The sequence below is a fragment of the Anas platyrhynchos genome, chromosome 4 (genome assembly GCF_047663525.1).
Source record: "Anas platyrhynchos isolate ZD024472 breed Pekin duck chromosome 4, IASCAAS_PekinDuck_T2T, whole genome shotgun sequence".
Classification (NCBI taxonomy): Eukaryota; Metazoa; Chordata; class Aves; order Anseriformes; family Anatidae; genus Anas; species Anas platyrhynchos.
In genome coordinates this window covers 54714482-54975936 of record NC_092590.1, presented here as the reverse complement: position 1 = coordinate 54975936, position 261455 = coordinate 54714482, and the positions used below count along the sequence as shown (strand labels likewise).

General features: G+C 37.2%; 3 protein-coding genes and 1 long non-coding RNA gene across 8 annotated transcripts; 3 read left to right on the top strand and 1 right to left on the bottom strand.

Annotated features, from left to right (window-relative positions):
• Positions 1-52973: 52973 nt before the first annotated feature.
• On the top strand, positions 52974-55970 carry SHISA3 (shisa family member 3). Its single transcript, XM_027456246.3, has 2 exons — positions 52974-53305; positions 53864-55970. Exons 1-2 carry the CDS (start codon positions 53008-53010, stop codon positions 54313-54315), a joined length of 750 nt encoding a protein of 249 aa, XP_027312047.2. The 5' UTR covers positions 52974-53007; the 3' UTR covers positions 54316-55970.
• Positions 55971-59211: 3241 nt separating this feature from the next.
• Positions 59212-167390, bottom strand: ATP8A1 (ATPase phospholipid transporting 8A1). Of its 5 annotated transcripts, none has more exons than XM_038178298.2 (37): positions 166879-167390; positions 157856-157970; positions 155898-155997; positions 154113-154211; positions 151376-151421; positions 150088-150128; positions 149101-149174; positions 144538-144607; positions 143800-143927; positions 139703-139814; positions 138635-138800; positions 136883-137010; positions 135471-135548; positions 132051-132139; positions 130134-130178; positions 127442-127514; positions 124917-125022; positions 123493-123575; positions 123275-123324; positions 114589-114658; positions 113450-113534; positions 109650-109789; positions 108528-108666; positions 107203-107267; positions 102132-102304; positions 97876-98059; positions 97665-97775; positions 92157-92231; positions 91894-92016; positions 89379-89457; positions 85604-85665; positions 81247-81303; positions 80646-80753; positions 71112-71200; positions 70630-70722; positions 64463-64554; positions 59212-63811 (listed from the first exon to the last, which is right to left on the bottom strand). In XM_038178298.2, exons 1-37 carry the CDS (start codon positions 166925-166927, stop codon positions 63714-63716), a joined length of 3495 nt encoding a protein of 1164 aa, XP_038034226.1. In that variant the 5' UTR covers positions 166928-167390; the 3' UTR covers positions 59212-63713. The 5 variants fall into 5 exon arrangements, with proteins under 5 accessions (XP_038034226.1, XP_027312963.1, XP_038034227.1 ...); XM_027457162.3 differs by lacking the exon at positions 149101-149174 and adding an exon at positions 146399-146472 and having other exon boundaries at positions 166879-167389; XM_038178299.2 differs by lacking the exon at positions 130134-130178 and having other exon boundaries at positions 166879-167389.
• A 35445-nt stretch (positions 167391-202835) lies between these two features.
• On the top strand, positions 202836-206378 carry LOC140002342 (uncharacterized). The gene is made up of 4 exons (XR_011808717.1): positions 202836-202997; positions 203486-203520; positions 204157-204590; positions 205142-206378. It is a non-coding gene; the product is annotated as an uncharacterized lncRNA (long non-coding RNA).
• A 17227-nt stretch (positions 206379-223605) lies between these two features.
• GRXCR1 (glutaredoxin and cysteine rich domain containing 1) lies at positions 223606-260816 on the top strand. The gene is made up of 4 exons (XM_021269446.3): positions 223606-224016; positions 250036-250275; positions 258065-258130; positions 260612-260816. Exons 1-4 carry the CDS (start codon positions 223621-223623, stop codon positions 260789-260791), a joined length of 882 nt encoding a protein of 293 aa, XP_021125121.1. The 5' UTR covers positions 223606-223620; the 3' UTR covers positions 260792-260816.
• Positions 260817-261455: the final 639 nt, after the last annotated feature.

Genomic DNA, 261455 nt, shown 5'->3' with positions numbered 1-261455 from the left:
GTGTGTGTGTGCCCCCCCCGTTATTAGGGGAAAAATAAATAATGCCATAAATAAAAGTATTTGGGCGCGCAGGACCTGTCAGAGTTGATTAGGGCACAGAGGACATTTTCTTCCTCATTATGCAAAAGCGTTTCATGGCGAAATAAAAAGAGGTTTCGCCGTAACTCATGCATGTCAGATTTCCAGGAATCCGGCAGATTAATCACATTTAGCATTATTTTCATTGCTCCCCCTTCCCCCCCTTCCCACCGCGCACACGCACCCCCTGCCCGCCTTTGGGCAGCCGCTGAAAATTTGGGAGACGCGGGGCGCAGCCACGTCCCTCTCCCCTCCACCGCCTGCCCAGACCCTTTCAGGGACAGTTAAGAAATAATGAAATGCTGGTGAAAGACAGCCGGAGAATGAGATGCCATCGAGAGACGTTTCTGAGAAATGGTGGAGATCTGGGGGAGATGGGAGACAGCTGAAACTGAATGATATGTTGAAGAAAAATAAACGATAACAAACCGCTCGCTCTCCCCATTCTTTTCTGCGAGGCAATTTTATATTTTGCATTAACATTTCCCTCTTTCTGTCCCACTTCCCTCCTGCTCTTGCTGCTATAATTTATCAGGATTACAATAAGCCCTCTGGCTTTTGGAAGTAAAATTACAGAACACCTTAGTTATATTTAAGCTGTGGCGGTGGGAAATCATTCCTCTGTCATCACGTGGAGTTTCGGCTACTTATTGTGGTCATCGCTCTCCCATTTCAGCTTTATTTATTTAGTCGGAGTCGGGCTCGCTGGAAATGAAAAGCGACCCTTCTCTACTGATATAATTAACTCCCGCAGTCTTTGGCCCCTCTCCGGCAGAAAAGTCGAGCTAACTTCCACAGGCTGGGATTATTTCACGTGGGGCGTACGGGGAGCAGGGCTGCTTCTGCTTTGGATTTTTTTGACAAGTGGGATAGATCGATTCATTGTAGCAGCCAAAAGCCTCTAAATAAAGGCTAGTGTAATAGAAATCGCTACTTTGCTTAAGCAAAATCAATCATAAATCTTTGTTTTCCAACTGACTCTTTGATTGCCTGTGCTTTAAAAAAAATATTGTACTGTAATGCAAAAGATAGAATGGAAATAACTGGGAGAGAAACGTTGCTCCCACTTCAAAATGACATGTTTAGATGATGAGCTTCAACAATTTAGTGTCGGAAAGCTGTTGAAGAACAGACACGGAGGCCACTGTTTGGTCAACAGCTGGCCCCATCCGTGTCCTCCACCTCCTGTCCTTGTCTCATCTGCCACAGCTACAACCCACAGCTATCTGAGGCCAGTAGGGCAATAAAATCGTATAAAGTTAATATTAGGCTCTTAATAGTTAGATTCAGATAAATTCAAATAAATGTCCCCAAATTAACTGTTCGAATTCACCGAGTTGAAGGAAACAACTCTTGCTTGCCATGAGCCTCCTTGTGGGTCCCCACAACTCAGCTGGCTCGAGGGCGAAGGTGGGTCTGTGTGGACATGAATGGAGAAGTTGATTTGGGGATAACGAGGTCTGAAACATCCAAAATGGGCTGGGGACCTCAGTCCGGAGGAAAACAAAGCCCATAATGTATGCACAGAATTTCGTTCTGTAGAGGTTTTTGACAGTGCCCATCATTGGACTACCAAAATGCCCCTTCAGTTGTCTTGGCTTTTCCTCTGCTCCGCTCTCCATGACTCTTCTGGGGCTGTAGACCTAAAAATGTGTTTCATTATGATTTGTTTTCCTTACTTTCCTCCTATGACTCTTTTCCCCCAGTTTGTGGCCCAAAGGCTGTGTGTTGTGCCTAACCTGCTTGCCTCCTGCAGCTGAACCCCATGGAGCTTTTGGCTTTGCAGATTGCCCCTTTTTAGGCGAACATCATTTTCCTTAGAAGCTCCAACCAGGCATGCAGCCACTTTTGGAGGTGGAATAACGTGGCTTTGGAATTGAGGAGCACCTAAAGTGGCAAAAAAGCAGGCTGGGTTGAGTGATGGTGTCAAGGTCTGGGGTGATAGATGCTGCTGCACCTGTGCGAGCCATCGTAGGGTGGGTATCCCTGTTCCACACACCACTGCAGCTCCCTGTGACATATTTTACAGCACCAGAGGGGTGTCGTGGGCAACAGCATGTGGTCATTAAATTATTACTAACCATTTAGCTCTGAATTACAATCCCGTTTTGGTTGCACACCGGATTAAACAGTTAGCATGTTGTCCTCAACCTTGATTATCCCCCACAAATTGCCTTAGCTGATACCAGCAGCTCATTTCAAGAAAGCCAAACACCTTAATTTCCCTTAGACTGCTCAACCACTTGGGATTTGACCCTGAAGTGATGACTGAGTCTTTGCCTACCTGTTTGTTGATGCAAGTTTCCCTTGGTTTACTGACACTAAGGGTTTGAGATCTGTAACATGATTTTTTCAGAGTATTCTGAGTGAGCAAAAAAGGATGGGGAGGAACTGACCCTCAAGAAAAAGAAAGAAAGGAAAAAAAAAAAGCTATTCAAAACAAAGACAAAGGGCACAACGAAAAATAAGAAACCCAGCAATGCTGCAATATATGCTCTCCTGCTCCTAGAAATCACTGCGAGGAGAATATTTGTCAGTATATAGAAAAATACCCAATCTAGACACAGGCTATCAATCACTGAACATGCCTGTGTTGACGGTACCGTGAGGTACTCAAAGAACAAAAGTGTGATTCATCTCTATCTTCCGAGCAGGGGCTAAATCTTGCGCCACTTATTCATGGAAGCGGAGCTATGGTGCTAACGAAAGCGTGCAGGATTTGGCCATGAACTGCCAATATTGCTCTGCACATTTGGAGTACATGATGAGAGCTGAGATTGGCAACTCTCCCCTGTAATCTAAACCACTCTGCAAGCAGGCTAGCCGTAATTTGCTGCCCTAAACATTTAACCTCAGCTAGTTAATTTAAGCTTAGCTCAGTTGCTCATGTTTATGGATAAAGAAACAAAAGGGAGAGCATCAAAAGGAAAAGATGACTGTGGAATTCAATATTTCAGCAGCTGTTGATAGGTAAATGTTATTGAAGTGTGGCATTCAAAACCAAAGGCCTGCATTTATGATAATGAGCCTAACAAGGAAATGAGATTGACACAGCAATTCTCTGTTTTTGTTGTCCCCTGAGGTTAGAGATTATGCAGCGCATGGTTCTGTTTTTAGCCTCTTTGGTGATTCCAACTGTGAGAGACAACGCTGCGCATATTTGTCAAGGTTGCACTTCAATCAGGTGACTCAGGAGCTTTTGGAGGGGGAACACAAATCGCTGGCCTCACTTCAGCCTTAATCCACATTCCATGTCGGAGAGCTGTCCGCTGAGCCATGGGCTTTTAGCCCCTGGTTCTCCTTTGTGCTTACTCAGTTCCTTGTGAAAATGCTTCGAAATAATTGAAATATATCCATCACAGCTACATTGTGTTTTGAGAATTACTGGAATGCTTCTCAATGACATTAATTGGTTTTAAAATATTTTTCTCTTTCTAATTAGTGCAAGATTGATGAGCAGTGGAAAGGGCATTTATACACAGGCAGACACATATTTCCATGCTACATTTGTGTCTTAATAAAATGGTAACTAACTGGATTCTTGCGCTGAGTAAACATTGGCAAGACAGAAAATATCCTATAACTGTAGGAGGAGGAAATGCCCTATCTTTTAAGTGGGACCACATTGTATAAAAAAAAAAAAAAAAAAATCAACAAAAAACTGTTTTCCCTGAGGGCTGTAAAATGGATAAATGAATTATTTAAATGTAGTTATGTAGTTAAAGGACACACAGGAAAAACGGCTTTGATACCCAGTGCAGGAAAAATTATTAATATTTTAAGGAACCAATTGTGGACATATGAAAAGCTCATTTTAATTAAAGGTAGCTTACATAGAGCAGTTTGAAGACAGCAGAAGCTGTATAGGGGACCCGTTGCTTAGTATTTTTTAGAAATATGTCATGAATAAGGCTGATGACATAACTCGTTCATAACTTCAGCCTGCCCTGTTGGGTTAGGTTTTCAATAGCACCCCCTCCCTAGGCTCTCGCACAAGCTTAGTGCTGTCACATTGGCCAGCTTGTAACTGCTCGGTGCTGTTTAGATCTCTTCTTGAGGTGCTTCAGGCTTGAGAGCAGCACCTCTGAAGGTCTGATTGCTGCAGACTGAAGGAGCCAATGCTCTGTAGGGTGAGGATCAGGCTGCTCCACCAAACCAGTGTGACTACCGCCTGTTCCCCTATTCCCCGTACCTCCTGTACTCTCAAACCTATTATCTGGCATTCAGAAAGGCAGTCCTTGTAGGACAGAAGTCACACTGACCTAGAACTCTATTAGAGTAGAAAATCTTCATGTTCCCAAGTAGGGACACTGATGTTTAGTACTGAAGCATTACCCTAGGACCTAGCACTAGCACAGTTTGGTGGTAGTTCAGGTGAATTTTATCAAGCAAGCAGTGCGTATCAGTCATGGTTAAAACACAGATGGGTTGGACTGGGGAAAACAGCTGGAAGCAGAATCTTCCTTAAGTTCACCCAGCTGGGCAGTTTGATGGCGGTTCAAACATGACAGGATATACACATTCAGTCATGCGGTGTGTACAAAAGCAGAGCCGACAAGACTCAGTTTGGTGAATAGCATAGGTCTGGCAGATTCCTGCAGATACTGCTGGTGCTGGAAGCACAGGAGTGACACCTGGTCCTTTGCTGAAGGTGTGCTTTATGCCAGAACAGATGCCTTTCCCAGCTTTAAATAGGGCCTGTTAGGAATTGAAGGGTGTAAGATCTTCCCTGCATGTGTCTTCATCACTCTTCCATTCTCAAGCAGCCCCTAAAACTGACATTAAATCATGACAACAACTTGTTCTTAAATGCACATTTCAAACACTTCATGGAGATTAAATAAAGGGCTTCCTCTACATTAATAATCTTGTAGCAGTAATGCTGGTAATCCTGTGGGAAACCCCACAGAAAGCTGCCCTTGGGGGCAAAATCATTACTTACAGTCCAGAAAAGAGAAAAGCAAGGGGTAAAACCTGGAATCCCCCGAGACCTTGCTCGTGCACTGAGTGGTGCAGCACAGAATGACTCCACTGGGAGAGGTGCTAAAATCTTCAGAACACAAACAGAACCATATGCCGTATTAAAAGAAACAAAAAAGAGACAAAAGTACAAAAAGGCAAAATTGCGCGGGAGCAGGGCCAGGAGACCACTGTGGCTTCAAGCAAGAAGAAATTCTGTCACCCTGTAAGTGCTGTGCACCTGGGAATATCCATCACAAGCTGCATCTCCTTCGAGGGAAAAAGAAAAAGGTGAAACCAAGTTTGCTCAGTGGCAAATGTGCAGATGTTGTGTTTGCAGAAGCTGAAACTGACCTGCTGCATCACCCACCTCTGCACACAGAGGAGTTCCACCCAAAAGACATCTCAGGTGATCTTAGAACAGCACCTCACATGAATGTCTTCCTGTATAAATGTATGCTTTTACTTGTTTAAATGCTAAGAATCTGAAATAAAATTGATGGCATGTCTGTAGTTGGCTCAGAAAATGCTACAATAATAAATGGAGCATATATCAGCTTTACTCTCATGATTACTGTATTGTGAGACTCTCTTTACGTCCTGGTCATTATTCAGCATCTTCATTATTATATTCTTGTTTCTTTGCTGTGTGACAATGCGTTTAAGTCTTAAAATGGGAGGGACACACACCCATTGATGTCAACAGAGCAGTGACAGTTTACTTTAGCCAATGCTCTGTCCCCAAATATCTTCATTTATAGTTCAGGCAATCTTATATCACCTAGCATCCTTAGAAATATCTGCTGGCTTGGGTGCTGATTTTGCTAGCCTTAGTACAAGAAAAGGAGATGAGAATTTAGGTAATTTACATTATTTTAATCTGGACTAACATTTAAAAAATTACCCAAATCTTTCACTTGTCTGGTAGAAGAGTGGCTCTTGAAGGAAGACCATTTTCTTTTAGTGGGATAAACCCCCTTCCTGCTCAGCTCTATTAGTGATGGAGGAAACCATGCTTTCCAAAGAAAGGGCTTTAGCTTACCTAATTGTTGTTTTCAGACCACATGTATGTATGAAAGCAAGACATTGTGACTGCTGGAAAATACAAGTAACAAGAAAGCTGTCTGGATTTGAAAGAAAATACATTGCACAAATGCATCTGGGCAAAGTATGTACACAGACATGCCCTTTCTTTCTTTACAATTTCTCGCAGACACATCCAGAAAACAAGAAAACTAAATATTAAAACCTGACACTTGCACAGTTAGGATTTTACTGATTCACTTACATAGACATCTGATTAAAAATGCAAATGAGGCTGACTTCTGTGAAAGGCTGACCTGAGATCAAGCTTTCTGAAGACAGGCTATTTCCACTTTGCACAGAAGAAAGAAAAAAAGACTAAAGCATTTTTATTCACCTGGATGAAGAAAAAAAAAAAAAAGTGTAAGAACTATTTATAAATATGTATGAATAAATATTTTATGATATATATGCTGAACAGTTTAACTGTTGTTCAGCAAATATATAATTTGTTAATTTTGCCTGCTTTCACTGAATAATTTATTCAACAGATCAGCTTTTTTAATATTCACTAGATGATCGGCTGATCAAATCCTGTTAGCTGAATACGTTATTTGATTTTTTTGCCCTTTTCAAAAATCACTTAGTTTATTGGAAGAACATTGCTGTGATTTATTAGAGGTATATTCCATCCAGTCCATGGTGACATTCTTCAAGAGTAACCTCTGAAGACAGTAGATTTCTTGCTCCTGTCATATGATATTAACCTTTTGTAATCCTGACACGCATTAGATGTCTTTGACCAGGGAAATAAAACCTCATGTCCAACAGCCCCCTTTTGTGTCACACATCCATGACAACACGTGTATGATGCAGTTTATTTTTTATTTGATGACTGAATATTGAATTATTTAGATTAGCTACATCAATCAATCCTGCGTTCTGGTTCACCCAAGCGTCTTCCCTACAGTGCACTCAGCAATGCACCTCTGCAGAGGATTTCTTCTAGCCCCTAAAACTGTCGCATAGCTTCAGAGAGACCCTGACATTACAGTGCAGAACAAGATGCCGAAAGGACAGTGTCTAATCTTTTACAAGTCAGCCTTGAAGTCAATCATCTTGTGTCCCTTTGTAGCTAGAGAAGGACTTCTTACACTTTCCACTTGAAAAGGGAGATTCCTAGCCTGCTATTGTTCTGTCTTTGCACCCGGGGAGGTCTTTGGAGATCAGGAAGTAAAGGCATGACATCATACATTTGGAGCATTATCTTATGATTTATAGTGTTATTTTACTTTTTTTTTTTTTTTTTTTAATTTTTAAAACTTCTGAGGATGTGCTTTTTCTCTTAAGTCACCGAAGCCTAAATACTTGAATAAGGCTACCTTTGTAAAAAAGAGGCTGTAAAAAGCAGCATCAGTTCCATTAAAAAAATAAATCCTTCTACAGCTAATTCTCTGTAAAACTGCTCTATAAGACCTATAGTAAATAGAGAATAAACAACAGGGCAGTAACACACGAAAGGATTAAGAGCAGCACTCTACAACAGCCTGTGTAACTTTGTTTGTGCTGTTGCCATCAAGACTGATGCTGACATCTAGTACTCAGATGTGTGTGCCATAATCTGTGTGGTGCAGCCTAATGTATTCCATATTTCAATATGCATGCATATGCAATAGGCTATATAATATTCCATACAAAAATTGCATTAAGAAAATGTTAAAGTTGCCTAATTCGGCATTTAAAAGTCAGGAAATAAAATTAAGGTTGTACATGCAACATTAACTCTGTTCCCTAGTGCATTTGCCTATGATACAGTCTAATTACATGATCAAATATTATTTCTCAGATTATACAGTATAATATCTAGATTTTTTTTTTCATCTTCCAAAGAATGAAGTGAATTATGCAGGACTCAGCCAGATTTCTATAAGCCTCCATATGAAGAGTTTCTAAATAAACATAGACTCATCAGTTTGGAAAAGGGATGACTGAAAGAAACCTGACATAGTGTTATAAAACCATGAGTGGTGTGGAAAAGGTAAATGATTACTCACTGTTCCTTCTACTGGGAAAACTGAGGGGCATTCCACTCAAGTAGCAAGTTTAAAACAAGCCTTTACATGCCACACACTGTCGTGCTGTGGGACTCACCACCACTGACTGCCTGAGAGGTCCGAAATGTAATGCACCCAAAAGGCAGCAGAGAAATACGTACAGCATACTATCAGTGCTAAGTATTAAACATGAGACATGGGTACACTGTCCATGCCAATAAGTCACTGTATTGTTGGTGACTAGGAGCTGGGAGCATCTACCTGGGAAAGGCTGGAAGATTTCATCTTTCTCCTAGTCTTCCTCCAAACAACCACTGCTGACCAAAGTTTTGGATGAGTAGCAGTTACCAAGGTTTTCATACAAAGTGATGATGATGATAATGGTGGTAATACTTTGGGATCCCAGTCACAAGAAAATAAGAGGTGTATCCCCTTGGTCTAGGGAAGATATGACCACTAATTACCAGCAGAGAACCCCATCCTCTGAGCCATTTCTTACAGCAGACATTACTACATATATAAATAATCTGACCTCCTAAGAACATTGCAGGGCTGTTCCTGTCTTCACTCTTCCTCACTGCTTCATGCTCTAGCAGGATCTTGCTTTAGGTCTGTAGGCCATGGTGTTTTAAGAATTAAGTGGAGGACTCATACAACAGTATCCTTCTCTGTATTCTCCCACGGTTAGAGGCACAAAAACCTGTGCCTCAGTGGCTTCTCTCCTGACTCAGATACCAGAAATGTTCATAACATGATGGTTGCATCCCACTTCTGGCTGGCATGGCATGCCCTAAGTGGACCAGTGAGAGACTGTGAGCATCCCTGGGAGCTGTGGACCAAAGGAACCCAAAGGGGTGTTGGAGATGACACCCACACGAGCTTGTGCCAAGGTGCAGCTTAATATACATGTATGACAGCACTGCCTAATGCATGGGAAAAGACTGAAGAAGGAAACTTAAGTGGGGCTGTTTTCATATAGCATGGAAGTGTGTGTCAGAAAAAAAGAGGTGGAGATGACAGCCATGTGATAGACAATATTCACAATAAATTCCATTTACCTTGCATATATTATCTGCCTGCTTCACCTGCACTGTGACTGCTAATTCATTTCTACCAGGAGTCTTTTTCTCATGCTAATGAGGTTCTTTAAACAATTGTTGGTAAAAACTGAGTTGCTAGAGAAATGGTCCTTTCTTTTCCCAAAATGCAGAACAGTCCTTCCTTCACTCGCTGACAGGCCTGAAATGACAGCGTTATTCCACTGGCAGCTCTAAGGTCTGTTATTTCACTCTTTGTTGAATCTAGGAGTCAGTATTTTATATAGTTAAATATCAGCAAATATTAGTTCAGGGGCAGTAGATTTTTGTGAAAAGCTTGTCAGACAGCAAGATATTGTATATAATTAACAGGAAATAACCTACAATTAAAAGATTATGTATGTACAAAGGTTATTTTGGGAAAATCATGGATAGTTTAGAAAATATATTAGTGATGTTTATTCCTTCTGAAGTCTGAGGTTCTGCATGCCTTTGCAGATAGAGCAATATAAAAACAACATTTTTTTTAAGGCCTCAATTCTTAATTTTGTGTTCTGTAAAATGTCTGTAACATCTCAAGATTACATCTGGCTGAGGTGCCGAATAAAAAAAGCTGGTCTGTCTTTACAGAGGGAGGAGTTAATTTTCTGTACATGGAGAAAAACAAGCTTGATGCTTATGCCTGCCATGCTACAGTGGCTCATACAATAGGATTTTCAGGCAGGGAGGGGAGAAATAAATGTGAGACGAATTATGATCCTGTGGTAAGGACTCAAACTTCCAGTGCCGACTGTGTACAGGATTTGTCACTCACCCTGCAGGTGACAACATCACAGGAACAAAGCACAAAGGCATTGTTGACCATGAGCACTGTTCATATGATTCTGTCCAGTTTGTTGCTGTTACAAATTCAGTCCCAACTTGGTACTAGTTAAATCCCCTATTTAGACCAAACCAGTCCTTATTCCCGAATGAAAAGCAGCAAGATGAACATATTTGCATTCCTCTTTCTACGTTCCTCTTTGTACATCTTTCCTCTTTCTTTTCTTCTTATATTTACTCTCCTGCTTGTTTTTCTTTTATTTTTTGATACTTCATTTACTGGTTCATCCCACCAAGCAAACAGTCTGGGGTTGGAAAATTCATAGGGGAGGGCAGCATCAGAGATTTTGGACGCTGACTATTGTCCTTTAACAAATCACACTGAGCATTTTGAGATTTATGAGATCTCAGCTCTCTGTCTGCTTTTACCCCCAAAGTTTTCTGTGCTTGTCACAGGAAGAATAAGGAAAGAATATAGTTTTGTGATGTATCTGTGTGGCTCACAGTCTGAGCCTACAAGATGGTCTGCCCACAAAGCAACAGAAAAAGAAGCAATGCTCAAACACCTGAGATCTCATGGGCTTGCACCTGCAGGTAGGAGCAACCCAAGAGGGCTTCTTTTGAATATCAGGAATGAGAAAGAAACTTAAGGAGGCAGGAACTTATGGTTTCATTTGTGCAGACTGATAGAAGCCATTAAATGTTTGCAAAGCAGTTTTTCCCTGTAACATTACACTTAATGGGAACAAATTAGCTGAAAGATATGATTGCAAGGATGGTAACAGCAGGATTCTGCGTGAGCTCCGAGTTTACAGTGTTTTTTTTCTGCTCTTCCATAAAGGAAAGCTCTTTATGCTTAACTTCTCTAGAATTGTATACATACATTTAAAGCAAATAAAAGAGGACATAACTCTTTGCCCTTAAATTGATTTAAGTTAGATGATGCGCAGATGTGGATGAGATGTAACTCTGAGCATTCTTTAGGGCTGGCACAGTTCTTGTAGAATAGGACTTGTAAAAACAACAGGATGAGCCTGGTTATAATGAATTAGTAGAAGTTACATGGCCCAAATTCTCTGTTAAATGGGTAAAACATTAATGCTGGCTGTGAGAAAATAAAAAGTTATGGAGAGAGCATTAGTAAGGTATTCACAGAAAGAACTGGGTGAAGATATATCCAAACTGACTTCAGTAGCTGGGCTGTGGGATCTGTTATCAAAAGTGCTGCTCAGTAAATCAATAAGACCTTGTGTGAGAAGGGAAGCACCCCAGTTTCTAAGTATTAAAGCTCTCCCCACCAGAACATGCACTGATGTCCAGCCACAGGCTTTAACACAAATGAAATGTCTCTGAAGCTTAGTCCTTTCATGTTTCTTTTCTAGGTTTGTTATATTAAATAGACTCCTGCTATCATACCTGAACCCTATTACAACAAAGAAACTGCAGAGGACGTATAATTTCAACACCACTAAGCAATATTGCACGGCCAGTACATGTTGTGGGCTTATACAGTGCTCAGTTCTTACAAAAAAACCCACAAAATATGGTCTTTCCCAAGACCATAGAGCAAAGCTAACAGAGCAGAATATGATTTAGGACCATCCGCCCACCATATGGCACTCACTTCTCCATCCTATGCTGCTTCTTGATCATGCTAAGTTAGTCACAGCTCTAGCAGCAGAAATAGGAGGGGTTGTTTATTATCCTCAGCACAGTAATGATACCTCAGGCCACAGTGACAAGTAATTGAAACAACAGGGGTCTCAGAGATACTTAAAAGCAGAGATCTTAAAATATACAGAAGCCGGTGTAGACAAATGCAATGTGTAACTAATAAATTGCCAGCTATCTGCAGGGCAGGATTGGAGCCTGAATTCGGTCATTCCAGAGAGTTCCACAGTGCCACTTGCATTTTGCCATTTACACCTCAGAGTGTAAATCTCCACCGAGCCGAGGCTAAAATAACAGCAATAATAATAATTAGTTATTCACACATACATTTGCCTAAAGGGATTTCCACTTGCAAAGCCCAGGCAGGTGAAGAGTATATTTAACACAAAGGTGTGACAACAATCACATCCAATTACAGGCCCACAGCTATGCAGTGCTGAATATCTTTGGCCTGAAACTGATGAGGAGTTAATCAAGTAAATAGCAATCTTTATAAATATTGTTGACTTATTGTGCCATGTTGTGCTGGCCTGAAAATATGTTATGTCATTCTGACGACAGATTTAGAGGTGAAAAACAAAAAAAACCACGTTTCCTCCATGGTTGTATTTGCCCTAAACAGATGTCATGGAAACTTCTATTATATGCTCTCAGGAAGGAGGGATACAATCTTCAAGGTAAGTCTTGAGCCATTAGACCCACTGATGTGTATTTCTCTGTGATCATTATTAAATAAGATTGCATTTGATATTTTTCATTTGTCTTTATGATCTATTAATAACTCTACCTACCCATCAGTCTGTATTTTCTGCATCATTTTATCCAGGGCTTTTGCTTTTAAGATGGTCCTAGAATTTATAGTACTATTCCATGTACTGTATGCATTTTGGGCATATATTTTATGCAGCTGAGATATATCATACTTAACAGAAAGTTTTGCAAAACCATAGTCTCACATTGTAATGAGATACAGAGAGATTAAGGCTATTTTAGTACTTTGGCTACTGGATGGCAGATGAAGGGCAATATGATTAAATGCAAGATAAAACTGTGAGCGGAGTGATAAAAACAGACAAGTACATGAAAGATTCCTCTGTCAGAGGTTTTTCTTATTTGTCATGTAAATATTGCCTGAATGTGCTATTACTGAAACTAAAGTTTGTAATTTTGCACCTAGTAATTCTCCATTAGAGGAACCATTTCATTTATCACTCTGTGATTGTCACAGGGAGAATAGAAAATGTGACAAAGTCATACAACAACAATCCCCCTTAACTCATGTTAACCTGAATGTGCTGTTTACTTCTAGCAATGGGCACCATTTGCCAGGGTGCAAAAACCAGAATCCTAGGCTCTCTAGATATTCAGCTGGAGGATGTATGTATATATGATGGGTGGTTAATAAGCAGAGGGGGTGCGTGCCAAGAATTGCCAGTAGGGTAAGCAAGGCAGCAAGATTTTTCCAGTTCTGCATCCTTCAAACATCCCAGTTTCCCACTGAGTTCAGTACGGAAGCATTAAGCTGTTTCCATCTTTGCAGGTCTTCTGTCTCCCTGGTTATTTCCACAGAGCACAGCTGAGACCTAACCACCTCCCAGAGCTCGTATGGGAGCTGCACAGCTGCCCCATTTGTTCCATGCATTTCTAGCCCCTGGGCTGGATCTAAGCTGTCTGGATGTGACCTGCTGCCTGTCCCCTGCCATTCTCTTCCCCAAGGCCCTTCAAGTCACCCGGGGGTAGAGATCTTGCTGTGCAGCTCTGGGTGCCTTGGTAACAAGCTATCTGGATGCTCTTGCTGGAGTTCTGGGGTCCCTTGTGGCTATGGGGCACCCAGGAGTAAAATGGAATTACCATTATAAAAAAATCTGATCTTTTCATGTCTGTAATTTGTTCCTGTGTTTGTGTGTTATTGCATCGCATTAAGCTCCCTCTAAAAATAAAAAGCTACAATTCATAATCAGAGAGAGAGAGAGAGAATAATGCTGGGAATCCCAGATTACTGAAAAGGAGAAGAAAAAAAAAACACAACACAAAATTGCTGCCTGAGATGATTAAAGACACTTCAGAATTTTATAGGGAACAGTCAAAATTGCTACTGAAAATGGTGAGAGATAAGGCAGGAAAAGGGCTGGCTATCAGAGGGAGAAGTCAGGGTTCTTTTTGAAAAAAAGTTGCCGTATGGAAATATCCTCTCTGGTCTCCAAAAAAAAAAGGTGCCAAGAGCAGATACAACCAACGAACATATAGATGATCTGTGTCCCATGCTTCATTCAATCAGGCAATCAAGATAATTAGAAAGTATGGGCAAGATTGATTAATGGCCAAGACAGACATTGAGTTGACCTTTTCTTTATTACTACAGCAGTACATTTAAATAGTCTCCACTTAGTAGGGTTTAAAATAGAAAAGTGAGCTGTTATAGATATAGTAAATGTGTAACTAAGAATGCATGATCTAACACCCCTGCTCTGTAGCTTGCTTCCCACCTTTAATCTCCATGCCACCTTGTCTGCATATGAATTAGTTTAATTTTTTGAACCCATGCTCCAGCAACAGTACTAGCTGCTACCTTAGGGGCAAGAATTGATGTAACAGTAGTAAAATAAATATAATTTGCATGGAAAATGCAAAGACATAGGGGCCAGTGTCACTTTGTGGATTAGCAACAGAAGTGTTATCCAGGGGGTAGGACCAGGTAGGGGAGCTTGCCCAAAGCTTTCACGGTGGTACCCATTGCAACACCTGTACTGGGTAACCTGGGCTGCTCCTTCTTTGTGCCAGAGCTTCTTTTTGGCTCAGCAACCCACAAGTGGAGACAAAGGAGCTGCCATGGCATTGGTGACTGCATCAGGCTTTGCAAAACACAGAGCAGACAGAAGTCTCAAGGGGGAAGAAGCTTTGCTAGGGCATTGTCAGCTGTATTAGCCAGTCTCCTGGGTATGGAGGGAGAGGCAGCAGGAAGGAGACATCAGGCAGGAGAGGCATGCAAGGATGTGTGGTACCCATCAAACGAGATCCTGAGACAAAACCTGCTGCTGTTCAGTGTTCACCTAAGAGGGGCTGAAAATGTGACACAGGTTACTGGTGGCAGGGGCTGGGCTAACTTGTGATGCTGGGATGGTGGCATGGGGCTGGATCACTCCTGGGCTGGTGCCACCATCTGAGCAGCGAACTTCAGGGAAGCTGGAATCAGCTGTGTGCCTCCTCCTTTGGAGAAGGGTTTAACCCAACTTTCTAAACAAAACATCCCTCACTCCATGAGAAATGCATACACCTGTAAGGCATTTAGGAAAAAAACAGATGCTTGGAAAAAAAAAAAGTAAGTCCACACCAGCCTGTGTGGTGTAACACAGATGAAATCAATGTATTTCTACAGAAAAGGTTTTTGCAGAAGTTTGTAGAAGTTTATGAAATCTGCAGGAAAATTATGACGTTAGGCAATGTTTACAACTATGCAATGATGTTTGATCCAAAAAATGTTATGAGAGTTGTTCGTCTGCAGTGATCTTTACCACCACTTCCCCCCCTCCCCCCAGCTATCATGCTAGCCTTTTAGCTTTGTAGAGTTGAGAGCTGTTGACATGCCATATGAAAAGTTTTATTTTGTGTGAGGTATCTCTATTAAGTAGAAATAATCTTGCACCAGCATTGGAGCAGACGTTCAGCTCATGTAAATCAGTAAATCAGCAAATCAGCAGAACTCCTCTGGTGTCAGTAAAACCACCTTGATTTACAGTAGCAGGAGACCTGGACCATAGATAGCTTTGAAAAATGGAGGTGTGCATGCATTCCTTGTTTCAAAGCTAGGGGTGTAATTGTTTCCACCTGAACATTGCTGAGCTGTGCTCCACCAAGGTCCCTGAAGGTTCAGGGGGACCAGGACTTGCTTACAGCATGTACTTTGTGGGGCTGGCTCCTCACTGAACAGGGAGCCATTCCAGCACTTCCTGAGGAATGCCTCTTTACCCTATCCCATCAAAAACACCCTTGGAATGGCGATTAATTGGTTCTGGGACACCCTCCAATGCAAATGGCTGGATCCAAAGCCCTCTATTCTGCCGGTTTCAAAGGGCACCAGCTTAGTCTCAAGGGCCTCAGTTTTTGAGGCTGGTGCTGGTGCTTTATATGCATCTGGGTCACATTTCGTCTGTGGCTAGACAAGCAAGCTGTGACCCCGTGCTGTTCTCGAACTGGGTGTAGGGCCACGTGGAGCCTCTTTTAACCCATATTTCAGCATCAGCATGGAAGTGAAGAGGGGCTGCTCTTATGCATGGAGGTGCTTATTCTTTTGGTGTTTGCTGAACTGGCTTTGTAGAGGTCCTGTTCCTTGTATCACATGTAGGTAGGTGAGACTCCTGGTCTTGGTCAAAATGGTGCTGTAATTCAAATAAATATATTTCCATAAAGAATAATTAAGAAACATCTACCTCACAATATGAAAAAGAAGCTGCATTTTAAACAAGAGGGCAACAAAAAACATTTTTGAGACTGCAGAAGGTGCCAGAGCAGGGTCTGTTTTGTTTTTTATTATACATTAAACACTCCAGAACTGGTGGCTCGGTGTGGCAAGATGCAGAGCATTCTGTCTGGTGCAGAGACTTTTCCACTCTCATTGACTCCACCGGAGGCTACCAAGGGAGCTCAGCACCTTGAAAGGTGACTGCAAGCTCTGACATTTGAATCGTATTAATAAAATAATTTCCCATAGTGGGATATGCATTTCCCCTCCCCCTAAGTTTCAAATCATACCGCTCCTTAAAGTAGGAACAAACATTTTACTTATGGCTAGAATGCATTTATTGGTAATTTTCACATAAGTCAACTTATATGAAAATGTATTCATAATCCAAGCCTTCTCTATAGTGATAAAATGTTTCTGCTTCTGTGGTAGAAAATAGCTTATTATGCAAACAGCATTGCTAGTGTTACATTATGCATGGGAGTCACCTGGAGAACATCACAAAAGCTTCAACCAAAAGAAAAAAAAAAAGAGGGGAGGAAATCGGGTGTTCCATTTACTGCACCACTTGCCTATTATAATTAGCTGTAAATGAGCTGATATCTGTACTTTGAAACGTATCTCATATATGCCTTGGTAACACTATACAAATAAGAAAAGCAGAACAGAATGGAAGAATATGAAACTCACCCAGGAATGGCCTTGCAAAATGTCACCCCAATTAAAAAGAGAAAACCAGTTTCCCTTTTAAAACTGGTTAGTTGTATTTACTTTGAGAATACCTCGGTTTTATTTATATACTACTTGATTTAATTCAGGATGCTGCAAGTTCCCACTGGACTGTTGTTATTCAGAATGACATTGATGAGAAGTTTGATTAAATAGTGTCTGTTCAGAGAAGACAAAAATATATTGCCTCTCTCTCTCTTTTTTTTTTTTTTTTAAATAATAATAAAGAATAATTAGTCCCAGCATCACCATCTAAGGCCCAGTGTCTCAAGTGGCCTTTCTTAATTTGGGATAAGAGAGTGATTTTAAAGTGGGAGGACCACTGCAATAGAGGTAAGTCCTCTGGATATAATGAAATCCTGCCATTGTTCTTGTGGCACAGTTTTTGGAAGTTCTGGGGCTACATCACATACCACAGCTCCTGCCGAGTGGGTTTAGAGTTGGGGTTGTTCAAGATGAGGTGTCTGTGGTGTCTGTAGTCTCAAGACTGCTATTCAGTAACTCTAAATCTTCCACAAACCATGAGACTCAGTTTAGAGAACGTATGTAACTCCCTCTACCAGCCCTATCTTGACCACTGTCTTTATGTATAAAATGTTGTTAGATCTCACAAGTTTTCACTGGAGGGATAGTTTTGGCTGCAGTCTTGTTGCAGGGGCCAAATGTTTCCATTGCCTTCTCTACATCAGTCTGTGAAGTGAGATTTCAGTGATGTTCTAGGCTTTGTCTGCAATCTAATTGAATAACCAGTATCCTCCTGAAACATTTGTTTTTAAAAGCATTTGGCTCAGCCAAAACCAACTCTGTTACGAAGCATTAATTCAACTAGTACTTGTGGCAATGGCAGGATGAGCATGAGCAGGGCTTCACTGCCTGTGGCAGAACTCAACCTCAGCACTCAGCTATGCCAGCCAGCCAAAAGCCAAAGTCAGCCCCCAGGAAAACAAGATGAGATGGAGGTGAGGGAGATGCTGTGAAAGAGCTGTGAGAGAGGAACTTCTTGAAGACCCAAGCTGTAGAGAGGATCCTGAAGGAGAAGGATGGGGCTGGGCATGAAGAAGTAGGGCAAAGGACGAAGCTGCAGGGAAGGGACAACTGTAGGAGACCAGCAGCACAGTTTAGTCCATCACTGCAGGCAATAAAGCATAGGGACAGTCCCCAGGGCTTGTACTGGGCCTGGCCTGGATGGAGTATAACTACCAGTGCCTGGTTTCCCTAGCCCAGTCCAAATTTCCTGTCCTGTTTGATGTCTCTGGAAGATATGGCTGTAAGTTCACCAGACCTGAAGGAACTGAAAATGTTCTACAGTGCATGGTTGTGTGATCTCCTAACAGCCTGAGTGCTCTAGGGGATGGTCAGAGCTCATGGGCCACTAGGCACTTGCCAGCCCAGGAGATCACACTATTACCTTGGTACTCTCTCACTGAGACCTGTTCTGCTGGGCCCCAGGACTTAGAAAGTCCATTCTGACTTGTGAGGCCTCATGTCAGCATCACAGCTGCTTTGCTCAAGCAACAGACTCGCGTGGTTTAGGCTGTAGGGAAGCTTTCCACATGAACCAGCTCAGAGCAGCTGATATGCAGCAGTGGTGGTGGTAGCTGGTCAGGTAAACTTGGGTACTGAATACTGTGCATTTCTTTTGCTTTTCAGATCTGCATGACTACTGAAAAGCACAGTCATAGTAGGAGACCTGGCTAAGAAAGCATCCTGAGAAGAAGGCTGGAAGGTGAACATTACAAGTTGAAACTCTCTGAAAACGTGCCAGACACCTGGGGATGGTTTCCATCTCACTTCACCATCCACAAGATATGGAAGCCAGCAAACAGGAAGATAATCAGAAGGCAATTTTATTTCTGGCAACACTTTGATCTGAGGCAGCTCATGTGCTTAATGGTTTTCATTTAACTGTCTCTTGGAGAGATCAATGGGAAATTGTACATGGAAATGTGAGATACACTGTCCTGCCCAGAAGGAAAACCTGTTGCTAACATTGCATACATATACTATATATATAATATATTTACACATGCAGGTATGTGTGTTTGTGTCTATCTGTCTTCAAAAATCCAAGAGCCAAATCAGAGAAACATAGACAGTGATACATTTAAGGCTAAAAGACAATTCTGGGGTCCCAAGTCTTTAGTAAAGGATAAGATCATGACAAGAATTTGAGGCAAAAATGCTCAAAGGAACAACTGTTTGAGAAATCAGAATTAATTAGTGGCAGAGAAAATAACATTTTTAAAAGGCAGTAACTGAAATTGCTTTGTTTCTTACAGAGGTGACACTGTGGCTGGTAAGGCAATCCAGAATATTATATGAAAAGAGAGTGGCATACAGTCGTGGCCAACAAAAATACCATGTAGAAATGCACTGAAAACCAATGTAAGCAAAGATAGTGCCTGATATTTGGGAAGATATGCAAAACTGAAATGGATTAGGTTACTTTGCAAGACTGTGTACACCAGCAGTGTGTGCACAGAATGGACAAAGAAGACGACAACAGTATCTTCAGCTCAGAGCTATTCCTTCTTTGAACAATGGATGCTTCTGCAGAAGATGAGTGGAATATTAGCTTGAAATCAAATGGAACATTTATGAATTTTAAGTTGGACACAGGTAGACAAGCTGCTATGGGGCCAAAAACACTGATAATATCATGGAGATAAAAGCCACAGGCAGAAGGAAATGAGCTGGAAATGTTGGGGTTTACAGTGGGAAGCTTATCTCTACCAAGAGAGTGTGTGAAATAAATGTATGAGCAAATAATAAATTAAGAAGAAAATAAAAAGATTTGCAGATGTGCCAAAGGTGTGGGGAGGGATCTATTTTTGAATTAAAATCATGTAATGGCTATTACAGTGAAAAGAGACTAAATCTGTTTGGTAAGAATTTGAGTATATCTTCCAAAAGCTAGGAAAGGAAGCAAAGAAACCCAGAGTAAAACTGAATAAATCTATTTGTCCTACTTCTAGCACTTCCAAGACAGGTTTCTTCCTCACCCTAAACCGGAAGGCAAAAGAGCAACTAGTTAAGTCATTGCTATTGAATCACAGAGTGAGTGAAGCAACCCTTCAGAGCAGATACAATTTCTGGACATTGCAGGAGAAAAGAGAATGTAACTGTGATAGAACTTATTGATATATTAACTGTAAGGACATAAAAGGTCAAGTCTGATTCTCAGAGGGTGGTATTTTTGGAAACAAGGACCTTGTCAAAGATACAGGATGTGTGATGTGCCAGTGCCTTCCAGGAAGCTCCCTTAGTTTTGTCAGCCCATATTGTGTCTGTCACCCTGTGTCATGTCTTCTCAAGGATCAGCTGAGCAGAAGCTAGCTGCACTAGATCATCATATGTTCCCAAAGGAACAAATTATGCTCCTGGGCAGAGTTTAGCAGCAACCCCACCATTCTGCACCCAGTTTTTTCCTAGTCTCAGATAAGAAATTTGTCTCTACTTTCACAGTCCTTCTGTCCTATCTTCACTTTTTTTATGATCCTACCTATGTTTCAGCACTAGTGAGTTGATTTCTTTCTCTTTCTGGCCTTTATTAAATGAATTAAATAGACATTTAAACTGGTGGAACATGAAGATATCCCACCAAGCTCACCAACATGTCCCCACTTTCTCAGAGAATTTTATCTCATACCTTCAGAAATGGAAAAATCCTTCAACATCCAATGTAGTTATGATCTTAACTAGAAATGATCAAAAATGGGCTTGAGGCACAGCAGAGAGGCAGAGACAATTTAGTGGAATTACCATTCCTCTTCCCAGAGTTGTGGTGTCATCTGTAATTGCTTGGTCCTTCAGAGAGGCAGTAGCTGGGCTTGAAAGACAGAGTCACTGCATCCCTGCACCCATGAACAAGATGCTATAGGCTGTGTTGGCCCAACAGCAGGTCCTCCAGGGCTGGCACAAAGACCAGTGGGGTAATGCTGGTTCTGGTACACTGGTTTGAGGGGATTAGGTCTGAAAATGAAGGCTCTGTTACTGATGTGACCTCTGGTGAGGTAAAAGACAATTGCCATGCAGCAAGGGGTGGCCCCATGGACCTGAAAGGGGCTTTCTATAAGAGCCTCACAGGGGTGCTAAGTGAGGTGTTAAGGTGGTGGCTGGAAGTCAGAAGGGATCAGAACTCACTGTGCGGAGGTGGAGGAAGGTGAAAATATGGCTGTGGGACCATGGGAAGGTGTTCTTTCAGGCTGCTAGATGAGAGGGAACAGTGCTGCTTCAGACACAAGGCTGGGCTGATAGGGTAATGCCTTACTATAGTCAAACTGCAGGCTGGGATTATTATGGCTTTAGATAAGAGCTATTAACTATTGTTAAGGTGATTGATCACTTTTATCATTTTGTTATGGAAGGAGATTCACAATCAGAGCTAATCATGGGGCATTGCAGTGCCCCTGTCTGCTTAAATGCTGAGATCTGGAGGGACAGATTGTGAGATGATTACAGAAATTGCAAGACTGTCATTTCCATACTGAGTATGGACTGGGCAAAAATCATAACAACACGTACTGCCGAGATACCCCACGTAGGGGAAAACACTTGTGAAGTTTGCTTTCAGCCTCTGAAGAGGGAAACAAACAAGTTTGCTTACTGTTGTGTTTAGCTCTCCCAGAACACAAAGTTTCTACAGTTTTAGCACTGTGCTACTTTGCACCTCCTATGGCACATGCATGTCTGGCTTTTCTGGTACTGACTTCTGCTACTGTCTGCAAGATTTGCTGAAAATTAGTCATAGAAAGCTTGGGGAAAGGTTTTTCTGTGAACATATTTAAAGCAAGGCTTAATGAAAATGCAACTCATGTGCAAAAGGATGGAGACTCAAATAAAGAAACAGATGTGACCTTAGCATTGCATGGCAAAAGAGTGCTCATATTCAGGTGTCTCCAGAGCAGTGAGATGCTTTCCAGGAACACAGACTTCCATTTTACCCTTGCACGTGGTTTCTGTGAAGCCTTTTGTGAGGCTTTCACTTGAATTATAGAAGACTCCATCTCAAGGTCTTATTGTATTTGATGGGCAAAGAAAAATCCGTATGAACTAAAAATTGCATAGGTTCTGAGAGAAACAGATGGATGACATCATATAAGGTGTAGGTGAATCTAGCCTGGAGATCTATTCAGAAACCAGCCTGTGAGACACACTCAACAGCAACATGTGGCTGATCCTAAATTAAGATTTGAGATGTCCAGAATATATCAAAAGAATTCATGTCTATGCCTTGGTTTCACTAGTGATGGATGGTACCATACACTTAGCATCCAGGAAGCAGCCTTTTTAAAGGATCTTTTTTTTTTTTTTTTTTTTTTTTTTTTTTTTTTTTTTATTTGGCATTCCATGAAGATCTACCTACCAAAAGAATGGATTTATACTATGAAATATTTAATGTGCAGCTCCTTTTGGAAAATACTTGTTCAGCTTGACCTTGCAGAAAATGTGCACATAATAGTAAACACAATAGCAACAAGAGGCACAAGACTGCATCAATACTGAACTGAATAGGAAAGTATGAATGATTCTGGCCTAGAAAGTTGGGCTTTAATTAAATTGTACAAACAATGGAAGGAGCAATAAGAATTATGCAACTAAGTAGTATTTTGTGGTACATAATATTAATAATGTGCAAGACCAGCAGTTCATAATCTATGCACTGGAATGTCACTAAAGATCTACATTTTTTGTTGTTGTTTGTTTGTTTGTTTATCTGTTCTTTTATTTTCTTTTATTTTCTTCTTTCTTCTTCCTTTCTGAATCACTCAATTTCAGCAGAAATCCATGTGGATGGATTATACCAAAGACTCTTATATGTGTGTTTCTTGTACTTCTTTGTCATGGATGACCACAGTCAAGGATTGAACCCACTTGTCTCGGTTCATCTGTCACTAATCCGTAAATAGGCATGTTCACATGTATTATATGAAGGGACAGAATGACACATACACAAGATAAATTTGGAGGTGTTTTATATGGCTAACTATACCTGACTTGGGAGATGATAATTTTACAGGGGATGGAGGAGAACCGGTCTCAGCTAGTGTGCCCAGATTTCAGACTGCTGAACAAAGGGGAAAACCAACTCTAAAGTCTTTGAACGTGCATGCTAGCTAGATTAGATTTGTACTGATAGCTTTTGTTTCCGTTCTTTTCTCTCTTGCCTAGTTTAATATGCATGGCTATATATGGAGAAAATGTGTCTCTGTGCTGGCATAGCAAAGATAACCTTGAAGAGTATAAATGAATGTACGTATTGATGGAGCAATTTGTGTTTTTATTGATTTCTTGCTGTGTCTCACTGAATTCCTAGTATGTAGAATAGGCTGTAACTATTTTGTTTTATGAAGAATGCTACAGAATATATTTTCCCACACCAGTTCTTAAGGGACTTGGGCAATTTGTACATGAGAATATGAGAGAAAGCATATGGTATATATTGATTATAATTATTTATCACTCTAAGTAGGATTTAGGGCTTCAACTAGTGACACAAGACTTGAGATCAAAACAAAGATGGCATGTTTTCTATCTAGACAGGCAGAGCTGCCAAGATGAAAAATTGGTTTCAGTCTAATATACATGGGCACAGGAGTCTAATCTTCACATGTTATATCAGGGATCTCCTATCTGTAAATTGAGGATCCATTTTGAATTGGTGATACAGTAACTAGTGGTATTAAACTGAGAACTTGTAGATATCTCTATAGGTAGCTTGGTTGGATTATCTTTTTTTTTTTTTTTTTTTTTTTTTTGTCCTGGTTTGAGCAGAGAAATAAATCAAAGAAACGTGTTGAGTGCTCAACCCTGTGCACTGTGCAGCCTTGCTGGGCTTCAAGAGCAGACACTGAAAGCTCCCCAGGTGCTGTTTAAGGCAGCTGTATTCCAGTTTTCAAACAGGTCTCCATTCAGTGCAAGGAGATGAAGCTGTATCCTTCTTGTCAGGTTGCTCGTGAATGAGAAGAGTAGCGTGTCCATCCTCCCACACAGAAATTAGTAACACCAGAGACATCATGCTGGGAAGAATGCACTTTCATTGGGCCCAATATTTGCTTTCTGTAAGTGTCCCAGAGTGGATGCCTACGAAAGCACATGAACAACAGTGCACATGTAGCATGGCACTTCCCTCCAGACACTGAAGGAGTTTCTAAGCTAGAAAGTTCTGAGCCCTGTGCTTAATAAGTACCGATGGGATCATCCTCCACAAATTTGTCTCATCTCATCCGAGCTCATTTGTGCTTTCGGCCTTTGTAACAAGCTCTGGTAACAAACATCTCAATTTAATTATACTTTGTGAGAAAAAGTGTTTCCTTTGATTGTTCTGTAGATCTGGTGCTCTTAATTGTAAATGAACATGCATGTCAATTAATTAGTTTTTTAAAATGGAGAAAGAAAGTCACAGCTGGTTGTATAGATCTGGTGCGTGAGCCTGGACTCTAAGTTGTGGAGGCAGACAGTGCCAAAATCACGATCAACTAATGGCCAGGACTGACAAAACAGAATAGCAGCACTTTACCACTGGTAATTTTGCTAGATTTACAGGTTTCCAAGAAATGGAGAGAATAATTATGTGAAAACATAAAAATGTGTCAGAGCAATGATTGTGCGATGTGCATTACCAGTAAAGATGTGGATCATCACCCAGGTATTGGTGTGTGATGAATGCCTCTAAATGAAGACAACTTTAGCATATTTCCTCTTCATTCATTGTCCTTACTGAGACTTGAACTGCACAGTATTCAAAGTTTGTGTATACCAGGGATTTGTATCATCATTCACTGGTATAGTATTTTCCTCTTTGTTCTCAGCCTTTTGTTACTGTTTCCTAAATGCTACATTCTCAACAAAGAAATATGGGTCTTCATTATTTAAGAGTGACAATCTAAACCTAGGCCAGCTTTTAATTCCTGCATTAATATAGAAATATGCAGATTTTACAGCAGTGACAAAATCATGCAATTTCTATGCATAGGCAAGCTGCAAAGCTCCAGATATGTCAAGGCAGCTCACACCTGAAGGGAGTGGACAAACCCATTGACCTTTATAGTAATGTGGAGAGCAAAGCATGTTGGTACCCTCAAAGGATGGGTGCCCTTTGAACCCTGGTACCCATGGTCAAAACACCTTTTCAAAAAATGGTGCCTTAAGTCCAAATCTGTTGACCTTCAAGACACTATTTCTTCATCAAAGTGCCACTGAAGGGAGAAGAGAGGCGATGCTAGCAAGCTAGGGTCAAGAAATTCTCACAGAGCTGACTACACAGCTGTTGTCTTTAGTGACAGCCATACACAGATTTCTGTGTTGGTGGAAAATTCCAGTAGAATTTCCATCCTGTGGAAGACACATCATCTCAAAATTTCCTGTGGAACAAGATACCCAAGTGTTTTGGTTGGCATGACTCACATTTACAATTTTATTTTTAATTTAAAATTTCTAAACTAAATAACTTCAGGATAAAATCCATTTGTTCTAGACCAAATATGTTGCATCAGATGTTATAACTTTTTGAAAATGATTTATTAACTGAAACAAAATGTCATTAAAAATCTTCCTGCAAAACATTTGAGTATTGTTATGGATTTTTTATAATGAAAAGGTTTTCTGATAAACGTTTTTAAGCACACTATATTTAAGTTTCCATGTGCTTTTAGTGTTTTCAATGCATTTTTATAATTTCAGAAGTAAATAAATAAGGAACAATAAAAGCAAAAAAAACACATCTCTGGGTCTGAGAACATTTAGTAATAATGTGCAGCACAACCTCAGGAAGTATTATTGAAATGGCTTGTACACTCCTGCTGATTTGCACTGAAGAGTAATCACTTTTGTAAGCTACCAGCCTTATTTTATACAATACTCGTATGTTACTGTGCTTTCATTAATATGCTGACCACAGTGTAAAAAAAAAAACAACCCTCTAGAAGAGCACAGGAAAGGAAAGCTGATTTAGAGGAAAAACACAAGGCTGCAATGGAACTGAACAAGAAAAGATCTTTCCCCAACTCCTCTCCTTCCTGTTGTGCCCGCGAGGACCATCTGAGTGATGGCATCTCCATGGCACCTCCTAGTCCATGTCCATCCAGAGCCTAAGAGGACAAAACACATAGGTGCCTTGCAGTCTTACCTCCTACATGGAGCTCCTCTTAGCCAGGATTTGGCTAAATCCTGCTGGGGAAGTTTCACATCTCATGGACCATTTGTACCATTTGGTTTGTATAAGAGTTCTCCATTTTCATATACCTCTCTCTGGAAGAAAGAGAATGGTTTGGTGACAAAGGAGCACTCAAAATATATCCACATTACCAAGGCAGAAATATAAAGCAGCAATTTGTGGATCTTGAGGGCACTATGCAGACTATTAAACTAATGGAACAGCTGTTCATGACAGAGGGGCATGGGTTTCAGGGCTTTGGGAAATTCTTGTAATTACTTACTGGGTTTAGTAGCATTGTTGCAGATGTTGGAAACTCGGCCGCTAGCTGTGCAGCAACTAAATGTAATAAAATCTTTTCACAAAAGCAACTAAAGATTAGAGGGAAAAGCATTATCCCACAGGATGACACCAAAGCCATTTAATGACCACCCAGAAATGATGCCATCTCCTTCCAGACTGCAAGAGGACTGTTGGCTAATATGTCCATTTCAGGGTCTTTTATGCTGCTAAGAATGTGCATCTATTCCTCAAAGAGTTGGAGTGGAGATAATTGTTTCTCTTTGGGAGTTTCATGGCCTCAGAGCATGAAAACCAGTCAGAGCGCCTGCTAGCTCTTCAGCAATGGTCTGCAGTTGGAGCAACAATGTAAGTAAGATGTCTGGGATGACAGCCCCCTTATTAAGTTTAAACTCACAGCTCTTGTCTAGCAAGGCTGTTGTGTGGCTATTGCGTACAAGATTGTGTGGCTGTTGTCTACAAACTCTTGTGTCTCTGACAATGGTGTAAAAAGCATAATGAACTGCTCTGTGGGCCTGATTGTGGAAATGACCAGAGCCTAGCAGACAGCAGATCTTTGGGATGTAGGAAGCTTCTGGATTTTGATTGTGCTTAGAGGGGATGTCAACGTATGCTGAACTGGAGCTTCCCCAAGAGAACTTAATTTCACTAGAGTAGCCAGATACTGAGAGGGATTTCTTTGGATTGTAGCAACCTTTTGGTATTGAAGACTGTATTTGGTCATAATAACATATTTGGAATGGAAAAATCTGGAAAACCAAGACCTCAAAGTATTCGCTTGATTATCAGTTTTTCAAAGCAAGTGTTAAATTGAATAGAGAAAGTGAAGGGTTTGTGGCTTTTGAGTTTTTAGTAGCTGCCACAATGTCTCTTTGAGAGAGGCTGATCACTCTGTTTTGTATCCAGAATACTACTGAGATCCTGTGGCCCCACCTGGCAGTGACTACACGATACCAGGCACTGGGCTCTTGTTTAAGGGATTCGTGACTTGGGCCCAGGTGACGGTCACAACAGAAAGTGCATAAAATCTTCACTTATTTCTACATAGGTATCTAAAGTAACTCCTTTCTGTTATGAAATACTTGTTTTTCAGTATCTCTGTTCAGAATCCCATCAGTCTAGATCTTGTATGAATAAACAGCAGGTTGTGATTTCCAGGCTGAGAATGAAGCCCCTGAAGCAAAATCCCAATCATCACATCTACTGCCTCCCCTACTGAATTTGCCAGACATTTTTAGAATCATAGGACTGGATTTCTTCCTTCCTTCCTTCCTTCCTTCCTTCCTTCCTTCCTTCCTTCCTTCCTTCCTTCCTTCCTTCCTTCCTTCCTTCCTTCCTTCCTTCCTTCCTTCCTTCCTTCCTTCCTTCCTTCCTTCCTCCCTCCCTCCCTCCCTCCCTCCCTCCCTCCCTCCCTCCCTGTCTGTCTTTCTTTCTTTTCTTTCTTTCTTTCTTTCTTTCTTTCTTTCTTTCTTTCTTTCTTTCTTTCTTTCTTTCTTTCTTTCTTTCTTTCTTTCTTTCTTTCTTTCTTTCTTTCTTTCTTTCTTTCTTTCTTTCTTTCTTTCTTTCTTTCTTTCTTTCTTTCTTTCTTTCTTCTTTCTTTTTTAGTGGCAACAGACAACTTTTTACAAAAATGAACACATTTGAAGCAAGTGCACAAATGAGTGTAGATAATGCAGAAAATTAAGAACTGAAGGACTGTATCTATATTGATTCTGTGGTGGTTAGTTTTTTATTCTAATAATTATACGGTAAGAAAATGCTAAGCTAATAGTACCAAATACAAAAGAAAAAGAAAAAAAAAAAAGTCAATACTTATTATATTCAGCCTAAGAATGGTCAGATAGATATGAGCACTTTTTGACACATTTGCCAATATTTCCTTCCCCCTTCCTGTTAGCAACTGTCTGGCAAAACCTGATGAGTGGACATAAAGGGACAAATCTATCTAGTGTCTAACTTCAGAAGAATTGCTCAAGGGACGTATTCAGTCCATTACGGTGATCAGGGAACACAAGTTGATTGGAATGTTGCTGGTGTTATATGGCTGTGTTTAAAGCTGGAAAAATCACGTGTAGCACATACAGATTGTCCCCCAAAATGTACACGCAGTAGCACTGTATTTCAGGAATTTGACTGCCTTTTAAAGGTAAGCTGCTTGAACATATGTTTTATTCTTTTTATTTATTTATGGATTTATAGTTTGAGGTTAGTTTCTGGGTGGTGGTGGTGAGGAAATTGTTTTGTTTGGGCCTGTTCTGGGATGTAGCCTTTTTAATGAGAAAGACAGACTCTGTAGGTGTTTGATTAACCTAAAATAAAAGTTGGAAGCTGCTGTCATTACAAAGTTCAGGAAGATTTCTTCAGGCTGCTTCTTTCCTTGAGAAACTCCAGTAGATCTATTTTGGTGACGCTGCGAAGACCAAACCTGGCAAAGATCTATCTTGGAAACAAATATATTTATTTACATGTGAACTTCCTAAGGTTTGTGAACTTTCATACTTCTAAAGTTGGCTCTCTGGAGGGTCAAGGAGCCAGAGCAGGAGCCAGCCAGTTGCTCTGTAGTTGCTCTGTGGTGTGTCCAAAGGGGTCCTGGTTGTGACCAGGCCACTGAAGTGCTACAGCAGTGAGGAGAATTGCCCTGTTCCTTGCTCAGACCTACTTTCCTTTTTTAAAATTAGCTCCTTCAGACAACAGCTAAATGTGTTTGAATGGACTGACATACCAAAATCTGCCAAAAGTAAGATAGAATTGGTAAAGTAGGAAATATTGTTACATCTGAGAGGATGTATCTTCATGCCATTTAAAAGCACAGTCTGAGTGATCTGCAGCTTGGCTTAGAAGGTTGTTCTGCTGAGGAGTGGTGGTGATTTGTGACCCTGGGCTACATAGGACACTTTCATGTGTCCTGCACTTCAGAATGCCAAAGAAATTGGAAAGTCAGAAGTGGCCACAGAACCAGAGCCTTCATCTTCATGCACAGTTTTCCTGAAGAGGTAAGAGGTAGATAACACTACTGATAATATAACCAGATGCCCAAAATGCATTTGTACCTAGGCAATCTGTGTTGTATTATGTTCCTGAGAAATGAGAATGTCACGGGAAAATGTCTCTGGCAAGAAAAACATATTAAAAAATAATAACTTACTTCCAAGCTAAATGATGCTGGATTATATCTGGATGGGTGATGTTAGCACTGACTTTTGGGGAGGGTGCTCAGGATTTGCACTGAAGGCCCACCATCACCTGGCTACCAGCAATGAGTTTCATTCTTTCTTCTGAAATCTTTCCCAAGTGCAGCATCAGGAGAAAGCCCAGTACACAGAAGCACATTTGGACTTTACTAGGGCAATGCTTTTTCCCTGGTCCCCCTCCTGCCATGGGATACCACCTGATAATGCCTGGGCAGTACCCGTAACTTCCCTGTCACCCCAAACTCACCTGGCATTTCAACTTGCACACATCACAGGCAACAGCATCCTTTTGTTCATAAGGAGCTCCTGCATCCCGAGCAGGGATGAACACAAATTGGTGCACGTGGGGAGTGCAATTCCAGGCATTCACGATTTACTGAAGGGGTAATTATTTTGGCCTGTCCAAAACCCAAAGCACCTCTAGAGGGCACTGTCAGACTCCTTTTGGAGCCCGTTTGCCTCCGCCGGGTTGCAGTGGCCGAGCAAGATCGCTTTTCCTTTTCAGCTAATCAGGTAAAGCATCTGAAGCAGGCATTTTAAGGCACCGATTTTAACACAACCAAAATGTGCATACGCAGCCTATCCGTACCCAGACCACACTTACTAATGAAACCTACTGGCACCAGCATCCGACTTTACATAAAAAAGCAGTGAGACGTATAGGGAAAATAATAACAACAACAACAACAACAATAATAATAATAATAATAATAAATATACATATAAAAATATATATTTTTTTCATTAAGGACTGTAGTTTTGATTAATGAACAAAGTTCTTGAAATACTTGGAGGATTACTGCTGCAAAGACCATACACAGGGAAATGGGGCACAGACATATTTCCATAAACACTTCATTTCAATAAATAACCCAGAGCAAAAGAGAAGGAAAGGTGGTCATTTTGGACAAACATATATAATTTATACTTTCTAATTCCAAAGTTTTTCCTTGTGTTAATATCTTTGGGGTCGATCTTACTGGAAAGTTTTCCAGCCTTTCATCTGGCAGTGTATGGAGTTGGGCTCAAATAAATATGGATGCCCCTGTCCTGATGGTGAATTCAAAGCCTGTCAAGGTAGTAATGAGGCTGTCTGAAAATAATGGAACATCAAGAAAAAGTCCACAGCTTTAATTTATTCAGACTGCAAACAATGCAGCAAACCCCTGTGAATGTTTGGGATGTGTCAGTGTTTCCCTGAATCTGCCAGTTATGGCTTTTCAGGGCACAGCTCCGATTTGTTTGCACACGCTGGCAGGGGAGACGGCTCGCGCTGACGAGTGGCAGGCACAGGCTGCTCCAGCAGATTCCAGGGATTTGCTCTCGCTGTTTATTCCAAAAATAAGCACATCTTCCCCTAATAAATGTTGTATGCAAATATGGCTCAGTCATTTCTACACGAGCTTCTAATTCATTCATTTAAAGACGTTAATTTTGTAGTGTATGCAAATTTGCATATGTAATTCAGCAAAGGCAGGAGCAATCTCTTATTCTCATCACTTCTGACATTTTAATCAATGATTTATGTCTTATTCTTACAGTTATTAGCCCTCTCTCAGAATGCTAAAGCAGATTATTATGCATTGATATTTCCATACATATATAAAGCTCATTAAGACTCTCTGATAGAGGGATGGCCAAAGTGCAGGAACGGGGGGCAGGCATTTGGAGGCTTGTGCTTTACCTTCTCTCTGGGCTGGTTGCACTTGTTTGATAAACAACTTCCCTGTGTCACCGTTGTTCCAGCTGTACAATAGAGATAGCATTGCCCGAACTCAGGGGTGAGGCTAATTGGAGTTTTTAAAGCTTTTTGAGCTCCTTAGCTGCAAGCCGCTGTGTAAATATTCTTCTGGTCACAAAGAAAATTAATGAGGTGCAGCCCTACGTAACAGAGATATCATCCGTTATTTCTATTTCTCACCTGCTCTTAAAGGTGGCTGCGGAAATGGCATCCTCTTTTTTGAAAGACTGCCATTTGTAGGTATTCATCATCACATACCTGCTGGCTTTTTGACAAAATATGGCTTTTACTGCTGTTTCCTTCCTCTAACACCATTGGCTTTTCAGATCTGAAGGAGCGAACTGCATTTTATTACCTCCTAGGCACCATGAACAGAATAATTTATCTACTCTCAGTGCCAGGTGGTCGCTCCTCTGTGAGTCCTTGGAGGGTGGTTGAGCTACATGGATGATTGGGAAAGGCTGGACTGTAAGGCAGAAGTATCGAGGAGTAATTTTTAAGGCTTAATTTAACCTACAAGACCTTCATAGCTGGGATGACTGTGTGAATAGAAAGACAAGAGCTTGGATCACAGATCCCATTTTGAGTCTGAACCTATTTAAAATAGTTATCTGTGATGACAGAAAACAATAAGAGATTTCTTCAAAAGTATAACTTCAACTTAAAGAGTGTAGTGATAGGACAAGGGGTAATGGGTTTAAACTAAAATAATATAGATTTAGATTAGATACAAAGAAGAAATTCTTCACGATGAGGGTGGTGAGGCACAGGTTGCCCAGAGAAGCTGTGGGTGCCCCATCCCTGGAGGTGTTCAAGGCCAGGCTGGATGGGGCACTGGGCAACATGGTCTGGTGGGAGGTGTCCCTGCCCTTGGCAGGGGGTTGGAACTGGATTAGTCTTTAAGGTCCCTTCCACCCCAAGCCATTCTGTGATGCTATGAGTCTGCAAATTTGGCTCTGTAATTTGCTCTGAGCTACAGCTTTTTTCATGAGAGTTTTGGAAATATGTTTATTTTCATATATGTAATAAAGTCAGCTCTGTGGAATCCAGTTTTAATCTCCAGAAGTGTAAATCCATTGATGGTGCTTATGAGAATCAAAATCCCAAACGTATTTACACTTAGAAATGGAAACAATAAACATACACTTTGTGCATGGAGGTGTGCACCATGTTCTCAGAGAATGCACACGTGTAAGAAAACTGTTGTTTATTCAGCACAGATGCTGTCACAGCCACCGTGCACCCTACAAAAAGAAAATTTCTGGAGGACATCTGAAGTCTCAATTTAAACTCTTTCAATGGAATAATGTATGAATTGCCCATATGCATACTCCATTCTACATCCTTTGTTTGAGTAAATCCATGTGACTGCAGTTACTGACACAGCTGACTAGTTGTTCCGAAGTAAGGATGACAGCCATGAGAGACCAAGAATATACAACTGGATATTTTCATTGTAGGAAAGTCTAGCCCGACAACTAACTCTTCTCAAGTATTTTTATGGGTCATATGGCCATCAAATATACTCAGTTTTTAATGCTGCAATGTCAAGCCTAGGATAATGGGGATAAATCGGACAAACAATTTGCATTATGAGTTTTTTTCTAAGAACAATGTGTAACTATAGTGATACTTAAAAAATAAGTGTTTTTGACATTCCAGGAATGCTAAAGGTCCTAAAGAGAGATATATGCACAACTGTCAAGAAGTGTCATAATATTTTGCCAATTTCACTTCTTTTAAAACAATTAGTCGGGACTCTCCTAAGGAAACTGTTGTAAGAAAAGCCTCATTCTACAACTCCAAGGCTAGAAATGAAACTGGAAAAAAAAAAAGTCTAAAAAAGAACTTGATTCCAGGTGTTGGAGCTCTAAGAAAGCCCTTCTCCTCCTCTGTTTCTGCCCAGGTAGGAAAAAGCACGAGCATTTCAACCAGAAAATACACCACTGGCCCCTTCTAACTCCCCCAAAAATCTTCCATAAATCTTTTACCCCACCAGAGGAATCTTCCCCAACACTTCTCAGGGTTTCTCCAGTCTGCAATTAAATAGACAGATTTGAAGTTCTGAAAGACAGAGCTGCAGATCTGAATTAATAATAACCATAGCAAATATAAACCTAAAGGAAAAGGAGGGATGGATATGGTCTGAAGAGAATACAACAAAAGACTGACTGGAATACTAACACACTGGTTGCAAAGAAATAATTTTTCTCTCTGCTATGACGAGGCAGACTCACAGCTGGATCCCCACAGAGGAAAAGGCACAGGCAGTGTAGTGCAAGCCACCAGTAGTTAGCGTTGTTCTTATCTTTGTTTTAGAGCATCCACCATCATGTGGACACCTTCAAACATGCTCCAGGCCAGAGGCAAGATTGCACCAAGATGAACAACGTTAGTGTGTTACCAGAACTGTGGTGTGGTCCCACTGGTCTCCACCATCCCACAGGAGGGTGAAGACCCTGACACATGCCTTTTTAGCTCATTAAGTACCTTATGAGAAGAAGACTTTGTTAGTGGAAGTCAGGAGTCTAAGGATGAGTGGAGCCAGACCTGAGCATGGACAGCAAGACAGAGTGTGGTCCTCAGCTGAGTCCTTGGTTCCTACACTGCAGCTTTTCTTCTACTCTTCTCTTTTTCTATTCTTCACTTGTCTCTCTTCTTCTCAGTTGTGGTTTTGGCTATTAATCTAACATGGTTTTGGCTATTAATCTAACATAAGTCACAGCACTCTCACTTCAGGGTCTGCTTCTCTGGTGCCAGAAAGGTCCTGCAGAGCAAACACCAAACTTCCTTTCAATGGAAAAACAGCATAAGGAAAGAGAATTGGACTATTAAGAATGAATTTCAAAGTGATTTCTGCTTCTGTATCATATGCCATCGAAATAGACACATCTTCAGCCAGGTACCCATGTTTTGAGCTTTTAATTGCACAATATGTGGTGTCACTGGACATCACACATTGAGCATCAGGTTCTATGTGGCTGCAGAGCTTGTCCAACAGTGTACAAACTTCTGCAGACATTCAAACATTTCATGAAAGCTGCATTTTCAGAAGGTTTGATATGTTTGCCAGCATCTCCACAGGTCCTAGCAATTTAAGTGCTACTCATTCATTTAACTTCAGGGTTTTTCCTGTGTGGTTTTAAAAGTAATTTGGCCAGAGGCAAGAGCTGCAGGCCCCATGGTCTGTAGTCAGCATTTGCTTCACATAAATCATAGCTTGCTTTAGGTTACATTCTTTTTTGAATGGAAAGTTAATTTATTTAGTTATGTTAGTCTGAGAGCAGCAGATTGGGCCATATTGTCACTGGTAACAAAAGGAAGCTTAAAGATTGCTCAAAACATCAGCAATCAATCAAATAGCTTCATCCAGGCACAACTCTAACGGTAGATGCCTGATAAGTTAAGCCAAGTTTCACCTTTCATGAGTTGTCAGTTCATACATCACCCTTGATGTGAAAAGGGCCTCATTCCCATAACCTTAGCATCAGTTTTCTTTCGTGGTGTTTTAGTCTTAAAAACAACATCTGTGCACAAGATAGTCTTGGAAATTTTATACCAACAACGAATATTTTACTAAATCAGACCGTAAGGATAGTTCTCCTTGAGTTTATTTTGTAATTGTACTACTCATTCACTGATTTGACTACCTTTCAGGTCAAACCTTACTATTACATCCAAACAAAATTATCAATCGTGCTTCCAGATTCTAACAGTAAGATGAAATAAGTTGAATTATTCAGTAGAATTGCTTATGGGCAAGTAACTTAGTAGCCTCTGTCATTATTATGTCTCAGAGCAACATAATAAATTTTTATTAAAAATCACTTTTTAATTTATAAATTATCTGTCCTCTCCTTTTAAAACTTAAATGCTGAGCTTCACAGATTGTAAAGCAATTCTAAGGAAAAAGACAATGGTCTCATTTATGGATGACATGAGGGTGTTCCCTCTGCTCCACAGCAGAGGGAAAAACCCTGCCGGTGACCACCACCATGTACATTTTCAGTAGACTCCCTGTCCAGGTGTCCCAAAGCTTTCTTCCTTTACGTTAACATGGAATTAGTCTTGTCAAAAAGAGCTATCTCTAATACATACTACTGGATATGGATCCAGATATCTTGATCCTCTCCTTAAATTGGCTTTGCTGAAGTCTCTGTGCACCAAACTTGGTTATCTTCAGAAATGAAGTACCACCATGTTACCTCCTGATTTCCTTCTTCTTTCTTTTCTTTTCTTTTTTTCTTTTCTTTTCTTTTCTTTTCTTTTCTTTTCTTTTCTTTTCTTTTCTTTTCTTTTCTTTTCTTTTCTTTTCTTTTCTTTTCTTTTCTTTTCTTTTCTTTTCTTTTCTTTTCTTTTCTTTTCTTTTCTTTTCTTTTCTTTTCTTTTCTTTTCTTTTCTTTTCTTTTCTTTTCTTTTCTTTTCTTTTCTTTTCTTTTCTTGCCAAGATTTAATAGGTATGGTTGCATTGATTTTGATCAAATACTCCTAGAGAATCAAAGGTGTTAGCATGACACTGACATTGTACAGCAATAAATAGTAAAACAATCTACAAGGTTTCAGATGCAGGAACTTCAGCCCCATTATTATGATGATCTTTTAATGTTGTAAGGAAAGAAACATTAGGTAAAGTATATGAGATGTGACTCATTAAACTTTTTGTTCTAACAGCATTCCTTATAAATGTTTTCTAGAAATAAATAATTAAATATTTTCTATTCTTTCACATTTTCTATGCATCTTTTCTTTGACAGGAATGAAGAGAAAACTGAAGAGAGAACAGAGAAAGGAAAACAAACAAACAAACAAACAAAAACACAAACACAAAACTAAGCAGTAACACTAAGAAACTTTTGTGTGTGCTGCCAGTGGAATCTTGTATTCTCTTGGTGCTCAAACAAGCAGTCTATATCCAGGGAAGGAGAGAAAGTTGAAGCAAAATAGACCTAGTACCAACTCCAACATGCAACCTGGGGAAAAGTGGGTGTACTAAGCACTCCTGGCAGCTTCTCTGATTCCATCACAGTTGGAGGGCCATGAGCCTTGACCAGCAGTGACACTATAGGCTGCAAACTCAAATGCAAGGGAAAATCATGACAGACCTTGAGCCACCCCCTCTGATGTCTGGCAAGCTTATTCCAGTCAAGCTGCTTGCAATATTGCTTATGGTTGTGCTCCCACTCACATCAAGTTTTATCTTTTCCTTGGATGGAGTATTTTCCTACAAAATTGTCTAGTAGGGTGTTTTTGCATGTGTGTGTGTTTCATATGTCTTTCAGAGTTTGAAATGTCCAATCCCAAAGCATGATTAGAATTTTCTAATTTTATAGCCACCACGTGCTACTACTAGAAGATACAGTGAGCAACTGCTCCTGATCCATTTTCTCTGTGCTATTCACACTTTGACTATATCCTCCCTACATTTTTTTCTGTTCTATGCTAAAAAGCTGTTTTGTCATTGCTCCTTGTAATGGAGATACTCAGTCTGTTTACCCATTCTTGGCACCGTGCTTTTTTCTTTTCCAGTTGTCCTGTTGTCTTTCTGAGTCTCAGATCATCACTTCTAGTACATAGCTATTTATATGCCTGCACCACAGAGTTTATGATCAAACTACTTTGCATGCATCATTTAGTAGGAATTTTATCTCCTTACATATATTCTAGTATTCAAAGGATGTTACTTCTACACTAATACCCAAATATCCTAATGATAAGCAGAAATGAACAAATCAGCAATAATATACCAAACAGATCTCAGTATGCAAGTCTTGTACACAGAATTTATTGGACTGTATATAGAGAAATAGGAATGTTTCTTCCTGAAAGTCTACTATGCAAAGTATCAGTTACTACACAAGCATCTGAGCAGACAATAGATGTGAGGCTTTACTACTCTCTTCTTCAAAGTTGGGGTACAAGCTATTGAAAACTGGACAAAATATTAGGCTTTTAGTCCTTTCCATTAGTTGCTTATTACACTTTTCTACATGTTTTCACATTACAACAACTCATTCCAATACATGATCAGGAAAAGAAAATGGAGGCATTACAATATCAGGGAATTGCTCATCTGAGCTCAATAGCTCTATCTTAATAATTATTGATTAAAAATTAGTCTCTCTGAGGGCTGCTGAAATACATTTTCATGATAGATTTTGCACCAGAAATACCAATACTTACTGTTCAATAGTTTTGCCTTCAGTTTACCTAGTGCCTCATCATTCTAACTTTGATATCAACAAATGCTCTGGAGACACACATTTAATGACCACTTGATAATCGCCGTACAGGAAGAACTCTGTGCTTTGATTGCGTGTTTGTGCTGCTGCACATCATGAAAGACACTGAGAATGATCTGTTGCAGAGATCTGTAGAAAAATATCTGTTGAACTGATGGATAATATGTATCTCTTGGATTACTGGAGCTGTAGCATTGTATACAAACTGCAACAGTAATCCTTTGTTTAAGGCTGGGTGTTCATCTCAACACATCATGTTTCTTGGAAGCCAGATTCTGCCTAGTGGAAATGGGGTCCCTTTGCCCCTCCAAGAACATGAAGAACTCATCATTGCTTTCCTCTGTATCATCAGCTTTCAACCTGGGGAATATATTCCAGCTGGAGTATGAAGTGTAGTTGCAGATCTGACAGAGAGGGTGGTGTTATGCAGCTGTGGGTGCTGGTGTGACTAGAGGAGAGCAGACAAGGGGCAGTGAGGAGGACAGGACCCACAGTTCTCAGAGCCAGGCTGGCACTGAAGAAGCAGCTTTTGGCATGTGAGGTTTCATGCTACCTCCGTAGTAGGTAGGAAGCATAGGGAAAATCACCATCTGACTGCTAGCTAGAAAAAATAAGTGCACCAAGATTATGTTTCCTGTTTCTCCAAGCATTGTAGAATATTTTCAAGTTTCTTTCTTGCTCCTTCTGTACATGAGGAAGTGCTGAAGCCTCTACTGTTTTTGGACCAATAATCCCATGGGGACACAGAACTGGTTAGTCTCAAAAAGCATGCTGTTGTTGAAGATTGTCAGGCATTTTAAAATTGTGCAGTCAACAGAAGTTTCACTACGTACCTGTAATTTTTTGGAATGTGCCCCAAAAAGCTCTTCTCCCAAAGGATGTTCATTAAAAATGTTAATAAGGGCTTTAACAGCCAAGCAACATGAAAATGCACAGCCTTTAAGTACTGTCCTCAGCATTAATAAAATTAGCAGGATACATGCTGCATTCGTGTAACAATTATCCCCCAGTTTCTATTTTTTTCATCTAGATCATCTTGCTTGCTTCAAATTTTCTGTCTCCATGATTTATTGCTAGATCTGCTTTGTCACCATCTGCTCTGCTGTTGCTCAAGAAAGAACAAATCCCCAGAAAACATTACTGTCCAGACTAAGCACCATATAAGCATCCTTTGCACATTCAGCCAAACATTGACTAATGGAGAGCTCAGCTATAATCACAAATTCCCTCCTTTCCCATTCACTGCAGTTCAAATTCGTATCAAAAACTTGGTGGAATTCAGCTATCCTCCTTGGGGATATAGGTTACCATCTGTCTGGTTTCCAGTGGTACATTTAAAAAACATTTGTCCTATTTTCATAAAACATCCTGCTGCACAGCAACCACTTTAATATCTAATTACACAGCATTATGTATCGCATGTGTCACGACCAGAATAATTTGACCTAAGTTTCTCTTATCTAGTCTAGTCTGTTTTTCTATTTTAAATTAAGTTATCCAAACACCTACAAATCTAAAAGTATGCCTGTAGGTAATGTAATTAGAAAAAAAAAAAAAAAAAGTAAATATTGAACTGCCTGAGGAATATTTGGGATTTAATTTTGTAATTTATATAAGATTTCATTTCAAAAGCAAGCCTGATTTGAAACTAAAGTTTAATGTACTTAGCATGGCATAAAAAGAAAAAAAAAAAAAGAAAAAAAAGAAAAAGAAAAAGAAAAAAGAATCCAAGTTCATAAAAGCAAGTAAGAGAACAGCAAAAAATATCAATTTTCACGCTGCCCACATAAATGCCAGAACCATAGCAAAACAAATGTTTCTCCACTCCTGAAATCTTCCTGGCTGTCCCCAGAGGCTGGTGCAGAGAACAGGTAGTCCTTCTGTGGCTGGCCAGAGAGGAGGAGCATCCCATCTTCCTAGGGTGCTTGACATGGAGCCATCTCAGGTCTGTGGGAAGCTTCTTGTTGACTACACCAAGCCTGGGCATTGCTGGGGAGCCCCGAAGCAAGGCTGGGGAGAGGCAGCCAGACCGCCTCACAGCAGTGTCCCTCCTCCCTGGCCAACCACTGAGCACCTCTGAACACCTTTACAATGCAGCTAATGATGATCCAGGCACAGATGCAATGGGATCACTATGATTGTAAGTGCACATCAAATTGCTTGATGCCAAAATCCCAAGGGGTGGTGGAATTCATCAAAGTTCTTTGCCTTGCACTGCCTTGTTTGGCTGTGCTGTATTTCTCTCCTGCTCATGCAAAGGCGGTGCTCCAATGGTGGAGCCTCCCCCGGCTGGCATCTTTCTTCCTCCTAGCCATGTGTTGAAGCAGAGCAAAGTTACCGTGAGCATGGATCTGGGGTAATGGTCTGTAGGTCCTTTGAGAGATGTTGAGGGTAGGGATTAGGGAGTGGAGTGACCCTTGTTTTGGAGACCCCACTCAGAGTCTTGGGAATCAGCAAGAGGACAAAGAAAAAACATGGGGGAAAAACAAAATCTTTCCCTTTTCTACCTATAAGCTCATGCAGACTCCTTGGCCAAAAGTTTTGGTATCCATTACTTAGTCGTGTCATGATACTTTTTTTCTGCTGTGAAGTCCTGGAAGATTCAAATGGTGTTTGCACAGGGATAACAGTTGCAGCAGACCACTCTAGAGATGATAGATGATGAATAGCAACATTATTTTCTTTAAGTACATATTCTTTTCAATCTGTATCTAGTCAGAAAACAGCTATCTCATTCACAGCTATTAGTATAAAAGAAGATACAAATTTAACTAAAGTTCATAGGGAACATCAATTTTTGGGGGGACGTAGTGTACTCCACCTGTAATCACATCAGTTCTGTCTGCACTGAGTCTGAGACAAATTACTCAGAAATGTCCCTTAATTTCTGAGTCTTTCAGACAGTATGAAGTAATTAGTCCACAGAACAATGCTACTGATGGAGATAACCCACTGCACCGTGAGTCTGTAGTGTAGGATTCTTCCCAAAATCTCAGCACCACCTCAGAATAACACACAACATCATGAAGCTTGTCCTGAGAAGAGCCAAGCTTAATCAACTGGCTGGTGTCCACAAATAAAAGGTCCATTCAGAGAAGGTTGTTTGTATTGTTGGAGAAGGGGACAGATGGGGTGGCTGAATAAACAGAAATAACTAGAGGGACTAATGTACTGGGTCTGGCTGGAATGTTAACAACTAACTCCGTAATTCCTTGAGCATAAATTACCTTTACATAAGGTGCATAGCAGAGTGAAGGAGGCTCACATGCCCTGGGACTGGTCATGGGCTGGTTGAATGTTACAAACATCAGTTGCCTGGTAGCAATGTCCTGAAGGCACTGTGGCCATCAGCCAGACTCTCAGACAGAATGAGAGGCAGATGGGTCAGCAGTACAGGGCTGGAGGCACACAGGTAGTTGGAGCTACCCATCTTTTGCAAATGATGATAGTTCTCATCACATTATTGGTGTTAAACTGAAGGGCTGAGAATTCACAGTAGTAAATGATAGATTTTGAAAAGAAAAAAAAGAAAAAAAGAACGATACTACTTAAGAAATGGATACTGAATTCCGGGAAGAATTACAGCAAAAAGGAAAGTTTGTAAATCACACAGTTTTTAGAGAACTTGTTCTATTCTACAGACATCCCAGTAGGACAGAAAAAGCTCTTTGTAGGAAATACTGCACAGATATCATATAACACTCCACTATACTGTTGAGCTAGTCAATGAGATACAGAAACTATTTGGACATTGATATCAAAGCCTATTTTATAACTACCCCCAAAGGTAGTATTTATAGTATCAGGAGCAGCTAGCTGCAAGAAAAATAATCTGATACTCATTAAAATTTATCTTCTGTTTCAGGACAGGTTATCTGACCAAGATCAGTATGACTCCGAAATTACCTCAGAGGAGAGCTCTTGAGCTTTATGATATTCAAACCAACATCTGAAAGAACAAAAAAGAAAGCAGGTAAGTATCATAACTAAGGAGACATTTCATTATAAGTCTATCAGTGGACATCTTACTTCTTCAACTAGATGATAAATGAATAAATACAGAGGGACTGTGATATCTGTTTATTGTAGTGTGACTTTTTGCTGGGTGCCAGAATTTGTAACCTTATGTCTAGACCTTCATGTAAACATCCCCTTTTGAGCACATTTGCTCATATGCCCGTGATTGCTGAAACAATCATGCTTGCACCCAACATACAAGATAATCCTCCGTTCATGACTTGTCCATGAATAGTGGTCTAAACACTTCAGTAAAGACCAGATTTAACAGCTCATCCCATTTCTCATCATGGAATTAATCAGAACAACTAATGGTAAGGCAGGTTCGTATTTAATAATCAGATAATAGCCATAAGTTTTACACATATAAATAAATGGTTTCTGATTTCCCTGACCTGTACGGTGGTGGAGAGAGATGGAGAAATCTGCTAAAGAAAACTGAATGTATCTTATCTTTCACCCCTAACTAATGTGAATACAGCTTTCTTTGCATAAACGTGAAATGTGCACTAAGACAGGAAGTTAATTCCATTTCATGACTGCTGATAAATGGAAGACAGCGAATACACAATATATCATCTCAGAACATAAGCAATAATAGTAAAGATATTAACAAAATAACATCAGTAATAATGAAAATAACAACAATAGACTTTGAGTTTTAAGAGACTCAGACAACCAAAACGGAATGATGTAAAGGTTTTTTTTTTTTTGTTTGTTTGTTTGTTTTTTTTAATGATTTTCAAAACTGATAATTGTTTCCGTGTCTTAAGTCTCAACAGGACTTTTCCAACTAATCAAAATACCCCTGCTGGTACAATGAACTTGAGAATATGAAAAGTGTCTTTAATTTCAATCAAGGTTTCTGTTAAACAGGTTTTCAAACAAGGCTTCTATTAAACAGGTTACCCAAATTGTCTTTTAGGAAACAATAAAATCTTCTTGGTTAGTTAATAAGAAGGTATTGGAGTGAGTCCACAAAACACAAATGTGACTTTGATTACAAACTAGTAGGACAAAATGAGCTGTATTAGTAAAAATGAATCTGAACATTTCTATTTTGACTGTGATTGCCCAAAAGCATGATTGTAATCCCTGCAGGATATTTGAGGGAGGGTGTGAGAATAAACTGCTTTGAAATCTGTGAACGGTCTAGCATATGCAGCTGAAAATGCCTGATGACTGGGTAGTGATGGGAGAACTACCCATGTTTAATGTAAAGATGTGAGAACAGACAGCTTATATCCTGTCTGAGCTCTTGGGGGTAAAGACCATGCAATTTGCTAGCAGAAAGTTTTGCAGAAGAGTTTCTTGATACTTAAACTGAACTCTTAAGTGCTTGTGTAATAGAGTAATAATGATTAACCATACAGCATGTGAGCTGCAGAACTGAAGTTTATGCTAAGAAAAAGACAAATAGGTGGCTGTGGAGAAATGCAGTAATTCATAATTTGAAGACTGTACTAAAGAGTGAAACAGCTTTAGAGCAAATAAAAAGCTTCTCACAGAAACATGAATTTAACTCTTAACCAGGTTAATCTGTGTGGCATTTAGCTGTTTCACTCCTTGGTACTCTAAATAGCAGGATTTGCAATAGGTCTATTAATCAAAGTGATGGAAGAATAAAATCTTCACACTCAGCCAGGAAGGCATCAAGTCAATATCAAAATCATAACATTTTAAGTTAAAGCCGTCTATCTGGGCTCTGGAAATGTTTAGACTACACAACTGAAAGTTAGAAACCAAACATTCGAACTAAGCTGATAACAAATGATCATTAATTAAGACTGAAGTCAACAATCCGGCAGTGAAGAAATTTCTAGGACACTGAGCCAAAAGTCTAAAGATGTCCAAAGTAAATTCATAATAATTCATCATCAATTCAAAATGAGATAAGCTCACTGGAAGAAGCCAAACATGGATAATACAGGGGACTATTGGCTGTCTGGATGATAAACATTAGCTTCTTTTCTGTGAGTAAAGTTAGCAGGGACTCAGGATTCAGCTAATTTAGGACTGATTTTTACGACTGAATAAAGAATACTTTAGGCTGAACCTACTACTTATTACTGATACTTGTTAAGACATTGGGATGCCAGTTAACTACCGAAACCAGTTGTTGGACCTGGTTGTACTAGGCTTCGTCCCAGCACATATTAATGCCAACCCTTGTTCCACAGGCCTTTTAGTCTAAAACCCAACAATTTTTTTTTGTACAGAAGAACAAACAGTCTGGGTAATAAAGTAATAACACAGTAGGATGTGCTCAGTTTGTAGCTATTTGCTAGTAAAGATCTCAGCAGCTAGGTCAAGAGAAGATGATGCTCTGCTGAGTGCTGGGGATTTTCTGTATGCAGAAATGTATACAGATACATTCAGCTAAGCAGAAGCTGAACAAATCACTAGTTCTTTTGCCCCATGCAACAGTTCCCAATTTCTTTCAACCATCTTGTGCCCTTCAAAAACCCATTTAAGAGGACTGTTGTGCATAAGTTAGAAGACCCTGGGGAGCTGAAGAAAGGGAGTTGAAGGCTGGGAAGTTGAAGGAGGACTCTGCCTTGATGTATTTTATCTTGAGCATTTTCTCTTGCAAGAGAGAGAAGTGGGGAGAGGGTAAAAGGTTGCCCAGGCACTATGTATATAAGCTATGTTCACAGTATGCTAGGCACCCTCCTGCTTCTCTTTCTTGTCACCACGTGAGAAGTCCCTATGGAGCCAGAGGCTCCTGCAGATGGTGCAGCCTTGCGGCATGGATCGCCTGTACTTGGGGTGGCCCCAAGACTGTCCTCCTGCAGCCAGCATAGGCCATCTTGAGAGGCACCTGCAGAAAGCCAGAGACCATCGAGTGAGCGCTGCGGCCCGAACCCACCTCTTCCACCCACACCTGAGGCCCACCACCCAGCCTTGGTGCGGGGCTGTGAGGCCTGCAGCACAGCGGCCATGCCAGGCCCAGGGCCTGAGCTCCTCCTTCCCTCCCTCCAATATGGTTCATTCATATGCCATTCATATCATATGCCATTCATATTCTGTATTATAACAGCCCTTCTGCTGAGAGTGCTCTGCACCAACAGAAGCTGCTGCCAGAAAAGGGGACAGATTGGGGACATTTTTCTGTTATGGACACCCCCATCACCTTTGCTAACTGTAAGCAGCTACTGCAGTACCCCTGGCCTGCACCACAGATGATGGTGTGCAGTCACTTTCCTTGGCACCTTCACTTTTTAGCCAGTTCCTTGACATTTGCTAGAAAACTACTTCACTCAGTAAACAGCAAAGACGATAACATCTGAGACTATATTTAAACACTATTAATTTCATATCTGAAATAGGAGTATTTGTTAAGTGTTTGCTGTAAACTTTACTGTAGCATAAATCCAGTTGTTTTTATAGGTCAGGTCCCAGAAGAAATCTAAGCAAAGAGACTGAAATGTAGATAAGGAAAAGAAAATTTCCTCAGGCTGTTATATATAAGAATAACAAGTAATACTTAGGAGCAAAGTTATTAATTCCCCAAACACATGACTACATTCAGCCTATGTAACTATTGTAAGCCATATTCAAAAGCTATATATTTTAAGTCAACATTACTACTCTCCAAAATAACTAATGTTTTCACCAAAACATTTTATGAATCTACTCATAGTTCTTGAAAGATTTAGTCCTTGTTAGGTCTCCTACATGCAGTCTGTACTTATTTTGCATTCAAAGACATCTTCTTATTCAATATTTGTCCTTACTATTATAATAGTAATACATATTTCTAGATGTTATAATATAATAATGTAATATACATATATATATATGCATAATACGTAGTAATAGCAAATACATATTGAGTACTTCCTACTCAACATATGCTATTACTCAATAGCAACCAGATTTTGTAACTGTGTTGTACCTGCACTATGGTAATGCTCTAAATTGCAAAGCGTGAAGTGGGCTCAGGTTTTGTTCAGCTCATTGAAGGTGGGTCAGTAGATGTTCCTTAAAGCTGACCTCCAGGACAGTCAGCTGATGACTGGCAACCAGGCAGAGAGGGATAAATAAAGCTTTTGTTCCTTCTCCCAAGAAGGAAAACCATTATGGAGACCAAGCTGGGAAAGGACAGGGAGTACCTGGAGCTGTTTGGCTTGAGCTGAGGCTGACTTGGGAGCCCCTAACAGCAGGCTTGTGTTAGTGGCACCAAGTTACCACCAAGCGTGTGATCATTGCACTCACACACAAAGGTGGAGGAGCAGGTGGTCCAGGCCCCTACAGGAGCAGGCACAACATTTGAAAGCCACTGCAGTGACAGAAGAGCTGCTCACAGCCATCGTGCTGGGGACACTGCAAGGCAGCATGTCTCACAGGCACCCTCCAGCTGGGGAGACTCCTGTCCTGCAGCTGTTAGTGTGAAGGAAGGTGCCATGGGATGCAAATGCAGCATCTCATGTCCCATTTCCAGCAAAGGCAATGGACAACCACTGGCTAACAGGAGCAGTTGCTCCAGAGAAACCTGTGGTAGGAGGCAAATACAGACCATGCCTGGCACTGCTGAACTGGGTTTGTGATGGTGGTGGGAGCCAGTTTGCAGCTTATCAACTTGTCTGAGGATGAGAGATCTCAGGAGGCAGCCAAACAATGCAGACAAGTTTGGAAGAACTTGTAAAGAGACCTTCATAAGTTAGGTGAGTGGGGAACGCAAAGGCAAACAAAATGCAGTGCCCATTAATACAGTGTAATACAGTTTAGAGAGGCACATTCAGGCTTCAGTTTGGACACTTCACAAGACTTTCACTTGACTGTATTATTTCAAGAAAAGGACAGCTCAATGAAGACATCTGCTCAGTGTTCAGCTGCTGTCAAAAATATTACCAGCAAAATATTTTGGAAAGAAAGTTAGTGTGCCTGATGTAGGACTTGAGTTAAAGCCAATTGCCAATTATTAGTGACCCAAAGTTTAAAACTATTATGTATTGGACTGTCTAACATAAGACCTATTTCCTGCACATAAGTTTTGTTTGTGTAAAACTAGGGACTGTGCACTTCAGACCAGAAACCCCCAATATTTCTTCTACAAGGCCCTCACTCAGCTGTAGAGCACATGGCCACCACAGCTTGCTCGATACACGTGGGAGGTGGATGTGGTGCTGCTGTGGGGCTGTCATGCAGCTGGAGGTGGCCAGAGCCAGAGAGGTTTTTGGTTAAGGTGAGGGGCTGGAGCCCCCGGTTCGGGGTCTGGTAATGCAGCACATCAGGAGCAACAGCTTGTGAAAGTTCTTCTGCAGTTTCTCCAAAAATTATGCCAGGGTGAACCAGTCCCTGACTTGCCTTAGACTGGTGGGAGCAGAGGAATAGCTCTTTCATCAAATCTTACCTTCATTTTACCTTAAATTCTGCCCACTTGTGGCCAGAACACGGAATATGTTTCTCAGCCTTTAAACTCACCTAATCCTTCACTCACTGAATAGATCTAATTTTATATCATCAAGTGCTAGCAGTTTCAGACCTGGGCTGTATTTGGGGGAATCAGCAGTACACAGGAAGTGTTAAGAGGCTGGACCAAAGATGGGACAAATGCAACAAATGAACAAAATCTAAGTATCTTGAATGAATGTGAAATGACATAAATGTAAACCTGAGTGGATTGTTTTCAGATGGGTGAAATGCAGCCTGAGGAAGCAGGCTCATGAGGATCTGAGCCAGAAGAATGGAGGGAAAATTCCCATATTCAAAGATGCAAGACTTGTCCCTGTTTTCTAGCATTGGACAGTGGCTATATAATGCTCAGAATAAATTGTTAACAGCAGTAACATAAGTATTTTTCAAATTCATGTTTGTACTACTAAAATATTAACAAAGTTATCTAATTGCGTGAAGTGTCAGGGAGCAATTTAATTTACCGGGTTCAGTGCTACAAAGGAATTATTCTTTCAGGTCAAGAGGATCTGTTACTAATGAGCTATTTGTGCAGAACTTTGGCATGTTAAAAACAATCTACTTGTGCGAGGGATTAGCATATCTTATAGAATTTGTTCTCCTGTACTTCTGTGAAGGATAAATCTTGCTTATGGCTTAGGGAACTTTTCAACTGATCTGTCTGAAGGTTTCTTTACACATTAATTGTTAGTTATTCTCATGCATTAGTTTCATAACAAAAACAACAAAAAACAAACCAAAACAAAAAAAAAAACAAGAAACTTCAAACCTTTAAACTTAGGCACATGTAAATTGCTAAATTAGGACTAAACCTGTGCGATCATATTGAACACTACATATTTTGAAAAAAAGAATTGCATTGGTAGGTTTTTCTTTTCATTACTCTTTTCTTTTTGAATCTTCAAATGTAATTTTTAGTTGGTGAGAGTGAAAAACAACATTCATATTCATGACCTGGTAGGAACACAGGAACACTCTCTTTCTATACCCAAATATCATGTTTTCTCACATCTTTTTTTTTTTTTTTTTTTTCCTCTCTCTCTCCCTCTTTGTGTGTGTGTGTGTGTGTGCGTGTGCGCGCGTGAGTGATTTTCGGGGTTGTAAAGAAAAAGAAGCACACAGTCTGCTGCAGAGTGAAGCAGGTCTGGCTGATGTTATCGCTCTTCTCTGCCCTTTCTGTAGCACTGTTCATTAATATGATTGCAGCACGAAGTCTTCTCTTCAGGGGATTAGGAAATTGCAAGGCAATAGCATGTTGAGCTTTCCCCCTCTAGCTGGTAAACTTGGTAGTGCTTGAAAATGGTTACAGTTATGAAAGTTGTTAGAAAACATAGTTATTTACAAGCAACAACTCATTCTTTCACTGCAAGTTACAGAGGAGGAGCTATGTGCCAAACTGTAGCTGATAAAACATTTTTTCTACTAAATCAGTGGTCAAAATGTGGCCATTTTTCAGTCTTTTTCAGTTCTCAATGTATTTCTCCACATTCAAAGCTTTGAAAATAGCTGTCAGAAATATTAAAAAATTCTACATTTCCATTTTGACCTTTTCTTTATTATTATTGTTTTTTTTTTTTTTTAATTTTAATTCTATTTATGTTTTATTTTATTTGGTTCTCACTGTACTAATGATCAGAGTAATTACATATATACATATATATTTCAGAATTGAGAAATGTCACTTGGAGAATTTGTTTCTGAGTTTAACAGCACAGGAACTTCAGGTCTAATGGCAAATTAAACACCTCTTCAGAACACCTGGAGAAGAGATCACAGTGCTTGTCGATAGAAGAGAATAATAGATTGAATAAATTTCAGCATTGCTGTGAGTTTGTGTTGCACTTTGCTTGGTAGCCATAAAATGGGCTATTTTTTAGCAGTAGCTGGAGTGAAAGAAGGGTAATTGCATGCCCCATAAGGTCACCGGTTTCTATCTCTTCCAGACATCTGGCCTTACTCCTGTGCCCCTAACAGCTCTGTGTGCATCTGGATGCTGAAGCAGAGAGCAGCAGGCAGCACTGTGGTTGTAAAGAGGAGACACAGCCAGTGCACAGAAGTTGCTGTATTTAAGCAAATCTTTTCCTAAAAGGGACCTCCCAAGGGATAGATGGGGGTCTGGGATAATATGTCCTTTGAACACCAATGGACACATTGATGTCTTGAGGACAGCTTCTGCTCTTGATGCCAGAGAAAGAGAATAATGATGCTGAACCTGATGGTCTGAACACAACCCGTCTGCCAGCAGTGCTGCAGTGCCAGGTGAGGGAGCAGTGCTGAGCCATGAGTGTGTATGGACCTATATCCCACTAACCCAGCAGCCTGATTATTGAGTGAGCCCTGAGGTATTTATATCCTGATTAATCTTATCTACCTGGACAGCCATTAGGCTGAGGTAGCCTGACTTCCACATTTTCCTCCAAAAGCTCTAACTGCCTTTCCCAGTGGGTTAGTTCTGTGCAAGTGGTCACATTGCATCCCGAATTTCTTGCTAGTCAGATATAAGTCATAAACTGCAAAGTGCAAGAGCCTGCAGCTCCCAACCCACACAGCCCAGAGTGATCCCTCCCTCTTTGATATGTGAGGATACGACTCATACACTGAACCAGAAGCGAGGCAAAAGAAAGAAAAGCACGTTTCCCTCAATTAAACTGCCCAAGACACATCCTGTGTGTTTCAAGGCTCTGAATGGGTTTGCTGATGAGCTAAATGCCCTGTCCTGATGATTACATCAAGCAAGACATGAGCCAAACCTATCCTCATCCTAGCCAATATAGAAGTGTGCACTTACATGTATTTGTGAGAGTTGGATGATGCTGTCTCTAGCTGGTCTCTTGCAGCCAGACCAAATTGACAGGGCTTTATGCCTGTGGTATGGCCCACCTGAAATGGCAATAAGAAATGACAATAAGTCTCTCCTGCTACAGCTTCACTGTCTTGTTTTACACTCTGCAGGAACCGCAGAACTATCACAGTGGGAAAATAATAATAATAAAAAAGCCCAAACCCAGAAAACCAAGAGTAGTGAAATTATTAGTAGGAAAGATGAATCTGACTAAGGAGTTTTTAATACCTCTTTTTACAAGCCATCAATTTGGCAGAAGTGAGATAATTACTGCAGGCATGGATACGGTGATTTCAGAAGTAATTTAAGAAAAATTGTTTGATCTTGCACCAAAGCGTTGCTATAATGAGTTCTCCCCATGGGTTTGCTGTGGGGACAGTGAGAAAAGCCTGATGGATAATAATATCTTAAACTACCAACAGAATTATCTCTTCTGCCTTTTATATGACTAATCTCTCCTCTATTAGTTTTAATACTCAGCCTTATAAACAACAACAGTAATCAGAGCAATAGGTATATGGGCATTTAATATCAGTATTTTTCATTCAAAACAGATGAGGGCACATTACCTGGAAGCTGGAAGGCTTCAGCTAAGGATAAATAAGCAAAATCACTGTGAGTACTTTGCAAGAATGTTACCCAACAAAATGCAGCCTAAACGAGGTACTTGTAGCAACATGATGTTCTCAAACTGCAGGTAAAGAATGCTCACCAGCAGTCTGGATGACTTTTTCCCTGTATTCTTAATTGTTTGTTTAAAACCAATAATATAAATAGACAGGAAGAAATATGCTAGCAACTGAAATTCTTTAAGTATGGGATTGCACAGATGATACAACCTTTACAAAAGGCAAGCAGATCAAACATTTTGCCTTTCCAGGTCAGAACAACTCAGTTCACCTGCGCCAAGCATTGCATGACGTTCTGTCAGCAGCATCAGTATTTCAGAGAAAGGGAAAAAATAAGCCCAGAGAAGTCAGTCCTCTGGAAAACTGTGCATGTATCTTCAAACATTCAGAGTTCGCAGTGTGTGCAAGAGCAGTACCAAAACCTGCCTCTGATTTTTATTTGGCACAAGTGTGATAAACCACTCAAGTGAGTGAAATGCCATTTATTCCCACAAATATAAACCAACCACATATGCACATTTGAGCAAATACTTGAGCCCTTACAGGGTTTTTCTTGCAAGATGGGGCAATTTGGGATTCAAATAAATTGCTCAGATTTGATAGAGCTGCCTGCAGGTTACACCAGAGGGGAGCAGAGAGTAGCCTCTGTCCAAAGGGGCACAAAGACTGACTGATAACATTTTGTTAACCATCCAAGCACAGGAGGTGTAACACAGGAGCATAAAACCAGGTCAGAGGCTTGCTGATGGCTGTGGATTAGGAGTGTATCCCCCTCCAGCTCCCCCCACTGCAAAATCTCTCTTCCATTCCCGCAGTGAAACAGCTAAATATCTAATATATGTCTGTTGGAATGATTTTTTTTCAGACCTCCGTGTTTTGTAAGCTGGTGAATTAATTAGCAGGATCAACTCCTGTATGAACTGGGACACAGTTACTGAAGTGATTCCTACCAAAGGTGACTTTTTCCAGGAATCCAACAGGACGGACCTGTTGTCTGCAGACCTACAGCACAGCAGAGCACGGGTGAAGGCACCGTGCAGCCCTCGCTGAGCTCCTGCTCCAAGTCTCGTCCTGGTCAACAGCGAGGTTCCTTCTGCCCTTCCTGGAAGCCGGATTAAGCCTCTAAATGCCATACATTTTCAAACATCCCGTGGAGGCTGTGTTTGCTCTGAAACCACAGCGAAGTAAATGCAAAAGTCTATTAATATTTAACATCAGCCTGTAAAAACTGGGAAGTCAGAGTCGGGACAGCTGGTACAAGTTTAATTCACATCATCATTTCAAAATGAAAATGCAGAATGGGACAGAATATCACATCTTTCTGTTAGGAATCTGTTTTTTTTTAATATCCAGTTTTGTTATTTCTGTGCCTACACCTGCTAACTAGCCATGAAAAATATTTTGCATTTATACAATTTTCTGTTTGCTTTTCCTATCCAGTAGTACTGGTCATGTTTAAAGAAATCAAAATTGGGGAAAAAAAAAGGTCAGAGAAAAAAAAAAAGACAGAATAGTCTAGTTAAAACAAAAACAAATACAAATATTGTGCTTGTGGACTGTATTTGGGGTTGGCCAGAAGTCTAAGGTCTTGATAGATGGTTCTCAGCGCACAGAGTTTTATTGCTGGTACACAGCACACTTTGTTCCTTTTGTTTCACCGAACCTGCCAACTTTTGAAATTAGTGACACGGGCATTCAAAATGGGTGACAAGCGGTCAGCCTCGGGTATACATATTCATACCCCAGCAGTAAGCGATGGCAGGAGGTTTGAGACGCAGTAAAAATTCAGTCATTGCTCCAGCCCAACTTTAACGTGATGCTGGTTTCGTAAGCACTTCTGCTGTGAAAGCAGGAGCGCCTCTTGGATAGCACACAAGGGACGCATCATTTAGAGAAATGTTTCTCTGCCTGAACCAGAAATCCAGATCTGCTCAGTTCATTTAAAATATATTATTTTTCCCCTAGAATAAATGAATAAGCAGTTCCTTTTGTGGTTTTCCCGGTGCTTGGTGACTTGCCGTTACTCCTCCAGCCGAAAAGGATCAGACGATCCTACGAACAGATGCGTCCCTCCTCCCTTGCCCCACACTCTCCCTCTCCGTCTGGAAAAGAAAGGTGACAGGCCTAGAAGAGGCTGTAAATCTCACGCGGGTACGCGTTTGCACTGAAAAAGCATCGAGGGAACGAGTTAAAAAGCGGAGTCCTAGCAATAAATAATATGTTCGGCTTGTGAATTTTCTTTCCAAACGAGCTTTCAGCGATGTTTAACGCGCTCCTGGCGCGGCCGGCCCCGCGTTTGGGCGCTGCGGGGGGCGCAGCGTGGGGCCAGCCCCCGCGGCCGCCCCGTCGGGGCTCGCCGCCGCCCGGCCCCGCAGCCCCGGAGCTGCTCGGGGAGGGGGGGGCACGGAGCGGCCCGGGCCCGACGGCAGCGGCCGGGGCGGGGGCAGCAGAGGGGAAAGCCGGGCGGCGGGCGGCGGGCGGCAGGTGAGTGCGGGGCTGGGGCAGCTCGGGGGGCGGCTCCGCCCGCGGGGCGGCGGCGGGGTCGGCACGGAGGGGGGCTGCCCCCCTTCCCGGCCGGGGCTCGGCTCCGCACCCGGGGCCGCCCCCTGCCTGCCCCGGCGGCGGCGGCGGCGGCGGTGGGGCGATGGCGGGGCGGCGGCGGCGGCTGCTGGTGCTGCTGCCGCTGCGCTGCCTCCTGCTGGGGCTGCTGGGCGGCGGCGGCGGCGGGCAGCCCGGCGGCGGGGAGTACTGCCACGGCTGGGTGGACGGGCAGGGCGGCTACCACGAGGGTTTCCAGTGCCCCGAGGGCTTCGACACGGCGGCCGCCACCATCTGCTGCGGCTCCTGCGCGCTGCGCTACTGCTGCGCCGCCGCCGAGGCGCGCCTGGAGCAGGGCGGCTGCACCAACGACCGGCAGACCCCGGACCCGGGAGTCACCGCCCGTGAGTGCCCGCACCGAGGGGCTCGGGGCGGGCTGGGGACGGACCCCCCGGGGGCAACCTGGCCCGGCCCGGCCCGGTCCGGAGGCTCCAGGTGCGGTGGGGCCGGGGGGGCTCCGGGAGCGGCCCCCTCCGGGTGCCCGAGGCTGTGCCTCGACGGGTCCAGCGTGGGACCACGCCTGTGGCCACCTCACGGCGTGTAACAGCAGCTGGGGCACCCGAGCCTGGTTAGCACAGGCAGCTACACCGCCAGCCCCAATTTTGGGGTCTGAGGGGGGTGGGAGAGGGGTGGGAGTCTGTGAAACCTTAATAGCCGTGTGGCAAACGGAGTCTACTGTCGGTAACTGCTAACACCGTCAACAGAGAGAACTTCTGACTCGTGGCCCTAGGGTATAAACTTTAATTTAGTTCTAATGAGAGCGGTCAGGAGCTCTGCGAGGCTCGGTGTCTAGCGGGACTGAGCCAATGATGTGGGGCTCCGTAAGCTCTTATTTCTAAGTAAGAGCAGGGTTATTTCCACAGGCTAACACGCATGGCTTTTCCTCTTCTTTCTTCTCCCAGAGCCCATCTACGTGCCGTTCCTCATAGTCGGATCAATATTTATCGCCTTCATTATCGTGGGCTCTCTGGTGGCGGTTTATTGCTGCACCTGTTTAAGACCTAAGCAGCCTTCTCAGCCAATACGCTTCTCTCTCCGGAGCTACCAGACCGAGACGCTTCCCATGATCCTGGCCTCAACCAGCTTCAGGACGCCGTCGAGGCAGTCGAGCACAGCCACCAGTTCCAGTTCGGCCAGCGGGTCGGTTCGCAGGTTCTCCTTCGCCCGGGCAGAGCCGGGCTGCCTCGTGGCATCGCCACCACCGCCTTACACATCTGGCTGCTTCCAGCCAGCCCACACCACCCACCTGAACCAGCCGCCGGGATTTCTGGTGTCGCCGCCATACTTTGGGTACCCGCTGCAGCCAGAGCCTGCCCTAGCTGGGAAGAGCTGCTCTGATTTCGGCCAGAGCTGAAAGGAGTCGCCATGGGGTAACGCAGCTCTAGGGAGCGCAAGGACTTCTGCCATGGGTGTCATATGCTGACGTGCTCTGCGATGCCAGAAGTTAAAACCATTCCCATGGGTGAGTTGCCCTTGAAAAGTGCAAGATTTCAGAAACCCAACCTTCGGTACTTTCCTGAGCTTGGATCGCAGTGACGAATTATAAAATATTCCAGCCTTAGTTCAACTGCTCTGATAGTTCAGTCTAATGCGTGCAGAATATATTCAGAGACAAATGGAAAAAAAATCGGGATAAAGTTACTCATTTCATGGAACTATAAATGATGCTTTAACCCTAAATGATATTAACCTAGTTAACAAACCGGCTGTATTCCACGGACCCAATAATCAGAATAGTGCTATAAAGCAGCAGTCAGGCTGAGAAGTAACAGAGAAGTAACATGTACTAAACCGAAGAGTTTGTGGATCCTGAAACAGCTGACTGCTTCCACTTCCACGAGCAATGAAAGTAAGAGGAGGTATTTTACTATAGATACGGAAGCGCGTGGGATTTTTTAAATACAGATAATATACCTGAACTTACACTGCATATTTGTATTAGTTAACTTTAACTAAGATAAAAATAGTATGAATTAGGCTAGTTGAAAACATGCCAATCCCAAGCAGCCGAATAATTATGTATGAGAAAGGCAGAATGTATTCAATAATATTGCTAATAACTTCTCAGCATAAAATTCTAAAATTGGCATTGTATTGAAGCCTTCTTCAGAAGGAAGTATTTATTGTTGGCCTCTTGCTCAGCAACACGTCTAAGCTGGACAAACTGATCTTAAAGTCCTATTTGTAAAATTAGCCATGTATAAAATGTAAAGACAGGCTTGTAATTTAAAATGTATTTACGACATTGACAACACTAATTATTTAGTAGTCACATCAAAAAAATGTATCAATAAACTGTGGTTGGAATCGAGTGTCACCTGTATGTCTTTGTGGAGATGCTGTTCAATGAGCAAATTTTTACTTTTCTGGTGTAACTATACTGCATTGTTTCCTGTTAAAAACAGTAAATTTTGCTTTTGTAAATGATTTACATCTTTAACTGTGCACCTGCTGTGCGGATTTAATATAATGTAAATTTCTCTATATAGCTAGCTAATAAATTAATTAATAATCTTTTTATATGTAACTTGAAACTTAATGTGGTTAAAACCACACTAATTAGTTGGGAATTTTAATCTAAAACATCCTGCCGTAGGAACAAATTTTGTTTGCCCTTCTACATTCCTTCATCCAAATAAGCCAACAGACCAAATGGAAGAAGAAAAAAGGCATCTAAAACAAACACATGCAGCAAGCAAATGGAAAATACACAAGAAAAACATGCAGTCATTAAAGGGCTTCCCTTTAGACTTATTGTTGTGAATAAATGCAGTCATTTTGTGTGGCAGATTCTGTGATATCAGAGGATCAATTTTCCTATTTTATGAGCCCCAAACACCCTGCGTATAGGATTTATTGAAGTATGTTATAGTTGGCCTATTTTACAAGTATTAGCATATCAATGAGTATTAAAATTATAGCACTTCTAGTCTGAATTATGACATATTTCACTTTGTATTTTAGAAAAAATTAGTTCTTAAGAGTAATTTCTTTTTTCTTAGCAAATATGTAGCAATCTGTATCTTACCATTTATGGAAAAACATTTTGAAAAAAACGATTGTGTTTTTTATTGCATAATTAATGTTACAATCCAATAGACATTATTGCTGGAGATGCTAAGGAAAAGACAACTTAATTTCCATATAATGATGCTTTAAGTAATAGGTTTTGACTTGTTTATTGTAACTGCTAATTGTAAACTAAAACAACAATACACAATAGTGTATATGTTTTATGACATATAATAACAACATAATAATAATCTGTAAGTAGCTGTCAGATACTTGACAAACTACTTGAAAAGTGCTTGCCATTCTTTTTAGAAGCAATCTTCAAGAAAGGGAGCAGGTAAAGTTTTGCCCATCTTTTTAGATGTTTTGTAGGGATCTGTTCTGGTTCCACTGTGCATTTGAGGTACTATGGGTCTGTTCAAGAAATACCTTTCTGGAAAACTTACCCCTGGAATCCAATATTGCAGTAGGTGTCATCTCTGTTGTTTGGAATCATCCTGCGTGATATACTGGTCATTCACATACACAGCAGAAATAGATATTAAACTATGCTAATTAAAGTATAGTTTACAAATGTATAATAAATCCTTAGTGGAAATATTTTTCATCTAGTAAATCAAGGCAAAACAGACACTACAGCTGGAAGCATAAACTTGATCGATTTTGGCTAGGAAGGAACAATTTTATTTCCCTTTAAGCACTAATTTGTCATCAGTACCATTGACATGGGTAATGGATAGCTGAAATTCAGTGTTTTCCTCAAAGATGCACTGTACACACTGAGAAATGATGAGTTTGACAGTCATTGACTACTACAGTTTATTAGCGTACACTAAAGATGCAAGGTTTCATAATAGTTGCAGCAGGCTCTAAAAAAGTCAAATTTCTTAATGTATTAACATAGGGAATGATTTTTGCTGCACTTGAATTCAGTCTTACAAATTTTAGGGATTATTCAGCCCAAGTAAAGGCTGTAAAGTTTGCTGTGTGTTGTGGAATTCAACCTAGCAGCAAAGACCTGTCTGAGCTACTTACCTCCCTTCCTCCTCTCATGCCGCATAATGTCTTTGACCTCATAAAAACGCTTGAAAAACTTGACACACAGGAATAATTCCTCCAAACCAGACTTAAAAGTTTATGGAGTGCTAAGGACTTTACAGATTGGTGGCCAGAGTGCAACAAATCTTGCAGACAGGGGGTTGAGACTGTGGGAGCGATCAGCTGAAGTTGAAATAGCTGTACTGGATCACCTGTATGCCAGGTGAGGTGGGGATTGTGCTGTGCAAATAGATTGGCCTTGAAGAATTGTAAATTACTGTTAATGGAGCTAGTGACAGTGACTTATAGCTGAAGGGACAGGAAAGGAATTGGCAAGAATACAGACCCAAGACTGAAATGGTCGTTGCCCAGGCTCATCGTTTCCAGCACGGATTTAGGCTCCAGCTTAAAGTCTGAACTTCCTTCCTAATAAAAAGGACCTTATGGCATGGATGCTCCTATGATTTACAGAAAAAAATAAATATTTTTAAAAAACTTTCAGACAGAACACAAATGACATTCTGATACACAATTTTAATGACTAATGAAACAGTTTGAAGGGTTCATATATGCTTGAACTGGAAAGAACATTTATACAGTACTCGCTGAACTGCTATGCCTTTTTTTTTTTTTTTTTAAACAGAGCAGGTTTAATTATTTCATTTGTAATCGTGGAGCTATTTCATATTCTACTAGAGTGACAGCAATCTAAGATATATCAAAATGAAAGAAGAATCACACTCAGGAAACTGATTATTGTCATTCACACACATTATGCACAAAGTGCTTTGATTGCGATTAGCTGGTAATTGCATGTATAAAAACCACACCTTCTATGGGCAAAGAATAATGAATAGTGACATGAATTAGATCAGCCCTTCATTTTGTTTTCCTATACTAAGGGTTTCTTAACCACATATCTCCAAAATGTATCAAAACCCTTTGGTGCCAAGGAAAACATGACGTGTGCTGGCAGGAATTTCTGAAGGATTTATCTGAAGCTAGGTAAGCAGTATAGCAAAAATGGCTAGGTAAACTAACAGACTGTTTGTAACACTAGTCCCCCAGGAATTTAATAAGATGATATGACAATTTAAAAATGATTTCATTGCTGCTATTAAAGCTTGACAGTAAAGATACGGAATCAATCCTTGGCACTGTTTTTCCGTGTATTGTGATGTGTTGTGCAGGCTAAACAGAATGACGCAGAACAGACCTGCTTTTGAGGGGGCTGCTGCTCTGCAATGTTCATACAAAGTTTTTGATTTGCAATTACATTGAGGCTGCAATTCCACAATACACTGTCTTCACTCATGGAGCTAGAAAGAAATGCCTTTCTCTTTTCATTCTCTCCAACTTGCGAATTCAGGGGACTGTAGTGCAAGTCAGGTTGGTGAAATGATTTTGCTTACAACTAACATTTTCCATAAGAAAAGAGAGTAGGGATTTGAAAGGGTAGCTGTATCATTATAAGGATTATAACCTGATTAATTTTAATGGCTTTATGACTGTCAGCATAGTAGAGAAGTTGACATACCATGAGGTGGAATCTCCTTAAGCCAGCTCCAGCATTTAAGACTGGCATCATGAAACAGCTTAAAAGATGCATCCTTTATTGAGCCTCGGAACACAAAATCTACAAGAAATTAATTGCCTAGTGTATAAAAAGAATCAGTCATCTATCTACAACCAAAACACAATTTAGGGTTGGCTATATTGGTATTTATTGAGTGGGTAGGCACTGTTAGGGAAAAGAAGTATCTGCTACTATTGTAGCCATGGGATACAGTGTCCATCACTGTCATCTGAAAAATGAGATGACGTTCCCTTATTCCCACTCTACCACTTTTGTACTGCATAATTCTCTTTCAAAATACAGCATCACCACCCGAAGTATCTTAGGGCTCTGCTGCAAATCACTAAATTGCAGGCTCCCATACTCCTTTTTTGCTTGTTTGCTTTAACGCCTCTCTGGACTTCACGAGAACTGAACAAGACATTTGAAAATAACTATAAAAAAATCAAAACATTTTTCTATTTTACTTTTTGGTTTACCAAAGTAACATAAGTAGTCTCTGATACATAATGCTATTTCTAAAATGTCCTATTTTAGAAAAATTAAAACCAAGAATAATGGCATATGTGTTTTCTTCTTTGAAAGCAATCCCTAGCATTTGCAACCAATCACTTCAGCTACGAGTTTTCATTTAATGGCAAAGTTTATTCATTTTTTTTTTTTTTAACAATTAAAAGACAAAACATTTAAAATTTGCAGTTCAAAACATGCACATTCACCAAATGCCAAGTGACATGTAACACTGCATAGAACTGAATGTGTTACTAAAAGAGAATAACTATTTATAAAACACAGTGCATTTAACATCCAGTTAAAACTAAACCTGAGAAACTACCATAAACACCGACTCAAAAAGTCTTCATTCATGCAGCTTCATAAGTTCCACAACAGTTTCAGCAGTAATGGCTTAGTGGGGCTGTAAAACCTCACTTTACCTTGAATGCAAATTTTGCTTGTACATAGTGACTGCTTTCTGCAGCGGTTCATACATATCAAACACTGAAAATCTTAATGAAAAATTAAGTTGAAGTAGAAAAACAACATTAGTGCATTTATGGCTTCTATTCTACAATAAAGAAACACCATAAAATATGATTAAAAAAAAAATTATTCTGGTTGCAGCTTTGCAGTTACAAATCACTCAATATACGGAAATGCTTTTATTTAAGCAACCTTCCAAAAGTCCCAACCCTCCAAAGTGCCCGGCTTTGCACATCGTTACTCAGCTGAGCAGTCCTTATACTTACAAACAGTCCAATTGAAGCCTATGTGAGTAACGGTTTGCATAAGCAGGAACCAGGTTTGGAATGCTAAAATATTCCTTTGTTTAATGAAGATCTATTGGTTAACAGCGAACAAACTGGGGGAGCGAGGGCAGAGGGGGGAAGGAGAAACTCATTTGTTGAGTTTTGCTACCAATGAAAACATCCAGTACCAAGAAAGTTGAATTGACAAAAACTCATTTGCTTACAGAGCGCTAGCTTCTGGCTATATTATGAGGAGACTTTTAACAAAGGCATTAAAAAACAGGAAGAGCAACAACCATGCATTGCCTCCGAACACTGAAAAATATCACCTCATGCAGACAGAATGATAAATTCATCAGAACTACAAGTGCTTTTACGCAACATGGAAGAAAAAAGGGAAACAACATCTCTCCTTAAATTTAACACATACTCCAAGTTACTAATCATTCAAGATGGAGTTAAACATAATGAAAATGTCCTAAGACACTTTATACGCATCCTTGTAACATAGGGAATTTTATGGATGTATGTTGACATATAGGAATCTTCAGCTATCTCTCAATGTTTCAAAATACTTTATTTATTTTATACAAATAGAATGATGTTCAAGTATAAATCTGTTGAAACTGCCTTGCAAAAATAAGTGTAAAATTAGGAATTGGCAAGAAAATTTTCCAAATACAAATTATCAATAGGTTTGTTAAAATTGTTTCCTGTTACTCTTTTGAATCACTCATACACACATATATATATATATATTTAAAAATAATTAAGCAACAGTATTTATAGAAGATATCTGATTTCTAAGTGGCACTGCTTCAACTTTTTGATGTTTAATTTTTAATACTAACTTGTAATTACACAGTGCACATGAAACAGATGGAAAATTCCATGTGAATTCTGTATTTAATACAAATTTGAATTTTTAAACAATAAGAACAAATGCATTCTTATAAGTATTTTTGCCTAAACTGTTTTTTCTTTCAATAAACATCTGCACAATCCCCTTACTTTAACAAAGATATGATGTATGAACCAGATGATAATAGATTATATTACTGTGTACTTAACAAGAAAATAAAGTGCATATTGTATACCTGACCTGATTTTAAAAATGTGCACACATAGCTAGGATGATCTTATATTTTAAAATTAAGTTGCTTACAAAAATAAAAAAATTAAGTTGTTTACAAAATCAAAAAACACGGTTAGAATTGCCACATCGTCTTTTTACTATTTCCATGAAGCGGTATCTTCCTATCACTAATCACCAGACAATAAATAACATATGGCTTGTGGAAAAAGTATAGAGACAAGGGGAAAAAAAAATAAATGAAAAATGTACTTTGTGAAATACTACTTTCAGTTCTATAAAGACGTAAGGATGAAACATTGTGATAAATTTACACTACCTTAAAAAAATAATCACCATCTAAATTAGAACTGTTTTCATTTTTAATATATATAGCGTCATTTTCAACAAACTTTTACAACTGGGAGATGCTTTTTTTTTTTTAAATAATGTGCGTTCCTGTAATTTTAACACAATACATTACAATGGATTTCTAGTCCTCATGTAATTTCTGTAAAATCAGTAAATAAATCATTTAGAACAGAAAAATAATATAAAAATTAGCCAGAAAGAGTATGTATGGATTGGACCATTTTATGAGTTAAGTACACTGAAGGATTACAAAAGAACAACAGTGTCATGGTTAATTTCAGAAATGTTTTGAAGTTGGTCATTGTCCCTTCGATGACAGAAAATAGGGAACCCCATTTTAGGAAAGGGCCATGCCCCCAAATTTTTTCTTGCCTTAGGTCAAGTGATTTGCCCCTCCCATATTGATCCATCTATTTATCTATGCCTGAAATGGCTTTTCTGAAGGCAGTTCTTGTCTGCATGACTGACTGGCAGTACTGTTTCTAGTGGGATACGTCCCCTTTGTCCCTATGTCTTCTGTTTTCTCTTCTGTTTAGAGATCACTCCGGGAAAGCGAGAGGAAGACATTGCATAACATGCATATGAAATGCAGACTGCCTTCCCATTGATACGCCTTCCTAAATATGTACTTTCATATAGTGTCTTTTGTTGGGGTTTTCATGTATATTTGTAAGTTTCTCCAAGAATGGAGCACAAGAAGGTTGGACAGTGCACTAAAATTACATGTCAAGTGTTTAGTTTGTGGAAAGGCAAAGAGCTAAAATCACCTTTAGTAAATGGTTTTATAAAAATTAGTAAGACTGATCAAGGAAGGTTTAAAAAAGATGTGAATGTATGACCTGTTACTTTTAAGTTGAAACTGGATGAGTTGGACAGCAAAGAGGAAACTCTTAATCTAGCAGATCACTAAGGATGTCATTGTTCTGCTTTTCCATCTAGCTGATCTCCATTCAACGAAAAAACTGTCATTTCCACATAATACACTGAAATTTAATTAAAAATAAAAACATCTGTTACTACAGAATAATGTATTCTGGATGCAATTAGGTGGCTTTTAAAATCAGAATCGAACATGGACTAAAAAGCTAAAAGATTTAACTAACTTCTTAAATTAAAACGTAGCTTTCTCTTATTTGAAACCTGGTCATTGGGTGGTAAGCTGAGAAATACCAACTTTTACTACTTAAGAACATTATCATCACCATTTTCCTAGTAATAGACTTTTAACTTACCCCCCCTCCCCCCTTTTTAAATAAAAAAACATAAGTATTTTTTTCTGCAGTCACTATCCTTCTCTTTTTAATTAAAGGTGAGTATATAGGTATTCTGCTTGACCATTAAGTTCCAAAGAGGCTGCTGCAATGTAATTCACATCTTTATAGGAAGTGACTTCAGTGCAAATAAAACAGTACATATCACACTACTGAAGGGCATGGTTTGCTCTGTTTCAATGTAAGCATTACTTTAGTATAAAAATGTTGAAAATGTAATTAAACTTAAAAAGTAAATTAAAACAAACTTTCTTTTTAACTTACAGTATAAGCAGATACAATTATCAAATTAAGCATTGCAAAAATAATTCAAGTTTGACGAAGGGAAGTAAGGCAGAGCAATTCTTTAAAATTTGAACAAAAATAACGTGCACTCAATTTTACAAGGTGGTATCCATTTTCAACATATGCACTATTGAATGAAAATAAGGGAAAAGATTCTATAAGGCCAAGGGTGCAATACTTGCAGTTTTGAAAGCAAATGCCATCAAGGCCACACAAATTAGACTCACTGCACAGTAAATCTTTCTTCTTGAGTACAGAGACTCAAGGCATGCAGTTCTGAAATCAGGACTGGAGTTCATTTCCTTTCAAATTATTTCTGACAACAGAAAACATTTATGGAACTTCTTTGGCAAACGTTTGTAGGCTAGTTTGACACAAATATCTATAAACATCTTGACTCAAAATCTTTCGTAAAGAAGGTGAGTGAACACCATTAAGATATATTTTTTCAGCACTTGTTGAAATCAAAGGCTTGTTATCAACTGTATTTAAATGTATCACCACTTGAAAACCTCCACAGATTATAATGGTCTGTCAATGTAAAGCATGTTTAGCAATCTGACCATTACCTTCCAAGTATATGACCAGTATTGATTCAACTTCATTGTAAAATAAGCAAGCTGGCAAGATACAAGGTAAATTCCAATCTGCTTACAAAGGCTAAGCAAATACTTGTTAAAAAATTTAGAGATGGTGTGTTACAGTATAGTTGCACAGTGCTTATGTCTACTGAATACACAAATCCAAACTTTATGGAATAAGATCATCATAGATCTTAAAATCTCTGATAACTGGGCCATGGTTGTAGCTCCCAGCAAAGATCTAGTAGTCTGTCTCACAAAAGTAAATTATGAGGCCTAAATCTTGAGCTGTGTTCCTTCACCATTCCTCAGGCCTTTGTTTTGTGGTATCATATGCTCTTATTACTTCGGACTGGGAAACTATTCCATTTTCATCTTGAGAGAAAGCGTAGCCATCTGCAGATACAAACCAAAATAAAAGTTTTAATTGGATTTCACATAATCTTCAATATTTTGAAGCTTTAACGAAAGGGACTTAACAAAGGTCAATATAGATGAGTAAGTCTCTTTTTAGTTTTTAGTAGGTAGAAAACCTACACTCTTTCTTACATAATTTTGCAATTGTAAAATAGCAAAGTATCTTAGGAATTAATAGAATCCTAACCACAGGCAAAGAATATAGTCTAACTGGGTTTACATTCAAATACGAACATGATCACACACAATGTCACTTTCACAAACACAGTATCTAATACTTACACTCCAAACACATCTTCATTTTTTTCAAGGCAGACTGAATTAAAACAACTTAAAGATGCTTAAAGTTTGAAAAATTAACTGAAAAAAAACTATAAAATTTAACAAAAAATTATTGACTTATATCATTTGTGAAAGATAATGCTAAGATATTAAAAAAGTCCTATCCAAAGCGGTGATACAAAATAAAAAGAGAAATTTTAAAAGGTGCATTCCAGAAAGATGTACTGAAAGCCACTGTGACAAATATTAAGATACTGAATCTTTACTATACACAAATGCAGTGAAAGGTAGTGTTTTACCTCCATACTATTAAAATATACTACTTTTTCTTTGTAAGTGAACACTTACGAAGCAAATTTTGCTGCAGAGAATCAGAGCGATACAAGTTCACATGGTTCTTCTTAAAAACATTCTTCAGTAGTTGGGCTCTTTCAGTTAAGCTAGAAAGAAAGCAGATACATGTGAAAAAATTACTTACTAATTACAGTATCCCTTTACCTTTGAGTCCGTTAAACAAGAATTAGTTATTAAAAGAGAAATGATCTTTTAAAAATTATTTTTACCTGTGCCTGAATTAATTACTAAATGGATGATTAAAAGCTTGTGGAAGGGGCAGAATAGGATGTCCAGATCCCTTGTATTGTTTTTATTTGTTAAAGTAAATGCAAAACATCTGTCAGAAGTACTGTCGTGCACTGACAAAACAAATAAGTGAATAATATTGTAAATATTTGAGCGTGACTCCTTTGGAAACATGTGGTGTAAAGGGAAGGCATTGGGCTCTTAGCTTCTACTGAAACAGTACCCCAGAGTGTGATAGGAAAGGAAGATGGAGGGAAAGTCACACCTGTTGCTATCAGCTCTGTGTACAGAAACATATTTCATATCAAAACATTTAATATTTTCCATGAAAAGTTATTTAACAAGGTATAGTTTCCATTAAACTCTGGAGTTTGTTTTTCTGGAGGTCATACCTAAATAATGGGCTACTATTACTACTAGAAGTGGGTCACTTCAGCCCATCTCCTTTCTAGAGCAGTACCGACTCTACCAACTCTGCTATTTTATGTGTTTATTATGCTCTGATATGATCCAAAAGGATTTCCATTTCAGCCTACATAGAAAACACAAGTATTACACTGGTTTTAGACCAACTGAGGCTCAAGGGACAGCTGAATCCTGTGAACTGTAGTGAATGTGTCAGGTTTCATTGCAGTTCATCTCTCTTACATTTAAAGTCCTTTCAAATAGGATTCTACATTACTAAATAAGTAACAGATGGACTAGCCATAGCAAAGAAAGTTCACAATTTTGGTAATGTATGGAAGATGCATAGGGACTATGTTAAAAAAAAAAAACAAAACAACAACAAAAACACTTTCATTTCTTGCTCTAAATTTGATATTCAATGTGAATTAGAGCTTGTGTTTCAGAAAAACACAAACCTGTCATTTAACCATTTCCAATGCTGGAAAATCCAGTCACTCCCTATGTAAACTGGTCTAAAACTGATTTAATTTACTTATTCATTCTGAGTGTATAGTGATTTGATTTTGTGAGTTCTGCTAGATTATCCAAGTTGTCTCTGTGTAAGGACGTGGCATGTATAATGGATTTCACATGCCTAACTTCAGTGAGTTATGACCAGTAAAATTAATCCTTTAATATTACCGCCAATTAGCTAAATAGACTACCTTCCCTAACTACCTGCCAGACTAAATGGTAGGAATGGAATTTGATTCCTTCCCTTCCTAGAGTAGCATTCAAACCATTATATTAGAAATGCTTGTTTTTCGTTCATTGAGCACTTAATTTTTCTAGATAAAATTGAACCATTGGCTTAAACTGGAGAGACTGGTGGTCTGTTAGCCCTTTCTGTTTCCCTCCAATCTGATGTTTAAAGAATATGCCAGAAGGTCAGAGCCTGGCTCTTCTATGTTGGAAGAGGGAAATAAACTTACATCCCCACATGCATAGAGGAAGGCTAACTGTAAAATCTACAGGGTAAGAGGATGGGTGTGGTAAACTGTTTCTTTGGCCATGTTTTGAATAGAATGGGACTTGTAAAAAGGAATTAGGTACCAATTGCAGGAAAGCAGTCAGCATCTGCTGAGCCAAAGTCCCAAGAATGGAGAGGTCAGAGTATTGAGATACATCTTACTCTCCATGTTTTCATAAGCTTTTTTTTTTTTTTTTTTTTAAAGTAATGTTTTCCTCTTCACTGCTCCACTAAGTAGTGTAGGTTTTTAGTTCACTGCTATAACTACTAAAGTGACTAGATTACTAAAAAACAAATTAAGGACTGAAGTTTAAACCAAAAAGACTCACAAGGTAAATTAATAAATAAATAAATACCTTTACGTAAATGGGAGGGCAAAGAGGTGAAAGACCATATGAAAACATTGATAAAGGTGTCAACTGTATCTCCTTTGCAACACATCTGAGAAACCTTTCTTAAAATTAACTGAAAACAGATTTTTTTTTCGTTTGACAAATTCTGTTTTCTAATACAAAGCTATTTTTTGTAGGAACAAAAGCACAGCAGACCTACTGCAGCATTTTGGTATCATCACCACATAACCCTGATTTCAGACTGAAATATTCAGATTGCCTAAATGCTAAGCACTGAAAATACTGCCTTAAGTTTTACGTGAATATAAAGTATGCACATTTGTTAGTTTATGTATAATGAAGTTTCCATTGCATAGATCCAATTGCTGGTACAGAAAATACAAATAAAGTAGGAAATATATTTTGGAAAACAAAAGTGCTCCCAACTATTCAGGCGTCAAATTCTGATCTGTTTTTATACTTGAGGAAATAGTGAAAGCCCTTTATTATGAATCGCCTTTTCGCTATGCTAAACTTTTAAAAATCTTCACGTGAAGTCAAGAAAACATGTTTTCATAATTAACCAATGATAAATCAGCAACTAAACGACTTTGTTCATTATGTGTACCTATAAGGAAAATCTGAATATTAATTATATTTGAACATGCCATATACACTTACAGGAAAAAAAATTACTACTTCATATATTCCTGATCAACCATTTGGCTGGTTTAAAAAAAAAATTAAAGTGGCTTGAATGAAAAACAATTACTGTATGAAGCAGCATTTGTGGTATCTCCAAAGACACAAGTTAGGGCCGTTACTTGTGTTATTTTTAGTCTATTATGTTACTTTTAGTCTATAAAATATAAAAATATTTCTATAAGTATTGATATTGTTGTTTCTACTTGAACATTATATACTAGGTATCAGAAAAGCTTTTTTTTTTGAACTATGGTTTGTACACAAAAAATATGCTCTTATTTTAGTCATTTCAATTTTAAGTGTAAACAGCTTTGTCACATCTGTTACTATGTCTTTAATTATAAAAATCATACTTTTTGTAACATAAATTTGCTACTTCACTGAAGCTGGTCTGTTCTTTAAGCTAAAGTAAATGTTATTCCCACATAAAGTTTACTTTCTATTAGAAAAGCTAGTGTCCTGGCTTTGGCTGTGATAGTGTTAATTTTGTTCCTACTAGCTGTTACGTTGCCATGTTTTCGATTTAGGATGAGAATAATGTTGATAACACACTGATGCTTAGTTGCTGCAGAACGGTGTTTACACAGAGCCAAGGGCTTTTCAGCTTCTCATGCTGCCCTGCCACCCAGGAGTCTGGGGATGCACAAGGAGCTGGGACAGGACAGAAGCAGAAGAGCTGACTCAGACCAGCCAAAGGGATATTCTATGCCACATGGAGTGATGCTGGACAATAAAGCTGGTGGGGGCTGGCCAGGGGTGGGGTGCTGCTGCTCAGGGACTAGCTGGTCATCAGTCATCAGGTGGTAAGAAATTGCATTATGCATCACTTGTTTTGTATATTTTATCAGCATTTTATTATTATTAGTTTCCCTTCCTTTTCTGTCCTATTAAACTGTTTTTATCCTAACCCATCAGTTTTACCTTTTTCTAATTCTTTCCCCCATCCTTCTGGCAGGGGAGTGAACAAATGTGTGGTACTTTAGTCTGCCAGGCTAAACTACAACATCATGTAAAACCTACACCTTCTTACTCAAGATATGTTCTTACATAATGGCTAAATATATGTGACAAAAAAACATTTCAATGTGTTACCTACATAAGGATAGAATAAATTATTTGTGGCTATTTATTGGGAAAAAATCTGATCACGTGTTCTTTACCAAACAGGAAACAACAGGGATGCTCTTACTGAGTCTTCAGTGGTAATGGCTAAAATACCTTTTCAAATCAGCACTGGTAAAATATGAAGGATGACAGATCTTAAGATTGCATCAGCCTGTCCTTCTTATAAAACATATCATAGAATCATAGAATATCCTGAGTTGGAAGGGACCCTTAAGGATCATCAAGTCCAACTCTTGACACCGCACAGGTCTACCCAAGTTCAGACCATGTGACTAAGTGCACAGTCCAATCTCTTCTTGCTAAAATACAGTCAGGATCCTTAAAGAACAATACTTTAAATTATTTCAACCTAAATGACATTTTTATTCTAGTTTTAAGAAAACAGATGAAGGTGCAAATTTGGAAATTAAACAGAAAATTCCCATCCCAAGACTGACAGGAAAACATCAAAAGGTTAAAGCTTTACCATCTTAGTTACAGAATCACAAAATCATAGAATATCCTGAGTTGGAAGGGACCCACAAGAATCATTGAGTGCAATCCCACTGGCTCCACGTATTTAAATGTGTGCCATATCAGGTCAACAGAGTTCTAAAAATTTTGAAACAAAAATATTCTAGCTGAAAAAAAAGCAATTAAAATTAACACATATATTTCACTAATAACATGAAAATTAACACTAATATTCAAATGCCATCTAATTGTAGCATCTAGCCAATGAAAGAAGCCTGGCCAGTTCTTTGTGGAAGCTGACCCTCTAATTTTGTGTTGTAGTATTTTTAAGATGGGAATGGACAGGGTGAAACATTTCCTGAATTATCTTTCTCACTACTTCAGTTTTGTCTTAATCAAAGTGTTTCGTTATCTTCTGAGAGCCTGCATTTTAGGCTACTTGGCATTTCATGAGAACAAAACTTTTTCTATTCCAATATAGAATGGTATTTCCAGAATTATGCACACTAGAAAAATATTAGTTGGTGTGGAAGAATATACAATAAGATTGTCAAAGATGATTAACTGGACTCACACAACAAGTGCTACCACTCAAAAATATAAAAGTCCCATGTGCATATTTAGAACTGAAGATGAGGACATTCCTTGCCAATTTAATTACTCTGCATTGTTAACTAATTAACCCAGGTTTTTGCAACGTAGATGCTAAAACAAAAAAGTTAGAATAGTTCAATCAAGTTTCTGAAGGTATAAGTAACTCAGTCCATGAGACCATCTCCTTAACAAAGGAAACATTCTCCTTAAAGAAGGAAATTTTGGCTCTATTACCTGAATTAATAACAATAATAGAAAACATTGATGAAACAAATCCCTAGCAGATACTAAGGTGTTTAACATCCATTGATTTTGCACGAGAGGCAGATGCTTATACACGTCAAAGAATACAGGTTCAGAAAATGACTTTGTGGAGAATGAATGGATCTAAGGAAGATATTTGGGCAGATAGCTAAAGCAATCTTCATGAAGCCCTCCTAGCTATTTAATTGTGAGATTAAGAAATAATTACAAAACCATTGGTGAAAGCACCAAGTTCCTACGGCCTAAATAACAAAGACGTGGAAGGAATTCTGTGGGATGAAGGAATAGCATACTGCCTACACAATGGAAATAGCTGAGTTTGAGAACACGGGATAAGTCTTGGGAATGCAAGTTCAGAACATTGAAAAGGTACAATACCGTAGTTTCTTTTACATCTATAAGATGGTCCCCTTTCAGTACTTTCTAGTACTAATATCTGCTTTCTTTTTTTGTTATTCTTTTACAACTTTTATCTTTGCAAAAGAGAACAAAGCATATATTGCTTTCTGGCTCGGAGCTCAATAAGAGAATTCTTGTGGGGTGTCAAGTTGAAGTTATTTCTTACCTCGTATAAATTAGTCAAACTAGTTTGCTCTTGACTGGCATTAGATACAATGCCAGCTTGTTCTATTTAATTTCAGCAGATTCTGGACAGATTTTGCTGGTTATCAATATGCTACCAGGCAGGTAGTTTTTATTTATTTATTTATTTATTTATTTATATTTTTTATATGCTTAGGCCTGATTTATAACTGTATTAGAAAATGATGCAGGTTTAAACTCCCTTTGCCTTGGCTGGTAATACAAAGTGACAGAATTAAAATTTTATCATCTAAGCGTATGAAAAATCACGCAGGCTGAGTAGACCTGAAACCTTTTTACAGATACCTACACTGAATTTGTTTATCTCTATTTACTTGAAAATTCTACTTGATTTTGGAAAGTAACCTTTTGCCTTTGATACGTGTATGAGCCTGATGATATTTAGCATTATTATTATTATTTTTAAATGAAAGACAACGACCTACAGATTTTTACAGTACCTCTTGCCATGCACAACTGCCCCAGGGTCCTCAGACTTCGCTTCCAACTCCTGAACTTCATCTACCAGTGTCTTAAAAGTAGCTCTTTTTACCCTGTAATACAAAATACTCCCAGATTTACTTTTTGAAAGTAAAAGATCACATTGTTTTAGCACTTATCTAAGCATTCAGTATAAAAATCCTTTTTTCCAGGTAACTGAATTACACTTTAAAAGAAGAAATATAATAAAGCAAGTCTAAGTAATATATTTATCAGCTGCTCTTGCAAAGCAGACACAAATATTTTATTTTTAAAACACATTACAATTACTGAAGGATTTAAAATTAATAGCATTTGTAACCAGGTTTGTCTAAAACAAGGTGAAAAACAGTTTTATATAATTACCAGAGCTGATCTTTACTTGCTTTTGTTATAGTAGTAATTAGAACACATGCTTAAAGTCAGTAATTTTTCCCATAAACATCAGCATTTCTGTACTCACACTTTGTATACTACATCAAAAAGTAAAGCTGTCATAGGAATACATAGAAGTCCCATCCAAAATACTCCAGAGCTGAACATCATAGCTGCCTGGAAAGAAAAAGCACAAAATGTGTTGAGGTGATGATGAGAACTAGAAAAAAATAACAACACACAAATAACCATAGAAATTTTAATGACTTGATTGAGGGCATCAAAATCAAGTTTAAATGAACCTCTGATGTAAAATACAGCTTTAACACCTTTTAAAATCCCTTGACATGATATAGAAACCCAGCAGACTGTAAGAACTAATTCATGTTAAGAAGCTGGTAGAAAGATCACGCTGCTTAGCAATTTGAGGGAGGGAGAACCTACTCCTCCACAACACTGCTCTATACCACTATGCTGATTGTAGACATTTCAGATTTATTGACCCCCTTGCTCCCGTTCCCCAATTTTTGTCAATACATCATGAGTACCATCTCTCATTTGCAATCAGCCCTAGCAGGTATAATGAATACTGAACCTTGCTATGGATACTGGACACTGTTACAATCATTTCACATTATAATTCAGATTGAAGTTGAGCTATCTCCATTGTTCCCACACTGCTACAGGTTCCTGTGCAACAAACTACTTAATAATGAGATGTAACAACTAATTATAAATTAAGGAAGTATGCAACTTCTTAACTTAGTGTTAAATGAAGATCTAACATGCTAATGCATGGTGAAATACTTGCAAAACATGTTACTGTTCTATGTAGTTGTATGCTTCCACTTTTATACCCTGTCCTACATGTATATTACTACATAAATATTTCTTTTTATAACTTGTCTGTTAACATACTAAAAACTAAAAACAAAACAAATATCGTAACACATGGACATTAAAAGAAAAAAACATTAATCGACCCTTGTAATACAAGTGTGGCTGCAAGGAATTAACAAAGCATATTAATGACAGATTGTTCTGCAGACAATATTCAAAATAATTTTGTAATGGAATTAATGCACAGAGATTGGAAGTAACATTGCTACAACAGTGATACCCTTTGAAATCTTTGTTTCATTACTGTGCGACTAACTCCTTTTAAGGAAATTTAAACCTTAGTACCTGAGTAAACAATCTGAAATTTTACTAATATCAATGAGCAGAAAAATGAAGGTAGCTTGTGGCAGCTGAAGTCTGACTTCTGAATGCACATCCCCGAATATTTTAGAATTACACTTGGTACGTTATGTGTGTAAAAACAAAAATGAATTATTTTCAGAATAAAAATCTCTTTCGCATACAGGCAAAAACTCTTATTCGTTTTGTTTTTGTATTCAAACTCCCAGTGATTCTTTGTATTGTATCTGTAAAGTATTAGTATGTATTTGAACTTAAAGTCTGGTAAACTTCTGACAGCTATAGGACATAGATACTGCCCTGAGATTTTAGCAATTATTTTTGCCAACAGCTGTCAGCAAAGGTACAAATACTGAGCAGTGACAGGTTCAAAAAAAACCAATTCACAGCTTCAAGGCGAAGGGGGGGAGAGAGAAGGAAAATTTTCTATCAGGATGTGGAGAAAATGTATTTACACAGTCCTTTTATAAGCAAAACAAGACTTAGGACTTACATGATTAAATATTAATTTCTTAAAACAACAGCTAAACAGCTAACAGGAAATGTCTATCACAACTACATTTTGCAATATCTTTTCTAATTAAGTAATAATTCAGAGAGACTAACAGTTTCCGAAACAAAACCAAAATGCAAAAAAAATGCAACTTGAAGGAATTAGAACTGTTCCTTCCTATTATTAATAACATTTTGGTAATTTCTAGGAACACAGCTAAGAGCTGTTCTAGCATTAGCCTCCCTGTATTAAATGTTTGCTGGTGAAACAGCAAAAGTGATAATGTAGGTCTTAGGATGTTAATTCTGACCATTGTAATGCTAACTATGAATGAAGGAACAACTGGCGCCTACTATTCAGTCCATCCAGCCTTTGGCTTTACAAATGAACAACATGAATTGAGGAAAAAAAAAGTTTTTCTGTGTCATATTTGAAAGCCTGTCAGATTTTTTTTCTTTTACAGAGTTAATCCAAACCTAAAAGATTTAAAGCCGACATTCGCATTAAAGACAGAGGGCCTCTTTGTATTTTTTGGACGAAGAGGGGAAAAATAAAATCCCACAGAGGTATTTCCTTCCTTTCTGTACAAGAAAGCTCCCCCCTCACTCTGTAGAAAACATTTTTGTCTCTAACTTTTCACATCTCTCTACACATAGGCAGGTCATCTGGGAAATGGCAAACCAATCCTTTTCAGACAATGGCACTAACAGGAGCAGCCTGTTCTGGGGCCGGACTCTGGCTGCCTCTGTTCGTGGTTTACAAATTGTTCCTAATGTGAGAGATTTGTGGTCTATGCCAAGTTTTAGGCCTTGTGAAACCAAATGGAATCTGCCACAAAAGTGGCTCCCAGGGGAATTCAGAAGTAATCCAAAATGAGAGCTGGAAAGCCTAGGTTATTGTAGGACTAACAAATCCTGCAGGGAGGATAAATAATTTGTTGTCTGCATAGTTCATATTCAATATTAGGACTTTCTAAAAATGAAAGAAATTTGCCTGTTCAGATTTTTATACTGGTTCTCTCTCTCTCTCTCTCTCTTTTTTTTTTTTTTTTTTAAGTACTGAAAATTATCTGCTTTCGTGATTTAGCGGCAGATTAGAAATCGTGGATGTAAAATATTTTTAATTCACAGATGTATATGTACTATTAGAAAATTACATGCCAAAACGAACAGAAAATATTTCCTTTCTCTTCACTATGAAATGTTGTGCTGAAATAGCTATCTCAGATTTTAGAAACGACAGTCTTCTAAAAGCAAAGAGAGAGATGAAAAGAACAGTTGCAGTTTATTTCAGGTACCATCTAAGTACATACCCTCTCCCTATAAACCAGAGAATATTAAAATAATACCTCCTCAACATCATCAGACCAACTGTTTCTGTCCTCAACAACCTACAGAGACTACTTCTCTAGTTTTAGTTATCTGCACGTGTTTGTCTTCATACATGTCAAAATACTTACTGTTGTAATACTAAAACAGATTTGCATTTAACTCCCAGGGCAGTGAACTCCCTACAAGGAGTTATAGTCATGCCTGTAGTGTTTCTTTGCTCTTTAGAGTTTAAAAAACATCTCACAGGTCCCATTCAGTAGAAACTTTGCTCATTAGGTATATTAAAAAGGCAGTCATCCCATATTCTGAAAATGCATTCAAAGGCAAAACAGAAAGTAGCACACAGTTAAGAAGCGGGTAACTGGATATTTGCAGGCAGAATCTCTAAGTTTTTACTTGAACAAATCCCCTGTGAAACAACAACAACAACAAAAGTACAGTACATGCCTTCATTTTTTCCCTAGCTCCTCGTATTTTCTTCAGCTACGGATACTACTAGCCCATTAGCGAGACCACTGATTTTCCTCACTGCAGATGGGTAATAAAGGGTGAAATGTATCCCTCAGAGGGATGAATTATGGTCCCAATTACATAAACACAAATAACATTATGAATAATAAGTACATATATAATAAAGCTCAAGGACACATGCTATAACTCCTGAAGCTTAAAGAAGCATCACTGTGGTGACACAGAGTGTATAAACATAAATGAAACCAGACAGAGCAATACAGAGACTAAACTGAGACTTAGGTCTGTCATCTACAGAAGTGTCCTTAGTGCAGCCACTTTCAATTAATATTTTAATATTCTAAGTATCTGTTGGAACACATCCTGCCTTTTCCTAGAGAGTACCTTTGTCACTCAGAGCAAAAGCCAGCATCGTTTCTTCTAGTCCAAAAAATATTGGATTACTCCACAGAAAGTGGAACAGCAGAAGACATCTATTTCAGTTTTCTATTCTATCATCCTTTCAGCAAAAATAAACATTACCCTGAAAGCACAGAGAAACTTAAACCTGGCTCTTGGGTAACGTTCATTTTGAGTGAGTGTTCTTGTCATTTAACTGTTATATAAATGGATGCTTTAAAAAAAAAAACAAAAAACAGTGATATAAGGGTCTAACTGTATGAGGTAGTTGAGGTTTGTGGATCATCAGATTTGCATTCATCTCTAACCTCAGTAAAGCACTTGAGTCCAGAAAGAGATTAAATAAAAGACTGAACCATTTTAGATGTTCTTGTGACTAGCTTCGGAGTGTTTGTTCTTTTTTTCCTTTGTGAATTCATTGATACGTAATTCTGTCCTTGCATTTTATGAAAGCCTAGGTTATAGGAAAAGGTATTTATCCTTTGAGAAAGGATCTCAAACCCATAATGGTAAATTTTGGTGCCAGGAATAACTGTTATGAAGAGATGTTATCAGTTATTATTTCTGTTGACTTCAGACAGAAATAGGGATGAAAGTGCTTTCAAACGCAGAAAGCAAGAAAAGAATAAAGAAAAAAAAAGCCTTATAAGAAATATTAATACTTGGAAATTTTTCCCAAAAATCCAAGAGAAAAAAGAAGTTTCCCAGAATTTAGGAAGAGAAGCAAGTTTTTTTTTTTAGCAAAAGTTTGACAAAGAAGGTTGTGCTGCAGTGTGAACTAAAAGCTCTGAAAAAAAAATTCAGAAAATTAAAGAAAATTAGCCACCTGGTTTTGATACTAGACATGGTAGAAAATTTTTGCAAGTTGCGATTTGTTACATTACTTTTAATGGTGCTTGTAAGCAGAGAGTGTAAATTACTTGCAAAGAAAAGGCTAGATTTTCCTTTCGCTTCAGTTGAAAAGATTCTATAGGGGACCCATCTGAGTTGCTTGAAAGACAACATATAATATCTAGCGAGGGGGATGTAGAGCAACAATGAACAGATGAATTCTGGTGGTTCTACAGCTTTGTTACCAGGATGTGGGCTATCCAAATTGTAACAGGAATAAGGAGTAGGGAAAAAACCAAACAACTGGCTAACTCAATATAACTACACCAGGTATTAGACATTTTTCATAAATCTGGAAATAAATTTTCCAGAGATCTGAGAATGAAGTGACTTCAGTATTTGTTTACCTTATGGGGTTCAAGACAACTTTTAGAAGTACAGATTGTCAACTGAGTTATCTCCAAAGACACCTTAAAAGCAAGGCAGAGCGCTTATCTTTTTTTCATTAAATAATTTCAAGGGAATCTTTACTTTCTGAATGCTGGGGGCATTATTTATAGTTCCCCCTCTTAACACTGAGGAAAAGCACCATCAAAATTTCCTTAAAAAAGTCATTCCAGCTTATTTACTCTGCTGAATTCCACAAAAGTTATTAAACTAATACTCATCTGTTTTTAAAGATGCAAGTGACAAGAAATATCCATTAATAGCATCTCTGACTGCTGAAGCAAGAACATAGCAAAGCACAATCATTAGGTTCCTGGAGCTCATCAGCGACAATGTCCTGACCCAAGAGAAACAGAAGCCAATGAACAGAGGTGGACTGTTCAGCCTAGAGAACACAAGACTCAGGAGGTATTTACTAATGGAGACAAATGTCCGAATGGAGGGTGTAAAGAGGACTGCAGCAGGCTATTTCCAGTGCTGCCCAGTGACAGGACAAGAGATAATGGGCACAAACTGGAATACAAGAGGATCCACCCAAACATCAGGAAGCACTTCTTTACTGAGCACATGATGGAGCACTGGCACAGATTGCCCAGAGAGGCTGTGCAATCTCCATCCTTTGAGACCTCCAGAAGCCACCTGGACGTGGTGCTGGGCACCCTGCTGTGGGTGTCCCTGCTGGAGCAGGTGCCTCCAGAGGGCCCTGCCAGCCTCTAAGATACTAGAATACTAGCTTGAATACTGACTTTGCTCTCCATTAGATTAAAATAAATTCTTCTGTCAAATCAGATCTTAGACAAACTTCTTCTCTGAATACCTGAACAAAGAGCTGTTGATGAGAGTTTGAAATATTTAGAGTTACATTTATTTTTTTTTTTAACATACAAACACACACACACAAACCAACAAAACTTCTGTAAGGGATTAAAAGCTATATATATCTATATTTAATATTTAATATTTTAATATTTAATATTTTAACAAGTACAAATCCATGTAAGTTTGCCATGTTCAATAATAAAGACAGAAGCAAAATTTAAAGAATACTTTTAAAGTAGTATATTCTAATTTATCTTTTCTACAGCTAAATCACCCAACAAGGAGTTTTATTGTTTTTCACAAAGATTCTGCAAGCCTCAATCAAATAAGCTGAAATTCTGTACAATACATGTTTTGTTCCTTAACTTTGATTTCTGTTAATTTTATATAATCCCCTGGGTCAGACAGAGCAGAAAAAGATGGGGCTCCGGAGAATTTTGAAGTGCACTTCTACAGTATCACAATAAAATTAAGAAGTTCTGCAGATACTGAACTTTTGATTTTAATCTCATTGTCATACTTTTTCTTTCAATATATAATTTTAAGCTATTGTATTAATCACACAGGTGTATAAAAAAAGCTCTAATAACTCAGGCACATGTTATCAAACTCAAAAGAGTCAGGAGTTACTAGTGTGAATCTCACAAGTTGTTTTTTTTCCCCTCCGCAATTAAAAGTTTTCAACTTAAAACACACCCACATTTGTTTAAGCAAGATAACTTCACCACCTTATAAACTTATCATTTTTAATGCAATTAGTTATTGCGAGAGGACGACACAGACAAAAATATAAATCCACTGGATCATAGATTTGAAATGCATGTTGTTCAGCATCACAGATCAGTTTTCTGTGTATTGGAGAGTCTCAAAGGAAAATACCTCATAAAATATGAAGAGATTTCCATTTACTTTTACATATTTATGCAAACCATGTGTGGTTTCAAAGTGAGAAAATACTGCAACTGTGTTTAAAATACTGAACATACAATCCACTTCTTCTCCTTGCTAATATTATATGTGAAAGAAAATTATATCATCACAGAAGAGATTCATATAGTTGACTTATTTGGGTCTACAATGAAAATGTTCTTTTTGTAGTCTGTAGTGGCAATTTTTTCCAACTTAAATGGCATTCCAATTTCAGACCAGGTAAATCACAGTAATGTGAAATTAAAGAATGAATTTGGACCCATGTCATTGTCAACAGTTCGCACCACTAAGTTAGTATTACATGAAATAAGCAGTTTCTATGTATAATGCTACAATTTGTAGAAAACAAACAAACAACACAGAAATTCCCTTCAGCATGCTTTATCTGATCAGGCCAAAGCAAAATAGACAAAAAGCTACAGAAATACAGGTGAGCTTGTTATCTTAAGTTCTACCAGATGTACTTGGATAGTTCACTTCAAGTGTGAGTCATGACTTGAAGCAATTTGACAAACAGCGTTTTAGTTTGAATACTTATGAGATGCATGGATTTGCTTCAGTGAAACCCAGTGAATTCTGCCCTGCCTGTGAGGAAGCTTCCAGGATAGCACAAAAAAATCAAAAAAATGGGTTCCTTCCTGAGCCACAGTATTTGTCAACAGGACTGTCTTTGGCCACACAGAATACAGCTCAAAAAGACAGATAAGATTTTAAAATGAGTGCTTAAGATCTGTGTGTTAGGAAACATCGTTCTGATGTTAAAGACTTCTAACTTTCTTAGAAAGAAAAAACACAACCAGAAAGCAACACCTCAAACAACTGTGTGCATGTACACACATCTAAAGCTACTATATATGCATATATGCATAACCAAGCACACAAACTCTTATTAACTAAATAATTAGATCCATTTCAAGTATGGATACAGTTTTATCACAGCAAATAAAGGAATTTGGATAGATCAGGTTACTTTGGTGTTACATTGAATCCAAAATGTAAGAGTATTTATTTTTTGTTGGTAGAAAACTCACTTTAAGAGCAACAATTTTTCAAAGTTTGTAGGAAAGGCATTCCTTTCAACACCATCTTTTATTCGCAATTCCAGAGATGGTACACATGCTAAGTAAAATATTCACCTATTTGAACAACGAAGTAGCCACATTTATGTCATACCAAGCATAACACATTCTGTTGTTCCCACTGTGCTACAAAGGTTATTCTGTCTTAAAGAACAACCAGACAACACACAAACAGTTTTGACAAATATCTCTTAAAAACAACAACAAAAAAAAAACAACAACACAAACTCCAGAAACATTCTAAGACACTTCTTCTAAAAAATACAGTTTATAAATATGAAGAAAAATGCTTAAGTATGATAACTTTAATTACTTTAATTTAGAATAATGTACATAATTTTTTTTTGGAGTAATGGAGGCAACAAGATAACATAAAATTCGCCTTTACATAGAGGGGTAGAGGTTATAATAGACAGGAAAACCAGCATGAAATTATATAATTTCAAATTCATTTTTTCCATAGGTGTCCTAGTACTTAAGTCAATTCCTTGTGTTTTCCATTATAATGTAGCAGTCACGTAAATGACTATATGTTATTTTTCCCATAACTACTTATGTGGGAGGTGAGAATAGTGGCTCTGATTTACATCCAAGCAAGGAAAGGATATTCATTTAAGTTTCCCACATCCTGCACGTTATTTCGAATTGCTGAGTTAAAGGCATCCACTCTTCTACTTGGTGTATGGCTTAATTTACTTGATAAGCTTTGAGAAGAGAACCCCTGAGAAGAGTATTGTTCTGAAACAAGCAGGTATTCTCAATTTCTGATTCCCAATAAGACTGCACACCTAACTTTTCAGCTCAGGAAATACTGGCCATTCCCAGAAGCAGACATGAGTGTCTGGGAAATTTATACTAAGTGTCAGATGTTTCTGGAACTGAATGGATTTGAGAATTTTAAAGTTCCATTGGATCCTGACAGGAAATTGTGCATCTTTTGTGGATTCAGTCCTATTTGCAATAGTCAAGAGTATTTTACTCTGTATTTTACAGAGTATTTTACAGACTATCGCAAATAGTCAGAGTCAGTATTTTACATAAATACGATAATAAATGAAAGAGAAACCAATAATTACTGTCAAAAGATTAAAGATACATTACAATAATAATGCACTCAAAGAAGCACATTAATTGAAAAGTAAACATATGCATGATGATCAGCTGCTCATGCAACGTTGTGGCAACTCAAATTTCCGAGATATTCTAGTTTCAAAAAGTTAACAAATTTGCAAAATTGAAGATGTAAGGACAGCCTTAACTGATATTCTACCAATGTACTAACCAATTAACTACATGTACTACCTCATAAAAAATCTCCCACCGACTACGTGCTGTAATTCTGAATTTGGATTCTCTATAGAAAATTAAAACTTACTAAAAATATGTAAAGCAGCTTACTTGTCTAGTCTTCCTTTCTAGACCACATAAACCCAACCTGTTACAGAAGAGTAAAAACTCACTGTATTTTAAATAAACATGACAACCACACTGAAGGTATATAAAAAGTGAACATCTTATATAGCGCTTAGCTAGGAGAAGGATCCAATAAAGATGAGGCCTGTACTAAAAACTGAGACAATATTCTATGCACACATTCAGAGATTAGTTAAAATATATTTTACCTCTCCTGACATATCAGGTGCCATAGGAATGACTGGCCACAAAGAAGAGTAGATTCCAAAAAACACTATCCAAAGTGCTATGCTGCCCCAGATAGCTATATGGCTAAACTGTTAAAAGAAACAAGGAAAGAAAGAAAACAACAAAATCATCACAGATATATCATGATACAAAGATCTTTGCTACTTGGTACTTACAATGTGTTTCTGATATACTGGGTGAAATTTCCATGCCTAGTATTTTAATTCTGTTACTTCAGTTCAGTACTTCAGCTGTTTCTTAAAGCAAGATGATACCTTCAGCAGTAACGTCACTGAATTTTAAACCAATTTAAGCTCAATTACAACCAGTTTATAGTCACTTAATTTTTCTAGTTTAAGGATTATTTTAAGCCTTATCCCAAAGTCCTCATTTTCAGTAGTCAGCATTATTATTTGTATATGTATATTCTGTCTTTCCATGCAGTCACCACAATTTAATTTGATAATGTGGGGAAGACCAGCAAATTATAAGGACATAATATAATAAGTTAGAAGAAAACACAATTATTCATCCATCATGTTTTATCACACATTTGAGAATATGATAAAGACATTTGCTTACCAAAGTCCAATACGAGGTCTCTAATCCCGCCTTCAAACACACAGTTAGAACCACAAACTTTAAAAAAAAAAAAAAAAGGAAAGAGAAAGAGAAGAGGGATTCTTACTTAATGGCAATCTTACATAACACATACAAAATTGATTTGTTTGGTCATCTTTCAGGAGAACACAGAATAAAAGGTTTCATTATTTTCGTACTTTATGCGCATTTACTTGCATAAATGAAATAAGAGAAAGAATGATCAATGTCTTCAATTTAAATGGGATTTCCTTAATAATATTCAACAAAGTACTGTGTGTGTCAATGCACCTATGCAATAGGTTTGAATGCACCAATGCATTAGGATCCAAACCCAGGTTAGTAAAGCCAAGTGAAATCATTTCTATGGACCTGCAGAAATTATGGAATGGCCCCTCTGATTTAATAGAACCTGCTCCAAAAATGTAGAACTCTCAGCAGCCTGAATGCAAAATTTTTTTAGACCATAGATAACCGTTTTTTTGCTCTTTTTGGTACACATGTAAGTTTAGATCTGAGGTTTAAATACCCATTTGAAATTACCACAGTAAAATGCCAGTATAAGATTTAAAAGTACATCCAAGTAATGAGCTAGTAATACAGTACTGACAATTAGCTTCCACTAATAAACTTCATTCATTTTATTTGGAAAACTCTTCATTTATATTAAGAATTTTAAATATTTCCCTTGCCTCCTAGAACTCTGGGAGTCTGCCTTTAACTGAGTTGATAATTGCTGATTCTATGTTATTTTGGTTACACAGAAAGGTTTGTGAAAGCTGTAGTCCACTTAATCAGAGATGACAGCTACACTATGGCTATTGAGGAGATGACTACAACTGTCTACACAAAGACAGGTTTGGAAGATCTAGATGCAGATTCCCTTGAATCTTGCAGAATCACTCTATACAGTTAATTCCTTATGGTTTTGTTGCTCCCTACTCCCCTTGATGCAAACTAACAATAGCTCACTGAATCCTACCAGGAAACAATATATTAAATTGGTATTTTGTACAAAACATTGAGTTACAAAGACCTCTCAAGCATATTTGTGCATGTATTTTCATGTTACACTACTCCTATTTGAAATTTATGTTTTAAGAAGTAGTTCCAAGACAAGATATGAATCTGTGTGTGTTCTGGACTTTGTTTGTGGATCCAAAGAACCTGTATTAATTGCTGAATCCCTTTCCTACTGATTTTTGCACAAGTGATGAATGTAGACTTCTTAAAAATCTATTAAAAGCAGTAAGAAGAATGAAGGGTAACTTAGCCTTATTATTTTGATTTTCCAAAACAATGAGTGACAACTATCAGTGTACATACAACTTCACATTGCAAATTTTTTTCCCCCCTCAAAATTTGAAAGTCTCTCAAATCTTCATGTGTGCTCCAGACTTCCTTGAATTCCGTCCTGTGCAAGGACAGGAATATGTCAATTGCAGTGATCATCCCTCCCAGAACTTTCAATGTGAAGGGAAGGAAAGTGCAGAACCTAGAAAGCAATTGAAAAAGAAGGTTGTTCTGGACTTATAACGGTGAAATAATGGTTTCTTGGGAATTCTTGGCCATTCTGTAGGTAAATAACAAGCCATTAGATTCTTAAGATGGTGAAATTTCAGCTCTCCAGGTTGAAAACCAGTTATAGAAAGTGACAGAAGAATTGCACTGTCAGTTGTGATCTCTGATTCAGCATTTATGGATACAGCTTGACAAAGAGTACTGTGCAGGTCCATGTTACTATATTGAAACTATTGGAAGTTAACTGATTTCCAAGGCAGTGGAAATGCTACTATAAATCTGAAAAAGAAAGCTTTACTGTTTATGAGTCACCCAACATCACAGATGACACTCAGATGTTCTCCACTACCCTAAGATTTCAAGACTCAGCCATTAGTTGATGAGCAACAGTCCAAATGACAGCACTTTTTGGATGTTCAGTTCCATAGCATCTAGTGTAATCCACTAAACTCTCAGTACAGCATACGGAACTTGTTTTCTCCTGGTGCCAAGCCTTGCTTTCAGAAGGAAAAACAGCAGAATTACTACTTAGGATAAATTTCTGAGATCATTTCAGGACATAACTTCACCTGTGGTTGCAGCGCTATGTTGAGTAATTGGGTTTAACAACAAGTGTACAGTGTTAATCCACTACATATGACGGCTACTATAAAGGATGCTTTAAGGGTGAAAGTGGATGCCGGCTGTCAGAAAACTTGGCTCAGGTCCTAGGATAGGTGTAATTATGCAAGTCATGTATACATACGTAAAACTCACAAAATAAACTAGCTGAACTGAGCCAGGTTGCAGCTATTAGGTAAAGTAAACAATGAAACATCCATAGGGTCCAAACCTGGTGCAGAGAATCTCTCTCCCCAAGAAAAAAACATTTCACTTTGAATAATAGGTTGTTCTGGTAGATACTCTTTTGAAGTATTTCCCAATATTGGAGAAAGCAGTGGCAGACAAATAGATAAATGACTGACTTGTAAACTCTCTGGTGTTACAAGATCATAATACAAATAGGTGATTTACATCAGTTGAGCTACAACTGTCTGGACTGAGCTATGACAATGACTGTGACCTTACATCTTAATAAAATAAGACTTGCACAGGAAACACACAGGATATTCAATCCATCCCTAATGGAGATCAGTTCATCATATGATAGACTACATGATCAAACATGACTACCGCTGACAAAATGTGCTATGCTTGCCTTTTGGGACAGGAAAAGTATAGAGTGGGTGAACTTCTAGCAGAATGTGTTAACAAAGAGTTCTTCAATGTGGCCTGAAACAAACAGTTTAAAGTCCTTGTACAGCCTGACAGAAGAAACATTTTATTTTAACTGCCACACCAGTAGAGAATACACAGATTGGGCTCTGGTTATTTTCTTTATGTTCTCACATGGAAGTAAAAGGAACAGGATTGCATGTGCCCTTGCTAAGAAGGATGATGGTACTCTTGGATGTATTACACAAAGTATTGCCAACAGTTCAAGAGAGGTGATCCTTCTCTACTCAGCATCGGTGAGGCTGCACCTGGAGTACTATGTTCAGTTCTGGCCTGCTTGGTGTAAGAGAGACCTGGACATATGGAAAAAAAGTCCATGGAGGGCCACCAAGATGTCCAAAGGACTGGAGCGCCTCTCCTAGGATAAGAGGCTGAGAGAGCTGGGGCTGTTCAGGCTGGAGAAGAGGAGGTTCAGAAGAGTGGGGGGACCTTATCAATGTGTATAAAAACCTGAAGGGAGAGTGCAAAGAAGATGGAGCCAGGTCATTTTCAGTGGTGCCCAGTGACAGTATAAGAGGCAATGGGCACAAACTGGAGCACAGGACGTTCTGTCTAAACATCAGGAAGCACTTCTTTACTGGGAGGATGAAGAGCCCTGGCACAGGCTTCCCAGAGAGGCTGTGGAGTTTCCTCCTTGGAGATGTTCAAAAGCCACCTGGACATGGTCCTGGGCACCCTGTTGTGGGTGTCCCTGCTTGAGCAGAGGGGTTGGACCAGATACCCTCCAGAGGTCCCTGCCAATCTCAACCAGTCTGCACTTCTGTGAAAAATTAATTACATTCAACTTTGAAGAACAGAGGAGAGTGAGCACAAGTTTAATTCTGCTTCTCAGAGAGTTTATGGAAAACCCTCACCTGTTGGTTAAGACTGATATCTAATAACTGAGAAACAGGTATTTAGCTTCACCAATTTATTCAATGATATATAAAGATTAAAAGAAAAAGCAATAATGACTAATAAGTACAAGTGTAAAAGAGGATTGCTGTTAGGTGTGAGTCAAGTGTAATTAACTTTGGTACTTTGGTTGCCTTGAAAGAAAGATCCTATGTCCTAGTTTATTTCCATGCAGCTATACCTTTCTTTCAAGTTCCTATTATTAATAACAGAAGAAATACAGAACTTCATCTTCTTAAGTCCACAAACCAGCTCCACATCCAGTAAACCAGGATTTCTCCAATGAGGAAACTTACCTTAAATTAAGCAGAGTATTAATTGGGGAATTACAGTTCCTGCTATTTCAAAAATAGACAGTTTCCAGTAACAGATAGACACATGTTCTGCATCTTTATTTTATTAAGCTACTCTGTTTTGGAATCCGGAATTAGAATGCAAGACACTTCAAGGTTTTTCAAAAAGTCACCCAAGTATTATTTCTTATTCTTAAGGTACTACAGTACTTAAGGTACTCAAGTCTTCCATAGAGAGGATTACAAAAACAAAACAAAACACCACAAACACAATAAAACATCTCAGTAAGAGTTAAAGATAGAGCCAATAAAGATAGTCAGCTGATAGAGCATTGTATAACTGTAGCAATACTTACAGTATAAACAGTGTTTCCCAAAAGCAGATAATCTGAAGTTTTACCATTGCCAAATACAGTACCTGGGAAAATGAAACAGACACTTAGGTATCCACAACAGCATTAAATATATATGAACTCTTATTTTTGGTACAAAAGAGGCAGCAGCAGCTTCCACGGGGTAATAGCAGGGGATGTCTCTTTGAACTGTAGTAAACAGTAGGGGATATACAAGTTTTACAATTTTTAGTACTTTAAAACTTTCAGTGATTTCTGGAATTACCCTAGAAATGGGAGCTTTTCATAACATAATATACCAGTATGAGTGATATCATACCCAGTAATAATTTGAGTGAATTTTAAGTTTAGAGATACAGTATTTTACCTTCAGAAAGGTATGAGATGCAACAGCGTACTTTGTACCATATGAATAAACAGAAGATTTAAAGAATTGGATTTTCACTGGTTCTGGATATTTTGGTATAGAAACTTATCTTTGCTCTTTCTGCAAATCAGGATTTCTGAAATTAAGACTAAAACCAAATATATATTTGGTTTTAATTTTTGAGGTGCTTGTTGTTTGGAACATCTTCAAAATCTACCTTTAAGCTTCAAACAGAACTTATAATGACTGATAAGAGCGTGAGCTGTTCTGATCTCAGTTCAGTGACAGTTCCTAATAGATATGGGACACTATATTACTAAACTATCTACTGGGAATTCCTCTTTCTGATTTAAAAGTATTGGTCTTGCTAAACTTGTGTGTTCAGTTCAGAAATGCTTTTAGCACTCAAGATTGCTCCTATACTGCAACCAAACCAGAACATTTTCTCTGCTGTAGAGGTCCTAATCACTTGGATATTGCTTTTTTACTTCCATCATATAAAAATATAACAAATACTCTTTATGCAGGAAGGAACAAATGTTGTGATAATGCTGAGAGAAAAAGGAGGGATGTTTTTAATACATCTGTTTTGTGCAAAAGATGAATAAAGTGTTTTTTTTTTTTTAAATCACTGGATTGGATAGGCCAGAGGAAGGCGCCAAGCTGATAAAAGTGGTCTATAGCTGAAAACATTTGTTTTTCCCCACCATCCTTACCCTGCATATGGTGTATTAAAGGTTGCTAATTAAGCGTGTTTTCATATTTGTGTTGTGTATTTTGTCAGCCTTGATATCATCTTAGCAGATGCTTGAAATGAAATTTACTTTAGTTATGGATGAAGAAAGCTCCTTTCTAATAGCATTTCTGTGATGCTAGTTTACCACAAAAGAAAGTTCTCCGATTTATTGAAGAATAAATTAAAATAAACTCAACTCTGGTGGTACTCATTGCCTTCCTGGCACTTTACCTATTTAACACCTCTCTTTGTATAGACCTGCACACCATGAGGAAAAAAAGGAGTTCTGGAAGCCTGAAAACAAGGCTGAAAACATGGCTAATATTACAGCAGTTAGAGGGGCTACTTTTACGTATAAATTTGGCTTCTACCATTTACTGCTATGTTGACAAAATTGCATCAGAATTTTCCGTTAAGATTTATGTCCTTGTTGCTTTTCATATCCAGCTGACACTACATGGAGTCCAAAGACTCTAGTTTTATGTAGTGTCCAGTGCCTAGGTCCAATGGAGCAAATCATGACAAACAATTCTTACAAATCCATAGCTATTTGATCATGTATTTCTTTGTAGATGTTACCACAATGCACACAGTTTGAAATTTTCCACTTAGTCTCACTTGTCCCTATCCTTCTTGTCTCTAAAGAGTAAACAGAAGAAAACACAAGAAGGAAAAGGCTGTGAGCTCTGGAGGATTTTCGTGATCTTCTAGATTTTCAATGTTCTAACAATATCTGCTCAAATTTGCCCTCTGTTGCTTAGCAATATATACCTAGCAGTAAAGAGCAGAATGAAATAAAGCAGAGAAATAGGCAGGCAGCTGAGTCTGTTTCCATAGGTGGGACTACTAGAGCTCAGCACTCATGGACTCAACACACGAAGCTGTGCTATTCCCCATTCTTCCTCCATTTCTTCCTTTTCTCTCAGAATTGTCCTGCACTGCCTCTTCACTAAAAAAAGGTAGAAGCTAATAACTGTTGGCAGTAATCCCCTTCCCTGGTGAATCTCTGATGCTTGTAAACTCTTCCTTTGAGAACTAACAGTATTCTTTGTTTCTTCTTTATATACGCAGTTCTGTCTCTGATGACTATCAGCAGCTTCTACCCTGTGTTCCTCTCTCTGCCATGCAGAACTCATGCACCAGCTGGTCCCACAGTGTACACTTATAGCACACACCACGTACACAATCCAAGGTCTCATTTCTGCTCCTCTTGCTCACCCAGCCCTTCCCTAGGAAGGGAAGAGGAAGGCAAGGCATTTTTTTCAGACTTTAGGAGAGCCAGTTGTTGACTGTCAGCAGGTCATGGGCTGCAAGCCTGAGGGGCCTGCATGGGAGTGCTCTCAGGAACCCCACAGCCTTATCCAAATATCGCAGCTTTGCTGTTCACATATCAACTCCATTCTGCATCACTGCATACACTGAAACATTTCTGCATTATATAATGCATCAATCTCTAATGTGGGTTGGCTACAGCTTTGAATTTGGATTGTAGTTTGGATTTGAGGCTGTGGTTTTAGCATATAAATTAACATTTTGGGACCTCCTTTTTCTTGGGCTGTCTATGACCCTCTTCATGGCAATCAGCTGCCACTGAACATGCATCCAAATGGCTTTTTAGAGAAAACAGGCTGCTACCTACTTTCTGGTACCTATCAGAAGTCATTATAGAATACTGAAAGAAGTTTTTCCTTTAACATTTTTGGGCATAAGCAGCTGTGACTGTCTCACTCTTTAAGGTCAACCACGTGACTGTCTCACTCTTTAAGGTCAACCACGTACAGTCCCTACAGTTCCTAATGCCATTCCTACAGTTCCAAAATGTCCATGAAAACACTTCTGTCACCTGTACCAGAGCAGACTGCCTGGTGGTTATCAGGGAAACTGAGACAACTACTAGATGTACAGAAAAGTTGCTGCATACACACTATTGTTATTATTTAAATTGAAATTTTTCTACAGTGTGGAAGCAAAACCAGCCCACCCCTATTGGAGCTCCCATACAGACAAGTATTCCCAGAAACTAGAAAGAGTGCTTTCAGTCTGCTCTAACAAATATGATACATCTCCCAATTGTCCCATTTCCTTCTGCGTTTCAGGTGCATGTATGGCAGCTGAGTGACAGCACCGAGCCATCATAGATGTCCCCCTTGCACCTGTCACAATCCTACTGATACAGATGTTAACTAATGGGTTGTTATGCCTCTGAAGTAGCAGGAGAGATGGTTTATATAGGCAATAAAGGCTTAGAAAATACAAGAGACAATGCAAAGGACTGTAATATTTTATGATTTTTTAAGTACTTAACACAGATTATTACATAAAAATCACAGAATCACAGAATTGTCTAGGTTGGAAGAGTCCAACCTCTTACATAATTAAATAACACAACAATAACATAATTAAAACATAATTTTCTCCATATTGTTTCAATTTACTTCAAACATATTCATATAGTTTTATGTACATGATTACATGTACGTAATATTACTCCTACTTTTAAACTTATTTTAAGTAAAACATTTTAAATAGACCACATCTGCTTGAGTTCTAGAAATGGTATCTTGACACTTCACCATACAAAACTGTTAGTATTAATAAAGCATTACTAAGAAAAAAGGTATTTAGAAATGTAGTACCTTTGAAGATTTATATTTTTATTTTTTCATAACACTTACCATGCTGGAGGGCTTTTAGTGGAAACCAAAATAGAATGAATGAGTGGAAGAGGCCATTTAAACAATGAACCCAGAAAACCTAAGGGAAAAGAGAAATCCATGAGAACCATTTGCAATAAACTAGCTCTGTGAACCCTGACCTTTCTTTTTATCTGTGTGTTAGATTCACAAAATGTGTTTCTGTCAGGCCACCACTGTGAAGTAATATAACTGACAGGCACTTTCTGCCTCTTAGCTCTTCATGGGTCATTTGTTTATTTTTTATGTTTTGAAAAAAAGTGTGTATTATCTCCTCCTTTTAATTTCAAATCAGAAGGGAAATTAAAATGTATGCATATGGGAATACCATCAGAAAAAATAAGCTAAACCAGACAACTGGAACTATTGCTGCATTCTAATTAGGGAACTAAAATTACTTCAGTTTTTATAATTTACATCTTGTGTAATAAGAAATAACAGAACAATAACCCCAAGTTCTGTGTCTACCTGTCTACATATTTCCACATGCAAAGAAATCAGAAAAGGACAAATAATTATATCTTCCTAGGATTTCTCCTTACAAGCTCCATTCTTGAAGTGCATAGCTTCATCATATTGAATTCTCTTTAATGTGTTTGCTAAATAATTTGAATTTCACTTTCAAGCATATTTTATGTTTTATAAAAAGATCTTTCAAAAAGAACTGTATTAAGTTTAAGCAAAAACAATCTACTGATGCTTTCTACAATATATATCGTACAAAGATATAAAAAGACTCAAAAATATGTAACCTGTGTTCTTCAGGATAGCAATCGTTTTTTCATTAGCAATGCATTTGACAGTCATAGGCTTTGTTGTAACTAACTAATGTGTATTATGAGTTAAGGTGTTCAAACAATTGAAATTAAGTTGCCTGCCTCACAACATTTTCCACAACATCTCAGCCCTTTGTTAGACTATACAACTACACTAGGCTGAATGATCCAATTTACACTCCAACACTTTGCACATTTGAACTTGTGCTACTCATTAACCTTTGTCTCTCCCTCTTGCTATGTCATTACCAGAAGTTTTTATTTGACAGAAAGCACAGGTGGATGCAAGAAAAATTAGTTCTACTTTTCCATTTTCCTGACCAATTCTTATTGTCACATGCTAATCCTTTAACCTCTGTCATGACCTCATAACCTTTGATCCCTTTTACCATAACAAACATCTGCATCAACATTCAAGGCAGTCATGTTTCCAAATCTTTAACACCAACTATTCAACTTATATAGCTGGGAATTTTGTAGACATTTACTCCTAATGAGCATTGTATGGGAACAGCCTCAGAATTTCCAATGAAGTCAACAATACATCTGTGCAATAATAAAAATTGTATTAGAGTTATAATTTAAAAACAGAAAATCCAACAACTGTATCTCATGACATACATTATTGTATTTAAACTATTACAACACAGAAGTGGCTGTAGCAATGGACTATGAAAAGTCTTATACTTGTAAAAGTCTTATGTCACTGTGAAGTGACAGAAACTATTCCCTGGTTTCCTTACAATTTTCAGGTTTGGTTTTGTGGGAGAAAGGAAAGAGGAAGCGAGGAAGAAGAAGAATCTAACATGCTTCTGTGAGTGGGGATAGTTTAGATTAATAATTCTCTCCAATTTCATAATACGCTTGGCACAGACATGAATCTCAGAACGCTGCATCAGCTCTCCACATCTACTACAAATCATCACTTATAGGCATTCAGTTTAATAAGTTTAATTCAGTGACAAACTAAAAATGTCTCCCAAGTACATCATATAATGACATTACTTCGAATGTCCTAATTATATGTAGAAAAATCAAATTAAATCAAATTAGAATGAGCTCATACAAACATCACAGTATTCATGAAATTGCAGATTCAGGAAAAAGTTTAATTCTTTTAATACAGATTATTTATGGAAAAGTCTAGAGAAACTATGCATATTTTATATATAACTCCTACATTCTTGTCCAATTTCATATCCAAGATGAATGTTGACCATTTTCCACCCAAAGTGGCCTGATTTTTTTTGATCCACGGTGATGCATTTTTAACTGCCCCAAGTTTTTTTTCCAAATCTCAAAATTAAACCGTAAAATCACAACTCCAAATTGACAAAGAATAGTACGAAGTCCCTCCCTTTACAAATCTAATGACAGTTTTTATTGTCCTCTGCAACACTTCTCCACAGGCTTCAGCAATCCATTTCCATATAACAGTACAAATACATACACACCAATGACAGAGAGGTCTAATCACTTCTGCCTGTAGAAGACAGCTTTATTGCCAGCAGAGGAAAAAAAAATCAGAGCTGAAAAAAATGCTTGCTGTCTCTTTCTAAAATTGGATAAATACAATTTGTATTATTTATAGACAAGTCTACATCTGGAAACAGTAGCAATAAAAATCCTCTCAATTTTTAGACTATGAGAAATAAAACAGATAATTATACTGAATTGCCATTAACTTCTGCTTTAATTACATTTGATTTTTTTTTATCTACCTTGGTATTAAAGTCCAGTGCATTTTGGGAAGTCTTATATAACTCGGGATATTTCAGCATGTTTTCTTTCCGGCAGGATCTCTCAAATATTCCAAGAGTTAGCGGTGGCATTGCTGTAAACATCTAGAATACAGATTAAAAAAACAAACAAACAAACATATAAAACTTTAGAGGTGAGGACTTGCTTAAGGATCACTTGATAATTGCTTACTCAAGAAACTTTTTTCATAATTATGGTTACGAAAACACAAAAATTATCTTACCACATTGTAAAGACCTATACACCATCTTTCAAAAAGAATTTGTCCAGAAAAGCCGTTGACAAAAGCAAACCAGATCTGAAAAAGAGGAGAACCGTATTACTCTATCAGACCGTCTTACAAGGTCTGATAAGCAGATTTTTCTTTAGCTTCACAAAAAGGGGTATTTCTAGAACACATTTACAACACAGTTGAGAATGTTTTGGTTTAAACCTATATGAAAAAAGTAGTACAAAAATGACTTGCTTTCAGAACAGATGATGGGCAATCTAGTCCAGATGAGCAATTCTAAATTTCTAAATATGAAAATATTTCATGGAGGTAGCTATTTTCAGATGGAATTTTCTATACTTTAAGCAGTTAACAGTAATTTAGCTCACTGCATTTGTATTATATTATAAGTCTTAATGAGTTCTGAGAAACACAGAGAAAATAAAAGAGAGGAAACACCTACAGAAGCACTCATCTTCTAATCATTAACAAACCTCCTAACTTACAGAATTCTTAGCAAGCTGTAGTTTGGAAATGAAAACTATTACCAATACTCCTTTTTCATAGAAGCAACTCATGAGATCATGAGGCTTTACCAGAGCACTAAATCAACTAAAATGTAACAAGCAATGACTCAGTTACAGAATATTGTAGAAGCAGTTGGAAATCTCTTCTGTTTCATAAGCTTTATCACTTTTTGCTTAATGAATAAAAAATTTAATTTGAAAAGAATGCTGACACACTTTCTCATGTTTTTCAGCACCAGCATACAGCATGACTGCCCTCTTATACTTCTTACTACATATTTATATTAGTTCAATGACAGAGTGGAGAAGAAGCATGTCACTGTGCAGAGACTGTGCTACACTGCACATTTCAATTGACTTCATTATGAAAGTATGAATTACTACAAATTAACTGTTTATCAATATATACACAGGCTGGCATCCAGATAACCAGATCCTATGAACAAACTCATATTCTCTTATCACACGGAGGAATGTCTGGACATTTTTGTAAATACTTTGAGATAGAAAAAGTATGGAAGTTAGCAACTATTAGCACTAAAAAGGAGAATAATAATCCAGTTAAAACTGCTGTTTGTATAACCAATAAAAAGTATATATATTTATGTCCAATTATTGGAACATGACATTGTACAAAATTGCAATCATTAGAGCCTACAATACAAATATATAAAATACAGTTAAGTTTTAGAAGTCTTCTTAATGCTAAGTAACTTTTGTTGCAACAAGCATTCTTCTTTATTATGTTACAGTGTATTCATGGAAAAAGCAATATTATTTTACAGAATTGCTTTATAGCAGTTGATGAATCAGATTTTTATTAAACCCTGTGTATTTTGATTTTGGATTTTTGAAACAGGAGTTATGATTCCACTGTGGTAAATGTAGAAGACATTTACTAGCAGCATTTTCTCAGCAGTTGAGTAGGAGGGAATGAGTGTTCCTTACTAAACATCAGCAGAAGTTTTTTGGTATTTTACATTAAGCTAAAAGCTTGAATCTAATCCAGAACCTCATCACTACTGTTAGATACAAGTTGTGTTCCTCAATTGCCTTCTCTCTTTTCAACCTTCTGATTACAAGTAGTTCCTACATTATTTTACTCCCAATAGGAAGATGGCTCTTGAGAGGGGAATAAAGGACAGACACCATTACATGATTTACTCCTTTTTAAGATTCTTAATTTGAAAGGGTTTAGAGTGATGGAAAAAGACCGTATTAATAAAGAATACATGACTCAGTAACCAGGCATAAACATATATGCCTCTTTGCTGGTAATTTCTGACAGTTTAACAGAAGTACAACACTAGAAATAAAATAAAATAAAACAAGTTGACATATATTTGAGCTGTCATAACCAAGGAGTATCTGTAAAACAAAAACAAAGACAAAAACCACCATGAACTTTCTGTTGTGATTTCGCTATGCCTAAATACATATAGTGAATCTATTCCACATACTCTCTATTACTAAATGTAAGTGATGCTAAGTGACAGTTTTAAAGAAAGACAAGTATTTTAATTCACCACAAAATGCCATATATTAAGTTGCTAACAAGGCTCTTTGAAATGTTATATAGCACTTCATTCCTCAAATACCCTGTTGCTTTCAGTTTTATTTTGTACATAATTTAAATTAAAATGTTCAAGCTATTAGAACTCTGAAAACTGCAGTTTTACTGTAGAGTTGTAAAGAAATCCTGTAACGAATAACATTAGCTTCCTGAAAGCTTAGCATTTACTTTCTTCCAAAGAAAGCACATAAGTTACAGGCATTTCAGTTAAAACTTTCAGTGTAAGGAACTGGCACAACTCTTGGTCAGAATTCCAGATACAGTCCAGGAAGAAATGAAGTTTGGGTTCTAAAGTTCATGTTGAATCTATCAACAAAACGTTCAAATGTAGCTAAAAATCGATTAGTGCCCTCCAGTAGAAATCCTACTATTTAGTGGAATACCAGATAGGCTACTATAAGAGTGAGTATTTTTAATATCTAAGAAGAAACATGGGTTTACTTCTGCTCCAAAATAATTAGCAGCTCCATACAGGGTAGAGGTTAAGGGGAAGTAGGAGCAAGGGTAACTACAGCCCTCATCTCAACCTGCAAGAGGGGAGGAAAGTAAGTCAGACACTTACCCTAACTTCTGAACCTTTGACCCTAGCAAATGACACCCTTAACCTTACATGGCAAACAAACTCTACAGAGATGAGTACAGTATTAATAGTGACAAAAAACAGTTCCTTGGTTCCTAGTTGGAAATTTAATTATGGACAAGTGTATTTCATCCTGATTATGATGGAGAATGAAGGCAGCTGTATCAGAAAAATATGAGTTTTTATGACATATTGTACATCATGGTAATTTGGGGGCAGATGCAGATACTTAGGGCATATCAAATTACTAATCAAGCACCCCTATAATAGAAGGAAAGGAGACGTGTCTGAGAAGCAATTCAGACTGTATGTTGGGAAGAAGTAGAGGTTCAGATTATTTTGTAGTTCAATGGTACAGACCTTCTTTGGATAGGAAAGACTTAGCTTTGCAGCATATGCAAAATGAGATGGACCTCAATGCAGGTCTTTACATTGCTAAGTTTTCAATGCATGTAATTCATGAAAGTGGGCACAAACACTACAGGCTGCATGCATATATAACTTCTGCATTCAGTATATAACTTCTAATGTTATGTGGACTACTTCCATACTAAAGATAAGGTACATATTTAAATATCTATTGAGTTGTAAGGGAGTGGAAGGAAAGTTATTACTGACCACTTCTAATTTCTTATCAATAGGAGTTTAAATGTTGATGTTGATAAACACTAATCAGCGCACATGAAGTACTACTTCAGACCCTTAGCATTTTCTAAACCAAGAAACTAATGGCGCTCAGTTCATATAACCCCATAATTGCTTAGGAAAAAGGTTGTATTTTAGACTACATGGAATCTATTATATTACTCCTTTGATTAGTACTGTGCAGATGTTTTAAAAGATGTGCATATGTGTTAAAATATAACACATATATTAAGTAAAGGTAGATAGTATGAATTATTGTTAGCTAACAAAAAGAAACCTTAAACAAACAAAAACTTCCAGACATGTCTTTCATAGTACTATTTTCTAAATTCCAAGACAGAAGAGGCGTGGTCACAAAAGCTTCACAGACGTTTTCCTGATGTAGCATTTCTGCATATTAAGCAGAAGCTTACAAATACTCATTGAGCTCTCTGCTCCCACGCCTGATCTGTACAAAAAACTGAAAAGAGAGATTCAAGACTGGCAGTTGTCCCTTCCAGAGACATTCAATGATGAATTTCTGCCCATTCACTCACGGTATTGACATGAGCTATTAACATCTGTGAAAGATTTTGAACTGACAAATGTTGGGTACATAGGAATTGAAGTAGAAGTCTTCTCGTCTTCCAGAAAAGGAGTATATGATAAAATGTTTGTATGCATTATATATAAAGGGTCATAATCCACATTAAAATGATCTCTTTGCCTTTCCATCTGTTCAGCAAGTAGAGATTACTTTTTCTAGTATTTTGTATTTTTACTCTGTGATGCCTGTACCTTGCATTTAAGTTTATCAGAAAGAATACAAGTGGTGAGATATTTAAATTTATAACTTAAATAAGATATAAATGTTTGTGGGTGACAATGACATTTAGACAAATTAAGAAAAATAAGGAATATTTTCTAAAGCCCAGTTTAGTAAGTTTTTCTATAAACGCGAAATATACATTAATAGCACTTTGACTAAAAAGTTGAACAATTTGAAAAAAATAAATATTGATATAAGAGCTACTGCTTACTTTTAGAAGTAAGATCATTTAATTAGATATTTGTAAGTTTTTCTAAAGAGTCTATAAACTTGTTGCTACTTGCATTTAAATTAAATTTATTTACATTAATAACATGATAAAGAAGAAAGGGAAATTTAGAAAAATTTAAAAACATGTTAAGAAAAATGCATACTTTTTGGTTACACTTACACAGAATATATTTATTATAAGCATAATAAAATACCAAATTTTAAGTATTTTCAGATATTGCAACAGTATAAGATCACCTGCATAAATATCAAAATCAATAGTATTAACCTAATGTTTAGATCGTGTCTAACAGAAATATTTTTGCATTTTTAACCCATAGCATCATTGTTAATTTAAACTTTCAATCAAATATAAATATTGTTATTAGACATATTTGGTTATAAGAAAGCAAGGAAGAAGAAAGGAAGAGACTGTTGAAAGAACAGTAAATGAAGGGGGAAAAACATTTTAATAAAACTGTTAAATGGTATATTGAAAATTGTAAGGTTGCAATGTGGTCATGAAAACTACAGCTGTACATGCTGTCTTAACTATACAAACCAATAGGCATACGTTTATCACAGTACAGTCCTCTCGTACTACAGGATTTTTCACAAGATCCCATTCTGCTTAAAATCTCAGGTGAGAAAACTAGGCCAGCTACCTTAAGTAAAGTATTCAATTCATAAAATAGAGTCTAAAGAGGCATGGTTACCACAACAAGTAAAAAGTATGCCTCTGTGTAATTAAGCATGTATATAAGAACCCTAAGGATTGTTCCGAACAGCATCGTGAAGTTCAATGGTGACCTGAAAAAGGTCTTCAGTTTGCAAATTAGACAGTTAATGACACCTGCTGTATAAAGAGCTTAAGAGTACAAACCTCTTGGTAAATTTAAGGCTACTTAGGTACTGAAATGATGTGAAAGGCACAGAATTTTAATAAGTATGTTGCAGCACAAATATTCAGTACTAATACTAGATATTTAGTACTAAGACTACTGTTGGGATTTTTTAAAATTAAAAAAAATAATTCTAATATTCATCAGTTTATTGAAGATTCAGTATTAGTGTTTTACTGATATTTAAATGCTTCTTAAAAATCATATAAAATAACCAGAAGCTCAAAATAAGATTTTAATTTTATAAAGTAAAATTTACTTTACTGTAAAATTACCTCGATAATATAAAGGACTATGTTCTTGTAGAAACAATACAAGATGCATTTAGCTACTCTGTTATAATTCCAGGCACCATGAACCAACAACAAGTTCTTCAAATACTTGAACTGCAAAAAATGGGAAACAAACATACATTTAGAACACATATAGATTGATATTAATCCAATATTAAACTTTATTGTAGTATTTTACAGTGTAATGACTTACCTGAGCAATTGAGTAGTCTGAAGAATTAGCAGCCTGTAGACCCTCATTTCCACTAATACCAACACCAACATGTGCTGTTTGTATCATACTAACATCATTTGCTCCATCACCAATTGCAAGAGTTACTACCTTAACTTGTTTTTTGACCATTTCTACAACTTCAGATTTTTGAAGTGGAGATACCCTAAAGCATAACAGGGGAAAAAAATAACATAGAACTTTCAAATGAATGCACTTGCTAAACATACATATTTCTCAAAAAGGCAATAAAAACAGGTTAACTAACATCGCAGTCAGTGACATCATCTTGTTGTTGGCCTTTAGGCTATATGCTAAAAGCACATTTCCTAAAAAATTCACAGAAATCTTGGATTTGTGGCAGCAAGCTATTAATAGGACTAGAGATACACAAATCGAACAGCAATAGGCCCCTAAAATGCAGTACTGGAAGAAACCCCAACACTGCCACTAACAGTATTAACTTTGCATAACTGTAGATTGTTTCATATTTAACTTTTATGCTTTTTATTTCCCTCTGTTAGAATATTTATTTTATAAATAAACAATCAGATTTTTAAGAAAGAGATGTCAGAACAAACAGGAACAAATGACAAGTGTGTCTATGCTTGCCTTTGCTCACACACAGTATTCTAATCCCCATTGGGTTTCAGTAATGTCCTTGTAGTAATTCTAGTTCTCCTCTCCATGTACCAGAGAACACCTCCTCAAAGATCAATGTGGGTGATGCCCCATCAGCTGAAAAGAAACCCAATTCCTATTCTGTGCTAATTAAATAAAATTTCTTAATCTTTAAGTGCAGTAAGTCAGAAAGAGGTTTCATAAAATTTAATTGTAAAAAAAATAAAATAAAATAAGTGAAAAATAATACCGACTTTGTATAGAAGGTAGCTATTTAGTTACTTTATTCATCAGCTTATGTAACACATGCTATTAGATTTTTGAGAAGGGTACTTGGGATGAGTACAACCTTGTGGTGAGCTTGGGATGAAAGCTTCTGGACAACAATCCTTCAAAAGAATTTTCATGGTCTAACCATATCAAGAGGTATTTCTAAGATTTTTTTTAAATTTTATTTGAACACTGCTGATGAGTCTCAAGACCAGCCCTAGCCAGCTTCTGCAGAAGAGTCTTTAACTGAGAACTTTTTAATCTTTTCAACTTTCCAGGAACAGTGGCTTATTTCCCTTTCAGAAAACACTACAGAGGCAGCTGGAGGATGGCACTTTCATTGCCAGGTGAAAGCAAAAGTGTTCACTGGATACACCTGAATTTATGAAACCAATAAAAAATACCTTCTGTTCAATTTGTTTACTCTTAGCTGTACATTTTTTTACTACAGAATAATCAATTCAACATTTTTGTTGCACACATTAGTTAGAAGCCAATACAGAGTTGGAATTTAGTTTGTCTAAGTCTTTAAGCCAAACATCTGCTTGGAATTAATAACATACGCAGTTTTTTGAAGTGAAATGTCTACTGAGTATTTGTCAGCTTCATCTATGTTATGGCTACTCTTATTAAGAATTCATTGGTAATAAATGCCTCTGAACAAGTGAACACAGTCTGAAAACTTCAAAGAAAGTGATGTAATTTGTACTTTTAAAACCGACTGCTTAAAATTTTCAGTGCTTTTACATGGATGGAAAAGAGGCCTATGCTTTAATTTAGTCAGGATGCCATATTTAGGTGATTTAGATTAACTTAAAATGTTTTTTAACATTTAACATTTAAAAATCAGTATTTTTAAATGTTTTTTTAAACTTAAAATGTTTTTTGTTTTCATGCTGAGAAACAAGGAGAGGCAATTTTATTTATGGAAGAGCATGAACAAAAAAAAAAAATGATAGAATTTTGATTTTTCTGAAACATGTGATATTAAAAATACACATACTGGAACAGTGAGTGCTACAAGCAAATATTTTAGTTTGAAACCTGCAGCCAATTTTTAAACAACCACAAAGTATGTCAGAGCATATACCTAGACATGCATTGAAACCAGATGATCTAAATGTATTATGGAAATACAGAAGTGGTAAGGAAAATGCTACTAGAACAGAAACCTTCCTTTTGTTGTTTTATCACAGAAAAGTTAGCAGTAAAAGGCAACAATACGTACAAAATACCCTACAATGGTTTCATAGTTCGATAAAAACAACAATAATGTCTCTTCAAACAGCACAAAAGGTAGTTTCAAATCGAGGAAAGAAGAAGAAGGAACAGTGTTGAAATAGCAGTTCTACACCCATCTACTGCTTGTTATTTGTTATAATGAGCAAAACTGGAAACAACAAAACAAGCACAAAACTCCAACTTTCCCTCATTGCCATGACAAGCATGTTTATACACAGGATAAACTGTGATCAGTGTAAGACCTTAGTTTGAAGAAGTGCTTGAATCTTGGAGCTTGACTACAAAGCTAAGGCTTAAAAAAACAAACAAACAAAACAAAAAAAAAACCAAACACTAAAAAATCACAAGCAGAACACACTACTTGACAGAAAGGTTAGGAAGATCGTATGATCCAGGTATTTATTTGGATGCTACAAACCCATTTACTTTTCCTTTTGCAAGGCAGAAAAATAGGTCTACTTTGAACACAGCAATTTTGAGATGAATGTTTTATTTTAATGAATATCATTAAACTCTGCACCTGAACACAAGCACCTTCTACTTACTTATTAATCAAAAGACAGCCTACTAAGGTGTATTTACAACAGTTTTTACTTTTATGCACTCCTTCCTTTATTATCTTCCTTTAGATAGATAATAAATAGGTAGATAATAGGCAAGAAACTTAATTTATTGAAGGAAGATCTGAATTTTGGAAGAAATGATGCTGAATTCCAAGAATTACTTTATTCTTGTACAAAATCCAGGCTTTCTTTTCCATAGATTCTTTTTCTAAAGCAATTATTATCAGAGTACCCTACATAAAACAAAATGGAACTGCATGTAACAAACACACAGACATCTCTAAAACTTTCAGAAGTACATGGACTCTAAGAACCCACATTTATGGTACTTTTATATTGAGAAACAGCAGAATATTGGGCTTGTAGATGAGCCTGAATACTTTGTTTCTGAATTCACTGCTCCTGTTTTAATATACCCACCAGCTTTTTCCATACTACTACAGAGGTTAAAACAGTGAAAAATGTTCTGAGAGCATTAACTGGTTATCCTTCTAATAGTTACCTCAGACACTGATGAAAATAACAGCTATTTCCACAGTTCTGGATTTTTTTTAATTGTATTTCTAATAAAGATATCCTATCTGTGTTGCCAATGATCTTGTAAATAAAAGTCCTCGCTTCTGCTTTCTGATAGATAAATCACTTGGGCTAAGCCAAGTTCTTTGAAAGTCAACAGGAGCAGTTCGTATTTATCTAGCTACTAATCACCCAACTTCCCTTTTAGTTCAGTCATTTGAATGTAGAAGAGGTGATGTACTGCTCAGGAGATGTTTGTGGTTTTTGTGTTTAAAGCCATAAAAATGCAAATAGGTCCCAAAACGCACAAGCTATCAATTATACAGTCCTTAATATAAATACAAGAATGTTAAAAGGCAAGCCAAACTGCTTTTATATTGTTTATGTTTGAAAAATGTATATATTTCTCTTTAATCACAAAAAACTTCCCTTGTTAAGGTAAGTGTAGAGATCCAATAGTAGATGTTTACAGGAAAAGATTAAATGCTTGATTGCATTACAAGAACTCCAAAACAATCAGGAATAATAATGATAATAATAAAAAGGTGTTTCCATCAACTTCAGGAAATACAAATCACTCAACATAGTACCTTTAACATTTTTGTGCACTTTCTGTGCAGTGTAATCTGTGGCTTAGAGAAAAGGCAGGGTTATAAAATCTTGCCTATAGAGAAAACTCTACAAAAGAAACCAGATGTATTGAAACCTGCAGTTAACTGCAGTAACAATTTAAGGTTAAGATCAGTGTCTTAATCTTGCTGAGACTATTCTTTATGGATAACATGATTTTCCTGCATATATGCAACCTCAGTAACTTGGTTTGGCAGGTATACTCCTGTTTCAGGCTTCACTGCAGAAATACTTTGCTTGAATGATTGTATTTGAGAATGTTAGCAACTACATTTTTTTTTTTTTATTCCATGGTTAGAAGACCTGGATATAGATATTTGCTCTGACACAGAAACAGTGTTTTAATTATTATTTTTCAATAAATATATTGTAGTGAAAGAATAATGTAAACCTTACCTGCAACAAATAACAGCTTTGCATGACAAAGCCAAATCCAGGAAATACTGTCGCACTCCAAATGTCAAAGCATATTTCAGGGATTTACCGTCAATGATGAGAGCAAAATCATTTTCCTTCCTTAAAGCATCTCCAAGAGTACTGCAATGATGGCTAAGCGTCTCTCTTGTTCCCTATTGCACAAAAAATGTGTTGATTATTTTTAATTCCTACTATTTGTAGGTCTAATAATTCCTTCAGCAATCAGAAATACTGGCATACACTTGAGGAAATTTTCTTTTGATTATGCTATCAAATAGATGGTATCCATTAAAAAACAATTTGCAAATTTGCAACAGTCGTGCCATTAGAAACCACAGTACAAAAGGTATGTAGGATTGTTCTCACACTGCCAGAAATATCTAAATTGCTGTGGAACCTTTAATGCTCTTTGAATGGCAATAACAGTTGCATAAATGACTGCGAAAAGATATTACTAAAATGCGTTTTCTTTATACCTATGGGAAGGAAAACTCACATACATAGATAGATACTGCAAGAAAAAAAAATGTTCACAAATACAAAAAAAACAGTCCTAAACGTATAGAAAAAAAGTAAAAGAAATTTCAAAGATAGTTCACAATACAAGTACATGCATGATAACCAAAAGCTCTACCCATCAGATTAAATTTACGTTTTAAGGTAAGGCAGTGTCAACTACATGTCATATTTTGCATTTTTTCAATTGCTAAAGGAAGGTTTGACTCGTACCTGCTCACGTCACTGTTGTGTGAGCCAGTACAAAGAACTTCAGATTATATTCAGTATTCATCTGTATTCATACAGCAGTATTTTGTATTTAGCCTTTGGGTAGGTCTAGATAGTTACAATACAGTTCTATATTGATTGTCATGAAGAAAAAATAAATAAAGTTGCTTGTTTTATGTTTTTCAATGTATGGCCTTCATAGAGATACAACATATGCTTCAAGAACAATGAAAATTTGTGCTTATAAAAAATTCAATCTGACAAATTGTCACATCCTATGACAACAACATAACAACCAAACAATTGTGCTACTCCTGTGATATCAGGCATATGTAAATAGAATTTGGTGTAACCATCTAAAAAGAAAACATCAAGGAGAATTACAAATCTCAAGCATTCTGCACGATACTGCTTTCCCACCCAACTCACTCCCATAATCTCGACATGCTGTTGTCTATGGTCTTGACCTAATTAGCTTCTACTGGCCTTCTAAAGATTCATTGGTTTATCTAAAAGAAGATAAGACTGATGGGAAATTCTGCACTTCAAGTTCCCTTGATAATAATAAAAACTTCGAGTTTTTAATAAAATCAAGTTTTTTTTTTTTAATAAAAACTTGAAGTTTTTATTATTATCAAGTTTCTGTAGAAACTTCAAGGGAAAGGAGGTGCCACTGTGACACTTTTTTTTTTTTTTAGTAACACATTAACATGTGTTAAAAATGGACAACTTCTGTAACTGTTTTGCGGAGTGCCTTCTTAAATTAAGAAATATTGCAATGTACAAAAAAGTATCAATTTTTCTTTATCTTCATGGCTTACTTAGCTTCTGACAACACTTAAACAATGCAATGGCCTGTACCTTCATATTCTTATCTATTGTTTCTCCATCATACATGCACTATAAACTCTCCTGTTTAAATTGCTTTTATTTTATTTTTTGTTTTTTAATCACAAACAGACGAGATGTCAGGCAGCTCCTGGCATGCTACAAGTTAAAAAAACAGCCCCCTCCAAACAATACAAATCACTTACCCCAACTGTAAAATTCCTTTGTGTGCTCTATGCTCTCTGTCAGATCTATGCTGAAATTCACTTCCTTCAATTAAAAGCATTACCAAAACCTCCATTCATTTACTTCTACACCACTCCCATGAAGTGTTTCTCAGTGAAACTGAAGGGTAATCAAACTATTTTCTAGTTTCAGTTTGAAGCTCACAATTAAAAGAATAAAACTGTTTTCTGTCCATGACTAACAGTAGTATACTGACATTTAGCAGCAAATGAAGTTAATGTGCAAAAATCAATTCCAGTGTTCTTTTCTATAAGAACTGAGTACCGAAACCACATTTTGTTTGTGAAGCTAAGATGATGTTCCTGGGAGCAGAGTCTCAAAACAAATGTTGCAAAAAAATAGAAATATTTAAATGTTTTCTGGAAGTGATTCCAGTTCTAATTCACCTAAGGGATGCTAAAATGGGTGGATGAACTTATTTTTCTTTTAATTCCATAAATGAGGCTGTTTCTTCATATAAAAAAATTTCTCCTGTTGGAAGAGATCTTTGTTTTTTTTTTTTATTTTTATTTTTATTTTTTATTTTTGGAGACAGTTCATGAAGCTGGGACAAAAGCAAACAAACTTTTTTTTTTTTTTTTTAAAACTCTGATTTCCTGTGTTTTGCACACTAAGGTTGGAATAATGACCAAATTGAGGATACATTTTTCTGTTAACTGTTTTACATGTCTTAGGGACAGGGGACTCTGTCTGTCCCTGAAGGATCAGCATTGAGCTAGTTCCTTTTTAGAAGACACCACTGGTACATAACAGCAAAGGCAAGAAGAATCCACTATCACTGCAATGCCATAAAACAGTTCTCTAAGGTTGTAACCACACAGGTTACACTGTGGGGCAGGGAAGTTTTGGGCAGTCCATGATTCTTACGACATGATACCATTTGTTCTCCAAGGTTTCATGGCTGCTCGGTTCCCCCTATTCTGAGGGAGCTGGGCTGTCCAGCAGTCATATGGAATTACAGGTCCACTGCAGAGTAGGGCAGAGTCTCAGTATGAAGGGTGGATCTATGCTGCTAAAAAGACAAAGTTTTGGCCAATATCCCTTAACACATAGTATTACAACTAATCATTATTGTCTCTTGACAGCTGTTTGGCATGCAGAAAAGAAATAGAAATTGTATCCACCCTTTCAGCTGCATTGACTGAAGGCTCTGTGATCACAGCACCTCTCTCACCATCTTCTGAAGCCCACTTTGCTCCCACAGAGATTTCAAGGCAAATTTTGACTCAACTAGTCACACTAAAAATAGAGACTGACATCCAATCCCAACCATACCAGCAAGGGAAAACCCACAGGTAGGACACAAGTTATATATTAACCAAATGGTAAAACAAACACCATCAAACAAGGAAGAAAACTTTTAACACAGTTACTTCCTAAAATATTGGCACAAAAGTACTTTATTATTATTATTATTTTAAATAAACCTCACCTCTTGCCCTGAAACTGATTACCACATTTACTTATTCCTGGAAAAACATGACATATATCTTCAGCACAGATGGATTTGCAAGTGACCAGTTTGCAAATGCAATTTCAGTTGCCATGACATCTCCATTTCCATGTAATGGGAACTTACTTCATGCATGTAGAGAAAGATCTCTACACAATCTAGATACTTCAGTTTGAATACAATTATTCAGTATTCAAATTCAGTTTGAGTACCATTATCATATTAGATAATTTAGTTTAAGGATAAAAAAAAGTAATACATTGCTTAAAATATATTCATTCGATTTTTTTAGTCATCACACTAGAAATAGTTAACATGCAATGCTTGGTTTCTGAGTTTTTATTGGACTCCTTTTAACAGTTAAATAAAACTACTTCACTTTATTTCATGCCATATGAAGACGCATACAAAACAGTCAATTCTTTGTATTTCAAATCCATTGATTAAGTATTGCAGTAGTTCTGAAATCCATTCGTCAATGTATTATTAATTCTTATAGATTGGCTGAGGAGTGAAAAACTCAAAAATTAAGGGTTTGAATCAAAAATATAATATTTTTTTCATACCAACAAACAGTGATCACAATCCTTCATAAGATATTCAAATAAGTAAACTAAGAAAAGAAGAAAATCACCTCTCACAAGCTATTAGTGTCAAAAGTTACTTACTGTATCAGACTGGTTCCAAACATTAATCAATAGCTGCTGCCTGTTCTATATTAGGGGGTTTATTTTCAATTTTTTTTCAGGAAAAATATATTGCTTAACATAAGTTGTATTTAAAATAAAGTCACTGTGATTAAGTTCACACTTCAAAGTTGAAAACGTGTTATTTTAAGTTGCTCAAAATATTTAAATAAATACTTATTAATTAAAAAAAAAAAAGTACAAAGTATTTTTAATTCACTTTATAGTCTACTTTTACATGCCAGCACTGAATGGTACAGTTAAGGCATTCCCCTCTTGCTAATTCCCATACTTCCCTTTCACTTTTCTCTCCCTTTCTTTCCCTAAGTCCAGTCTTAAGCAACCCAAATAATATAGAGTAAGGCAAGCTTAGTATAATGGTTTCTCCTGAAGCCTTTTCAACAGTAAGTTTTCCTGATGAGGGAATTCTTCCACTTTTAGACTCATTTAATGCTCCCCTAGAGGTAGCAACAAGAGTTATATTTCCCCCTCCCACTCATGGGATTTTTCACTTAATCTTGCATTCTTACCTTATCGAAAGAATCTCTTCTCTATGAAGCACTGTTGGTGGTTTTAACCCTTACCTGTACTTCAAGATCTGATTACAATTCCAGCTGTTAAACCACACAAGTACTTTTGCCAGATACTAGGTATGTAAGGACCAGGAAACAAACTCAGCATTAGTTTGTTTGAGTACTACTACAAGCACCTAGGTTTGTGCCTGGATGGATAGAGTCATTACACTGTATGGAATTAGCTCGGTAATCATTCTGAAGTCCATTTGTTTATTAGCTACACTTTGTTTCTGGCAGCCATAGCAAAGTTTTGCAGTTATTCATCAACATTTTGTAACAGAGAACATGGTGTCTTCCAGTTGAGCAATCCAAAACAGAGAAGTTTAAAAAACACCCCCTCCCCACCCTGAACAAACAAATAAAAGTCCTCCTTCCCACCTCCCACCCCGACTGGTTTAGCAGAATTTTCTGTATTTGTCCAGATAAATGAATGCTCCAAGTTATTTTTCAAACCACTTCAAACATGGTATCTTGATATTTTAAGCAGTAAAAAACCCACAGTGTTTCATTAACTGAAAATTTCATGTTTTACTTACGTCAAGAGAGCCTTCATTTATAACAATTAGTCCCATGTTCTTTCTCAAGAGTTTACAGGAGTGACCTGTTAAAAACATTTTGTTTTTAACAATTTGTTTAACTAAGTCCATTAAAATGTAACAAAGCATTTTTTTTTATTTATTTTTCCTCTGTGGGGGACAGAATACGGCCCCATCTGAAATGACTGTTAAAAAAAATACTTTGCATTCTATAAGAACTAGACATGCAGGTAGTATACCAGAATGGTCAGAACTTTCCTTGTTGCAGTTTGTGACTGTTGTTTCTTGTCTTTGTGCTGAGCACATCTGACTAAGGCACATATTTTCTGTAAATTCCTTTCAGGTAGTTGAAAACAGCAAATAGATCTCCCTTAACTTTGGAAATCTCTGGAATGCAAACAGCATTCCCATTCTTTTCTGTTATCTTTGATGCTTTAAGCAGAATTTGTGCTATGAGCTAGTGATGCAGGCTGCCCAGACAAATAAATATATGCTATTATTCATAAAAAAATGACAATATCGGTATGCAATGTATTTCCTCAAACCTCAAAGTACTAATGAAAATAACCACAGAGTAACTGTATCATGGGCACATATAAAGTTATTTAAGTTTAAAGATAATTATACTAATAAAAAGAAACCATATAATCAAAATTACATTTTAGGGCACGCTTAGGCTACTTATTACTGAAATACTGATATGCTCACATGCAAAAAGTATTAGCTCTTAAATGCAGCTTTCATGTATTACTATATAAAAACAAAGCTTTATCACTGTTTGACTTAGTTAATTCATTATTTCCTTCTCCCCCCCCCCCCCCCCCCATTTAAAATAAAAAGAAACTACAAAAGGAAACCTCTGATTGATGGTAAAGATTATAGTATTTCGGTGAACTAACTATATCCTTTAACTTAGTTAAGATCGTGGTCATCACCAGCTTTCCTTGAAAGAACAAGAAATATAGGAAGGAAACTACAAGTACATTTTCTTAACATTATTCCCCTTTCATTGGCAAAAAAACCCAAACCATATATTCTTCATCATTTTAGATGCTACAAAAAGCACAAATGCCCATTTTTTCCTCCTCTTTAGGATAACATGAGTTTTTCTTGCTGTTACTGTTGTAATGGAGGAAGAATCTACCGTTCCCCACTCTCTCCCTACTGGAAGACTGAAAAATAAAATAGTATTTAAATTCTGGAAAGCCATATAATAGCATTATTTTTACAAGATACCTTTCCATTCTGAAAGCAGTTTCACTCCAGCAACTTGTAAAATTTCTAAATCTATCAACAAAGTCATTAAGTAAAAGCGTATATAATACCTATGTTAATGGCAGTCTCTTGTTTGTCCCCAGTAAGTATCCAAATTTTTATGTCAGCTTTCATGAGTGTCTCTATGGTCTCAGGCACTTTGTCTTGTAGTTTATCTTCAATTGCTGTTGCTCCGAGTAGCTGAAGATTCTGTGGATAAAAAATATTCGGTACATGAAGTTTTTCCAGTTTAAATTCAGTTTAAATCTTTCAGTTTCCTTTGTTTAGCTTTTTATGTTTATGAAATTATTAATGTTCTTAAAATTCATGAATCAGATTAGGTAACCACTAATAAAGTTCTTCAAGTATATTCTTATGAACTTTATGTTAAATATCTATGTGTTGTGATAAACTGTGAACTATATAGCATGAACACTACAAATTCACCCAATTATAGGTGAATACCTTGTTCAGCAAAAGCTGTCCCAGTGCAGGGACACAAAAGTAAAGCTAACAGGGTGATTCAAATTCTGTCTTCTGCTAACTGAAGAGGGCTTACAGAGAAGCCATTTTTTCCCATGATGTAAACAGTGAAAGAACAAGTGTAAATAGTCCCTTTCTGCAACAAAAGAAAAATAAATTCCTGAAAAGGGGAAGAAAAACAGTTCAGCACTAAAAATAAAAATTGTCTACTGTAGCTGGGAAGACACCCTCCTTGGAGACACTCAGAATTTCATTAAAGTGCTGGACAGCTTTAGAATTAGCCCTCTTTTAAGCAGTGGGTTATGACTTGATCTTCTAACCTTAACTTTTCTCATTCACTATACTTTACATTATACAACATTATACAACAAAGCAGATGTTATTTCTCTGTTAACCATTTTATTCAACAAAACAGCAACCTTGAAAAAAATAATTAACAGTAGCTCAAAATCAGTACTTTCTGGGAAGCAAGCTACTTGCTGCAAAAACTTTATTAAATTAATCTTTCCTTCATTTCAACCATCTCAACTGCTAGGACTACATGATGTATCTGTCAGTATACTGCTAAAGCTTTTTCTGTCAAAGTGTTTTTTCTCAATGACTTGGATTTCATGGTACATGTAAGGACAAATTCAGAAAAAAAACATCAAACACAAAAAACATAACAAGCTACTCCCCCTGAAAACAAAAACCCAGAGAAATGCACGTACTTTTTCAATTAGTTCATAGCTCTCCTCAAGTTTGAGTGCTCTGTTCTGTATAGCTGTAGAAGCCCGGTGATAGACATCTAACCATTCTTGATAATCACTTTCTGAAATCTCAGCTACAGCAAAACACAGGGTTCTTAAGCCTAAAGAGAAAGCAGATAGTATGATTCAATATTTTTTAGTTCCTTCCCTGATATGCCTACGAGTAACTATTAGAAGTTTTTTTCTCCTGTATTTGATGTTTGTTTGTGTCTGATTTTCAACATATTGCTTCACATCTTGAAGAAGTTTATTTCATGTACCTAAAATACAAAATGTGATAGAAAGAGAAATTTATGCAGGAGAGTAACTCTTCCAAAGAAGCTGAATTTAATACAGGTGTTACTCTTCAGGAAAAGATGAAAATTTTGCAAAACGTTCAACTTATCTTAAACTGTAGAAGAAACATGAGGCCAATTACACTTGCTGAACAGATAATATACATTAGATGTTTAGGAACATCATAACTGTAAGATTGAATTATACTTCTGAGCAAAAATATTATAAACTTTAATTTTGCTATGATGGGAAGTAATAACTCTATAATGAGTGTTAAAATATATCACCACAATGTTACAAATTCCCCCTCCTTCACCTCTTCCCTAATGTCCTTATGAAATTATCGGTTGAAGTCAGAAATTTGCCATCTAGAAACCAATTGTGAATCCCATCACATTTATTTTCCCATATTATTCCAGCTATCCAAATTCTTAAAATAAAATCTTTGTATATGGGCAACGTTTAATCTAGTAAATACTACATACATGTAAATATATATACATATATATACACAGACACATATATGTACTACTTATACTTCGTAACAGAATTTTTCCTTCACCATAAACCTATTATTGAACACTACAGTGATAATCTGAGACTCTAAAATAAAAATAAATAAATCTCTTTTCTGACAATACAGACTTAAATTCCATTTAAAGAGACAGGTGTCAAAGTCCTAATTTTATTTTCATGTATCATGAGATTCTTATGTTTCTAGCACATGAAGTTGTATTAACTCTTTATATATGGAGAAGAGCATTGCTCCAGCCAAATGAAATCTCTTGAAGCCACAGTTTGCAGGCAGAGAGATTGTGGAGGGGGATTGGCAGGACTATTGGAGTGTCCTTGGTTATTTACCCACTATTCCCAGGAGATGAAGAGCATCTTAACTAGGGATGGCTAAACACAATCTTTATTTGTTCACAGGCTTCTGCTGTGCACAGATCAGCATCAGCAGCAATTCTGAAATAATCCAAGAGGCTGGGCATTACATAATACATGTCTGAAATTTAAGATAATAACATAATATTGTCAGGACATAAATCACTTGTAATTCTAATATGTTAATAACTGAGCAGTATTAGGAACACTGCTTTTTACCAGATAGACCTACAGAACAAAAAAATCAACTGATTTTTTATTTTTTTGTTTAATATGAATATGTTAGCAAGATTCAAAGAAATGAATATGAAGTGAGAGATGATGTGAGGGAGAATTATGACTAATAGCAATTTGGTTTCCACGTTTCTTTCAAAATATTTTAGGCAGGTGATAAAACAAAGAGAAGAAATCATCATGTATACAATATCAGCAAACATGTCACTCAACACATTTTTCCTTTTAAATCAGAGCCTTTTTTTTCTATTTTAATTAAAAAAAAAAGTTTATTTTCATTTTAATTTAAAGGAATCTTTCAAATAAAAATTGGAAAACAGAATATCATTAAGTCTGCTTCTTAACAGACTGGAACAACAACACAGAAAAATTATACACTTTCTCTATTTATCCAAGCAGGCATTAACACTCAAGCCTAATAAATGCTTAAATATAAATGCCAGCCATGCTAACCACTTCATTTTTGAACAACACACCAAGAGTATGCAGCAAATGCCAAGGACATACTGTACTGCCACATGAAAGGATACACATGAGAAACTTTGCAACGTCATTGGCTGTAATTTAAATCTGATGCAAAAATAAATACCAATTTCATTAATCAATTCCAGAGAGAGGTGTACTTTTTTTTTTTTAAATATTAAGTTTAGTGTTTTTGAAAGGTTAGCAATTCACTTCTGAACAGTAAATCTTTTCATCTCTTTAAAAGAAGTGTAAAAAAGCATTTGAACAAATTTCTTAACACTAATAGATATGAGCACTGGTTTTAAAGAAGGGCAGAATTTTTCACTTTTTATTTTTATTTCATTCAGTCCAATCTGACTGCCAAAGAAAAATGGTATCATTTGTATCACTGATTTAATGAAAACAGTAGTTAAGAATTGCATTTAAATTCTCATATCAGTTCACACATGATAACAGTTCCTGATATATTTTTATTTTTTCTGTAACCAAACATACAGTCTTATGACCCAAACTAACTGATTGTGGTTTGACTGTTAAGAAACTGTCCCAAATTTGACACTTAGCTTACATAACTAGATTCATAAGGTCAAAGTATACATCTGAGGCTTCATGTTGTATTATCAGTCAAATTTATTTGGTTTTAGTTGTGTTTTCAGCTTTCTTGCAAAGAAGGAAATTTATTCTTCTAAAGAAATAAATTTATTTTAAGTTTGAAACTCTCTAAGATTGTTTAAGGTTAACCAAGTGTTTCCTGTAGAGATCTTGACACAGAAAACAAGCAAAAGAAAGATCTCTGGCTTGTTTTTGCTGTCACCAACAAACTCAAGAGCCTGAAGATGGTGACTACAACACTAAAAAGGCGTAATTCCACAATAAACCACAAGAGAAAAAAATCAGAAAAGCCATATACATAACAAACAGAAAAAGGATCTCTCCTGATATAACAACATTTGTTCAGACATCAGTTATGAAAAGGTAAGGAAAATATTTTAAGTAAAGAAAATATTTTAAAGTTTGTTTTCAACTATCAGCTTATTTTTTAAAACACAATAAAACACTTTTAATGTTCCATTAACGGTGTATTAGAAAAAAAATGAGATAAAAAAAAAAATGAATTTCAGATTACCATAATTCTCTCCCAACTCATAAATAAATGAAAACATTATGATACTTCACAGCACAACTCTATAATTCATGCCCTCCCTCTTCTCCTCCCCTTTCTGCTATCTTTGTAAAAAGGAAGAACTAGGAGCATTGATGGAAAAACTAATACCAAAACAGAAAATTTTCCACAGTCTGCTTTCCTTCTCATCTATACCGTGGAATTCACTTTTATTTAATAATTGGCTGTTTGTATCAACAGTCCTAATTTCATAGTCTCTTACATTTTACTTACTACTCCTACTTCACGAGCCCTAATGGAGCAAGTGCTTTGAAAGACTGGCTGCTAAAAAGTAGCATATGGAAAACTAGTGATTACAATTCCTCTTACCCTGACAGAAAAAATATATTGTAAAGCTGCCTTAGAAACACTGTGCTAGTCATATGCAAGTATATTCAATTTGGCTGCTGTTTCTTATGCTACAGCATTCATTGTGTGAGGGAGACTAAAATGATCATGGAAGATGAAACATTCACTAAGACAAAAAAATTGTACAATATGTTTTCTGCTCTTTGGAAAAATATATTTTGTTTAAAAGCCTCTGAAGTGTTGTTTTCTTTCTTTTAAAGTTACTACTGAAGCTTTTTCAGAAGAAGATTATCTTTTAAGGAGGTATTAGTAAAATGTAATTTTCTAACTTCATGTGAAGAAAACATTACAGCATCAGAAAATTGAAAAACTGAATAGTTGAACAGTAACCACAGTTGCATTTAGTTTTAAATTGAATAGTATCACCCACCTTCTGTAGCAAACTGCTCTAGATGTTTTAAGGTGATTTCTTTGTATTTTGAACTTTCAGCAAGGCGGTCATAAATTACAGTATCCTACAACATAAATAAAATGAACACAAAATAATTTAATAGAAAAATGTGTTTTGTAGACAATAAAAACACATAGGAAAAAGTGGCAGAAAAATATGCAGAATTAGATTACTTCAGTACAAATATATAAATAAATAAATTTATTTCAGTGGGAGAAAAAAAGGACACTCTAAACCCTCTGAATCTCTAAAATTAAAAATTATATCACAGCAGAATTTGTCTCTCCTACACGTTTTGCTATTATTTCCCTTCATTTTGAAAGGTACAGTATCTTCTTTTGTCTTGCCACGTGGATGATTTTGATCTTTTAAAATACCGTCTTTGTTTCAATATTAAGCTCAAAATGTAAAATTAGTTTTGCATAACTGTCATTCATAGCCTTTTGTAACCGTCTTGATATACAGAATGCTAACGAAAGCTTTTTGTCTTCTCTTGAGAAGATGCAGAATGGACATTTATATTCCATCAACTTTAGCTTTTTAAACCATTCAGGAATTAGATTTGCATCACCATCCCTCCTCCCGCTATCAAACATGAATTTAGATATGGTCCAAGAACTAATGAGAAACCCCACCATTCCTATATGTAAGTGTGATTAGGCTATCTTCTGATCTTCAGGAGTTACTTCTGGCATAACACTGATGATAGGCTAAAATTCCTATCTAGTTATTTATACTGGATTACTATTCCCACCTACTGATTCATGCTCAACAACCCCAGCAAGTAAATGATATGAAACCATACCTTTACCTATTTTCTTGGAGTACAGAAAGAAACAATTAATAGGAAGTATATAGGCATTAGTCAAAGTACAAAGAACACATAAGTACAGAATGAACAGGTCTCTTACCTTCTTACGTGGTTAGTAAGGAAAAAAATAAACTAGTTCATCACATTAAACAACTACATAACAAAATCATGTAAACTGAAAAAGGCATCATCCTCTCCCACCCCTCACCATTTTCAATGTTTTGAAATTCTACCATTCTAACAACTTTTTGCTTTTTTACGTGTAAGTGCGTGTTCTTTGATAAAGTGAAAATACAGTAAAACTCACAGCTCCTTTGCAGTAGAGTCTTAACTTTCCTGTTGGCGTGCGAACTATCACTGACATTCTCTTCCTAGAGCTGAAAGAGAAATAGATGCCCAGTAAGTGGGTAGTTAATAAATATATTTAACAACATTTTACCTACGAATATTAATATATGTCACATAAGTTACATTTTCGCGAGGGAGGTAAACGAGGTGAGAAGGACGTGGAGGAGGAGCCAGCAGCGCCCCACCCCGGGCCGTTCAAAAGCTGGCCCTAGGGAGCGCAAGAGACCAGGAGTGCGGCGAACAGGGCGGGCAAACAGGGTGTGGCGCCTAAGAAGGGCATGGCACAGCAGTTAACAGGATGGGGAAACAGGGCGTGGCAGTTAGCATGGCAGTTCACACAGGCAGGGTGAGCAGGAAGGGCTGAATGTTCCCCCCTGCCCATACGAACACCTCCTCTAACAGTGGTCTACTGCTAGCTAAACTGCAATGGTCTCCACCAGGCACGGTGCACTCTCCAGGAAGTCTGTACACACACAGACCGACTGCCCGCTCAGAACTGCGGCAGTTCAGCTCTCTGGGTGCAGGGAGTGCCTGAGCCTGTTGCTACCACCTGCGGGGGGCAAAGAGACTGTGCGTGTGAGGTGCGAGCAGGTGGACGACCTGGTCGGTCTCATGGCAGAACTCAAGGAGGAGGTCGAGAGATTGAGGGATATCAGGGAGTGTGAGCGGGAGATAGACTTGTGGAGCAACTCCCTGAGCGGCCTGAAGGACAGGTGCTGGGGTGAGACACACCAAATGGGGGTGGACCCCCTGCACCGTTGCTGTCGGGCAGAAGCAGGGGACCTAGGAGTTGAGGAGGAATGGAAACAGGTCCCTGCTCGACATCGCAGGTGATGCCCTTCCCCACTGGCCCCACCTTCCCAGGTGCCCTTACGCAACAGGTTTGAGGCCCTGCAGCTTGAGAGACTGGTAGCTGAGGAAGAGGTAGAAAGTCTACCCAGGAGGATGCCTAGGGCGAGGAAGTCAACTCCACGCCTCAGGACTGCCTCCACCAGGACAGAAAGAAGGGTGATTGTTGTGGGGGACTCCCTTCTCAGGGGAACAGAGGGACCTATTTGTCTGCCTGACCCCACCTGTAGGGAAGTCTGCTGCCTCCCTGGGGCCAGGGTCAGGGACATTGCCAGAAAACTTCCCAACCTGGTTCGCCCCTCTGACTATTATCCTCTTTTAATAATCCAGGCTGGCAGTGATGACACTGAGGAGAGAAGCCTGAAGACCATCAAACGGGACTTTAGGGGACTGGGACGGTTAGTGGATGGAGCAGGAGGGAGTACAGGTGGTGTTTTCGTCCATCCCTATGGTGGCAGGGAGGGGAAGGCCAACAAGTCAAGCATCCTGGTGGGGGTCTGTTATAGACCACCGAACCAGAATGAGGAGACTGATGAGGAGTTCTACAGGCAGCTGATAAAAGTTGTGAAATTGTCAGTGCTTGTTCTTGTGGGGGACTTCAACTTCTCAGATATATCCTGGAAGCACAACACAGCCCAGAGAAAGCAGTCTAGGAGGTTTCTGGAGAGCATGGAAGATAGCTTCCTGACGCAGCTGGTTAGTGAGCCTACCAGGGGAGGTGCCCCACTAGACCTTCTCTTCACAAACAGAGAAGGACTGGTGGGAGATGTGGTGGTTGGAAACTGTCTTGGCAGAGTGACCATGAAATGGTAGAGTTCTCCATTCTTGGAGAAGCCAGGAACGGGACCAGTAAAACCGCTGTATTGGACTTCTGGAGGGCTGACTTTGAACTGCTCAGGACTCTGGTTGGTAGGCGGTTCTGAAGGGCAGAGGAGTCCAGGAAGGCTGGGCACTCTTCAAGAAGGAAATCTTAATGGCACAGGAGCAGTCTGTCCCCATGTGCCCAAATACGAGCCAGTGGGGAAGAAGACCGGCCTGGCTGAACAGAGAACTGTGGCTTGAGCTTAGCAGGAAAAAGAGGGTTTACAATCTTTGGAAAAGAGGGTGAGCCACTCGGGAGGACTATAAGGATATTGCGAGGCAGTGCAGGGACAGAATTAGAAAGGCCAAAGCTCATCTGGAGCTCAATCTGGCTACTGCCATCAAAGACAACAAAAAATGTTTTTACAAATACATTAATGCAAAATGGAGGACTAAGGAGAATCTCCAGCCTTTACGGGATGCAGGGGGCAACTTAGTCATGAAAGATGAGGAAAAGGCGGAGGTGCTTAATGCCTTCTTTGCCTCAGTCTTTAGCGGCAAAACCAGTTGCTCTCTGGATACCCAGTACCCTGAACTGGTGGAAGGGGATGGGGAGCAGAATGTGGCCCTCACTATTCATGAGGAAATGGCTGGCAACCTGCTATAGCACTTGGATGTACGCAAGTCGATGGGGCCAGATGGGATCCACCCGAGGATATTGAGAGAACTGGCAGAGGAGCTGGCCAAGCTGCTTTCCATCATTTATCAGCAGTCCTGGCTATCGGGGGAGGTCCCAGTCAACTGGCGGCTAGCAAACATGACGCCCATCTACAAGAAGGGCCGGAGGTCAGACCCAGGAAACTATAGGCCTGTCAGTTTGACCTCAGTGCCAGGGAAGCTCATGGAGCAGATTATCTCGAGTGTCATCACACGGCACTTATGGGGCAACCAGGTGATCAGGCCCAGTCAGCATGGGTTTATGAAAGGCAGGTCCTGCTTGAGGAACCTGATCTCCTTCTATGACAAAGTGATACGCTTGGTGGATGAGAGAAAGGCTGTGGATGTAGTCTACTTTGACTTCAGAAAGGCTTTTGACACCGTTTCCCACAGCATTCTCCTCAAGAAACTGTCTGCTTGTGGCTTGGACTGGCGTACACTTTGTTGGGTTAAAAACTGGCTGGATAGCCAGTCCCAAAGAGTCATTGTGAATGGAATCAAATCCAGCTGGAGGCCGGTCACTAATGGCATTCCCCAGGGCTTGGTACTGGGGCCGGCCCTCTTTAATATCTTTATCGATGATCTGGATGAGGGGATCGAGAGCACCCTCAGTAAGTTTGCAGATGACACCAAGTTAGGTGTGTGTGTCGATCTGCTTGAGGGTAGGAAGGCTCTGCAGGAGGATCTGGATAGGCTGGACCAATGGGCTGAGGTCAACTGTATGAAGCTCAACAAGGCCAAGTGCCGGGTCCTGCACCTGGGGCGCAGTAACCCCAAGCAGAGCTACAGGCTGGGAGATGAGTGGTTGGAGAGCTGCCAGGCAGCTGCCTGGGAGTATTGGTGGATAGTCGGCTGAATATGAGCCAGCAGTGTGCTCAGGTGGCCAAGAAGGCCAACGGCATCCTGGCTTGTATCAGAAACAGTGTGACCAGCAGGGCTAGGGAGGTGATCGTCCCCCTGTACTTGGCTCTGGTGAGGCCGCACCTCGAGTACTGTGTTCAGTTTTGGGCCCCTCGCTACAAGAAGGACATCGAGGTGCTTGAGCGGGTCCAGAGAAGGGCGACGAAGCTGGTGAGGGGCCTGGAGAACAAGTCCTACGAGGAGCGGCTGAGGGAGCTGGGCTTGTTCAGCCTGGAGAAGAGGAGGCTCAGGGGCGACCTTATCGCTCTCTACAGATACCTTAAAGGAGGCTGTAGTGAGGTGGGGGTTGGCCTGTTCTCCCACGTGCCTGGTGACAGGACGAGGGGGAATGGGCTTAAGTTGTGCCAGGGGAGTTTTAGGTTAGATGTTAGGAAGAACTTCTTTACTGAAAGGGTTGTTAGGCACTGGAACAGGCTGCCCAGGGAGGTGGTGGAGTCACCATCCCTGGAAGTCTTTAAAAGACGTTTAGATGTAGAGCTTAGGGGTATGGTTTAGTGGGGACTGTTAGTGTTAGGTTAGAGGTTGGACTCGATGATCTTGAGGTCTCTTCCAACCTAGAAATTCTGTGATTCTGTGATTCTGTGATCTCATGGCATAAAGCATATGTGACGAAGATAATAAAGACCACTTCAGCATTTTCTTCCTTCCCAGCCAAACAGAAAGCGTCCCAGGTATACTGTGCTGCATTACTGTCATCAAATACTTCAGAGTTCTACTCCTCACACATTATTTTAAGTATGATGAGATTTAGAAGGTGCCTTGCCTCATGTTAACTACTCTCTGACTCTCAGTTGTTAATGAGATCTATGTTTTTTTTCTTTCAGTCCTAATGACTGAAGTCAAGGTAGGAATGGGAAGAAAAGATGGATAAGATGGTCACGTTTGCTTTGTCTTCCCTTTGAGGGCCTCCAACAAACCTACTTTAGATTCAATATCATATCCAGTCAAAATGTGTACTTATACCATAATTCTTTCAAACTTGTTTTTTTTTTTTAATATCTCCACAGGAACTATTTAGGGAACAAAAATAATTTGTCATGCACAGAGCTCACAGTAAAATACACAAAAGAGATTGAAGTAAATGGTCCTTTTATAAGTTCAGTTCCTGTTGGGAACTGGATCCCATTTATAGATCATCAAATAGCATTGTATGAATGGTTTCTGAAGTTCAGACTGCCAAGGAAAACATCCCATAAGTGGAATATATGGAGATAGGTTAAGGAAAGAATTTTAAAATTACTCGTGAAGTAACTGCCTGAATATTATCTTCACGAAAATATTTTCCTATTCCACCTATGTGTGCACTTTACTTCAAGCAGCGATCTGAGCAGCAATATTTAATTACATTTCTACTGTGACTATTGCATAAGACAGCATAAAAAGACAGCTGCTGCAACTCTTTCTCTACTTGATCTCTAATCTAAAAAATCTCAGATAAAACCCTTAGACAGTGTCCAGTTAGGGATTCACTAAGATAACCATTGAGAAATTCAGATAATCTAAACTGCAATTATGTTGCTTAAACTTTCTTTAAAATCCTGAGATTCAATTGATTCCTGGTATAATTGTTTAGCTTATAGCTATCTTAATTCATTACATCAGCCTGAATGTTCAGCTAAGGAACAGAGGAGGAACCTGCTATTTATTTATTTATTTATTTATTTATTTCTAAACATATGTGCATATATATGTATATATATATATATTTACTGTTTATACAGACACAAACACACATGCACACTTCACAACTAAAAACTAAGCAGTTTTTTACTTGACTTGTAATACAAGAAAATTGCAATCCTGAAGTTCTGCATACAGCTGCATGCCTATCAATCTACTGAAGATGCACCAGAGAATAATCAATGTTTTCCTGTAGCTTTCCAAAACTTGAGCTGTGAAGACAGACATTGAATCTTGACTGACATACACTCTTCTTAACAAAACTGCAATAAAGCTTATCAGTGGGACTTACTGTCAAGGACTTCTTTTTATGAGCCTTTTCACTGCAGTGATAGTCTTATGTCTGGTTTGTGGTAAAATAAGAAATCATAAAATTGCGCTATTACATGAAACTCAATGCAATACCATTTTTTTGTTTTACTTTCTTCACATAGGAGAGACAATAGCTGGTAATTCCCATGGAATTGTCATGGGACTACAGCTCAGCTGAATCATTGTGAGGGGACAAAAACAGTCTTGCAGTCTTGATGGGCCCTTTGTTATTTTGCAAGACCTATCTACAGCTTAAGATGAAATTTTCATCAGAGTTTATCCACACAAACACAAAAACCAAATATTGCTACCAAGGTTTTGGTACCTCTTCTGTCAGCCACTTTTTTTGTGTTTGTTTGCTTTTCCTTACATTTACAAGTATCAGTCTTCAGTCAGAAGTCAGAACAGGATCAGTACATTCTGTCCCTCTTTCAGTGATGGAGAGGAGATAAGATCTGAAATGCTTTGGAAGGTGGCCTTCTGTCTGCACAGTACAACAGCCAAGGCAATATACATTATTCATAAAACTGATTGGGTCTAAGACTTGTCAAGCTATTGATGCATTTCAGACAAATTACAGTGTTATTCTACATCAAAAATGTTTTTCTCTAGACAAGGAGCTTTACCCTATAGCTACCACAGAAGACTTATGCTAGAATATGGAGATGTGCTTCTGGGATGCAGAGGAAGATCAGTCATTAAATCAATACATGATGCATACTCCAGATATTGAAATACAATTACTAGGTCTATAGTCATCAGTGAAATTAATTCTGGTGCTAAAAATTCAATTCATTCATCTAACAAAACAGATACAATCAAAACCTCCATCAGTAGAACTGTGTGCATAATGACACATTCCTGCACTGATGTGCAATTTCTACATTGTTAATGGACATAGCTTATGCTTGCTGAAACAAGGAATCACATACTGAAATTCACGCTACCTAGCCCAGGTGAAAAGACAGTGCATGTACTCAGCACAGGAATGACAGTAAGCATAAGATTTTCTCTGCTTTTGGATCCTTAACTGACACGACAGACTTGATTTTGACTTGTTTTTGGCTCCCAAGAGATAGCTGCAGTTTTTCTATTTTTATAATTTCAGGTGACAGAATATGAGAATGCGCACAGCGTTTCTTTTTACAATTCCTTCTCCTGACAGCATGGGGAGCCCTGAACAGCAAAAGGTTAGAAGGGTTTTGAAAAACTCTTCGCTTCCTTAAACTTGGAGTACCACAGCAGTTGTGGCATCTGAGCAAAGTATCTGTTGGAGACAAGCAAAACTGAATATAACTCATAAGGACACTGATTACTCCAAAGACATTAGCACTAATTTCGGGAATAATTGCCAGTTGCTTTAGAATTATCAGCTGTTTTCAGTATGCTCACAAGCCTGACTAAAAGCTACTGCCTTACGAAGGATAATTAGCATTTTGTATACTTCTGTTTTCACAGGTACACCTATGATCACTGCAAAGACGGAGTACCATAAAACACAAATCTATCAAGCATTCCTGCAAGTTTTACTTCTGTAACTTACTTCTCTGAAGGACTACTCTATCAAATATCGACACTGTTGCACTCTTGCTGAAGAGTCTTATCTGGTTTGTACTGGAAGGCAATAAGAAATTAGTTTGCATTTCTTGGGGAAAAAAACACCTTAGAACACCTGGAAACTCTTAACTCAGGAGGAGACTTAATTGTCAGATTACTACTCTGAAGGTAGATGCTGCTACCCATACATATGATTGGTTTTTTAGTCAAAATTTCTCCTGCTATGGAGCAAGGGTGACCTCTAGTGCTTCCAAGAAGTTAGTTCCAAGCAAAGCTAAATCTGGAATAAACAGAAACGGCTATAAAAACAGAATGCATGGTAAAGTTTTGGTGATTGGTATCCACTGAAAAGCTCAGTCCTCCAGAGGCTAAGCTTCAAAAGCAATTCTCCATTATCCATGAAGTATCACTGTTTAAAATATGGTTTTAGACTGACACAGAATTTTAAGATCTATGAAATCAAGATAAAGAGCAAAAGTAGGAACAAAATAGGAATCATTTACTGCTACCCCATGAATAAAGTATGAACTTACACAAATGTCAAACTACCAATAAACAAGCAGATGTGCAACATGCTTGCTAAATTTCCAGAACAGAAAGTGAAAAAAGTGCCTACAGGAAAATGAAACAATGGCGGAAGTCTGAAAAATGTCAAGTATGTCCTCTATAATATAGAAATTGTTAATGTTAATTGCAAGAAGTCATTAAAATACATTCAGAACTAAAAGCAAGTCTGTTGCTTTTTTTTTCCCCACTCTGCTGTTTCTTCTGTTATGCTATGCATTATTATTACTATTATAATTATTACATTATTATTACAACTATAGACAACTACTTCTCTCATTTCACACAACCTATCCATCTACAGCTCCTCTTCTATTGCTTTGGATTTTTATTTATTATTTGATCTTTTAGAATCTTCAACGTAAACTCAAGGGAAATGTAAGGGGACAAGGAAAGGCAAACAATGATCACTTTCTGCAAGCAAAATTAGAAGGAAGTATTCTAATAAAAGAAGAGCTTCCTCTACGTACAATTCTCTTCCTCATCCTGTGCCAAAGTAAGCAATAGAACTACGTGAATACTTAAAACACAGACTGCATTCATAGATACAATTTAGAAAGATTTATACAACAAATGAAATGGCATCTTATGCAGGCCTTTATAATTCCAGTAGCTTGGACAGGAAATTTTTACTGAGAGTAAAATATATGTTAATCTCATTTTCCAAGAGAATCCACTAGCCAGTGCTCTAGTGGTGTTGCTCAGAAAGGACTGGTCTTTAGTCTAGATTATTTAAAGAAGTAATAAACAAGTACATTCAAGGTCAAATGCAAAATTACACTCTATCAGTCAAGTCAAACACAAGTTCTCTCTAACATTTTAAGCTTTCCCCTGCTCGCAAATATAAATTATTTTTCTATTTCAGATGGTGCTAGAGCTTTCAAAAATATATTTAAAAGTTCAAATATTTTACTATACTGCCTTTTCACATCAGTTTTTGAGGTTTTGAGAGCAAATGTTTTTGAAACTGAGCAAACGCAAAAGTGGAAAATATTAGACAGAAAGGAGATGACGAAAAATATATGACTCTGGAAATATCTTGGAAGAAAACCAGAAGCGTGATCTTAATCAAGTGCACTATTTTGGCTATGGTATGATCACATGCTGTATGTTTCATTACAGAAATAAAAGCCAAGCCTGCACACATTGCTTGTACAAGTATCAAAAATGCAAATGTTTACCCATAAGGTAAATTCATAACGAATTTTCACAAAAAGACATTAAGTGCTCAACAAGCTGCTTACCTTGTAAATTCTAGCACGTTTAGCAGTTCATATCTCTCTTCTTGTCCCAGCTGAAAAATAAAAAAGGTGAAAATTAATGCAAAAAAAACTAAAGCAGAACAAACAAAAAGAAGCAAAGAACTTCTCAATAGATACGTACTATGATGCAGTTATTCAGAAATTATTTAATATGGCAATAGTAAATACAGCAAATTATAATGGTACCCCAAAATACTTACAGACTCTATGATTACTGAGTCAGGAGTCCTTCCAGTGAATACAAAATGAAGATGCCTGGCTGCTCTGACCAATGCTCCTTCATCTGCAACAAGTCAATCAGTAGTACTTATTTTACAAGATGTACAAGAAAACTGTTAGCTTACCCCATGATTTAATGGATTAATTTAATGGATGTTTTCAATTTCTTTTTTCCTTTAAAGATTTGTAAGACTAGACTTGATGCTGGTAAGTACTCTTTGTTTCTCTTGTTAAAACTGTGATGAAATTAATTTACAGTTCACAGAAAATAAGCCCCCAAAAGAACACATCTCTGTGCTCAAAAAGAGGACGCTCTCCAAAATTTTAACTTGCAAACTAATAAATTATGCATTCCAGTAGATGCAATGACACTGCTTCACTGCAAAACAAGATGGAGACAGCCTTCTTTCTACCCCTAAGCATACCTTCAGGGACTCAGTTGTTTGGATGCTGACTAAACATTGCTTAGAGAACAAACCTCACAATTTCTAAGTGCCTTATTCACTAGGGAGCTGCACAAGGTACTTTCCCTTTTATGGAAGTCGTGATTTAGAAGAAAAGAGTGATAAATCATTCCGGTAAATAATAATAACTTCAGTACCTTCAGGAACCCAGTCTCCAATAGGCATTGGTTCTCTCCAAATGGTTTATGACATCAGAACAGAACTAGTTCAATGTTGCTAAAAAAAATGCTGCCATGGCCCAGTTAGTTTTATTTATGGCTCTACCACTGTTCATGTCTTTCAGTTTTTGAAGGATAGAATTTCCAGATGGATGGCCATCTAGGAGTCGGGGCAGACAGGGATGACGAAGACTGAAGAATATTTACTTCAAGTCATATATTTCAAAGATTTTGCCTTGCTGCGTTGTGTCCCAAATTCAAAAGCTGTCTATAAACCAAGGTAGCCTTCAACTACATCTTTGTGCTGTAATCTTTTCTCAGTCTCTAGTAGACTTGATCACTACTTTTATCCTATTAAAACCATTTCTTGTTCATTTTTGATTACAAACAAACAGTCTTTGTGATAATTACCATGGTTACAGCATAGGTTCACAAGCAAGGACAGTTTATCTCCTGGTTTGCATTTGAGCACTTCCTTTGGACTTCCCCACCAACCTGATGACAGCACATGAATGCTATATTGTTAATTACCCTTTGTCCTCATATAATTCACAGGACATCTGTATATATATTCTAAAGCAAATCAGAAAAATCTACATTCATATTTTTAGACAAAACTGATTCTAGCTGACACTTTTTTTTTGAGGGATATGTTTTCTTTTTTAATTTCAGATGATGAATCAAAATAAACAATACATTTTAAATAAAATTTGCTTGTTGAATAAATAGTTTTTATTATTTTTAAAACTTTACTATATGTTCACTCTGTTATTTGACTCTCACCTGGAGATGCTGCTTGATATACAATTTTATCACCTTCTCTTTCTGGAACTGCTGTATGACACACTGCCATCATTGTCAAAAACTCACATATTATAGGTGCAGTTGGCTAAAAGAAGAAGTCAGGAAATGATTAATAATTTAACAAATAAGTAATTAAAATGTAATAATATGGATAAACAGTAACCAAGAGAATGTTAATGAAAGATATCTCTCCCCTTTAAACTATCAACAATTAAATAAAACAGACATTATCTATCTGTACACCAATTTCAACATGCAAAATAATTTCTTGTTTCTGTACTTCAATACAGGCAATGTAGATAGAGTTTAGTGGCATTCACTATCATACAATCAAAAGCAAATAACCAGAAACAGAATAATTTAAATAAGCATTTTATAGGGAAGGCAAATCTGAATGCTGTATTGAAAATGTAAAGTGATTCCATAGATAATTTTTATTATTTACTGAAGTCTCTTTGAATGTTGTTGTTCTTATTCAAAACTATTCCTTCTAACATTACTTTTGCCTAACACCTTATTTCTTAACATACTTTCTTAACAAAGGTTCTTAAAACCTTTGGAAAGATGTAGCAACCAAACCTGAAAGCCATTTGGAAAATACCACAAGGTCAGGCAGACAGTTTTTAAAGGAAGATAATAAGATGACTATCTCAGGCACTTCAAAATCTACAAAGTTGAAAGAATTTCACGATTTAACCAAGAGAAGGGAAAAGAATGTATCTAAGCAGAAATAGTTGACTGTTTTTGACAAAAAAGAACTAATACCCCTTATTAGTACAGCTAAGTTTGCAAAATGAAATGAACTGACCCCTGAACGATTGCTGAAAAGAAACAACAGCATTCTACCACAACCAAGATTTCTCATAGCGTATTAGCATATTTGTAGTATTCCTTTATATTACTTTATAAAATATAATAATCTCTGAAAACCTAACCTAATTCTACAGTACAAAAAAACTAATGGGTGACTTGTAATACTCAGATGAATTCAAAGATTTTCATAATCAAACATGGGAGTTGATTTCCTGTCCTCATCCACTGAGGGCCCTCAGATGCTCTGAAGATGCATGTAAAAGGCTGAAATACAGATTTTTTTCCAAAACACTTACAAACACATTCGACATATATTGGTGAAACCTCTTTGAATTCTTTTAATTTGTGCCTGAATTTTAAGGATATACACAAATGCTTTTTTTTCTCTTATTAAAAAAAAGGCAAATAGCTCTTTAGATCTTGCTCAATATTATACAGACCTAATACTATGTATCTACCAGAAAACTCTAAAGATTCAATAACCTGTGCATCAAGGACTTTCTGGACAACAGCACCAAAAGGATGATGTGTCTTCAACACAGTCCACATAACTAGCACTGAAACTGGCCTGTGCAGGTAAATAAAAGAGCCCCCTCTGCTTTAGATACGCTTGAGAGTTGCACTAGCGTACCAGGCATTTAAGGCTGCCCCATTTGTACGAATAAAATGCTTGATTGCCTACCAGTTACCCTGAAATTACCCTCAGGGAAAGATAAAACTTAAAGAAAAAATAGTAATTTATTTACACTCTTCAAATATAGAACAAGAACACCTACATGAATAGTGTAAATGTAAAGTGTGAAAAAAAAACATCTCTTGTACAAATGAAAAAATAAATAGTAATGGTGGTACTGCTTCTTATACTTATGAACTTAAAGTTCATAAGTTATTAGTTTATAAGTTATGAACTTATAAAGTTCATAAACTTTATATCATAAACCTACTAACTTTCTGTTATATGTATTTCCTCTTTGGCACAAAGATTGGTCTCTAGAAACATGTCACAGAATGACAGAATGACCAAGGTTGAAAGGAACCTCTGAAGATCTTCTAGTCCATCCCCCCCCTGCCAAGCAGGATCAGCTAGGCCACACTGAACAGGATGGCATCCAGGCAGGTTTTGAATATTTCCAGAGAAGGCAACTCCACAACCTTTTGGGGTAACCTATTCCAGTGCTCTGTCATCCTCACACTAAAGAAGTGATCACTCATATTCAGCCATCTGTTTCATCTCATCATCTGAGCTGATGATCTAACCTTATGTAAGCGTGTACATAAAAACAATGTATATAGTTAATTCCTGATTCTTGTCAGAGCCTGGGCACTGAAATAATTAGTCATGTCATGCGAGAAACTTAATTGACTGATCCTGAAAGCTTTGATGGAGATCATGACGTTGTACGCACAGCATGACTTAAGATAAAACACCCATAGAATGAAGAATGTAAGACTGTTATATTTCAGGCTTAGAAAATTCTAAATCAATTCTACAGAAGATAAGATTAGATGTTATTTCCAAGTGGATATAATTAACATATATCAGCAATGAATAATATAAAAGTATGCATGAGGGCATGCTGATTTTGTGTAAGTACATTATTTATTTTCCTACAGAGGACATAATGTTTAGACTTAGTGAGAGCAATGTTCTAATTTCATAAAACAACACTAACTGTTTCTATATCACTTACATGATTGTTCTGAAGATTCTCCAATAGTGATGAGTCACTAAATGTCTTTTCTTCTCCATTTTGTGAGCCCTGCCTAGAAATAATAAAGTAGAAAAAAGATCACCATTAGCATATTCTTACATGATTTGCATATGAATTGTTATGTTACTATGCTAGGGTCAAAACACAAATTTTAGTTTGTAGATGTCACAATAAAAGGATGCAGTCACACATGCTGAGAAAATGAAGTGAAAAGGAATTTGTTTCATATCCCCAAACTTTATCTAATTTTAATAAAACTTGATTTATATAAGTACAATCAAATCAAGAGAAGTTTTTCTGCTCACTTTAAATAATGCAGGATCAAGTAAAAATCAATCTACACTATAAGACTGGCTCCTGATCTCCATAGGAATAGATTATTGGAACAACTCAGAACAACGTACACCTGGATAGGTTATACTTCTTTGAGAAATTAGCAGCTTTGGAATAGGTTTGCAAGTGTCTGTAGAAAAGAAAGTCAGGTACCTGAAAGGGGTAAGCAAACTGAGTTCAGACATTATGGAAGCCTGGGCAGGGATGGTTTGTTTCCTACTGCTTATGACCAAAAAGGAACCTATTAAACTGATGTATGAAGACACAGCAACAATGGTGAAGTAGCAAAGGATTGAAGAGACACAAGGTGGAGACAGTTCTTGAGAAATGAAGTCACACATTAACTTTCATATTGCACAAGTCTTGTGGCTGAAGCTGAGAGCTCAAAAGAAGTTACTTCTAGCAAGATCTGTTACTACAGCTGATTGTTGAGTATCAAGACAATCCAGTTGAGTTTGGAATCTCAGTGAAACAAAACAGTACTGAAAAGTGAACCCACTTAGAGGAAAGTGTTCATTATTTTTCATTTACTTTGGATTTTGCCTTGAATCTTAGAAGAAACTGAATATATTCAGTGATTTTAAGTATAAGAAACACTTGTCTCAACAGCAGTCTAAAGATCTACGAAAAACGAAGTGAGCTGTTCTAGTCCTGCATTATCACAAAGGAATACAAAATGACAGCACTCTGCATAACTACTCAAGGACTGCTTTTTCCAAAAGCCTATTATGAAAGTGAGAAATTCAAAGCATCCTCAATCACCAAGATTTTCTTTTCTATTTTTTTTTTTTATGCAAAGCAGCTGGATATTGTAGTGCTAGAAGTTAAAGATTTCAGATACATTAAATTTATTTAGAGCTTAAGGCAAGCTTTGACTGTTTAAAGCTTTCTGACGGATAGACTTCAGGACATTTTTCAGATTCTCAGTACCAAAAACACTGAAAAATATTTGCAGATATTGCTGTTTTCCAGTAGGACAGAATGTATTTCGAGTACTAAAAATAAATATTCAAAAGCTTTGGAATTTGGTACATTATTCATCTTAAGTCTAGAAATGTTAGTCAGATTTATTTAATTATAATATATTTATATAAAAAAATAATTTTCCTAAGTAATTTATTTTGTAAATATTTACACAAATTTAACAGCTTACAAAAGGGTTATTTTTAACTAGTATTCAGGCATAGGTTCATTTTCCTATTTTAGATGTGCTTATTGAAATTTTGATGTGTATTAATCGAAAATAGCCTTATTGCATAAATATCTTATACAAAAACGTGCTTTATTTCACCTTAATATTGCATTAATGAAACCACTCATTTGTGCACAGTTAAGGACACTTTTGCTTGTAATAAACAATAATATGATATTATTAAATTATAAAATAAAATATTAAAAAGTAATTACAAATAAGAATGTTTGTAATGATCATGTCATAACATCAAATAAGGATCATCAGATCAGGTAAGATTTTAGGGTGTGTATACATACAATTTTTCAGAAATGTGGAGGGATTTTCAAAAAAAAATCTAAAGAAAAAAATTGTTAGTTTTAAGCTATCAAATCAAGCTATTTATTGCAAATCTTTTAAATATAAGGAGACAACATATTACAGAGTTTTGGATGATGTATCTTGCAAATGACTTTCAAAAAATACAGTGAAGATTATTTAAAAACTGTAAATAAAATTTTGTCCTGGGTTTATCTCACTTTGTTTTGATTGTAAATATTTAGTTTAAGAAAGAATAAGAGGGAAGTGTAAGCCATCATGCAGATGGCAGCAGAAAGGATGCCTGTACTTAGCATTTCCTGAAGTCCCTGTTAAGAGACTAATGTTGGCCTCAAGTGTAATTGTGTATTTTAATTACAGTTTCACATAAAAATTAGGCAGTGCTAATACTCTAAAACTACCAGCAGGAAGCAAAACATTAACTATTATTTTTTTCCACTTTCAAACACAGATTATTTTTCAAACACATTAGAGATTATTACTGAACTATTGCTAGATAACAGTAGAAAATTGTGATTAAAGCTACCATAATACCAACTACCTTTATAAATGACAAAAGTCTCTCCCACAAACAATTCTGACTTGCACAGGATAGGAGTAGTAGTAGTAGCTCAATAGCCCTACTAACAAATCTTCTCCAGAGTACACAACCTAACACCATAGAATTCTTATGTCATAAATTTGTGTAATACTTGGTTGGCCTGCATTGACTTGAAACATAACTTCTGAGTAACATACTTCGCATTTAGCTGTGTTTCTAAAAATCTATCTCATCAGCTTTAAGCTTGAATTTTAAACACCACATACTAAATGACTTTTAGAGCTTACCAATCATCTGAAGGAACACTATAGTCCTCAGGCTCAGGGCAATGGCTGCACAAGAAGCAAAGGAAGAATAGAAACAGGGAGAGAGAAAGAATCACAAAGGCTAAAAAATTTGATCACGTATAATAGGGAAGTTAGTTAATGAAACTGAATGACCAAGAGAAGTTTTAAAAGCATGTCAACTATTTTGATAATGCCTAAAAAGAATAAAATATGCAAAAATATTATGTTTCTCTTTAGACTATAAAATGTAAATGACCATTTTTGTTTGATTGGGAGCATGTCTATTTACTAACTTATACCACCTCATATAAAAGCATTAGCCCACTTTACAATTCTAGCTTTATATTTCAGTATACATTTTAATAATGTTTTTGTTTGTAAGCAAAAGGTATGTATTTTTTTTCCCTATTATCCAAAGCTACAGTAATGCAGCTTATCTGCTGAGTTCATAAAATGTTTAAAAACACAGCTAGCCATTGCACATTGGGATTCAGCCCTGTGATGACACAGTTTTGAATATATCACAATTTAGAATATATTAGAAAGAAGAGGCATAGGAGACCCAACCACTTCTATCCTTTTCCATTTTCCAGTCTCTCATCTGCATCAATTCAGGTATGATACTGCAGTGGATACTTATTGTAAAAAGAAACTCAGCTTTTCAAACAGTGATGCTTATCTGACAAGCATCTGATACCTATATATTTTCAAAAAGATGTGGATAGGAGCTATGAAGTACAGGAAAAGAATCAGACCAAATTATTATTATTATTTTTAAAGTACAGTCATATCCAGGTTTTGTAAAGGAGAAATTTCAGAATTTGTCCTATACTTACTGCAGATGAAGATATAAAACAAACCAAATATTGATTTTAAGTGCCATTACCATTAGTGTATTTTTTTCATCTTAGCTCACATGGTTGAATTTGAGCCATATATATAGGTGTGTGTATGGAACATCAGGGTTGGAAATTTATTTTATTACAGCTGTTAATTAAAAATATCTATGGTTAATGCATTAAGGATCTAAGTTTTTAAAAACAGAAAGCTTACATTAGACTCTGCAAAATTAGTTTAGTATTTTCAAAGGGATCCAAATGATAAAAAGCCCAAACATCACTTTTAGCACAAGTCCAAAACTTAATTTCACAACCTCTGCCTGGTTTCTGCCCAGCTCTACAGGTGTCTAATTATCTGCTTACTGATCAGCCTAGGTCCAGCATCTCATGTACTAGTAAGGCACGTTGACATTTACAATGTAGGTGCTAGAGCTCTATTCATTGCTCTAATGAATTTCTTTGAAGTAAAAAGCCTTAGAAGTTTGAGGCCTTTACAAACTCAGTTGAAGAAGTTGGCTGCAACTGTTGACAAGTAAGTAATAAAACGCTTTGTTTGCATTTAGTTCAAGAGGTTTCTTAATAGCAGCATTGATACTAGGAATTATAACACAAACACTATTCATAAAAGCCATCTGGATTACATGCTAGAGCATTGTAATTCAAGTTCTTGTTCATCCTGTGTTTTGTCTAGTGCAAAAGCATGTGCCTACATAAAACATGAAGCATGGACTACTAAAGTAGCTTTTTTTCAAATATGAGGAAAAACCTTTTTTAAAGAAAAAAACATCAACAGTTACCAGACACAGCAACAGAAAAAAAAAATAGGCATACTGAAGTTGTGTTACAGCAGTAAGCCTATCTAAACTTCATTTTTGCTCCTGTTTACAAAAAGATGTGCCATGACTGAAATGTTCATACTTCCTCTAAGTACCATCTGATAGTCACAAATTGACTCCTATTTGTATCTACTACCAGGCATAAGTTTATTTTAACTGTGGTGTTAATTTAGTGTATACACATATGCATAGGCAAAAAAAGGAATACAGATAAAGCAATAAGTATATATTAAAATACCTACCCATAAGCAACTCCTGCCACAGTACATTTTTTAAACTGCATTACATTGCATGTCAGGGTACCCGTTTTGTCAGAAAATATGTATTTGACCTAAATGAATGATAAATTCATTATATGTTAATATTCAACAGTTATTTACATATCTAGTATAATTCAAGGCTATTAACATACTAAATATATATATATTTTTTTTTTAAACCAGTACCACAATCTTCACAGAATGGTTTAGGTTGAAAGAGACTGAAAGATCATCTATTTCCAACCCACCTGCCATGGGCAAGAACACCTTCCACTAGATCAGGTTGCCCAAAGTCACATCCAACCTGGCCTTCAGCCCTTCCAAGGAATGGGGCATCCACAGCTTCTCTGGGCAACCTGTTCCAGTGCCTTACCACCCTCATAGTAAAGAATTTATTCCAAATATCTAATCTAAATCTACCTTTTAGTTTAAAGACACTATGCCTTGTCCTATCATTATAGGCCCTTGTAAAAGTCCCTCTCCAGCTTTTTTGTAGGCCTTCTTTAGGTACTGGAAGGCTGCAATAAGGTATCCCTGAAGCCTTCTTTTCTCCAGGCTGAACAACCCCACCTCTTTCAGCCTGTCTTCATAGGAGTGGTATTCCAGTCCTCTGATCATCTTCAGATGGTGACCCTCCTCTGGACCTGCTCTAACAGGTCCAAATCTTTCTTGTGCTGGGCGCACCGGGTCTGAATGCAGTACTCCAGGTTGGGGTTCTCATGAGAGCAGAGCAGAGGGAAAGAACCATCACCTTTGGTGGTTCACATTTCTGGTTATGTAACTTTTGATGCAGTCCCATATACTTTGCCACTAAAGTTGGCTTTCTGGACTGCAAGTGCACATTACCAGTTCATGTAGAACTTTTCATCAGCCAACACCCTCAGATCTTTCTCATCAGAGCTGCTCTCAAACCATTCTCTGCCCAGCCTGTATTTGTGCTTGGGATTGCACTGAGCCAGATGCAGGACCTTCTGCCTGGCCTTGTTGAACTGCATGAGGTTTGCACAGGCCCACCTCTCAAGCCTTTCTAGGTTACTCTGGATGGCATCCCTTCCCTCCAGCATGCCAACCACACAGCTTAGTGTTGTCGTTAAACTTACTTAGGGTGCTCTCAACCTCACTGTCACTGTCACTGACAAAGACCTTAAATAGTGCTGGTCCCAGAGTACTGACCTCTGAGGAATACCACTGGTCACTGGTCTCCACTTGGACATTGAGCCATTGACCGAAACACTTTGAGTGTGACCACCCAGCTAATTCCTTATACACTGAGTGGTCCACTGGTCAAATAAATTAATATTTACAGAAGTCTTTCTTTCTGTCCTTGACATTCCTGGCTAGATTTAATTCTAACAGGGCTTTGGCTTTCCTAACCTGACCCCTGACTGCTTGGACAGTTTCTCTGCATTCATCCCTTGCTTCTGCCCTTTGTGTCTTTGTTGAATTTATAGGAAATGAAGATATACAGTATGTAAATGCAGTAGATGCATGGTCTTGATACTAATTTCCAAAAATGGCAATCAGTTGACATGACTTGAAACTTATGCTAACTTCAATACATGGTGGTAGGCTTAACTATTTCCCATTCTACATACTTTTGAAATACAAGAAACTAGCAAAGACCAACAACCTTTCTACTTGCTCTAGGTCTCCTATTTCCCTAACATCATAAAGCTTTCCTCTCTTGAAGTATTAGTACTCCATAAATATTAGGTGAAGTATTTGAATACTTGAAGCTAAAAGCACTGGATCTGTGTATTTTAAAATGTAATTCAAATGCAATGGAAAGAAAAAAGTTTATATATGAAGAAACAAAATGGTCTATGATGAAACAAAAGGCTCATAAATTCTCAATGGAGGCTCAGTGAAGGCTATTAAAATCAAAGACAAACTTCAGTTTTAATTCATTAAAAGTTATTTTCATGAAAAATCTCTGTATTTTTGATTAAGAATTAACTGCAATATACAATATATAGACGGAACTAGTAATGGTATGTATTACTAGATTAAAAACTAGATCTAGTACTAGATTACTGGTAAATTAAAAATTACTAAAATATGCTCAGCGTCTCCAATTTAAAGATTCTATTTCTGAGGGATTATGATTTAGCCAAATCAGCAGTTGAGAGAAATCTTCCATGCCAAGTTTACATCTCAAAATGCACTTTCTCTTTGTGGGCACAATGGGGGAAAAAAGGCAGGAACGGCAGCTAAAAACTCTCAACTTTTTTTCAAAACTAAACTTTTGCCTTTCTTAAAACCTTGAGAACTCTTGTGGAGAATCTTCTCTTCATTATGTGAAGCTGACATGTACTTCAGAGAAAAGACTTGCTCTTTTTGTTAGCACATTGTCCTTTGGTAGATTTCCCTACAGAAATTTATGAAGTTTGATGAAAAAAGAATCTGTCGAAAAAGTGAAAACAGAGATCCAAAGAAATCTGACTAGACCTTGATAAAGAAGGAAATTCTGATGAGAAACTTAAAAAAAGAAGACAAGAACTGCTGAGGTGGAAAAGTGGGGATATGAATGACAACCAAACCACAAAGAGAAAAAAAAAAAAAAACACTTTAAAGTGAATATGAGAGAAAAAAAAAAAAAGCTAAGATTTGAAGTCTCTTCACCACTAAAGGAGATTGTACTCTCCTTTAAGGTCAGGAACAGAACCAAGTTTTTTGCTATCTGTACACATTTCATAAATCCAGTAAGCAAAGGTCTTGTCCTCCACTCTTTGTAGTCTAATGTCAGAACATGTTAACCTACAACTGTTGTTTTCCAAAAGAGGCAGATCTCTTAACCTTTAGTCCCTGAGACTTGTTCGCTAAACAGTTATAATTCTGTTTGTAGCTTTACTAGAACAATAAATAACTTCTAAATCCCGAAACAATAAATTAAAGACTTAATTAGTTACAAACACATGTAGGATATGAAATGCAAGAACGTGTATACCTATGCTTATATATGCTTTATAATAAAGCTCAGTTATATGAGCACATAATATTTTTTCCACACAATCTGTATACCAGCACCACTGAGTGTAGCAGAAAACAAAACGTTTAGCATGCTTTTGAAGCAAGACTGAAAATACAATTGGCTGGAAAAGCAAATGTAACATGCAGTTCTTTTAGAAATGTGCCGTGGACCCTAGACAGTTCTACAGAAGTCAAACTTTCATAAAGTGTAGACCACATGAGTGAACTCTTGCAAAATTGATTTTACAGTATTTAAAGGGAACTCTAATGCAAAATAAAGAATTAATCTGACAAAATTAATAGAAAAGAAATAAGTAAACATGTAAAAATGGAAGAATATAATTCTTGTTTGTTTGTTGAAATAAGTCCTCACATTATCTTAATAATTTGGATTGTTAAACCCACTGAGTTAGAACCAGTAACTTTTTCTACCTGTCCAAGTTCTTCATTGAGATTGGAAGTGCGAGCCATTGCAGCAGTGTCTGTAGGTTCATAGTGCATGTCTATGTCCTAAAGAAAAAAAAAAAGTATATATATATATTATATAGTGTATATACATGTATATAGTATATATTCTATATATTATATAGAATATAATTCTATATAATATAAATAAATATAAATATAATTCTATTATATAGAATATATAGTGTGTATATATATATATTTTAAAATTAGTCTTTCATAACTTGTTACAAAAAAAAATAAATCTAGTATGTAAATAGAAAGATATACAACAGCAGACTGAACATAAAAATAAGGTATCTACTTTGTGACTGCCATGTTGAAATAAACAGAGACACAAGAAGATCACTTCTAAGAATGCCTCAAAGAAATCAGATTTCCTCTTTAAAACAAGAATCTATATGACTAAGATTTACAGGTAATAAAGAAGTAATCTGAGTATTAACAAAAAACTGTTAAACCCATGTATCTAAAATAGATTTGGCAATAAGCAGAAATACTTCATTGTAATACTTAGTGGGAAGTCAGTCTTAAATAATTTTTAATGTATTTGCAACCAATCCTTTCTAAATAATATGATAAATATTCCTTGAGATAAATTTAATAGTACACAATGGTACTATTTACGGTACACTGTAAGTTTTCTTTCTTTTATTCCCTGTTTTCAAAAACAAAACAACAACAACAACAACAACAACAACAAAAAAACACACAAAAAACACCAGAGTTTATTTTTAAATAAAATAAAAAATATTAAAACATTGCAAGAGTATGGCAGCGTAGTGCTACAAATTGTGGCAGACCAAATTCCCTATACCAACACCATATGCACGCACACATAAAGATGATGTCTAAAATAGTAGAAGTCTATAGTCCTGGATTAAGATTAAATTGGTTTAAAGACAACTGATCCCTTTTTTTTAGTGGGGGAAAAGATGACACCAAAATGATTTGTATCTATTTTTTAAAAGCTAATACTAATAGTCATTGGTTTTGTACAAAAACCAACAAATTACAGTGGTACAAAAAAAAAAAAAAAGAGGGAAAAACACGAGCTAACTCAGAAGAAAGAAATGAAACTGGACAAAAATTCCACTTCCACTGGACTGTACTTTCTTCTGGTCATTCTGATTGAAGGTCTGAGAACCTCAGTATTAGTGAGAAAGTACAAAGCACTGGAAAAAGTTCTCCAAAAATCTATACCGTATTTATATAAAAACACTAAATAAAGCTATATACCATGACCTTCTGTGATCCTAGTTATAATAAACTGCACACTTAAGTATTTACATTAAGAAATGTATACATAAACAACATCATTTAACTTACTTGTAAATCATTTGGTTCTAGAAATCAATGTATATTTAAAAAATATTTACCCAATTTATGAAATATGCTTGGATAAATTTAACAACTTCAAGTGTAACCAACAAACTGATTGGAATAAGATTATTGAAGAGAATGATAAAAGTCAAGAAATTCAATCCAAAGTTGCTCGCACCACCATCTGTCAAAAGACAAAGCAAATAAAAAAAAACAAAACACAACAACATTTAAGACCATCCTTAAAAGCATGCGTATATAGTACATTCAGTGTACTGTCTTAACTGCTAATTTTTATAATGTTTTATGTCTAAAAAGACACTTGAGAATGAATTATAATATCACTTGCTTATAAATACAATCTTGATAACAGTTAAGGGTTTCTATTAAGATAAAGTGGAGTTCTAATTTGGAGATTTTTGCTATCTTCCCCACTTTTTGAAAAGCAAACTTTCCAGCCTTTCCTAAATTTTTAGATAATAATCGAGGAATATCTATAGAAAGGAACCAAATTTTTTAAACTCTTTTTTTTTTTTTTTTTTTTTTTTAAGTGGGAAACAAGCAGAATGAAATTATTCTCCATCTATCCTCACACCTTCCTACTTCCTCCCCCAATAAAAACAACAAAGCTTTATGAAAAAGGTAAATCCAAACCACAGGAAAAGGAGAGATGAGATTAGAGATTAATGAAACATTTTGAAGAATCAGAAATAAAAAAGCAGTTTTATGCTCCTTCTCCCTTTTAAAGTTTTAAGTAACACTAGTAGCTTGGAATTTAAAATTTATTACCTAAAACTTATTGGAATACACAATATTCTTTCTAGCTATTCTGGTGCTCTAACAGTGTCCAGAATACCAGACACTGTTAAGAATACTACAATAATCAGCAGTGTACTTAAAATACTTAAGTTTATAACAATGCCAACAACACTAAACTGATGATGCAAAACAAGACAAAAAAAAAAATGTATTTATAACTAATAAAAAGCAACCTGCTTTGATTCCTTTAAAAGTAAGTCCAGCAGAATTCAGATGTCTTGACATGAAATGACAATTATAAAAAAGCAGTAGAGGAAAATAGCAATTTTCTGTGTAAGAATTTGAACAGCTTAAATGACATCTGTTTCTGACCAAGTTAGATGAGGCCCTGAGCAACCTGATCTAGTGAGTGGCCTTCCTGCCTAGGGCAGGGGGATTGGAACTGGATGGTTGATGAGGTCCATTCCAATCCAGGCCATTCTGTGATTCTATGCATCCACTGTGAGTAGTGCTGTCCGTATATTATGTTAGATGAGACTGTTTTCTCTTTTAAGTTAGATGTGCCTGTTTTCTCTTTTTTTTAGGAGCAGCCTGCTAGGATCTGACTTTGGCAGCCAATACTTAGTTAGATTCTCATATAGTAAAATGTTATAAAGTCACAACATCATTTCCCAGGATAAGGGAATTTAAAAGTCACTGCAGCTTTAATATAGACATCAGTAATAGTTGAAAACTGCTTCAGTCTGGTATCTAGGAAGTTGACTGTGTTAATGGAATGCTGATACAGAACTTGCTGAGCTGCAGAGATGTAGAGGCTTGAACAACGAAGCTTTCTTTCCTGAGTTTAGCAGCAACTTACATTGTACAATCAGGTAAATTTAATATGTGCTGTGATATGACTACTAATGACTTTAGTAAACAATCAAAAAAGAAAAACTGATTAAAAAGAACAACACTACATAAAGGATGGTAATCATCCACCTTTCCAAATATGAAAGATTTCAGGACAACTAAACAGTAAAACATTAATACATTATTTTACAGCTTACAATTTAGATCAAGATACCAGTCTCTTTCAGTATGCCTTCGATTCCATATAGCTGAACCAATAGAGCAGACCAAAGACATAGCGATAAGGATGCAGAACAGAATCAAAATCTGAATATTTGTAATTCGTTCCACATTAGACATTTTAAGAGGTGGACTTGTTGAATTCTGCAAGAGACAAAAAATAACAGTGGCTATTGAAATTAAAAGATGTACATACACACAGTTCTCATTCTCCAAATTTAGTGTTATTGCACTTATTTCTAAGCATTCTCCCAAATATATCATCATCATAAATGGCATAACTGTTTCACTCAAAGAAAGAAAGAAAGAAAGAAAGCTTATAAACCCAGGAATTTGAGGTTTAGATTTGTGTCACAAGCACTTAAACAATCACACAGAACACTCATAACACCAACAGCTAACAGTAAACATTTAAAATATATGTGCATACGTACATCCTATCAGAGCTATAGAAAACCATTGTTAATTAATACAATCAAACTTTCAAATTACTGCTTTACAAATCAGAAAAGCAATGAAACATGCATGACCAAACTGAAAGCATTCTTTTTGCTCAACCAATTTTGATATTTCAAACATCACTAGGAAAAGTAACTTCATAATTCAAAAATGTTTCTCTTCCCTTCTTATTTTGCAAATACAGCTTCACTTTATTTTCTAACAAGAATGCTTACCTTTGTACTTGAAAGAAAGCTCCACAAGGGGACAGTTTAGGAGCAGTCAAAAATAAAAAAAGATGAACAGGCAAACTATAATGATCCAATTTGCTAATAGAATAGTTTTCAAAAACATAAGTAACAAAAGAAAATCAACAAATATGCTTACTGGTGGAAAAACTACTCTGTGAATAAGCAACTGGTAACTGTAACAGCTCTAACAAGTAACTGCTTTGTTTTTATTGGTTTTACTTCATAAGAAAGATGCACTGTTACCAACATCTAATATATTAAATCTAGCTATGTTTTCTTAAAGAATTTTTTGTTCTATGAAACAGCAGTCTAAAAAGGTAACAGAACAGGTAATCAAAATAGGACCAAGTGACAAACCTGCATGAGTTTTGTGTCATGTCCTGTATAGACAACGATCCCATGAACCCACTGAGTATTTCTCAACTGAGCTCCTCGTAGAAGAATCTGATCAGATCCCAATGGAACAGTACTAGAAAGAAGCAGTTTTGTATTTTAGCATCAAAGCTATCAATATCAATTAACAAACACAAAGAACAGTTGTTAAAAATTGTTAGCTCATTTCTCAAAATTTCAATGATTGTTGTAAATACAACATCATTTGTAAATAGAACATCATTTTCAGAGTTAACTTTTTTGGTATGCTGACTTAGAGAAAACCTGAGACTTTAGGGCAAGTTGTAGTAATATTACTTACCATTTAATTTTGACTATGGATGATAAAGATATGGTACCACTTAGAAAGCACACTGAAACTACAAAGGTTATTTTCCCTTGGATTTAAGATTACAAAGTCTTTTCTAATTGTATGCCAAAACAAAACTACTCTTATAAAATTGTTTTTTCCAAAGTAGTTCTCAAATTAGTTTTCTCTGAACTCTCATCTTAATCCATTCTTCTAGTCAAACACATTCTCTTTGTCAACATGATTAACTATGTAAAATTTCCAGCAACATTTTCTGCATATTCTTTAAACTGCAATTTTCCTGTGCTCTTCTTTTAGAACTGCACTAACTAAATGAGGAATAAAAAAAAATCATAAGATGTTGGAAATGTCCCACGGTCTTAAATGTAGACAACTGACTTTATTCATATACTGTAGGTCAGGTTTTCTTAAAATGAAGAAGTTTTAGATAATTATCAGTCTTTTCCTGGGATAATACATTTCCTATTTTTGCACTTTTCGTTCTGTAAAAACTAGCTAGCAGTTCAGACCTGTCAATAGTGCTTTAGTGTTTGCCATTCTCACTTAGATCCACCATCTTTAGAGTTGTTTGAAACCAACATGTTATTAGGAGAGCATATAAGCTGCTTAGAGACAGCAGCTATACCTCTGATATATAAGATATAAATTGGAGAAGCCATGAGATTTGGTAACACTTCTGGTAGCACAGAGAGCATAAGGTCAGTCTCAGCAAGTTTCAGATAGTAATTTCTTCTGGACCCTCATGTCCCTTCTCTCTTTTCATACACAAGCTTTAAAGATGCAAAGACTGCAAGTAAAGAAAAAACAACACATTCTTCCTCTGCTAAAATTAACAGTGTCAATTATTAACAGTGTAAAGTTTTTTTTTTTTGTAATAAGTTCTTGCAGAAATTAGGAAAGAACTTGTTCCAGAAAAAAAAAAAACAAACACAAAAAACAAACACATTTGAATGCTTTCCCATATAAAGTAAACAAAGAACAAATTCTACCCCACCACAACTTACTGTCTAGGACATTACTGTGGAACATACTGAATGTTTAAGGAATCAGTTGCCCCTCCCACTGAAGTGTTGAATGACATAACCACCAAAACCAGGGGATACTTCAAGGTGCATGCACGCCATCATAAAAAGAATCAGGGAAAAAATACAAAATATACAACGTACTGAAACTGACTTGCTATCTAAATTTGAACTGTGTTCTTTTTGTATTTGTGGTGTATTCGTATCATGGTAAAATTAAAAGAAAATAAATTTCCTTTCAGGTATGAAAGGAACTGCTGGGGTCTGAATTAACCAATAATCATGAAGAGAGACTCCTATTCTCGTCAAAAATTGCTCTGCACTTGTTTTTGTTCATCCCTTGCTCAAATTCAGAGTCTTTTATATCACCCATCAGCACAAAATCTAGACATTTAAATAATGGATTACATGTCATTCCAAAAATAACCAGATTTTTCAGTCTATTAAGACTAACAAGAATTGAACAGATAAAAGATGAAAGGCATATAACCAAAAAAGTTATTACTAAGTTAACTACAGATAAATTGGAAACCTTTTCAAATATGGACCTTCTCTGAAATGCCAAAAGACTGTCTTTCCTTAAAGAGTCTGATGAGTTCTAAGGTTCCTCCTGAATTCTAAGACTGCTCTAAGTAAGACTCATGTGAGTTCTAAGACTGCCTTCAAATGGGTACCTCTTGTGACAGGAATTTATTCTCAAGGATCTGTTATTAGGAATACAATCAAAACAGAATAACTGCAGCCAGTTGTTTCCAGTAGAACTGGTGTACAGACCAAGACGATGAAGATTGACAGCACAACCAGAAACATAGAAAGCCCTGATCTGCCAGGTGTCAAGCTACTGACCATCATTGTGACTTTACTCTGCTATGGCTTGCTGCTATGACTTGTCAGAGCTGTGCTATTTATTTACTCTGCTATTTACGCTGCTACAACTTGACAGAGCTCTCAGATCTGTATTTCATGGCTTCAGCCTTCTCAAAGCTGCTCCAATTTATCTGATTCTTCTATTATACTCTGTAACTAATGGTCCCTCTGCAACACACTTTGCTTATATTAGTAAGGGATGTTCTCAGTCTCTTCAGCACACTATCCAGCCATATTAAGAGCTACTAAGACAGTTTGAAAGCCTATATACCCAAGTGATTTTGTTATGCATACTGTGTTTTGTTATACATGCATACAATTTCCTTAAAATAGCTTTCAAGAAAATGTTTATTTTAGGTCTGTCCACATTTTTAACTTGTTCACTCCTCCTTCTCTGGGTCATTTGTTTAATCATAATTTCAAATTCATCCAGACTAAAGACCTTTTCTCCGTTCTCCCAATAACAGTCTTCATCTCCTAAAACCAGCTGACATGATTCTATATGTTTATGAGCATAACAAAGAGCTGCACCCTTTGCAGAAAGTTAACACACTAAAAAAAAAAAAAAGATACCAGGAAAACTATTTTGGCCTCTTTTAGTCTACAGATCAAGCCAAGAAGCTAAAAATTGTAGTAAGAGTTATAGAATCAGAGAATCACTTAGGTTGAAAGAGAAATCCAAGACCATCAAATCCAACTGTGAACTTAGCACTGCCAAGTCTATTACTAAATTACGCCTCTAAGAAATCTACATGTCTTCTAAACACCTCCAGGGACAGTGACTCAGTCAATATAGGGAGAAAGAGAACTCATCCCTGACTTGTCAGTTTGGAAATAAAGTCAGTGTCTGAAAAGAGTTACTTACCTGCAATTCTTTTTCACTGAAGGTAAGTATTATATTAGAACCACACTTCTGGAACTATTCTACTGCACAGGAACTATATTCTAAACTGAATTTCTCAAATGACAAATTGCTTGACCAGCAGATGGCATGCTCCTACACATTCTTGAGGCATAATAGCCATGAGCACATTTAATGTTTCTTTTTACTCAAATTTAAAATTAAATAATTCAATTAAAAATAAAAGCATGTTTTCTCCCTAGCCAGGGAGGAAGGACAGATGTGTGGATCTATTATAACTATTACCTTCAGAGAAGAATTACAGGTAAATGTTTTTCTCTTCTTAACGACAAGTACAGTGGAATTATAATAGATCCACACTCTTGCGACTGACAACTCCCGGAATGCATCTGTAAGAAATCAGTAAATAAAAAATGGAATATAAAAAAAAAAGGTATTTAACAAATAGTTAGTAGTATATATATCAGTCTAGAAACAGAAACATGGATAATATTACATATGGAGAAATAGGAAAACCTATTAAACTAGAAAAGTCTGAAGCACATACTACTTCAGTTCCCCTCCAAAAACGTATTTTATATACACACGCAAATAAAAGAACAACAAAAACCCTATAGCAACAACAAAAAATAGGTAAGAAACTACCTATATTCAGCTTCAATAATAGACAGTCAAGAAATGAGATCCTTACAAAGTGAGTTACTACCTATAAATCCCCAAACTACTAGAATTTGATTCATACTCCTCTATTATTAATATCTATTGGTTTCTGAAGGTCACCTAGTATAAAAAGTCAAATTGCAGACATCTGATTTTACCCCTGTAATCTTGTGAAGAATGAAGACTAGCACAGAATACATCAGAAATATTTTTTTAACCTCTCTAGTCTTAACAGAATAAAGACTTCATAATTTATATTTTAACTTTAGTAGTTTAACAACATTTACGTATCTAGTGATAGATTGAATCTATTAAGATCTTTTCCCTTGCATTTACATACCCATGCCCATCCAGTCTGATGTTTCCAACAAAGTCATAGAGATGTCGGTTTGGGCTTTCACATTCAATTCTGCCTGAAAGTCTCATCAAGCTTTCTATATCCTTTATATCTGATGTTAGAGGCAAACCCTGTAAACAAAATTTGTTTGTCATAACATTAAAAATCACTTTCCAATATAAAATTCTATGTATTATAAATCTGATATGGCAGCATTCCTACATGAATAGAATAGGACCACTACATTTTGCTGTCATATTGCTGGATGCTAGAGAGAGTAAAAAAAGTCACCTTGGTATCTTAAAATATCATGAAGATGACAGGGTCACAACCAATCATATAACTCAGCAAGAATGTCCCTGCACAGTCACTGCACACTCAGCCAAAAACTACCATCCCCTACCTGCTCCTCAAATGCAATACTGGCACTAACAGCTTCTTTCTGCAGTGCTTTTCACTTTTTTATCCTCTAAAAACAGAGCAACAACTCAGACTACAAACCCACCTCTTCTCCCAAAGGAAATCCCCTGAAGTCCAAGAAATGACTTAAAAATAAGTATTCATTCCTTCTATTTAATGCATTGAACGAAAACATTTATGAGATAGCAATAACCAATAACTTTTTTAACTTCATCTATTAAAATCTCAAAGCCTTCTAAAATGAACATCAATGTCTTAAAGTGTTTTATAAGCACTAATAACTTAAAATATTGGTAATATTCTCAAAAATGAAATTCCTACCTGTCGAATTTTTAAGTTTGTCTCACCATCTAAATTAGATGTTTCGATGTAGCACATAGCTTGTGGTTCGCTATTAAGAGAAAAAAATCCTTAAATTTATATTATAATGCCAAAATCCATGAACTTTCTTTAATCTTTTAATATCTATTTAGGCAATCAGCATTTTTTTTCCCCTTATCAAATCTTCAGAACTAGAATAATGTATAGTCAAATCTGTAAAACTACTACTAATACTTCACATTGTCAGAAAAGTTTGCCAAAAGTTATCATCTTATATCATAAAAATGCTGTATAAATTTTATTTATTTGTTCATTTTTAAGTTTTTACATGAGATTATACAAAGGTACAAATGAAGTGCAATCACAGTGCCTACTACTGCATGCAGCAGTAGGATAGATATGAACATTTTCTTGTAAAGGGTTTTCTTAAATAAAAGTTCATATTATGGGCTTTTTTTTTTTTTTTTTTTTTTTGGTCCAGTTTTGAAATATATCCATTATTTCCATGCAATTTGAAAACTTTTTTTTTGGTGTGTAACACACAGAAGTGATCTCATGTGTTGCATAACACTAATAGATTTGAAAACATGTAACCATTACAGAGGTGATAACTAGGAAAAGAAAAAGAAGGACAAAATGACTTTTCTGCAAGTAGATGGTAAACAAGATCAGATCCATTAATTACTCCACTCAGCTTCCATCTTCTGGGCATAAGAACAGAGCACTTAATATTTATATTTGTGATATAAATTAAGATCCTGCAAAGGACCAGTTATCATGAAAAACCTTTACAACTTAGAAGAATTAATATTTACTCTCTATACCACTTTAAAGATAATATTTTTTTTTTCCTTCTTTCTAGCAAGGAATTCAAGAATCAAGAGTTTTTTTGAGTTTGTTAATGCAACAGTGGCTACTGGTAAGTGACTTAACTTTATCCTCGAATCGTTCTAAAATGGTGTCGGTTATTCAAACATAGTATTTTTGCAAAACGAAACCACTAAAATGTGCAAAATCATTATCATAAATTCCTCTTAGAAAGTATTTTCTTCTTGGCAGACTTTTCTAAAAATGTAAATAGCTTCTGTCTAGATTGTTTGGCTGGCATCAACTGTGTAAAACACTACTACAATTCTAACATTTTAATTGGTAGTAAACACGATATTTTTGTGGAGCACTTAAGAAAGACTAAAGCAGCAAAAACGTCTCAAGTGATACACATGCTTAATTATAATTACTTTAGCAGATAGCGGTGACCTCCAAAGTAAACAAATTGCAGTTAGATCAAGGCAGGCCCATTGATTTGTTAGGAGAAAAACAAAGTCCAGCAACAGCGTAGATGATAGCATAAAGCTGACATGTCTAAGAAACATGCATTTTGACACAGTACACAAGAACAATGCTGCTTTTGCCATTGCATGCGGCAGAGATTGTGCAACATTCATGTTTGTGCAGAGGGTCCTCTACCAGTCCTATCAATAATGAACTATATTCTTTTCTGAAAATGAGTTGGTATGAATGTGACTGTTTTAATTTGCTTTAATGAATTAGACATACTTATCCCAGTGTTTTACTGTGTATTTACTTAATGACAGCTTGTCTGATAAAATTTCATGGGGATAGTGTAAAAGCTTAAAAATAAGGTCTGAAACAAGTTCTCATTTCTTGGAATCTTACCATGTATTTACACTTTAAAGGATCTGCACTTTTATCAACTGAACCTTTTCTCATTTTATAAATGTGTGGGTTTTGTCCAAGAAAGATGGACAGTAAAGCAAAGATTATCAACGTATTAGCGTTCTTCATATTTGGTATACGAGGACCCACATACACGTATCCTGTGCAACTAGTTTATTCTAACCTTGATGACAGGCTGATGAGATCAGCTGGGAGATGTTCCCCATTGGTCACTTTCACTACTTCCCCTACTGCCACCTACACATCCCAGTTTGAAAATGATTAGAACAGAAAAATAAGTGATAGGGGAAAACAAAACAAAACAAAAACAAATGGACAAAGACAAAAAGACAGAGTTTGAAATTATTATACAAACAATACATGTTAATTAAAACATCTGATGACAATTTTTTCAAAATCTATTTTAATCAGGTCAAAAAAGCAAAACAACTAAAATATTTCCATTTCTATTCTAGTGGATTGTTTTACTTTAAGGTACTAACTTTAAGCTGCAGAAAACACTGACATTTAACAGTACAAACAAAAAGCTGTCATACTTATTTCTGAACTGACAGAGTTTCTAGCCACACCATATGCTATCAAAAATAAGTACATAAAAACCATTACAGTTTACACCAACATTTCCGAAGAGTCAGGTGACAAGAACCCTTCTAGTCAGCTTGCAGAAAATGATTTTGTATTTGGTTTCAGTTTTGTTATTTTCGATCTTCAGTGAACTTGCAAGAACAAAACAGAATTAAGTCTCAGAGGTCTGTGCCTTTCCACTGTAAAAAATAGCAGGATCTTAATTATCTTAGGCAACTGTAATTCTCCAGAAACTGCTATTATTGGTAAAAAGAACCAAATAATATTAGTTTGATATAAAACCAAGCCCACAGACTTGCATTGCTGCTGAAGCCTAAAATGCAAATGACTATCAATAAACACCTGCAAAGCAAAACTGATGAGACTGTCTGCTTGCAGAATGCAGGGCCGTGGGGAGATGAGAGCTGGAAAAGAAGAGCATGTGTTGGTACACACACAGAATTGCAGGTAATAGTAGCACAAGGTCGTCTCTTGGCAGGAGAGCTTCCACAGACCCCCAGTTACATAACTAAGGAAGATGTTTCAGCTGGAACAAAATGCCAGAACTGGACCCACAAAAGCAATCAGTATTCAAGAAATCACCTTTGCAAACTGGATCCTAGAAGAAAAGCTGACCGGAAAATTCAAGGTGAACAAGACATGGTTGGGATTGTTTGTTCTGACAACAGTGGGGCAAAGCGAGGTGAAGCGAAGAGGTAACATTCCCAGTCAGCCCAGTAGTAGCTAAGTATTATTTCAACTTATCAACGCAAGATACAGCATTCCCATCGAGGGATAAGGCTTGGAAAGGCAGCTTTGCAGATAGGTGGATTTTTCTATGTCTACAACTACAGCTGGAGAACATTGTAATGCAAATACCCTACAAATTAGAAAGGGCAAAACAGTGAAGAAATCTAGGCAAAGACACAAATGTAGGAGTTTACTCAGAAGGATTATAAAGGATGTGCTCTGAGAGGATGTAATCTGTTTTGCCTGCAAGACACTAGAGTTAGGATGAAAGAAGCTGTTATTAGGCCAAAATGTTCTTGCTGCATGGTATATGGTCTGTGAAGATCTTCGTGGAGTAGCATCACCAAAACTTATAAATGCTTCTTAAAATGCAGAAGTAAAAGCTTCATAGAGGCTATTGAATAGAAAAACATCTGAAGTTATGGTAAACATTAATACTGAACAAAGACAGATTGGGGGAGAATTTACAGAATTATCTGGCAATTGTTTAACATGATAATAATAGAAATGTTTCAAAACTACTACACTTAATTTTGAGATATTATGGAACATGGCATAAATAATGTAGTATACACCACAATTTTTCACAGAAATGTGTAGGATTGTAACTTCATTAATTGTATGTATGAGTAGATTCGTTAACTTCTGTGGTAGACGGTTTACAACTAAGCCATAATTATACATATTACAATAATGCTTCCACTCATACCAGAAAAAGATAGCTGTCATTGCATAGCAAACATTGAGTACTAAATCGAAATACAATTGATCCTATTTAGATAATCTTAAAGCAAATAAAAGAAAATAAATTCTTAGAATACATTGTCAATTGACCTGATCAAATAGATGTTGAAAAATGTTCATCTTCCACATAGTAAGATGTGGATTTCTTAAATAAAACTGTCCAAGGAAATGATGATAAACAATCTCTGATTATCCATGTAAAAACAGTTATATTACACACTATACATTAAGTCTTGCTTTCAGTGCTGAAATTATTCAAAAAATATCTTAATGAATAAAGTGATTGTTCAGCTCAAAGACAAAGCCAGTTTGATGATTCATTTTTTATGTTCATGTTTTGTTTTATTCCCCTCTGATTCAACTACCAAACGGGTGACTGTATCTATTAAACAAATTTCTGTTGTCTGCAATATATTCATTTCAATTTAAATGTAAGATACAATTTGTTATGTATATATCAAAAACCCAGCCTGGTAAAATACAGCAGTTGATGTCCAAGTTTTAGACAAATCAACCTTTTTTGTACTACACTCAGTAACAAAATAACATACTTCTTTTTTTTTTTTTTTTGTAGAAAAATATGAATGGTAAACAGAATGGCAGAGTAGTTTTAGAATTGCAATTGACACAACTTAATGAAATACTGCCTGAAATGATAAATTCCCAAATGAAAGATTATACTCAAAAGAAGCAGGATTTTTGTTTATTCCTTATTTCCTTGGAGCAATCACAAACAAATAAATAAATAAATAAATGCAGGGTAGAGAAACCAGCCTCTACACTATAAGCATCAGTGGGCATCTCTACCTTGATGAGAGCAGTACAGTGTCAGCAGGTATATACTCTTTGCCTTTTATTATAACTATATCTCCAACATCTACCTGAAAGAAAACTGGGAATTGGTTAATGGTCTCAAACAAAATATGTTATCCCTTTGTTTTAAGCATAGTAAATATTTACCTTGCTGAATTGCTAGAAAGACTGTTAGAAGTTTAAAACACTTCCAGAGAAGCCTATAGGCATCAGGCACTCAAAGCCCTTGAATTACTTGCAAATCTCTTCAATAGGCCTTATCTTGCTGTTGCGTATTCATTTTTTTATTTTGTTAGTTATTGTAATAAATATATCTAATATTTAGAATACTTAAGTTGAGTTAAGATCAAATTAATCTGTAGTGCTAATGCTATAGCTCTTACCCTGGTTTCTGCAAAGGTTTCATCAGAATTTTCACCTGAATCTTATCTTCAAATTACTGTGGATCAAATTTTTGTTCAATTTTTCAGGTGTGGAAACCAACAAAACCAAGAGACTAGATGGAAAGCTTAATATTTACTCCCTGAAAGTTACCTTTAACAGTCCCCTCATCTAATTTCTACTTGACAGCCTTTCTTATGCTTTAAGCTGAAGTAATTAAGTAATTCTGAAAATACACCAAGTAACTAGCTTCTAGAAAGAAGCTTATTCCTTGGAACTCCAAGTAATACTAAGGAACTGTACAGCTTTGCCATATATGAATAATCCTACACCAGTCATACTACTCAGGTGATTTTTCACTGAATTTAAAGGCTGCCTTTAAATGGAAGATCTGCCTGACTCATGACGTCAAAACTAACTTAATTTAAAAGTACATTTTAAGAGACAAATATTAACAAACACAAAAAAATAAAGTACAAAAGATGATATATTTCCCGTCATAACAGTTAATTCTTCTCAATGATACACATTTGGAGAAATAAAGCAAACATTAGATCTGTATTCTGCTCCAAAAGTCACCTTGAAAATGTAAATACACACCTTTTCCCAGTGGACAATCTCCCATGCACCATTTCGTAGTACTGAAACAAAAAACAGTATAAAAGAAAGAATTCTCCAGTTGTACAATCTAATTGCAGTATGCATCAGATTCCTTACGGAAAGCCATGAAAACATACCACATTTACTGAAAAATTTACAGCATGCTTTGTTTCTGTAAGTTCAGGTCAAGCATCCAAATTATACAACACTTTCTTTATATGATAGATTTTGTACCACAGAAACTTATTACGAGGTGAATCAGAACAGTTTACAGGGTTTAATTATCCATTAAATCTGGTATCGATTGTATCCTAATGTGGTGTTATGAAATTAGTAATTGGAATAAAAAGTTTCAAAGTAAAAAAGCTCTTAACCATAATTAACATGCATGACATTAAATTAAATCTGTTTTCTTATGAAGAAAAAAAATAGAGTGGTGTTGCTGTGAGATTTTTATATTATAGAATACTTGCCCCATAAAGTCTTCTGAGCCTGGCTTTCACATTCATGTCTCCCATTTTTCTCTTTTGTCTCTAACAAATATCTTTCAAAAGCATGCTCCATCTGCCCTATGCAAAATTACTTCACCACATTGCAGAATGTATGCTTCACCACATCAGAGTGCATGACAGTGTCTAGTGTCTATATGTGCAGCTTGGGAAAGCAAAGTTGTCCCTAATGCAGCCTAGCACATCAAAATCCTCTAAGCTTTTTTTTTTTTCTTTTTTTTCAAATAGTAACAAAAATTTAGAATTAATAAAGAAATTAGGATTAGTTAATAACCTAATGTTAACTGAGATACAGACGGTCTTTTATGAACACACATATGAAGGAAAACCCATATACAGAATCCATACAGGCACGTGTCATTTCATTAACAATTTTGTGCGTTTAAAACACAACTGAAGGTAGAGCTGAATATATAACACACTACTGACATTGCTATTTTTCAGGGTTACAGAATTGCTGAATAGATGAAAGCAAAATTATGGATTACTATACTGATTAACTTCTTAATTATTGTTTTGACACTGTATTTGACAATACACTCATATTGCTTTGAGAGTACACTGATAGTGTTATGTTTATGTGAATCCTTCATTAGCTTAAACTAGTTTCTCAGCGCTAGCAATACTTTTGTGCCCAATTTTGACGAAATCTGCACAATCAATTTCCAGCTCATTTACCTGTGTACTCAAAAGTTAGGATTACATTATTAACATTCACAAAAACATCAAGATCACCCCCCTACACAACCACAATCAATAAGCTTTAAAAAATTTCCTACCTTGAGTTTGTTTCTTGTTCACCGCATTATCAGCTTTATGCCTTTTCTGAATTAAAAATGCACAGTGGTTAAAGGCTTCTGCTGAAATAAAACTTTCACATTTAAGATGAAAAACACATTTATTACTCCCTCCTATTTATCAATTTAATACACAGATTTTAAAGCATTTTAAATAGAACTATGGATTATTCACATAGTCTTGATCATCAAGAAAGTCATACTCAGTTCTAGGCTAATAGCGTTCTAGTAACTCTCACATACACAATCACTATTTGAACAAATTCCTTGATCAACAATGTGGTGTATTTATGTTCTGTAACTTTGCTCTTCCTTGCAACTGGGAGACAACTCTAATGGAGCAAGGATCGTGAAAGAATTCTTCAGGTAAGCATCAGATATAGTCAAGCTATGACTGAGTAAATTAGTTTTGCTACCACTTCTGAACCATACATGGAAAACACATGCTGTTAGTGAATAATCTATTATATATATAATCTTCTGCTTATATCTTCTACTTCTTGGGATTACACTTTAGAAAAGGAAACATTTGGTTCTTGAGTTCAAAGTATAAATAATTCCACTTATCAAAATAATATCAATATATAAAGTTTGTCATCTAAAAGCAGATTAATCCTGCTTTAGTATCAGATGAAGATAACCATTCCTGAAGATCTGAGATACCTCACTGTGTAAAGAAAGTAAAATGTAATTAAGGATGGAAGGAAAACATACTGAACGTTTTTTACTATGGAGTAAGTGGTAAGCTTTCCCAGGAAAAAAAAAAGTACAGCTGTCACAGCTGAATATTCCTGCATGATATAACCAGGAGGCAATGCTACATTTCATATCTATTTCACTAGAAAAAAATAAGATTTCTTTTTCAGACAATGGTCTGTAAAACTCAGCTGTGTATGTGAGAAATTCCCGATGTGTATGTGAGAAATTCCCGTTATCATCAGCTACACACACACAAAGCCTGTTGATTAGCAGCTCAGTTCTCCCCGTCAGCTACTTCAACTCATTCGGTTTCAACTAAGCACTCTAGGAATTAACTACATGCTGAGGCAATGTAAACTTAACAAAAGGAAAAATAATATGTGAATTGTCTTTAGGTAATTCTGTAGTAACTAGTAATAAGAACTTTCATTGTTTAAGCTGATACATGGCAAAAACAACCAAATAAAAGACCCAACCCACATGTTCCTGGCTTCTGCTCCATGCCTAACTATACAATTAATGTTGTAAAGCGCAATGATAGAAAGAAACAAAATGACATAAAAGAGGAGGAAGATGAGATAATTTTAAAAAGGACACTCTGTACAGTAGCAGGAGCCTCAGTTTTATATTTGCCTAGACACTGACAGATGGTGTAAGTCTGTAAGCATGAACAGCAGAATTGTTAAAAATATCTGAAAGAGCATGAATTGATTTTATGTCTTTTTAAAAGGGATTTTGTTTATGTAAATGGAAAGCAACAAAGACATTTAAGGGGAAGCTGACTATAGGGAGGCAAACACTGTAAATGCAAAACAGAACGAACACATTAATGGACACAACATTGTCTCTTGTTGGACCTCTCAACTCTTTGGCCCAAGAACTTCAGAAAACCCAGGGGGGCAATGTATCTTGCCTACCATCTATTCTCAAAGTTAACTGAGTAGACTAAGTGGAGTGTCAGCAGAAAAGGCTGCTGAGTGCCCAGCCACTCAACATTTCAGAACTTCTTTGTAGCTCATCACTCCATTTCCTGAACATGTTTCTATACATACACTGTAATTCTGTTCAAACACAATACACCTGATGTTCCCAGGAAGCTTACTTTTCTTGTGCTTAGGAAAATAGCACTACCTGCAACGCTTTACAAAAATCATGAGGAGCAGCCCACAATACCAAGAACGGGAACCTTGTCCTCCACATGACAAGGCACTCTCTGATATATTACATCTAAAATCTTGTCCTCCATATAATTTATCTGCAGAACTAGTACAGAACCAAAAAGGATGAAGAAACTCTTGATATCTGAAGAATGATTTGGTAAATCAAGACTAATTCCTTAGATACAAATGATGCAGTCTAAAGCTAACTCATTTGTATTACCTGAATTAGAGAGACACATTCTGTGATATGTTTTCAAAAAAGAACGGGCAAGAAGGTACTGAGAAAACCTCAACAACCTTTGTTGGAAGTGAAACAAAGATTGACATTCCTTTCCCTACCCACAAAATAAGAGAAATTAGAATGGATGCTGCCAAGCCATGACAATATCCTGGCTCTTTTAAAATTTTCATTCAATAGAACAAGAAAGCAAAACAGCCACTACTGCATACAGTGACTCCAGGAAAGCTTGGCATAGGCAGACACCTGCCTAACAAAGATAAGCATTCCATTTGTGTTCCTGGCCATGAAACATCAACGTATCACATTTATCAACAAGATACTAAAGATTAACAATAAATTGCACTGGGCCAGGAAAACAGGAAAAACTGAAAAGCCTATTCCCCTTGCTTGTCTACAAAACTGTGCAAAATTGTAACAGTGAAACCACAGATTTTATGCATCTGACCTTAAAAAAGGACTCATCAGATGCACTGACCTGGATTTCACAGCTGCGGAAAAGCTGTTTTTAAAACTTTAAAAGTGGCAGAGTATTATTCAACAGGTTTTCTGCAATATGATCTATAAAAAAAACAAAACAAAACAACAAATTATTTAGAAAATATTGCTATTAAATACTTACAATATCTTCTATTATCTCCTTCACTGCAGCTACAGCTAAAATAAATAAAAGAGGGACCAATGTTGTGTAACGGCCTGTTGGTGATACATCTGGAATTTGCTATTAAAAAGAGAAAAAAAAATTGTTTGAATTCCTGGTTGAAAACATGCTTTAATACAAGAAGCAGAACTTTCTGTGCAAACACAGATGAAAACTGGTTTCATTATTTGGCCAGGGTGATGATTATTTCCAAGTAAGGTATTGCCTTTTAATCAAACAAAGCTGATACAACAAAACAATGTTTACATTTTAGATAGAACAATGTTCAGCAGTTACTTTCAGAGGGTTTAGTATCTGCAGGAGATTCACCTTCATTTTTTTTTGTATTTCATATTAAATTTAAATGCTTATTCGTAACATACTATTTTTCTTTTAGTTTAGATTTTTGTTAAAGTGGACACAACTCCAAGGTATTTTTAATTCCTTCGGTTTTCAATCTCTAAAAGATTTTGTGCTTTACCATATGTGTTATATGACAAAAATGTGTTATATGACAAATTTCAAACAGCTAAGACTAGAAGAAATTAGCTTTTGCTAAGCAGGTATAGGCATAAATAATGCAAGTGCATGTGTGCATAAAATGAATACAGAGAAGATGTTAGTTATGCAATATATATTGATAGCTATTCATAATTATCTTTATATTGACTAGAGTTGTTAAAGGCTACATTGATAGGGTAGAGTATTCCCGCCTCAATAAGTTTAGAACAGGCAATGCGGCCCATATGACTATAAGATTTTGCAAAAGAAGAGTAGAGTAATAAGTAGACCTTGATGTGGTTAGAACACATCTTCAATTAATCATAAATGGTTTTGAAAAACCAACAGTATTATTTATGAATTATATAAATTTCTTTTTGCTATGACCACAATGGGCATCTGAAAGAAACCACAATGTTATACGCATGTATGCTATTTTTCTTGGAATAAGACGAATATATATCTGTTTTCAAAGTTACTCTAGATTACATTTTCAAGCATTTATATGGAAACCAGGCAGAAAGTTAATAATTGTCTGTAAGTCAGCTGCAGGTCAAAGCGATCTATCACTTCTCCAGTTATTTCTGACCTTTCATTCCTCCATACACGTATACCCAAACATCCCCATTCCAATTACACATTATTTTCCAGGCAAAATATGAAAGCAAAGGGGCACCAGCTCATACCTCAATTCCATTACCCTGTATCTGTTACTCCTGTTTCTGTGATGTCACTGATGGTTTGATAGCAGATGCTGGTCTTGTAACTCCATCATTGCTTCCTATCATTCCTCTTCCTACACCCAAATCACCCACCTGCCAGGTTCTCATCCAGTAATTCTCAAACAGTTTCAGCCTCACATTCTACATCTACTAGCTTGAAGTACAGTGGCACCACAAGCAATGCTGCTGGACCACTGGACTAGCTGAGATGCCAGGTGGGGTCAAGAGGTTGTACATGTATGTTTAGAAACCACGGGTTTCCAGATGGAGAAAGCTAATGAAACCCTGAACTTCTGATTTTTTTCTTTTTTTCCCTCTAGAAAATAGTGCGAGCTTCCTGTGCAGAAGCATCCTACAAAGGTGTTCCAAGCACTTAGAGCAACAGCAAAGAAGTCTGTATGAGATGTTTCATTTGCTGAAACATATAAAGCAAAGGAGGAAAAAAATACACATAGCGGTGTATGTACTTTTATTTTAGTAATTTTTGTTTTGTTAATGCTCTCTCAGTAAGTTTCAAACATTAGCATCTTGTTGTTGATCTTACCTGAAGTAATGCAATAAAAAGAAAAAATGCATTAGCAGCTCTTCTGAACTGGGAATAAAGGAACCTTGGCAGGAATGTGATTATGTTGTACTTTGCAGTGCTAAAAGACAAAGAGAAAACCAAGTACAATTATAATAGTAAAAAAAATTTCAAATGTATTCCTTTCCTCTCAGTTATACAAGCTTTCCAATACAGCAGGATCTTTTGTGATTTCCGTGTAAGCAAACAGATTCATTTTTGACTAAAAAAGAAATCTGAAGACTTCCATAGACATTTCCACACACTTCTATGATCTAGCTAACCAAGTAAAGCACCCATCATCCACAAAAAATGTTGTGAGTTTTAATTTTGAAGTAAGAAATTTCCTTGTCACCTCTGTGTGTTTTGTGGACAGCAGTCAAGCTCTGCTGCAACTCCGTTATAGGCAACAAGGAGAGGGAAAAAATGAAGAGGAAGAGGCAAGTGGTTGCACTCAGGAAGCAGGTAATACAAGACTTAAGCTCACAGCTCTGACGCCTCAGAGCAGTACCTTACCCAGCAATCTATGGCAGGCACTTGGTGAGCAATTCTGCACCATGACTCAAGTGCAGACAAAATTCTTGAGCAAGAGTTATCAGTCAAGCCAGCATAATGAGAAGGGTGCTAAATCAAAACTGAGGAGCTGTGGGGCTTCTGTGCTGCATATGAATTTTCATGATCTTGAAGACTAAAAAAAAAATAATAGGATCAACTGTATTTAAATGATGCAATATATTTGAGAAAGTAATAAAAATCAAAATATTAAATATAAAACCCTGTATCTTTCACTGAACTGAAATTTTACCTCTTAAAAAAAATGAAAATATTGGATATTGTGTAATTTTGAAGCCTGGAGGAGCAGAATATAGCTTATCCTTGTGTAACTATCTTGGCTAAGCCATCAACACAAAATATTTGAACACCCATCCTTTCATCTGCCTTACACTCATTTAAGAGCAGACTGTTAACATCCTAAAAAAATAACAGTTAAAACAATGATACCAAAAAATGACAGACAAAAGACTAATAAGAGTATTTTGGACTCCTTTTAAAGTTAATAACATTTACTTTAACTTTGCATAAAATACTCAATTTAAAGGTGGAATTGATATATCGTATACAGAGCTAAACACTGTCAAGAAACAAAGAAAAAGGCAGAAAAGGTAAGTGACTCAGTCAAGAGTGACTTAATCAAGATAAGTCACACAAACAAAAAGCTTTATAAAGTATCTCAAGTCCATGACAAAAAAACACCACATTATTCTTAACATCTATAAATTTTCTGCATGTATCAAATGTACCTTCGGAAAACACACCTGCCTGAGACAGGAATATCTTTGCCATTCAATTACTTTGAATTTTAACAACAGAACTGAAGGACGTTATCAGATCTAGATATACGTTACTTATGAGCATTCAGTATATTTTGTAAAATTAAATTTAAAAATTAAAAAAAATAAAATCAGCAGAGTCCTAAAGACCAACCTGGAAATTCAAAACTAGTTTCATAAGCAGCAACAGCATCTTTCTAGTTGGTTGACTGATAAAAAGCAGTTTCCAAAGCACAGAATTACATGTTCAAGCAAAGCACACCTACACTGGCATCCAGCTACCAGAAATATGTTTGAAAATCAAAGATAAACTGAACTTCAACAAACCCATGCCCTTAGGGATATGCCAATGGTGCAGCTGTAAAGGTCCCATGCAGAACTTTCCCCACTCAGTCCTTAAAAATTCTGAAGATCAGGTTTGTATATTAAACAGGTTGGATATTATAGTCATTGAACTTCATTCCTCCCTCCAGAGTCAGTGACTGCTACTAGTGGCTGGAGGAAATGGCAGAGGTGGAATAAACAGAATCTTTTCTTAAATTTTGCTAAGCAGTATGCAACATTCTGGAAAAAAAAAAAAAAAAGTATAACAAAAACACGAGTTAATACCTGACATGGTTATTGCAGAATTTGGTTAACTGGGGCTGATTGATGAATATAGTTCTCAGTTCTTCTTGATCAGCTAGAGAAGTTTTCTCTGAAACATCATCTGTCTTCTCATAGCCTGTGAACATGGAAGGATTTTTAATATAGAGAGATAAATGGACAGGAATACATACACACAGAAGACTCAAAGCACTTCATAATAACAAAAATACATCTATCACGACTGTGAACTCTATCTGTTTCTTACAATAAAAGCAACGTTAATTAAACAAATAAAGTTTTAGCCACGTAAACTTTAGATGTGATTAAGAAAGGAAGGCAAAAGGTATGTAGTGAAGAAGCTTTGTAAAGCTATAATAATGAACAATAACTGTAACTTCTGCTCAATTAATGATTACCCTCAAATAGCTTGCGCCATTTCATGGCAATATGAAATTAACTATGGTCTGTTGATGCATTTCAATCTAGAAGAGAGCATACAAAATAATAACAATATAAATAAATCTTTCCCCTTTCTCCGCTGAGTGATCTTACTTGCAGTACTGGGGCAAGTAATTATTTAAAAAGGTAGACATTAAAAGAAATACACAAACAGCAACATAAGGAAAGAGCAAGAAGTTCAGGGCTAAACTGCTTTTTCGTTACTGGTATTATTGGTAATCTGACAAGTATGCAATATAAACTCAGAAAATCTTCATATTGTAAACAGATCATTCAGCGTATTAGTTTCTAGTTTTGCATGTAAGCTTTTTCTGCATTGCTTGTTGCTGAATTTAAAAGAAAATCAAATATATAAAGGGACATTTACTATAGGTTTTACATGACTCATTCCATACTTCTTAATCTATTTTCCTGCTTTGCCACATATACATACAATACACTTTCCTCTTCATGCTTCTTTTAAACTATATTGTTACACACACAACTATTGTAGTGTAACAATTAAGAGTTTGCATAAGAATAGAGGTAAATTTCCTACAAAAACCTTGCAAAAGTTTAACCATTAGTCTCAATGTTAGAAAAATAGTTCCCTGTGAGGATGTCTGAACAATTAAATTAAATACAAAAAGTATATGTCTAGTATAGCTATCAAATCAAAATGACTCACTAATTCTATTTATTTGCCTAATTCACCTGTTCTGAGAAATACTCGTAGAAAATTCTTTGTCATAACTAAAGCTAAATAAATGCAAAAAAACAATGCAACCTAAACTACAATTTGATCAACTGTACTCTTCCAGTCCTCAGAAACCTCCCCAGACCACCATGAGCTTTCAAAGACAACTCAGAGTGGCCTTACAGTGAGATTGGCACTCACAGATACAGCCCAGGAGAGCCCACAGCCTTCTGTATTTCCCATTTGTGATCCCTAACCCAATTCTATCCCAACTAGGTAAGTCTCTCTTGCTGCAGACTTTCCCACCAGTAACATGAACCTGTGGTTCCTGGTATTACTACACTGGAAATCCTTCCGGTTCCCCCAAGGAAAGGCACACATCTCACATTTCTAGGCAAGCTTCAGGATCCATCTCAAGAATTCCCCCCAAGAGGACGAGCAGCCAGCCTAACAGACTTGCCCCCCCAAACACGTGCCCACACACTACTTTTTGACTTAATGAACTATGCAAAAGCACTTGGCAGGCTAAGCCAGACATTTCCTATTTCAGTCATTACCCACCCTTTGAAAGGCACCTCCTGTGCGTGACCTCCAGTACACGATTCCATGAGCACACACAGGTGTAACACCACTGGACACAGGCACATCACCATGAAGGTGAGGTTGTCAGTCATCACAGAGGCACAACCAGTCACACCAAGTCTGAATCCATCACGTGGTGAGTGCGATGGATTTCATCCCAGATATACAACACCTTCCAGTTGAAGGAATGAACACATCAAATAGATCCTGGGAGAGCTTTGGTGGATCAGTTGGAAACTATTCTCTCAGTACCAACCTAGCCTGACTAACTTCAGGAAATAAGGGAAGAGTTTACACATTCTTAGAATACTATTTCGATTTTGCGGCATTAGTTTTAAAGCTTCTGGAAGTACAAACCTTGAGTACTAACAGTGATAGAGTTAAAGCAAATGTTAGCAGGCATTAAACATGTATTACCTGTTTGTTTAAAGGACAAAGGAACTATAGATATTTATTTTTGTATGTTAGTAATAATGTATTTATTTGTTCTTCTTAAAACAAAAGGTCATCAACAAGGTGCTTAGAAGCTTCATAAACATTTACTAACTTCCTTTCTATTACCTTGAATTCACGTTCTTCAGTCCTTACTTAAAAATATATCTTTGGAATAAGTTCTGAGCCTCACATGCAGCCTTTTGTAGCCCAGCAAAGGGTGTGTTAGACGATCTTCAAAGCTTTAAAGGTTACACATCTCTCCCACTTTGCCTAAACTTTGAAATATATCCACTAGAGTACAGGCTACACTCCCACACAAAACTCAGTATCAAGAAGTTACAATTTTTCTTCCTTGGTTGTGTCTGTATGTGTACACACATATAAAGACTCTTAAGAGTCCATATATTACTGAACTTATGTTGACTAAGATGGCAAATATGCGTAATTTAAGTGACTGAAATGTTTTCCAAGCAAAAAAGACACAGAAATCTTTTTGAACCACTCTACTTTCAGATGTGATTATCGGAAAGAGTGTACAGAGAAAACAGAAGTGTTGAAATTGTAATTCAGCATTTGATAAAGAGCTGCTACATCCCACCCTCCCACAATGCCACTTCTTTACAATATACCACTCTTGGGAATAGTATCACTACGTCTTGCTTCCACTCCCTACCCAAAATATTCTGTCAAGAGTCAGCACACCCAGGTTTCAGTTACTCTGCTGTGTGTTTTTCCCGGTTAGTACCAGATGCCTTATGCCTGGTCAGAAATCGGACACGCTCTTCTTGCTGTGAAGCTGCTCATTTTCACAACTGCCCGAGGTCAAAGAAAATTCTTTGCTGCACAGCTGTACAGCAAACAAAGCCTCAGGCACTGTTTCTGGGTTCTCTGCATGCCAAACATCTTCGGGGACACCCTACCACCCTAGCCTACATGTGAGGCAGACCTAGCCTAGAACTTTTTTTTTCTTTTTTTTTTTTTTTCTGAAGCCTACACATTATATTATGTAGGTGAAGTTTCCCACTAGTTTCACAAGACAAAGGACCAAGTATTTAATAGCTACCACCTTGAGTGTGAATGGGAGTTTCTCTATGATGCATCCACTAGAATTACAATTAAATATCTGTCTCATTTCCAGGGTTTGTTTGTTTTCTTCAGAAAACCATCACAAAGCATTTCCAGTTTCTGCAGTCTCACCCACACTCATCTAGTATAAACAGATTAAGTCACCAAAAGCTTTCCTTAATTACAGTAATTTATTCAAATACGACCTGCATGGAAATCTTCAGGACACTTTATTTACAGTAGGTGAATAAAGAATTTGACAACAAGTTGTTTTTGAAATTGACAAAAAATGCCCCAAAATAGTGTCAGGCACTAAAATTAAAAAGGAAGGGTATTACACACCATGGTAGTACATACATTAAATTGAAATGCCTGCCAACCTACAGTCAAGGTGACAGAAACCAAGTCCACAAATTTGTTCTACAATTACAATGCTTCATTCAGTCTAGCACCTTATGGGAAATCACGTCTGATGTGCATTATTTAAACTACTCACATTCAAATATGAAGTAGGACATCCATCAAAGTACGCTCACAAACTTGACTCTAACTGTATTATATCACACCCAGACTTTTAACAGCTACATCTCTACGAAATTTTAAAAAACAGGCTAGAGCTCAACTGCTGACTGCCTTTCAGTGCAGCAGGTTACACAAAAGCTGACCACATTGCAAAAAGGAAGCTACTAAGTGCTGTATTTCTTCCTCAAGGAGAGCAAGACTCCACTGGCATCAAACCAATCTGCATGAACTCAGCCTACTAATGAAATAAGCAGATGACTGTCTCTAAAATGTTGCATGCAAGTAATAATCACAAGAACAAGTGAAAGGACATCCATGCTTGAGAATGCAAGGAAAATTTCACCAGATCACCTCTTGGTGAAAGTAGCTACATTTTTAGCAAAGGGGGTGTAAAAAGATGCATTTAACACACAGTAAGAACAAATAAATAATCAAGTTGTCTACCATTCTGTAATCCATTAGAAAGCTTCAAGAACACTGACCCAAATATTCAGACAGTTGACAATGAAAAAAATAGAAAATCGTGAAGTACAAAACCCAGACAGGAAAGGTAAAAACCACAACGCATGCAGAGTCAATAGCAAAGCATCAGCTGTTGCATATATCTGATTATGAAAAAAATACTGTGAAGTTTGTGAGTAAGCACATACAATGAAGCAATCATTTTAACCTCCTTTTGAAAAAGAACATGATTATTGCTGTGCTACAGATGTTAAACTGGAGCCCACCTAACTTGTTTCTTGTCTGTTCATCACACCAAGTGATCAGAAAGGCATTGTTCGAGGGCTTAGCATTAAAAGTAGCGTCACTCCATAGTGGTTCATATCTAAGGTAACAGCAAATCCTAAAGTACCACTCAGCAGTAATTTTGAAGTCTTCTAGCCAGCAGGAGTAAAACTGCAATTATCACACTTCAGTCAGGAACCATGGTGCTGCTCTAAGCAAGACCTGTCATTTTGGAAGAATAAATACGTTGCGAGATCCTTCTTCCTCTTTTGCAGTCTGTAGCACTGCTGATATTGAACCAGAGCTGAATTATCATACAGGTTCTATGGCATACACTCTTATCTGTCCCACTGCCAGAAAAGCATCTGACTTGAAAAAAGTTGCAAGTCAGCACTTTAAAAAGAATAATTGGAAAATATGGAAGAATTGGAACAAGTCACACTACTATGACAATTTATTATGCAGAACTGGCAAGCTTTAAAGCTAATTTCCACTTTGGAATCATGTCTGATTATATACATATATAAATTTTAGTTATGCTGCAACAGGGACAAAACAAAAATAACCAATAAAACAACAACAAGCCAAGCAACTGACTTGAGCTTTCTCCAATAAGAGAACCCATTAAAGACCATACTTTGCTTCCAAGATGAAAAATCCAGAAGAGGCAACTATATTCCATCATACGGTATTTGCGGGGACTCTCTCTAAATCAGTTTTGATATTGACATTTCTAAACCAATAGATAAAACAACAAGTTCTAAACAGTAAACGCTGTACAAAAATTTTTCATATTTCCAATTTTTCCTTGACCATAAATACAGATAGATCATACCATGGAGAGAAAGTGGAGGGAGAAAAAACTCACTCAAATCACCAAAAAGATTTTAATACACTTCTCTTAATCATTTATTTTATAATCATTTTATTCTCAAAGTATGGTATTCAAAAGCTTTGAAAGCTGGTTCTGTAGCCAAGAAATTCTTAGACTAGCAAGTCTGCTAGCTCATGTTCCTGTAGAATACAGCACAGTTTAAAGATGGTATCACTATGAGAAAAGTGTGCCTTCAGAGCTATTAGTCCCAATGCCATGATAAAACTTTGATAACACAACCGGCACTGAGAAGCTGCCCTCTGTACCTCTGAGGAGTCAAAGTACAGGAGGGGAATTGCAATCAGCTGCTCTAACCTGCCAGCACCGCTGAGGCTGACAAGCCTGTATGATAACTAGACACAATTTTTCCAGTCGTGAAGCACTGGGAATCTCAACATGGTCTGCAAAACAAAATTGTTAAGAATAAGAACAGACTCGAGACAATAATGAGCACTACACTGGTAAAATGTTACATAGTCCAACAGTCCAGTAGTATAAATGCTTGAGGATATATTAGGAATTACAAAACTGGACAGTCTGCTGAAAATAATCTGATGATTACTACAGAATTTCAGATCACACTCTTCTTACGAAAGTCATCGCAACTTGCACAAGTTCAGCCTCACCTACCTTTCACAAAGGCATTTTCCTCCACCAATACAAAGAATTTGTTATTAATATTGCTGGCAGACAGCACAACAGCAACTCAAATTTCTCTACAATCTAACATAGTTCACTGAATTCTATCAATACTTGAAGGAAAGGATTAATGCTTCTATTTTCATAAGATTAGAGAACCCTAATAAAAGCTGTCAACCCCAATTCCACTCTCCCAGAATAGATCAAAAGAAAAAAAAATAGCTTTGAATATTTCAACTTCCTATTATTTAATAGATGCATACATTAACTGTGTAGCTATAAATAGTTAAAACAAGCATAGTTAATTACTGTATTAACTAACTCTGTATGTCGGCTACACTACTCAAAGATTTCCTCATGGGTTTTGCAACTGCAGAATACATGACATGGATGCTATGTCTATAGCACCAAACATCTGAAGCCTGGGACAGATTCAGAATTAGGGTTACTGGTGATGGGAACACATTGTAGAGATTTCCTAAATCAGTTTAGGAGGGCCAGACCTTCCATGCCTTGAGCAAGACTTCTTTGGTACAAACACCAATTGTGTAGAACTGCAGTGTTTCCTAAGGTGAACTGCAAGTGTTCTTTACAACAGGAATAATAGGCAAAAATCTATTAAAAAGGATCATAGGCATGCCTGGTTATCTTTTATCAGCCATGAAGAGTAAAAGATCCTGCAGAGGTTTGGGAGAATACCGCCAAAACAGCAGCTGTTTTTAACCAAGCTCTTGTCTTGATGCAGGTAATGTGTTGTCTTACAGACGTTAACACACCTACAATTTTTATTTTGCGATAATTTACAGACTATACTATTGCATCCTCTGTGACTGTCAACCAATTCTTGGGAATGATACATGTGTGCATCATTCTGACAGGTCTTGGTTTATTCTATCTGATCACAGCAGCCTATTTTCTCTAATAACAGTATTACTATCTCCTTATGCCGGAGAGGGCTTAGTTCTGAGATGATGTCAAGGCAGTCCAGACTGATAAGGTAACTCATGATCCATGGAAAAGGTCTCTGAGGCAGAAATTAGCTGCTGCAGTGCTGGAAGAGAAAAATGAGGTTTTAACCCCATACAACACAGAAATTCTAGAACAAAGAAGGTAATATTAGGTTTTCTATCAGATTCCCTCCTGTCTCAGGCTACTCTAAGGAATGGCCCATGCTATTACAATGCTTATGAACACTGCTCTTTGTGATTACAGTATTAACAGTGGCTTCCAAAGAATGTACAATGACCTTGCCATTAACAAAGAGTTTCCTGCTCTACGCCATAGATAAGACTTCGGTGGAGGTCCCAGAAGGCTGTACTATCATCACTTTGCACAGTGCTTATCTAAGAGACTCTTATTATGGCCAGAGCCAGGGTCTTACAGATACTTTATGTCAATTTCAAGTGCTGGGGATATCACTCACATTGCAGAACTCTCAAGCCTCTTAGAAAATTGTGACATTTACTTATGAAGCACTGTTTAGAACCACAAGCCACACTGTCCACACAGAATAAATTTGGAAGCTATTTATGCCAAAAAGAACCAAAAAAAAAAAAAAAAAGGTAAAAAACTCATGGAAATCGATTCCATTGTGAATGAACTGAATGGAAACGAAACAAACGAGGAAGGCTCACATTGATCTATGAGTGGAGACACAGTAACAGTTTTTAAATGTCTTCTCTTTGAGTAATGGCTAGTACAGCATGATACAATGTAGCAGCTCTATTGTTATGGTGAAAAGCTATCACATCATTTCCCAAAAGTTGTATTTCTTAAAAGAAATTTCATACCTATTTTCAGTCCTAACAAAGGTGTTTTGGAGAAACCTATTAATCCCTGTATTCAGCTGTTCTACAGTCATCCAACCTTGAACACTGTTCATATAAACTAGATATTTTTTTTCTGTATCTGTACTTCTTAGAAAGACATTCGCATTTATGGAACGTCACGTTTGCTCATTTAATAATCCTCAAGATTCCTGTAATTATATGATTAAAAAAAAAAAAAAAAGCACAAATAAATTGGGAAAATCAATGCTAAGTTTTCAGTGAAAACCAACTGACTTGGAAAGAATGACTGGGAAAGAACTGAAATTAATCAGTGTTTGGACCTCTAGCCAGTGCCATTATACGCCTCTGCTAATGACAGTGGGTACTGCATCACAGCTGCTCTGGCCGTAAGCACATTTCAAAAGCATCTCTGGAAGCGTGCATCTTCCTTATTGCTTTTCAGAAAGATGTATTCCTCCACTTTCTTGGCCAGCTAACCTTGCCTAGGAAGTAATAGGTAGTGCCAGAAATTTTGCAAACCTACTTTTGGGGAAGAAAGGCAGATAAGATGGTATAAACAGGAAAGAAGGTCAAGATAACATCTTATTTCCAATTTTTTTCTTCACTCTCTTGCTAACATAGGGAAAAAAAATCAAATATATATATAAAAAATAATCTGTTTGGAAGAAGGTTGAAAGACACAAGGAGAAAGTTTTTACTTCCTACATGACCAAACAAAGACAAAGGCTATTCTACGCAGCGCAATGGCCTGATTTATGTGCAAAACCTTCAACATAGCCAAAGGGATAAAGGCTGCATGCCCACCTCGCCAAGCGCGTGTCATTATGGTGACACGACTGTCATGATGTACAGCCGCACAGCACAATAAGCTATCCCAATGCGCTGCTGTGTCCATATTTGTGATTTTCACGCTTTATTTCGGCATGCAATAATCGTTATATTGTAATAATTCACTGCAGCAATTCTCTCTGCAAGGCAGTTACGGGCACGCTGCTGCTGCCTCAAGGCTTAAACCCCGACCCTCGGCCGGGCATTACAGACACCGGCACAGCCCGGTCCCTTCAGGTAGGGTCTCCCCGTGCTGGGATCGTCGCCGGAGGACAACGACAAGCCGACAAGGCGGAAAGAAGCGGCAGCAGCCGGCCGCCACCGCAGAGGCCCGGCGGGAGCCCCCCTCACCGCCACCCCGCCGCACAGCCGCCCCCCTCAGCCCGGCTCCCCGCGGCGCTGCGGTACCGGCCCGGCCGGGAGGCGGCTGCCGGGCGGCGGCGCTTACCCTCGGCGCGGGAGCGGATCTCCGACACCGTTTTCTGCACCGCCGGCATGGCCGCGGGGCGGTGGCGGCCGTGTGGTGATGATGGTGGCGGCGGCGGTGGTGAGGCGGCCGCCCTGCACCTGCTGCCCTGCGATCGTGACCGGCGGCGGCGGGGGCTCCCGTCAGAGCGGCGGCGGCTGCCTCACGCCTCAGGCGCCGCCGCTCCCAACCGACCGCCGCGGCGCCAGCGCTCCCCGTTCGGCCCCTCCGGAGCCTACCAACTCCGCCCCGTTCCCCCCCCAAACGCTTCCCTCACGCCGCCTCCCCGCTCCGCCGCCTGCCCGCCGCCATCTCACGCCCCCCACCCGGCGGCTCGGCCTCAGCAGCGGGCAGCAGCCGAAGGAGAGGCGTGCGGGACCTGGAGGGTTTCTGAAATCGCCCCCTCCCCGTGACGGGAGGGGAATGGAACGTGCCAAGCCTTGGGCCGCTGCCCGGTGCTAGGCGAGCTGGGCGGGCGGGGGATGGCCGCCCCCGTCCCTGTCACCGCCTCCGTCCCTGTCCCTGTCACAGCCCTGCGGGGGGCTGAGGGGCAGCAGTGGGCTGCAGAGCCCCGGTCAGGCTGCGGAGGGAGGGCTGGTGCTGCCCTGCTTCACGGGAGGCTTCCAAACCGTCGCCCAGCTTTTTTATTTATTATATTTTTTGTATGTTTTCAGCCTCGTAATTCCCAGTGTCGCAGTCTGCCAGCCCTGAGCCGCTGTGACTCCGAGCTGCCCTGCCGGGTGGGCTGGTGGAAAGGAGGTCCCAGCTGCAGGTGCTTCGGGCTGAGGCAGCAGTGGTGGTTTTCCTTCGTGGCTGTTGGCGTGACACTTGTTCTGTGCAGCTGCAACAGGCTGAGGAGCGTGGCCCCGGCGTGCTGTGCCTGCGCCTCGGTGAAAACAGCCACCCTCGCTGTGTGAAGATGGAGAAGAAAACAGGAGAGGGGGGTAGTATCTGGAGCTGCAGGTCTTCTTGGCGTGTTTGTGGTTTGCATCCATTGCAGTCTGCCAAAAAGCACAGTCCTGCATAGAGGAAGATGGAAGTTATGAAATAGAAAAACACTACAGTTGGCCTAGGGGTCTTGAGGGGTTTTGAGTCTGACACGACCCCTAAAGGTCAACACCGTGTCCTCCAAAAAATAGACAATACAGACAGATTGCAGAGGAGGGATTTCTGCATCTTTACAGATGCTATGAAAAGATACATGTAGTCTTTCTAAACAACAACAAAGTCTTCTTTCTAAACAACAACAAAGTCTTCTCTTTGATAAAGTTGGTAAATATCTCTGTAAATCGATTAAGCAGGTAGCCCTTTACGGAGAAAAGTGAACCAAGAAATTGTTTTTATTCAATGCCTAGCTCAGATACAAGAAAAGGGGAATATTTTGCTTCACAGAAAACTGCATTGGGAAATAAATGCAGCTCTTTTTCAAGAGGCCAGCAAACCTGCTGGAGGCTCCTCTTTACAAGATAATGCTCCTCTGCATCACCCTCTGCAGCAATGTGTGTGTTTGTTCTTTGCTGAACAAAGACTGTAGAAATATTTCTATTTGTGCTTTACTACTGGAAAAACAAAACACACGAAGAGAACATGCTCATCCAGTTTGAAGAAATACTTCCTATAGGTCATATTTACAGCCATGGACAGAGGCTTGGCCAAGCAAGTTTTTCTCTGTAAGAAGAAACAGCATTATTTTTCTGTTGAAATTCCATAGAAACCTGACTGAATTGGTCATTTATGATTCTCAACGTATATATATAACTCTCCCAGCATAAATAGGGCCTGACAAAGGACATTGTGTATTTTTTTTTGTATGTTTGTTTTGCAATTCATAAGAGATACATCATTGTTAAAAGGCTGCAAGCAGACAGAAACTCACTATAAATTCATATACATGCCAGTGAACGTGTGATTTTTCCTCAAAATCACTGTAGTGTTGGTGATAAATAAGATTGTCAGATTGTCAGTGAAATCCACTTTTAAATCCAATTTTATGTCTAAACTTTTCTTTCTGTAAGACCCCTGGCAAGAAAAGCTTTTACTGATACCTCTGGACAACTGGAAACTTACCCACTTGATTACATAACATATTAAGACAATGCTGCCAAGTGCTTGTTCGTATTTGTGAATACAGTCTCTATCCACATTGCAAAAAAAGCAGCCCAGCAACAAAATTGGTAACTTTATTCTCAATATATGTTATTTTTTTTTACTCTGACTTGTGAACGATCAATGTCCTTTAAATATACATGTATATATATATGTAAGTCTTTTTTGAATTTATAGTAAGAATAATACTTGGAAAAAAAAGACAAGAAATAAAGTTCTATTAAATTTTTCTATCACTTGAAGGAATTTTCCATTTTTCCAGCTTTTATTCTACAAAGTCTCAATGGTAAGCTAAACTTGATTAACCATATAATTATGCAACGGTCACTTCATCCAGATGTCTCCAAAGTGTAGGAAATTCAAAACTCCTTTATTTTGTAACAGTCACCATCACCTGCAAGATTAGTCCAGGAGAAGCCTACTAGCCTCTACCCTTTGTCTCTTCACCCCACAAGACCTGCAGGCAGAGTAACCTGGCCCTTTTCTGTCTTTCTTTCCTTTGGAAAATGAGGATGTGAGCTCCATCCGTTCACCTCATCTAGGGTAAATATATTCTGTGTCACTAATGCAGTTTCCATCTCCACATGCCACAATTCTTGTTTTGATAGAAACAGGTCAGAAAAGGCTTCTGCAGCTTTTAAAGCTGAGAGTATGCTCTATATTTAAGGAATCCACTATTTTTTTCTGGATCATCACTTGCTTGTAATGTGCACGACAGGGATGAAAAAGGAAGCAAGCCAGTCAGCTTTCCAGCTAGGGTGTAAAATAAACAGTATGCCTATACCATACTTTAAAGATTGGATGATACTCTACAATGAGTTCCATTTTGATTTCAATGTGTATTTTGAAACACACTGAAGTTCTGATGGAATCAATAACAATTTATTATTACTTTAATGTAAGACTACCTTTTGGCACAAGAGAAGGCAGAACTTCATTTCTAAAATATAGCAGAAAAGCATATCCATGCAGAACAAGTTGTTTCAGATGGTGAAAAAGCCTTGCAATGACAGCTGAAGTGTTTATCTAGTAAAAGAAATTTGTGACATTACAAGTCATAGGGCAAAAATATGTACTGCTTTATAGTTAATGGATTAAACTTAGCTATGATGAGCCAGACTTACCTGACCAATTCATGTCTGATGGCCTTTAAAGGTAAAGACTACTAAACCCAACTGAAATCTGTTCTTGCAAATGGTGTAAATGTTCTTTTTATTCGGACTTTAAAGATGTATGTTTCCATTATTTAAGATAAACCAATCCTACTTTGTAGCAGTGTCCCAGCATAAGAACTATTCCCTTTAAAATGAATGCATGTGTAAATGTATAAACATGGAAAATGAGGGCCGTAGGCTTGATGAATGCATTTCTAGTAAGGGAAAACGAGGTCTGTAGGTTTGAAGTTGTCAAAAACTTGACACATATAAAAAATGTAATCCAAAGTTTTTTTTTGTGTAATGCTGTTAGTGTATATGAAGTAGTGCAATTTTCCTTTGTGATATGCTGTCAGAAAACAGGTGGCCAGTTTTCATACAATAGTGGAAGTGAATATTAATACTGTAACTGCTGCTTCTTTTCCAGCATTGTCTAGAAAGAAATTACTTTCCATTGCTGATTTCCATCATGAGTCTTTTTCTGTTTAAAAGATATTGCAGCAACAGGGGGCTGTACAATTGATCTCAAACTCTCGTAATATTTTAATCAATATATTTTTAGTTTAATATATAAAATACTCTCGTGGTATGGGAAGTTTTTAATGAAATTTTATGAATAGGTAATCTGAAATTTAAAAAGGTACAGGGAAGGAACCATTTTAGCTCAGACAAGCTAACAAGTTTTTTCTCTGCCTAAATGTAACATCAAATTCAGAGATATAAATTCTAAAAGACAGAATGTGTTATGTTTCTATGGACTTGTACATAAGGAAAGGCATAATTATTATAGCAAGATTTTTACTCTCAGCTGAGTGACAGCAAATGTTTTAGAGATCCCCAGCTCATGGACTGCTATATCAGCTCATCCAAAATGGACTAACATGCATGCAGTAAGCCAGCGAAGTTATTCAATATAAATATGTACTTACTAATGTCTGACTGCAAGATATAAAGAAGTATTTAGCTGCTATTTGCTGATGTTTTGTCATTACGTGTTCTGTACCTCCATTAGTTTAGCTTAAAATGTCACCTGTGGAAATAGACTTGAGGTTTTCATTACAAAGTGTGTTTGACCTGTACAAGTAAATGTTAATTTATACTGTATGTATCCGTTATCATTGTGAAAGACAAAACTTCTGCTTTCCTGGGGGAAGACATTTTAGTAAAAGAAACCTCAGTATCCCGAAGTAGATATTTAAACACACAGAACATGCCACAGAACACATCAGATAAATTCAGCCTTTGGGGTGCTTTACAGAAGCCTGTGAAGGCATTTCTGTGGGTTACCACCTCAGTTGCTGTATCAGAGTTGGCTGTTCTGAGTGTGTAAACAAAGCATCAGAAAGCAAAATGTAACCAAAGAGAAACAAACCAGACACAAAGACAGCATCAATTTCCTTTGCCTAAATTTCCTTTATACATTGTTAGATTCACATTCACAGCACCGGAGGGAAAAGACTTAGGGATACGTTATCCCATAGCATAGACCCAGACTCACATTTGCTTGCAGTAGAAATCTGCAAGGATAAGATTTCTGGTATGCCTCCTATGTCATCAAATAGGTAGCATCGAATGGTCAACATCAGACATGCTAGTTCCCAAAAATGATCTAATCTGCAAGAAGGAACTGTACTAGTTGGAAGCATCCAAATTATAGATGTCCACAACAGTGCAATGCATGTATGGTCAACTTTTCACCGTTTCATAGCTTGGCCTTAGAAATCAGTGCCACTAATACCAGGTGTGTTGGTAGGAACATTCATTCTGGTAAATGACAGTGAATGTATCAGTACTTCTTAAAATCTACCCCATTATCCTTTTCTGAGAATCAGGTAGGCATTATATCTTTTTATTTATTTATTTATTTATTTATTTATTTATTTTAATGTGAAGGGAGGGGAAGTTATTTTGTATCCTTTCCCAAAATAGGCTTTGTATGATTTGATTTAGACATGATACTAATGGAATAAATACAGGCAGAGAGAGAGGCTATGTGAGAAGAAAACCTTGGAGACCACTGCCATTACTGATTATTGTCTCCTTCTGATTGTGTCATATGCTTCTATAGCTGTCACCCTGGCTTTCAAATTCTCAAATATAGAAGCTTTCTTTTACCTTTTTAACTGATTTTAGGGTAACTTTATGATTTAGAAAGATATGCATTTAAGGATTGCATATTTATTTGTACTACTACCTCTACAGGAATGTTAACACGTGACACACTTTTATTGTCTTCCTGAACCTGCCAAGGGAATTGTTTTGTGACCTTACATAAGCAGCACTTGCTGGCTGCTTTAATGCCATTTATTTGCAATTTGAGCTATTTGCAGCAAATCTTCTCTCCTGATATTCATCTGGGTAATGCCAGCCCCCCTGCAGTGGGATCCTGACATCACTAATAGTGCTAACAACAGTGCTCAGCCTTTTACAGGAGGTGTTCAACACTGCAAGAGTGGGCCAAGATGTCTCTCATCTTGTAGACCATTTCTTACAGGATTGCCAGTACCTAACTGCTTTACCCACAGGACCTTGTGTGCAAGATATACAAGAGCAAAGCAATACAAAAGCAGACAGCTAAAGGAGGACATGAAAGTTCAGGTCTGTGTGTGCCTTTCTTGACAGTTACTCACAGCTGTGGAAACTATGAGGAAAAAGAACATCATGCCTGAAATAAATTCTCTGCTAGAAAACAAGGCAAAGATCCAATCTCTTGCCAGGCTACTTGGCATTCACACTGGGTTCACTGCTGCCGTAAGGTTCTGCAGGCATCCTTTGATGTTTGTGAAGCTGCAACAAACACACAAGCACCCATTGCTCAGCAGACAGAAAGTGAAAGAGCTGTGCTGGTGGTTTCAGTATGGTATTCTGGCAAGCAGATTTGTCACAGAAGGGAAAAAGCATAGGAGCAAAACCACTGTTGGCACATAAATAAAATGGATCAGGAAGAGCTTGGCCAACCAGATCTCCTCTTTGTGGCTAATCACAAGCTTATGCAAATATTTGATTAAAACCACAAAAAAAAAAAAAAAAAAAAAAAATCAGAGGAAGAACAATATGGAGATGTTTACATTAGGTTGGTTTCTTCTGTGAGTACAAACCATGAAAGAAAATGTGAAAAGGGTCATGACAAATGAATTACATGGGTCTTTAAAATATAAAGCGTGACCATTTAATCCTGCTAGTCAGTGATTGTTTTCACTTTCAAGAAGTAGGTGCAAATGTAAGTTACATGGCTTTACCCTGATGACAATAGTATAATTGATTGCTACATTCCTCTGTTTTATGCTGGTTTTAACATTTTTGATTTTAAAGATGTTATGATACTGTAAACATGGAGTAGCTGGATGGTGAACTAGGCCCCTGAAGTTTAGATTTAAATTTAAAACAGCTGCAGATATTTTCCTGATAGCATCTGTAAAATGTTGATATCCAGTTAGATCTTAGTCTCTAAGAGAATGGGAAGGGAGAACAGGGAGAGCCTCTGTCAAGATAAATACTATCAGGCAGCCAGCTACAAAAAGCACTTGTAATAGATTTAAATTTCCATATGGATAGCACCAGGAGCTAGGGTGGCAGGAATATTCAAATGTTAGTAAAGAGAAAAAATCCTAAAGTGAAAATGCATCATCATTTTGAAATCCACCCAAAGCAGGCTAGACTTTGTCAGACAAAGCAATAACCTGCTCGAGTCAGCTCTGTGTTTAGGCAAGCAAGCAGGTGTCACTCTCTGTAGTATCATGGCAGTACAGCATGTACTGCAGTGTGGTAGGCTGCAGCCTGGAAACAGATCTGCATGCCTTCTTGTCTCTCCCTGTTTTCACTGCACCAGAATACGAGCAGAAAGCCACGTGAGAGAGAGAAAATAGTGCCTGGTAGGGGAATTCTTGTGTCAAACATGCTAAATAATCATTTAGTTGAGAAACTGCAGAGCCTTTGCAGAGAAGCAGGAGATTTACCTGATCATCAGAGAAATGCTTTATGACATTTCTCAGAAAAAAAAAAAATCATCTGAAACTGGGCAAATCATGACTTTAAAAATCTGGCCTCGTGCATTTTCAGTACGGTCAGAGTTTGATAGCTCAGTGTCTGAAGATTACACATTTTGACAGATAGCCTGACCCAGGACCACAGGAAGAAAGCAAGATTCTCCTCTGTGCTAGACCTTTACCATGTCTCCCCAGGCATTAAAAGGGCAATCACTGGGTTAATATTCAACCAAGAAAAAAAATAAATTTCCTATGTTTTTGAAGTAAATTTGTTGACAATTTTATGCAAGGAATAGTTGTGTACACTGTACAAGTCAAAAGAAAAGGGGCTAGTAGTTAAAAACAATCCGTAAAGTGTCTTTAGCTACCAAAGTACACATCATTCAGTATATGAGGAAGCTCATGCTTTCAAGAGACTCATGGAAAATGTTCTGGTTGGCACTGGTACAGGTGCTTGTCCAAATCTTGTTTTGGAGTCTCAGTTCTTAGACTGTTAGGGCAATAACCAAATGTCCAACACCTCTGGCAGCTGATAGGTGTTGAAACTCATGATCTATATAATAGTTTTCAAGAAAAATGAAAATAACCTGTACAGTGGAATTTTTTGGTTTTGGCTCTTGAAAGCCTTTAAAACTATAGGCAGTTTCACTGTAAAGGTTACACAGGCAGTGTCACGAGTGGGAAGTCACAGAACTGGCCTGTTGAATTGCATAGGCTCCAGTGTACACGTGACACAACGCCCATCTCAGATGTTTATCACACACCCACCACTTTTTGTGAGCTTCCAAATAAGTAATTTTCATGATGCTATTGTGAAAACTTTCTTTTGACATCTTCCACACCTCAGTAACAAGAAAAACTCAGAAAGAAATCCTAGATAAATCCTAGACATTTTTGCTGTTGAAATTAGGAGTACAATAATACTACCCAGATTTTTTTTTCAGTAGTTTTAAATCTGTCATATGAGTATGTAGTCAGTAAAATACAAACCAAGAACCCACTTCTGACAAAACAAAACACAGTCCCAAATAATATTATGCTGTAAGTCAGTATTTTTGTGCAATGACCTGGCCTATTGAATTACCTGCTTTCTTTCTGCTCTCTCTAAAGCATGGTAGTTTGGAACAATTAAAAAAAAAAAAAAAAAGATGAAGGGCAGAGGGGCATTCTCATTTCTAAAATGATGTAATTAGTAAATGAGTAATATGATTATGTATAGTCTATGTTGCATGTACAGGACATGGTATTTTATTTTCTAATGTAATAAAAAGTCTGTCTCGATCATTTATTTAGCTCTGCAGAATCACAGGGAAGAGAGCTACAGGACTAGCTAGATAGAAAGGCAGCCATAATGCATTTAAAAGAGAAGATTCAGACATATTTTGTTTCAGGAGCTTATGAACAATTGATGTAACAAACTAAAACATCCTGCCTTCAGTTTAAAAGTACCCATTTGTTTGAACACATTTATGGCATATACATAGTTGCCCAGAGCTAATATTTACTGCTATAGAACGGCATTATTTTGGATAGATTGATCTGTCATGCTGATATAATTGTGAGCATTTACAACGCATACGCGCTTTTATGTAGGTAATAAATACATACAAGTCTGAGGAATGAGGTCATTGGCTGTGTACTCAGACCCTTGTAACACTAGCTGCTTATGAAATATTCTAACCATGTGCATTTATGAAATAGTTTTCTTGAAGAGTGTACTCAGCTAATGTTTTGCATGACCTTTAAACTAAATAATGTCCTTGTACTGGGTTCATTACAGAATGAAAAAATGCTCCATGGTAGGAGCCTCTGAAAGTCTTTGAAAGGCTCTTATGTAGATAGAGGGAATGTAACATGACAGATGCCCATTCTTCTGTGTTAGGGAGGTGAGAATTCATGTTTTATTTTTGAGATGTTTGACGTGCCAAAAAATCTCTATCAGTCTGGGTAATCAACAGTGTAACAAATGATTTGGCTCATTCTCCTTTGCTCCCTTTTTATTTTTGTATCTTTGCACTATAACAATTACATGCTATTTCTGGGTTTCAGAAACATAACTTGTTACACGATTAGTCTGTTAAATCTCTGTATGTCCTTTATTGCTTTGTTTATATCTAAACAGGCCAAATTCATTTCAGATACACTCTGATGAAGGCAGTGGAATGAAATCAGATGAAATGATCATTGGCTGACCAGTGGATATTTAGAAAGGTGTGCGAAGAGCCAGCTATATGTCTTCCATTAGTCTAAAGTAATGCCTGCTATCTTACTGGATGACTTGGCAGAAACAAGATGATCACAACTCATACTCACCAAGCACTTCAGACAAGTGGCTGTGCTTATGTATCTATCCCCTGGGGTAGCAGTCTATCTGCTCTAAATCTGAATTTAGCTGAGTGTGTCAGTTTAACATATGAGAGCTCAGGGGTAAAGATGGGCTAACTGTTTCTGTACAGATGGCATCAGTCAAGGGTGGAAGCTTGGTAGAGTTCTTGGCACTGGAGCTGAAACGGCCAAGCATTATCTGTGCCTATGCATGTGATAACTCTTCCCCAGAACTCAGAAAGTGTAGCTTTTAAATAGTGTTGGAAATATATAAGATGCTTTCTGATCCTCTGCAGATTAAACTGGCTGAATTTTTGGTATCACATTCAATCTACTTTATCCTGGGACCTCTAAATGTTCTCATGGACATTAATGGTCCTGAGTGGGTCTACAAGGCTGATTTATTTATTCATTTTTTAATCATGAGTGAGGAAGTGTTTCTTTTCTATTTGATGAGTGTTTTATTTGTGTTTGTTTATTTGTTTGTTTTACTATGACCGAGGAATAGAATCTTTTTTTTGACAGGAAGCAGTTACAGACTTCTGAAAACAGGATTTCCTCATTTTCTACAGTGGTTTTCCACAAAACTGCTGCAAAGGTCACAAACTTGTGAAGTGCATATTGTGTGCATTATGTGTTCAGGATATACTCTGCATCAAAATTGCACCGATGCTTTCCCATCACCTACAGTAAGTGACTTCCCTGTTGTAGAGATCACCAGGACTACAGCCACAGTGCTCCAGTGCAACATCTCTCTGTGAGTCACAGCTTAATGGCATTACAAGGTCTGCAACAGCTGCTGCAGAGATATATCTGTGAGTCATCTGAAATCCTACTATGAATAAAGCTCTAATCCAGCATCATAGCTTGTTCTGCTGGCCAAATAAAAATGCTAAATATAAATAAATCAGTAACAGAATGCAAATAGAGTGGAAGGTTGGTAAGATTTTGGAGAAGTAAAAACACTCCATTACCCCAGAAAACGAAAAATGGAGGGGAAATGAAAAAAACATCTTTCTCTAAATATTGTTTTTCAATTTTTTTAAAATTTTTTTTTCAATTCTCTAGAGGTACCAACATCCATTTAGACACCATGAGACTAATCTCATGTTTAAATGAGAGAAAAGAAACAGAAAATGTAGATTACCAATTGAAATGACTTACTATTACGTTAGATGTTTAGAGATTAAAAGCAGATTATTCTGATTTTGAAATACAATATTCATCATGGGTGGAGTTTAACTAGTCCATCTATTGCCAGCTGCAAAATTCCATCAGGTTCAGTAACGACAGCTTTCATTTTTACCAAGTTGCTTTGACACAGATATATCTGTGTATATATACAGATATAATGACTAACTTCCAATAATCCAAAACCAAACTGCTTTATACATTTTCTTTTTATATCTCAAACATTAGCCTGCTGAAAAGTAGGCTCTTCTCAGGGGAATACTTGCTGTGAGCTGAAGTCCATCAAGATCACTTTCACTATCGTTTCATTTTCCCTGCAGTGCTCTGCGATGAACCAAATTCAGCGTTAGTGAACATAAAGATCAGAATTAATACATTGAATGAGGTTTGTTCAATGTCTCAATTTTAATAAGCTTTGTTGTTGCTTTAAAACCTGCTGAGATAGTAATCTGTTTATGTTTCAGCAACACTAGGCACGGCTGCAGTCTGCTTAGGACCCAGAAAACAAAGAGGTCTTGAAGAAAATGGAAGTCTGCAAAGCTGATTTTGGGGCAAACTGTACATTTTTTCCAGATAAATGCAAGAAAAATAGGAAGGAAAATGGTTTTCAGCTAAGCTGAATGCTTTTCTAGGAAGGGAGAGATGGAAAAGTAAAGGCTTTGCACCTCCAATACAGAAGAACAGTATGCACTCCATTGACAGCGTCCCTTTTTTATTGACTTGTTTTCTTCATTAAACTGAAAGCAGACATTAATTTAGCTCCAGATAATTCCTCTCATTTCCTCTAGTGATTTTCAAAATTGTCGCTTTACCAGTAAAATATAGCTGATAATAGTTTTTGGTAGCATTTATAAAATTCTTAGTTTAGAACAGATAAAAAGTACTACACATTTTCCATTCTTCTCTAGTAAAGGGCAAATATAAAAAGCTAACTAAAACAAGTGTTTAAAATAACAGTTTACAAAAATGAATATTATTTTAGACTCATGCTCAGCACTCATATATTTATGGAGAACCATGCTAGCTGTGGAGTTCGGTTTACTCTAACGATTGGTAACATTTCATCATTACTCAATATGCAGTGATGAAACAGCAACAGCCTCATAAATCAAAGCAATGACTCAGCATCCAGCACAGGATCCCTCCCTTACTTTCCTTTCCCAAATAAAATGTGGCAGTGAAAAAAATGGATTCCTTTGTCCCATAGAGGAGGAAGAAGGAGGAACAGAAACCTGTTCATGCTGCTGCAGGCTTGTTCCCCTTGTCTCGGTTCTCTGTCTGAGAGTGGCTGGTAGCTTTGCTTCCATCACTTTTGCTCTGTCTTCCTCCTGACAGGAGCTCTGTGTTGCTGCCTGGGAGAAAACTGTATCTCCTGCTGCAATTGGCATTTTGAGGTGTCAGATGCATTTGGGCACAGGCCACCCATGGACAGCAAAGTCTAAAAGGGGAAGCTGCAGCGTCATGCAAATGCACTGCGTGGTACAAGTATATCAACTGTGTCAGTCAGCGCTAAGCACCACTGCTTCATGAAATGTTTGCTTGCACAGAGGCTGACACAGTGGCTCCAAAAGCTGGAACCCTTTTTTCATGCGTGAAGAGTCAAGATAAAACCAAGAAGACATACACAGTAATTGGATTCTCGCTGAGTGAATGACAATATTTTCTTCACTTGGCTTTGTGATTAAATAATTCTGGGGATGGTGATGTTGTCAATGAAAAGCACCTATTATAAACCTCATTTGACAGGTAATAAAATTCATATTAACTGTTGAAGTCCCTGCCTTTGTTCACGTAGTTGAGAATAAAGGAAGTGGTCATAAGTTTATCCTCACAATCTCTGATCCAAACAGTGATTTTAGTATGCTTTTTATTCTGTAAAATGAGAATTAGGTTTTAATTCTGTGCAGGAAAACCTCAGTTTCTATGGATGACAAATGACTGATTGTAATACCACACCATTTCTGAAAAAAAATCTAAAATGCAAGACGAAAGGAAAAAAACAAACAAAAAACTTATCAGGGCACAATCATCTCATTATAATACATAATAATGGGACAGAAAGAAAACAAAAATCATGAGTGGTCATTTATGAAACTAAATTAGGACATTCATACATAGCATAACAGAGAATAGTGGGAACCCCATGAGATACTGGTAATCTCTTTTACAAGAATTAGTATAGGACACTCATTCATTCCCCATTCTGCAGTTTTATGAATTATTCACTTAATCCTGTCTGGGGAGATAAATGTTGTATGCTATAAGAGCTCATGCTATGGTGTTTATTAATTTAGCTCAATATTTGACAGCCTTCAAGTTTGCTTTTCCAGAATGCCAAACATTATTGTTTTAGTTCCCATGTTTTGCTTCTTATCAGAGTTTACAAGAACCACCCCCATCTGTGTTTCTACTTGACAAGTTTTCTGAAATGAATCAATTAAAAATGTTCAATGTTGTAAAAATGTATTATAGACATTCTGTCTTAGATGTTAACTGTGTCTGTCAGTGACCAAGCAAGCACAGCTTATCTGGGCTCTTCTCATGCCTTTGAAGACTTTGATTGTGGTTTAAACTTTAGTTTTGTTCCAAGTCTTATGTTGATATTGGTGCAAAATTCAAACTGTTAGATGTCCGTGAACTGATATAAATCAATACATTTGATGGAATCAATAAATTTGTCTGGAAAAGTATTGAACGAATCCTCATTATCCATTTCGGTGAAAAAAGTTTGGCTGATTTTAAAGTGCTTGCTGGAGTACCATGCGATGCCTTCTGGCACAGATTGCTGCTACCCTGTGCTTTTCTCAGGGCTGCAGTCCTTGCAGCCCTGTGCTTCTGCAGGCTTCGGAAGAATGTGTCTTGCATTCTTTTTAAAATGGCCCATGGCTTTTATAGATGATCCATTCCTGCTCATATTTCAGCATTGGTATATTGGTTCAAAACCAGTATTTACATGGTTAAAGTGAAAATGGCACTGCTCTGGTGAGTACCTTTTTAACTGAAATCGTGACTTGATTACAATGGGAGCAAAAGGGATGCAATGAAGAACTTCCTTCTGTATCATACAGTGAAATGGGACATGACCCCTACCTGATGCAACTGTTAATTTTGCAACCATTTATACCCACAGCAGAGAGAAAAGTGGCCAAAGAGCAACTTTGCTCTGTTGGGAACTCCACCATTTCACTGCAGCCTTGCAATTGCACTGCCTGCCTGAAGCTGCAGCGGGCTGAACAGACACCCTTGTCAGCACACCGACAAAACACTGGTGGTTTTCCTAGGCACTCACTTTCTAGGAAAAAAAGCTGTCCTTTTCATCCTCCCTGCTCCTTCCCGAAATGTCTCTCATTCTCTGTGTGTGCTTAATCTGCCGTTGCACTTGTGCTGAAAGACCTGAGGTTTTGCTCAATCTGACATGAAGCCTGTCTCTGGGAAAACATGGCGAGCTGCCTGTCAGAAATAATTTCCTGGCAGCATCATGATGTGAATGCAACCAATTGTTCTGAAAATATATGGACATACATACTGGCTGATAATGCTGCTACAGATGTAACCATATAAAAGTATTCAGCATCTAACTGATGATCCCCCTGAAAACAGGCTAGAATCAGCAAAACAATAGGATATATTCAAGAACCTGTTTCATTGACAAGAGATGACTATTGCATTAATAGAAGATAAACACAGTTTCTCCACAGGCCTTGTGCATAGGCAAGGTTAGCTGCCACCCTAGTGAACATTGTATGTGAACGAATACAGGCCCTGTCAGGCCTCCACATCCCTACTTCTAGGCTAAAATCTTTCTGAAAGCTTTGTCTGTCTCAGTATGATAAAAAGAGCAAATGCTGAACCCTCAAAAAATGTCTGAAATGGATTGTGTATATGTATATGTGTGCATGGGGAGGGACTAGAGATAGGCCTATATTTCTTGATGAAAACAGAGAAGGAAGAATTCAGGTGTTGATCATTAGCGGTAAAAGACAAAAGAAACGCAGCTTCAAATAAAATGCAGTTTATCAGAGGTACACCTTGTAAGAATTACGAACAATTTTCTGAATTGAACATGTATATAAAACTGCGGTACTAGAATTGTACATTATTATCGGTAAATTCTCATTTCTGTGGAGAAAAGAAGGGGAGTGATCAATGCTTTAATACAATGATAGTTTTCCCTTCATGTTTATGAGTAGGTCTTGAATTCTCCTCCTGGGTTTTACATCATTATATTTCCACTTGACCTGAATCTTCCTTGTGCACTTTGGTTTTATGACACCATTAAGTTCATTTGGCAATGGAGCTACAGAGTTATTTTCATCCTGATTATTTCTCTTGTATGTATTTGTTATTTTCACAGTGTGAAATAGAGACTGGAAAGAAAACAAAATTAAATCAGCCATAGAAGCCCTAATATTTGCCTAATGTTTAACTTTGTTTAGCCTAGCAACTTTCCACGGTAAGATATTCTGGTGGTCAGCGCTGGACCTGCTTGGAAAAGTCTGAGCTACCTGTTAGGTGACATATTAACAAAACTACCTTAAGAACGCAACAGTGCAAGAATACATAAGATCAGGCTTTATTTAGCTTAGGATTTAGGATTTTTTGGTCAAACTTTACTTTCTATAGAAGGACTGAAATATTCTTAGGCTTTTTCCCACTTGATTACTTTTCCCTACCAGAACACCAGCACTGTGCTGAATGTGTTTTCTGCACAACTGCATTGCTTCCGTTACCGCTCATTGTCTTTCCCTTCCGTCCTTGAGGGATATTGAGTGCACTCCCTGCATTAAACATTTTTAAGAGGAAGTTAATCATGCATTTTCCAACCTTGCCAAATTTTTATTTGTCCATGTTTTCTCTTTTTATCCATTGTTGTTGGTTGGTTAAGTTTAATTAACTCACCTTATGGAATAGTTCTCAAATTATTTCTGCTGGCAGGCATAATAATTCACCCAGATAAGCTTGCTGCTGTGAATTAGAAGAGCTTAAAGACATTTATTTCACCTTTAATAGTAGAAGTTATACTAGTTTCTTTCTTTGCCATTATAGGCCACGTGTTCCAACACAATGAGAACTCTTGTATTCTGTTTTTAGGAAAAAAAAAAATTAAAAAAAATAATAAAAAAAATATATATATATATATTTCCCCAACCCTTCACATTTGAATGACCTAGAACACCAGAAGAAAAGCTGGTCAAATATGTCAGAATTTTTGCTTGGACAGCTGATTCTATTTTATTTTCTATTTATTTATTTATTTATTTATTGGAGGGACACTTAAAGTTTTAAGTTTTAAAAATGCTGCATCTTTTCTCATTTCCTGTTGCTATTTTATATTGTAACTTTTCTTTCCTCCTTTTTTTTTTCTACTTTTCATGAGTTCTTTCTTGAGATATACTGTGCTATATTACATAATATACCCTATACCAGATAAAGGAAAAAAAAAGGTAAGTGAAAAATGAAAGTCTCAGTCTAGAAATTCAAGAACTGAACTTCCAGGGTAGTGCTTTTGCCTCATCATGGCTTTTATGTTGCTTTTTTATGCCTTGAGAATCTAAGATAATGGGATAACATTTGAGCTTGTCTCCCAAACATAATGGCAGTAGCCATAACACTGAAATTCTGTTCTACTTCAAGCATTTATTTTATTTTTTATTTTTCTTTTAAGCTAACTGCCGAGTGACCTTCGTAAAGCAATATCATGAAAGGAGTGGGGATCTGGTTGCATCAAGATTGACTGCGCAAGCTCTGCACTCACATTTCCAGTCTGAAACATTTGCTGGTTCCCCTCTCCTTGGAATCCATCCTGATTTCCCCCTCTTGCATTTCAAATCTTAGCATTTCAAAACCTTGTACATCTTTGAGAATCCAACATAAACGATTTTGGATAGAGAAAATAAAAACTAAATCTGAGGTTTTCTCCTCCCCTACCATTTTTGAAAAAAAAAATTCTCTTTTCCTCTCCTGTACTTGAAAGTGTCTAGCAGATGATTATTTCACTGCCTTGAATTTTGAAAGGGAATAGCATATAATTTAAATTCTATTGTACATTGTTCTATCAAAAGATAGAACAATCTGCAGTTTAATTTGGCAATTGTCAGTATAAAATAAAAGAAGAAAAAATATTTTTAGACAGTATATATTTTTTTCTTTTAAATAATAGCTTATATGTCATGAAAGAAGAGTAATATTAGACTTACTCTTCTATTTTTGGCTGGCTAGTTTCTAAAAATATGGAAAACTCTCCTGACAGTATGATCAAGAATTATAGTTATATTTTAATGTCACCACTGAAAATATGCAGGGGTTTCTTCTGTGTGAGGAAACCTACCTTGTAGGTACTGGGTTGTGCTGCAAAAAACAGCTTCCATGGATAAATGGTAAGCATGTGTGAGAGCAGAAGATATTCTCAGTGTTGTTGGGGTCCAGAAGAGGAATAAAGTAGAAGCAGACATGGATCACACAGGCTTCTCTGAGATTAGAAGGGAACACTTTCACTTGGCTGCTAACCAGGCCAACTTCCTGCTAAGCCATCATAGAAGTGCCGAGACTTCTTTCTTTATTTTGTTTGCTGGGGGAGTGGTAGAATTTATCTTTGGTCTCCTAAATTTCCCCAGATTTTGTGTGTTGCATGCAGCACAGGACACATTGCCCCACTGCAGAGTTAATTTGAATGAATCTGTCTTCTCAAATTAAATCAGCAAAGGTGAGAATGTCTACAAAGAATGTGGGTTTTGAGCCATTGTATCCACCTTAGTGATTGAGTGGCTACTACAGATGTTGCAAGCTCTGGGGACCAGCCTGCACTGCAGTCTGTTTCTCTGTTGGGTCCTGCATAGGGAACAGGGGAAAAAAAAAACTTTAAATGTTTTGGCTGTACACTCATTCTTTCACTTCCTTTAAGTCTTTTCTCTTCAGTATCTCACATTTGGTAGCATGTTTGGGGATTTTTACTATTGTTAATTTTCATCCAGAGTAATTTTAGTAGCTCTGGTTTTCTGACATACAATATGGCATTACATCCTTTCAGGCAGAACAGAAAGTTGTACCTTTGTCTCCTTCTTCCAGAGTAAGTGACTCAGAGTTATGTTGGTAGGTACTCCTCCCTCACAGCCTCTTTCATTGTTCTAAGAGAAAGTAGCTGCCACCACTTTTTTTTTTTTTTTTTTTTTTTTTTTTTTTTTTCCCTTTGGTTTAGAAAGCCTTATTCTGGTGAATATTAGAATATTAGATGTGCTATGAGACTAAATCTTTTTGTGACTCTGTCTTCTCAAGGGTCTTGGTAAGAGGATGTACAGTTTTGTGCTCACTCACATTTAGGACAGATACAAACACAGAATTGCTCCGCTGTCAAAATCAAGTTGTGTCTGTATGCTTGCAGAAGTAGGACTGACAAGTGCCTCAGGATATCTGATGCCCTGTACTACAGTCCCTGTTTTGTCTAGTATGTCCGAGGTGAGACTGCATCCAAGTGGAGGATCCGGATGAGACTTTAGGCTTCACTTCAGAAGTGTAGTTGGAAAATAGAGAGAAAGTTACATCTTTTTCCTGGGCAGTTAGGCTCTAGATTAGCTTAGTCGTTGGTTCATGACCTAGCCTGCAGTTTGGATGTTGCAGCTCAGTTGTAGACCCATGTCAAAACCCACTGAAAAGAAAAAGTCTTCATTAACATTACATCTTTCTGTAAACACTTTCAGCTTAAAATAATTAGAACCCATTTTATTTATAGAATAGATATTATTAAGAAATAGGTTTACTGAATATTTTAGCTAAGGCTGAACATATCTTTTCTTAATACCTACAGAGTGGAAGAACTGAAATTTCTATAACTCCAGATGGAAAGAAAGAATATATTTTCAATTTCTCATGGTATTTCCATGGTTGTAGTGCAGAGCAGAATTTGTGATCAAATAATGTATTCCTTTCCTAGAGATTTGATCCATCCTGAGATATTTAACTATCTACTCATGGGTAGAATGTTTATTTTGTTACAGACTATGCTGACCTACTCTCCTGTTCAATGTCTGCTCAATTGGCAGTGACCACCACAATTCATCCTGATTTTGCAGTCGTTATGCATTCCAAACCCCTGTTATGTGAATTAGCTAAAAGCAAATTAGGATTATATGGGTTGAGGCCACAGTGACACCACCCTTACCTTCTGAGCCAACACTAACTTCTGTCACATTTGATTTAACAGTCAACTTTCAAGACAGTGGAGTAATCTGTGCAATTTGCTTCCAGTATAATCAATACGCACAGTTGCCAGAAGTTCAGTTTTATGTATTGCTTTAACTTTCTACATTAGCTGTTTCATTTTAATCACACAGTTGTCCTTTCTTGGCATCACGCTCACACTTCCTCCTCCTCCCTTTCCCTGAAGAGAGCTATATTTAAGTATTAAATTAGCATTAAGTGAAGAATAATTTGAAATGTCTAGGAAATTAAATTTTAAGCACTGATCTAAGATGTTCTCTCTGTGTCAGGTATTAAATACTTTATCTGAAACAATTCTGTGCCATCTTGTTTCATGTGCCACCCTGGATTACTGGGTTGAATGTATGGTCATTAAAGACATGAAGATGGGAGAGAGAATAGTACTTCTTAATGTTTGTTGTTGTTGTTGTTTTCTCTCTCCCTCTTTTTTTTTTTTTTTTTTTTTCTCCTTTTTCTTCTGTCAGGTCCATGATCAACATGATATAGGAACTGCAGCCTTCTCTGCAGAAGAACACAGGTTACTTTGGGTCTGTTGTCAGCCTTGCGTTATTGTCATTGCATTATTGTTATTATGTATATATCTCTTTTCTCATTATCCACAACCAATGTGGAACTTTAGGTCTAACATTGTTAGTTTTAATGTACTTACTTTCCTTGTTTCTCCTTCTGTTATTTACTGGGGAGGAGAATTTATACTTGCAATGTGACGGTGGTGGGTATGTTGTAGGAAGAAGGTCTGAGCCAGCCAAAGGGCAGTGAAAAGCGTTACCATTAAGCTGACTTAGATCTGAAGTATGGCATTTCCCACAACTTGTCAGAAAGATCTGAGCAAAAGAGTTGACATGTTTTCCTTCAGTTTAGACTACTTTTCTAGTCTAGCTGTTCAGGATAGCTATTTTTATGTGTTTAGCAGCACAATGCCACAGCTAGGTCTTTACCAGAGGAAAACATAGAGCCTTGAACAGCAGGTGCTAAAAAGTTGTACCACTCAGTGAGATTCACTGACAAGGAACATGCCACCTGGCTAAGTTACTGTACAGTATGATCCACCTGTAGTTTGAGATTATTTTTTTTTTCAAGCTAAAGTTCACCTAGCTTCAAGCTAAAGGTCATTCAAGCTAAAGGTTGTCAAACAAAATTTCAGGACTTTCAACATAGCTGTGTCCTGAGTGTGATCGTCTGATTAATTTATAAGACAAAATAAAGCTTTTGCACCAGTTTTCTTCCATACCTCTACTATGATCACACTGAGGCAACTGGTGCTTTCAGGGGTCCACAGTGAGACCTGGATCTGGGCACTGTTGAAACTGCAGAGGGGGAAAAGTATAAATATATATTAGATAGAAGTTGAAACCAGTGACAGAAGGTCGTTGCTCTAGGTGATCCTGCCTGGCAGGGGATTTGGACTGGATGATCTTCAGAGGTCCCTTCCAACCTCAGTCATTCTGTCATTCTCTGAAGGTTTACTACTTTGAATTTTAATGCTTTTTCTTTTCTTTTCTTTTCTTTTCTTTTCTTTTCTTTTCTTTTCTTTTCTTTTCTTTTCTTTTCTTTTCTTTTCTTTTCTTTTCTTTTCTTTTCTTTTCTTTTCTTTTCTTTTCTTTTCTTTTCTTTTCTTTTCTTTTCTTTTCTTTTCTTTTCTTTTCTTTTCCTTTCCTTTCCTTTCTTTTCCTTTCTTTTATTTTCTTTTATTTTTCTTTTTTCTTTCCTTCTGTTTTTTAATATATATACATATATTTTGAATAGGCTACTTTTACCAGGCCAGCAGAAGGAATCAAGAGCTATTACAAGGTGTGAACATTTCCAAGATTTTCTAAAGAGTCAGCAGAAGTCCATATTTGCCATATACTATTAAAATCTAAGACCAAGAGGTTTGGTCAAACATTCTACTAGTTTGCAGCAGATTAAACAACTGCATTAATGTGAAATATATATATATATATATATATATTTCAACAATTCACATTTTGCAGTTTCTAGCTATATCTGTTTACAATAGAGGCTCTCTGGGGCAGGCTCCTTTTTCTCTGTTGGTGGCCAGAAACATGCACTGTGAGATAGTTTAGAAGTTCTAACTGTAACTCTTAGTTACAGTCCGATGGTACCTTCCAAACAAACTCTATGCCTGACTGGGAGCAATTTACTTTCAAAACATGAGGAACAGAACTTCTACTCAGATTGCATCCTAAAGAAATGGGTTTCACCCTCAGGCAGAAGCTTCCTGGCACATCTCTGAAACAAAAGGACACACTGAGTTTTACAAAACCTGCATCCCTGAGTACTGCATTTCTTCAAAATTCACAATGCATTTTGTAAACTTCCTGATGGACAGAGTCTAAGAGTAGCCTGATGTATTCAATAAAAGCCTTACAGCAAACAGTGACAATGATGATGACATTAAATTGTAATATTCAAATGTTAGTAAAAGTGTCAAACAAAACTTTAATTATTTGGTGTACACTGGTTAGGAAAGAATTGAAAGATCTTTTATTTCCTCTCTCATTTTTTTTTTCTCATATGCCAAAAAAATAGGAGAGAAAAAGCAATATGTTGTGATTCATTATGTTATTCTTTTTGAGCAGCTGCAGAGAAAATAATCTGGTCACCAACTTTCAGAGCAAATCTATGGTGTAGCCCACTGTAATTAATATGGGTACCACTAAATCAGTACTGACAAAGATTATTCATTACATTATATAGCATAAAGTTCTGGATTTTCAAAGTGTGGACCACATTCAGAGAAATGCTTCTATTTCCAGTTTCCAGTGAATGGTTTTCCTCTTATGCATAATTCAGAGTATCTCCTTGATAACCACAAGAAAAGATTAGATGTAATAACATTAGAAAAGAATGTATTTTTCTTTTAAAACTCTTATTGGGTAAAAAAGAAAAAGTATGCTGTTTACTACCACAAACACACATGTTTATTTAATTTCCTTCCCTGTTTTCATCTGCTATATCCTCTTATGCTTAACAACAAAACAAAGAAGGAATGAAAACATAGTTAACCATCTCTCTCTGCAGCTTGGAAATATCTGTTGAAAGGAACTTCACTCACAAAAAAATAATATCTTGATTGTGCTTGTTAATTAGTGTACTAAGTGTGCTTAAGAAAAAAATAATGGTTATTTTTTTTGTGGTTAAACTTGATGATCTTGATTTTTTTTTTTTTTAAACCTGATTCAGTGATTCTATGATTCTATGAAAGACTGCTACAGGTAGTCTCATTGTCAATTTAAATCATTACAATATTGTGCTTACTTGAATTTCAGCAGGTTTGTTTGGGCCTCTCACCATGTTTGTCATTTGCGTGGTTGAGAAACACAAGCCTTGGGTGTTCTGCTGCATGGTAAAACACTTTGCCACTTTGGATAAACATACAATAGTGCACTTAAGATCAGTGCCGTGCCTTGCTACTGCTGTTTCTTGCCTCTTAGAGGACTGTTTTTCACTGTGGGCTTGGAGAATATGGAAAACACTTGTGCACATCATAGCAATTACATTGCTTTATACAAAAATACCTTTCCCACTTCAGTTCACCATTCCTTTCTGAGAGGTTTCTAGGTCAGATATTGCTATTTAAGAGCAAAATCTCTCTGTCACCCATGGCTCAAGCAACTGATTTTTTTTTTTTTTTTTCCAGGGAATCTGCTGGAAATTGCAGCGGAGGAATTAATCTTCCTATAAAACTACAAAACAACTGCAGTCCCAGAATAGCAATGAGCTCCAGGAAGCGCTTTCTCTGTTACCAGAATTACTTGCATTCCTGCATGAGTTTATTGCCATGTGCCATCTCACGCCCCAGAGATGCTGCCTATGTAGCATGGAGAGTCCTACATAGGAGCCTAGCCAGGGATGGCTAGGCTTCAACCTAAAATAATAAAGTAAGGCAGTTTTTTTTTTTTTTTTTTTTTTTTTAAAAAAAAAAGATGCATTCCATTCATTAACTATCCATCATAAGGATAGATCTGCAAAATCCTATCTGCAGTTTATCATGGCTGTGTGGTTTCTGGTGGAAAAATAAATACTTCATTTAAATGGAATAAAGTGCTTTTCTCCAGTTATCATTCCACTCCAGGCTTTTGTGCCACAGATTGTCTGGCAGACTCTTACTATTGTCTCCTCCTGCAGCTTCTGGAAATGATCTTCTCTTCTCTTCATTAAAGAGAAATATGCCCAATCTAGAGATGGATTCTATTTGTGGTATTCCATTGTATTTCTCCATTTTACCGTTGGCTGATTTTTAGCTCTCACGCTATTTCACTTGTATGAACATCATTTATGTCAAGACTTGCGCAGTGCTCCAGGTGACTGTTGATATGCCCTGAAATCGTTGTCCTCCTAATGTATTTGTATTGTTAAATCTTGATAAGCTCACTAGGTCTGAGTCACACCCCTGACTGCACATTTCAATAGTGCAGACCTGGCTGCACATGGAGCTAAAGGAGTATAGACAGCAAGTCTTGGAGAGGTAGGTCTGACATGAAGGATGCACAAAAAGCCAATACTAATACTCCCTAAATGGCCTTGCCTGTCTTCTTTGTTAGAATTCATTTGTTCAGGCTGTCCTGAAATCCACTGTTTGATTAGGGAAGAAAAATATCCAAGAAAACTGCTTTTGACTTTAAGTCTGATCATCCACCTGATGAAAGGGAACAGCAGGCATTTAGATATGAACTGGCTGGCTAGTCAATGCTTTTTCCCCTCCTCCAGTCCTTCATCCTAGTATCTGAAAAAGCAGTGGCTCCCTTCCTCTGAGGCTGCTCTCCTAGTGCCAGATGGCTCGTTCCTCCTCTCTATGGCATCTCCACCTGCCCAGGGCCTAGGTCCTGGACACAAGCCTGTGAATTGCAGGAGATTTGACTATGGTTCAAATGGTTATTACTAAAAATAAACCCCTTCTTTCTTTTTATCTTTTTTTCCTTTTTTTTTTTTTTCCTTTTCTTTTTCCTTTGTTCTCTATTTTTATTTTTCCTTTCTCTCTCTCTCTCTTTTTTTTTTTTTTTTTTTTTTTTTTTTTTTTCTTCTATCCAATGTGACTGCAGAACACATTTTCTTTAGAGCTGGGGAAGAACATATTGAACCTGAAGCCTGATGAAGTGGCTAGCCTCTGCCTAGCATCCTTTATTTGATGAAAGATTTCACCTATGGAGGTACCATTGCTGTTTGTTTTCCTCCCAACACTTGAAATACCTCAGTGTGAGCTTGAAACAGTTTCAGAAATTAGAGTTTCCTGCCTCTCCATCACTTCCCACCCCACCACAGAAATGTTTATTTTTTTTCAGTTACTTTCTTCAGGGGTTGTGATTTTAGTTGCTTCCTGTGCACACAGTAATATGTCTTGTGATTCATTACCTTGCTTACGGGTGTTTAGAGCCTGGAAGCCTCCTGTAAAATGTGATTTGTAAATATATCCTCCATGTCAGATGGTGAGTAAGAGAAGGCTCTAGCGCTTCACTGCCCACTGCTCTGAAAAATTGTAAAGGTGGGAAATAAAACATCTGTCCAAAGAAATCTGTTTCTGTTGGAAGAGCTTAAAAGGGAAGATTAAAATTAATAGCAATGGTAAAACATATATACACACATACACTTAACAGTAAGGTTGCCAACTGCTTAGTCTTAAACAGCAGATGCCAGACCAAATCTCCCCTTACTTTTGAGGAAGCAGAAAGGACTGACGATGCCCGATGCTAGGAGGGTGGCTCAGGCCATTCCTCTCAGTTCCTCTGCCCATTTGAGACCGTAACTTGAGGTTTCTCTCTACTCAAAGCATGTAAGCAGAATTTGGCAGCTAAAAGCTGAGAGAAGTGTAATGGAGCCATATCACGGCAGATGTAGTAGGAAATAAAGTAATTTTTTAATCTAATTTTCTATAACTTTGATGTCATTGACTCTGCAATTATTTGTATGATTTTTTCCCCCCTACATATTTCCTAGATTTAATTTCTCTGAGAACTGAGGCAACCAACACTGCCATAGAAAAATCATGTTGAATCTATGTATTGAACATTTTAGATCAAACACACAAATCTCTTGACTGTCGCTGGGTGAGACAACAGCTTGTCACTTTGCTTGCTGAGCAGCCATTCGAAGAGAACAAGATGAGCTTCTGCTAACAGATGAAGGCTGGGGAATCTGGTGATCTCTGGCTTCAACAGGCTCTAAAAAGGAAGTGCTGCCTTGTGCAAGCCCAGGAGTTTGCTCCTCTCTGACCCTTTGCCCTCTCTCTCCCCATCAAGTGTAGGTTCTTTCTGTCTCATCCCCATACTCTCTCCTCTGTTTTGAGACATCAATTTATCTTATCCTCCTCTTTTAGCTGGGGATAGTCTTCCCGAAACCAAAGCAGAAATCTGAACCTTGCTTTATTTAAGCACTGCTAACCACTGTATCTTCCAGCATCCTTTTTTTTTTTTTTTTTTTTTTTTTTTTTCCCATTCTCACTCAGATCCAGCCCCTTGATCAGCTGCAGCACCTCTCAATGGCTGCAAAAAACAATGGTAAGCAGATTCCTGTCTAGTTAATTGAACTGCTTCATTAATGTGGAAAAAGCTGTGCATTTCCTCCTCCACCAGCTCTATTCTCAGACACGGTAGAGCATTTTTCCCCTGCATTGCTTCCAATAAAACTCAGCCTGAGGCAGACAACCTGGCATAGAAAATTTTAGTCCAAATAGTTAAGAGAGAGATACAAGCAACCAAAATAAGATCTTGCAATGGAAACTGCCATGTGCCTGACAATGGATGATGTTACCAGCTCTGTCTGCTCTGCATATATTCAGATTTTCTGTCCATGCTGTGTGCACTGTGACATGCTCAGAGGAAAGGAATCCTTAAACAAGTGGGTTTTCTCCATAACTTGCCCACAGCTGTTCAGATGTTTCATCAGCATCTATGGCAGAATGTAGCACAATTTATGCCTGATTATTATTGAAGAATTAGCAACAGAAGCCAGCCAAGTGACATTTTTAAATTTTATACTACCATCTAGTAAATGTGTAACACTCATACATTAGTAACTGATTAAGTATTCTGCTGGATCCCAGACCTTAAGTAATTATGTACCATTTTAAAGAGAGCAAAGGAGCAATGAAAATTGGTTAAATGAAAAAGGAAAAAAGTAGAGAAAGGCAATTCTCAAGAAGACAAGAAAAAACAAATACCCATGATCTGCACTAGTTTATACTTAGAAGATACTGATGTAGCATAATGCACTTAAAATCACAGCAGCATCAATACATGATAGGAAACATAATTACCCTCTTAGCTCAACCCAGGAAGAAAACTCAGTATGTTTTTACTGAAATAAAAATCCTTTCAAAGGTTTTATATCTTTTATACCTTCAGAGGTTAATTAGTATCTCTATGTCATGGCCAAGCATTAAGTAAAGCTGGCCTTTTCTACAGGCCATGTGGCAAACAGCCTCTCCCAGCTTCTAGTCAATCAAGTTTGTCATCCCCTCCACAGTCCCATCTTTCTGTGCAGCCAGTGGGTTGCATGTTCCTGAAAACACCCTGTAAAGTGACTGGGACTGCCTAAAGATGATCTGGGGGGTCCAGCATCCTTTTCTGGTGATGTAAGGCTGGCTGCCCCCAAAATTTCTCAGAGAGGCCAGGTACCTACCAGAAGCCCCACGATCTTATAAATTTCATCCAGCAGCTGGACTGCTGCTGGAGCCTTAATGGTAGAGTAGGAACTGCCTGCTGGAGACTGGGAAAGATGCTGCTTTGCAGCTCTCTCTCTTCACCTCTTCTGGGATGCCTGGACGCTGATGATTCTGCCTTGCACAGCTGTACAAAGGGAGTGAATGGTCCCAAACTACTTTCAACCAATACGTGGGAGAGCTTCACAGAGACTTCAACGTAGAGGGTTTTTAACCATGGTAGCAGGAGGCTCTGTGTGATTGATGTCTACAATAGAATGAGCCTTTGGAGCATTTCAATATGGAGACAATATTAAACTGGATTTTTTTGTTTTTTTCTTCAGTACTGCTGGTCTAAGAAAGATTGGCATTTGCTTTGCTCTTCTTGCTATATGTGTCCCTTGCCACCTGTGAACTGCTTGAGGTAATATTTAAAGCCAAACCAATCCCGTGTCCTAGAAACCAGCCCTTGATGGACGATGTGTTTGAATGATGGATTCTCGTGTCTCTTTTGGGAGTAGAGGCACCTTAGCTGTTCCTCCTTCACGTATTTTACAACTAGAAGTAACGATAAAGGAAAGAAAGAATAATGTTGAAAACTATACACATTTTTCCTATTGCTATGGAAACTATTTTTTTTCCCCCAAACATCAGTACATTCCATTATGCTTTATTATGAAACTCTGGTAAGACTTATCTTCTTATAATGAAGAGCTTTATATAACTTGTGTAACCTCTCTTGAATTGGTGCAAAAATGGTGAGTCTAGACTGTGAAGTAATGCTGTGTGGTGTGATTTTGAGATCTTTTACATACCAGCTTTTGTGGTCACAATGACAAAGGCTTCTCTGCCTGCCTGAGAGAAGCAGGGACGGGTTTTTCTAAGGTGCTAGAAGGAATGTTAAAAGTGATTTCTCCAGGTAGACACTGAAGGTTAAAAAAAAAAGAAAGAAAAAAAAAAAAAGAAAGAAATGGCATTGTGGGTAAAGAAAATGCTACGAATATCTTCTTTATCTTCTTAGATGCAGACAACTCTCTAGACATTCTGTTACATGCTGTTGGTCTCACTTTAACATCCACTGTGTAAACCTCTTTTATGCTATGCTGGGGGAACCTGTTAATTCATTTCCTAAGACTCTCTGCCTCTGCTTGTCAACGTGTGTACCCAGACCAGCTGTAGAAGCAAAACACCTTTTTCTTTGGAGAATTTTGAATAGGCTTTATGTCCTGTCACGTACTCTGTGAACAGATATATCTGAAAAGTTGAAAACAAAGCAATCTATGCCTTTTCTGTGCTGTACATGTCAGGTTTGTTGAGGTTCTGCAGAGAACATCCTTTTGACAAATACCATTATGCCACCTGAGGCAGCTCTGGGTGTTTCTGGTACCATACTGTGAGCTTGCCAAGCCCAGGTGCACTGGGTGTAGGTGTCCAGGTGTTGGCAATGGGGGGCTGCAGGGGTGGTCTCTGACAGGGCAGAACAAAGGGCTGCCCTGTGCTGGTTCTAGGGAATCCACCAGAAGACAGAACTGAGCTCTGGTGCCTCTGGGAAAACAGATTTAAGAAATGGCCATTTTTTTTTTTTTTTCTTTTTCTTTTTTCTTCCAGGGCAGAAAAATAAAGACCGTCTAAAACAATCAGGACAAGAGACAAATGTGAGAACCTCTGTTAGGCCCAGGAAAGCTTGGAAATATGCCTTGAAAACTTTCATTGTGAGTCCAAGCCCAGCTACTGACTAGATGCTCAGCTGAATCCTGCTCTCTTACTTGTCCAGGAGAAGTTTCCAGTCATGCCCAGCACCTCCCAGGAGCCTGGGAGCTGAGGGACAGGCCAGTGCAGTACCTCCATCCCTACCTTCCCATAAACCAGCTAGGATCTCCTAGGACTTCTGTCATACAGCCTTTGCAGTAAATGGCAAAGAGCAGGGGAAGGTTCAGGATCAGACGTAATGGTTCTGACAAATAGCTCTTGCAGCTCCTGTCGATCCATCTCTCTCTCTTGGGGCTCATAAGCTAGAAACTACTGATGCTGAGAGGGTGGCTGCTGAGAAAGAATTATTTCTCACTCCTGGCTCTAATCTTTGCTACCAGTGCCAGTCCTGCTGAGTCAGTTCCCTATTCTGCAGGACCCGTGTCTGTATCTCCTGGCCTCGCAACTCCTTCATTAACAGATTATCAATTTTCCAGCACCTTTAATTATACAGTAGGGAGTGGGGTCAAAACCAGAGACAATGCTTTTGTATTGCGTAACAGGAGGTCTTTGGCAAAGCTGCATTAGATGACAAAAACAAACAAAACCCCCCAAATCAGTATACCATTTCTGTCTGGACTTTATGCCAGGGCTGCCATACAACCCATCCATCTACTATTAACCGATGCAGGTGCAAACTAATGACTTTATTTAGTTACTTATTTATTTTATTATATATATAATATTTCTTGAACAGTGAATATACTTGCTTTCTCCTTTCTTCCTGGATCAGTTTTTACTGATTACATCAACTAGGCCATAAAAACCACTGAATAATTTCTAATAACAGTTGGTGGCTAATTTTAGCATATTAAAAAAGTGTGGTGCTATTGAAGTAGAAAACTTTGAACACTAACCATTTCTCTGTGTCAAAATATTGTAATTTTACTGTCTTTGATTTAAATGTAGTTCCTTAAATCTCAGCTACACATAAGAGTGACTCATGAATTTAAATAGCACAGATTAAAGTCTAACCAAAAATATTCATAATTTCAGCAGAGATATTAATCTTGTCTCTCCTTTATATTGTATCTATATGTAATACAACATGGCTGATGATGCCAGGAGGGTATGTTCACATGAAAAGGGAGAGATTTCAGTAAAAACCCAGTGATTTTTTTTTTCTGAATGCCTATGTGCCTGCAGAGCATGTATTCTCTTAAAAATATCTGTGATTGCAACTCCCATGTTTTCTGTTCTTGCTTCTAGATGGGAGACACTTTGCTGCTATGTTCCTACCTGACACACACCTAACATACTTGACTATAAAGCATCTTTCAGAAGTGGTTAGGCTATGTATACTCAGCAGAGAATGAAAATTAAAGTCATTTACTTATTTATTTGTTTTTCCTAAATGGGAGAATATTAAAGTTGCAAAATCTATACCTAAATATCTGAAATGACATATTTGTTTGGACACACATAGTTCCTACAAATCATACTCTTACATCTTGATCCTGTATGAAGCTCTTTGTACAGACCTTCCACTGACTTAAAATCCATGGGTAGAGATATGCTCCAAGTTTTTTTTCAGTCATAGTAACAATTTAAAATACGTGTAAATATATGCATGCTCCTTGTGTATATATGTAAAAGTACACATATATATGTATGTATGTACATATCTATGTTGCAGAATTCAGCCTAGTGAAGATTTCAGGGATGCACTGCCAGGATATTGGGTATGGGTAAAGAGGATGGGGAGTATTATAGGGATGTTTACCAGCAGTCTCATACTTGCACTTTCTTTTGCATGGGGCATCATGTCTCCTCCTGAGCTAAGGCCCTGCATAGGCCCTGGGCTCACTGAGGTGAAAGACAGGGTTACACCAGGCTGTTAAGTGGACTTTACAGCACACATCTCAGTAGGAAGTTACTTGCATATTCATTACTATACTTCCTTTTTCTTTTTTTTTTTAATGCTTATAATATTACGGAAAGCTTATGCATAATTCATTATCTCACTACTTTCCTTAGGTCTGCTTTTCCATATGTTAGCACAGTGTTTCTAGATATATGATTTATTGCTGAGCCCTGGCCCACCACTTCTGCATTTCATATAGTGAATCACAATCTTTGTTTCTCCAAATAAACAGGGATTGTCTCTCTTGATTTTCCAGGACTTGTTTTCACCCTGTGTGTAAATTATCATCATGGTTTTGCCCCTGATCTGCTGCCATTTTAAGATCCTTAAACTGTAATTTTTTTCCTCACACAGCTCCAGTGCTGTTCCCAGAAGGGTGATGTCAGCATATGTCAGTGAGCTTCTAAGGATTTAAATTGACTCTTGTAATCCATTTTAACTTCAACGAACTTTTTTTTTTTTTTTTTCTGTCTGTCTCTCTCTCTCTCTCTTTTTTTTTTTTTTTTTTTCTGGGCCTTTTCTTCCTTAATTTCCCTTTTTGCCCTCATAATTTTTGTAGTTTTAGTTGAATTTTCATTCTCTGATCCTCTTCTTTTTCCTGGCTGTATTTCACCCTTAACTAGGGTGAATTGGAGAGAATTGGACAATTCTCTCATTGGCTTGAGATGCTGACTGCTAGAATAAGAGTCTAAGAAAAAGAACAATGATTATAAAATAACATATTTAAAGATGGTTGGAAAAAAAGCACAGTCATGAGAAAAGAAGAGATAAAGATCTGAACGTGGCAAAGACAGAGAAGATTCACTGCTTCTGGAACAACGAAAAAAATGTTGCAAGATGAGATGAAATCATCTGAAAATGACTATAATGCTCACTCTAAGGCAATCTCCTACTAGGTAAAAATATCAAGATGAACAACTTAAAAGCATATGAGAGAAACCTGCTGTGTTTTTCACTTCAAGACACAGAACACATTCTTGTAGAAAACCCAACTGTTTTTTGTTGTTTTGTTTTGTTTTTAAATTATAATTTCATTTCCTACTGCTCTTTTGTGGCTCATATCTTCTATGCCATAGATAAACTTGTACAGCGTTCTCCCACCACTTTTGTAGACAATGAAGATGGGCAAATGATAATGTGAAAACTGACCTAGGGATCCCATAGGGATCCCACATTAGATGACTCCACACAAAGCTGCAAGGAACATTCAGGAAGCAGGTAAATTTGCTTAAAGGTAAACTGACATCTATGAGCTGAACAGGCATGCTTTAAAAACAAAGCTATAACTACTACCACTGACATAACTATTACCACTACTACTACCTCCTCCTTCAAAAAAAAAAAAAAAAAAAGTATATAGTAGTTACAAGCAAAAATTGTTATCGCAGTATTTTAAGGTGTCTCATTCCAAACTTAAGAACCTTTAGAAAAGAGATTCTTGTAGATCAATGTCTAGAGGAAGAGCAGTAACAATCCCATAGGTAGATAACTAGGTAATTGTTTTCTTGAGGGAAAATCTTGTAGATCTTACTTCATGGTGCTTAGTGAGGGAAGCAGTAGCTACAGAACTTATGGGTTATTGTTATGAGGAGTCATCTTTTTCCTGAATTTGTGCTTTTGAATCATCCCTACCTTTGGTTATTATCACAAAAACCTGTCTTTAATTTGGTGGCATATGAAAGCTTTGTATATCCATCAAGGGCTTGAAAGAAAGATCATTGCCACAATTCTTTCTGAACTCAGAATTCATCTCCAGAACATCCACCAAAGAGTAACAGCAGAAAAAAAGATCAAACAATTTTTCTCTTGACCATGGAAGTACTGCAGATGAACTGTTTTTCAATTTGAGCTTCTGTGTGGAACATACACTTTCACTGTGAGCAGTGGCTTTGAATTTTCCTGTATTTAAACACACACACACCTTATTCATTAATCAGATAGGACCCGTGGGAGTGGTGTCAAGCTGAGGCAGGGGAGGTTCAGGCTAGACATCAGGAAGAGGTTCTTCACAGAGAGGGTGGTCGCACACAGGAACAGGTTCCCCGGGGAATTAGTCACTGCATCAAGCCTGCCAGAGTTTAAGAAGCATTTGGACTGTGCACTTAGTCACATGGTCTAAAATTTTGGGTAGACCTTTGTGGTGCCAGGAGTTGGACTCGATGATCCTTAAGGGTCTCTTCCAACTTGAGATATTCTATGATTCTATGATTGTACTGCTTTCTCTTATGGAGGGGAGATATACTCAGTGATTTCTGTCCACCAGGACTCACTCCAAGAAAGAAAAGAGATGAAAGATTCCAAAGATCACAACTTTGAAACCAAATCAGAATTCAGATTGTATTCAAATTCACAATGCTTTTTTTTTTTTTTTTAAGTACACTTCTATTTACATACTTTGCAAACCCAAAAGTTTTACTGTCATCCAACAAATGGTATGGCAATCAATGATTCTGTGTCAACATAATCACTGGCAAAATAGTCTCCAGTGATACATTAATTTTTGCTTTATATAGCAAGAAATTTTCCACAAGAAAGAAATACAAAACCTTCACCTTCTCTGTTATGAAGCAGCAAGAAACATTGCCTGCCCATTGTGACTGAAACAGGCAGTAAGTAGCAGTGCTGTGAACAACATTCTCTACTCTCAAATTAGGATTGTAAGGGAAGAAGTTAAGAAGACTTTTGATGTCAGAAATTTAATTCCAGTACATTGACCTTATTTCCACAGGTTGAAACAAGAGAGCCAGCAACTCTGAAATGTTTATATGAAAGAGATTACCACACTTAAAACATTTGTCCTGAGTGTCAAGAAGGCACATGCTGCATCCTCAGCTCTGTCATATTGACATTATCCTGCCTTCTATTAAATGAAACTTTAAAAAAAATGTATCAGTGGAATTTCTCAAGGGAAAAACTATATTTTTTAGCCAGTAAACTGATGTCAATAGAACTAACCTACAATTACTCTGGCTCATGTGTGAAGATGGTAGAATTCAGTAGTCATCAAATCAGTGAGACAATTTCCATTGGTTTTCATGGATTTGGATCAGAGCTTTTTTTTTTTTTTTTTTTTTTTTTTTTTTTTTCCCTGAATCATTCCACTTGGCTGCAAACAGGCAAAAATAAAGTCAGAGAAAAGAATTAAAGTGGTGTTTTATCCTTTTTCTCTGGGTTTACATTCTTCCTCTTGGGAAATATATTGTTTTGGAATTTAAGAAAAAGTTACTGAATGACACATGTACATCAATATTTTTGTTCATATTATCAAAATATATCACCATTACTATTTTTTTTTTCTGTCAAGAGTTCCAAAAAATAGGAGTTCCACCTTGAGCTATGTCCAGGTATTGCAGATAACTGATAGCCTGCTTAATGGTGTATGAGACATTTGAAAATTGAAAAACTATCTCAGAATTAGTGATGGTTATAACTTGTGATGGCAAAGTGTATACTCACTGAAAGGAAAGGAAAGAAAGGTACTGCTGTTTTATTGCAGTTTCACGTCAGAAAAGTGTACTGTAGAATTTTTCATTTCTTCCAATTGCCACATAAATCTTTTTTTTTATGGCAACTTTCAGCCTTGATTCTACAAAGACAGATGGGAGTGTCATATACTTTTTGCAGTCAGTGGGGCTCCCCATAATGACCAAAATTATGTTTATACTTGCAGGTCTGAGCAAGCAGGCCCTTGCATTCTATCTAGGTTTATATATATATATATATATATTTTTTTTTTTTTTCCAGATAAGAATATATGAGTTTGATGATGGGTACAATTCACAGTAGTGGAAAAATGTAACTACATTTTTCTGTGTCTCCTGTGGCACTGGATACTGCAGTACCGCAAAAACATAATATTGACAAGTATCCTGTCAGAGAAACAGTGTCATAAAATCTAAACATTTTGTTTGCAGGTTTGCTGTTTCTTGAGTTTGGTTTTACTTGAGTTCCCATTTTTTAAATTCTAGATATCTATTTAAATTCCTGTATTTTTAGTTATTGCTGTCGTCATAAACTAAAAATGCTTACAAAATCGGAAAAATATTGAGCAAATACTTCTCCTATAGTTGTCTTACCACATTCTTATATATATTTTTTCTTTATGAGCATTGACTTTCTCTCTCTCTCTCTTTCTTCCTTCCTTTCTTCCTTTCTTCCTTTCTTCCTTTCTTCCTTTCTTCCTTTCTTCCTTTCTCTCTTTCCTTGTAAACTTGGCAATTTAAATTCTTTTAAATCCTTAATGTTCTTGATGTATTTTTTTTTCATTGCTTCTTACTTTTGTTGCTGTTGCCTTTTGTATTTTTTTTTTCTCTCTAAAATTAGATAGCCTGATAAGTTTTCTCCATTTCATTCACACTGGATATAGCAACAAAGTTTTGTTTGTTTGTTTGTTTGTTTATTTTGCTTGTTTTTAATTATCTCATATCATATGCACATAAAACCTGGATCATTGACTGAATTCTAAACCACTAAGCTGTTGCTTTATGGCTTTATACGCAGTCTCAGGACACAAGGAGAATCTCAATAAAGCTTTCATTCCTGGAGTTAGATTATGATTCTCTATCTGGAGAAAAAAAAGGGGACTACGAAAACTCTAGAATTCACAAAGTAAAAAACTTCAGTGGTGTTTTAACTCAAAATTTAAACCAGTCTGTCTAAATGCTCAACAATTATGAAAGAGATGGGTTGCTCAGCCACCACTTCTTCATGGGGAATCTCCTCATCTGTAATGTATCTGTGGGCTCTCTGGTTCCCTCTTTTGTACAGGGTTTGAGTTTTGGCTCTAAGAACTTTGTCCGTTTAACATAGATAGCAAATATATACATATATATGGCTCTGAGTTAATGTGAATCCTATATTAATATTTATAATTTCTTGTGTTGTGGTTCTATATGTAATTACAACCATATTTATCACAATGATTTTACCATTAGTTTTCAAATCTGAATTACTTTTTGCAGAATTTAATAACAGAACTGAAACAACTCAGGGGTACCTGATCCCAGAATTAGGTATAATGTGCCATTTTATAAATCTGAAGGTTTGAATTAAATGCAGAAGGTGTGATGACAGTCCATAGAATAATAAGTTTGCCAAGTCCATTATATTTGGCTTGGCACCTTCTAGAAAAAATAATTCTTCCCTTTTCTTAAACAGAGAAGGCCAGTCACATTCTGACTATAGCTCATCTGTTTTCCTCTTTTCCTTCTTTCTCCTATTGTTGCACTTACTGCTTTCACTCCTATTTTTCAAATGATGCTGCAGGAGAGTGAGTCATTGGCCAAGGACAACTACTGCCTAATATTGGAAAAGCAAGTAAGGAAAACAAAGGCAGAAAAGAAATTATCCAATTTGTTTCCTAGCAGTGACACAAACCTTTAATAATGTTTTCATTGATTACACTCTCTTCCTCAGCATTTATGCTAACAGAACAATTATTACAGGACTTTAGCACTGATGAATGATTTACTCTGTCTATCAGCTACTTAATTAGAATTAATTCTTCATATACTTTCCTGATGAAAGACATAATTATTACAATAATCATATAGCATAGGTTGTCAGTGCTTTCTGAAATACCTTGCCTAATGGGGCTATGGAAATTACTTGTGATTTTAGTCTAGCAAAAACAGAGATTAGAAGGAAGCCTTGAAATGTGCTCTGGCAGAATTTTCTCATTGGTCTACATCAAGACAACCCAGCAGATTGCACAGCCTGGTGCCTGGCCTGGACCATCCTCTCCACAGAAGTATGCGGTGAGGACAAGCCATGGTTAGATGAAGCTGTGAGAGATGTGGTACATTCCTACTGAGGCTGTAGTAGGACCTCAGCAAGCACATTGTAGGACTGAAATCTGGGGAGGAGAGGAGAAGGTGAGTGCTAGCTCTATTTGCAAGCAGACCTCTGCAGACTGCTGAAGCACCAGGCAGAAATTTTTAAGAAGCTAGTGCTTTTCTAGAGAATGTCAACTGCTGCTGTCTGGTATTAACTAATGCTAGCAGATGTTAACTTGTGGGAGGCATGAAGAGGAGAGAGAGAGTAGCCTGCTCTCTAAGGGAGCTCTCATGCAGCATGAGAGTTCTCAAAGTGAAAGCCCTGAAATTCCTGGCATTGCACACCTGCAGGTCCACATGAGATGTCTTTGTTAAAGACAGAATACGATTTTTTTAATTATTTTTTGTATTTTTCCTTTCTTTGGTGTTCTTTGGAGTTTCCAGTTAATTTTAAAGAGCAACCACTTATTTTGGAGTTGAATTCCTTTATTTCAGATTACAAGAAATATCTGAAACATGGTAGGACAAAAATAAGCTTGCTTGAAAAGAGTATTTGCTCTATCAGGTGCTGCCTTTCTCTTTTTCAGCTACATGCTATCATGTCAGCAGCCCCTGAAGAGAGGTAAGTGATTAGCAAATGGCACAAAGAAAATCAATTTGTAACAGCTACATAGCTGTATATATCATAGGAATTACAGAGCTATTAGCTTTAATTAGGTAATTAATAAAAAAAGATATTGTTCTCATTACACATTCAAACCTTTACTCTCATTGCTGAGAGGACACTGAATTTGCAAAAGCTGAGTAAACAAGGCTTAAGAGCATTCATTTTAGCAATGTGCTTAAACACAAACGGGAGAGAAAAAGGCATGTTGACAAGAAGTGAAATTTTGATGCTTTCTCACTTTCTTGTCCATGGTGATAGCTGCAGTTCCTTATGTTTACTTTTAACCAGCAAAAAAGCTTTCAGAAATCCTCTTCTGCATATTTTAAATAGCATTTCTCAATGAAGCATGCTATGGTATCTGTTGTGTCAGACTGGAAAGAAGGAAACAGGATCAGTTTGTTGGCTCACATTATATCTGGACCAGAGAAAGAGATAATGAAAGCAGTCTGGGAATGTGGCATCTTACGGATGAATTGAATTGAATTTCTGGCAAGAAATCTAAGGTCTAACTACTTATTTTATCTTGATGGTCTCTGGGTAGCTGCATCTTTAATGGAAAATATCCCAACAAAGTTGTATCTTACATTTTAGATCTACTAGATTTGTTTTCAAGCTGCCTGGAACAATCTGAGACAGGACAACCCGCATCTCTCTATTCTTGGAAATGAAGCTAAATTTACCTAACTGATGCTGTGGATTAACTGGAATCATGGGGGAGACCTCAACCTGTCTAAGCAGTAAATAGTCTGAAATACTTTCTGTGTCATGACTGATGATTGCTGTCAGGTCAAGTTGATGAAGTATCTCACTTAGACACTTAGGGGTGAGATCTATTGTTCAGGCTGGGCTTCATTGGGAACAAACTCCTAGTGTTTAGCACATAACCAGAAATCCCTGGTGAGAACAGAGTCACAGCTGGTTGCTCAGGTGATTGCTAGATTGCTGGCTATTATCTTAGTGCTATTGAGTTTGTGAAGGTAGTCATCTCTCACATGACACAGAAGCCACAGAAATGGAGGAAGAAGGTAGGACAGGAGAGGGTTGGGAAAGAAGGGGAAAGGAAGCGAAATGGAGCAATCCCCTTCTGAGAAGAACATGAGATACTTTGTGCAGCTAGCATTGCTAATCTGACAAAAAGCATTTAAACAAATTTGAACTTTCTGTGAAATCAGTATAAAATAGCAGTGCTTAGAATAGCACACCATTATTAATTCTGAAATTGTTTCAAAGTCCCCCTTTCCCTCCCACTCCACACATTACATAGACACAGCTACTGTTATTTTTATGCTTAACTGCCAGTATATCTGAAAATGAACAATGCAGTATGCTTATACAAGAGAACTGGGAAAAAATACATACATTATTGAATTGTGCCATCAGCTACACAGATCTATAGCATGTATTGGGAAGGTAGTTTGTTAACTCTGGGCTGAAACAGGCTGAACTGTAGGTAACAGTAGCCCTTCAGCTTGTTCAGTATTTGAAAGTGTAGATATCAAAAAATAATAATAATAAAAAAAATCTACTGCCTTTCTTGCATGAAATTGTTATACTCTCGTCTATCTGCTCTTCACAGAAGTGAATGTAGAGGTATAGATTTTTGTTTGAGGCTGTCAAATAATCATGGTCGCCTCCTCAATGGCACGATGTTGTTTTCATCTACGAGCTGCAGTGCTGTGATTGATCTGTTTGTGCTACTAACACAGAGCTGGTGGGGTTTAGATATTGCTGACTTCATAAAATACCCCAAGCTTCTAGTCCCATCAAAGTCATCCTAACCAGAAAAATTGGTGTTTGTGATGGAGTCACCACTTCAACGTGTTTATTTACCGGGATGTGTGCCCTCCTGTGGCAGAAGACATGTATTGCAATTGCTACCGAAAAAAGGAAAGCTTGAGACCTTTGCCAATTCCATGGCAAAATTCAACAATACAGAAATGATCTGACAGATATCTACAGGGAAGACTGGCTACAGAAGAAAGGGGAAAAAAAAAACTGCTCAATAACTTTCCTGCTTCTTTCAACGAGCTTGAATAGAGTTGAATTCATCATGGAATTAGGCCTTTTGGGTTGTTACTTTTCCCCAGGTATTTGGGAATGATCATGTGCTAATAATCAGTCCAAACAACTCTTAGCTTCCTACAGGAAAAAAAGTATTTGCACTTATGCATGTGACTCAAATTAATTTCACTTACCATATGAGTCAAATATGAATCATGATTGATACAAGCATAATTCCTGATCATCTTGTAATTATTTGTTCTCTCTGAAAGCCCCATGTATATGTTTGGCTAAAAGATTTTTTTTTGGTATGTCAATATATTTTAACGTCATTACATTTTTGATCCATATTTTTTTTTTTTTTGTAGCGACTATGATAGTATTTCTAAAATCTTTGTTCTAAATCTGTTCATAACTCACTATATTGCTTTAAAAGCAACCTAGAACTATTTTGAGGGACTGAGGCACATTCTGGGCCTCAGCAGTGATGGGACTGGGTATTGTAATAACAACATTGCAAAATATTTCAGTCACTGCTTTGAATATATGTGTATTTACTTGCGCTGGATTTTGTAACATACGTTCCTTAGGAGGGAGATGGGAAAACCATGCAGTCATAAATGAATGAGGAAGAATACACTTGGTCAAAACTAGCATGGTCAACAGGTCTGGGGAGATGATAAGCATCATAAATATGATGATTTGTGCTGTTGTTTTACAAAATTAATAGTTGACATTAAGAAGAGTTTTGTCTTTGTATTCTTAACCCATGACAATAGAATTCTTATTTAACTCTCATGAAATAACGTTCTGCTGGATAAATTTGTTTTCTCTATACATTTCAGAATTCTCTTTGCCATTACTGAGAAATTCAGGTTTTACTGGGACTATTTTACTGATCAATATATGATATAAAAATATGTCTGAAAATATTAAATTCAGGCTTGATGCAAAAGCAATAATTATAACTTTTGTTCCAAGACTCAATGATCACACTGACATTTTTCCAGTGTGACAGGTATTCATCACAGATTGGGAATGAGGGGACTATGTTTTTATGAAATCATATGTCCATCTTCAGTGATGAAGGGACACATGATCACTTGTTTTAACATCCTGAATGCATCAGACACCATTCAAGCCATTATGTTTCTTTTGTCTACACCTGTACTAAGTCCAGTCACTTGGGTGATCCTGAAAGGTATTCAACTTGATTTTGGGACATTAATTTGCATTTGACCTCAATTTCTCATATCTCATGGTGTCTTCAACAAGTTACCTCTCCACCTTACTTTCCAACAGCTCAGCAGAATATCGTCACTTTGAAATAATGTAGTGCTGTGCCTGGTTAGTGCTCCCTGGGTTATATTTGAGCAAGCTGGCATGTACTCATGATGTAGGGCAACCTTCTGCTGGGGTTCTAGCACAAAACCTGGGTAGGAAGACACAGAGAGCAAATAACCCTCGACCCTCACCTGGGCTTGTTTCACTGTGCAGTTGTATGACTTCCCAGTGCTAACTTAGCAAACACTGACTGGTATCCTGGCCAGTGCTGCAGCTTGTCCACATTCTTCTGTTCTAGAGCATTTCCTCCTGTCCTGAATCAGTTCTTTCCCTCTTTCCTGCACTGCACACAAACTTGCATATGAACTTTATTACCATACTTTAACACTGTGTTTATCAATACCAGATCCACTAGCTCATACTCATTATCCAACAGTCTAGATGGATTTCTGAATTTAGTATTGTTCAGAAATATTTTTTCGTTACCTTTCTAATTCTTTTGGGTGCATAGTTTGTATTATTTATTTATTTATTTTTTCTAGATGTAAAAAACTGCATTCAGCTGAGTTGAGCTGTGATTTTAAGGCTTTTTTTTTTTTTTTTTAATTAGATTTGTTAGCTGTTTTTAAATCTTTTTACCATATATTTTATCCATATTGAGTAATAATGATTTGTGGTCATATTTTGTCATGTCCCAAGAAGTAAAATACCTTACAGAGCTGTGTGGATTACATCTGTTCAATCAACAAAACTTCTGCTCTTAAAGGGTGCAATTAGACCTGCTTGACAAAACTAATTTACTCCACTTATAACTGCGTTGACTGACATTCATTAGATTGCTGTAATCTTAATCAATTGAATCTTGTACCAGCTTCTCCCTGATCAGTCTAGGGCTGATGTTATTCAAAATTATGATCTTTTTGAATCTTTTTCTTTTTCTGTTTTGCAAACACTTCTTACCAAGAAACCTATAATAAACAGTGAATTTGTATGGAGCAGTTGGGCAGTTGAGAATGCATTAATTAGTATATTACAGCAGTGGCACTTATTACTTATTATGCTATCATCAGAGAACATAATTAAGTTATTGTAGAGTTGCTATGGTTTCCAAAGGAGGTACAGTGCAGACTAATTACCTCAAGATGCCAGATGGTGCTAAATAATTCCTGAGCAAATGCCCTATCACCTCTGCCTCTCCTATGTTTGTATAGTAAACAAACCATTGATAAAATGGAGACTGAGGATGTAGTGATTTCCCTTTATAGGTCTCCGCAGGTTTCTATTTGCCCTTAGCATATTTACATTCTTCAGGCTTTATTGTTTAATTTTCTCCCATCTGTGCAAAGATCCTAATGAATGAACTGAAAACAGAAACAAGTAAAAAAACTCTGCTGCTGGACATTTTGACTGCAAATGCTGTATCTGCTCTACGCCAGCAATTTTGTGCTGTGTGTTATGGTTAACACTAGGATATGGTGGGTAGAAAGATGCCTGATTCTGTCCACACTCCAAGTAAGCTATAAGAGACATTTTTAAGCACTGTCAACACTCTAGATTTCCCTTTAGCCTAGAAAGTCACCACTTTGAGGATCACAGGGACATCCTACAGGAAGGTGATATGAATGAACATTGGACTTTAATCCTGACCTATGGAATGCTCAAAAAATAATTTGTCTTTTAAAAACTGAAAAGCTTAAAGAAAGTGAAGTTTGAGGCTACTTAGTCAAGAGACAAAGCTTTCTTGTATATCTGTGGCTGTTTTGTCTTAATTTTTCAGGCCAATAGGTTAGTTGGGTGCTTGCAAAATCTTCTACTATACAGCCTGAGAGATAAATAAACTCCAGGTCTCTATCTGTAGTAAATACTAAAAAACTAAAAATTTTACCATCAAGGGAAACAACAAAATAAAAGGCCAGATGTCATTTGCCACTAAGAAAAATCTTTGGGGTAGCATAACACAGAGGTGTATGCCTTAGACCAGAAATTCTGTCTGTGTTGAATATCAGCCCACAACCAGCTGACCTGCAGCATCGGGTCAATCACACAAGTAGATCAGGCTCTGGGCAAAGCCTTTTATGCCCCATTTCTGCCACCAGTGTCATAGGATTGCCAGCACACTACTCTAAGAAAAAGCCTTTTTTATTTAGTATAGCCCCAGTTCACAGCTTAATTTAAGATTTTCAGCATGGTAGGTCTAGGAAAACAGCTGCGGAAACCAAAAGAGAAAATGTTTTCCTGTCAAATTCAGAGCTTGTCTACATACAGCTTGCACACGCTTTTCTAGATATTTGGTTTTGTCTAAACCATATTTCATCTCTGCACATCTTCATGGGCTTTGCTTCTCTCATAGGTCCAAAATGGTGTGTCTCTAGGCTTTTTACCTTCTGTGTGGTGTTTCACAAATTCCTCTTATGGGAACTTTTACCAGCATAACTGATACGTCTAATAGATACAACAGCTTGCTCAGCAGACTCTGCACATTGTTTTAGGAGCCTGAAGACCTTCTAGAGACTAAGTCTGAGATCATCAGGGAATACCTAGAAATGAAACTTGAGGGTGTCTGCTGCTGCTAGACAACAGTGAGGTAAAGGGACCCACAAGGGTTTGAGCACAAGGAAGCTTTAGTGGCTTCTAACAATGACGATTAGCTGCCCTTGACCCAGAGTGCTGCAGGTCTTTGTTACAGCTGCCTACTGATTAGGCAGTGCCATGCACCCTTTTAGCCAGTGCTTGGGAGAGGTCTACACAAGAGCTATGCCCAGAGTACATCCTCCCAGAGCCAGTAGGTTGCAGAGCAGGATGTGAAGAAGGAAGCCTCAGTAGAATTCACACCACTATAGCAGTATGGTGGTGGTGCTGCAGTACAGAGCAGTTTTCCCAGCAGGTGTTGGACCACCTCTCTGTGCTAGGATGGAGGCTTCAACACAGATAAAGCTGCAGATGACGGATGCAGCCATCCAAGTCCCAGGGGTTACTGGGACCTCTATCTGATGTCTTACAGGAGGTATACAGTCATGGAGGACCTATACTGCTGAATGGAGGAGTTACAGAAGGAAGTGAACATGCTGTACAGTATCAGACAAGATGAATCATAGAATGATTAAGGTTGGAAAAGACCTCCAAGATCATCTGATCCAACCATCCCCCTACCACCTAAGTCAGCCACTAAACTATGTTCCTAAGCACCACGTACAACCTTTAAAGGGAGATAGACGAGAACTTCTCTGATGCAGTGGCTTGAAGAGCCTGTGACTCCAACGGTAACAGAGAAGCAGACAGTGTCCACACCCAGCGTTAAGGAAGTGCAGCCTCTGGAGAAATGAAGGATGAAAGCTGGTGACTTCAGGCACCAAGAGGAAGGCTCCTATCCCACCCAATGGCTAACAGTTACAAAATAGGTTCACTGCCCCTCCAAGCTGATGAGGAGCCAGAAGTGCCTTCAAGCAAAAGACCTGGTCCACCTCTGGCCCAGAGGGAGAAGTTTGGACAGAGAGAAGGTGGCACAATCGTGGCAAAAAGATGGGTCTGGAAATAGAATAACTTGGGATTAAGGTAGAAACCAGGTAAGAAACAAAAGAGGGGGTAAATCTTCTGATACTAGTAGTGTAGATGTTTACACACATTAACAAAATTGACTGGTGAACAGGGATGCTGATCCACCCAGTGGGATGCTGGAGCAAGCTCTCTTAGACAACATGCTGAGCTTACTATTTTCCTGAAAGGCGTAGTGACAACTGATGGACTTGCAACCTAGTGCTAGGTGGTCAGGAGAGGAAAAGGTGATAAAGCTGCAATTCAATGGTAGGTGTGTGCAATTTATAGAAATCTATAGAGCTAGAGATTGATGACTAGCAACTTTAAAATTGTGTGCAATAATTATGCAAAATGCTATAACTAAATCAGTAGTAGCAGTATGTTTATTAGGTTAGTTATATTATTGATTAGGTAACTATTTTATTTAAAATGCATTGCTTAATCAGCAAAAGCTTAATCACTTTTTCTTTACACCAATGATGTTTCAGGCCTGCAGGTTAGAGGGGTGAATTAGACCATGAAATAATGATGTTCAACAAATCAGTAAAGACAAATACCATCTTTTATTTTGCAATGTTGGGCCTAGGTACAAAAATAACTGTCTGCATTGTCAGATTGATTAAACTAATTTATCTTTTAAAATATTTAAACAATATGAATTGCAGTCATTGCTTCAATACAAATTCCATTTGAAAAGATCCTTTAATTTCTTATTCCTGAATAAATTTTGGGTTGTTCTTGATTCCAGCAGAGGAAATAACTAAAAAGCCTAGATCCAATGAAATATTATACTTCTCCCCTGAAAGTACTAGTTTATTGGAAACACTGAGGCAAAATTTCTTTTTCTGGTCAACAAATTGCAAAAGAAAATACTGTTAAAACATCAGCTAGTTCACTTTAGGAATATGTATGCTTCCCAAAATAACACATTCAGCAGTGCAGAGAGTTTGAGAATAATAGATATAATTCTGGTATAATAAAATTATTTCGTTATGAGAGTCAAAGAGGTATGAAATCACTTATTTGCATAACACAATCTATTGATCACTCAAACTATGTGATCTGTTGTTTCAAATATGTTACGAATGACTTGGCTGAAATCCACCTTTCCCATTTCTCCTTTCGAGATGGGCAAGGCCAACAAATACGGTACTAAGCAGAGAGCACAAACATACATGCACAAACATTTTGTCATGTATTTGATCAAATGCCAAAGAAATTATAACATCAATATATTTTATGTTTATATTGCATTTTCTAAAAAGATTGCTAACATTGTCAAATGTCTCTGAAAGCTTCGATAATACTAAAGTTAGGTGAGGCTATTCTGACCCCGGTTGATGACACTAAATGCAACTAACCTGCAACAAGGAACAGATCTCAAATCTCATAAATCTCATATGTTGATTAGTGGACTTGTATGGAAAAAAAAAAAAAAAAGAAAAAGGGGGGGGGGTTACAATTGTGCATGGAGGAAATCATCATCCATTTCTTCCAAAAAGGAAAATAAGATGCATCCAGGCACTTCATTCCGGTGTTCAAGTACTACAGCTGTAGTACAATGAAAACTTGGATCTAAACCTCATGTTTATTACAATCTAGTATTTTTCGGTATAAAACAGTACTTTTAGAGTAGGTAAGTATTTTCAGAAGTACATTCATGGCTTTCTTGTAAGCTGTATTTACTCCCTGTATACTACCTATCATAGGTCTGAAAAGGTTCATTGTGGTATGAGCCATATTATATGATGACTGAAGTAAAAAACATAGAATCAGAGATATAACAATTTTTATTTTTTCCAAATATGTTTGTCTAAAGTATTGTCTATAATTATGGGGTTGGTTTATATGAAAATGGACATCTTTGTTATGTCTCAGAAAAATAATGAATCTTATAATAATAATAACATCTGATAATAATAATAATGAATCTAATAATAAACTTTCTAATAATGAAATAATACAGAGCTAGTAAAAACATGGAAAGCCAGTTTTAGAGTATCTTTTTTTTTTTTTTGTTTTGTTACAAATTTGACAGATGAATTTTGGTAAAAAATTATATTTTCATGTTAATATATACTTTAAAAATACCTCTTAACATTCCTGACATGAATTTCATCCTATTTAAAAATACCTCTTAACATTCTTGACATGAACTTCATCCTGTTTGTCCATGTGAATGGTAACTCAGTTCCCTGCTGCAGCCTGTACTGCCCTTCAGTGTCAAGCTGTCTGAGGGAGGGAGAAGAAAAGGACACCTTCTAACACTTGAACTTCTTTTCTCTGTGTGTTTTAACCTGGTGCCTTACTGTGGGCTGCTGATATTTTTAAAGGAGAGTAGGACTGAAACAACAAAAATAAAATTTGGCAGGAGGTCTAGAGTTCAACTTCTTTCATCGGGAAAGATTGGGAAGGTGATCTGAGGGTTAACTGTGGGCCATTTCAGGTCAAGACCCTGGACTTGCTGGCTTTGAAATACTCAGACACCTATCAATGAGGCTTACTTCTGTCAGCAGGAGTCAGGAGCCTCAATATTGTACAAGGTCTGGGGCATGACACAACATATATAGTTGTTTTGCTGAAGATTAGAGTTTCTGCCATGACTGCTGACATCCATATTGTATTTAGATTCACCTTCACAAATACCAACTACTGTTGTAGCAGGCAGCAAGGGATTCCCTCTGAGAAAAGTCCATAATGAAACATCAAATTACTATCACTTAAATGCTAGGTAGGACAACTAAGGCCCTGCAGACTATAGATGCTGCTGTAACTGGTATCTGTAAAGAAGTTCACCCCTGAGGTCAATCCAAATCCCAAATCCTCCCACAGCGAAGGGCAAGGACATAGTTCTTAGCAGACTCTGGTAGCTTTACAAGGGTTAAGCAATGGGGATGACTGATGGAGAACACTTTTGCACCTCAGAAACATTGTCAAGTTATTCTTCTAAAGATTAGCGAGAAGCTTATTTGTTAAGGACCCTGTAAGTACTTCCAGTAGAAATCCTTCTAAGCAGAGGGCTGAGGGATTAGAAGATGCCAGATTTTTGGGTCTTTTCTCACTGTAATGCATAACTTTTGATGTGTGGCATAAACTGGTAAAAGATTTTGTCATTATCATACACAGCTAGCTGTACTGTGGCTGAGGATGTTCAAGGGGGATGCCAAGTGCTGCATGCACCTTGAAGCACTGTGTGTCACTGTGAAGCACTGTGTACCCTGAGACAGATTTAGCATTCCTTGCAGTTTTTATGTGAGCATCACAATAACTGGTGTTCTTAAGCAAAAAATGTGGAGATATTTGAAACATGACTGGACATGGTCCTGGGCAAATGCACAACAACTGAAATACAAGGATTGCATGAAAATCTCATCTTCTGTGAAAAATGAGATTGGTCTCCATGTTATTGTGGGGCAAGGTTTGAAAATAGGAGTGCAATAAGATCAAGATCAGAGAGGACAATAAATATGCATGTGTTCAGATAGTACAATAGTTACTCACTCTGAAGATTTTAGGGGACTTGACTCATGATTTTTAAATGTTTAGGGAATATTGTTAGTGACTAAATTTCATCCAGGTGACTCTGGGACATATTAAAATAATCTGATATCTGTGCTATAGTTTAAACCACCAAAATGCTTCACTTATTTAAAAGGAATGCTCATTTGCACAGCTGATTTGTCTCTCACCTGCATTTTTATTTCTGAAAATAAACAAAGCCTGCTGCAGAGAAGAAGAGAATCTGCCCCAGAAAATGTAAGATGCAGAAAAACTTCAAATTATCTGCCTTGGAAGAGAAGTGACAGCAGAATGGCAGAAAGGAGACTTTGAATCCAATAAATGCAGGTCTTTGGAGATTACAATAAAATGGGAGTCTAGTGACAGTGCATGTCTATGAAAATTCACTGTGGTATCAGCCTTCCCAGGTGCCTATTTTATCAGGAATCGTTATGCTGCTCAATGTTCCAGGAACGGTTCTGGACAATGAAATAGCTTTTGCATTCAGAGAGGTGACATTTAGTCAGCAGGCATTTAGTTGCCTGACATAAAGGCCACTACTTTTGTTCAAAAAAGAGTGTGTCTATGTGTATTATTAACAGGAGACTACAGGTAAATTTCTAAATTAAATATTCAACAGTTTAGTCAATATCTTGGGCTTGACGTCAGTGATGGAGAGGTGATAGGGAGATCTGAAATCCTCTGAGCTTATTTAGACTACCACTTACTTAGATTGCCACTGAACCTTGCCAAAGTCTTGATTTGAAATCTTGCATTTGTGGAAACGTATTTCAGATGTAAGAATGTAATAGAGTGAGAGTGAACATTTGAATTTGCCTCTGATGAATACACATCACAGAGGAAATAATAGTCGTTTATGTACGAGTGTTCAGCTGAAGGATGTGTCCTTTGGGAACAGATGCAATTCAGTAATCTTCTCAGCTCTGGGGAGCAGAAATAGTAAACTAACAACTACAGTAAAACTAATCAAACCAAACCAAATACAAAAGATACTCTGATCAAAACAAAACCAAAAAAAAAAATAAAAAATTAAGGAATCTTGCATTCATGGGAAGAGTCTTGTAATTAAAAGGTGGCAGTACCACAAGGTACTAATAATGTTGTGAGGATGGATGCATGGAACAGCTCTGATGGGGGGATTCAGCACACAGCCATCTGCAGCTGACATACATGCCTGCTGGAAACACAGGGCTGAATGCTGTTGCTGTCCCTCAATTCTGACAGAGATAGAGGTAGAGTTAGAGAGAGACACAGAAAAAAATATTTCTTTTTATTTTTAAACACCTTTAAGGCAAGTAATAATAATAAAAAAATGTTATTAAGAATAAAATCCTGTAGGCAAGTCAGTCATCATTATTATTATTATTCACATTGAGGGTGACAGAGCATTGGAACAGGCTGCCTAGGGAGACTGTGGAGTCTCCTTCTCTGGAGATACTTAAGGCCTGTGTGGACGCCTGGGCAGCCTGCTTTGAGGAACCTGCTTTGGCAGGGGGGTTGGACCCGATGATCTTTCGAGGTCCCTTCCAACCCCTACAGTTCTGTGATTCTGTGATTATTTGTCGAGATTTCACTCAGAAGCCTGTAGATAAATTCACATGCAATTTAGCATCTATTGTAAAGAAAACATTACAAATTTCATTTTGGTTTTCTTGCCACTTTCTCTACCTGTTGGATCCTGTTTTGGACTTCAGGTTTAAGAAAGTAGATTGGTGCTGCATCAGGAGCTCCTGAGGTTTTAAAACCCAGAGACTGTTTTGACATTGAGGATTCCTGTGGAGACACACTGTCTTCTCCTTTCATTTGCAGTCTGGTTAATGGGCCTGTAAATTGAATTAGCTCAGTCTAAGTGCTCAAAATCCAAGCAAAATGAAAGCAAGATTAGAATAGTGTATGGAGGTTATTTGTGTTTTGGTGTCTTTGATTTCCTGGGGAATGCAATAAGACCAACGTAATAATAATAACATGACAAAAGGATATGTGATTGAAGACGTATGATTTGTTATAATGTACAAACCAGCATGTTACAGTGTTCAAATATCTGAGTGTTGGGTGCTCAGCTGGCAAGTCAGTGTTTCCTGAATCCATCCTTCCTTCCTTCCTTCCTTCCTTCCTTCCTTCCTTCCTTCCTTCCTTCCTTCCTTCCTTCCTTCCTTCCTTCCTTCCTTCCTTCCTTCCTTCCTTCCATCTATGCTGACATGCAGATCATTACCTCTCCTTCATTTACACAGGCTAAGCTCTGAATTTGTCAGTATAAGGCCAGGAATTTCATTCAGCATGAGTGTGATATCATCAATCACTCCAGATAGTACTTGTAAATGTTATTTCCCTCCTTATACAAAGAGTTTTGCCTGGATCAAACTGAGCGAGGTGATCCCAGTTCAGTGGCTGAGATCTGCAGAGCCAAAATGACTTAATGATTCATCTGTCTTGCAATTAGCTCAGCCATTAAGGAAACCAATACCTCAAGCCTCTGCCCTCTGCAGTCTTTCTCTGTTCACCTCTAGACTCACTAATCGGTTAGTCAGGTGGAAAAATCAAACCAGTCTCATCTGTTCTGTGTCTGTGGATGGTCCTTCTGCCTCCAGGCCTCATAAAGAGTTGACTGTGGGAATTCACAGCTATTAAAATTTCCTCTGGGGCACACAAAACAAAGCTGATGTGTTCCTGTTATACTGAAGGGTATATGAAATGCTACCCTTTTCTTTCCATCCAGGATTTAATACATTTGTACATACATAAATATTTCCTTCATCACTACTGATAGGGACCATATTTTAAATTACAAATAGCACATCAATCCAGGCATTGAGCTACATTTCTTATCAACTAGAAGCCAGATGGGAAATCACAGTGTATGCAGATCAACTTCCTTGCACAGGAGTCAGGCTACATAGTTGAACAGCTGTGTACACTGTTGAAAACCAAACAAAACAACTTCACAAGATTTTGGAGTTGTGGAGCGTTTTTTTTTTTTTTTTTTTTTTTTTTTTTTTCTCCTCAGGAATGATCTGGAGACATGGCAAAATAACATGTAAGGATTTATGAAGTTTTGAATAAAAGAAATCCACAGAAAGAATGTTAGTGGTAACAATAGCTAGTAATAATATACCCAAATGAAAGTCCTTTATCTTATTTTCATCACTCCTATTCCCACATGTGAAGTGAGAACTAAGATGCATTATTATATGTTATTGTCTCCAGAGTATCTAACATCTACAATTACAGTAATGATGTGGTTTTCTAAGGAAAAAAAAAATGATAGGAGGAAAACACTGAATCTGATTTTCTCTTGTGAAAGCCAGAGATGCAAACAAAGATTCTAAATCACTATTAGTCGTATTTTGGCTCAAAAATATATCTTAAAAATGCTATATGGTGGAAAGTCTGAGAGATGCTTGCAAGATCTGTGCTGCAAATCAGATATAAGATTTTGGTAGACATTTACATGCTCAGCAACAGAATTTCCATACAGTCTGTGAACAGTAACTTGTATATCTTTCTGCAGAAGGATAAATCTGGACAAAAAGAGGCCACTTACACATTGTTAGCATTGACTCCCTCAAAGGTGAAGTCCAAAGCCAAGTATTACTAATCAAAAACTTCATATCTGTTACACATGTACATATGCATATATGCATTTAGGAGTCAAAAGATTGACAGAAGTGTGCTAGAATTTTTTATATTTTATTTAGGTGATATTACCCAGAGATGCTGTCTGTGAACACTGAAGTCCTTGAAAGCACACCTGGGATACTTAACAAATGGTAGTGAGTCATGTGAGGAAGAGCGGTACTACACTGAATTTCACCAGATTGTTCTTCCTGTTTTATTCTGGTGTAACAGAATGCCAGATTTTCCTATTTCTTATACTCTTTTTTTTTTTTTTTTTTTTTTTTTTTAATTTAATTTAATTTAATTTAATTTTTAGAATAGGAGCTAAGATGAATAGATGTATGAGGCAGCTCAGGACAGGGTTCAGGTATTTCTGCTGTTTCCTGTGGAGCTCCGAGAATGGAAAAGATGCTGTGAAATTATGATGTTGATTTTCTTTTTTTCCTCAGTGAAGAAGGACTCTTTGCAATCCCTGAAAATTAGCCTTGAAAAGTATGAGTGTGAGCATCATTATTCTTCCCAAGAGAAGAAGATTAAATGCTTTTACAGTCCTGGATATTTCTTAGATTTTGAAGTCATTGATAAAATTATAAATTTAGATCTATTTATCTATCTATCTACCTATCTATCTATCTATCTATAAATACAAGAGAGAATCTTCTTTCTAGTGAATCAGTGCTTCCTGTAGAAGGTTCTTCTTCCAAATATTAGCTAGTTTGGTAGAATTTGGAATGTAATATTTGATGAGGAACTATCAGATTTTAGTCCAGATTTCAAAGATGTTATAAATCACACCGAAATAGAATATTTTCATATTTGAAAGCTTAAGCAGAACTTACAATAAATATGATATATAAATATTTCCCTTTAACTGTAATATTCTCTAATCTCTCATGTTTTCTTTTGAACCTTACCTGTAATTTCCTATATTAATGACAGTAAAGCTAATCTGAGATGGGCTCAAGCAGAGCCACTAAGGAATTTTCAGACAGAAAACTGAACTTTATGTCATATGTTTTATGGTTACTCCACAGCCTAACAACCCTTTACTTTGAAGACAATGACTATTCTATGCTAGATTCTGACATTCAGACCTAGCACTTTAGGTGTAAGTGGAACCTCCTTCCTGAGGAAATGCTTGTCATGATAGCTGGGAAGTGGCTTGGGAGACAGGTGCACACTGTTCTTAATCCTACACTGAGTAGGACATGTCCTACTCAGAGAGAAAATATACCAAAGATTTTAGTGAAGCTCAGCATATAAATTCAATCCTGTTCTTAACACTAAAATTTATGATCATTAAAGACTTTGGTGTCTAACTACAAGCCAAAGCTTCTGGAGAGACAGCTAGCACATTCCATATCCAATGAAGATAACTAACATGACCAAAATAAAAAAAAAAAAAAACAATGCTACAAACAATGAACTTTGAGACTGGCTATGTAACAGAGAAAATAAATGATTCTGCCTGTTATCAGACATATGACATGGGCCAAAGCTTCCACTCAGTGTTCTTACTACTGCAGTTGATATGCTAGAAGTATTTGCAAGCTCTCTTAAAGAAAAATATCTGGTCTGTACCTTGTATAACTCAGGTATTTAACATATTTAAGAACTGACCTTTTACTTTGTTCGGAATAAATAAACAAAATATGTTTTCAGCAGAAGTTGAACTACTTCATAAAGACAGAAACTTTTCACGAACCACTGTTTCTGCATTTAACCCAGCAGCCTGGCTCCTACAGATATATACCATGGAAAAAGCAGAAATGAAAGAACTATGCTGAAATGCCTGTCAATTTCAAATCAAGATAATTATTGAATATCTTTCCAGATACAACATAAAGTGTATCTCCTCAAAGAGTTTGGAAATTAAAGCTTTCTGCTACCCTGGCAAAAAGGGTAGCAGAAAGATGCCATAACAGAAAGATCCTCTTTCCTCCTTGTGCACTTGTGTGCACAGCCTAGATGCACGTGTTGGTTTATTTCCTCATTCATTTAAATCCTCCGTTATATAAATTGATCCAACATACCCAACCCACTATTGCAAACAGAAATATAGTCACAGAAGCCCTGTCATTCTGTCTATCAAGTGTTTAACAGAAGTTAAATAAAACTTACAAACAAAATGAAATGACACTGTAAAGCACTTGTCATATGAATAATTAGGCATTATAATAGCAACAGTCTGCTCAGCCTGCTCTAATCTGTAGTATTTTTGTTTAGCAGCTGCTATGCCTGACAAACAGATGCATGTTCTCTGGTGGGTATCTGGATATATACTCTGTGTGTCCTTCTGAGTTTTACTAAAGTTAAAATATTATCCTTGACCTGCAGAAAAGTAGGCAGATGTTTTACAGGGCTAGCAAATGGGAATATTCCTTTATGAGCAAGTGGGAAATGCACTAAATCTGGCTCAGCTAGCAACATGTTTATCCTTTATTATAATCTACATTTGTAATCTCTAAACCTTCCTGTTTGATGTTATTATCCACAAATACTAGTTCTTTGTAACAGAATGAACAAGTTCAGATTTTCAAACCAAGCTACCTGCTTCCCAACAATGGATGGGAAATCTTGGTCTTTTGAGTATCTGGGTGCTGATAACTGTTCTAATTATGCATTAACACCTATAGATTGCAGCAATATACTTCTGATTACTATCAGTGTAATAAAGTTAAAGGTAGTTGCAAACAGACTTTGTAGAGTAAAAAAAAGTTAATATCACAAGACGAGTCACTGTGAATTCATGCCATCTGTCTAATGATGAATGACACCAGTGTAAATGCTATCAAATCAGCCTACAGATTTGCTATATATACTTAGTAACCTGCAAATACACAAAGCAAAATGGCCCCACTTACACTGTGCATCAAAACAGACAGTATAACACTTTGTCACAGGGTAAATTACTCTATTAAAATTATCACATATTCAGAAATGAAGAAGACATTTGTTGTTTTCAACCTGATTTATTTCTTTTTTGGACAGCTGTTTTATTCTAAAAGTTTTGTTTTCATGATTTAGTTTCCACTTCATTGGTATTTTAAAGCTACCAACTCTGGCATCTTTTTATTACCTTGATCTTCTATTCTACTAATGGGAATGTCATGAGGTCTATTTTTACTGTAGTTTCTGATAGTATAAGCTACATTTCTTCAGGAAAACAAAATAAAACAAATCTTTGCTGTTTAATCACTTGCCTAGACTATCTTTCAAACATTTTACTACAGTTAAATCTTGTTGATGTGTGGTCCATTTCTGCGATGAAGCTGGTAGTGCTCCAGACTTACGAGAACAAATTATGTGGGACAGATTCTCTACTTGCATAATCTGCTGAAATAAAAACATATAATATATGCGTACATATGATGAACACTGACAAGTGGATGTTGTCTACATATTAAATACATTGTTAGGGTTATAAATGAAACTATACCTTCTTTCTATTCTCTTTTCTTCCAGTCTGATACAGTTAGAATAGCAATTTTTGATGTAATATCATTCCTCCTTAAAAGCACTAAATAATTTGCCTCACTTGACCTAATTTCAGTAATTTAAAAGGTAAGTATTTAGGCTAAGCTAGTTGGACTTTCATACTGTCATGGAAGGAAAATACAAGAGACTGCATGTACCTTTCTCCACGGAGTGTGGAAGATTCTCAGATGTCTATCTGGGAGCACATGTTGGTCTTTTAGGCTGCACTGTACAGCACTTGTCCCATAAGCTTCCTCCAGTACAATTATTTGAACTTCATGCCAAGAAGGAGGTCAGTAATTACCAAAATCACTGTTTTCTTTGTTCCTTTCAACTTAGCGATAAAGTTGAAGTCTGAGAATTTTACTGTTAACTATTATTTAGCAACAACGTCAAGCTAATGGTCTTGTCCAGTTCCTTGTGTCTCCTTCCTTCTCCAGACTCAAAGAATGGTTTTAGTACTTACAAAACTGTAGTACCTACACTTACAGAGTGCTTCTCTATACAGGAGAAATCTCCACAGTGATAACTTTTTCTCCATGTGCTTTGACTTTATGCTTGCTGATCCCCTTGCCTCAAATTAATCAAAAGTTGATGAAGAAGGAACAATAACAACAATAGCCAAATGTTTCAAGAAAAGTCATAATTACAAGTAAGAAGTATGTCATTACTGAAAAAATCTGCCACATTAATTTTAATTGATATCGCTCATTAAAAGAAATAATCATTTGAATGAATATAACTGTATAAAGAAACTAAGAAATAAGGAACACAAATATATCAGCTGGCAGGATGCAGCAGCAAAGTGGGTAAGTGGGGTTAGTGTCAGTGTTTATTACAGGAGTTAACAAATTTAATTCTACAGGAGGGACAGAGATGCTTAGTCAATTTTTATCCATTCTGTGTTTGTTGAGAATATGCACCAGGCAGATGGTATAAATCTGTGCGTTTCAGTTCTTTGAACTCTTAGATGTCATGTGAAGAATACAATCAGTTAAGTCCCTGTAATCTGTTTCCTGCTGGTTATGTGCACTTGCCCCCAAAAGTCACGTTTGCTCAGAGAAGGTCCACAGCTGGAATATAAAGATGAAACCTTATGTGTGTAAACACCTCTGTCAAAGGGCATTCTCTAGTGTGCTTGCATGTTTTCCTTCAGATAAAATTGTCATGTAGTTTTTTTGTTTTGTTTTGTTTCCTTCTTTTAATCAGAAACAAAAATATTTTCCATTGAGTAATGGAATTGCCATGAAAATAGTGAGTTTATTTCCTACTAGTAGAGAACAAGTTGTTAACAGTATTTGAAATATTTTTAGAATGTCATACAGTTTAATTCTGCATTTCTTCAATGCTACATTAGCTTCTTAAATCACTCAGGTATCATCAGGTTCTCTGCAATACAGACATGAGGAGCTTTTCCCATTGCCTACAATGAGAATAAAATTGTTTTTATGTTAAAGAATGTATAACATTAATTGGAGGAGATTAAAAATATTATGAAAGTGTGAAAAATATTTTTGTTATAGGAGCTCAGCTTTCCTAAGCAGTGACAATTCATTGCAAAGCACTAGGATTTTATTTAATTAAAAATATTAAAAATAATTTAATTACTGCAGATTTTTGAGGAGATCACTCAGACATCATAGCGTGTAAAGATATAGTTAACTTTGGAGTAGGCAATCTGTTAAGTGATTTCTTTAGGTGCCTTCTAGCCCTATTTAGATAATTTCAGAAGCTGTAAAGAGTGTGTATGGAACATTTTTGCTTCTCCTGTTGTGTAATCCATCTTATCCTACATTTCTTTTGTTTGACACATGTTGCCCCAATTAATTAGCTTTCTCCTATTCTTCTGTTCAGTTTCCCTTATTCCAGTCCATTGAAAACCCAAAACAGAACAGAGACCATAGTTACTGTCTGATGACAGCAGTGGCTAAATTTTGTTTAATATCACCTTGTTATTCTGCAACATATTGAGACTAATTGCTTCTCCACTGCTCTGTTAGTTTATGTAAATGCCGGCAACTCCAAGTACTGTCATAGCTCCCCTCCTAATCTCTGTAAGCTTATATAGAAAGGAAACTGGTGAATGAGGTCTGACTGGTAGGTGAATGAAATATCATGATGAAAGATGTGCCCATCATTGACTCCTCTTCGATATTGAAATTCGTGATTTTCACCTCAGGTGTCATGTACATGAGCAGTTGTGACTCTATAAATCTCGTGGAAAGCTCTTTCTTCCTTTTTGCCTTCCTCAGCAAACAAAAATTACATTTATATAAACTCATGTAATGTCTGTTATTGGGTTTATCATGGGTAGGTTTGAATTTTTATTCAATTAATATAATTTCTCCCTTTCTTCTTTAGTGCTAAAAACTACACAATGGCTCTTTAATATTTAATTGAAGATATCGTTTTACGGGTTTTAGTTTAAAGGTAACCATAGCACAAACACATCCATTATTAACTGCCGAACAGCAGTGTAGGTTCTTGGGGATCCTCTTTGGCTTAATATGAGAACCCCTGTCAGCAGGAAACAGTGCTGGTATTGTTGGTAAGCGTGACAAACTGGCAGATCCAATGGGCACTACAGTGGAACAATGCAAACTGCTTATATCGGTAGAAGAGAAGATGTTTAAGAGCGAGGTGAAGGCGGAAGGCGAGAGGCTGTCGAGGAAGGTTCGGTTCCGTGTGGCATCCTCTCACAGCGGGAGGGTGCTGAAGGAGGTCTATGCTGATGGGGAGGCCACTGACTCGCTGGACTCTGAATATGCCAGTAGCTCGGAGACCGACCAGACCAGCCGTCTGAGTGAGGTGGAAGGGCAGCAGAATGGACACGTCGGGTCTGAGTGTGATGAGAATGAAAACGAGCAGGATGACTTGCTTATTTTAGTCAGAGCTGCTAAAGAGAAGGGTTTTGGTACAAAGCGAGTCAACATTCTCAGCAAAAATGGCACTGTCAGAGGTGTCAAGCACAAAGTCAGCGCTGGTCAAGCCCTCTTTGACAATCTGTCAAAAGTATTTCAGGTAAGTGATGCAGTACAGCTGGCTCTAGGCCCAGTATCTGTCCCTTTTAATGTTGCACGTTATTCTGTTCCTTTGTCCAGATCTCTCTCTTTGACAATTTCTCAGGCTCTGGATTCAATTCTGCCTCCTCCCCTTTGCTGGCTGCTGGCTGCTCTTTCTCAGCACAGTCTCATTGCTCTTTCTGGCTCCACCCTCCAAGCTGACTGCGATATTTTTCTGTCAAAATTGACCTAAAATTTGCTTATGAGCACTGGGTATACTGTGCTTCTCATGTCAAGACTAGGAAAGAAACAAAACAGAGGAATTAACTGGGGCTTTACCAAAGATCTGTATAGGGGATCTGTACAAGGATGTGTCATGTTTCCACCTCTCTTGTATTAGTTCTAATGAGTTTGCAATGCTATCTACTGTCCCCTACATGTAAATATGTATACTTTTAAATTCCATTGTGTTTAATCTGCAAAGTAGATCAAATTAAATGCAGGATGGCAGCAATGACTGTTTTCCCACATGAAAATTTCAGAGGAATGAAATCTTAGTCACATTTATTAATTTATTAGTCTCTTTTATTAATGTCTGTTTTCCATTCATTTTATTGAAGGAGTAGAATATCTGTATTTGAAACAGTATGTGCCACGCTGACCCCTTAGGCAGAGAAATATAGGCCTCAGAAAATTCAAGATAATGTTCTAAAAAATTTAGTTCATATATATAATTTATCTACATAACTATTCAGGTCTTTCAGTCATTAATATTCAAACAAAGGAACAGGTATGCAACCAAACTCTCTAAAGTTTGTTAGAACCCAGAATTATGATGCTCATTTAAATTAGCCTATAGTTGGCTTCAGTGCCTTCTTTTAAAATAATTTATGCAGCTTTAAATCACGGGGAATTTGATATTAGTAACAATGGCTTTTTGTATTAAAATTAAATATTCTAAAAGTTCTTTGTTACTTTGAAGCTAACTCATTTCATAATACTTTAGGAATGGCTGTGGACTAGCATTCTCTTTCTTCTGAATATGAACTCACCCCCTATGCTGTACCTAGTTTTTTTGTCAGTACTGATGTTTCTGTGTGAGATGACTCTTTCTTCAATGATGAATCATCTGTAATGTCTGTGTTTTGTTCTTTATATCACAGAGCACTCAGAGAAAGCACAGCTTTCTTTCAAGCTACTCACCAAAAACTTTGCCCTTGAGTTCCCCGCTCTGACAAACTCACTGGGGACTTTTTCTAATCAGATATGAGTTAAGAAGTGTTAGCCGGGACATGTCTGTGTTCTTCTCCCACCTTGATTCCAGACCCTGCTCCATGTTATTTTCCTACAAGATCTTGTTTCCTTAGAGATAAAGTTTGAAGTGTAGTGAAAATGGGCGGATGTTTGCATATCTTTTATGTCATATTGTGATATAATTTTCTGTGCTACGTGGTGAGCACAGAGAAGAGCTAAACAGAGAAGTTGTCTTTGGGGCTGATTTGGAATGGCCTGATCCTGATTTGAAATAAGATCATACTCTGTCTAGCTACAAATGGAGTATAATTTTTTTAGGATAACATTGTAAGATAATTTCTAGTTTTCTGTAAGTATGTTCCAGACAGTTTATTGTGCAGCAATACCATGTAGAGAGCAACAACAATTCTGGATTCAAAAATATATTAAGATAGAAATATGTCACTGTAAAAAGATATAACTCAAAATCCCTTGATCTGGGCACTTTCCTAAGTTCACTTGATTATGTGAGAACATCTACAATTACATGTTTTGCTTCCCTTGGGTAAGCAACAGCAGATGTATAACAACAGCTAAAATGTATATGGAATCTCTTATCCTTGATGAGAGCCTGTTTCTGTCCCTTTGGTGATTCAGCAGTAGATGACCTCATCATACAATTCTCAGAATCAGTGTCAAAGCAGCTATTTGTAATCTCAAAGTATGTTCATGACTTCTTGACAGTCCTAAACTGAGTACTGACAAATTCTTGAATGCAAACATTTATTATTTAGTTTTAATAGATCACTTATTAACTAAAATATGTATGCAAGAAGTCAAATACTGTGCATTTGTGAGTGTCCTGTGACCCTGAAAGTATTTTTTTGTTTTTCTGCAGTGTCTGTCCTTTGATTCTTCAGACTACACCTGCACACCTCTATTACCCTATTATCCTGAATTGAATGGGATAGGATAGGATAGGATAGGATAGGATAGAATAGGATAGGATAGGATAGAATAGAATAGAATAGAATAGAATAGAATAGAATAGAATAGAATAGAATAGAATAGAATAGAATAGAATAGTTCAGTTGGAAGGGACCCGCACAGATCCTCAAGTCCAACTGTCCTTTAAAATAAGTCACTTTATTCAGATATTCTAAGGGTAAACAGGGATTCATTAAATGGTCCTTAAGTCACACAGTAAAGGTCTTTGATGTATGATGTTCAGAAAAACTTCTATTATGTCTGTGATAAAAGCATTCCTACTTATTTTTGATATTCCATTGAATACTTGTCTTTTTGACTAATTTTTCCCCATTTACTAACTACAGCCTTTCTACAGAATTGGTTTAGACAGCTCCTTCCCACAACAGTCTCATGTAGAAACCTCACATCTTCTGGAGTTTTTGGGAATGTGAATACTGTGAGGCATACAGGCAGTATTTGTAGAGGAAAAAAAATATCGTTATTGTATGATACAAGATTGGCCGGAGAATATATATATACCACCAAATAGATGTACAGCCCCAGCTACATCTTCCTGCAACCACATGCCAAGCACTTCCATCACCAGCACAGCCACTAAATTCCAATTTCAGGCATTTCTTAAAATGAACTAGGTCCCATGCATTAGCCTGGCCAATGACTGTCCCTGGACACGAGCTGCTGTGGCATAGTGACAGTAGGAGCTGCGTCTCCTTTCCCCCTGGGAGGAGCCTGGGGAGCCCAGCAGGAGCATCCGTGCACAGCTGTGGGGCACAGGTGTGGGGCACAGGTGTGGGGCAGAGAAGCATGTGCTTAGGGTAGCATCTCTGCTCCATGGCAGGAAGTGTTAGGGACAAAAATGCAGGAAGACACCAGCCCTGTTTATGGGGAACAGTGTCTTCCCCATAGAAGACCTTCCCCAGGTCTTCAACCCCTCCAGCCTTTTTCTTCCAGGGGTGATGCCACAAGGAGAACATTCCCATAGCAACCATCTCCTGGAGCAAGTAGGCTGCTGGGGCTCCCCTGTGTCCATCCTGTCCCACCACCATGCCCATTCAGCAGCCAAATCCACCTCACTTGGGACCTGAGGAGTGGCCTCAGTCCATTTGTACAGGCTGACACTGCAGTGGTCAGATAGTCAGAAATATTTTATCCATGAGAAATGTGCCCGGTTCAAAACCCTGAAAGGACCATGAGCTCTTGGTCTTCCTGGTCATCCACCTTCTCAGCATGAGTGAAATTATCTTAATTGAAATATTAAATCTGACCACACTGGCAGTTCCAGAGCTAAGTAAGTGACCTTCTGATTACACTGGGGCATAAGCTCTTTCTCTGAATATATAAAGTAATTATTTTCTTCATGTAACTAAAGTGTTTGTTTTCTAATACTGAAACCTGGACATTGTTTAAATATGAATAGGTTTGAATGCATCCTATATTTTCCTATATGAAACAGAACATAAATTATTCTTGTTTCCTTGAAATAAATTTAATTCTTTTCATAATTACTTTGCGTGTGTGTATGTGTGTCTGGGTGTCTGAACAGGCTGTTCCTGTGATGGCTTCCAGGCGATGCAGAGCAAAAGTCCTCGGGTTGCCCAGTATATTGCTAAGTAGTGCAATGTTTTTTTCATGTGAGACTTTGCTGTGCACAGCAATGGAGCTCAGCCAGAGCTTTCACACAGGTCTCCTCTCATTCCCAGTTTCATCATGGGTCCTTTCCTCTAATCCCACACTTACACACTACACTGGCCTTCCAGTATGCTCCGAGAGGACACTTTCTGCTAAATTAGCTACAGATCTCATTCTCAGGCAGGGCCTGCTGACATCTGTTATGGAAGGGCAGGCCTGGTTAACAGACCTGATTAATGCCTTTCTGAACATTGTATGAGAATGGATATGGGTGGAGGGACATAATGTGTTTGGTCTTAATGATATTTTCCAGTGCAGTATCACAGGTAGAGCTAGCATTTAACATTACAAAGTGCAAGTCAATATTCAGCCAGATAAAGGATTAGCTTATTAATATTTAGAGGGAGAGATGGGAAGGAAGAATCAGATAGAGTTAAGAATCAGATAGAGTTTGTTAAGAGAAGGAAAGCTCTTGGGGTGGTTAGATTCATTGCCATCTCTGTTTGTTAGTGATCTGGAGAAGTGAACACACTGCAAGACATGCAGATCTCACAAAACCAGAAGGGATGGCTAATACCAAGCCACAGAGAAAATAAAATGAAAGACAGCGACAAAAGCAACAGTCTTTCAAAAAAGGCAGGCGCTGAAAAGTACTGATAAGAATGTTTCTGTTGTAACAGTAAAAGCAAAGGCCTTAGGTTGGGTGGCACACTGTATATCAGTCCATCCTCTGAAGTGTAGCACTGCAATCCCCAAAACTATGGGCAGAAGATAGAGGAAGATGTCTGTGGTTTTACTGGAGAAGTCATGATGTAACTTCATTCCCCTCCACGTTTCTTTGGTGGATGGTCAGTGTTGGTTGTGCTCCTGATTCTCCAGCATCATTGGACTCTCTGAACTCAAAAACTTATGCCAGGACTGGACTAAGTTTGTCAGAGGCCTCCTGAGCTTTCTCTTCATATTCTTATCCATAGACACTGTCCTATGACTCCCAAACAGGCATAGGTCGCAGAAGGAATTGACATGCTGGATTCCCAGTACCTGTCCATAGCAATGGCAGGGAAACCTGCTCATAACCTAAAGCCACAGTTTTTGCCACCCCAGTGAGTTACCTTCTCTGAGATATAAAGTTCAAATGTTTGTTCTTAGTGTTCATGAATCTGGAAAACTAAGTATTGAGCAGTGTAGCACTGAAATCCACCTAAGAATAGGAAAAGTTATAATTACAGAGAGTCAAATGACTAAAAAAAAAAAAAAAAGTTTTTTTTTACAGAAAATTAGTGTTAACAGGTCATCTGGATCACTACTGGAATGGTCAAACTGTCTTTTCACCTCCTCCTTTGTACCTTCCTAAGTACTTTTATCTTCAACCACAACACGTGGGATGGTGATTCAATTAATTCAGTTGATTACATGACGGCTAAAAATGGTCATTTCCAGAGCTGGTTGCTGAACAGCTACACTGATTCAAAAAGACAAATTTTCAGGTCTGTCAGTTTTTAACAGGAACCTGGGGTTGGTTTGTACTTAGGATATTAATATTGTTATTACATTGTCCTATAAATCAGCTCTCATATTCTCCTATAAATCAGCTATAAAGCACCAAACAAAGGAACCTTAAAAGAAGTCTGTATTCTTGAGACACTCAGAGCAGAGGCAAACCCCATAGACAGTTCAGACAATTAAACCTTTCTGCTCAGTGTAAATATATTGTTCTGCTTCAGATAAGCATGTACTTTGCTTCTGAAATCACACTTACATTTGCAGATGAGTGCAAAATGTTATAAAACTGAACTGGCATTTCCCCACTGGTTGTACTGTTTTTATTCATTTAGCACAGGTAGACAGGATCACAAAATGCAAGGCAACCGAGAACCAGCCTTTGTGCATTTTGCATCAGAAGTCAGGCATCAGTGATGTGATTGGTGCAGTTTTGAACCTCAACAGGCTTATCTGTGCACACCAGTCCTCCCTGAAACAGAGACTGTATTGACACTTCCTAGCACTGGTCTGTGAACACCCTTGACACTTGAGTCTCATGTACAGCCAGACTGGCAGGAGCAGGATGGGAGCAGCAGTGGGGAGATCATTTTGCACTTTGTTTTCACCTTCTCCCTTCTGCTGATAGAAAGCAACTTCTAAGAACTAACTGGTACTGAATAGAGATGTCTCAGACTCACCCCAGCTGGGGTCTAAGGACCTGTGGTCCAAGCAGATTGAGCAGCCTGTATGAAAAAGCAGAGCTGTTGCCCTGGGCTGTGAGGGACAGCACAATTACATTTTTCGCTCTGTGAAGTCTACACCATGTGGCTACTTTCCCAAGCAGAGTGATTTATTAATAAGTCTCACCCTCTGGCTTTATTCTTTGCATAACAAAGGGCAGAGCGAAGAAGATACGCTTATACTGCAGTGAATACTTATATATGGAATACATATATGTAGTATTAGAGTGAACCAAGACTTTAGGTATAGATTCAAAAAAAATAGGCTTCTGAATAAGGACTTACAACTAAATTGATTTTCCAAACCCCTCTTTTGTTGCCACCTTGTCTCAAAGGCAAAAAAACAACAACAAACAAACAACTTTTATTAATGAAAATTTGACTAATGATCTGCCTTGGCCATGTGCCTCATTATCTTGGTATTGACAAGATGTGACAGGTACCTCCTACTCATGTCCTGTGGGAACCACAAAATAGGCGTTCCTTTGCTTGTCTCACCTTCAGGGCTTGATGCAGTAGGTGTCCTCTGAGCATGCCTGGTGGATTGGATCCTACACAAAATATACATAAGCAGATGCTGCTTTGTTACAAAACGTGTCTGCAGGAGGCAGTGGTGGGAGTAGTACTTTCAGTTAAGCAGTCATAAGACAGCATGAATAAGTTGCTGGAGCGTGAGTGGGGGACAGGCTTGCTGAGTCTCAACTTGTCATTCCAAATACTATACTTGACTCGCATTTCTCTCTCTCTCTCTCTCTCCAGTCTTACACATTATAAGGTGATGGCATTACTACAGCAATAAAGTGTCCTAGAAAAGCTTGGAACCTGTGACTTACTTTTAAAGGGACAGGAGGTAGAGAGCAGACTGAATCCAGGTAGACATGACCTGAGAGACTGCAAGTAACCATGTTCTGCCACTCTCTGCCTCCCTTTAAATCTGAAAAAAACAATCAACCAACCAAATAAACAAACAAAACAAAACCAAAAACATTTGCTTTCTTTTTGAAAGAAAGAACTAATGTGCTTGTTCTCAGGCAATGAACACAAATGCCAAATGGAATATAGTGCCTCCTGGTTGTAGGAAGTAGTATTCCTAAAAATATTGCCCTAAGGAAATTCTCTGAGCTGAAAAGAATCATAAACTTAGAGAGTATTAGGGGGAAATACCATATATATTTTCTATCCTCTCTTAATTATCTGTCTGGTAGATGACCTGGAATACTAGATGAACACTGGTGCTGAGCCCAGTTGCGGCTCTAGTATTCTTACATAATGCCATTTTGCAGAGCTGCTCAAGAAGGTGCTCAGCCTTTGAATGAATGTGGAAAATGCCTCTTCTTCCTTTAAGCTGACCTTATTGTTGATTGAAAAAGAGTAATGTTAAGTAAACTGCTTATCAAAAAATTCTTAGGATATTAGTTGATTATTTTATTTTTCTGAGAGTTGGCCTCTTACAACAGAGATAAAATGATGAACTGGTTAAAATTAAATGTTAATCAGCAGCAATAACATTTTTTTTTTGTCTATGAAGCTCAAATTGGTAACTCAGGAAGACAATTAGGAAAAAATGACTTTCAAAGTATTCTTAAAACTAGGACCATCAAGAAGAATTTAGGTTATTCTCTCTTCTTTGATATGGTACAACACAGAATTACAGAATCACAGAATTGTCTAGGTTGGAAGAGACCTCAAGATCATCGAGTCCAATCTCTGACCTAACGCTAACAAGTCCTCCACTAAACCGTATCGCTAAGTTCAACATTTAAATGTCTTTTAAAACATGCTGCCTGCTAGCTCATTTGCTGTGTCCTCTTGCCAATAGATATCTTCATCCCTTTGACACAGGACAAATGAAGTCTGTGGAACACTTAAAGCTGAAAGTTGAAATATAGTTGTCTACAAATACGAACCATCCTATATGCTTAGTTACTAGCATCAGTCTTGTTTATTTAGATCTAATGATTATGTGCAAATAAACCACCTTGCAACAAGACATTTAAGGGTTCTCATTGTACGTCTTAGGTGATGTATATTTTAGTTACATTTGCAAACATGGAAGCAAATATTTTAGGGCTACTAAGATGATTAGAGGACTGGAGCACCTGTTGTATGAGGACAAGATGAGAGAACCGGGCCTGTTTAGCCTGCAAAAGAGAAGGCTGAGGGGAGACCTCATCAATCTGCATAAATATATGAGGGGAGGGTGTCGAGCCTGTCTTTTTTCTGTTGTGCCCTGTGACAAGACAAGAGGCAATGGGCACAGACTGAAGCACAGGAGGTTCTGGCTGAATATGAGAGGGCACTTCTCTAGTGCCCTCTCACTTCTCTAGTGAGGGTGAGAGAGCACTGGAACAGGCTGCCCAGAGAGGTTGTGGAGTCTCCTTCTCTGGAGATATTCAAAGCCCGTCTGGATGCCATCCTGTGCAATGTGCTCTAGGTGATCCTACTCAGTAGGGGGGTTGGACTGATGACCTTTAAGAGGTCACTTCCAACCTTCATTCTGTGATTCTGTGATTTTGCTAGAGAGGGCCAATTTGTCATTAGTTTGCACAGCAGTACAGTTGTGCAATTGTAAAAATATATTAATGATGAGGATAGAGCTCATTTATTTCAAAAAATTTTAGCTTCAGAGTTAGAATTTTTCTTCACCTTAGCGGTATGGTTCTCCAGGTGTGTACTGATGTTTTTCATTTCATGCCATAAAAGGCATTAACAAAAATAATTATTAACAAGTTAATTACATTACGATTCCATGTAATTTACAGATCTCAGAACTACTTCAGATCTGAATTAGGATTTACAAACCCTTTGAAATACCAGTATTTGCAAAGACTAGCTAGTCGACATTAAATGTACACATGCTTTATTGGTACTCTGTTACAATGACCCAAGTAAAGTGTATTTTAGTAGTTGACCAAAAACACATTTCAGGAGTCACCTGCTGCCAATTTAATTGTCATGTATGTGTCATCTCATTTCTTAAGAGAGAAGAAGTGAAGCCATGTTTCTTTGCAAATAATGTTTGCTAGATTGTTCTGGTCTGTCAGCAGCCTGCTCTGACATTTGTCTAGTACTGTTGACAGTTTATTACACACTACACCAACACAAGGTTTGTGATTAACAGTTTGAAAGAAAGAAGTGGTTATAGAGATACTTCTCTGTTTGGCTGGAACTTTAGCCTGTGGCTGTAATGTTCAGCAGCATCATAAGTTTGTAGCTAAAGAGCAATAAAATATGCTTAAGAATGTAATTTGCAGCCAGAAAGAAAAAGGTTTGACTTTCAGGCATGAAAACCCCTCTTCATTGCAACATCCAGTGCTAGTTATTACAAAGCATAAAAGTTAAATCTTGCTAAAATTTTCCACATCTTATAAGGTAAATAGTAATCAGGATAACATCCCTAGCCTGTTGATTTTGAAAAGGAGTAGGAAAAATATAGCTTCCCAACCAAAGAGGCAGTCTTGTGCTTTTGCTTGGAACGGTTAGTCATATTGTAGAGAGTTGGCCACAGTACAGGTCTTTACAACCTCCGTCATACAAAGCAACAGAAATGGTCACAGATGAGCAACTGGAGTCAGTGAGGTAAAGACTTATTTCACACATGACAAGAAAGATGACAGAAAAGCCATCTATATTGCTAGTATAAATTGTGGAAAACATTTTAACAACTTTAGTACAATTTTGCTTTGGAACTATATCTAGAGACACCATTCATCAATAATGTCAGAGAAGTATGTCTTCCATACCACAGAAATGCCACATGAAAACTCACTCTTCCTTCCCTTGTCACAAAGAAATATGGGAAAGCTTAGTGGCCAATAACTGCACAAGTTGATAGCAAAATGCAGTGTTGTCTTCCGCACTGACAAATCAGACAATACTGGTGCAAAGGCAAAAAAATATTTGTTTGAGATTGACCCTGGTAAGATATTTGGAATGCCACTGACTGCTAATATTTTAATGAATTTTAACAGTTGTGCAATATTATTTAATAAAAATGTATTTCCCCATGCAACTTGTGCATGTACATCAGAAAGTGGACAGTTTCTAAACCTGCATACACAATTGCAGGTTTTAAAAGAAAATATGTTCTTTTCCTGCCCAGCTGCTCACATCCTGCTCTTGATGTAGTGCACGTAAATGCAAAGGACTCTCCCTTCCCACATGGGCATCAGTAAAGCATTTCATTGGTATTCAAGTGCAGAATGCCACAAGAGACAGGAAACATTCTTTCCTGATTAAAGAAGGGAATAATGAGTGATTTAACCATTATTGCTAGAACTCATTCCATCTATTGCAGATCTTAATCTGCATCTTGAGAACTTCCCTTTCCAGGTATTGGCTGATGTTTTCAATCAGATTTCCAAACGTGTAATGGAGAAGTCATTTGTTCTTCTAAATCCCACCATCGTCCAACAATATAAGCAGTTCCTTCCAACAGGCAGTTTTATCTCAGCCATTCTTGCAGCTCTCTTTTAAAGTCACAACAGATAAAGACAAGAATTGACAAAGAAAAGATGTCAAGTGAACTTTCTGACCATTCTTTCATCCTGTATCAATTATCATATTAGTAGAAAAGTATGTAGCAAACAGAAATGTAATCAGTATGGAGTTTCAACATTGCTTGAAGATATGATACGATATTAGAATAAATGTTCTCACTGTGTTTTTTTCTTTATTACTTTTTTTTTTTTTTTTTTTTTTTTAGGGCATTAAATAATACCTATGTAAAGAAGACAGGGAAATGTTGCTCTAAAAGAAAAGCAGATAGGTAACTTAAATCACTCCAGCATCTCCATTTCTATTCATATTTTTTGACCACAACACATTTAACTACATGACACGATATATCATGTCATATATATATCATATATATATATGATATATCTATATCATGAAATGATATAGATTATATCCCTATTATAAGTACATTATTATAGGAAAGTATAATTTTAAGAATAAAAATGTATTTTTTATTTTAAAACTATACATCTCTGGACCAAATTCTACTTTTGACTAGAGCATAAAGCTGCTTAACCTGTCCCTGCTAAAAAATTTTCACCAACTACAGATGTGATATACAGAACAACTACATTGGCAGCTATTTTGCTAATAGGTTGGGGTATTCATTTGAAGCATACAACCTGTTACATTCTGATTTTCAGACATTTTATCTATTTAGTTAAAAAAAGGACAAAAAAATAAAAAGCCGACAACATTTTTTTTTTTTTTCTTGGTCGAACAAGAAACCTATAACTGTTCTGCACTGAGATATAATCTACTTTTCTCACACAGAAATGATGGATGAGTCATCTGTACCTCTTTACATCAAAGCTAGGAATAACACTATGGGTTATTCCAGGGCAGAGCTAGTATATTTATGCTGTCTAGGAGTTGCATCCTCTATGTCTACATAAAAATATCCATCTCTGCCTTTGGTTTTGGAATCCATTCAATAAGAAAAGGAATGATGCACCTTATGTGTTCAATGCACGTGGCTCTTTAATTTAAAGAAACAAAGATTGAGTGTGTAATGAGTAATTAACTACTCAGAGTTTGAAGATGAAAGTACCAAAGTTCTAGATATTATTAAGTAATGAAGATATAGCTGAAAGCATAGTTCCAATTATGTTAGGTAATTTAGCAGGGAAACAGGGTCCTTTATCTCTCAGTGTTAATACAGAACTAAGTAGTGCTATAACTTGAAGACATTCCTGTTCATCACTTCCGTGTATTGAGTGATAAGGCTCTCTGTTGTTGCGGAGCAAGGACCGAGTCAGCACTTCGTCAGCATTTTGTCAAGCTAAGCATTGCTCAACTTTGCTCTTTGTCTCATTCAGAGACTTGCGGAACATTCGTTAGCGGAAGCAGAGTGCTTTGTGGTCCTGGGGGTGAGTATGCTCACTGCACACCTGAAAAAATTTGCATTTTCTTTGACTGTGAAGTACAAATGACAACTTCAACTCATTACAGAATAGCCTGTTTTTATCTCAACCCAGATGAGTAATATCTTCAGGTAGTAGTTAAATTGTATAGAACAGTGGGAAAGAAAAAGGGAATCATTTTCCACATCAGTGGCAGAAGTTTGGAAATGAAAGTTATGCATGCCAGGAGGGTGCTGGTTTCCCAGTTTAGCTCAACATTTCTTGTGAGTTTCAAGATGCCAGTGCATCTCATTTCAGTTGCCATTCACAGGAATAAAGTAAAAGATTAAATTACTTTTGACAGAAAGCTTGTTATCCGCCAAGCATAAAAACTCCAGGGTATATCCCAAATCAAAGTAATATTCATTCAAATTTTTCCTCTGGTTTTCATAGAATAATTTAGATTGGAAAAGACCCATAAGATCATCAAGTCCAGCCATTTGATAAAATAGGAAGGTAAATTGTGAAGAATGGATTACAATTTAGAATTTTCTCTACTGATGCTACTTGCAGTTCAGAAGTGGCACCAGCAACTTAATCCATTTATGCTATTGCTTTCTTCAGCTGTTCTGAGTGAGCAGTACTTCTGTTGTGTAAGACAGACTGATTTTTGATCAGTCTGTAATTGATCGTAATTAAAGGTAAATTTTCAGCTGACTTAAATCTAACTGATAAGAGCTTTCCTTGATATTGGTTTGTACTTACACAGTATCTTTAACACTAGAAAAATTAACCTTTTCAGCACTAGTGCAATGTCATGGACTATTGCTTTGTTTCCTGATTTTTTTTTTTTTTTTTTTTTTTTTTTTTTTTTTGTGATATACTCAAGGCAAGTCTTAGGAAAACAGAACCATTCACCACACAAAGCATAGGTTGGCCAAGAAGACAGAAGCATATAATATCATGACCAGGTTCCCACCTGATAAACAGTTTGTTCTGCAGTCAGCAGTGTGATGAATTACATTTGAAAGAAGCTCAACAGGCTAGAGTTCATTTTCATAGAGCAGCAATGCCTTTTAATTAAACAAACTGTAACTGACATTTGGGAACTGCTGGAAGAATCACTATGTGAGCAAACTGCACCTGGATGTGTTTAAATGTAAAATGATTGTCAGAGATCCATGTATGCATTATTACACTATTATTAGCATCTATCAATCTCTCCAGCAGTGTAAGGTTACAAAGGGGATATTTTAGAAAGGATGAGTGAGTGACTGGTGAAAGATAGGAGAAAACAGAAAGAGTGATTATTTATTCAAGCAGAAATCAACCTGCCAAAATAGGAAGGAGTAGCAACCTTTTCTTTTAAAATTCATCTGCCTGCCAGAGAACAATAAACAGGGTTTTCCAAAGCTGCTGCCAAAAAGAAATGGGCTGGAGTAGACACAGTCATTTTCATGACAGCAATTTGCTGCTGATCAACACAACCCTAAAGTATGAAATGTTCCACTGGGGGAAGCAGCAGTGATTACAGACAGATGGGACCAGCATGCTCAAACCAGGACTCAGAGCCATGCTGTTTGCTGACTTTTTCACATGATCTGTGCTCTAAAACAGCTTAATCTTTATCTGCCCACTCTCAGAAAGTCTTGCTTTGCTTCACTTCTGGCTAAGGCCATCCTTACTTATAGGATATTCTCAAACAGGACACAAGCTGTGCAATGGAGAGACATGCTCTACATGGAGAGACATGCTCTACATGGAGAGAAAACTCAATATTCAAATATCTTGAACAGTGTGATAAACATAAGCAAGAATAAAAGCTGTTTTATTTCTGAAGATAGGATTTGAGACCTAAATCTCTTTAAGACAATTGTATTGTGCTTTTATTTTTTGTTTGTTTGTTTTGTTAGTAATTCAGGGTGACATCATGGGAAGTGTAAATAATCCTTAGAATTAACCCCAGCATTTGAATAATTAGCAGAACAAGATGCTTCTACTCATGACGGGTAATCATATTTGAAAAATCATACTCATATTATTAGAAAGCAAGGCCCTAAGGAACCTTACAATGTGAACTGAGAGTAATATAACATGCAAGAAAAATAATTAGCAATTCTAAATATTTTGTGAACACAGACAAATATAATCAACTCTAGATAAGTTTAGCATTTCTGTTTGGGCAAGTGGTGAAACACTAAAAACTAGTCACAACTCTTTCAAGTTGACCTATATGCTCTCTTTTATTTTCAGCCCATCTTCTTGTTTTGACTAGAACCAGAAAAAAAAAAAAAAGGCTCAGAAAAAATAAGCACATAAAATCAGAATGTTTTTTAAACTTGAGAAAAATTGCATTTTATTGAAACTCCATTCTCATTTTAATCTGTACCTCCCTGTTCCCAGTGATAAGGAGATAAAGGTGAAATGAAGAGAGAACAAATGTTGAATAATAATTCTTTTCCATACTTCTAGATATAACTTTTAGTACCAAGTAGTATCCCATAAATGTTAAGCAATAGGAAATTAAATGGTGTAATCCAGGTCAAATCTTCTTCTAAGAATAAAGACTAATTCTTAGATATCCAGGACTTGTAAATTCTTTAGAATTTCATAATTAATATTAACATTCTTTTCATGATCCATCTGTGATCCATTGTTTGAGTTCTCTGGTCTTCCACACTATTTACAGATGTATCTTTTGGTAGGCAGATGCTATGCAGCTCCATTCATACATTCATACATTTTTCATTTACGGATGGCAACATTTCTCTAAGTGATATGCAGTAGAGCAGTAGACTTTTTTTTTTTTTTTTTTCTTTTTCCTCTCTTACAGTAATTAATTTCTGTTTCCAAGGTGCTTTAGAGAAGTAGCAATGATCTTCCAATTTGCCTGTTCTCCGTTGTCTGTCAGGAGACACAGAAAATTGGTAGGAATGATATGTTGTGAACCACCATTTCTGTTTTCACACTTTATTTGATTTCCCAATTTTCCAGATATTTAGAAATGTTTATATCTTTTGCATGTCAAACGAATGTTGCATAAACCGTTATGCTGTTCTTCCTCTCTTTGAAGTAATAAAATCATAAGCCATCACCAACATAACTTAATACAGTGATAGTTCATGCTAAAAGACTTCCAAATGATTCATGAAGCAAAATAACGTTATACAATTTTGTAGGCATTAGGGCTGTATACAGGCATGTCACAACACAAGCTATGTCTTCCAGAAATAATGTTCTTGTAGATACAGGAGGTTTACAACTTAAAAATACCCATATTTTATCCTCCTCTATGGGGAATTTTCTTCCTAACTTTGTTGTATCTAGAAAAAACTCTAGAATAATTTTCAACTAGGACTTCAGTCTGACAACAAGAGAATTTGAGGTTTTGGAAAAATTTTGCAGCTACAACATTTTAATTTTACTATTTTTTTTTTTTTTTCTCCTCAGAATTTCTCTAGCACAGCCTACTTCTTAAGACAAACTACTCAAATTTAATTATTATTTCTTTTATAGAATAACAACAATGTGAGATATATATGTATACGTATATTTATGTTATGTATATCCAGAAGCAAATCAGAGAGCTTATATCTCCTGTAAGACTGTAACATAATTTTGTAGAACTATAGATTTCAATTTCCTGATCCAGCAAATACATCAAAGAGAAGTTGTTTATAATGCCACTCAGACTGTTCAGCTGAAAGCCATTTATCAAACATAGCAGATAATCAAATGTTAGTAAAATTAGCTTATAACTCTTCTACCACTGCACCTGTAGAGAACAATTATTTCCCAGGTTGTATGTAAGGTTACAGTTAACTACAATAAATCTTTCAATATAAAATAGGCACATAAAGGAACATGACATATCTTATTGCCAAAGAAAATTATTGTTAGGACAGGTGTTGCACTCTGCATGATGTGTTCTGTATAGGTTAATGCAGGTATTAAACATGTTCTTGTTAAACATACTCTAAAACATATATTAGAAGTAAAACATATTTTGGAAATTGTAGCATTTCCCCAATGAAATTTTGTTTTGCTGGAAGAAAAATCTCTTAGAAGTTAGTGCTGCTCATTGTCTCAAAAGATCCACTTTGCAAATGTTATATTTGTAAGTAAAATAATACCACCGCTCTTGTATAGGAAATCTTGGTCCTCTGAAGTGATTGATCAGGAAAGGTAAGGTAAAGAAAGTTTAAAATAGGTGATTTAAGTGAGAGCAGTTTTAAACTTTCTTTACTTTCACCTTCACAAACAGTTCATTTCAGAGATGATGTTACAGTTATTTAGTTAACAAATGACAGAACAAAACTGTACTATACAATGGCACAGCTATAGAAAGTTGAGAAGCTATCGAGCTCTTAGCGAAGATGAAGATCAACATCAGAAAAAGCAAGTGTACCTTCCATTTGCTTTGAGGCCACTTTGTTCACCCAACAAGCAAACACTGTATATAGTAAAATAAACACACTGAGAAACTGTCATGGAGCTTCACTCAGGTGAAGTCACTTCATGGATATGCACTGAAGAAAATGATGGTCCTAGGGTTGCAAAATCATTCTATGAGACTTATTTCCAATCAAGTGATAAATATTTCTCCTTATCATAATGAATTCTAGGAACTACTGCAGTTTTATTCAGTTTATAAATTCAATGTCTTTCACTTGGTGCACAGCATTCTTTCCACCATGTCTCCCCATACTTACATGAATCCCGGTTGTCAGTTTGGACTGGCTAAAAAACTCCAAATGTATCTATATGATTAATCAAACAAATTGATATAAAATAATCATCCCAGAATGATGCTTTGTGTGGTTTATGATAATTGATATACTCAAAGAAACTAAAGTGATCAGACAACACTTAAACTCTGATTTTAAGTACTACTTAATTCTGGAAACATCTGTCACTAGAAAATCATTTTGTAGGTGAGATCATAATAAGTGTGAAAGGTTTCAGGTATCTGTTTCTGTGTAAGATCCCATAGCACACTTTGTAAATAAAGGGGAAAGTGTTTCTATACCTTGCTGAAACTTGGTTTGGATATTACCTGACTACTGACTTAAAATTGCAGTAGAAGTTCTTGGCTATAAATAAACATTATTTTTGAATGGTGATTGTATTGGTTGATAACAATTTTCTGATATTAAGTTCTGTGGATACTGCTGTATCTTAATACATAGTGCTGTAACTTAACAGATTGCACTGTCTGGAGTTAAGTGCCAGATGTTTCCACTGTGGATGCAGTCATAAAGACTTTGTACTGGCAGTGGAAGTTTCAAAACAATTAGCAGTCTAAAGTCAGTACAGGCCAACTGTAGCAAGGTTACTTGTGGGACCATTTGTCTAGCTCTACTACTTTATTATTTCTCTTGTGCAGTCTAACACTGTATTTATCTTGGTGTCTTTATTATGTTGATGAGTGGAGAAGGAGATGCTAAGAAACAATCACAGAGATCTCTGCAACAGCTTTTATATATATATATATATATATATATATATATATATATATATATATATATAAGATAAGATCTACCAGGCTGATGAAATCTGTAAGATGCAGAAGACAAACACTCATCTAGTGTAAACAACTAAACTATTGCCTGTTCTAACCTGTCCCATACCCCAGACTACCTAAAAGCAGCTGCTACAAGACAATCTAGGTACAATTTTTCTGTCTTCAGGCCTCTTTCACCAAAGCCAAGAACATTTGAAAGCACTGTATGATGTTAAATTATTGTTTGACACTGCTACCAAAGAACCTTTTTCAAACAACTTCTAGTGCCTCGTGTAAACTACTGAGGGCAAATCTATTTTTGGCTTCTTTTGCTTCTTCCCTTTCAATACTTGTGGGCAGTGAAACTGTGCAACAATGAAATCCTTCTCTTTTCTTGCAAACCCATTCAACATTTCCAAGTGAGACTTCCCAGAAACTCTCTCCCTATTCTTCTGGAAGGATTCCTTGGAGATGTCGAATTGGTAAGCATGAAGAGAGAGAAATAAAGAGTGAGTGAGCAAAAGAGGAAAACAAGCATTATGTCACAGTGAGGTTTCTTCCAGGGAGAATTTCAGGATAGATTAGAATTACTCAGAGAAATTATTTTTTTTTCTAATTTTCAAAGGCCTCATTTATTCCTACCGTATGCAGAAAGGAATAAATACATTAATAAGAAAATACTGATAGGCATCCCAAAGTATGATAAATAACATCCAATTAGGCATGGACAGACACTGCTCTTTTTTTTTTTTCCCCTACAAATTTGAACACTCTATTAAATTTTGTACTGGCTGACTTCCTTAAGTAAATCAAATTATATTTTATATATTCAAATATATATTCAAAATATATTTTATATATTCAAATTTTATTTATATTTATTTTTTTTCAACCAGAGTCAGTGCAATGCTGGTAGCAGGCAGTTTTGGCTTTAGAAAGCACATGCAAACGGAGGCATCAGGGTATAGCAGAAACCACGAACCTGAGGGAGATAACTTGTTCTGTTAGCAGGAGTGGGGTCACCTGAGAGCAGGCTGTATGAGTGCGTGCAGGAAGAATGGTAACAGGAACATTGGGAGGTGAGCTCAGATGTAGTCTTTGAACTTCATGAACCCTTCATGAACACTTCATGAACTTCATGAATAGCTGAAGCATTACAAAGAGTTGGGAGAAGCAGGGTCACACCCTGTACTCCACTGCTGTGATATTGCAATTATTTTTTCTGGTTTGAAGTGAAAACTCTGACACCTCCTGCACAGCAGTCTGTGCTGGAGAGTATGTGGGAAGACCTACAGTGTCAGAAAAAATGCTACGTTGTGTTATTTGAGGAACAGAAAGGGTCACAATGCACATATACATGGTGTGAGAGGTTGGACAGGCCTCTTTTTGTTTACTGACTTGAATGCTGACAATAATGTTATAAGCCTTTTTTTTTTTTTTTTTTTTTTTTTGCTTTTTTTTTTCCCCCCATAAAATGGGGCTTGGGATTCTTTTGGAAGAAAGGAACTATATAAAAATCACATGTAACATTATTACTATTTTAGTTATTTTCATCTGAAATCACAATATTGACATATGATCTGAGAAGTAAAAATGAATTACAGACATCTGTAAAGAAACTATACATATGCCTTAAGCATAATGAAATCCTGTATCTATTTTATATTGCTGTTGATGAGCAATTTTGAAGATGTCAGCTTTAGGGAGGTAAAAATGTGCTATTTTACAATCTGCACTATATGGTGGATGTATAGGCAAGAGAGACAAGAATTGCCTGGGAGCTGGAAGATTAAACAATTCAGTTTCCTGCTGGATCTCAGCCTTTCTCTGTAACTGTGACCAGCTCCTCAGAATTAACCAGCCCAAAACTGAAACAAATAAAAAATTAGATGCTTCATGCCTGTTTTGGAACATGCAATCAAGCAGAAGAACAGGTTCTCCTGTACCGCTTTTGGAAATGGATATATTCCTAGGGCTGCTGTTTGTGGAGGAGAAGAATGCCAGAAAGTAGGCAGACAAAAGACACACAAGTACTTCTGCTATTTTGAAAACTGAGATAAACAGTGACTGAACCAATTTCTTGAACACAACAAAACTACTGTCTGTGTTTGAGACTGTTCCAGTCTCTCCGTCTACCTAGTTTAGGGGTGCAGCTCTTGATGCTGTCATTTGTAAATTGGTATTGATACATCTTATCAGCCTACTCATGGTTATGAGTATGATAACTGGTGATATAATTTCCCTGTTGCAATGACAGGGTGTCACAAACTCCAAGTCCTACAGTCATGGTCCCTGCAAGTACCAAACCAGATAAGAAAAAGTGTAGTGCTATCAAAGTGATACTTTTAAGTGAAGGTCAGGACATGATTTGATTTGAGTATATGACCTGCTATGTTTCAGAAAATTAGTCTTTATTTTACAGTGCACTACTAAAATGCACAGATTCTTGTATTTAATAAAGTTCGAGTTCTGAATTTTCCCAAATGTTGACATAGTGCCAGGTCCTTGAAGACAATGTAAACAGAACTACCAGCCTTAACATAATAGAGCACTTTAGAGAGTGCTTAAATTAAAAAATAAGTGAACACTGTGCTTTTGCTGCATGAGTCTATGGAGGGTTTGAACTACAAACAGTGAAATGGAACAGAATGTGATTTTGTACTGAGAGTGCACACCGTGGCTGTTTGCAATACCTTCAGTATGCATAAACAGACCTTACCTGCCAAGGAAAAATATGTTATTTTGGAACATGAGATCCATTCATTGCAAGAGGTCTTATGTCCTGGGAATCAATGCTTTCTGAAAAATGCCATTACATCTTTAATTTGAAATAGACAACCAACAATGACAGACCAAAGGGACTAGTTCACAACTCTATTAGCACTGTATAATGCTGTAGAGTTTTCACTAGACCACAAGCCTTCAGTCTCCAGCCATCTCTTTCAAAGAACGTTACACATCTTCATCTAAAGAGTGTCCTGGTGTTTTTCATTAAAAACTATGCATTTTGGAAAACACGTATGCCCTGAGGAAACGTCATGTAAAAAAACAAACAAACAAACAAACAAAACATTTTGGTGATTGTTTTTTATGTTAACTTTTCAGAAAGAACACATTTATATTAGTACACATTTAGTACAGTTTTTGGAAATCTTTTAAAAGTCAAAAGACAGTGCAAACTTTTCAATCTTGAAGAAATTAAATGTTTATTTTGTTTTCTGCTAAATTTCTTCAACAGTCAGTCATAGTTGCCATCCCTTTTGAGTGTAAAATAAAAATGAAAATCCAAAACAAATCATAATTAGAAAACTACTGTAAGACCACAACTTTTCTTGCCAATTTTTGATACTGATTCAAGCCCTAAGTTATGCAATACCAGTTTTGAATTGAACAGCTTAATTTAAAACTTGTAGATATGCAAACATATATAAATTATATGCACATGCATTCATGTATACATATATCTATATATACATCTTTTCTCTTGCACAACTTTTTCTTTAGGTTGCATTTACTCATTGAAGCATCTTTTGGTGCAGGGTTTGTAATGTACTTTAGATTCCTTCTTCAGCCAACTTAGTGGATAAGAGATACTTTGCTGGTCTGATAGTATCTAATTACAAAGCCAAGAGGTGCATATTTCAGTAGAACACTGTGAGATGTTGAAAGATGATATTTTGAGACAGAGAAGGGCATATCAGCCATTGATTTAGGTCAATGAAGCAATTCATTATTGCATGAATAAGATTAGTTGAATGTTATACCTGAACATAGTAAAAATCTTTTAAAATCTCTTATGTGATAAAGGCTGGCATTAAAATTTGGGCTTTTGACAAAGTATTATACAAGCCCATTAATCTTACCAGAAAAAGATTCTGTTTTTACTAGAATTGAGTTGCTCATATAAAGTAAAATAGAGCTGGTTTTCTTTGCTTGCTTGTTTTTTTGTCATTGGAAACAAGTACTTTAAAAGTGCAAATTTGCAGGTGACACCACCATTGAAATAAATTATATATGAGTATGAATATAAATAGATATTCTTTTCACAACAATGAGATTAAAATACGCATTTATACTTCTGTCCAGAGGGAAGATTAGAAAAAAAACAAAAACAACAAAAACATCCCCCGATGACTTTCAAAGTGTTGCTATCACAGTTTTCTTTTACAAGCAAATGAAAATGAGGTTAACAACATGGATATTCCTCTCCCTGCCAAGCTTGTCTACTCGCTTGTACACATGGTCATATACAAAGGCTTTCAGAAAAAAAAAAAAAAAAAGGAATTATAACTGTTTAAGAACAACCCCAAGGTCCACCAGTGGTCCTTACACAAGTAGAAAACTGTCAGCTTAGACCACTTCCTCTGCTCTGAATTTGACCAGATCCCAACTGCTGCAAAAATATCCATGATATGAATTTTGGTCCAAAGAACCACTCAAAGTCAGCAAGGCAGACATAAAAATGTCATAAAAGATATTAAAATCTTAGCCTTAGGAAAACAATTCATGACAAATACGCTGAAGAAATAATCTAGTATTATTGTTCCATAATTCATTTTATATTTTTCCCTCACAAATAGGATTGTGAGTGCTATCTACGCAGACTGGAGCATTGGTCAGGGCCAGCATAGATATGTGATTAGCAGAGGAACACGGAATTTTTTTGCTGATACTTCAGTTGCAATGGGATTTTGAAGCTAGGGTTCAGATACATTGGGGCAGATCTGAGCCCACAGACATCTATGGAAATTTTACAATGTGTGAATTTAAAGTACTTTCAGAAGTACCATGGAAACTCCTGGCTGTTACACAATATTTTCAGAGCTATTGAGATGTCTGTTATTATTGTTGTTGCAGCTGTTGTATAGAAAAAGTAAATTCTCAAATACATTTTGAGTGTGAGTCCCAAATATTTCATGATATTTGTGCAGCTCCAGCAATATGCCTTGCTTAAAAAACAAACAAACAAAAACGAAGTTTTTGTTTGAAACAACTTGGAGATTTGTATATTCCATAACATATTTGCTGTTGAGTACTTTCATTGGCTACCAGGATTTCTGTTTAAAAAAAAAAAGCTTCAAAATGTCATATATTAGTGACCTTGTCTCTGCTTTATTGTTTACCACATTTTGTTTCACTGTCTGTATTTTATGTCATATTTCTTGCATTATGATTTCTACATTTAGTTTGTACTGCTCTAAATTTGTTGGTACCCAACACATTGTTTTTTGCTTTATCTTTTTTTTTTGTTATTTCTGTCTTTTCATCTCCTTTTCAGTCTCCTACATCCCTTCTTTTTGCTCTTTTTTTTTTTTCTTTTTGTTCTGAGAAAAAAAAAAAGAAAAAAAAAAGGCATAGAAAAGGCAGCTGTTCCTCAATCACTTAGTGGCATCTGTGTCATTAAGTCATGTAGATTATGTTGCTGCTGTTGCTGTCTACTAGATGGTCCCAAGCCAAATTTAAGCTCTTCAGACTGACACAATAAAACATCCTATGACTTTGGATGCTTCTTTGGATGTTGGTAGCACAGTGTTACTAACTTATGAGCTGTAAATGATGCAGAGCACTGAAGCTAAAGCAGGTTTATTTCCATCTGCAGCCTCAAATCTCTTCCTTGACAGTCTTTCTCTATGGACACCTTCTCTGAAGCACACTCTTGGCCCATGTGCAAGAGAATTTCTTAATTTGTTACAAAAAGTTGCTGCCTCTGGCCAAATGGTTTTCATAAGCTTTCAAGGAGAATCCCAGTTAAATATAAGAGAATGGTCAATGTAAGTCACTCCAAATCTTTTGGTTTGTACATCTGTCCAACTTCCACAGCCTAAGCAAAATTTTGTCATGCCCATTAACCTGAGAATTACCTTCTGTTTAAATTCAGCTCAAATTTTCTATGCAAGTATGAGTCATACAAGATGATTTTAATTTGAAGTTTGTTATATTAAATTGTAATATTCATTTTAAAAATTGCCTTTCTATTCATTTGCTTACATTGCTTGCCATTTATTATGTTTTTGCAACAGTTCCAGCCTAGGAAGTTCATTTTCCTAGGAAGGAAAAGCAGAGGGTTCAAACATTATTCTGCTGATTTATTTCAAGAGCATATTCTGTCAATTAAACATTACAGGCTGTAGCTGTTGAATTGGATAGAAAAATAGAAATTAACATAGATTCTCATTAAGGAAAAAAAAACACACACATGTAAATCCCTCTAATTATCTTTATTATTATTATTATTTTTTAATTACCAATGTGGTTCAGGAAAAGGTGAGAGGAAGGATTTTCTCTGGTATGATAAAGTCCTGCCAAGGATAAATTATGTGCACTTTTAACAATGAAAACAAGGTATTTAATAAAATTTCCCTAAAGAATTTTTTAATCATCAATGCCTTTGGTATTTCTTCGCAGAGCAAACACGAGCTTTTCTTCACTGCCATATCAGGGAAAAATAAAGGAATAAGTGTAAAAGCGACCCTGTGTACACACCTTCCACTTGATATCTTTCCAGATTACTTTACAACTTTCCATTTTTCCATGTCTTCAGCTGCTGGTTTGTATGCTACAGGGACACCACAGCCCTGATGCTTTGCTAGATAATGACTGTCTGTATCTCTTCTGCCAGCCCCTGCTGTCTGGGAACAAACAGCATTAAAGATTAGAGCTATGAAGCAACACGAATTTCCATCCTGTTGAATGGTTTTCCACTTCAAAATGTATTTTCACTCCAAAGAGGAGAAAACAATGAGTATGTGAAATTATCTTGTGAAAGAATATTTTAAGACCTCCTTTTGGTTACTTCTGCAAAGGATGAACTCATCTTCCTTCCATGCACAGTTACTACAATATTTGGAAGTGTCTAAGTAGATTAATTGTCTTTTAAGCAGAGGACAAGCTAATCCTTTCACTTGGGATGTGTGAATAATATTCTGGAGAAGAGTCAATTTGCAGTAGAGATATAACAGATTTTCAGCCCAGAAAAAAAGACTAGAGAAAAGTAGCTCTCTTTTTGTAACATTATTTATAACATTTATTTTTTTTTCCTAAAATGAAAGCTCTGAATTCTATTCAAAGAGAAATAAATACTGACATACGACAACATGCTTCTTTCCTAGGATGGGAGATGGAAAATAGGTAAAATATCTGCAATTAAACTTCCAGTGATCTGTAAGTGATCTATAAAACTCACGTGTTCTTCTGAGAATTCTTTGCTGTACATTGAACCATGTAGAAATCTTTTTAAATAGAATATGCTTTCAAAGAGACATTTTTCTTCAATTTAAATAGTAAGATAAATCATGACCATATTATTTGACAAAATCTCCAGTGGCTTCTACCCAGTTTTGTCTTTACAATTATTACATGACATGGTTCAAAAGTATCTATACACCCATCAAGCTTTGCTTTGCATAGATTGCTACAGTGCATTATAGGTATCCTTACTTATTATTTTCTAACTTGTGGTTTTACTCCTGAAATAGCACTGAAATAATGAAATTTCCTTTGCAATATAGTATAGATATCCTTGGGAATGTCGTACTAACTTTTAGAAAAGCAAGGATTTTAGCTATTCATTAGTACATACTGTCTTTGATTAGAGCAAAGATTCTCAGGATTTTTTAAAATGTACTGTTCTCTCTTGGACAAAATAACCCCTGTAGTATTTACACTCCATATTTTTCTTCATCGTAGAAATGAAATATGAGGTATAAACTTATACCTATGAAGAATTGGCCTGCATATTACAGGCCAATATTACTTATTACAGCCAATGGAACTGTGTCTCCTAACTGCAGTGGACTTTGATTTGGAGACTGAATAAACACAAAATATACTTTTTAATGTTAGCTGGATTTTAGAATGATTTTTTAGGTCCCCACTAAAAAATTAATGATAAATCTGTCCCCTTTCCAATCCAGATCTAGCTCAGCGTGGAGATAAATTATTCTGTGTCAGTGTTGGTTCATGGATGTGATAGAGCTTTTAGCATTGGTTCTTAACCTTGCTGAAAGGAGGCTGTTAACACCTTAGCTATCAAGTCTGGACTTCATCTGGATACTACAGATTGTGTTTGTATAAACACAAGGAGTCACTGTTGTAACAGAATCAGGCAGTTTTAAAAACAGTGGGAAACCCTGCATTCAAGTTTCTGTTGTTTCTTTGAAGAATTTGTGCTTTTGCAAATGAAATGGGTTTAACCCAAAGCATTGTGTCTTACAGCTCGGGGAAGGTTGGTGAATCCGTATACAGTACAACAACAAAAGAGTGATGACTTATTCAAGTTTGGAAGCCCACCAGTTCTAAAATATGTCTGTTTCTTGAAAATGTTGTACTATCTCCAAAGCTTTCCAAAAGAAGTAAAGTTGCACCTTACTTTGATAAGCAGTTTAAATTGCCTTAAGGTGGTGATTAAAGTACAGAAAAGATTGTGTTTCTCTTTTTTGCTTAAACGATATTTTTAATGAAATTGTTCAGTATTTGGATGCTACAGCAGCCAGAAAACAAACAAACAAACAAACAAAACAGAAACAAAAAATCTTTTAACACTTCATATACTTAACACTTCATATACTGCAAGTGGAACTTTTTTTTTGTTTCCTTTCCAGGTGTCATCAGTGCCAGAATTTGGCCGTATAATAATTTATACTACCAGCCTTCGTGTGGTGAGAACCACTTTTGAAAGATGTGAACTGGTTAGAAAGATCTTTCAAAACCACAGAGTTAAATTTGAAGAAAAAAATATTGCTCTTAACAGTGATTACGGAAAAGAACTAGATGAGAGATGCAGGAAGGTGTGTGAAGTTCCCTCCCTCCCTGTTGTGTTTATTGATGGCCATTACCTTGGGGTAAGTAAAACATGAGACTATGAAGTCTGTAAGAACAGAAGAAAGTCATTATGTTTTTATGAAATCATTTGCAATGCTGGAATGATGGGAACAAAGACAGAGGCCCCTTTGTGGGATGTGTTGTACCCATCCACACTGGTAGGTTTGATGTAAAGACACAACAGAGCTGGAGAGAGGCTTTCAGGAGGGGAGTAAGATGTAGTAATGCAATGTAAGTGATGCTGTGTTTCTAAGAAAAGAATTCATCTTTGTAGTTGAAACCATGGAAATCTAGAGAAATAGATTTTTTTTTTTCCTCATGAAAATCTGTGTGTATTATTGACCCAGGAAAATTAACACACAAAACATACCTGTCACTTAGTAATAACTCTGTTGGATATGAGAATGTCTAACAGCTTCGAGTTTAAGAACTTAAACATACACTGAATTTTATATAATGTAGTCTGTATTGGGCAACTATAATCAGTAGAATATTGTTTTAGGTACAGGATTGGTTGATACTTAAAATCTAGCAATAAAACCAGCCTAACTCTGCTCTGTTGTGAGACATAACTCCAAGTAGAAAATTATAATAAAATTTGTACATTGGTACTCTGTGTCTAAAACTGCACCCTTGTATTATGGACAACCTGTTCTTTAGAAATGTGTCTTTCATAAACTGAAAAATCAGAGTTTAAAAGCAAAACAGTCTGGAAAGCAACCAACGAAATTGGTTGGGATCTCAGAAAAGGTATTTGTCTCAAGTGTTGAAGAATTAGCAATTAACACCAACTGCGAGACCATGATTTGTGGAGGCAAACTGTATTTAAACACAGCAGGGTTATTTTGTTGGTATTGCCTAACGCTTTCATTTTTATAAAAGATTTAAATAATGGAATAAAATGCAATCAACAAACAGCATATAATTGGTGCTGGGGCTGCAAAGACACTCAAGCACACATTCTTCCCTTCCTTTCGTGACACTGGCAGGACTCTGCCAAACTCTTAATGCTCTGCTTAGGGCTGGTTTCTCTGAGCAGTCCACTTCACCAGACAACACTAGTACTTGCAGAATGGGCCATGCGCAGGGTATTAGCAGACAGAGAAATTTAGTTCAACGTAGAGACTGCTTTTATCAAATCCATGAAACAGAGATGTCTCCAACCAGCCAACAACAGAAGTCTTTCTTCTAGAAAAGCTTAAAATACACCAGGATTCAGACTAAGATTTTCTTACCCAACTGTCATGTTAAAAAAAATAATAATTAAAAAAACAACACAATGAGTTATGACCAAGTCCAAGAAAATCTCACTGTGATCAATTTTGTCAAAATAAATCATGTAAAATACTGAAATGTATTGACTAAATTATTTGCTAAGCTCTAGCTGATGCCCAATTACAGTCACTTTGGTGTGATGGATGGCCTATTAATTCACTGCCACTTTTTTTTTAGAAGACCATACGAAACCTGTCTTTAACAGATGAGCAACAGTGTAACAAGCAATACAATTTTATTAAAACTATTTAATTATTTTATGAGATATTTAACAGACATATAGGAATGAAGGAAAGTGAATTAGGAAGCTAGATAAATGTGGGAGGGATATCAAACTGTCAAACTACCTGCTGACACCAGTGGATAAAAAAATGAAGAAAGAATGTAGTGTTCTGGTCTACACACATTTATTACAGCATGGAAGCTCCATTCATATTGTTTAAGACAAGAAAAAGTATCTGTTGATCTGGTAAAAAACAAAATTGTCCAAAATCAAATCACTGAGGAAGAGAAATAAGTTGGAGGACAGTTTGCATATGAGGAAGGTTACAAATGTTTTACCAGTCTTTCAGGATCTGGCCATGAAGCAATCACTCCCCAGCTATTTCTATGCCTCACGGATGTGACACCTTAAGAAAACAACTTGTCAGGGACTCACAGGGCTGCAAGCTGGCTGCATCCTTCAATGGGCTTGTGTTTCAGCAAAATGTGATTGAGAACTCACACAGAATTTGGTCTCACTGGTAACAGTGGACATTTCTGTAATGGCTTTTATGATAATTATATTCTGATATGCAATCATAAAACAGAAATCCACAAGGCTGGTGTGTCAGTAAATTAAACATGCAATATTTTCTCTCTCTTACTCTCTCTCTCTCTTTTTAATTTTGAATATTTATTTCCTGGCAAATCCCTCCCTAAAGGAGATCGCATGTAGCAATACAAAAGAGAATCTCTATTGAGCCAGGCACCTTTCAATGAGTCATAGGATAAAAAAACACCCTAATTAAAATATGAAGAGTTTTGAAAAGGGACAAGATTATTTTTAATGAGATAAATGTAACAAAAGCACCAGAACACAGCATATGTGCATGTGACATAGTACACAGTATTCGAGCTGCTCAGAAATCCTGACAGGGTTGCAAGAGTACTGCAAGCTGTGTGGATAAATCTTCACAATACTGTGGAATTTATCATTGCCTACACAGGGGGAATGAGACAAATCAGCTACTTGGGCAAAAGCAATAGAAAAATCATATTTAGTCCCTGTCAAGTAAAGTCCTGTGTGCTGCAGTACAGCAAGTTTTTTAATCTTTTCATTTCTTTCAGGATTGAATCATTGTATTTTTGACACACGCTGTCTAAATATCAGTCTTTCAGGAAATTTCAGGTTCTTTCTGCAACATGTTCCTTACCATTTGATACAATACCACCCCCACCCCCCTTCCCTTTTCACCTGAGGCTGTCTCCATCTCTCCATCTGAAATGGAATTATGCCATCTGCTGGGGCGCCAAAGCAGAATAAAAAATAATTTCCAGAAAGCAGAATGCAATGCAGAAATAAATTAATAAATAAAAAAGGAACATTCTCTTACTCGTACAAAGGAACCCAGGACTGCTAAAGATTTATGTTATGTAAAAGCCCACCTTACTGGAAAAGAGATGCAGATAAAAAAGACAGAGCCATCCCTAATATACATATTAGCTCATTATAGATATTAATACATAATGCACTATATTTTAAAAATAAATTTGTTTATGTATCACTTTAAGCATATGACTAAATTCCAGTATTCAGCTGCCTTTCACAGAATCACAGAATGGCCAAGGCTTGAAGGGACCTCTGAAGATCCTCTAGTCCAACCCCCCTGCCAAGCTGGATCACCTAAAGCGCATTGCACAGGATGGCATCCAGGCAGGTTTTGAATATCCCCAGAGAAGGAGACTCCACAACCTCTCTGGGCAACTTGTCCCAGTGCTCTGTCACCCTCACAGTAAAGAAGTGACCCCTCTCATATTCAGTTGGAACCTCCTGTGCTTCAGTTTGTGTCCATTGCCTCTTGTCCTGTCACTGGGCACAACTGAGAAGAGACTGGATCCATCCTCTTGACACCCTCCCCTCATATATTTATGCACATTGAGTGGTGTCCCCCCAGTCTTCCCTTTTGCAGGCTAAACAGGCCCAGTTCTCTCATCCTGTCCTTGTACGACAGGTGCTCCAGTCCCCTAATCATCTTCATAGCTCTCCTCTGGACTCAGTCCAGTAGTTCCATGTCCCTCTGGTACTGAGGAGCCCAGAACTGAACACAATACTCCACGTGCGGCCTCACCAGGCCTGAGTAGAGGGGGGGGGAATCACCTGCCTTGACCTGCTGGCAACACTTTTCCTAATGCACCCCAGGATACTGTTCTTCTTGTCCACAAGGGCACACTGCTGGCTCATGGTCAGCCTGCTGTCCCCCAGGACTCCCAGATCCCTCTCTGCAGAGCTGCTCTCCAGCAGGCCAGCCCCCAGCCTGTACTGGTGCTTGGGGTTATTCCTCCTTAGGTGCAAGACCCTGTACTTTTCCTTGTTGAACTCCGTGAGGTTCCTCTTGGCCCAACTCTCCAGCCTGTCCAGGTCCCTCTGAATGGCAGCACAGACCTCTGGGGCATCAGCCATTCCTCCTTTCAAACTTACTCAAAACATTTTCAAATATGTACATTGTCTTTCATGAAGAAACAACTTCCTACTTAGTCTTGTAATGAATCTACAATGGCATGAGTTTTACAGTCAAAATATTCTGACTCATTGGTTATGACCATTTACTAAGAATGATAAAGTTATTTTTGTAATTAACTTTAGAAAATACCTGTGTAAATTCTATTTCTTTATGAAAATATTAACAGTTTCCTTTTTGCCTTTTTTCCAGTGGTCAATTATGATTAGTAGTTCTCCATTGCCTTATTGTTTTGCTAGAGTAAACACATTTTCCTGGCCTTCACTTGATGGGGTAAATATCTGCTCTGTGGCAATAAAGCTATGATATAATTATTTCATTCAGTCATCTGCTTCCTCTGTTTTGCAGTTTAACATTTCAGGAACAGCAGGGTTTAATTGCATGTCCTCTTAATACAAAATCTGATAGCTCTTTGCATATCAAATCTAACATTTCTTATGCTACAGTCACACTTTTCTCAGTTTATTGGCAGATTTCCAGGCATTTAATCAAATTCCTTACAAGTCCACAACAGATACTTGGGCTTGTCTATTTCCTGCAAACCCAACTCTCTCACATGGTGGTCAAGGTTGGTTTCCAACCCACTCTCATTTAATATTTCAGTGCTGTATTAATTTTTCTCTGAATGTAGGGAATGATGCAAAAGAGAGTCTGCTTCCCCAAATCAGCAGGCAGTCTAGTACAGCCAAATGCAGGACATTTGCATACAAATGTGTACATCTAGGTGCATTCCTTGATGAGGAATTACATCATGAAAATAGTAACAGGTTACATTCATGGTGGATTATCCACAAGCTGGTTCACTAACAAGACAGAGCTGGAGCAGTAGAAAATTTACTGGACTTGTCCTAGTTCTGCAGATAGTGGGACCATGCCTGAAATATGATGCTAATTGCTAAATATCTCAAGGGAAAATTGGGAAATATTTTGAAGCAAAAAAATAATTTAGAAAACCTGTTGAATGATTTAGCAAAGTCTGTAGCATTAACAGGTGGGTGCTTTGAACCTTAACCTGGTTAACAAAATGTTTGTGTTTGGAGGGACAGATTCTTAACTTTTTCACATCCCTTTATGGGTAATTGTGGACAGAACACAATCTAAGAATAAAAAGAAAGGTGTCAATTTTTGGTCAGAGAGCAGCTATTGGACATATTTTACAGGTGCTTTCATTATTCTATTAATTGCAGGCACTGAGAATTAAGATTCACAGATCTAAAGGGTAGATTAACCTCTGCAAAGTATCTTTTATTCAAATTTCACTTGAGGCAGACATTAATCACAGAAGACATACTTAAAAATGTTGATAGACATTTAGAACTTTGGTTTTTAATTTTAAAGCTATAATAATAAGACTTTCCACTTTGGAAATAACACAGCTAGCTGATGAATGTCATCTGAAATATAAATCCTTTGAAATATCAATCTATAATGGGAAACCTGTCAGATTTTTAATTACAGGGCTGCAAAAGCCAGTCAGCATTACAGTGCAGTACCATTGTATCACAGAGCAGAAGTCATAGGAATGCTTTTTGCCAGCTGTTGCCACGGAGAAGAGATCCCTGTCTAAATGAGGGCAAATCAGGGTTTGTCCAGATTAGGGAATTTGCAGTGCCGCAATTACATCAATAAAGCTCCAAATACTTAATGTTTTTGCCTAGCACAGGCAGTACAAGCTCTGTCTTAAGCCACTGCAGAGCATTCAAGCCCAGAGCTAATACCCTGTGGTTCCTGGCAAACCCTTGCTTTTCTGTGCCAGTCACTCCTGTTGCCCATTCTGTGTGAAAATAGAGACAGATTAGAGGGCAAGTGTGAAGGAGGCTGGTCAACTGCTAAAAGCTTCTTTGCTGGGGACACAGAGGGATGTGACGCATATGCTGAAGCTGGTATACACTGTGCCCATGATATTTAATAGATTTCAATAGAGGAAGATTCAGCACAAGCAATGCTAGCTGATCTGAATCGCCTGTCATCTTCCACATAATTAAACACAAATAATTACCTTGTAAATATTATTATTATTTTTATTATTATTATTTAATATCTTTGAAAGTGTAGCACTGAAGGAGTAGCATTCACTGCAGAAGTTACACTCATATCCACTAAAATATTAATACCTTGCTTTTTAAGAGAAATGCAGTGCTGTGATTACAAACATCTCTGAACAAGAAACATGAACATTGTAAAGAAGTCAGCAAGGGGCCTACGTAGTATATCACCATACACAGAGTCAAAAGTGTTTTTCTTTGTAGAAAGCCACGGCTAAAGGACCTTGCAGAGGGAAACCAACCTCACTAGGGTGTCATGCAAAATCCCTTGCAACATTTCTGTGCCCCTTGGCTGATGTTTGTGTTACACACTGAAGTGGTTCTGTACCCTGTGCTCAGCTATTGGTAGAGCTGTGGGCTTCTTCCCTTCTCCCTGCTGTGCACCTTGATAGAAGCTCCATCCAAATGCTAGCTGTGTGTGTGTGTTGGGTCCCTGGGTCCCTCTGGGGCTGGTCTGTGACCATGGCTTTACAAGACAAAAAAGGGATACTGGAAAGATGATGCAACATAGGAAGTCTCTAGCAAGGCACTAGTCTGACACATGTTACTGATGTATATGCTCCCTGGCATCCCTTCCTGTACCTCCACATGATGGGGAGAATGGTGCTGGTGAGGAGCAGGAACTGAGAGCCCCTCAGGGCCCTGCAGATGGACATGTCTTAGTAGACATGAGCTGGGTCAAATCTTAGTAGTTTGCCAGCTTTCCACTTTCAGCATCCCACCACACCTCCCAGCTCATGTGGGGTCTACAAAAGATGAATTTTAGCAGTCTGGGCATTCAGTTACCTGAAAAATGGGACAATGAGATGTCATGGAGCCACCACTTGTGGCCAATTTTCCACAGCAGTGAGTATGCACAAGACAGTGAGGTGAGAACATAGGTCTTAGCTCTGCTGTAAGCTTGCTTCATGACTGTGCAATTCCTTCTGTCTATGCCTGTTTCCTTACCTTTTGTAAATTTCTTCTGAACCACTGATTAAAAATGCTTGTAAGCATTCAGTAATATTTAGTAATCAGTATATTTGGCTATATAACTGAAGCATAAGCATTCAAATGTGTTCCTCTAACTACAGAGGGAGAAGAAATTAAATTAATTAAAGAAAAGGGAAAAAGAGATTTACATCATCTTTGACAGTTTTGTTTTGTCTGCAATAATCTCTCAGCCTTTACTTTCAGAGGGAAAAAGAACTACTTGAGTGCTGTCTTGGTTCAGATCACAGAACCCCTCAGAGGCCTAATGTACTCAGACTAAATTATTATTATTCATTGTTGTGTCTGACTTTAATGTTGTTATGGTATTTTCATTACCCTTTTTCTCCTTCTGTTATACATTAGGCATATTATATCTTAATTCAATGCTCAACTGCTATAATACTTGAAATAAAATTTCCTCCTCTCATTTAGTTGCAGTCTCTTATGTGTTTTATATTTATATAATTGTGATTTTTGACATAGTAACTAGACATATTTTTTATTCTGTCAGGAACCACACCCTGTAAAATAAAGTAAACACAACCAGAATTTCCAAGCCATGTCATCTTTTACAAAGGGGAAATGCAATATGACATCTGATAACTAACCTCAAACAGTTCTACCACAACAACGATTAGATTCTTTCCTTCTAGGTTTCCTAATGTTGACCTAATTACAAAATGCTTAATGTGAGTCAAATTTGTCCTCAGCTTGTTTAAATTTTCAAGAACAAATCTTCTAAACATCTCTACTTTTCACGTTAAACTGGCTGACCTTTTTCTTCTTCTTACTAATAGGGTGCTGAGAAAATTTTGTTAATGAATGAATCTGGGGAACTGCAGGATCTCTTAACCAAAATTGAGGTAACTATTTCTGCAAATAATCACAGTGAATGTACATTGAATACTTGCAATTGAGAACATTTTTCTGAATGGATTCCCTTTCTTCTGTTATCTTTCTTGTTATCTGTCTTGTGTGGATGCTGACCCACTTTCTTTGTGCCACAGTGAACATGCTGAGATGTTCATGCACATCTCCTACATTCTGGTTAGACCTGAAAGTGGACATCTAGAAAATCTGGGCAAAGTTGGAAGTTTTCAGTCACACCAATTTACACAAAATTACACAGACCTCACATTACAGATTGTTATGCCTTTCTCCAGCTCTTAGTTTGCCTTGTTAGTTCAAGTACTTTGGGGCTTATTTGTCTTTAGTTTTGAACATTTGATATACTCTCCCTGAGGACACTCGGTCTCAGTGCAAGACTGCTCCAATTTGTGCATTCTTAGCTATCTTACTTAGCTTTCTACATGAAAAGGTTGCTATTTATAAGCATAAGAAGTAATAACGAATTGAACGATTACAATATTATCTTAAAAAGTTGAGATTAATTACAATAATGTCCAATGAAGTAAACTTTCATCTTAAATTATGAATGACGTACACTCTCAAGATAGAAGAGAACAAAAACATTACATTAAATTCTTCTAAACATTGTCCCTGGAGAAGTTAATAGTAAAAGGAATTGTATGTCCAGTGAAGAAGAATGGCAAATTTATGAACTACAGTACAAAACAAACAAACAAATAATAAAAAATCCAATACTATTATACTGAATTTCTATTTGTTTTGTCCCTCAAAAATTTCCCATATAACTTTGGTCTTTGTTTGACAGATTTATATACTGCATAATCTGTTAGTCATGCTGTGTCTTCTACTAACCTATAAGGATAAGCTAATGGACAAACATACCAAGCACATGGCAAGAAAGATTAATGGAAATGTTTTGCAAATCTATTCAGAAAAAATCTATCTTAGAGAGATTTGCACTACAGCTCCTGTGCACCAGCCCAAATACTGTTGTAGCAACAGTACTGACAAGTGAAATAAGTAGAAAGCTACTACTACATTACAATAAAGATTCAGAACAGAAAGACACACCAACATGACAGCAGCAGCAAGTATGATGCTGCAGGTGCATCATACCTCTGTTAGAGCCTATAGTATCCTCACTACAACAACCCACAAACCCTGCTGGGCCATACTGTGCGCTTTGAAATCTGCATTTCACCTAATCAAACCCATGTGAAAATAAGTTTTTGTAGACTATGAGTCAGATTTTCTGCTACATCAAACTGACATGGACTTCAAAGCAGCTGAAATGACTTACATCAGCTAAGACTCTTTCCTTTCATCTTATACTCTTTTTTTTTTTTTTTTTTTTTTTTTTTTTTTAATGTTATCTAAGTTGTCAACAGATGAATGCTGGTTTTAATAGCTTTGCAGCAATCTCTTCAGTTTTCTCAATGATGCTTAAAAAAGGGCTATGTTAGTTCTACATATTTTAGTATGCTTTGGTAACAATTTTTGACTAATATTTTCAGTGGTGTATGATTCCTCAGAGCAACACTAACAGGAATTTTATGGATTACCCTTCTTCCTTTACAAATAAATCTATAAAGTCTTTACTCAACAGTACAATATTAAAGCTAAATATCTGTGCTGTGGTAAGTACTGGTCTACTTTTCATTTATCTGGTACAGAACTTTCAAGCAACCACTAAATAAATTAGCAATATTTTCAGTAACTGTAACTTAAAAATGTCTTCAAAATATCTTCCTGTGTTCTCAATCATCTTTAATCCTTCACAAAGTAGAGTAAAACTACTGTTTTACTCATGAAATAAGAAAATTGAGGGAGCCCAAGTATTTCCTGCAGCAGTTTTCTCCAGGTATAACTGCTGAATGTTAATGATCTTTCTCTTTCCTACTTAAAGCTTCAGCATTCTACACCCGTAAATTTGAATACATCACTTATTTCCTAAAGCACTCCTTGTCAGAAACTATGAATTGCTTTTTTTTTTGATATGATCAGCTCTAACTGTAATAGGAACAACATATTCATCATGAGCATGTACAAATGATAAAAGTACTCATATCTTAACATATAACATAGAAAAATATAACATCAACATAAACTGCCTGGAGTTCAGAATCAATCAATTGCAATACCTATTAGAATTGATCTAGGTCTAAGACTACATCAGTGTAATGTATGCAAGGATCACTTAGCCAGCTCTTTCGACAACTATCAACACAGGCTTCTGAGGTGTAATGTGACTGATGATCCCACAGTGAGCATCTCTAACCATTGCATGTGGGTCCATACAGAGGCATCTGTGTGGGTCATCTGTGATGGTATACCTTGGGGTGGGGAAGTGGATGTTTCTCACGACAGAAACCTAAATGTGTTTCTGAGAAGCTGTTCTGGAACCTTCTTTGTCCTAGAGATATGACTGTTGAGAAGGTAACATTGTGATCTTTCTTACTTTCTTCTTTGAACAGAGAGTCCAGCACCCTCACGAGTGCCTCTCTTGTGGGGGCTTTGGATTCCTTCCGTGCTCAGTGTGCCATGGGAGCAAGATGTCTGTGTTTCGGAACTGCTTTACGGACTCATTCAAAGCCCTCAAGTGTACTGCTTGCAATGAGAATGGGCTACAGCGCTGCAGGAGCTGTGCAGGCTAAGAATGGCATTTCCACATGTGCAAACTCATTTTACTGTACTGCAGCAGTTTGTAATATGATTTTTTTTTTTTTTAAACGAATCTGTTTATCTAATTCAGTCAATAAAAATCAATTTATAGTATACTTCTGCTGGTTTGATTATTGAAGCCATTTAAACATTACCATATCATGAATCTTGAAGTGTATGTTTCTACAGTCTTTATAGAGAGATTTGTTGTCTACTGAATGTATGGTATTATCAGCCACTTGGGTGTGAATTCTTCCTTTTTTTTTTTTTTTTTTTTCCATACAGAACAATGAATAATAGTGATCTAGTGAGAACACATGATAGCTTTATAAATTGCATAGACATTTCTGATCAGGCTGCTGTTATGTTTCAAGGGCTGGTCTATGCCCTAAGTGTGGCTTGCAAAAAATTCTCTTCCGAAACTTTGTTTCTTGATTTCCCTTATCTGAATCAACAAAAAAAGAACTTTTCCTCCACTTTTATTCCACTTGCTATATCCAGAGTTAGTAGTTAGTGATGAGCTGGAGAAGTTGGACTAACATATTTTTGAACTTTTGAATATAAAAGACTTATGTGTATTCTATGAGATATTAAATGTGCAGGCTTGAAAGTGCTATAAGAACCTACTGCTCTTCTAGCTTCTATAGTGAGGCTCAG

Coding starts and splice junctions, on each gene's coding strand:
- SHISA3 (XM_027456246.3), top strand. CDS start 53,008: ATGGCGGGGCGGCGGCGGCGGCTGCTGGTGCTGCTGCCGCTGCGCTGC. Junction 53,306..53,863: donor GGACCCGGGAGTCACCGCCC/GTGAGTGCCCGC, acceptor TTCTTCTCCCAG/AGCCCATCTACGTGCCGTTC.
- ATP8A1 (XM_038178298.2), bottom strand. CDS start 166,927: ATGCCGGCGGTGCAGAAAACGGTGTCGGAGATCCGCTCCCGCGCCGAG. Junction 107,268..108,527: donor AGAGACTGCCATTAACATAG/GTATTATATACG, acceptor TGTTTTTAACAG/GTCACTCCTGTAAACTCTTG. Junction 63,812..64,462: donor TCTGCAGCAAAATTTGCTTC/GTAAGTGTTCAC, acceptor TTGTATCTGCAG/ATGGCTACGCTTTCTCTCAA.
- GRXCR1 (XM_021269446.3), top strand. CDS start 223,621: ATGTTTAAGAGCGAGGTGAAGGCGGAAGGCGAGAGGCTGTCGAGGAAG. Junction 224,017..250,035: donor ATCTGTCAAAAGTATTTCAG/GTAAGTGATGCA, acceptor TTTCCTTTCCAG/GTGTCATCAGTGCCAGAATT. Junction 258,131..260,611: donor ATCTCTTAACCAAAATTGAG/GTAACTATTTCT, acceptor TTCTTTGAACAG/AGAGTCCAGCACCCTCACGA.